General features: G+C 49.6%; 5 protein-coding genes across 17 annotated transcripts; 3 read left to right on the forward strand and 2 right to left on the reverse strand.

Annotated features, from left to right (window-relative positions):
• RAB44 (RAB44, member RAS oncogene family) lies at positions 3446 to 33122 on the forward strand. The gene is made up of 14 exons (XM_005665935.3): positions 3446 to 3561; positions 9784 to 10001; positions 13959 to 14070; positions 15849 to 16023; positions 18207 to 18350; positions 18860 to 18950; positions 19311 to 19406; positions 21641 to 21828; positions 22446 to 23920; positions 26085 to 26166; positions 27462 to 27576; positions 28800 to 28901; positions 31060 to 31136; positions 32548 to 33122. The coding sequence occupies exons 2-14, from the start codon at positions 9795 to 9797 to the stop codon at positions 32636 to 32638; spliced, it is 2955 nt and encodes a 984-aa protein (XP_005665992.2). The 5' UTR covers positions 3446 to 3561; positions 9784 to 9794; the 3' UTR covers positions 32639 to 33122.
• Positions 27575 to 141082, reverse strand: CPNE5 (copine 5). 6 transcript variants are annotated; one of them, XR_002345691.1, is made up of 23 exons: positions 138490 to 139230; positions 121464 to 121504; positions 119643 to 119689; positions 99685 to 99788; positions 98221 to 98260; positions 97928 to 98004; positions 95439 to 95498; positions 92179 to 92229; positions 91846 to 91909; positions 81565 to 81668; positions 76620 to 76724; positions 67594 to 67635; positions 65242 to 65317; positions 58484 to 58537; positions 54217 to 54278; positions 48852 to 48898; positions 46659 to 46840; positions 45419 to 45546; positions 45117 to 45219; positions 44178 to 44235; positions 43695 to 43768; positions 29413 to 29579; positions 27575 to 27704 (listed from the first exon to the last, which is right to left on the reverse strand). XR_002345691.1 is itself a non-coding variant. In XM_013977863.2 (22 exons), the coding sequence occupies exons 1-22, from the start codon at positions 138582 to 138584 to the stop codon at positions 29556 to 29558; spliced, it is 1638 nt and encodes a 545-aa protein (XP_013833317.1). In that variant the 5' UTR covers positions 138585 to 139230; the 3' UTR covers positions 28909 to 29555. The 6 variants fall into 6 exon arrangements, 5 of the variants coding, with proteins under 5 accessions (XP_013833317.1, XP_013833316.1, XP_013833313.1 ...); XM_013977863.2 differs by lacking the exon at positions 27575 to 27704 and having other exon boundaries at positions 28909 to 29579; XM_013977862.2 differs by lacking the exons at positions 27575 to 27704; positions 29413 to 29579; positions 138490 to 139230 and adding exons at positions 40579 to 42271; positions 139984 to 141082.
• On the reverse strand, positions 153576 to 178714 carry PPIL1 (peptidylprolyl isomerase like 1). Of its 2 annotated transcripts, none has more exons than XM_003128368.5 (5): positions 178613 to 178714; positions 175028 to 175415; positions 172321 to 172475; positions 155351 to 155419; positions 153576 to 154773 (listed from the first exon to the last, which is right to left on the reverse strand). In XM_003128368.5, the coding sequence occupies exons 2-5, from the start codon at positions 175081 to 175083 to the stop codon at positions 154553 to 154555; spliced, it is 501 nt and encodes a 166-aa protein (XP_003128416.1). In that variant the 5' UTR covers positions 175084 to 175415; positions 178613 to 178714; the 3' UTR covers positions 153576 to 154552. The 2 variants fall into 2 exon arrangements, with proteins under 2 accessions (XP_003128416.1, XP_020954313.1); XM_021098654.1 differs by having other exon boundaries at positions 178617 to 178674.
• On the forward strand, positions 175409 to 215160 carry C7H6orf89 (chromosome 7 C6orf89 homolog). 7 transcript variants are annotated; one of them, XM_021098652.1, is made up of 10 exons: positions 175409 to 175542; positions 178372 to 178828; positions 185439 to 185532; positions 190274 to 190481; positions 190939 to 191152; positions 199020 to 199174; positions 199300 to 199439; positions 201661 to 201790; positions 205490 to 205613; positions 209474 to 215160. In XM_021098652.1, the coding sequence occupies exons 4-10, from the start codon at positions 190293 to 190295 to the stop codon at positions 209566 to 209568; spliced, it is 1047 nt and encodes a 348-aa protein (XP_020954311.1). In that variant the 5' UTR covers positions 175409 to 175542; positions 178372 to 178828; positions 185439 to 185532; positions 190274 to 190292; the 3' UTR covers positions 209569 to 215160. The 7 variants fall into 7 exon arrangements, with proteins under 7 accessions (XP_020954311.1, XP_020954309.1, XP_020954310.1 ...); XM_013977868.2 differs by lacking the exon at positions 175409 to 175542 and adding an exon at positions 185660 to 185883 and having other exon boundaries at positions 178732 to 178828; XM_021098650.1 differs by lacking the exon at positions 185439 to 185532.
• Positions 231792 to 244345, forward strand: PI16 (peptidase inhibitor 16). Its single transcript, NM_001243527.1, is given in 8 exon segments — positions 231792 to 231975; positions 237139 to 237213; positions 237216 to 237359; positions 239266 to 239375; positions 239651 to 239739; positions 240589 to 241260; positions 241458 to 241597; positions 243919 to 244345. Coding segments are annotated over 7 exon segments (1383 nt in total). The 5' UTR covers positions 231792 to 231804; the 3' UTR covers positions 241580 to 241597; positions 243919 to 244345.

Genomic DNA, 247947 nt, shown 5'->3' on the forward strand with positions numbered 1-247947 from the left:
AAACAAAAACAAACCACGAAACAAACAAAAAAACCTATGCTGGATCATATCATCCTCCAAATGGCTTCTGCTTTACTTCTAATAAAAAACCCATCTCCTTACACAGCCGCTGTTGCACTCATCTCACTCTACCTTCCACTACCTGCTCCAACCACTTTAGTCTCCTCACTGTTCCTCATGTACACAAAGCTTGCTCCTGCCTCAGGGCCTTTGCATGCACTGTTCCCTCTCCATTCTTCTTCCAGATCTTCCCCACACACTCTATTTCAATATCACTTCTTCAGACAAGTGTCCCCTGACCATCCACCTTCAACTAAAATACACCTCCCACCGTTCTATCCTGTCCCTCTGCTTTACTTTCCTTCATAGCTCCTATTGCTACCAGACACTATGTTACATATGGCTTTTCCCCTAGTTTTTTCTTTCTTACTTTTGTATCCTCAGTGCTGCTCATATCAGGCACTCAATACATATTTGTTGAATTAAAAAAATAAATGTTTTGGAGTTTCCTGGTGGGGCAGTGGGTTAAGGATCTCGTGTTGTCATTACTGTGGCATGGGTTTGATCCCTGGCTGGGAACTTCTGCATGCTCTGAGTGTAGCCAAAATAAAGAGAATGTTTTATTGAGCTCGGCAAAGCCATAGAAACTCTGAGTATAAATTTCTCAGTGGTAAGAAGGGAGTAAAGATGACGGTTGGTTGTGAGGATGTATATTTATTTAGAAATTAAATTTATTAATTTTGAAATCTTTTGGGTTTGAAACAATTTCAAACATACAGAAAAGTTGCCAAAATAATAAAATCATTCCCATAGGGAATTCCTACTGTTGCTCAGCTGTTAACAAGCCTGACTAGTATCCAGGAGGATGCAGATTCGATTCCTGGCCTTGCTCAGTGGGTCCAGGATCTGCCGTTGCCGTGAGCTGTGGTGCAGGTCGAAGACATGGCTTGGATGTCGTGTTGCTGTGGCTGTGGTGTAGGCTGGCAGCTATAGCTCTGATTCGACCCCTAGCCTGGGGACGTCCATGTGCCGCGGGTGTGGCCCTAAAAAGACAAAGGCAAAAAAATAAAATAAAATAATTTCCATAGACCCTTCACCAATAGACCCTAAACCACATCTCCTTCATCACATTCACTCGGCTTCATCATTCTCTCTTTGAATATGTACAAATTATTCTTAAATTTATTTTTGAATGGGTCATATCTAAAGACGGTACAAAATAGATAGTGAAACATAAATCGCCTTCTTTGTCCATCCCAATACTTCTCCTTTCCAGCCCAACTGCAACTAGTTTCTGGTAGCTTCTGTCAGAAATATTCCATGCATTTACAAATATCTATGAGGGCAGGTGCATTTATGAAAGAAATTTTATCTGCATACATACAGCTTTCCTTCATGGGAAGCAAGCTGTATTCACTGTTCTGCACCTTACTTTTATCACTCCACAAGATCTTTTGATGGTCATTCCCTATCGGTCTACCTGGATCTTTTTCATTTCTTCACAGCTGCATAGGAAAGCATCATATGGATATATCAGAACTTATTTAACTAGTTTCCTGTTGGTGGAAATTTAGGTTGTTTCCAATCCTTTGCTGCTACAGACCGTGCCGTAATGAACATCCTTTTAGATTAAGATTTTGTACTTCACCTATAGGACAAATGACTAGAAGTGAAATAGCTGAGTAAAAAGCTTTTTCATTTTGAATGTTGGTAGATATTATTACATTACTTTTCATGAAATATGTAGCAGTTTATGTTCTTATCAACAACTGGTGAAAATGTTTTCCTATATCTTTTACGATACAGCATGTTATCAACTTTTTCTGTTTGTTTTACCAACTGGAAAACTTAAAGTGATAACTCATTGTAGTTTTATTTTTTTAATTGCTTTTACTATGAGTGAAGAGAAACGTTTTTTATGTATCTAAAACCCATTGATATTTTCCCCATGAATTGTTTATTCATCTATGATACCAGTTTCCCTAATGCATCATTTTTTCATAGATCTGCAGGGACTCATGATATATGGAGGAAATTAGCTTATTTTCACTGCTTGTGAATATGTGTTCACAGTTTCTTGCCTTTTGATTTGTCAATGATGATTTTTATTTTTTTCTGCCAATTGGTTTTATTTTTTCTTTAAAATTTTATATCTAGTGGACTGTCTCAGTCTTTTCTTTTATGGCTTCTGATACTTTGTGATACGCTGGAAATGCCTTGACTGCCCCAAGATTATTATTATTATTATTAGCCATGCTCAGAGCATGCAGAATTTTCCCACCTAGGGATGAACCCATGCCACAGCAGTGACCTGAGCCACAGCAGTGACAACACCAGATCCTCAACTAGCTAGGCCACCAGAGAACTCCAATTTTTAAAGTTATCCCATAATTTCCTTTGGCATTTGTTCAAACATACACAAAACTAGAGAGAGGAATGGAATGAGCCAGCAGTACCCTCCCCAGCTTCAATGGTACTCAGAATAGGCAGGGCCATTCTCACTTCGTCTATGCCCCACCCAGTCCCTCCATCCTTTGATTATGTTGAAGCAAACCACAAACAACGTATAATTTTATGATTTTTTTTTTTTGCTTTTTAGGGCCGCACCCAAGGCATATGGAGGTTTCCAGGCTATGGGTCTAATCAGAGCTACAGCTGCTGGCCTACATCACAGCCACAGCAACACGAAATCTGAGCCACATCTGTGAACTACATCACTGCTTGTGGCAACGCCGGATCCTTAACCCACTGAGCAAGGCCAGGGATTGAACCCGCATCCTCATGGATACTAGTTGGGTTTGTTAACCACTGAGCCATGAAGGCAACTCCCTACTCCTATATTCTAAAATGTGGTCTGAGGCAAAGACCTGAGGTAAGGCATGGTGTGCCAGACACCCAGCTTTAGCCATAACTGTGTCAATCTGTTTTCTGGCAGGGATAAGACACAGCATTGCTTTGGCAATTACATACTTGGGTCCAAGTTCTGGCTTTACCACTAAAAGCTGGGTGATCTTGTACGGAATGATTGGCCAATGGGAACCTGCTGTATAGCACAGAGAATTCTACCGGGTATCCTGTGATAATCTATGTGGGAAATGAATCTGAGAGAGAATGGATGTGTGTACATGTATAACCAAATCATTTTGTTGTGGAGCAGAAATGATCATAACATTGTAGACCAACTATACTTCAATAAAACTTTAAGAAAAAAAAAAAAAAAGAGCTGGGTTACCTTGAGTTGTCCACATCACCCTTTGGAGCCTCTCCTTAGAGGGGTGTCCCCAGCAGCTCCTGATTTCTCCAGTTCCAGGGTCGTAGGGCAAGGGAGCCCCGGGAGCACCAGGCAAGATTGTGTAAGGATAACAGTGGTCACTTTGACAGGAAGTCCCATAGATGAGCATAGGAGATTGGCTCGTTGGGGACGGAAAGAGTGATTAAGCAAGAGGCAAGACTGTTAACAGTTCCAGAGCGCCTGGGCTCCTGGGGGGCAGTGGTCGCCTAATTACCAGGTCCAGGAGGCACGAGGCAACGGGCTGCATGCACAACTGGAGCCTCTGAGAGGTGGGAGCCACCCTAGCGTTGCAGCGCATTTTTTCCTTGGAAGGGTGAGAATAAGGGAAGGTGGCCACAGTCCCCACTCAGATCCGGGGAAGAGGTGCAGAGGGCTAAGCCCTCTTTTCTCATGAGTTTGGAGCTCTCTGCAGGTTGAGTGGCGGGCACTTGGGCAGGAGATGGGGGTGGGTAACCTGCTCTCTTAAATGGCTGGGTGACCCTGGGCAAGTCTCCTGGCTCCTCGGAGCCTTTGTTTCTCTGTAACGTGAGTAGGGTCAAGAGAGAGGGTAAATGGACGAGGGGGTCTCTCAGACCCACCAACCTGGACAGTTTGGTTCGGCGACTATGGCCATTATTGAACTAGGTGGAGTGAAGTGCAGACCTAGTTCCCCAGCCCCCTGGAGAGGGAAGGCTGGAGCTGGGCGAGGCCCTGCTGTGATTCTTTCTGTCCCTGCCCCCCCCCCGACCCCCCATCCCCCACCCCTCTTACAAGGCTCTCCACTTCCTGAGGTGACGCCTGGGGCGCCTGCTCCCTGAACTGAGTCCTACAGCGGGAACTGGCTCCTGGGATGCCTCAGAATGGGATTCATTTGATCTCATGCCTGGCCTCAAACTTTATATGATTTCTTGGGCGTGGAAGTGGGGGAGATGGTGGTGCCCCAGGGGTTCACCTACGAGTGTTCCTGGCCAGGGTGGGAGTGGTTCCCACTGTTCCTGGTGTGAGGTGGCAAGGATCCATGAGGGGAATGTGGCAGAGGAGGGGTGCGGATGAGGGCCACCCTGCTGGCAGGCTTTGAGTGACTGCCAGGGGCAGGGACCTTCACACACACCAGTGGCCATGAGGGAGCTGATGTGGGGGAGCGGGGAGGGAGAGTGATAGCTAAGCAATTGGGAGCTGGCTGAGGAGTGTGTGTGGGTGCACACATGTGTGAGGACTGACTGAAAGATGTCCCCATTGTGTGTGGCCGTACCTGTCCAGGAAGGTGGCACAGACTGCCTTTAAGGTATGAGGCTGTGAGGGGCAAATCCGCTGTCCCTGACTGATGGTCACAGGTCCTGCTGACTTTGTGCCCAGGCCTCCTGACAGGCAAGGAGGGGGAGCCAAGTGCCCTCCAGGGTGAGACGGCTTGATGGATGCAGGGGGCCGATGCAAGGCTGAGGCATCATGGCAATTGGCCAGGTGTCCAGAGGTGCTGCTCTCTTACCAGGCACCAGGGGACTGATGGAAATGGGGTGCATTTCGACTAGGAGCTCCCTGACAGGGATGTCAAGAGCGTCCCGTGTCCTGCGATGTGGCCATAGGGAAACTATTTCAGGATGCTAACTCCCTTCACTTGTGGGAGCCTGACAGTGACATGCCACCCACATCACAGTGGACGTCCGTTATGGAAGCTTCCGCACTGGGAATCTTATCTTGCTGTGTCCGGTCTGATATCTGCGCCAACGGAAGAACATGTGAAACTTGAGTTTCCAAGTCTCACCACCAGAGCAGAGCCTGCCCGCTCTCTCCTGCTCGAAGCCCTGTCCCATCACAGCTGCTCCGTTGGCTGTCTGTGACCCACAGAGGGGCCTCTGCCCACAGAGGAGGTACCTCTCCTAGAATTGGCTTTAGGACATATCTGTCCCCTGGAAAACCAGGAGAGTGGATCTGGTGCCAGGTTTGCTTCTGACATCACGGCGTGGGCAGGTCTCTGCCTCTTGGATCTTCCTCCCCTCAGTTTCCTCATCTGTAGAATGGGGCTAAATTGTACCTGTATAGCACCCGGCTTTTATGAGGCTCAAATGGAATGTCACCCTTTTCACCCTCATCCAATTTCACCATGTCCATGTCATTGCTGCCTTTACCCGTGGTCACTGTGTACCGGGCATAGCTGTGTTTCACAAAGCTGTGTTTCAACAAATATTTGCTGAGCCTGACTCTATGTGAGGCACTGTTCTAGGCTTTGGGAATTGAGCAGTGGGCAAAAGAGTAAACTCCCTTGTCACATGAGACCTCTATTTCAGTTAGAGGAGATGCAAATTTTACAAAATAAATGAATGAAAAGACTCTATTCGAGGAAGGTGACAAGTGCTAAGAGAAAGTAAAGCCAGAAAGGGAGGTGGCTCTGCTGGGAATGGGACGTGGCGTTTCCGCTTGGTCTCCTCTAATCCTCAGAGCACCCTGTGCGGTAGATGTTAGTGCCATGTTCCAGTGAGGAGACTGAGGCTCAGAGATGTTATGCGACTTGCCCCAGATTGCACAGCTTGTGAGCAGCAGGGCTGGGAGAGGCAGAGTCTGACTGTCTCTGAAGCACAGGAATTGGAAGTCACTTTCTCTCCTGGGCCTCCTTTTCCCCATTTATGGGTCAAGATGGTGAGATGAGCCCCTTTCTGGTCCTGACACATAATGAGTGTTTCTTTGATTATAACACACAAGATATTGGCTGTACTCCATTGTTTTACTCTATGCACTTGTAGCTTATTTATTTTATTCTTAGTGATTTGTATTCTTTCCCCTATCTTGCCTCTCCCTGCATGGGCCTAATTTGATACATTATGCCACATCTACATAAAGCAGAATCCTATGTAGTGTTAAAAAAAAAAGAATTGAGGAAGCTCTGTTTGAATATAAATAAGAAGACCTCTAAGCTATAGTTTGATATATTTCTTTGATTATAACACTCAGGACCTTCAGCCCAGCCCTTAGGGTGGTGGGGTCATGGAGGGAGGGGATCCCCTCTTAGGGGGATGGTGAGGAGGGCTGGATGGTGGCCTCTGGGTGGGGATCGATGTGGCTCAAGGAGGGGTGGGTATCTTGTCACTGCTTCCAGGCGAGACTTGATGTGGGAATGGGAGATACATACAGGCAGAAGGACAGTTAGAAGTTAGATGCATGTAAGGGAGTCTATTCTAATCTCTGGAGTCTTATTCTTGGCTTTTCCCCCAATCCCTGCTGCTTTTCACTAAGAAAACTTTCAATGTACAAGAGTTGAGCAAATAGTACAAGGAATGCTATTGGACAGATGGCTAACAATTTGCCTCATTTACTCTCCCCAGACACACACACACATACACACACACACACACACACGCACACGCACATGCACACAGACACTTATTTCCTGTTAGTTTGCTTATGTATTTACACATGATCATTTGAAAGTAAAATGCAGACAGTATACACTCCAGCACAGATCCCTTAAAGACAAGGAGATTCTCCTACATGATCTAAATATTTGTATCACACCTAAGAAATTTCACATTGCTCAGCGAATATCATCTAAAGTTCCCATTCAGATATTCCCAGCTGGCCCCTAAAGTCCCTTATTCCTACTATTTTTTTTTCTGAAGGAGAATTCAATTAACAATCACTTACTATATGTAGGTGTCATTTATCTTTATTCTCTTGAATATAGAACAATCCCCCTGCCTTATTTTTTCTTTCATGACATTAACTTTTTTCTGTCTTTTTACAGCCGTATCTGCGGCATATGGAAGTTCCCGGGCTATGGGTCGAATGGGAGTTGCAGCTCCTACACCACGGCCACAGCAACACCAGATCCGAGCTCCATCTGTGACCTACACCACAGCTCACGGCAATGGCATGTCCTTAACCCACTGAGTGAGGCCAGGGATTGAACCCGCATCCTCATAGACTATTGGGTTCTTAACCCACGGAGCCACAACAGGAACTCCTTGACATTAACATTTTTTAAGTCTACTCAGTTGTCTAGCAGAATATCCCACATGTTAAGGGACACTGTGAGTCAGCAGAGGAGGCAGTGAGGAGCTGAGGGTCCCACACAGGCCCACGGTAAGACTGGAACCATGAAGGGATCCAGGGTCTGATCTCTCTTGCTCTGGAAGTCACTGCTAAATCATGTCACCTCCCCCATGAAGCCCTCCCTGATTGGTGCTGGCAAGTGAGCTGTTCCTTTTGCAGTCCTTTCATAGTAACTGGCAGACAGGTTTGCTGCTCCTTCCATACTGTGCTGTAATTAAGTGTGTGCCTTCTCGACAGGAGGCTGTGGGGACACCTTCAGGGGGACCAGGATTAGCCCACCTGTGCCTAGGAGGTCAGGGGCTCCGCTTGTATGTAGGTTGTGTCCTACACAAGGGTGCTTGGCCAAGGGGTGAATGGGGACTAGAATCCAGCCCACAAGCCACTTGCCAAACCAAGGGCCCTGGCACCGGGCTGGGTCTGCCAGGATAAAGGGGTGCCTTGCCCAATTCTCCTAATGAAACTATAGACATCATGGCAGACCCACTTTCCACCATGACAGCATTCAGCTGGTGCTCAGTAAACTGTTGTCCTTACACGCATGCTAGATCTTGGGAAGAATTTGGGGCAGAAGAGATGTGCTGATAACTGTTCTTTGGGGGGAGGAACACCCTAATTTGTAGCGCTTGCAAATTCCCATGGTGTAAATACTTCCATAGTGGCTGATCCCAAGCCACTGAGTTGGGAAGCGAGATACACAACTGGCTCTTGCAAGCCCCTAAAGTGTGACTGTAGCACACACCTCGGTTTTATGTCTACAAGCTTACAACTGCATCTGAGGCAGACTCTGAAGGCTCTGAGAAAGACAGAGAGAGAGATGGAGAGAAACAGATGGAAAGCAAAAGCAGACAGGAAGAGAGGCAATGACTGCTGGGGAGACAGAGAAAAACTATACTTCAGTTTAAAGTCTGAGGCCTCCCCAAGGGTGAGGAATTGCTTCATTCAAGTCCTGTGCAACTTGGGTAAAGGAACTTGCCCAAGCGGAGGCTAGAGCAATGGCTTCAGCCCCTTACCCCTGAAGCAGAGCCTCCTGATCCCTCCACTCAGCTTGTCTGTGACCTTTGACCCCAACAGAGAAAGCCCAGAGTAGGTGTGGTCTTTCTGCTGCCCCAGTTCCTTTGTACATCCTGTTCACTGCTCCTCCATCCTACCTACCTCCTTCACGGCTTGGCTCAAATCCCACCGCTCACAGGAAGCTGCCTGTGTGCACATCAAGCCCCTCGCACCCTGTACAGCTTTATGTGCCTCAGACTTATTTGCCTCTAGACGGCAGGACCAGACTGTGCTCCTTCCAGACTCCAGCCTCCCTCTCCTGCCCTGAGGCCTCGCCCGGACAAATTCTTACCCATCAACATCCCTATCAATTGATTGTCCTAAGACTTTCCGAGACAGGTGAAAGGACCCCAATTAATGAATTGGACAATGCTTACTTGAGTACCTGCTATGTGCTAGGCAGCTGGGAGCAGTGTGGACTGAGGCACTGAGTGACATTCATATGAGGGGAGCCCAGAACATCATGGGGCCATGGTTAAAGTGGCATGAACCTTGCTTGACGTACAAGGGTGGAGGAGGCAGCCTCTCAGGTGAGGGAGGAAGAGGTGTCAGTTAGGCAGGAGAATCAGGGAGGTCTGGGACCATGGGAGCAAGTGTGGGAGGAAAACTGGAGCTCTGAGAATGGCATGTAGACCTTCGGGGTGCCTTGATGGGGTGTGGAGGTGAGGGAGTGAAGGAGGAGCCTGTCTGGAAAGGCCATAAGAGTGATGTGGGGGGAGCTACTGATTCCCTGGCACATATGTTGAAGGAGTAGAGAAATGTTTTGAGGAGGGAAAAGAAAGCAGAGGCCGGGTGAGGCTGAGAGAGGGAGGAAGATGAGGGGAGGCTGGAGAGAGCCCCTCCCGGAAGGTGAGATGTGAGGAGAGGAGTTGAAGGAGCAGCAGGAGAGAGGGCTCAGCAAGCTGCTTCCAGCCCTTGAGACGGTGAGATCCTGAACTACCCTGTGTAACCACCCCAAAGTCACAAAATAGAAGCTATGGAGCTCCCTGGTGGCTCAGCAGCTTAAGGATCCGGCATTGCCACTGCTGTGGCTCCAGTTGCTGCTGTGGCAGGGATTCAGGACCTGACCTGGGAAATTTTTTTGCCACCAAAACCAAACCAAAATGAAACAAGAACCTATAAAGTCCAGAGAAGTCAAGCCTTTTGACAGTTGAGAAGAGAAGTGAAGGAGAGAGAGCATGGTTAGGGAAGAGCATCCCAGGCAGAGGTACCAGAAAGGGCAAAGGCTTTGAGTAGGATGTGCTAGAGGCCATCAGGTGGGGGTGGTGATGAGCCAGAGAGGCCAGCGCAGGTTGGGTCAGTCAGGGCTTCGTAGCCACGGTAGATTTCCTCCAGGAATGGTGGGGAGTCACGGGAGAGTTTTGAGCAGTGACTGTGTCCAGCAGCCCAGGGCCCCCTCACCTCTCCTCTGTCCCCAGGCACAAGCACCATGGAGAATGAACAGAGAGTGCTTCGAAAGGGCCGGAAGCTGGGCTCTAGCCGGCGGCGACAGATGCGAGAGACAGCTGATGGCCAGGACTCTTCTGTGGCCCCAGAGCCAGGGTCCTGGTCCTCCCAATCAGCTGCAGAACTGCAGAGCTTCTTCCAGAACTGTGGTGCCAAGGACAGAGGCTTTGTCACTCGAGAGGACCTGGCGGTGAGTCCAAGGCCCCATCCCACGCCCTGAGTCCCTTTTCTACAGCCTCCTAAGATTTCCCATCCCACGAAGGCCTGATCGTTCCCATTTCTCTCATTTCAAGTTTGCTCTCAGAAAAAGGCTAGGAACTTGTTTATAGGAACATGTAAATGACTGATAAGGCTTTACGCCTTATTCTCTTCTAGAAACATTTGCATTTTAACAAAAGAAAGGTTTTAAACCAAAGAAGTAATTTGCAAATGGTGTAATCTTAGGCCCACGGAACAGGGAATTTTATCTTGGGGAGCAGTCAGGGCTCTGAAAATCAAACCATGTCAATGTCTATAAATTATGAGAGAAGATCAGCCAAGGTTGTGCCAATAACAAGTCTTAGATGTGGCCTAGATCAAGACTGGTTGATATTTTTTATTTTTATTTTTTTAAGCCTGCACCTACAGCCTATGGAAGTTCCCAGGCCAGGGGTCGAATTGGAGCTGCAGCTGCCAGCCTATGCCACAGCCACAGCAAGACCAGATCCAAGCTGAATCTGTGACCTACACCACAGCTCATGGCAATGCTGGATCCTTAACCCACTGAGCAAGGCCAGGGATCGAACCCATATTGTCATGGACACTATGTCAGGTTCTTAACCTACTGAACCACAATGGGAACTCCAAGATTGGTTGATGCTTTTATTTCTCTTTATTTTATGCAAAAGGTCCTGTGTGGGTTACTAGAGTCTCACTGGGCCTGCTATCTCCTCCCGCTACTGCTCTGTGCTCCAGACTGTTCTTCCCCCATCAAAACTGACCCTTCTTAAACTCCACTCTCAGGGCCACAAAAAGGTACAAATGGCTGATGTTAAAATATAATTTTCAAATTGGCAAAAGAAAAGACCTTTGAGTAAATGTAAAATTCACCATTATTATTAATGAATGAGGGAACCAGTAAGATGTTATGATAGGTTCAAAGAGCATTTGAGAAGCTGGGATACTTATAGGCAATTTGACAGGAGAGTGTTAGGATAAGTTCATCTCATTGCTTACCTTTCATTAAAAGTCCCAGACTTACTGAAGTTACTTGTTAACTTGTAGATTTTGCCCAGGAGAGGGGAAAATAATTTTTGTCTAGTAGAACAGATAACCTCAAAGACTTATGGCCTGTTGGACATTAGCCATTTTTAAAACTGGATTCAGCAGGAGTTCTTTCATGGTTCAGTGGTAGCAAACATGGCTTAGTATCTATGAGGACACAGGTTTGATCTCTGGCCCCACTCAGTGGGTTAAGCATCCGGTGTTGCCATGGGCTGCAGTGTAGGTCGAAGATGCAGCTCAGATCCCGTGTTGCTGTGGCTGTGGCTGTGGCTGTGGCTGTGGTTTTGGCAGGCAACTGTACACTCCAATTCGATCTCTGGCCTGGGAACTTCCATATGCCATGAGTGTAGCCCTAAAAAGTAAAAAAAAAAAGGGGGGGGGACACAACAAAATATAAGTACATTGATATAAAATTTGTTAGAATAGTGAATCAACTGAGTTGAACATAAATTTACATTTTTATAATCTTCAACATTATGTAAAAAATGTTGGTTTATTTGAAAAGTAAAAAAATGAGAAGAGTAAAACCAACTATAATGGAAAAAATAAAAGTTGTTAAAAGAAAAAACAAAATGAGAAGAGTAGAAAATTCACGTTAACTAGTTCCTTCACAAAAAACAAATCCAGATCTTATGAAAAACAGAATGTATACTTGTATTATATTTAGTATAAGGCAGAGAAGATACAGATAAGTATTATTTATCTTTCGTAAACCAAAATAATTAAGCTAACCTAATTTGTTCGAAGAGTCACTTTAACTTTCTGAACTTAGCTTCTTAGAATTTTTCTGAGCTAGCAATTTCTTATAAGAGGAATTTTTTTTTTTGGGCTGTACCCATGGCATATGGAAGTTCCCAGGCTAGGGATCGAACCCGTACCGCCACCGAGATCCTATAATGCTGGGTCCTTATCCTGCTGCACCATAGCAAGTTATTTTTTTTAAGCGCAACATATTTAAAGCATTAGAAGTTCAGTTTATTTTCTGTGACTTTGAGGGCCATTAGATTTATATAAGCTCTTACTTGTCTCTACAAATCGATCCACACAGAACCCTTGCAGGAGATACAGTGCTCTAAGTTATTAATAGCCAGATGTAAAAAATTATTCACACCCACAGTAAGAGTTAAGGGCCTTTCTGAATTACAGACACAAAGAGCCATCTGGCTTCATTTCTACAACTCCAGCCCCAGGTCAAAAGTAAACATAGAAACACAAAAACTCTCTAGTCCAGATTTCAAAGGGCTGTTCTCCTTCCCTGTGGGCACAAAATTCTTAACCGATTTGAGGCCACACATAGAAAAACAAACACACCATCACCAACAAAAGATTAGCAAACCAGATTTTCTGTTGTCTCTCGCAAGAGACAGACACTAGGTCTCCATCACGCGTCCCACGGGGATCACCGAAAGGTCATCCATACAGTGGAATTCCCCCTGGTGGCTGCCACCAAAACCAGAACCAGGAAGTCGGCAAAAACAAAAACACAAAGAGAAACAGAATCAGCAAACTTAAGGTCCTATTACACTTGGGATTCCCTTCAAGAGCCAAGAAAAAAAGCGCCCGAGGTCCATTAGGGCTCTTTTCTAGCAGTGCCCCTTACTCTGTTCTATCCACCAAGTCCACTGGGGCCTCCCCATGGAAATGCCAGAATTTAAGTAGAATTTCCAAAAAGGTAAAGTCATGACCCTGGAGCAAAAATAAAGTGAAACTATGTCAAAGATTTTATTTAATGCATTCATTAATGAGAGATGTTATAAAAAGGGTTGAAAGCTGAGTAATTTAACAAACAAAATTAGATGGCTGAGTTAGATGTTAAAAAGCTGATTAGGAGTTCCTGTTGTGACTCAGTGGGTTAAGAATCTGACTAGTACTCATGAGGATATGGGGTCGATCCCTGGCTTCGTCAGTGGGTTAAGGATGTGGTGTTGCTGCAAACCTCGGCGTAGGTCACAGATGCAGCTCGGATCTGGTGTTGCTGTGGCTGTGGTTGGCAGCTACAGCTCCGATTTGACCCCTAGCCTGGGTACCTCCATATGCTATCGGTGCCACCCTGAAAAGAAAAAGAAAAAAAGAAAAAAGCTGGTTAATGTACAACAGGCCATACATCTTTGGGGTTATCCGTTCCATCAGACAAAAGTTATATTTACATCTCTCCCGGACAGAAACCTACATGTTAACACGTGACTTCTGTTGGTCTAGGACCTTTAATCAGTCCCACGAGATAAATCTGTGTATGTTCCTAGAATCTAGAAGATCCTTGGGTGGACTCCATACCACCTTTGGGACTTATTTTCAAGTTCCAGGTAATATTTGAATACTGATTAGCACATCTGGGGAGCAATGGCTACTGTCTTTTATTTGGGTCCTAAAGGGCTGAGATTCAGGACAGATAAGTTTTGGTGCTGGAAAGAGCAAGGGCAAAGTGTGGAGGTGTTCGAGGCTCTGCTGAGAGGGCTGTCTAGAATGGGGTCCAGGAGCCTTGAGGGTTGGGCCTTGAGGTCAGGTTGGGAGAGGACCCCAAAACTGGAGAGAGGGGAAGTGAGAGGGGCTAAAAATAAAAACATCCTTTTTTTCTTTTTAGGGATGTACCCGTGGCATATGGAGGTTCCCGGGCTGGGGATCAAATCGATGCTGTAGCTGCTCGCCTACGCCTCAGCCACAGCAACACCAGATACGAGCTGCATCTACGACCTACACCACAGCTCACAGCAACGCCAGATCCTTAAGCCACCGAGTGAGGCCAGGGATTAAACCCTCATCCTCATGGATGCTAGTCAGATTCGTTTCTGCTGAGCCACAATAGGAACTGCCACCACTCCTTTTTTGAAGGTGGCCCAGAGCCTTCCCCAATGGGAACGGTGGCCAGCTTACCTCTTCTTCGCAGGTGGCCAAGTTCAGCTTCCTGGGCAGTGAGGAGGAGCCGGAGATGATCTTTGACTGGGTGGATGTGGAACGGAAAGGACGCCTCTCCCTCGAAGAATTCAGCTCTGGACTCAGTATGTGTCTTGGTCTTGGGAGGGCCTCTGGGGAGAGGCCACAGTGACACACTGCCAACTGCAGGACCCCCGCAAAACCCCCACCCCGCTGAGATCAGTTCTGGGCGTGAATAATAATACAAATTACTGTGGAGATGAAGCACTAAGCTTGGGTGGGAAGGCAGTTGGTTTGAGGCAGAGCTGGACCTTAAGACTCCAACCCAGGAGACTGGCTCACTTTCTTTCCACCAGCGAGAGCAGTTCATGGGCTAGGGGCTCCCCTGAGCAGAGGGAGAGGCCTCCAGGCTTGCTTTCTGATGCCTCCCTTGTCCTCTCTGCAGCGAATGTCTTCTCCTTGAGCCAGAGGTTGAGCACCTCCTGATCTGGAGATATCAGGCCTTGTTTCTGCCTGAGGAAGCTCACATTCTGGCTTTGGTTAAAGGAAATTGAGGCCCAGGGAGCAGAAGAGGATGATATTAATGGTGGGGGCTTCCCAGGTCTTCAGCCCCGACTGGTCAGGGCTGCTCCAACACCCACCACTCAAGAGAGGCCCCAAAGGACCTCAAGAGACCAAGGCCAGAGACTCATACAACTGCCTCTGAGCCAGATGGGGGAAGGGCCCAGGAATTGAAGGTGTGGTGTCGTTGCAGAGACTCTAAAAAGCACCATTCAGCCTTTCAGGTCCGCAAAGCCTCCTGGAGTTCTCAGGTCTGCTGAGTCTCCAAGAGTTTGGGGGATGACAGAAAGGGAGGCCAGGATTCTGCATTTATAGATGGGGGCCCTCCTGGGAGGTGGTTGCTCTGGGTCTGGAGGTTGAGAAGCTGGGAGTGGGGGATGAGGGTCTGGAGTCAAGGTGTGGGAATGGGGCAGAAGGACCACCGTCCATGCAAACTCAAGAGGCCATCGTCACGTCTGTACCCAACCGTGCCCATATACCAGGGGCTTCCCAAGATTGATGGAACAAAATTCAAACCCCTTCCCAGGACCCACAGGTCAGCACCACCCAGACCCTGCCAACCTCGTGGGCTCACCCCACACCAATCTGGCTCCTTCCTTAGGGCTTTTGCATGTGCTATTCTTTCTGCCTGGACTACGCTTCCCTAGAAACCCACGTGGCTTGCTCCTTCTTATTCCCACCTCAGTTTCAATGTCACTTCCTCAAGACCCTCCTGACTATTCCCTCGAAAGTAGACACTTTTCAGTCTCTCAATAGATGTTAATCTGTTTATTCCTTTAGCTCCCTTGGAAAGTTTACTTTTTAAAAAAATGTGTGTGTGTTTTTTTTTTTCTTTTTTCTTTTTTCTTTTTTGGCCACACCAAAGCATATGTAGTTCCCAGGCCAGAATTAGTTCCGAGCCCTAGTTTCAACCTAAGCTGCAGCTGTGGCAACATGAGACCCTTAACCCACTGTGCCAGGCTGGAAACTCCTAAAAAAATGTGTTCTTTTCAGCATTTGTAGAATGTCAGCTCCACCAGAACAGGGATTTTGGCTAATTTTGTACCTAGCACATAGTAGATGCTCAATAAATATCCCTTGACTGAGCGAAAACAATGTGTTGGTCACCATGGAGCTGCTGTGTGACTTCCAGCAAGTCCTTTGGCCTCCCTGGGCCTCAGATGTTCATCTGTAAAATGGAGACTCCCAAGGTTGACGTGAAGGGTGTATGACCATGGCTCAGTGTAAATGTAACTGACACAGACAGAACCATTTCCTCAAGGGCTGGAGCAAGACAAGAGTAGGAGGTCAGGGGACTGAGCCCAGCTTCACTCTCCTCCCCTGTGTGCCCCCCACCCCACAGAGAGCATCTTTGACTCCAGCCCAAGCATGCACAGGCTGCACAGAAGGAGGCCACTGCCCTCTAAGCGAGGCTCTGTAGCCACCAGTTTCCCGGCACTGCAGGAGGCTGACGCAGAGGAGAAGGAGGCCTTCATTGCCTTCATGGAGCAGCTGGGAGCCAGCCATTTACTTCCTGAGTAAGACCAGCATGGCGTGTGTGGGAGGAGGCACTGCCAGTCCATGGGGGTAGGACGCGCCTGGACACAGGGCTGGCACGGGAGCTGCCTTGTAGAGCTGGGCGCAAATCCTGGTTTGGCCACTTCTGCCACTTGTTAGCTGTGTCACTAGAGGAAAGTAGCCTAACTTCTGACCTATGTTTCATAAGAGCTGCTGTAGGGAGTTCCCACTGAGGCTCAGTGGGTTAAGAACCTGACTAGTATCCATGAGAATGTGGGTTCAATCCCTGGCCTCAGTCAATGGGTTAAAGATCCAGGGTTTCTGCAGCTATGGTGTAGGTCATAGATGTGGCTCAGATCCAGCATTGCTGTGGCTTTGGTGTAGGCCGCCAGCTATAGTTCCGATTGGACCCCAAGCCTGGGACCCTCCATATGCCACAGGTGCGGCCCTAGAAAGAAAAAAGAAAAGAAAAAAAAAAAAAGAGCTGTTGTGAGGTTTTTTTGTTTTTTGTTTATGTTTTTGTTTTTGGCTGCACCTGAAGCATGTGGAAGTTCCGTGACCTGGGACGGAACCTGCACCATAGCAGTGATCCGAGCCACAGCCATGACAATGCTGGATCCTTAACTGCTAGGCCACTAGGAAACTCCAGTTGTGGGAGGAAAGAAAGCCATGTGTGGAGAAAGCCTACCCACCAGTGCATCCCACTCCAGCCCCTCCCTCCTGTCCTGCCCTACATGATCTTCCCTCAGAAGGATTAGCGAGTTGAGGGATCAGCTCCCTAAGAGGACTCACATTCTTCTTTCTGAATTTTTTTATTTAAAAAAAAAAATGGCACACAGAGGTTCCCAGGCTAGGAGTTGAATCAGAGCTGCAGCTGCCAGCCTACACTGACGCTCACGGCAACACCAGATCCCTAACCAACTGAGTGAGGCCAGGGATTGAACCCACATCCTCATGGATACTAGTTGGGTTCCTAACCCGCTGAGCCACAATAGGAACTCCTAATTTTTTTTTATTAAATATAGTTGATTTAAAGTGTTGTGTCCATTTCTGCTGTACAGCAAAGTGACCCAGTCATACTTATATATGCACTCCCTTTCTTGTATTACCTTCCATCACGTTCTATCCCAAGAGACTGGATATGGCTCCCTGTGCTGTACAGCAGGACCTCATTGCTTATCCAGTCTAAATATAACAGTTTGCATCTAAAAACCCCAAACTCCCAGTCCATCCCCCTCCCTCCCCCTTTCTCCGTGTCCTTGGGGACTCATTCTTAAGAATACAAAGCTCCCTAAGGATGCCTTTCTTAACCCCCAAAAGAGGGTCCCCTGATGGGGTGATTTCAGGCATGGTGATGCTCTGGTTTGGGCAGGCTTGGTGACAGGAGGGCATCTCCTTCAAACTACATCAGGCTCTGGGTTCTTGGGGTTCACTCATGCTTAGAGAAGGGGAGGCCCTGCCTAAAAAGGCCCCCTTCACACACCCCAGATCCCACTGGGTGTGTTAGAACCAGCAAAGATCTCATCAGCTCAAGTTCTCCCAGATTTGCCTGCCCGTCAGGGTTCTGTGAGGACAGGCTCTGGCCGGGCGGGGCAGGTGTTTGTGGGGCAGGTAGGGTGGGACTTGGGGTGCAGGCTGGCGGGGCGGGTGTGGTGGGAGTGACTTACCCACTTGGCAGCTTGGCCTGGGCTCAGCCCTCGGGCATCTGTCTCCATGACTTAATTAAATCCGTGTGAAAGCTGCATTCATCGAACGCCATCCATGTGCCAGGCCCCAAGCCAGTGCTTTCACTGGGTGTCTCCTTCTCCAGCAGCCATTTTTCAAATAAGCCCAGAGGGGTCATGGGACTTGCTAAAGGTCACAGAGCTACAGAGTTGGGAGAAGAGAGGAGGCGGATGGGAGCCCTGGGCCATCAGATTCCCAAGTGTCCGCCTCCCCCGCCGCCACCCCCCGCCCCACCACCACCACCTCCACCCAAACAAGAGAGAGACAAAGTGTGGTGAGGGTTCGTGAAGGGAAAGGGCACAACTGGGAAAGTTTCCTGGAGGAGGTGGCATTTGAATTTCCCACTGTAGAGTGTAGACAGATCTTTGCGGCCCAGGAGCCCAAGGCTATCAGAGTGTTGCCATTAGAACCAAAAAGTGGGGTTCCCCCTGCCTCCTGATCCTATTCCTGTCTGAGCTTGGCTATGTTCCCCTCCCAGGCAGGAGATCTGGCAGCTGTGGCGGAAGCTGCGGCAGGAGGAGCCTCAGCTGGCAGACAACCTGGAGGGCTTTCTGGCCAAGATGACCAGCCGCCTGCAGGAGACCCAGGCTGACAAGGAGGTCCTAGAGCTGACCCTGAGGAAGTGAGTTGGGCCTGGCTGCCAGCATCTTAATGATGGGTACAGAAGTCAGTGTGGTAGGATCAGAGGATCAACATCAAGGGCATACATGTCAGACAGCTGTGCTTTTTTTTCTTTTTAGGGCCACACCTGAGGCATATGGAAGTTCCCAGGCTAGGGGTCAATTCAGAGCTGCAGCTGCCGGCCACAGCCACAGCAATGCTGGATCTGAGCTGCATCTTTGACCTACTCTGCAGCTCAGGGCAACACCGGATCTTTAATCCACTGAGCAGGGCCAGGGATTGAACCCACATCCTTGTGGACATTAGTCTGAGCTCATTACCGCTGAGCCATGAGGGGAACTCACAGACAGCTGTTATTGTGACTGTTGTCAGGGTGACAGGGGCCAGTGGCCACTGGCGGAGTGAGGTGAGCAGTAGGATAGACCCCCAAGGCAGGCCAGCCCACCCCTGCCAGCAGTGGGTTCCCCAGGTGCTGACAGGCTGCCTGGCCCCGCCTCCCACCCCTTCCAGGAGGGACTCTGACCACCAACGAGAGGTTCAGCAGCTCTATGAGGAGATGGAGCAGCAGATCCAGTGGGAGAAGCAGCAGCTGCAGGCTGAGGTGCCCCTCCCCTCCCCTAGCCCAATTCCTCTGCTAGGGTGGGGGTGGGGGCGGGGCAGGGAGCCCCGACTGGCCAGTGTGGGGCAGAGCTGGGGTTCCTCAGAGAGGTGGGGGTGGGGAGAGTGATGAGCCGGGGCACTGCCAGGTCTCACATGTCCCCCAGAGCCACTTCTGCTCTCTGGGCCTCAGACTCCTTGCTGCCTGAGCCAGGGAAGTTGTCCCTCTGAGGCCCCTCCTGGCTGGGAGATCCTGGACCCTGCAACCTAGGCCTGGGTGGAGGTGAAGGGCCCAGAAGGGCTGGTCCCACCCAGCAGGGCCTGAGACTCAGCAGCATGGGGCTGAGATCTCTCCGCTCCCCAGAGCCACTCCCGGGACCTGGCCCTCAGCTCCCAGATGCAGGAGGTCCTGGAGGCCAAGGAGCGTGAGGTGCAGCGGCTGACCGAGGGCCAGAAGGAGGTGAGTGGCAGGGCTTCCCCGAGAGCCCAATTTCTGAGGCTTCTCAGACGCTGATACACATCTCCTGAGGACTCAGTGGGCTGCTTGGGCTCCCATGTCAGAGTAGCCCCTTCAGAAAGAGATGCCTCAAGCCCTTTGCTGAGATGAGGCCAAGTAATGCAGGGAAGCACTGGGACACAGGTCAGAGGTCCAAGTTCAAATTCCTACCATTTCAACTATAAACCATGCAATCTGAGGAAATAACTTTGCTTGTCTTGACCTCAGTTTCTCCATCTGTAAAATGGGAATAGCCGCATCTCCTACATCTCCCTGGCTTGTTGTATCAAATGAGGTAATAAATTGGAAAGCACTTTGAACAGCAAAGCACTGGGCAAACACAGTCTCAATGCTGGAGAAGCTTGGTGACAGGGTGGTGTTCAACTCAGTTCCATTGTCAGCTGAGTGACTATGGGAAGATTTTTAACCTCTCTGAGCCTTGGTTTCCTCATCAGAGAAAAGGAGCTCAGAACTCTTGCTTTAGGGGTTCTTGTTGTGGCTCAGTGGGTTGAGAACCTGACTAGCATCCATGAGGATGTGGGTTCGATCCCTGGCCTCCCTAGGTTAAAGATCCGGTGTTGCCTCGAGCTGTGGTGTAGGTCACAGTTGTGGTTCAGACCCCACGTTGCTGTGGCTGTGGCGTAGGCCAGCAGCTGCAGCTCCATTTCAACCCCTAGCCTGGGCACTTCCATATGCTGCAGGTATGGCCCTAAAAAATCAAGTAAAATAAAATAAATAAAAATAAATTTAAAAAATTGTTGCCTTAGAAGGCAAGATTATTAGATACGTGATTAAATAGGTGATGGAGAGACTATATTTGAGGGCCTAAGATGGAGCCTGGCACCGTAGGTGTTTTATCGATCACAGTTGTTACTGTCTCTGAACCTGACCTAGCTTCCTGGTCAGAATACCTGCTGCCCTGACTCCCCAGGTCCCGTAAGCTCTAGTTGCTTCCAGTTGGCCTTGTGCCTAAGCCTTTGGGTCTGAGATCCTGACTGTTGCTTCCTTCCTTAACTTCCAAACCAGACTTGAGTAAAATCACCCTCTGCTGTAACCAGGACAACCAGCATCCCTTCAGCATTGGACCAGGTTCCCAGGCCCCCCCCACCACCATTGCCTTGGCAATTCCTGCCACCTGGTCTCACCCTCCTGACACGGGTTGATTTCCCAGGTGGCTCTGTGGCAGCGGCTCCTTGGCACCTGAGGAAGGCCCTTTCTGCCAGGGAAGGAGGCTGGACTTTCCACATGGGACCATTTTGTCCTGTCCCCTGTGGACGTGAAGCCTCTCCCCCAGGGCTATGCATACCTTCACCCAACAGCTATTGAGGGCACACCCACAATGTGCCAGGCACCACTCTCGGTTCTGAGGAACATGATAGACACAAAGAATTCCTGCCCGTGGAGATACTGTCCAGTCGGGGAGAGAGATGATAGACCAAATAAGCCTGTAAGATCCAGAACATGTTAGATAGTGAATGCTAAGGAGAATAAAGCAAAGCAGGGCAGGGGACAGAAGAGTTTTGGTAGGGGAGGCAAGAAAGGCCTCACTAAGGTGATGACTTTGGAGGAAAGACCTGAAGGAGATGAGGGGTGGCCATGTGGTATCTGGGGGAAGAGCAGTGGGGGCAGAGGGAACAGTACATGCAAAGGCCCTGAGGTGGGCATGGTGCACTGCGAAGGTTCAAGGACCAGAAAGGAGACCTGTGGGCTGGAGCAGACTGGGGAGGGAGGCAATGGGAGGCGAGGTCAGACATGTAACAGGGGTGGGGTGGGGGAGGCTGCAGGGCCCTGGAGGCTATTGTGAGGCCTTTGCCATCCATTGGTGTGGTCAAGCAACCCTCCATCTCCCAGTCATGTGACCTGTTGTTGGATCAGGTGCTCCTTGCCGACCAGATGGGGCTCAGAGACAGCAGTCACTGCAGAGCTTTGAGTGGAAGAGGGAGTGGTTCCATTTACACCTTAGGCCCTTGTGTTTCTTCCGTGGTTTCCTCTCTCTTCCCCATCCCAACCATTCGGTGTCTCTCCTGGGTAGGAGGTAATGGAGCTAATTAGGCCAATGAAGGTTAACAGCACCCCGCTCATGTTTTAAGCTGGGTTTCTAGGAGTCTGGAGTGGAGCCCCACAATAGTCTGGAGAGGCTGTTTGCTCCCCTGGGGGGCAACTGGGCTTCTGTCCCCGTCCCCTTCCACCTCCTGCAGCTGGAGGCCCAGCTCCACCGCCTGAACAGCACACATCAGGAGGCCAGCTCCGAGAACCAGCAGCTGCGGGAGGCCGAGCGGGACCTGGCTGGGCGGCTAGAGGAGGTGCGGGGGCAGCTGCAGGTGACCAGGGGGCACCTGAATGCTGCCAGGGGGCGCGTGTCCTGGCAGATGGAGGAGGAACCCAGGCAAGTAGCTGCCCCCTCCCTGGGCTGGGCTGGAGACCAGGGGCTTCCTGGGAGAGAGGAGGGGCTCTGAGTTAGTTCTCTGAGGCTCTGGTCAGTATCCAAAACACCCAGAACACACTCCCTCCTTCAGTGCCCCCATAGCCTGCCAGGCTGGGACTGTCATGTGCTTTTCTCAAACCAGGAAGCAGAGAGGGCAAAGTCATGTGCCCAGGCACATGTCACAGATGAGTCACACAACTGGGATTCACACACACACACACACACACACCACACACACACACACACACACACACACACACAAGGGCTAGCGCAGTGCTGGATCCTTGGCAGAGGCACTCACTGTACTTGTTACAGGTCAGAGAAGTGGGATGGGCCGGAATGGTATGGAAGACTTCCTGGAGGTGGTGGAGTTTCATGCAGGCCTTGAAGGATGAGTGGGATTGGATGAGGGGGAGGAGCCAGGCGTGCTGCCCCCTGAGAAGGACAGATGGCCTGAGGGAAGACATGGGAGGGAGGCCTAGCTGTGAGGCGCACACCAGATGGTAAGGGATGTAGGCAGGACTGGCGTGACCGCCACCTGCCCCTCCCCTGACCTTAGCTTCCCATGCCCTTTCTAGAGTCCCCAGAGCAGGTGAGGAGAAGGCTCCAGACTCTCAGGCAGTCTCCTCTGAGGAGACTCCCCTGCCTGGACTGTTTGGGGACAACGATGACTGGCACCAGCTCCTGGACAGCTTTGGCAGCACCCCATACAAAGCCCTGCAGCTCTCCTGGAGCCCACCCCCAACCCCAAGAGCCCTCTCGGGCCCCCAGACACCCCGAGTGGTCAGGCCAATCTCTGTCTCGGAGCCACATGCTTTTCTCTTTGGTCAGGAGCCATCTTCAGATTCAAATGGGGTTCCAAAGAGCCCCCCTGGGGTGACTTCCGGGATCAAGGAGGAGAAAGGAGTGGACACAGATGGGTTGGGCATCAGCTCAGAGCAGCCTGGAGAGGCCCCCAGCCTGGCCCCTCAGGAGGAGCCAGGGCCTGGCCCCGGGGTCCACTTCCGCTGGGGTCTCCCAGGGGCCCTGGCTGGGGAGTCAGGGGGCCTGGTGGCAGCTGCGCTTAAAGTGCTCGTTCCTTTGGGAGATGAGTCCCCTCCTCATGTGACCTCTCCATCTCTGCAGGCCCCAGCTGGGCCCAGAGAACAGTTCCAGACCCCAGACACAGACCATGAGGGCCCCGGGTCTGGGCCTGTCCCAGACAAGCTGCCAGGGCAGAGGGAGGCCCTCGCCCTGGAACCACCAGCCACTGGCTCTGAGCCAGGCCTGGGGTTTCCAGAAGTTGGAACCCTCACAGCAGGGCTGGCTGAGCCCTCCTGGGGCCAGGAGCTGGGGGGTCCAGCTCCCACAGAGGGGTCAGAGCAGGACAAGCTGAGCCCAGATGCACAGGGGGGTCATCCTGGGGGTTTACAAGAAGCTCATGGCCACGTCCTTGGGCCAGAAGGGCTACCTGCCCTCCCCCACCAGAGTCTGAAAGCGGAGCCTGGGGCTGAGGAAAGGAAAGCAGTGGAGGAGGCAGGGCAGAAGCTCAAGTCAGGGATGTCCCTTGAGCCTCATGTCCTGAAAACTGCGGATTCAGAGCCCCCTCAGCAGGATCTCCTGCCTGCTCCCGTCCCACGTGACAGAGCACAGGCTCAGGCGGAAGTGGAAGCCCCAACTCCTGGAAAACCATCTCCCTCGGGGGCCTCTCCTCCTGTGGGGACGCAGCCTGGCGATGGAGCAGGGCGCCAGGAGCCCACGCACACCCTCCCCACCAGGGCCGAGCTGGAAGTCCCACCCAGGCCCCAACCTGCAACCGCTCATGCAGAAGAAGAACAAGGTCCCGCTCAGTCCAGGGAGCCACGGGCAGAGAACACACCTGAAGATCTGGAAACGGACCCCAGAGGCCCTGGGCCAACTCCATCCCCGGGGGACCGCACAGCCAGTGAGCCTTTGGCCAACCCTGATTACATCTTCCATGTCATCTTCCTGGGAGACTCGAACGTGGGCAAAACATCCTTCCTGCACCTGCTGCACCAGAACTCCTTCGCCACTGGGCTGACAGCGACTGTGGGTAAGAGCCACCTGGGAGGGCAGCGGGGGAGGGGAATCCCTGGGGACCTGCGGACAGGCTGGAGCAGGCCCAGAGCCTACTGTCCCTGAGGAAGCTGTAGCTTCTGCCCTGGCCACGGGCCCTGCATTAGACATTATTTTATATGGGCATAATCTGGCTATTTTACTAATCATCTCTAATTACAGGTAATTTGCTTTTTCTGCATTGATCTGATTAGCTTATAATGTGCTGCCTCAACAAAGCACCCTGCAATTTAGGTACCAACACTGGCTGATGGTGAAAACATGCAGGTCTCCACCCACATGGCCCCTGGGCAGGCCGCTGCAGGGTCCCTGCTGCTTGAATTTGCTCAGGGCTGGCCCCAGGCCAGTTAACCAGGCTCTGGCAGGAAGTCGCCTTGGCCAAGTTGACTATTTTATGCAGGATGTATTTGTAGAGTGAATTAAGTTAGGAACGCAGGGGCCTGAGTTCAAATCCCAGCTGGGCCACTTACTAGTGGTTTGAACTTGGGCAGATGATTTAACCCCTCTGAGCATAATGAGGTAAACAATAGTGAAGACCTCCCAGAGTGGTTGTAAGGATTAGTTCCATTAATACATATAAAGTTCTTAGAATAATATCTGGCATGTATTAAGCAGTCTATTAGTAGTAGTTAAGAGTTCCTGTCATGGCTCAGGGAAAACGAATCCAACTAGGAACCATGTTCCATTAATACATATCAAGGTCTTAGAATAATATCCGGCATGTATTAAGTGCTCAATTAGTAATAGTTAAGAGTTCCCGTTGTGGCTCAGCAGAAACGAATCCAACTAGGAACCATGAGGTGGCGGGTTCGATCCCTGGCCTCACTCAGTAGGTTAAGGATCTGGCATTGCTATGAGCTGTGGTGTAGGTTGCAGATGGTGCTCGGATCTGGCATTGCTATGGCTGTGGTGTAGACTGGCAGCTGTACTCCGACTCAACCCCTAGCCTGGGAACCTCCATATGCACCGGGTGTGGCCCTAAAACAATATAATAATTAGTAGTAGTTATTTTTATGTTATTATTATAAGTATATATTTGATAATGTCTAATTCAGTGGCTCTTGCAAATAAAATGTCCAAAGGCACAAAGCCTCCTCTCTCTAAAAATATCAGGTATGTGGCCACTTAAACATTGGATAGAGCCACAGGAAAGAGCTCAGGGGCAAAGATGGAGTGACCCATGTCTTTGTGTCTGTCAGGGTGCATGGTGACTGGGGACCAGTGCTAGACCAGTGGATAAAGTTCTCAAACATTACGTAAGAGAGGCCCTCCAGGACAAGTTCTCAAGCTTTTCTCTGCCTGAGAATCTTCACCTGGGGAGACAAGTAAAAATGCAGTGTCCTGGGAAATGGGGGAGACGCACAGGAAGCCTGGCCTGATGCTGAGCAGGGTTGTAGGGTTGGAAAGGCCCCCATCATTAATCACCTAAGCTACTGGTTATGACCACCTGCAAGGCACAGCCCCTCCTGTAATTGAATCTCCCCCATTATTATGTGGTAAGAAGGTTCCACAAAATTTGAGAAGAACACAGGTTGCCTAATTGTAAAAAGACAGGACAAGCCTGCATGCTCTGCTAGCCAGCTGGGAGGACCTGAGGTCCAGGTGTGTAATCCAGATCTGTGCCAGCCCATCTGCAGCTTGGTGCCCCCTGGTGACTGTTTGGCTTAACTATCACTGGGGAAGAATCTGACCTTCTGGGTCTGAATATTTCCCCACTCAGCAGCCCCCTCCTCCCTTCCCACCTCCCTCTCTCACCTGCCTGCATATGAGAATAGGGCTGGTGGAGGAACAGTCCAGAGTCGACAGAGTTATAGCTGATGGTGCATTTTTGCAAGGCTTTTCCATATTTACCCCCATTTTACAGATTAGGAAAACAGAGAGCTGAAGACCTGGTTACTTCTTGGCCTGCCTGGGTCCCATAGTTCATACCTGGGGCCACCTGCCTCCAAAGCACATGCCTCCACCCCAGAAGTTTGCTCCCTTCTCTGCTCAGCGTTGCCCTCTCCCTGGAACTGCTCATGTAAAATAGCAGATTCCTTGGAAAACAGAAAACATTATATTCCTAATAGTTTAGGTGGTTAAGTTGGGGAGTCCTGGGTGGTAACACAAAAGTAGGCTTGACCCTCCTCTCTGTGATCTAGGAGTGGATTTTCGGGTCAAAACCCTGCTCGTGGATAACAAGCGCTTTGCACTGCAGCTCTGGGACACAGCCGGCCAGGAGAGGTAACTGTGTACATTTGTGGCGTCAGGAACCTGGGCTGAGCCTGGGGTGCAGAGGGGTAGCAGGCAGCCCTGCCTTTGAGGAGGCCATCGAGGGAGAAGAGGCTGCCAGATGCAGGCATGGTGGCCACCCCTGAGGATTCAGGACGTCAGGGCCAGAGAGATGAGTTCGGTCCCAGTGGGGAGAGACAGGACAGCAGACCCAGAGGCCACCTTGGCCTGGGAGGGCACCTTTGAGGGCTGTCCCAACATGGCCCTCAGGGGACAGCTACTCAATCACCCGTCCTTCAGAAAACACTGACCTTCTACTTTCTTGTTAAGCAGCAGTGATCAAAACTGAAAAGGCGTGTCTTCTGTGACCCAGTAGTTCTACTTCTGGAAATTCATTCTACTGATAAACTCATATGTGACTATAATATCAAAGGGACCAAAACTTCCTAGCAACATTGTTTATATTATGAAACATTGAAAATGACCTAAACACCATCAGCACTAGACCAGTTCCATAAATTAGGGTCTCTCTATCCAATAGTAGATTATAAAGCCACAAAAAACACCAAGGACCCTCTTTATGGACCAATAGGGAAATATCTCCAAGACATTTTATTCACTGGATAAAACAGAGTACGGAATACTGAATACTGGAGTTCCTGTGTGGCTCAGCGGGTTAAGAACTCAACTAGTATCCATGAGGACGTGGGTTTGCTCCCTGGCCTCACTCAGTGGGCTAAGGATCTGGTGTTGGTGTGAGCTGTGGTGGAGATCACAGATGCAGCTTGGATCCAGTGTTGCTATGGCTGTGGTGTAGGCCGGCAGCTAGAGCTCCTATTTGATCCCTAGCCTGGGAACTTTCATATGCTGCAGATGTGGCCCTAAAAAGAGGGGGGGGGCTAAGAATACTGAATATTAATGAATACAGTGTTTTATGTGGTATTTGTTTAAATAGTGTGTGTACGGGTGTATATATTTATGTGTGTATGCACATATACATTTATGGGTCTATATAAAATACCTCTGGGAAAATATTGAAGAAGTGGGTAACTGGCTGCCTCTGAGCTGGGGGGCTGCGGAATAAGGATAGGGTCAGCAGGGAGAGACTTTTCACTGGGTGCGCTTTAGTACCTTCTGAAATCCGAGCCATGAGAACTGTTACCCATTCGACAGCAAGCGCAAGAAGGAAGATAAAGGCACACTCTTCTTGAGGAAGCAATTAGGGGCAGCGGGAGTGGCTGAGACCTCGAGAGGCGGAGCCAGGGGTCAGGCTGCTGGGCGTGGCCTCACTCAGACTCCCTGGGCAGGTACCACAGCGTGACACAGCAGCTGCTCCGCAAGGCCGACGGGGTGGTGCTCATGTACGACGTCACCTCCCAGGAGAGCTTCATGCACATACGCTACTGGTTGGACTGCCTCCAGGTGAGCTCACGGCTGCGGGGGTGGACCTCAGGTTTTGGAGTCAAGGGGGAACTTGTGGATCCAGTGTTGTCACTGCTGTGGCTCTGGGTACTGCTGTGATACAGGCTTGATCTGTGGCCCGGGAACTTCTGCATGTCGTAAGCACAGCCAAAAGAAAAAGAAAAAAGGAATAAGTAAGAAAGAAAGAGGGAACTTGTGTTCTGCCCCATTCCCCTTTCTCCCAGCATTTCAAATGACACAACAGACATAGGGGTGACATAATCTACTGAGGGCATGTGGCTGGACAGGCTGGGAGCACTGCAATACAAAGACACTACAATGACAGAGTACAGCCTCCAAAACTCTTTCCTTTATCCTGTGACCATTTCTTTCCTATATACAGAAGCTCTGCAATGTCTTCTTAACATCGGGGGATGATGCAGTTCTAGTGCCACACTGGGTGATAATTCCTCTGTCCACACACCTCTTGTTCTTTCCCTTGGGTACTCAGGGAAAAGAGTACCTATGTACTGGGATCTGCAGGATATACTAGCACACCGGAGGGGTATGAAGTAAGACACATTGTATTCTCCTTACAGTTGAAGAGATGCAAAAGAAGTAGGATAACGTTATATAGGAGGGGACCTGGGCTCTGGGTTTTGACAAGCCCTAGGTTGGAATCCCAGCTACCCTGTACCAACTCTGAGACCTTGGACAACTGACTTAAAGTCTCTGAACTTCAACTTCCCAGCTTTTTTCATAGAGGAGTTGTGAGGATTAACTGATATAACTGCTTTCAGCATGGTACCTGGTATATAGTAAACTCTCAGTAAACAGAAGCTATTATTCTTATCTGTGAAACAATTAGGAGATGAGCCAAGGCAGCCTGTGTGTGGTATTTATGTGGTATGTGTGATCAAATGTTGGGCTGTTCTGCGCAGGCAGGAAAAGAAGGGCATGGCCAGAGCAATCCAGGAAGGCTTCCTGAAGGAGATGACTTTGAGGTTAGCCTTGAAAAGCGGGTGGTATATTTGTAGGCAGAGAAGAGGCAGGTTCACTCCAGATGGAAGGGCAAGTGTCAGAGGTGGGAAGAGAGGGGAGTGGGTGTGACATGGAAAGCTGGGTGTGTGTGAAGGGAGGTGGCACATTGTCAGCTTTCGGGAGGGCGGGGCCAGATCCACCCAGGACCTGGCACACAGCAGGCACTCAACATGTGTGGCTGAGGGAACGTGTTCTGTGCGCAGGAAACAGTGTCTGATGGTGTGGTCATCCTTCTCTTGGGAAACAAGACAGACTGTGAGGAGGAGCGGCAAGTGTCCACTGAGGCTGGGCAGCAACTGGCCCAGGTGAGCACCTGGGCATCGCCCCCACCCCCAGCCTGGACTGGGCAGACACCTTCTGGAGGGCAGTGAATAAGTCACCCTGGCCAGGCCACCAAGAAGGACTTGTTCCTGCTCCTCGCCAATCAAAGGCCAACAGCCTCCCAATCACCTGGGCCTTAGACCCAAACATGAGCCTGTAACAGTGGACATGACATTGAACCTCGCTGTTGAATTCGCAAATCCCCACAGTGTCCTGACCTACATAAAAAACATCTTCAGAGTAAAAAGGTTTTCAAAGCTTCACTTAAAATTCCCAATCGAATCTTAATTTTACCTCTGGTCTCTAATTAACATAACATTCCTTCTAATTTATTCTATTTTAAGACCCAAATTCTTTCCTGGAAAGATTGCATCAAAAGCTTCTGCCACCAGACAGGGGACAGTGGACACTATTTATTTGTGAATAGAATGGTAACTATATTCCAGAAACCTGGAGAATAACAAAGATGGAGAAAAAGATCACTCCCTGCCCCACCTATGACACGGCTCCCTCTGGGTATTTCCATATTTCCTTCTGGTTTCTTCTCTCATTTCTCCTAATCGTGAGGTCATCACTGTGGCTCCTGGTTGGTGGGAATTTTTTCCTCGTAAAAAGAGTAGCGCTTCTCTTTGACATAGTCACTCCTCCTCTAGCAATTTATCCTAAGGAAAGAATCAGAAATAACAATCCCTAAGAGAATAACGTAATGAATACACACGTATAATGTATAATCGAATGTGTTCGTGTGAGCGTGTTCTTTACCATGTTAGTTATAAGAACAACATTTGACAGCAATTGGTGGTTGATGTATGGAGCTTCATGTGAGAGGCTAGCATTTGTCATTAACAATCCTACCCCCTAGGAGTTCCCATTGAGGTTCAGCAGGTTAAGTACCCAGTATAGTGTCCATGAGCATGTGAGTTCCATCCCTGGCCTTGTTCAGTTAAGGATCCAGAGTTGCCGCAAGCTGTGGCATAATTTGCAGATGTGGCTTGGATCCAGTGGTGTAGGCTGGCAGCGGCAGTTCTGATGAGACTCCTAGCCCAGGAATGTCCATGTGCCGCAGGTGTGGCCTTAAAAAAAAAAGAAAAAAAAATCCTGTCCCCTAAAAAACAAAGAGCCTACAATATGTTGTCTGCAAGAGACCCGTCTTAGGGCAAAGGACACACATAAATTGCAAATGAAGGGATGGAAAAATATATCGCATGCAAGCGGAAGGGGCAAGAAAGCAGGAGTCACAATACTCATAGCAGACAAAATAGACTTTAAAACAAAGGCCATAAGGAAAGATAAAAAGGGACACTATTTATTTACTTTATTTTATTGTCTTTTTAGGGCCACTCGAGGCATAGGGAGGTCACAGGCTAGAGATCCAACTGGAGCTGTAGCCTCCAGCCTACACCACAGCCACGTGGGATCCTTAACCTGCTGAGCAAGACCAGGGATCAAACTTGCATTCTCATGGATGTTAGTCGGGTTTCTTAACCACTGAGCCACGACGGGAACTCCAAAAAGACACTCTTTAATGATAGAAGAATCCTTCCCTGGAAAATGTTTAAGGGTGTGGAGGAAATGCATACAATATAATGTGAAGTCAGAGAAAGTGCTGCAACTCTGGGTACAGGTTAGATTGAGCCATAGGAGATTGCTAACATTTGACTGATGTCTATCAAAACAGCAATTTCATATGGTTTAATCTAGTGACATTTGCCCCCCCAATAAAAGGGTTCTATAAAACAGAATGGAAATATATGCTCAGACACTAACGAGTGGCTTATATTTTGTACTAACATTTTATGCTACATTTCCAGTATTTCCTCCAATTGAAATTAAAAAATATATAACTAATAGCTTAAAAATGTCCCCAAGGACATTTCTCCAAGTAGGGACACAGGCTTCCCACTGTCATACTACAGGCTATGGAGGGTTTCTGAGGGGCATCTTTGACCCCTTGGCCAGCCAGGGTGGAGGGGCAGTGGGCAGAGGGGGATACCATGGGCCACACAAAGATGGGCTGCCTCACCCACTGAGGTTGAGGGATTCTAATGACCAGGTCTTTGGTGGTGGGGGCTGCCACCTGGACTCTCAATGGTCTCCCCCACCACCACCCTGGCACCCATGCCCCTGTCTGTCTGGCTACAGGAGCTGGGGGTCTCCTTTGGAGAGTGCAGTGCTGCCCTGGGTCACAACATCCTGGAGCCCATGGTGAACCTGGCCCGGTGAGTGCCACCCTGCCCCCACGCCCCACCCAGAATCCTCTGGGCAGCCTTCAGCTGACCCTCCTGGGGGGTGGCAGGGAGGCCCATCCTGAGGAAGCAGCTAAGAAAGCATGGGGCTCGGAAGTCTGGGGAAGGAGAGAGACCACTGCATGGAGTTCCCTGGCTCCAGTTCAACCAGCCCCAAGAGCAGCATCACCCAGAAGTCTCCCGTCCCCTGCCTGAGCCTCAGTGCAGCGGAAGAGCGAGTCTCTCCTGCTCCCAACTCTGCGGTGATTTCCACCACGTTTAGAATAAAATCCAAAAACCTCGCAGGGGCCCGTGGAGGCTCCAGTGACATCTCTCCACTACCCCCCCACCCCGTTAGCGTCAGCCTCCCAGAGGTGCCCTCCCTGACCACGCCACCTCCCACCGTCATCCTTGTCAGGTTCTCCGCTGGTGTCCTTCAGAGCCCTCCTTGACAAATCCTAATTACACATGGGTTCGTTTTCTTGTGCAGCCTCACCAGGCTGTAGCTCTAGGAGGGCAGGGCCAGGTCCATTTTGTCCAGCCCCTTCCCCCATGGGGCCTGGCACATACTGGGTGATCAATAAATGAATGAAATGAGTGAGGAGGAAGATGCTGGTCTTAGATCAGGTGCTCTCTAAGCCCATTGTCTGACGGTGCAGCTAGAGTGGGCTTGCTAAACTGCAAACCTGTTCATGCTTGATCCGTTGGACAGGAAAAAGGCATCCCTTTGCCTTAGGATAAAAGACCAAGTTCTTGAATGTGGCTTCCTGGCTGGCAGAACCCTGCATCCCAGCTGCCTCCAAAGCTTCCTTCTGGCCATTCAGTCCTTAGGCTGTGTGATTTAGGACAGCACCAGGCATGCAGTAAATACATTGTGAATGAATGAGTGAATGAATGAATGAAGGGGCTTTGCTTCCCCAACCCGAGACTCTCTCTTGACACTGAGCCTTTGCCCTCTGCCCAGAAAGCACCCCAACCCCTTCTCTGTTTTCTGCTTTCGAACCCTTGGCCTCAGCTCCAACACTGGCTCCTCCTGCCCTAAATCCCTGCAAGATCTGGTGCCTGGTGTGAGGTCCCTCTCTGTGCCTCCCCATTCCCGAGTCCCCACTGCCCCTTCCCCTCTGTCTCCCTCACTACTCAAGGCAAGGACTTGCTGGCTTCATTGTCATCATCAGAGTCCCTTGTGTCTGGCACACAGAGCTGCAGAGAATGTCAGAAAAGAGACAGAAAGGCCACAGTCTCTGTGGCCCCATTTTTCCGCTGTGTGGGGAATGCAGGGTAGGGGCAGAGCAGTGGGGAGAGAGGGAGCTCAGGGGGTGAAGCCCCCCGGTGGCGCCCCTGCTGGCCCTTTCTGCTGCCCCTTGGAGGTGAGAGAGAAGGCTGAGGGCTGGGCATCTTCACACAGGGCACTCAAGATGCAAGAAGAACGCCTGAAGAGCTCGCTGGTGGAGGTGGCCCCCGAGAGGCCGAAGAAGAGAGCTGGCTGCTGTTTCTGAGCGCCTGGCCTGGCCAGGGTCGGATGGCCACCTCTCTGACTTTCCTGTTCCTTGGCTCCTGTCCCACATGCCTGGACACAGCAATGGCAGAGAAGGCCAGCTTGGAAGTTCAGGAAAATCTTCCTCAGGTCAGGACTCGGATCCCAAAGCAAGTGCTGTACTACCGCTGCCCTTCGCGCTCCAGAGAAGGACTTTTCTGAGGAATAAGGCTGGAGGGGCCATTAAAACTCTCTTTTTCCTCTTTGGCCGATCCTGTGGCACGTGGAAGTTCCCAGGCCAGGGACTGAAACCATGCCACGGCAGTGACAACGCTGGATCCTTAACCCACTGAGCCACCAAGGAACTCCTGAAACTTTTTTTTTTCTTTCTTTCTTTTTTTTTAGGACTGCACCTGTGGCATATGGAGATTCCCAGGCTAGGGGTGGAATTGGAGCTATAGCTGCTGGTCTCTACCACAGCCACAGCAAAGCAGGATCTGAGCTGTGTCTGGAACCTACACCACAGCTCACAGCAACACCCATCCTTAACCCACTGATTGAGGCCAGGGATTGAACCCGCATCCTCATGGATACTAGTTGGGTACTTAATTTGCTGAGCCACAGCTGAACTCCCTAAAACTCTTTAAAGAATGGAAAGGTCTAGAAAAACAACTTAAGGAAGATATACCACAATATTGGCAAAACATCTCTGGATGGTAAAATTATAGGGTACATTGAGGGGGTGTTTTCCTTTTTATATGCATTTGTATTTTCAGATCTTTAACAATGACTGGGTATTCCTTATATTGTCAGAAATACAAATCAGTGTTGAAGGGTGGGAAAGAAACTTTTCAAAGAGCTTGCTTTGGTGCTGATTAGCAATTGATGTAGCTTGTTCATTGCAAAGTACTCTGATTATTAAAGCAGGCCCAATGTTCCATGCGTGGCAAAGCTGGTAAACCCTGTCTCATTCACTGCATCGGTTTGAAAGCGGGCGGGGGGGGCATTCTTTGGAGCAGAATCTGCTTCCTGGGGAAGACAGTGTTCTGCTGGCCCCTGATATGCTCCATTCCTCTCTGCTTCCCTGAGCCCCAACCCCACTCTCTTTCCCCAAGATCTGCCTCTAAGGGATCATATTCGGGGGACCCCCCCCCATCTCCATGTCATGGTGCCCCTGCCTTCAGGTGTCAATCTCTGGATGCCTCAAGGTACAGCTGGGGTGTGGCTGGTGGGGCCTGGGGAGGAGCAGAGGAACCTGTATTCAGATTATTCAAGGGCTCCTGTTTGGAGCTTTTGTGAGAGTGCCCAGAATTGCACAACATTTGCCTCCGGAAAGGTGGCTGCACGTTCTAACCTGGGGCTGGGATTTACCGTGCTCTTGAGGAGCTTTGCTTTGAGAGTCTTAGATGGCCTCTCGGCGCAGGACTGTCTCCAGTCACCTGTATTTACTGGAAATAAGGGCTGTCTCAGCTTCCCGTTAACCACAACACTCAGCGGGTACTGTGGGCCAGTGTGGGCAGGGTGCTATGTTTGGTACTTTGTAATCATTTGGGTCCTGGCAACTTCCTCAGCTGAATCAGAGGAAACCTTAAGTTCGTAGAGAGATAGGCACGTACACTTCAAGAGACAGGGGTCCAGAGAGAATGAAGGAGGAAGAGGACAGAGCACAAAGGAAGGACACCTCCTATCAGTTTAATCAGAGTCTCTGAACTTGGCTCCTGTTCCTCTGCTCAGTACCAAAAGCGTGCTCAGCAGCCCTGAGCTGTCTGTCAGTAGAAGCAAAGAAGCAGAAGCCAGGGAACACTTGGCAGGAGGTAAGGTGGAGAAGACTGAGGCATCAGAAGCCACCAGAGGTTAGATCAGACAGCCTTAATGCATCCCGTTCAACCCCCCGCCTAGAAAACGCAGAATGATTCTGGTGGTCCGGCCAGTCTTTTTATTGGTCCCCCCTTACTGATTCTTGCTTAGCCCCAGTGTCTTCTCCCTCCTTGGGTCCTATCAGCCCACCAGCCTCCTCCTGCTCTGAGTGGGTTCTAGGCTGTAGAATGCTCAGAGAGAGACAGAGACAGAGAGACAGGAGCTGAAATAAGTGATGCCTGGCCCCGGCTGAGAGTGGGGGCCAGGTCCTCCTGTTGCTCATAGCTCTCTCTCTCTGGGGTCTGGGGCCCCAGCAGGCACATCTCTGTCCTGTGGGCCAGTGAAATAATGAGGCAGGTAGGCAGGGTGAGATTCCCAAGGCGGCCAGTAGAGCAGATAGAGCCCTCGTCCTTTGGGGGATCCAGTCCAGACGTGCTTCACCCCCGCTTGCCCCCCCCCCCACCGGCTCAGCTCTGCCGGTTCAAGTTCCTTGGAGGTAAGGGCTGGAAGGGACTGCACGCCTGCCCAGAACCCTCTCTTGGCTTCCTCGAGCTGCATCCAGCTTCCATGAAGAGTACAGCTGTGGAGGCGCTGCCAGCTTTTGCCAGTGTCAAAGGGCTCCGAGTCACCAAGCAGAGCCCAGAGCAGCACGAGGCAGGTGAGGAGAGCAGCAGGAGGGAGTTAGGGTAGATGTCAGGGTAAACTTCCAGGCTAGTGGTGAGTTCTCAGGGAAGGGCAGTGGGCTCTGGTCTCAACTTAGCTTGATTAAGAAAAGGAAGGCAGGACTGGGCTGATGGGGCTCAGGGTGTGGAGAGAGAGGGAGAGAGGGCAGGGGGAGAAAACAGAGCCTGGGCAGGGGTGTCAGAGAAGAGAACTGAGGGTGGGCAGGATCAGAACCAGCTGGCATTTACCAAACACCTACTAGGTGCCAGGAACTGCTCTGAGCACCTAACTTCATTACCTTTATAAGCCTTATATTATCCTTTAATCCTCACATCAGCCCTACGAGAGACGGGCCTGTTATTATCCTCATTTCACAGATCAGAAAAGTGAGGCATAGAAGAGTGAGTAGATTGTCCAGTTACATAGCTAGCAAGTAGCTAAGTGGGGTTTTAAACCCAGGCTCTAGTGCTCATGTGCTTAACTGTGAAGTTATAAAGCTTCTTCCAAAGAGGTTATGGACGCTTAGCTAGAGCAGGGGCCAGGTCCTTTCCTCATCCTTTCTCCTCCTCTCCCCTCCCCCTTGCCCTCCCTCCTCTCCAATCATATTCTGTGTCCTTGGCAGGCAAGCCTGGGCCAGGCAGAAGGAACATAAAAGCAATGACAAATGCCTAGAGAGAGGCTCATTGACAGAATTCATTTAGGGAAGCTAGAGGGTTGGGGGGAGGTTATCCCTCAGTTCCTCCTTCCCCTGCAGCCCCTGGAACCAGAGTCTGAGACCTGGGATGTAAGCAGAAGAATCTGAAACGCCCCCTCTCCTGTCTCTTCTCAGCTGCCCGCAGGTAAGTGGCCGCCATGAGCCAGGTACTGGGCAAACAAGCAGCAAACAAGACAGCCCAGCGGGGTCCTGATTCTGGTTTCCATCCCCTTTTCTTCTGCATGTCAGGTGGGGGCTGGAAAGCCCCTCTGCTGCTGACTTGGAGTCAGGGCTGGGGGTCCCCTGAGCCCCTTCTGCAGAGCCCTGCCTGGGGGACGTGCTCGGTGTCCAGGGTCTCCTTGGAGCTGCCAAGGAGCAGAGTTAGAATTTGAACCCAGGGCATTGACAGAGCCCATCCCATGGTTGTTGTGAGGTCTCAAGGGGATGGTGCACCCCAAGAGCACCCACTGTTTGCAGGGATCTGGGAAAAGAAGAGGCTCAACAGGGGAAGAGGGAGGGGTCCTCAGGCTGGTTTCCATGCTGTCCTTGTGTGTCCATAGCAGAATGGAGGCCAATGCCACATCCACTGCTGGGCTCACGGCCATACCCGAGCGACCACTCCGACTCATCTTTGCTGGGGTCTGTGGCCTCATCCTGCTGGTGGGGCTGCTGGCCAATGCGCTGATGCTGCTGGTGATGGGCCGGTCCCAGGGTGCTGCCCGCCCACTGCTCGCCCTGACCAACAGCCTCATGGTGAACATCACGCTGTCCGACCTGCTCTTCCTGGCCTGTGTGGTGCCCGTGCTCCTGCTGAGCTTCCTGCGGCAGGACTGGTGGTTGGGCTCCACCATCTGTATCACCAGCCAGGCCGCCAACAGTGCCACCATGTTCTGTACCTTCTACAGCATGGTGGCCACGGCTCTTCTGCGCCATGTGGCAGTGGCCCGTCCCAACATGGCCCTCCCGTCCTGCCTGGGTGCCCGCCTGCTGCTCTGTGGGGCCATGTGGGTCCTGGGCCTCACCACCTCGCTGCCCAACTGGCTGTTCCAGCAAGTGGTGGGGGAGGGGGAGGCCCGGGCCTGCCTCCTGCTCCTGAACCCTGCTCAGACCTCCTGCTACTTCATGCTGCTGGGGGCCCTGGCCTTCCTGCCCTGCACGCTGGGGCTGGGCTGCTCTTTCAGCCACTTGGGCTGGCTCCTGTGGACACAGCCCCGGAGCCCTGGTGGGGAGAGCCTCCGCGAGCACCGGGAGAACACAGGCCTCATCCTTGTAGTGCTGGTGGTCTTCATGCTGATGTGGGGGCCCTGCTCCGTGCTGGGCTATGTGGCAGCTGTGGGGGACCTGCCTGCCACACCAGGGGCTTTCGTGGCATCCAGCCTCTGCACCATCCTTGCCTACTCCAATTGTGCTGTCAGCCCCCTCCTCTGCTTCTACCTCTCCCGCCCCTTCCGGGCAGGGCTCAGGGACCTCTTCCACAGGCCAGTGGTGGCCAGGCGTCCCAGGGGTGGGGGAGGGGCTGGCATGGCGATAGAGTGTGTTCAGCCTAGTCACGTCAGCGCCCCAGGAGGCCTGTGGGGTCTGGCGGGGGTCTGAGAGTAAAGGCTGATGGCAGGGCTGAGATTTGAGAGAGATGAGAAAACTCTTAGTGATCCCACCCCCTCCGTTTTACCAGTAGGGAAACAGATCCAGAGCTGGAAGGTGGCCCAGCAAAGGTGACAAAGCAACTAAATGGAAACTAGGTCGATGTTGCTATTCCACCTTGGGGCTCAGAGAGATACCTATAGGCTCCATTACTTTCTAAGTGTATGGCTTGAACAAGTCCCTTAATTAAGTCCCTTAATTTCCACATGCCTCCGTTTTCTCATCTGAAAAAGAGGATCAGGATAGTATTTTCTTCAAGGGGTCGTTTTGAAGATAAAATTTCTTAACACATATAAAGTGCTTAGAAGAATGCCTTGTGCTTAGTAAGTACGTGTGAGTGTTGGTCATTACATTATGATTATTATCTTATCTTTATTTTTATTTATAGGGCTGCAGGTGAAGCAGATGGAAGTTCCTAGGCTAGGCGTTAAATCAGAGCTGCGGCTGCCGGCCTACACCACAGGTCACAACACCACCAGATTTTTAACCCACTGAGCAAGGCCAGGGATCGAACCTGTATCCTCATGGCTACTAGTTGGGTTTGTAACCTGCTGAGCCACAATGGGAATTCTGATTTTATTTTTATAAATTCAGGGGCATTTGAGGTGAGTGGACAAGAGGGTAAAGGGACTTCCAAAGGCAGAGAAGTGGGCAGACCAATGATCTGAGTGCTGATGGCTTGGGGTCCTTAATCCTGAAGGCCTGGGGATTGAATGGGGGGAGAGGAGGGTCCAGCTGCAACCTGGGTAGGGGCTATAGTGCAGGAGAGCCTCTCAGTGGCCTCTCCCTTCCCTGCCTGCCCTCCCCCAGCCTGTCACACACACCTCTCAGCCCCAAACAGGAACACCATGGAATAAAGTCAACATGGAGTTGTGAGTCTGGGCTTATGAATTTCTTTTCTTTCTTTTTTACCTTTTAGGGCCGCACCTGAGGCAGATGGAAGTTCCCAGGCTAGGGGCTGAATCAGAGCTGCAGCTGCCAGGCTACACCACAACTACAGCAACACCAGATCTGAGCCACGTCTGGGACCTATGCTGTAGTTTGTGGCAACAGCAGATCCTTAATCCACTGAGCAACGCCAGGGATCAAACATGTCTCCTCATGGATACTAGTCAGATTCTTAACCCGCTGAGCCACAATGAAAACTCACAGGCTTATGAATTTCTAAACACTTTCCTTTTTTCTCTCTGGTTTCTTTTCCTGATGTGGCTGTTGCAGGGACCCCTTCTGAGGCTCCTTCCTTCTCTTCAGAGCCAAACTGCGGGCTTCACCTCTTCCACCCCATCCCCTTGAGCAGCTCTCAAAATTCACTCCCTCCTTCTGGCTTCCTGGGAACAGGGCTCAGGCTTCTGTGTGGCTTGAGAACCAGGGAGGTTGTCTTTACTGAAATTCCCAAGACAACCTGCTCTGCGAGGTAGTGGTGTGACAGCTAAACACACACACACACACTGACCCCATCCATGGTCATGACAACAGCTTAGGGAACATTGGGATGAACCAAGTTAAACTAGCCTCTTTGCTACAGGACTACTCAGAGCCTTCAATGCCCTGGAGGCCCCTGGGACTTTCTAAGAAGGGCTCGGAGCAGGCAGTTTCCCAAAACTCATGCCGGGGAACCAGGGTTCCACGGAACACACCTTGGCAAAGAAGCCAACAGAAGCTAAGCTAAGGATAGTGTCAGCGCCCGAGGGCAGTGGCTCTGAGCCTCCCCAACATCTTCCCAAAGCGAGGTAAAAACGGGCTGCTGGTTATGGGAACTTCCTTCTTCTAGAGCTATGACCCCACCCCGCTCCCTCTCAAAGAGGATCGGAATGCAAGTCGGAGGGGCATCTAATTATAAAGTCAGACATGAATCAGCTCTAATTTACAGTAAAATCCGAAAAGGCACGTCCCAAACATTGGTATAATTAGTACCAATTTCTTGCACTGTGCAGCTTGGGATTGGCTGCCTGGGGGGCTCAACTGAGAGCAAACTTGCCCAGAATAGGACAAAGTCCCCTTGCCCTGGGATCCTGGTCCCTGAGGGCCACAGGGGTTTATATATGAAGAGGGACAGGGAGGGAAGTGGTCTTCACTGTGCACCTCGTGCGGCAGGTCCTGTGCATGTCATGCGCCTCATGTGTGCACATCTACGTGTCACTCTGGCCACACAACAACCCTGTGAGGGAGGAGCGACAGTCCCATTGCACAGAAGAACAGTCACATATCCCAGGCATGTGACCCGGGAGTCGTCCAGTCTGCCCCAAGAGCTCCCCTTCGGTGCCCACAGATCCTGTCCCCTTCCACTGGTTTGGCACTGACACCCTGAGGGTGGCGGGACTTCCTTGCTTATTGCTCCAGAGAAGGGGTCAGGCCCCTGAGGGTGCGACCGTGTGTGAGGCAGTGTCTCCAAACCTGAGTGCGGCCTGGCACCAATGCTCAGTAAACAAGAGATGAAAGATGAAATGCAATCAGGTGACCCACAGAATAATCTGCTCACGTTACTTCTCTCACCTCCTCAACGGCTCCCGGATTCACTCAGAGTAATGCTGAAGGCCTTACAGTGGCCTACATGGCCCTGTGCATTCCTGATTCTTCATCCCGACCCGTCTCCTGCACTCTCCCCTCCTTAAGGCAGCTTCAGCCACACTGGCCTCCTTGCCATCTTTCAAACACACCTCAGGGCCTTGGCACCTGCTGTTCCCTCTCCTTGGAGCCCTCCTGCCTCAGATATCAGCATGCCTCTCTCTCTCATTTCCTTGGGGCTCATCACCTCAGAGAGGCCCTCCCCGACCACCTCATCTAAAGTATTGTCCTGTCACTCTTTCCTAATCACTTATTTTTCTTGGTGACTCTCATCACCACCTGAAACTGTTATTTACCCATTGGTTTATGTGTTTACTGGGTTTCCCCTGTCCTATTTGTGTGTCTGTTGTGCTCCACGTGGAGACAGGCCCTATATTTTGTTAATTGCTGCATCCCCAGTGCCTAGTACAGACCCTGGCACATAGTAGTTTCTCAGTAAATTCTTGTTGAACGAAATGGAAGAAAGAGAGAGAGGAGAACCTGGACTCCGTCACTCAGCAACATCTGTGCTAGTTTTCACAGGAGAAAGGAAAACAAGGACCTTTAGTAAAAGAACCAAATTTACGTCAATTTAAGGCAAATTCCACAGAGAGACTGTCTCAGAGACAGGCACAGGACCAGACAGCGTAGAAACACCACCATCATGCATGATAGGAAGGGAAGAAGCATCTGGCAGCAGACAGGGTAGGGCCTGGCCTCCACCCAGGCACGGGAAGGTCAGTGGGCTGAGGTGCCCCATGCGGCAGGAGGGACTGGCATGCATGACCTGCTCCCCATGTGGTAAAGGCTGGGCGGCTGGGTGGGCCCAGGGATGAGGTCATCTTTCTCACCTTTCCCACAGCAGGGACAGGGGCTCAGACACGAGAGCCCAAGGATGCAGGACTAGGGTGGATGTGGGGTGATGGGATGGAACAGGGTGACCCTAGAGCCAAGACGGCCTGAAGGGTTGCACCAGTGAGGACTGGGATGTGGGAGCTGGGCGTGGGATGAATGGACTCTTGGGGCCTCAGAGCTGAAAGTAAACCAGGGCCATCTGGTCAACACTTCTGCCTCACAGATGTGGAAACTGAGACCCAGAAGGTAGAGGGGCCTTGCTCAGGTTCCCATAGCAGACAGGGGCTGGAGGCAGGACTTGAACCCAGGACTCTCGTCCCCTATCCCCATGGGATAGAGGGGCAGTGGAGAGTTCTGGAACTGGGCTGCTTCTCACCTAGGCCTCTAGGTGGGCAGCAAAGGCATGGGTGCAAAGTACCCTGGGCAGCCTCTGGGAGAGAAAAGGTGATGCCTCCAGGCAGAAGCTGACTGTGGAGGTGCCTGTGGGCCCCGACTGGGGAGAGGCCTATGGATGTGTGTGTGCAGAGCCAGCTTCATACTGGGCTTGAGGCACCAGGAAGGACTCTATGTCTGAAAAACCTCTGTTCCCTGCCCATCACGTGGCCTCCACCACTGTCACAGCCTCCCTGGTGTGGGTCTGTAGGATGCCTACTGCATGCAAGGGTCTCAGTGGGGGGGGGGGGGTCACATGTACAGGCATTCCTGCAAACCCAGCAGCCTCAACGGGGTTCACTGGAAATAAAGACAGGATAGATACTGGGGTGGGGGTCAGGGGCCAGGTACAGAAGTAGACACCACAGGAGGAGGAGAGGAGAAAGGGCCTGGAGGAGGGAGGCTCAGCCCAGGCTTCAGGGTGATAGAGGATCAGATGAGATTACCCAGGTGGCTGACAGGGACCCTAGGCATCCTGATTACCATCTTCCTGGCTGGTCCCAAACCAGGTGTTAGTGAAAAGAGCAGAGCAGGACCCAGCTGCCCACCTCCACCACCCGTCCACCCAAACTCGGGGTCGGGGGACAGGGGTTGGGCCCTATGGGAAGGAGTCTCCAGAAGCCCCACCCCCTGGCGGCCTGCCAGGCACACCATGTTCCAAAGACTGGGCTGGGTGGACTGGAGCGGGATCCGGGCACCACGCCTACCTTTCTACTGAACTAAAGCCCCAGCCATCTGAGCAGACTAGGCTCAGATGTGCGTGTGCAGGGGGGACGCAGGGGGCGTGCGGGTCGGGGACTGCGGGGGCGAGCGCGCTGGGGCCGTGGGCGGGGCCCGCGGGCGGATGCCCTGCGCCTTCATGTAGGACACCAGCTGGTCCGGGATCTCGGCCAGCACGTCGCGGGCCAGGCGCGCCATGCTCAGCACGTGGTTGCCGGTGCGGTCCACGTAGTCCCTGAAGGGCACGAACTGTCCAGCGGGGAAGGCAGGGTCACTGCAGGCCTCCCTCTGGGCGCCACTCCCCCCACATCTCCAGGCCCGGAGTCCTGTCCCACTCCTCCCCCGCCTCTGTCCGCTTAGCTTAAGCCCTCCCCCTCCCCATGAGATCCCTGAGGGTCTGTATTATGGTCATTATTCTTTCACTCCCTCAACCAATAACGTCTTGGGCACCTGTTCCAAACACCACCAAACAAGATTCCTTAATCTCCCACGTCTGGGCGCCGAGCACAGGCACTTAAGCTGGCACTCAGGAAAGGCTGAAGGAATCCTCCTGCTACTGGGAAACACGGGTCTTGCCCCACCTCTTCAGCAGAGCCCCTCTCTCTTTGGCTGCTTCTCCTCTTTCCTCTCTGGGGCCCCCTGGCTTCCTCCCTCGGGTGTGACCCCGCCCCTGTGCCTTAGGCTCAGGCCTTTGCATTCACAGGTCCCACCTCCCAGGCTGCCCTTGCTCCTGCTCCTAGAGCCTGTCTTTGGTCGCCACACCTGGAACCACCACTTCCCCACCCTAGTTTTATTTCATGGTGAAGAGGGGGTCAGGGCTTTTTTTTTTTTTTTTTAATTCTGCGTGTCTTAAGCACTAGGGACTCAGTCTGCAAGAGTCCCTCCGTATGGAGGGACATGCTTACTGAGGTGCCTTCTGAGGCCTGATAGGGATTCCCTAAGGACAAAGACTGGTCTGCTCCATACATTTGCCATCATACACAAAGATGTTAAATTTTTTGTTTTGTTTTGTTTTAGGGCCACACTCACGGCATATGGAAGTTCCCAGGTTAGGGATCCAATCAGAGCTACAGCTGCCAACCTACACCACAGCCACAGCAACTCCATATACCAGCCACGCCTGGGACCATGTCTCAGCTTGTGGCAAGGCCGGATCCTTAACCCTCTGAATGAGGCCTGGGATCCAACCTGCATCCTCATAGATACTAGTCAGATTCTTAACCCGCTGAACCACAACGGGAACTCCTCCAAGATGTTAAAATATTAATTCAAACCACTAAGCTACACACTCCTGGAAAGGGCTGCGCCAATACTAAGGACACTTCCTCCACCTGCCATCGCACTTCGGAAGGCAGCCCAGCAGAAAACAGCAGGTTATTGGACGTCTGTGTATGGCAGGAGGCCCTGGAGGCCTGGGGGCTCGGGGCAGGGGGGTGGTTGGCAGAGGCCTCAGGGGGGCAACACAATGTGAGGGGTGAGTGTCAGACGTGGTAGAGAGGAGTCCGGCCCAAGACTGACTCCTGTTTCCTTCTATGGTGGCCAAGCCCATCTGGGGCTCCCAGTGCCTCCCTCCAGGGCTCTTTCCAGAGAAGCCCCTAAAAGGGAGAGTGGGGTCAGCCTGGCTGGAGGAGCTCTTGCACTTTCCACGGGGCAGCCAGGGTCTGGGGTTCACCTGGACAATGTCTCGCTCGGCCAGCTTTCCCCGGGAGGAGATCCGCACGTCGTCACCATCCAGCTCCACCATGGCTGTTGGGGGGTGGGGTGGCAAGAGGCAGGGGTTGAGGGGCACTAATTGGTGGGCACCTGGGCCTGGCAGGATAGAGACCACTGGCCCAGACCCCAATGTTAGAGATGAGAAAACCGAGGCCAGGAGACAGGAGGAGCCCAAGGTGGTGTCTGATGCCCAGCCCAGTGCTCCAGCTCCCCCACCCTTGACAGGCTCCCAGGCTGGAGGAGGGAGGAGTGATGCGGGGTCTCCTCCCCACAGCCTTGGGATGTGGGTGCTGGGTGTACACCCTGACACACCCCTCCCTGTGCAAACAAACTCGCCTTCATACCCTGCCTGCTCACCGACAGTCGTGCACACCCTCTTGGGAGGGGTCAGTCCCAAGGGCCTGAAGCCTCAGGGGAAGCATCTAGGGGGAGGGGGACTCACCATCGAACTCTGCCTGGCCCACGCCGATGATGATGATGGACATGGGGAGTTTGGCAGCCTGGGGGACAGCATGGTGGGGGCGGGGGGTGGATCCAGCCCGGGGGCGAGTTAAAAGAAAAGGGCGATCATGGGTAGAGACGGGAAGAAGACAGGAGGACAGGGAAGAAACAGAGGAGAGAAGGGTGGAGACACACAGAGGAACACAGAAAAAGAGGAGGAAGGGGAGAGGGATGCGGATCAAAGGAAACCGAGGCGGGGGCACCAGAGAGGCAGAGGGGGTCAGAGAGGGAGGGGGAGGCAGGGGGGAAAATGGGTCACCAGTCTGCTTCTGTAAGACACGCCCCCCTTCTTCCCCTGGGCCTCCATTACGTGGGACATCTTGTTGCTGCTGTTGTTTTTGGCAGTGCCCACAGTAGGTAAAAGTTGCCAGGTCAGGGATTGAACTGGCATTACAGCAGTGACTGGAGCCACAGAAGTGACACCACCAGATCCTTAACCCACTGAGCCACCCGGAACAGCTTTTCCGTAGGCCTGGAGGGAGGGCCAGCTCTGGCTGGGGCCCCTGTATAGGGGCACCATGGGTAGGGGGAGCTATGCTCCAGGACCTCCCCCCTCTCTGGACCTCCCACCTCCTCTCCCTGGCCCAGCAGGCTGGGGTCCGGGGCAGCAGGCCTAGGGATGGGTTAATGAGGAGCCTGGACGTCTGCAGGGAGTGGACTACCCCGTGTGATGAAGGTGGGTACAGAGCTCACCAGCCAGATCCTTCATCAGCCAGCACCCCTCCACGCCCCAGACCCTACTGCTGGCCCTCCAGACTCTATGGTGAGGGGCAGGGAGTGGTCCCAAAGAGGCCCGGGAGAGGAGAAGCCATGGCCTCCCTAAAAGAGGGGGGAGGCACACCCCCGGGTTCCCTGACCCTCCACCCCACCCCCTGCTCACGTTGACGATGGCCTCCTTGGTCTGCGCCATGTCGGAGATGACCCCGTCCGTGATGATGAGCAGCACTGAGTACTGGGAGCCATCCTGCACTGCGGCCGCGTTCCTGGGCAGGGCAGGGGCAGAGGTCTGCCGGGTGGGGCTCTGGGCCTGCTGCCCCCCAACACAAGGACCCTTGACATTTTGGTGGGGGCACAGTGGGTCTTTAGGGTCAGGGCTCCCTGAGAAGCAAGTCAGCAGCGGGAAGAGACTCCCTCCTCCCTCCTGAGAGGATGCAGTGGAAGGAGGCCCTGGCCAGGACGTACCTGGCTACGTGGGTGACCACGGGGGCGAAGTTGGTGGGGCCGTAGAGCTGCACGGTGCGCAGGCTGTGGTGGTAGGCCTCCAGGATGCCGTCAATGCCACAGCACGAGGGGTTCTCCTGGTTGCCGTTCTGGGGGCACAGGGTGGGGGACTGAGCCAGGAAGGACGGAGGGGTAGGAGGGAGCCCAGTGGAGGGGTCTGTGGGGGCAGAGCCAGGGTGGGGAGGCTGGCAGGCCTGGGCTCTCCGAGGCTTTTCTCCAGTGGGCGGCTAGGGATGGGGGGCAGGGAGGAGTCCCCAGGGCCCGCTGTGAAGGGCAGCACCTGATCCTGACAAGCAGGGCCCCCCCTCCCTGTACCTGCTCCCTAGAGTTACCCCCTTTCCCTGAGGGAACCTCAGGCAAACCCACGGCTCCCTAAAATACTGCAGAGCCTGAGCTGCCCTGGAAAGGCAGGCGGCCAGTCCATCCTCCTGTGTCCTGTGCCCAGCAGTGTCTGCCACTCCACAGGCATGGGAGGGACCTCTGCTGTGAGTGATCCAGCAACTGACCTAGGGTCCCCAGCTAGTAGGAGGGAGGGAGTGGGGGTTGTCCTGAGGAGCCTTCTCCACAGGGCCCCCATCTCAGCTCCAACTCGGAGTTCCTGGGATTATCCAAACCACACCCATTTATCCTCATTTTTGGAGCCTTGGACAAAAGTTCATCCATGTCTTCACTCCACCTCCAACTGGGTCTCTTTTTTTTTTTTTTTTTTTTTAGGGCCGCACTTGCAGCATATGGAAGTTTCCGGGCTAGGGGTCGAATAGAAGCTGCAGCTGCTGGCCTACACCACAGCCACACCACCACCAGATCCCAGCCGCGTCTTTGACCTACACCACAGCTCATGGCAATGCCAGATCCTTAACCCACTGAGCAGGGCCAGGGATTGAACCCGCAACATTATGGATACTAGTCAGGTTCATTACCGCTGAGCTACAAGGGAAACTCCCTCCACCTGGGTCCTGTTAGGAAAAGGAAAATGCTAGAGCCCCTGTGGGTGGCTTCAGACACACAAGAGAGGTGCTTATGACCAAGGTGGGGAGTGGGTTTCTGGAAGCTCTGACACAAGCCCCCCTACACACCCCAACAAAGGCAGAACCTTAATTCCCCCTTTGGGGAGGATGGGAAATGCCCCCAACCCCAGGCTTGTCACCACCACCACCCTGAGCCTTGTCAGCTCTCAGCCCTTTTCCCCAGGACCTCCTACCAGTGGGAACTCGTGGGACACCCTTCCGTCAGGGGGCAGTTTGGCCCCGAAGCCAAGGGCAGGGAACATCTTGTCGCTGTCATAGTGCTGGATGATCTCCCCCACGGCGGTCAGCGCCAGAGCATAGGCGTTCAGCTGGTAGGGACTCATGTAGTGCAGGGACGTGGACTGCGAGGGGTTCCCTGTGACACAGGACATGGGGACATTTGCCGGCCTGGCCACTCCAAGCCACCAGGCTCAGAATGTAGAAGGGGGGCGCCTTGAACTTTTAAAACATTTATCCCTGACTCCCTTCTTTCTTACTGCACGTTCAGTGCTTTAGAGAATCATGGCTGCTGAACCCTCAAAATACACCCGGGGTCTCCGTGCTTCTCCGCCCTCCATGCTGCCACCCTCTTGCTGCAGGATTGCAGCAGCCTGACCTCCCTGTCTCCACCCTTGGTCCACCATGCTCAGCACAACCAGCCAGGGCAAGTCTGTCACAGCTCAGGCAGCTAATCACACCTCTTTGCTCAAAACGCTCCAAAGCTCTGCAGCTCTGGGAATCCGGAGTCCTCACCAGGAAGGGCCCACGAGGCTCCATCTGATCTGGCCTGCGCTTACCCCCTCTTCTCATCTCCTAGCAGCCTCCCTGTCACTCAGCTCCAGCCTCACACCACCATTCCCACCTCAGGGCCTTCACAAAGGCTGTTCCCTCTACTCCAGGACATTTTTCCACCATTGTGCATATGGCTTGCTCCCTTGCTTCCTCAGGCCTGTACTCAAGTGTCACTGCTCAGGGTGGTCTTCTCTGAGCAGCCTGCTGAAAGTTACAGCCTCCCCCATGACTCCCTGCTCCTATTCCTGGCTCGTTTTTCTCCAGAGCCCTTGTCACCCCTAATACTGTCCATAGGTTAGTGGCTTGTTTATTAACGAGAGGCAGTACAGCAGACTGCCAGGTATTAGTCCTTGCTCTACCCCCTACTGGTGGTGTGTTCTTGGATAAATGTCTAGCTTCTCAGCCTCAGTCTCCTCATCTGTAGAATGGGGGTAATAATAGTCCCACCTCACAGGACTGTTGTGAGGATTAAACAAATGTAACCATAACTCTCAATGATATTATTACTAAGGCCCCTCCCAGCTCTGACAGCTCATTACTCTGTGATGCAGCACCTGCGGCCCCGAGAGGGGTTTCTGACACACTTGCAGGCTATTAGACCTGGCCAGCTCTTCTTCTTCCTTTTTTTTTTTTTTTTTCTTTTGGCTGCCCCATGGTATATGGAGTTCCCAGGCCAGGGATCAGATCCGAGCTGCAGTTGTGACCTAAGCTGCAGCTGTGGCAATGCTGGATCCTTAACCCACTGTGCTGGGCCGGGGATCAAACTTGCATCCCCGAGCTCCCAAGACACTGCCGATCCCACTGTGCCACAGTGGGAACTCCCTGCTCAACTTCTAATTGGCACAAAGATGAGCATGAAACACCACCAATGGGGGTCCAGAATCCAAGGAAGGGTGTGATGTTTCCAACAGTGTACAGTCTGGCATCGTTGGCTCCTGGTCACTTGACCACTGGAGAAGAAGGTCAGGAGAACAAGGGTGGGACTGGAGTTCCTAGGCTGTGTTCCTGCCTGCACTGAGGACCACAGAGCTCAGGTTTTTTTAATTTTTTTTTTGCTTGTTTTTTGGGGGGCCATGCCTGCAGCATGCAGAAGTTCCCTGGGCCAGGGATCAAACTCATGCCACAGCGGCAACCCAAGACTCTGCAGTGACAATGCCAGTCCTTAGCCCTGTGCACCACTTGGGAACTCCAGAGCTCAGTCTCCCTCCAGCCTGTAGGTTGTACTGGGGGGTGGGGAGCAGGATGTGTAATGTGATCCTGTAAGGAAGTACCTCTGCTCCAGGGCTGTCCACAGGTCCCCACTGGCTGTCCTATTCCCCCAGGGAGACCAGGCATCCTCCAGGGCAAGCCTGTGGCTCAGGGTATGTAGGTGCAGAGCGCAGACTGGTTGGTGACCGTGATCCAACCTGGGGATACCTACCTCATCTTGTATCTTTGGTTCTTCAGGCCTCAATTCCTCCTCTTCAGTGAATATGAGGCCAGAGAGTATGGGAGACCTGGCTCCCAGGTAGAATCAGATACCACGGCCCAGAAAAGCCCTCCCCTTCCCAGGCCCCTGTCCCCTGTCCGGCTCCTCTGCCCATTCCACCACTCACCATTGGAGGCCGTGAAATCAATGGCTACTGTGAAGTTGATCTGAGTCCTGGAAGAGGGAGAACAGCAGGGAGTTACCTGGACAGAGGCAGGGCTGCGGGGACAGAAACGGACTGGATGGGGGTGAGGAGGCAGGGGACGGGGGGTGGGGGGAAGACACCCAGCTTCTACCACAGTCCCACAGCCTGCTGGGTATGTCACCTTGGTGAAGTCACTCATCTCCCTCCAGCTTCGGAAAACTGGGATAGTAAGGTCAGCCACATCCTCCCCCAAAGGGCTGTGGTGAGCATCAAGAGTGAGGCGGTGTAAAAGCTCTCTGAAGATGATTCTGTTCTGCTGGGCCCGTGCTATGACTATTATGTTGGGTAGTTCCTCTTCAGCCCTGCCCCTGGGCCCACCTAAGGCCTGTAAAGTAGGGTCTCCCTGTTCTCCTGGCTCAAATTTGGAGTCAGATTCAGGGTTGGAGCTTATTGGGGAAAAAAAAAAAAAAAAAGACAGACAGACAGGCAGGCATCGCACATCTCCTGAGGTCCTGAGGGAGAAACAAAACACCACCCATGAAGCTGTCTTGCCAAAAAATTGAACTGGAATCCAACTGAGCTTCCAGAACTATTTGTCAGTTGTTTATAGGAAACACAGGGGACAGAGGAATATGGTAAATGACACCACAGGGGAATGCAGCCATGTCTGTGGGAAATTCTGGAGGAGTATGATTGGGAGAGCTTCCCCATGGACCAGCAGCATCAGGACCACCGGGGAATCTGTGAGGAGTCTCAGGCCCCCTGTGGACTTACTGAATCAGAACCCCTCTGTGGGATACAGGAATCTGTTTTAGCAAACCCTTTGGGTGTTTGGGGGAACCATTAGATGAAAGATTATTATGAGACAAATCAACAAATTGAAATAGATGGATCTTGCCTTGATTTCTGATTCAAGTAAGCCAATTAAAAAACTATAAGACAACTGGGGAACTTTTGGACACTGACTAGATAGTTGGTATTAAGGAACCATTCAATTTTTAGGTGTGATTATGGTATTGTGGCTATATTTTACAAAGAGAGAGTGACATATCCTAATGTAAATGGGGGATTAGACATGATGTCTGGGATTTGCTTCAAAATAAGTGGATGAGGAGTTCCCATTGTGGCTCAGCAGGTTAAGAGCCCGACTAGTAGCCATAAGGATGCAGTTTGATCCCTGGTTTCACTCAGGGAGTTAAGGATCTTGCGTTGCTGTAAGCTGTGGTGTAGGTTGCAGACACAGCTCGGATCCCATGTTGCTGTGGCTGTGGTGTAGGCTGGCAGCTGTAGCTCCGATTGGACTTCTAGCCTGGGAACTTCCATATGCCACAAGTGCTGCCCTAAAAAGAAAGAAAGAAAAAAAAAAAAAAGCAATGAAAGGGAGAGGGCATGCCAGTCAAAATGGCCATCATTAAAAAGTCCATAAATAATAAAGGCTAGAGTGTGGAGAAAAAGGGAACCCCTACACTGTTAGTGGGAATGTAAATTGGTGCAGCCACTATGGAGAACAGTATGGAGGTTCCTTAAAAATAACTAAAAATTGGAGTTTCTGTCATGGCTCAGCAGAAACAAATCCGACTAGGAACCATGAGGTTTCGGGTTCAATCCCTGGCCTCGCCCAAGGGGTTAAGGATCCGGTACTGCCGTGAGCTGTGGTGTAGGTCACAGACAAGGCTCAGATCCCACATTGCTGTGGCTGTGGTGTAGGCCAGCGGCTACACCTCCGATTTGATCCCTAGCCTGGGAACCTCCACATGCTGCAGGTGTGGCCTTAAAAAGATTAAAAAACGAAACAAAACAAAACAAAAACACCTAAAAATAGAGTTACCATATGATCCTGCAATCCCACTTCTGGGCATATATCCAGAGAAAACTCTGATTCAAAAAGATATATGCACCCAATGTTCATAGGAGCACTATTTACAATAGCCAAGATATGTAAGCACCTACATACAATGGAATATTACTCAGACATAAAAAAGAATGAAATAATGCCATCCATAGCATGGATAGGCCTAGAGATTATCATACTGAGTGAATTAATTCACAGAAAGTCAAATATCATATGATATCACTCATATGTGGAATTAAAAGAATGATACAGGGGTTCCCTGGTGGCCTAGTGGTTAAGAATTCAGTTTTGTCTCTGCTGTGGCTCAAGTTCACTCCCAGATTTGGGAGCTTCCACATGCCACTAGTATGGCCAAAGAAAACCCCACACATACAAAAACAAAAAAATAAAAATAAAAAATGATACAAATGAACATATTTACAAAATGGAAATGGACTCACAGACACAGAAAACAAACTTATGGTTACCAAAGTGGATAGCAGGAGGGTGGGGGTGGGGCAGAGAGCTAAATTAGGAATCTAGGATTAATATACACATACTACTACATATAAAATAGGTAAACAACAATGACCTATTGTATAGCACTGGGAACTATTCTCAATATTTTGTAATGACCTATAGTGGAAAATAATCTGAAAAAGAATATATATATATATGTATATATATATCTGAACCACTTTGCTGTATACTTGAAACTCACAACATTGTAAATTAACTATACTTCAATTTTTAAAAGAGGGAAGAGTGCATGGAACAAGATTGGCCATGAGTTGGTAACTGTTGAATCTTGGGGACTTGGGGGTTCATTATACTTTCTCTCCACTTTTGCATATATTGGAATTTTTCCATAATAAAAAAAATTAGGTTTTGAAGATTCAGATTCAGGGTTAAAACTTTCTGAGGGTTCTAGGTTCTGTGCCAGATGCTGATAGAACAAAGCTGACAAGACATGAACTCCCTATAATGTCTGGTGATGAGGTTCTCACACCAGGGGAGCTTGTTTCAAAAGATCACAGAGCCCCACCCCAGGGATGCCAATTCAGTTGGTCTGAGATGGGGCCCCAGAACCTGCTTCTTCAACAAACATCTCTTGCTCTCATGTAAGGGTTCTGGGATCACATTCGGGAAAATTCTCTTCTGGTGGCTAGGCCGTGGTTAGGGATGATCTGAGATGAGGCGGGGCTTGTTTCTTTTGCATTTAGCAGATGGTCCCTATCAGAAACCACAGCTCTCTCTCCACTTGATCACAGCTGAGCTGCTGCTCACGGACGCTTCAATCTCCAGGAAAGACCTGGTGAGGAGGCGACCCAAGCCAGGCTCTGCTGGCCAGAGACAGGCCTCCCCACTCTCCTTTCCCCTCATCTGCCTCCTGGGGCAGATTATTCAGTTGACTCCAAGCTCTGAAGGAGAAGGAGCCGCAAGATGGCAAGAGCCTGGGTCTCTGAATGACTGTGTGGAGCATTGCCCTATCCATCCCTGCACCCACCTCAAGAATGAAAGATAAGCCTTTATTTGTATTAAGCCTTGAGGGCAGGGGTTATTTTTTAGTAGACCCACCCCATTCACCTGTGGTTGGCTGTCACCTCTAAGTGTGGAATATAGAGATTGTGTCTTTGTTAGCGCAAATGAGACTGGGGGTGGGGGAGCAGTGGGAGCCCTGCTCCCAGGGCCACCCTTGGGAGGCTAGTTCTGGCCTGTAGGACTACAGCTGAGGACCATCCTTGGCCTGACTCTTCCAACAAAGGCTGGGGGGGCTTTTTTCCTCCTTGAGTAGTCTTCCTCTGCTCCAGGTTCTGCACCAGCTCAGGGGAGGACAGGACTGGAAAGCAGGTACTTCTGTGGAAACAATACCCCCCTCACAAGCCCGCTTCTCCTGCCTAAAGGCAAAACAGGCTGCCTGACAACAAGCTCCATCTCCAACTCTGACTGTGGGGGTGGGCAGAGGGGCCCATACCCTCCTCCTGGTCCAGGGAGGCAGGCGAGGGAGGCCAGGGAGGAGAGGATCCCTAGACAAAAGCCTCCAGCAGTGGCCCGCCTGGACAGGCACACTAGGCGCACATCCTGGAGCGTGTTCTCCAGAGTGTGAAGAGAGGGAGGAGATGGGCCTGGCCTCTGAGAACTCCTCGATGGGATGGGATGTCGCAGCACCCAGCTCTCCAACTCATCTGTCTCCATCGGAGCCCACCAGGTAGTTGGAGGCGGGTTCATGATTACGGAAGAAATGCCACCTGTGGTGGCAGAAGGAACCCTGCCACTGGCTAGGTGTGTGGCCTTGGATGTGTTGTGTAAAGTGGAGATAACCATCTCAGCCAGCCCACTGGGTCCTGTAGACTGGGGGGCACTATGCAAATGAGAAGAATAAACAAGATGAGGATTGTTTGAAAATGACCTGGAACGTAAGGGGTGGCTGCTTAACCAGAGAGAGAAGAGAACAATCTTAAGGGGGCAGGGAAGCAAGGGCAGGGTCTGGGGGAGGCTGGGAGAGGGGCTGGGAGGTCCTGGGTGACTGCAGGCAGGGCAGAAGGAGAGCTGGAAACCTGGGGACTGAGGGCAGAGGCAGTGCGGAGCCATGTCACGGGAGAGTGAACATGCCTTCCCAGGCCCTGACTTTTCCCTCTGCTCTGGAGAGCCAGGCAGCCAGGGCCCCGCTTGGCTGGCATGAGCCTTTGGCAACGGCCCTGCCTGTCTCTTCTCCAGACAGGTGTAGTCACTCACCTGCCTGCACCTGTGTGCTCTCGGCTTAGCCACACCCGGCCCTGGCACCTGTCCCGGCAGGGAGCGTGCTGGGCAGGACCTCACCTTGGAATCAGGCTCTCTTTCCATGAGCTGTTGGCTGGGGACAAAAGGCTTCTCTGCCTGCCTTTGGTCTGTCTGCCGGGCCCTCTGGTTCTCTTTGCTCCTTAACCTTGTGCTTGACTGTCCACTGGCTCATGCCCCATCAGGGACCTCCTGCCCCCTGAAGGTCCCTGATGATACCGGGCAGGTTAATCACTCCCCCTAGACAGACCATAGGCATCAGAAGCTCAGAACAGGAAGGAACCTTAGAATTCACTTAATCCCAGCCTCTCTAGGAGACCGATGCCCAAGGAGGGAAAGTGACACGTCCCAAGTAATCCAGCAAATTCACAGCACAGGGGCCTAGGGCCTGGCTTCCTGATGTCTACTCCAGGGCTCTGTCCACCTCCCTAAGCCCTCCCTTTATCATGGAGTCCTTATTACTGACAGGTCCCCTCTCTGCCCAGGTACCTGACATGACCCAGGTTGGCTTCTGTAGCTCAGGAGCTACCCTCTGCAGCCACGCAGGATCCAGAGCCATGCAGAGCTGGGGCGAGTTGTCTGAGCTCAGACAATGGGGACCTGTCTGTTCAGATCCCAGGACTGCAGGCCTTGGCCTGGTCCTCAAAGAGGTCAGGTGGGTCAGAGCTGCTCACGTTGATGTGTGGGGCCCCTTCCCTCTCCCTGAAGCCAATGAAACCAGGCTGCATCTCTTCTCACCCTCCTTTGATGTAGTCGAGAAACGTGCACTCTGATTCCACAGCAAAGGAAAGCAGTGTGACCTTGAAAACAAAAAGAACTTGGTCAGTGGGGCACACTGTGTAGATGGAGAGCTTTGCTGGCAGTTATGGAGCACTCAGCTCGTGCCATGTTCGTGTCCATCATGGCAAACACAACAACTCAGTGAGGCGCTATTATTATCTCCATTCTACAGCCAGGGAAACTGAAGCTCAAAGAAGTGATGCAGTTTGTGCGAAGACACTGCCAGGACACAGCCGAGTGAGACAGGAACCCAGGCCTGCCTGATCCCAGAGTCTGCACTCTTGACCTTGGTGCTAAACTACCTCCTGGAAGGGCTCTCTTTCTGTCACTGGAGTACAGGAACTTAAGCCAAAGAATTGAGTTTCCCCTAAGTGGACACGGGGTGGAGTGTGAAGGGAGAGAGGGTCTTCCTGACGCAGGCCTAAGATCTGCCAAGGCTGACAAGCTCCCGTTCCCCTGTTATTCCTGAAATGTGTTAATTGTCTTTCTACTCTGCACTTTTTTTTTTTGGTTTTCAGGGTCGCACCCAGGGCATATGGAAGTTTCTAGGCTAGGGGTTGAATTGGAGCTGCAGTCTCCGGCCTACACCACTGCCATGGCAACACGGGATCCAAGCTGCCTCTGTGCCCTACACCACAGCTCACAGCAATGCCGGATCCTTAACCCATTGAGCAAGGTCAGGGATGGAACCCATGTCCTCATGGATACTAGTCAGGTTCATTACTGCTGAGCCAAGACGGGCACTCCCTGCACTTGTTTTAAACCTTACATGTACACCTCCTCCCTCTAGCGTCTCTTGAGCTCCACACTCTCAGACCCAAGACGCTCATAAGCAGCCTTTCCTCTCCCCAGAGGTAACTGAGCACTTGAGGTCCCCTCCCCCAAGCAGAGGCCTCTTGGCCCATGCCCTGAAGCTTTGGCACCAGCTTTCCCAAGACAGGCCACCACCTGGCAGCTCATTATGATAATGATTTAGGATCATGGAGACAAGCGAAAGCTTGGCAGCCAGAATCAATTACATGAGGCAAGACTAGGGTGGGGAACCTTTCACCTGTGTCAGAGAGCTCCACCTGAGGCTTGGGGCGTCCCCTACTGGTGCAGATTCGGTCATCTTTATCAACTCTGGGGAGGCGGCTTCTGTGAGCTACTAGCCTGAATACTGGGAAGGTCTGGGAGTACTGAGCCGGGCCTTGGAGATCCCACTCGCTACGGTTATGCTGTTAGGCACCTGGATGGTCAAAACTGCCCTTCTCCAGGACTGGACTATGGCAATGGCCTCTACTCTGACTGATGATCATGAGACTCCCTGGGGAGCTTTTAAAACATCTTATAGCTAGAGTGAGGACTCCAAAGCCATAACATCAGAGTTTCTGGAGTAGGGCTCTGGCCCTGGATTTTTTTTTTTTTCTTTTTTTTTTCTCTCCTCACGAGTCTAACCTATAGTCAGGGTTGAACCCCGGGCCAGGCCCTGGGATGAAGCAATTGCCTAACTTGCCTGGCATATGGATTTACCCAGGGACTTGGTATTCAAAGTGTGGTCCCCAGACCAGCAGCATCAGCATCACCTTGATGCAGATTCTTGGCATTTTAATAGGATCCCTAGGAGATTCTGCACATAGCAAGTACGGTATGAGAAGCACTAAACACAGATTCCAGGGCCCCAGCCTGGGTTTCCTAAAATGGAACCCCAGGGAACTAGCCTGGGCACCTGCATTTTATCTTATTTTCCTTTTTAGGGTCACACCTTTGACATATAGATGTTCCCAGGCTAGGGATCAAATCAGAGCTGCAGCTGCTGGCCTAGGCCACAGCCACAGCAACGTGGGATCCGAGCTGGGTCTGCAACCTACACCACAGCTTGCAGCAACATCAGATCCTTAACCCACTGAACAAGGCCAGGGATAGAACCCGCATCCTCATGGATACTAGTCAGGCTCTTAACCCACTGAGCCACAACGGGAACTCTTGGATATCTGTATTTTAATAAGCATCCTGGACCCTGAGTGATTTTTATATGGTAAAGATTGGGAAATGCTGGAGCAAGGAAAAGTCAGGAGACCTGGGCTGATACCTGCCCTGTCCCTAACTCACTGTGTGATCTGAGACAAATCATGTCCCTTCCCTGGGCCTCAGTTTCTTTATCTCTAAAGTAAGAAAGCTGGATGAGATCAGTGTGCTTTTTGTTTTTGTTTTTGCTTTTGCTTTTTTAGGGCGGCATGAGAGGCATATGGAGATTCCCAGGCTAGGGATCCAATCAGAGCTACAGCTGCCAGCCTACACCAAAGCCACAACAATGCAGAATCTGAGTCTCGTCTGCAACCTACACCACAGCTCAAGGCAATGCTGGATCTTTAATCCACTGAGTGAGGCCAGGGATCTAACCCACAACCTCATGGTTCCTAGCCGGATTCCTTTCCCCTGTGCCATGACAGGAACCCCTCAAACTTTTTTTAGCGATACATCTAACATTTCTCAGCTGGGGAAGGTGGTAGGGCACTTGGGAAAGTGCGGGAGAGCTTTGGTGGTCTCACGATGTCTGGGGCTCTGCTGCTGCCTATGGGTTGAGGTCAGGGGTGCTAAGAATCCCTACCCCATAAGGGGAAGTCCTGTGAGAAGAATTATTCTGCCCCAAATGCTGACAGCATCCCCACTGAGAAACACTGCAGCTTTGGACAAAAGAAACATGGCTCCAAGCCTGTGTGTGAAACAGTTACCATCAGAGAAGCAGTGGTCAGCCCCCTTGGAATGAGCAGAATAATTTACTGTTTACAGTCCTGCACTTCCCATATGTCTGTCACAGCAGCCCTGTACATCAGGCAGGGTAGGGTTGGAGCTCCTGCTGTGTCGCAACAGATTGGCAGCATCTTGGGAGTGCTGGGGGCGGGTTTGATCCCTGGCCCAGAACAGTAGGTTAACCCAGCATGGCCACAGCTGTAGCTTAGGTCGCAACTACGGCTCAGCTCCTGGCCCGGCAACTCCATATATGCCATGGGATGGCCGAAAAACAAACAAACAAACAAAAAAACCAAAACACCCTCCAAATTCAGGGTTGGGTTGATGTATTAGCCCCATTTTACAGATAGAGAAAATAAGGTTCCTCGGAGGATCCCCTTAGTGCCCTTTCTGTAACCTCTTCTGGTCTGGGGCTATGGTCGGCCTGACTCAAATTACCTTTGGCCACATTCGCTGATGAGCTGTGGCCCTCTAGAGTGCGAAGACAGGCAGGGTATGGAATTGGTACGTCTGTACTGCAGAGACATTGGTTTCCATTCTCAATGCCCTGGTGGACCCCACCTCAGGGCCTTTGCACATCTAACCCCTACAACTAGAATTCTTTCCCCTCAATATCCTCAGTACTTGCTCCCTCACCTTCTCTAAATCTCTGCTTCAATGTCGCCTTCTCAAAGAAATTGTCCCTGACGACTTTATATAAAACAGTAGTTGTGTTTCTGGCATTCCCCATCCATTTACCTCATGCTGCTTTTTCCCCTCGCCCTCACAACCTCCTGACACACTCAGGTATATGTGTGTACGTATGTCTGCTTTCTGTCTCCTCCCTGCCAGAAGATAAGCACCAGGAGGGCAGAGATTTGGATCTGTCATGTCCCCAGCTGGGTCCCCCATACCCAGAACAGTGCCTGGAACCTGGTGGCACTCAGTAAACATTTGTTGAAGAAACGCAAGAATGGCCTGAAGATCAGCCCCCAGAAGCCACTGAGCCAGTGTGATCCCAGGATGGTCATGGTTAAGCGGGGGCAGCGCCCACAGCAGCGGCAAGCTCTGAATTGAACGCTACCATTTTCTAGCCCGGTGACCTTGGTTGAGTCACTTCCTTGCCTGCAGCCTTGGTTTCCTCTTTCAATGACGAGGGGGTGATAATGTCTGCCTCTTAAGGAAACAATTTGTGAAAAGCACGCAAATGGGGAATTTCCCAGAGGAAGGGCCCAATAAATGCGACTCCTTTTCCTCTTCCTTCTTGCAGGAAGTCTCCGTGGGAGTCTCTCTCTGGGATTCCTCATCCTGCATCACAGAGCCCATTGTCTCTCCCACACATCTAAGCCGCCTCCGGGGGCTGTTGATCCATCGCTCCCCCCCCCCACGCCCAAACCCCCAGGTCTGGTTCCCACACCTGTGGGAACACACACACACACACACACACACACTCCAGACCCAGCTCAGGGCTCATGATGTCTACACCCACTGCAGCAAGGGGGCAGCTACTCACTGTGCCAGAATTCACGTATTTCTTTTTCTTCATTTTCTTTTTTGGGTTTACCACCTGCAGAGAAAAGTTACGGTGTAAGAAGGAGAAATTCCAAGCAGTCCGGGCTGAACCCCTAAGGGTTCCAGGGACTCCTGCGTGTGGCCCCAGCCAGCGGAGTGTGGAAGGCGAAAACTGGAGGGTGGGGGTGGGGGGAGGGGGGATTCAGGAGAAGAGAGTTCAGGGAGGTTTTGTGAGAGACTGGCACTTAGATTTATGCAACCAGGCTCCGGGATTAGCCTGGGTGTCCCATGACCAAACATACCAGGAATAATACTTATTTAACCTTTCCCACTGCTTCCCTAACACACTCTCCACCCTATGTAGCCGAAGGAGGCTCGATGTTGCAAAGGGGCCTGCCCACCCCTCTGCGTTGGCTCAGGCTGCTCCCCTTTACCCAAAATGCCCTCCTCTCCTCCCTCCAGCAAATTCAATCCTCTCTACTCCTCCTTCAAGTTCAGCCCTAGGGCTGCCCTGGGGCCTTTGAGGCCCCCTCACCTCACTACTGACCTTACACTACAAATAGAACCTCCTTGGAGTTCCCACTGTGGCTCAGAGGAAATGAATCTGACTAGTATCCATGAGGATGCAGGTTCGATCCCTGGCCTTGCTGTGAGCTGTGGTGCAGTTCGCAGACTCGGCTTAGATCCTGCATTGCTGTGGCTGTGGCGTATACCAACGGCTATAGCTCTCTAATTCAACCCCTAGCCTGGGAACCTCCATTTTCCGTGGGGGCAGCCCTAAAAAAAAAGACCCTCTTTAACTCTTTGAGTGTAAGCTTTCATTCCAAACCAGACCTGCCACCAGGACTAAGCAGAGAATAGGTGCTAAAAAAACACTTGGTGGGCTACCCAATGGGGGGTGACTTTTGCCCCTTTGGCAATGTCTAGAGACTTCTTTTCTTTTTGGTCACACCCACAGCATGGGGAAGTTCCTGCACCAGGGATCAAACCCAAGCCACATCAGTGACAATGCTGGAACTCCTGGAGATATTCTTGGTTGTTCACAACTGGGGGAGTACGTAAAAGCAAGAGATGCTGCTAAACATTACACAACACACAGCCCTCTCACAGTCTACCGTCTAAGATGCTAGTAGAGCCAAGGCTGAGCAGCCCTGGGCTGAGAGATGGGGACCACCTTCCTCTCTGAGCCCTCCTCCCATGGGTCTTTTATTTTTTTATTTTTAATGTTTGTGTTTTTGGGGCCAAGCGCATGGCATATGGAAGCTCCCAGGCTAGGGGTTGAATTGGAGCTGCAGCTGCCAACCTACACCACAGCCTCAGCAACACCAGATCCGAGCAGCGTCTGTGACCAACGCTGTAGCTCTTGGCAATGCCAGAGTTAACCCAATGAGTGAGGCCAGGAATTGAACCCTCATCCTCATAGATACCAGTCAGGTTTTTACCACTGAGCCACAATGGGATCTCCCTCACGGGTCTTTGCCATGCACTTCATTTATTCTCTAATTTAATCCTCCCAGCTGTTTGGTTTTTTACAGGTGAAGTCCAACTTTTCCCTAATCTCCCATCACACAAAGCAAGGTGGTGTTTACAGCTGCTCTGTCATCTGTAGGTTTCTGGTGAACTCATTTCCCTTCTCATCTCCCGTTGTTCCTGTGGAGGCAGCCACCTTGAGATCCAATTTTGGAGATAAGGAAACTAAGGCATACAGACACACCTTCAGCAGCGGTGATGTGCCAAAGGTCATACAGCCGGTCTGGGTAGAGAATCAGAAACCAGGTTTCTGCCCTCGGGCCAGTGCTGCCACCTTGACAACCAGTAAACCACATTCCTTCACAAATACGTATGGGGTGTGTGTGGGGGGTGTGGTACCCATTCCTCCCCTCCCCCACTCCACTTGGAGAAAGATGTGTCCTTAGGAGATAGGTGACAAGGGCCACCAAAAAGGGGGAGTCAGAAGTGTGCGGGGAATTGGCGGAAGCAAAGATCATTGCAGGAAGGCACTTGGTTGAAGGCTTCTCAGAGGAGGTGATGTTGGAGGCAGATGCTGAGGGACAGGAAGGATTTGGGCAAGAGAGATGGAGGGAGAACATTCCAGCCAGAGGAGATACTGCAGAGGAGGTTGGGGTGTCGAGGAGCACAGAACTGGGATCCGGTTTGATTACAGAACCACAGGGCGGAGCAGTAAGCTGGGCTGGCTGGAAGAGAGCCGAGGATGCCAAGTTAAATGTCTGAACATTACCCAGCAGCCAGCAGGGAACTCTGAGAACCTCTTTCATTTATTTTAGGGCCACACCTGTGGCTTATGGAGGTTCCCAGGCTAGGGGTCTAATTGGAGCTGCAGCTGCCGGCCTACACCATAGCCACAGCAACTCGAAATCCGAGTTGTGACCTACACCACAGCTCACGACAATGCTTGATCCCCTTGAGCGAGGCCAGGGATCGAACCCACACCCTCATGGATACTAGTCGGGTTTGTTACTACCGAGCCAAAATAGGAACTCCCTCTGACAACCTCTTAAGCTAGTAGGAAACAGGATCCCAGCAGGCTCCAGGATGCTGGGACCTGGTGGAGGTCCAGGCAGAGGGGAGAAGGAGGGACATCCAAGGGCGGTGAGGGGAGGGGATTACCTGGTTCAGCCACCTAATGGCTGTGTGAACTTAGGCAATTTTTAACCTCTCTGTGCCTCAGGTTCCTCATCTGTAATATGGGAATAACAAGTACCTGCCTCATAGAAAGGTATGGGGATTAAATGGGTCAATACCAGTAAAGTGCTTAGGACAGGGTGTGGAACGTAGCAATACCATGTAAGTGTTGCTATTTCTTACTGCTGCCGCTGCTATTTCCACCACCACCAGTTCAAGTGAGAGGGAACAAGGGTCTAGAAGGTGCTGGAACAGGTACTGAGCTAGGGCAAAACAGCATTATCCAGAGGTGACCACAGGTCTTGGGCCCTGGGTGTGGCCCTGGGAGGCAGGAGAGAGGGGGAAGTCAGGAGTGACCAGGGAGACACAGAGGAAGGAAGGGCTGGTTTTTGGGCAGAGGTGAGATGTTCAGGAGAGAGGGCTGGCAAGCAGGTGGAAATCGAGAGCCTGGGGAGAGAAGCCCAGAACACCTCCTCAGAGCCACCACAGACAAGAGGGCCACCCAGATGACACAGTGCTCGCTGACATGTTCATGGCACGTCAGGAACATGCCTCGCTAGGTAGACCATTGAGATGGAGGCACGTTGCAGCCCTGATGCTACACTGTGTACCAGGTCCCTGACCTGTCCCGTGAGGGTGTGGAACTTCAGGACTGACCACGTCTCAAACTTTTACTCGGGGAAATAGCCCAAGACAGCTGAACATGGACTCCTGGGGTTCTTCTGGGTGTTGCCCAAAGATGTGGCCACAAGCACATTTCTTTGAAGTCTTCTCTGTTATCTTTAAATTAGCCTCTGTGCCACATTTCTACTCTCTAATTATAACTGTTTTAATATTAAAGCACTGTCTTGTTCTCAGATCTTCATGTGAAGCGGGCAGTGAGCAAGCATCCTGTTTGTTCTGGGGTTTCGTGAGCAACCAGGCACACACCCCCTCCCCCACGCACCAGCCTGAGCGGCTGCACCTGAAGCTCCAGGCGCGGGATCAGCGCCCCCTAGGGCCCAGCCCAGCAACCTCCAACTCCTGGGCTGGAGTTTCTCCTAAGCCTCCTCCTGCCTGTCTCCTCACATCCCTAGGATCCCCAGGGCCCTCGGGGCATGTTGGAGTCCTCCCTCCTGTGCAGTGGGGTACTGGGTGGTCAAGGCAAGGGCTGGCCCTGGATACGCCAGGGAGTGAGACATCGCCCCCACCCCTGAGGACCCCAAGGTCTTTGAGGGAGTAGAAAGTATAATAACCGGTTAACAGGTGCGGGAGTGGGGGTCGGGGGCAGACAAGCACCGAGGAGAGGCATCTGCTTCAGACTTTGGGGAACAGTGGAGGCTTCTGGGAGGAGGAGCATCAAAGGCAGTCTCTAAGGCCCAGCAGAGCCGGCCAGGTGAAGAAGAAGAGTAAAGGGGGAAGGCGGGCAGCATGGATGAAGCCAGAGACTGAGCCAGCATGGAGGTTCAGGGAGCCTCTGGACATGGGGGTAGGTAAGGGGAAGGAGTCAGACCCTAGGGGCCCCTAGAGATGTGATGTGTGCGGCTACTTATAGATGCCCAGGGTGCATGTAGACTTCAGGTAGTGGGGGCATGGCATCGTGTGAAGGATCTTGGACTCACCTCGGAGGTAAAGGGCCCTGGAGAACCTCAGCAGGGGTGGAGGCTCCCCCATGCCCTGTGTGAGCCAGGTAGGGGGTAGAGGGGGGCTGGAGGGCTGGGGTGCGGGGCGGGGGTGAGATGCACAGCCAGTGTTAAGCAGGGCAGCAGCGTGCTCCGTGACCATCCTGGAGGAGGATTCAGGTTACTGGGTGAAGGACTAAAGGATGTAGAAAGGCCATTAGGGAGCTGTTGCAAACTGCTCCCCCCAGCAGGGGTGATGGTGCCAGTGGGGGTGGATGGGAATGAAGGGGACCAAAGTCAGCATACTTAGGTGGTAGGTGGAGTAGAGTTCAGTCGTGGCATGGGTGCGGGGGAAGGGCAGGAGCATCAAGGATGCCTCCTCAGGTGCCACAGCCCTGGGGTGACAGCACAGGAGAAGGAGTCGGTGGGCCAGCAGGAGAGGAAGGCTGCGGGCACATTTAGCCAGTGCGTTCAGTTTGGGAAGGCTGTGTCTGAGGAGCAGCCCAAAACAGCTGGCTATGCGAGTCAGACACCCGGGCAGATGCCAGGGCCTGAGATGAGGGTCTCTCCTGGCAGAAGCCCGTCGTTCTCTCTTCATGCAGTTCTGACTCTAGAAAGGCCTTCCTGGGCCCAAACTATCCTCCCACGGACCAGTGCACAGCGCAAGGCCTGCCCTGGAGCTGCCAGGGTTGGTTTAATTCCCTTTCTACCTGATATGGTTCCAATGTGTGAAGACAGCACGTCCCCTGGCCAGCACTGCAGTTTCGCTTGTTGATCACAAGGGAGCAGGGATCAACGACTGAGAAAACAAGTCAATCTAACATTTTCTGCTTTAAGCCTGAGAGATCATGGCCTCATCTGAGCCTGTCAAGCATTCTTAGAAGCCAGACTCCAAGAGATCTGACCCCTTTCCTTCCCATCCCTAAAAATCTCCTTAAAAAGGTCCAAAGACAGCGCCTGCTTCTCTCTGCCTGGGTGAGGGGACAGAGATGGCTCCATACTTTGTCCTTGCAGAAAACAAAGCCATTAGCTGTGAGAAGCAGAGTTCTTTCAAGGAAATTCATTCATGTTCCACCCTCACAAATAGCCTTGTTCAAGTGAATTTGGCGTGGATATATAACAAGCTCCTACTGGGTGCCCAGGAGGACCCAGGCCAGTGTGAACAGGACCACAGACAGGGCTGTCACTTTGTCTGCCCTTGAGGAGCATCAGTCCTGCCCACTCAGAACAGAAATATGAGTCCAGGGAGCAGACACAGGGATGGATTTGGGTTGGGTGATGGGAGTCCTAGCCTGCTCTGCAATCTCACAAGCCGAGTGGCTGCTGATGTGAGGACAGAGCCAGTGCGGAGGAGGATGTGAAACGTAAATCTCCTGGTCCCCAGGTGCTCAACAGATGATGCCCACTAGCGGCCAGGCGTTGTTCTAGGAACTTACTGAATTTTCAGTGTACATGACACAGAGTGGTGCGGGAACTCAGCCAGGGTCACGTGGCTGGCAGTACATGGTAAAGTCGGGATATGAACCCCGACTGTAAAGTGGGGTTATAGGTACCTGCAGATCAGTGCATCTGGCTTGACCCATGCCATCCATGAAGTTTCAGAAGTGGGAGCACAGGAGGCGGGTGTGGCGGGGCGCAGGACCTGAGCTAGACTGGAAAGTCCAGGAGGGAGAGCACACACAGGCCAAGGCTCAGGGCAGAAACTGACCCTGCGGGTAAAGACTTTTATCTCCAGAGAGACTGGGGTGCCTTGTCCAAGCTTCTCCTGGTCTAGATGGAAGTATCCTGATTCCCATTCCTCTCTTTCCTTCCAGAAAAGATAAGATATTCTGCAGGCCCTGGAACTGTTCCGATTAAAGGAGGAAGGCTCCTTTGAACTCAGGACCTCAGGTATCAGGCCCAGAACCCCCCCCCTTTTTTTTTTGCTTTTTAGGGCCACACCAGCGGCATATGGAGGTTCCCAGGTTAGGGGTCCAATTGGAGCTACAACTGCCTGCACCACAGCCACAGCAATGCAGGATCCAAGCCAAGTCTGTGACCTACACCACAGCTCATGGCAACGCTGGATCTTTTAACCCAGTGAGCGAGGCCAGGAATTGAACCCACAACCTTATGGTTACTAGTCGGATTTGCTTCTACTGTGCCACAACGGGAACTCCAGGCCTGGAACCTTCTGATATTGTCCCCACCTTGTGCCCTACCTGCACTTCTATCCCCCCACCCTCCTCCTTGTTGGAAGAGCTAGCAGGGTTTCAGGGGGAATATAACTCAAATGCTTTGGAGTCAGACAAGCTTAGATTGTTTACGTCTTGATTCTGCCACTTACTGGAGGGGACCACGTGTCTTTGCTCAAACCCCTAATTTCTGAGATTCGGCCTCCTTAATGGTGGAATGGAACAAGAACACCCACCTCACAGGAGAACATGCAAAAACCCCAGCCGTGGCTCACTGTCGTCCTCAAGCCTGGAGCTAAGTATCACCAGAGCAAACCGCAGCCTTCAGGCGGCTGCCTCACCTCGTAGATGTTGAATTGGCTCTGCCCGCGGGCCAGCTCCCGGTAACTGGTAGTGAACTCCCCGATGAAGTCATGGCTGCAAGGGAAGGCTGCTGCTGAGACCGCGAAGCCCAGGCTGTGCTTTGCCTCTGCCTAGCCCCTACCTCATACCTCTCTTCCCCTGGCTCCCAGTTCTGCTAGGGGCCTCTGCTCCTGGGGTCTACACCAGCAGAGAGGCTGGGGCCCTGGGAAGAGTCCAACATCACCCACGGAGCAAGAAACCCAACAGTCACCCAGGAAAGAACAGGGCCCTAGAGAATGGGACCTACTTCTACTTGGATTCTTTTTGGTTTTTTTTAGGGCTACACCTGAGGCATATGGAAGTTCCCGGGCTAAAGGATGAATCAGAGCTGCAGCTGCCAGCCTACGCCACAGCCACAACAACACAGGATCCAAGCTGCTTCTACGACCTACATCAGAGCTCTCAGCAATGCCGGATCCTTAACCCACTGAGCGAGGCCAGGGATCGAACATGCACCCTCACGTATACTAGCCGGGTTCTTAACCAGCTGAGCCACAGAGGGAACTCCTCAACTTGGATTTTTATGTGAACAAATCAGCAATAGAAGGTATTTTGGGGACAACTGGGAAAATCTGAATATGAAATGAATACTAGATGGTATTCAAGGATTATTGTTCAGTGTGTCGGATGTGATAATGACATTTGTGGTTATGTTAAAAAAATGTAAAAAGCCCTGATTTTTTAGACATTCCTAATGAGATATTTAGAAGTAAAAATGCCACAATGTCTGTAACTCAAACTACATCAGCAAAACGTAGCTAAAGCAACTATGGCAACAAGTAACACTTGTTAAACTCAGGCAACAGGTTTAAAGTGTTCATTAAATTCTTCTCTCTACTTTTCTGTGTATGTAACATTTTTCCAATGACGCTTTTTGAAAAGATAATTAGTGCTCTGTCTGTCCAGGCAGCTTAAGGTGTTTTCTGCAGTGTTTACACATGGGTCTCTGCCCCACAAACATGTGTTGATGTTAGTGAAGCAAAACCTTGTACAAAGCAGTACTCCCATCTCTCAGGGGTTGGCTGCCTTTCACCATCCCTGTCCCTGGTGGAGGGCAGTGGTTAACATGCTGGCCTGGAGTGCCTGCTGGAGTGTGATGCCCAGGAGGTGTCTCTGAGCCTTGCCCCACCTTGAGTCCTCTGCATTCTGTCTACATATTTACAGCTCTCAGCATTCAGACTAGGAGCCCCTGGATGGTGGGACATCTGGAGGCTGCCCCAGCTTTCCCTGGTAAAGGAGAGGTATGGGTAACTCCAGGGTAAGATGACAAGGTGAATCAGGGGTGGAAATCTGAATCTGACTTGCCTGTGACGTGGCCAGAGGAGGGGACAGAGGGAGCTGGCAGAGGTAGTCTTGGCACGACATTTTCTCTATAGGAAGGTGTCATGAAGGGGCTGGGCCTAATTTAGAGCTGCTCCTGCACAGCCCTTTACGACATGCCCTGTCCATGTCATGTCACAGACCCGAAAGGCACCAGTGGAGATGACAGCGCTTAAAGCCCCTCTACCACCACCAACCCTCCGCCATAGGGCTGCAGAATGGAGGAAAGATGATGTACTGGGATTCGGTTCAACTGGTAAACAGAAGCCAGTGAGGGTTCTACTCAAGTCGTGAGAGGCCTGTTCTTGTCCTTGTCTATGAATTCCCAGGGACACTTGGCTCCTTGGGGGTACTTAGAGCCACAGAAGGGGAAGGTATCTGCCTTGTAAGGCCAGGCTCAGCCCTACTCAAGCTCTGCCTCGTGGCTCCTGGTCCATTCAAGTGCACCAAAGCTTACCCCTCCCGTATTCCCTCCCTCAGGCCCTGCTCCCTGCAAACAGCTCATCAGACTAGTCGAGGGCCTCTCCCCACTGGATTTCAGGGAATCTCCGAGGGCTGAGCTCATCCTCTGCACCTTGGTCACTCACCATGCTGAGCTTCACATGGAGAACATGGCATGAATGCGCAAGAGGTTACTAGTAGCTATATCTTAGAACATGCACATTTCAGAAAATCCTAAATTCTTCCAAATGTGGGGAGATTTTAGGCACTGACTGTGACTGCTAGGCAGCTATTTGAGGAAAAGAGGCCTCTTAGGCTCCTTGAACCATGTCCTAGGCCCTCCTCTGAGGAGCTGGGCAGGGACGATCGACAGGGGCAGTGGACCCTCCGCAGGAAAACCCAGGCCCCCCACCCCCAGAGCTTCCCTGGGTGGGGGCCTGGGCACAGCTCTCCCCATGAGAGGGCAAGACCCACCTGCCCCCCAGTGGCTGCCCCATCCCCGCTCACCTGCTGTCCTTCTGCCAGCTTACCTGCCATCTCGATCCCAGTCGTATACCTCCACCTTGATGGTCCTGTAAGGCAAAGGGTCTGTGGTGGGATGGGCTTGACCCAGCACATGCATAGCCTGAGGATGGGCCCCTTCTCATGCTCCCAGGCCAAACTCCCAGCAGATTCCCAGGGCTCTCAGCAGAGAGGCTGCAGCCCGAGAGACAAAGGAACTGTCTTGAGGCCTTTAAAGGTCTTAGGGACAGATGCAGCCCCAGAGCTGTGTAGGGACTTCCCTGCATTCCAGGAAGGCTGTGGAAAAGCCAGCCTCAGACTTGAGTTCAGCCCACCTTCTCCTTGGCCACCTCAGATGGGGCATAGACCCCAGCGGGAATCCATACTGAGTTCATCAGGGGTGGGGCCATCATCGTGGGAGCGTGGAGCCCCCCAGTAAAGCTTGAGCAGGGTGGGCTCGCTGGCAGAAGTCATAAGACTGTGGACTGGGACCCTGGGGACCAGGTAGTCTGAGTGGTGAGGAGCCAGCCTTGCAGGTGGGGGATAGGCCCAGGAGCCCTGACTAGGGGACGGCCCGCTGAGCTCTTCCATGCCAGACTGGCTCCTGAGTGAGGGTGTAATTATCGTCACATTTTAGCCTGGCTGCTTTAATTAGTTTGTTTTGACTCCTGAGCATGGGGCTGGGCTTTGGGAGCCCATTTTATTTTTAGCCCATTTCCATGGCAACAGCCTAGCAGACCAGAGGCGGAGGAGGGAGGTGGAGGGCTGCAGGTTAACCCTTGGTGCCAATGGTCCTCTAGGGAGGCCCGGGGACCAGGCAGCTGCCGGGGCCCCACTGCAAGGTCAGGGTCTGGCGAGGTGGGAGAGGCGTGGGTGAGCTGGGGTCTCCAGGCTTCGGTTCTAAACAGGGCACGGAGAGGCGGCTGCCCGGGCCTGTATTCTAGGAACATCTCGGCATCTCGCCCTTGGCCGCAGCCCATCTCCTCAGGTCTGCGGGGAGTCAGCCTTAGGATTCCGGAGCCCCCAGAAGGAGGCGCTGTCTCCCTTCAGATCAGGCTCCATGGGGTTCTGGGTTGGGATGCGGATTCTCCTGCATTGGGGTAGAAACTGTTCTGGAAATGAAAGAATGCCTGGTAGGTTGTGCACCAATTGGATTTTTGTCACCAAAATGTAAAACGGGGTAAGCACAGAAGCCCACCATTCAAAGAAATCCTTTAAATTCTTATGGGAAAGAAAAAAAACAACAAACAATGATGTCTCTCTGAGGTGAATTATTGTGAAATGAAAAAAACAATCTAGTTCCCTGAAGGTGGGCTGGTGAATGGCTGGGATGGGGACTCAGATGCTGGGCCTTTAGCAGTGACACCGTGAGATGTCACTTAAGCTCTGTGAGCCACAAAGTCGTCTTAAAGTAGGAATAGTAAGGCCTTGAAGAATAGCTGTGAAGACAAGTTGGTAAAACCACCTGGCATGCAGTGGGTCTCTATTAAAATGCCTCCTTCTCTCTGCTTTATTTATTTATTTTTCTTTTTAGGGCCGTGCCTATAGCATATGGAAGATCCCGGGCCAGGGGTTGGAGCTCCAGCCACAGCAATGCCAGATCTGAGCTACATCTGCAAATTAAGCCTCTGCTTGCAGTAACACTGGATCCTCAACCCACTGAGCGAGGCCAGGGATCGAACCCACAGCCTCATGGATACTAGTTGGGTTTGCTGGGTTTTTTTCTTTTTTTGTCTTTTGTCTATTTAGGACCACACCCATGGCATATGGAGGTTCCCAGGCTAGGGGTTGAACTGGAGCTGGAGCTGCCGGCCTACACCACAGCCATAGCAACGTGGGATCCGAGCCACATCTGAGACCTATACCACAGCGCATGGCAACGCCAGATCCTTAACTCACTGAGCAAGGTCAGGGATCGAACCCGCATCCTTATGGATACTAGTTGGGTTCTTAACCCACTGAGCCACAACAGGAACTCCCTTCTCTCCACTTTAGCATCCAGGCCACACCCAGGATAGTTTTTCACATGCATTTCACTTAAATCAGGAACACCTGAGCCTGGGTACCTGGGTCCTGCAATTTTCGACTCCTGGACTGACAAGGCTAGTGACCTTGGTGGCATCCTAGCCTGGCCACCTGGCAGATCACCAGGGAGCTTTTCAGACTCACAGACCCCCAGGCCCAGTTCTTGGCAGCTCTTAGCACATCCCGGAAATGCAGTTTAAAGACTCCTCAAGTGGTTCTGCTATGGCTGTTCTAGAGGGTGACCTCCAGCCCCTTAATTTCAGGGGGGAAACTGAGCCCTAAGGGCACCCACTGACTTGCCCAGGGTCACCAAGCTGGGGACGATCTGAGCCTGGACCTTGCCCCTCCAATGGTGAAGTCTCCCAGTCCTTCCCCAGAACGCCCCAGCTCTGTGGGGGAATTTCAGGGACCCAGCAAAGACCACCAACACCAGTCCTTCAGGTGACAAGATCAGTGACAGCCACATGCTCAGAGGCTACAGGAGAACCCCATTCATAGCTATAACCTTGGATACCCAAAATCACTGGGAAGATTTTTTTTAAAATCCCACAGCCAGAGGGCTTGATTTAATTGGTCTGGATAGGACTCAGGTGCAGGTAGTTTTCAAAAGTCCCCTGCTGATTCAAATGTGCTGCCAGAGCCACAGACCTCTCTAGATGAGATTACTGGTTTTCAAACTTGGTTACACACCGGATCTTCTGGGGAGCTTTGGCAATCGTGATGCAGAGGCCTCACCCCAGAGATCCAAAATCAATTGGTCTGGGGTGCAGTCTGTGCAGGGGAATTATTAAAAGCTCCTTGGGGGATTTGAATTTGCAGCAGAGGTTGACACCCCTGAGCGTGAGACTCCTATACAAAAATCAGCCCAGCAGCAATCGCAGTTAAGGTTCCAGGGCTGGCTGCAGCCTGGGGGTCAGACTGGCTCAGAGGCTGCAACCTCTAGTCCTGGGGAAGCAGGAAGTGAGAGAAACAGTGCCCAGAGACAGGGGGAGGCAGTGGCAGAAGCCAGACACAGCTTTGACTACTCATGACAGTTCAATCACTCTCCAGTCCTGGCTAGGCAGCCCCAGGTCACCTCACATGCCACTTGTGGGCTGCAAGCCTTGGCTCCCAACCCCTTAGCACAGGCCCAGCAAAGGCTCATGTCAGATTAACTGTGACTTCTGGGGGCAGCACCCAAGAGCAGGGGCTCCTGGGTGTGGACAATGACATGGGCCTCACAAAATGAACATGTTATTAGGCATAAAAAGGCTCAGAGGAGTTTCTGTTGTGGCTCAGCAGGTTAAGAACCCAATGAGTATCCATGAGGATGTGGGTTTGATCCCTGGCTTAAGGATCTGTATTGCGCTGCAAGCTATGGTGTAGGTCGCAGACCCAGCTTGGATCCCGTGTTGCCAGCTGCCAGCAGCTGCAGCTCTGATTCAACCCCTAGCTGGGGAACTTCCATATGCCACGGGTGTAGCTCTAAAAAGAGGAAAAAAAAAAAAAAAAGGCTCAGAACACAGAGCCCCTAATCTAGGAGGCAGTGAGGCAGACAGACCTCGGGCCCTGGGACAGGCAGCCCAGGGCAGCAACCCCAGACCTTCCAGGTACAAGCTGTGTGGCTCCGGGCAACCAGCTTAACCCTCTGAGGCTGTCTGCCCCCCTGTAAAATGGGAGGATTACACCCCCTGGAGTTACTGTGTCTACGTGTTGTTCTCTTCCATTAAAACACTCCAGTCTTTTGTCCAAACTCCTGTCTCTCAAACGATTCCCCTTCACCACCAAAATGTCGGTTTCACAAGGCCAGGGATTTTTGTTTGTTTTGTACTTCTGTATCTTCAGCTTCTAGAACAGTGCCTCGCATGTATTAGACAATAGAAATATTATTATTCAACATCTGTTAGCCAACTAAGATCCCCTAAAACATTGCAAAGTGGGCCACACAGTACCAAGGCCCTTCCCTACACAAAATCCCCAAAGGAGGCCCAGAGTGAGTGGCTTTGCTCATATCACACAGCTGGTCAGTAGCGACACCAGGCCTTGGGCCCAGAAGCCAGCGTCCTCAGGGTCTCTGAATAGGAGTGCCAGAGCAGGGTGTGTGTGAGCCTCAGCAGGCCAGCAAGGACAGGGGATGCTGGCAAAGACCCTAGGCTTTCTTCCAGCACAAGAACAGCTTTATCTACAGGCTCCTCCAAGCCGAGCTGCAGCTCTGCTCCTAATGAGCCTCTGCCTCCCCAGGCGGGAGAGGGTACATTTCCCTGATGCTGCGTCCTGAGGGCTGACAAGCCCTGAGGGGTTCGTCCAAAACTAACTGTGTCAGTCCATTACTCTCAGAAGTGTGGAGTAGGTAGCAGTATGTGGAGCCTCACAGGGCCAGGCAGCGAGACTGGACGGTGGGGGGCGTCATGCACCCTGGCTGTGCCCCACACGAGGACTTTGCCTCCACTGTCTGGGTTTGGCTTGTGCAGCCTGAGACCAGACACATCTAACCGAGGCCATAGGGCTGGGCCTGGCCTCTCCTGCTGCTCAGCTGTGGCGGAGGTCAAAGAAGCATATAGTTCAACCCAGAGGCCGAAGGTGATGTGAGAGCCCCCGGGTCCTGGGAAGCCTCTCCACTCTCTAGGTGAAGACTCAATACCCTTAATACCCACCCACTCCCTTTTTTTTGCCTGTGGCATATGGAAGTTCCTGGGCCAGGGATCCAACCTGTGTCACAGCAGTAACGACACCAGATCCTTAACCCGCTGCATCACAAGAGAACTCCCTTTAATACCCTTTTAAAACTTACTCATTCACTACGAAGGGGTGAGTGAGTAGCAGCACCCCAGTCTGGTGGAATTTGGTTTAACAGGACAAACCCTCAAGGCACAGAACATTCAAGGTGACGGCAGAGGGACTTCCGGGATGCAGAAGCACTTCTTGTTATCATCCCACTTCACGCCCCTGGAAGGCGACTAGTTCTGACCCTGATGCCACTTCCTCTGACTCCAGTTCCGCTCAGCTGGGTCACTTGGGTTTGGCCTTGTGTGGACTGAAAGCACAGTCAAAGCAGAGGGACCCCAAACCAAGGGAACCCCAAAGCAGAGGATCAGCTAAGAGGTGACTTCTGGAGGACAATGCACCTTCTCCTTGCCCTGGCAGGTTATTAATCTGTGGTCCTCTGTTTCCCCATCTGTGAAATGGGCATCACTAGTACCCACCTTCTAGAGTTACTGTGAAATTTAAATTCACAAAACTAGGTACTAGTGTGGGGATGTACCTCAATGGTAGAACACATGCTTTGCATGTATGAGGTCCTGGGTTCGATTCTCAACATCTCCACTTTAGCTAAATTTTGGCACAGGAGTCCCAATGGACTAATTCATGGAGAATGGAGCCTTTTATTTATTTATTTATTTTTTTGTCTTTTTGCTATTTCTTGGGCCGCTCTCGCGGCATATGGAGGTTCCCAGGCTAGGGGTCGAATCGGAGCCATAGCCACCAGCCTACGCCAGAGCCACAGCAACGCGGGATCCGAGCCACGTCTGCGACCTACACCACAGCTCACGGCAGCGCCGGATCGTTAACCCACTGAGCAAGGGCAGGGACCAAACCCGCAACCTCATGGTTCCTAGTGGGATTCGTTAACCACTGCGCCACCGCGGGAACTCCCAGAATGGAGCCTTTTAAAGTTAGAAGTTAGATGTATCAAATTGCTCTAAGAGTCTGCTACCCAATAAAAATTATAAACCTAATGTACTGAGAACACAAGATACTGTATTTAAACTAATTAGTATACAATTTGGCCCATATCCTAAAATCACAGTAATCTTAATAAGATTAACTCGTTTCTTACCAGATCCCTGGTCTCAACCCCTGGCCCTCTTTTTTACGATAGTAGTTGACACTTCATGTGAACTCTCTCCTCTCAGCCCTCGACTGTGGCTGCCCTCCTTTTGGTCCCCTCTTAGCGTTCTGACCATCTCCTCTTCTTTCTTCTGCTCCTGACCTGTAGCAGTTCCCACAGGCCTCAGGCACCTGACCTCTGCCAACCTGGCTCCTGGGGACTCCCAGACCTCTGCTCTCCTCTCCCCTTAGTCAAATGCCAGTGTGCCTGTCCCACAGCCGCCTGCTCTAGCTCCCCGTCACTCTTCCCATTTCCATCAGTGGTACCATCTTCTCTTGTCTTCCAAGCTCCAAACCTTAACCATCTCTACATCTCTTTCACTTCCATATCCAGGCAGATGCCAAGGCCTTATTTTTTTTCTTTTTGGTCTTTTTAGGGCTGCACCTGCAGCATTTGGAAATTCCCAGGCTAGGGGTCAAATCGGAGCTACGGCTGCTGGCCTATGCCACAGGAACACCAGATCTGAGCTGCGACTGACCTACACCACAGCTCATGGCAATACCAGATCCTTAGCTCACTGAGCAAGGCCAGGATTGAACCTATATCCTCGAGGATGCTAGTCGGGTTCGTTATTGCTGAGCCACAGTGGGAACTGCCCCGGCCCCTCCATTAACATGGCCGTCAGTCAAGTCATAGTCCACTGCCTCCTGGCTATGCAGGAGGGCCCAAATAGCCCGGGCCCCCTGCAGGGAAGCCAGTCTAGGGTCAGCCTAGGAGGGGGCGAGGAGCCTGCTGGACTTTTCCCACGGCCTGCACACTCACCTCCTCCAATGGCGGAACAGTGAGACCAGGCCTCTGAGCTGGGCTGTCCTCCTCACTATCCCTGACAAGGCTGGATTCTGAGGCCCCAGGCAGAGCCCCTCCCTGGGATGCAGCGTTGTGGAGGGGATCAGCTGGACTCCCCCAAACCTCTAGGCAGGGGGGTTGGAAATCCCAGCTCTTTCCAGCTCCTTGAGACTTGAATTGCTATGTTCTCCCTCCCGCAACCTTGAACTTCCCTTCCCTTCCTCTCTACCCCAACCATTTTCCCCACATTTCTCATCCCCAGGAGCTGACGCTGTGCCCTGCCCCTGCCCCGCAACCTTCCAGCCTTCCCTGAGCCTCTTTTAGACACTACTGCTCCAGAGTTCCCACTGTGGCTCAGTGGGTTCAGAACCCAACATAGTCTCCATGAGGATTCGGATTTGATCCCTGGCCTTGCTCAGTGGGTTAAGGATCTGGCATTGCTGCAAGCTTCAACATAGGTCACAGATGTGGCTTGGATCTGGTGTAGCCATGGCTGTGGCATAGGCCTCAGCTGCAACTCCAATTTGACTCCTAGCCTGGGAACTTCCATATGCCATAGGTGTGGCCATAAAAAAAAAAAAAAAAAAAAAAAAGTCACTATTTCTCCAGGATGACTGACCTCCCACTCCTCACCACTGTAGGAGCCCCAGGACCCGACCAGACATGTAACAGGGGTTCGTTTGGCCGGAACGCCTATTTTTTGTTTCCAGTTTCATTCTGCACAACTACTTAGCTATCTAAAATACATGTGTGTACATCAGAGCTCCCTGTGGTCAGGCTATAAGGCCCCTGAAGATGGAAATGAATTCCTTTTGAATGCCACACAGCTGGAGGCACAGTGTCGAGCACACAGTAGGTGCTCAAGAATGTCCTGTGGGGCACATTGAGGCTTTTCTGTCTCAGCCAAAAGACAGGAAAAGAAGCCACTTTATCTCCTGGATCAGCAGCCTAATGGGGAGGGGGACAGGGGTGCCTGGAGGCCACCGTCTGCTCGCTCATTCACACATCCCCTCCCTCCACCACACAGACCCAATCAGTAGCCACTGTGAACAGAGTCCAGGGAGCCTGTGCCGATGCCACCAGCCAGGATGCCCTGAGGTATGTGTCCTGACACGTGAGCATTCCTGTCAGAGGGGCTAGCAGAGGCCTGGGGAAGCCCCTGCCAGCTCGCCGGGCAGCTGGAGCCATCACCAGGAAGCCAGACTGGATTCCTGCAACTTAACACGGACCCACACCATGTCACAGCTCCAGCCTACGTGCCCCCCTCCCCACCCTGCACTTACCACAATTGGTAATTATATGTTTCTTGGTGTGATTATTGGATTAATGTCTGCCTCCCTGACTAACATGTAAACTCCAAGAGGCTGGGTGAAGGGTGAAGACTACGTTTGTTTCCTGCTCACTTCCCAGCACCTAGCACAGTGCCTGTCACCTGGTAGGGAGCCAGGGAACATCTGTGGATGAGATGCTGAATGGTCTTTTATTTTATTATTTAAAAAAAAAATTTTTTTTTTGGCCACGCCTGTCGCACATGGAAGTTCCCAGGCCAGGGATGGAACTCATGCCTCAGCAGTAACCCGAGCTGCTGCAGTGACAATGTGGGGTCCTCAAACCTCTGTGCTACGAGGGAACTCCCTGAGTGGTATTTTATGCTCATCAGAGCCTAATAGTGTAGGGTGTGTCATGTGAGCTTCAAAGCAGTTCTATCAAGTAGGTGGGTGTTTAAATACCCATTTTACAGATAAGGAAACTTCGGCTCAGGCAGGTCAAAGTCTGCCCAAGTTGACAGTGCTGTTCAGTCAGAGAACTACAGTTAGAAACCAGGTATCTGATATCTACACTCACCAATCTACACTCAACCCATGACGATGTATAATGAAGCTTTGTAGCATCAAAAACCTCTGCAAGCTCTTTGCATTGCACTGCTCACCCCCATTTATGGCAATCTGGCTGGCAGAGCAGATCCTGGAGTCCTGACTCGATAGAGTCCCTCAGCAACAACGGGCTGGTGGGGACCAGCCCACCTCTGCCTGCATCTAGTGCCACTGTCTGGCCCCCACCTGCCCCTCCCCTGGGAACACTGACCAGCTGCTGAGTTCCAGGCAGGGCGCCCCAGGCCCCCACCCCCTCTGGGACTTCAGGCACCTCCCAACCCCCCACCCTGGGGCAGGGCTTCCTCTAATGGGAACGTCAGACTGGGAGGAAAGAGGGGGGCGTGGGGAGGGCAGGGCTGGGAGGAGATGTCCAGGGAGGCAGATGGCCACCCGCATGCAACCCTGGGAGGCTCTGCTCGAACGGATGGGCCAGCCCTTGTCCCCGTGCCCGTGACTGTGCCTCCCACACTTATACGGGGTGGAGGGCATTTTCTTGTCTCACCGATCATAGTCCCCATTGCAGAGGGCTCTCACAGGGATGGAGAAAGTTTGCCAGACTGGGTTCAGGGTGTTCTTCATGACCTCAGTCTTGTGGCAGATGGTGAACCTGGCAAAGGAGAGAGGGAAGGCTGTCAGTCCCGACCCCAAGGGAGGCAGAAGCCAGGTCAGCAGAGGGGCTGGCTGCTTCATCTCAGCAGTTGCCAGACAGCAGAAACAATGGCTTTGTGAGGCAAAACTAGACAGCCATTTCTTTTTGTTTTGTTTTGTTTTCTCGGCTGCACCTACAGCATGTGGAAGTTCCCAGACCAGGGGTCAAACCTGCACCACAGCAGTGACCCGGGCCACCGCAGTGACAATGTCAGATCCTTAACCTGCTGCACCCCCAGGGAGCTCCTAGACATCCATTTCCTGCATTTCCAGTGAGGATTCCTGCATCAGGGGGAGTGTCAGGAGATAGGGCTCTGGACCAGGGCTCGAATCAGAGTTGCAGCTGCTGGCCTTTGCCACAGCCATTGCAACGCCAGATCCGAGCCGCAGCTCATGGCAACACCGGATCCTTAACCCACTGAGGGTGGCCGGGATTCAAACCCACATCCTCGTGGATACTAGTCAGGTTCTGAATCTACTGAGCCACAACAGGAACTCTCAGACTCTCTTCATCTGAGATCCATGGAAGGGTCTGGGGACGGGTTTTAGGGGTCTGTGAACCCTTGGAAGCGTCGGTGGAACTGGATGTCTGAGTTTTATGTGCTCACTGTTCCCCTGCCTGGAGCATCGTCTCCCAGATTGCCACATTCATGGTTCACCTCCCCGCTTCCTTCAGGCCTTTGCTCAAATGTCATGTCTTTGACGTGAGCACCTGCCCAGAGCACCATTATCTAAAATGTATAAGCCCCTGGTCCCCTGACTCTGACACCTCCTAGTCCCCTTCCATGCTGCTTTCCCCATCACATCTGTCATCATCTGATGTTTGACATGGCCTATCTTTCTCCTGACTTCTTTTACAGCCTGTCACTAAGATGTAAGCTCCGTAAGGGCAGGGGTTTGTCTTCTTTGTTCACTGGTATATCTCCAGTGCCCAGAATAGCGCCTGGCACTTAGTAAGTGTTTGAGTAATTTTTTTTTTTTTTGGAATGAACTAATGAATAAGTGTATCTCTTAGAGGAGAGTTTCTATAGCTTTCACTGGCATTTCAAGCCAGTGAAAATAAAGCCCTTGGCTTAGGTGATCTCTAAGACCCTGTCAGCTCTTTTAGTCTGAATCCAGGAGCTTGCTTTGCAAACTGAAAGTGCAGAGTTGGCTTCATCCCAGCTAAGCCCCAATCCAGCACCCCTGCCCACCCCCCATGCCATGCCTGGCTGGCCCTATTCCAGAAGCCTATCCTACTCCACGGAGGGGGGAGCCCAGGGGGAGTATAGGGCAGGGACTGTCCCTGGAGACTTTTCTGCCTTAGCCCAGCTACCTTCTGGCTTGGAAAGGCCACCCAGGAAAGCGCCCAGGCCCCACCCGAGCCCACACAGCCTGTGCCATTTCTTCTCTGGCAATTTTCAAGTCAAAATGTCATTCCTGTCACTGCGGCTCAGTGTTCCTCTTCTGTGCTCCTTCTCGCCCACCCGCTGGAGTGTGAGGTACACGTGGGAGACTTCCCCACACACCCCAGAGCTGGTGAGGAGGACAGGGATGGGGATGGGAAGAGGAGGGGCCACGGCTGCCCTTAGCTGGGGCCAGAAGGGGAGCCTGGGGTGGGTGGTGGGGTGGCAGGGGGGAGGATCAGGAGCAGCAACTGTCGGTGAGGGGAGGGAGATCCGACCGCCCAGAGGCCCTGACTTCCCATCTGGAAGCATCACACAGACCTGCCCTGGACCCTCCCAGCCTCCCCACTGCCCACTTCTTTGGAGCCACTGCCTTCTCTCATGCCTCTCCCTTGCCAGCCAAACTTCCTGACCAGGGCTTCTAAGCTATTATATTCTCATTTCTCCTCCATGTCTTTCTTCCTGAGCTCTGTGTGGTTGGCTTTCTGTTCAGACTCTTGCCTGAAACCACTTTCTTTAAGCTCCCTCTAGCCCCCAGTCACGGAACCCACAAGCCCCTCAGACTCCCTGATGCACCTGCTGTGCGAGATGAGGCCCTAGCGTGGAAATGACCTTTGCAGTCATTTCCCGGCTCAACTCCTTTCGACACACACTTGGGGCAGCGTGTGGGGGAGTATACACCAAGAAGGTTACACAGATGTGGGTTTTGGTCCCAGGACCACAGCTGGCAGCTATGCAGCCCTGGGCAAGTGACTGGGCCTCCCAAAACCGTGACTAATGCTGCCAGGCCCCCTGTTCTAATAACTGGGGTTAACTCATGTAATCTTCCCGGCTTTCCCTCGAGGGAGATGTTCTGATTATCCCCATCACACACACCAAGAAAGTGAGCCTCAGAGGTAGTGCTGCACAGTCAGGAATGACAGCCACTAGCCACCCGTGGCTATTTACATTCAAATTAACTAAGAGGAAATGAAATGAGAGATTCAGTTTCTCCCGCGCACTAGGCCCTTTCCAGGGCTCAGCAGCTGTGTGTACCTAATGGCGATCACAGGGGACAGTGAGATACAGAACCTTTCCACCTCCCAGAAAGTTCCATGGGGTTGGAGACGCCGAGTGTGACACAGCTCATAATTGTCCTGGTTCTCCATCACCACACTCCTGCTCCCAGACGGGTGATTCTGATTGAAGAGGACAAGGTCTGCGCGGTGCCAGGAGCACATGGCTGCTCTGTGGCTGTTTCCTTCCATGGCCCTCCCGGCGTGGCAGGCGTGACACTTCACTCCCCGCACCCCTCTGGATCGGTTTCTCCAGCTGCCTTCGGTGTGTACCCCCCCACCTCCCCCGACCCGAGCCCATGCTTCAAGGGAAACTTGCCCCCCAGTAAACCTCCGTGGCCTCCCTCATCTGACCAGCGCCTTTGCCACTGTCAACACTTGGGGAACCCGTGGCTCCACTGACAGGAGGGGGCTGTGACCGCAGTCCCTGCCCAGGCTCTGCTGCGCCAGGTCTTGGACTGTCCTTCGGCCCGGTCCTCCCCTCCCCGCGCCCTCCCCTGCCTACCACACCCCCCCGCCCTGCAGCACAGCTCGCTTTTGCGCAGCACCTCCCACCTGCTCACCGTGTCAGTCACGAGTCTCTCCCTCTCCCCCGCCCCCTCCTCATCCATCCTACACATCTCTCTGCTAGAATAATCACTGGCAAACACTCCGCCACACACCTATCTCCTGCTCCGCCACCAGAATCCCCGCCTCCAGCTGGCCAGCCGGCCCTCACCTCGGACACAAGCCCGGGGTGGCCCCTCTGGGGGCGGGGGGCCCGCGTGGACATTTCCGTGGGTGCCCAGAACATCACTCAGGCCTCTTCCTCCCTCCCTCGAGTGGAGTTGAAGTCAACAAGAATTATTTAAAGAAATCCTGCTAGGAGTCCTTTGGTGAGACAAAGAATCCTTTTGTTATGCAAATGATCATACCTAATTCCCTTTGTTTTGTACGTTCAGGCTTAAAAATCAGTTTTCCCCGGAACTGAAACACCCCTCCTCTCTATTTCTGCCCTGCCCCCCAACACAGACAGACAGACAGACAGACAGACAGACACACACACACACACACACACACACACACACAGGATTTCAGATTCTGGGGGACTTTGGGAGGCCTCCCAGCCCTCTGCTCAGGGCACACTTGCTTTGCACACGCTATTTCTCTAGCCTGTTATTCTTCCTGGCTCCTCCTCCCCCACCCCCCACCCCTGTGGCCCCATTTTCTTCCTCTCCTTCAAAATCTGCTTCCTAGTGCCCCTTCTCCAGCAGCGTTTCTCTAATTAACCTCCCTGGCCCCATCACTTCCTTATTCTGCAAATTCCAGCCATAAGTGGCCAAAGCCTCCCAGAGCTGTGGTGCTTAAAGAGACTATGGAGACCACCTAATCCAAACAGATTATTTTACTGATGAGAAAACAGGCCCAGAGAGGGAGCATCCTTGCCTGGGGTCACACAACAGATTGGTGGAGAGGACCTAGGTCCCCAGACCCTCAACCTAGAATCTGTGTACATGGCTGACCTACATTCGCCAAATGAGTGGTGTGTCTTTCCATCATATTGTGGGTGGCGTCCAGATTAGGGAGAGGACAGAGGGAAATGGGGCTTCAAAGATGTGAGGGGGGAGTTCCTGTTGTGGCTCAACAGTCAATGGACCCGGCTAGCATCCACGAGGGTACGGGTTCAATCCCTGGCCTCACTCAGTGGGTTAAGGATCCGGCATTGCCATGAGCTGTGGTGTAGGTCGAAGATGCAGCTCAGATCCCGAGTTGCTGTGGCTGTGGTGTGGGCCGGTGGCTAGAGCTGTAGCTCTAATTGGACCCCTAGCCTGGGAACCTTCATGTGTCGCAGGTGTAGCCCTAAAAAGACAAAAGACAAAAAAAAAAGAAAAAAAATATGTGAAGGGTTTTGAATGAAGCCTTTGGCAGAGTGTGGAGCCATTTGGGGAAAAGGTCCGAATTTGCCACACTGAGTGTGATATCGTGGGGGAATGTGTGGTCTCAGGGTGTCAGGAGGCTGTGGGTGGGTGAGGGTGAGGCTTAGAGACAGGGGTGAAGGAATGGGTTCTCAGAGGGGCTCTCGTTCCCACCTTTGCCCTGTTTTTGCCCACTCCCTCCATCTCTGACGTGCTGAGCACCCACCATTGCTAAGACCCTCAGGATGATGCTGTGGGCTCAGAAGCTGCCCCTACCCCACCCCCAGCCCCATCTGTGAGGCCAGGGTGCTACCTGGAGCCCCTGCCTTTCCCAGAGCCCCTGCCATCTCTAGAGCAGGGGCCCCAGGGCAGCCCCAGGGCAGCACCAGGAGGAGATGGCCCGGGCCACCCCGCCTGGCAAGTTGCCACCTTCCACCCCCGATCCTGTGCCCCTGCAAACTCACGTTCCGTCCTCATTGCTTCGGTAGAACACCAAGAAGGGGTCAGACTTCCCAAAGAAATCCTTCTTGTCCAGCTTGTTTGCACAGAACTGCATCGTGGCGACATCCTGGTGGGAGGGAGGGAGAACAGGGGTGTGAGGCGGCAGGAGGCTGGAGAGGGCCCCGGTCCCTGTGGGAGCACAGCTCCAGGGCCTGAGGATTCTGGGCACCAAGGCAGTTAGAAAGGGCAGCGTCTCACCCGTGCCCCACACCAGGCGCCAGGCCCTGAGCCAATACTCATTTCATCTTTCAACAACTCCCCTGCTGGCAGGTCTGGCGGAACAGCTGGGCAGCGAAGCAGGTGAGGTCTGGACCCGACCTCAGTTTGAATCCTGGCTCTACCACTCATAGCTGTGTGACTGGGCAAGGGAGGTAACTCTTAGAGCCTCAGTTTCCCCTCTATAACCTTAGCTGATCACAGTACACACCTCAGAGGACTGTGATGAGGTGGAATGAGACCACGTGTGCAGTTTGGAGCAGAGCGCAGGCCCACGTTGCACCCACGTGGTCAAAGTTCGCACACATGGTGCCACCATCATTTTACTGAGTGGTTCAGGGAGGGGAAATGACTAACCCCAGCCACTCTGAGCTTGGTCACCGAACCCCAGAGCCTGTGGGGTCCACATGGCCTACATTCCCTTACACGTCTGTGTGGCTCCTGGAGGACGTTCAAGCATAAGCATCATTTTCACAGGCACTGACTCACAAGAGGTCCAATTAATTCTGAGGCAGATGAGCTGGGTCACAAGCCCCCCATTTTATAGCTGATGGGCCCAAGGCTCAGAGTGGGGAGTGACCCCCACAAGTTCACCAAACAGAGCCCCGGGTTTCTCACAACCGCTGATCAGCTCACTGCCCAGGCTGACCACACACTCAGCCCAAGAGCCCGAGGAACCCCTGGTGAGGGCCCCGACTCTCACACGGCCCCTCCTCTCTTGCTGGCTGTGGCCAACGGAGGGATAATGCCCCCAGGTCTTCCTCCCCGCTCATCCCCCTGTGGTCTCTTCGACCTGAAAGCTCTGCTTCCTGACAAATCAACTGCCAATGGACCAGAGCCCAGGGCCCTTTCGATAGTTCCTGGAGCCTGGCCTGCCTTCCAGGGCCAGAGCCTGTCTGGGAAGTCACCCAGGTCTCCACGCTGTGCCCTTCGGGGGAAAGAGGGATGCTGGAGATCAGTGTCCCACAGCCCATGAGAATCAAAAGGGTGGCAGAGTCAAAGATGCAACGTCCCACAGATTGAAGTACATGGTCAAAGGTTGGGGCAATGGGGACAGTATACTGCTTAAGAATTTGGTCTCTGGAGCCAGGTTGCATCCCCTGTGAGCGTGTGGCCTAAAGCAAGTCACCCACCCTCTCTGTGTTCAGTTTCCTCATCTGTAAAATGAGGGTACAGGCAAGGCCTACCTCATAGACTTGTTGTGAGGATGAAATGAGTTAGTGTAAGGACAGTGCTGAGAACAGCATATGGCGCACACAGCTGTGTGTGTAAAAGCTATTATGCGGGTTCGGCTATTTCTACCCCTGCCCCCCACCCCCCACCAGAGTGTGTGGCCTCTGTCCCTGCTGGACTCCCACCTCTACCACCTCCCACGCCTTCCCTCAAGGACAACAGCAAACGCAGAGCATTCTTCCACTCGCTCGCTCATTCATTCAACAAACATTTATTAGATGCCATCTCTGTGGGCCAGTCACTTCGCTCAGTGCTTTACAGCTTTATCCTATTTAGTCCTTGGAATAATCCTTTGCTGCTTTTTATTGAGGAAGCTGGAGGTCAGAGAAGCTAGGTAACCTGCCCAAGACAACCAGCTGGTAAACAATGAGAGGAAATTCAACATGTATGAGCTCAATGAGATTTCAAAGCCATGCCTCTTCCAGCACAGACCACACTACAGTTTGAGAGGCCTGCTTCCCTCTGTCTTTATAATTATTGATTTTAGAGTCCCTGTTGTGGCTCAGCGGGTTAAGAGTCTGGCATTGCTGCAAGCTGCAGTGTAGATCACAGATGCGGCTCGGATCCGCCATTGCTGTGGCTATGGCGTGTGTGGCATGTGGCGTGTGGCTGTGACCGTGAGCCTGGGAACTTCCATATACTGCAGGTGCAGCTGTGAAAAAAAGAAAGAAAAAAAAAAAGAATCGCTGATTTCTTTGGACTTGGGGCAGGGCTGGACTCCGGTGAGCCTGGGCTGGAAAAGTCCCCTGAAGGGAGGTCCTGAGGGGCGGTGCTGGGACACAGCGACCAGCACACGGAGCCGCCCAGGTAATGATGGCTTTTTCATGTCCCTCACCATCGCTTGCCTGAGAGGAACAAGGAGGTGGGATTGGGAGCTTCCAAGGCCTAGGAGCCCCAGGAATCTGAGAACCTCTCAAGAAACCTAAGGCCTCAACCTGGAAGGGAGAATGGCTGACTTACTGAGCACTTGCTCCATGCTCAGCACTGTTAGGCTTTTCCCGTTACATACATTGTTTCACTGAATCCTCATTACAACTGTATGAAGTAACTCTTCGAGTGTCCCCATCTTATAGATGAGGAAACTGAGGCTTTTAGAGGTTTTCATATGCCCAAGATCACACAGACATGGTAACCCAGGCAGTTAGACTTCAGGGCTTTCTCTCACACCGTCCCAGAAAGATCTCTAGGGAGGGAGAACTTTATTTTTTTTTTCTTTTTAGGGCCACACCTGCAGCATATGGAAGTTCCCGGACTAGGGGTTGAATCAGAGCTGTGGCTGCCGGCCTACACCACAGGCATAGCAATGCCAGATCCGAGCCACATCTGAGAGCTACACCACAGCTCACGGCAATGCTGGATCCTTAACCCACTGAGCAAGGCCAGAGATCGAACCCACAACCTCATGAATAGTAGTTGGGCTCATTACCACTGAGCCATAGTTGGAACTCCCAGAAGGAGCACTTTAAATGCCTCTCTGGAGACTTCTATCCCAAGGTCTAGAAGAAGGCCTACAACCTGATGGGCTCCTTACAACACTGGCTATGTAACTTGTGGGACCCAGTGCAGAGGGAAAAATGGAACAATAATACCCTCTATGAGCCCCTTCAGAAGACTAAGGAAGACGGTGCATGTTGGGTACCAGTCCACAGTGCCTAGCAGAGAACAGCTAAGGAGTTCCCTGGTGGCCTAGTGGTTAAGGACTTGGTGTTGTCACCACTGTGGCTAGGGTTTGATACTTGGCCTTGGAACTTCCTCATGTGGCAAAAAAAAAGACTGGGAGTCAACACCTGCAGAGTACGACCTACTACTGGGCTGACCCATACGAAACAGCCAATGTTCGGTTAGCGTTTATCTATGATAAGTACTTTTGTTATTCCCATTTTTTCTTTTTTAGGGCTGCATATGGAAGTTTCCAGGCTAGGGTTTGAATCAGAGCTGCAGCTGCAGGCCTATGCCTTAGCCACAGTAATGCCAGATCCCAAGACATATTTGCGACCTATGCCACAGCTTGAGGCAATGCTGGATCCTTAACCACTGAGCAGGGCCAGGGATTGAAACTTTATCTTCATGGTTATCAGTTGGGTTCTTATCCCACAGAGCCACAATGGGAACTCCCTGTTATTCTCATTTTAAAGCTGAGGAAACTGAGGCACAGAGAGGTTAACTGGGAAGCCACAAAACTAGTAAGAGGAGAAGCTGGGATTGAAACAAGACTGTCTGGCTCCAAAGATTTTTTTTTTTTAATTAAAAAAAAATTTTTTTTTTCTCCTCTATTTCTTTGGGCCACTCCTGCGGCATATGGAGGTTCCCAGGCTAGGGGTCGAATCTGAGCTGTAGCCACTGGCCTACGCCAGAGCCACAGCAACGCAGGATCCGAGCCGCGTCTGCAACCTACACCACGGCTCACAGCAATGCCGGATCGTTAACCCACTGAGCAAGGGCAGGGACCGAACCTGCAACCTCATGGTTCCTAGTCGGATTCGTTAACCACTGCGCCATGACGGGAACTCCTGGCTCCAAAGATTAATAAAGAATCACACCCCTAGACCAACCAGCTACAATAACTGAGATTCCAAATGATGACCCTGAATCATCAAGATAAGTTTAATTATGTTCTGCAACCTCAGTTTGAGAAGTCAGAGAAGTGTGAAATCCATTTTAGAAAGAACTCCTCTGTGCAAACTAGTTAAATTAAAAAAAAAAAAAAAAGGCTCCAAAATTCATCTGACTGTAAAAATCCCCCAGTAAGCCACACACCATTCCCCCCATCCCCACCCCCCACCCTCCATGGCATATCTCTGTGAGGCATTGCTGGGCTTATTTACTTGTTCAACCTGATCTGTCCTCCCTTGCACCAACTAGACCTGGGCCCATTCGGCAAAAGCCCATCATGATAAACTGTATCAGGCTATTGTTGCTCCATGGGCATGAGACAGAGCTTCAGAGAGCCTTCTAGGCTGTAATCAAGACCAGCTTCCTATTGGGTGTGCAGCCCCTGGGGAGCCCTTGACTTTCTTTTGAAGGTGGCTCTGAGTTATGTCAACAGTCAAATTTTACTAAACTTTTTTTTTTTTGTCTTTTTAGGGCTGCACCTGCGGCACATGGACGTTCCCAGGCTAGGGGTTGAATCGAAGCTGCAGCTGCAGGCCTGCACCACAGCCACAGCAACTCAGGATCCAAGCCGTGTCTGTAACCTGCACCACAGCTCATGGCAACCCTGGATCCTTAAACCACTGAGTGAGGCCAGGGATCAAACCTGCGTCCTTGTGGATGCTAGTCAGACAGAACTCCATAGTTACTAAGCTTTGACCATTCCCCTTAAATAAGGGTTAATGAAGGAATCAACCTTTGATCTACCTGTGACCCCAGGAAGAGTCTGGGGGAGTGGCAATAAAATGCACCAGATCAGCAGGATTAGAGAGCAGCAAATTCTGGCTGAGGGTCAGAAGCCCTGCTGTTTGGCACCCTCAGCCTGAGAATGGGGCTCTCCAAGCACATGAAATGCCTTTTCCAAACCAGAAGCATCTCTGGAATCAACTGCACAGAAGATAAAGCAACTCCTGCAATATATAATTTTCTGCAATTTCTGCCTTTTCACCCTATCTTTTAAAAAAACATATTAAGTTCTTCTAAAACAGCAGAATTGCTTCAATTTGCATCTTTCCGCATGTTAATCAGGCTGCTGGGGAGACCACAGCAAAGAGCCTTTCTCTCTGGGGTGGTGGCCTGGCCCACTCTAGCATGTTAGCCCCCCACTGACCCAGGAGAGGGCCATGTAGGTCAGAGGTCAGGCCCAGAGGTCGGCAGGTGGGCTGAAGGCTGGGAGACAGTAGTGGCACCCCAGAGGGGAGACTGCAAAGCTGCTCTGGCTTGGACCTCGCCAGCAGCCCCCAGGGTCAGAGCAAGGATAGGCAAGGGCAAAATTTAAGGGACTCCAAAAATCTTAGTCATCAAAATAAAGATTTTATTTTGTTTTATTCTATTTATTTACTTTTGGCTGCACCCAAGGCATGAGGAAGTTCCTGGGCCAGGGATAAAACCCATGCCATGGGAGTGACCTGAGCTGCTATGGTGACAACATCAGATCCTTAACCCACCGAGCCACAAGAGGACGCCTCAAAACAAAGACGTTTTAATGTGATATTTAAAATATCAAAATCAATGCAAAAATCCATGATACATCAAATCAAAGATTTAAATAAGGAGTTCCCACTGTGGCACAATAGGATCAGTGGTGTCTCTCTGGTGTTCTATTCCCTGTCTGGCACAGCAGGTTAAAGAATCCAGGGTTGCCACAGCTACAGCTTAGATCTGATCCCTGGCCTGGAAACTCCACATGCCTCAGAGTGGCAAAAACAAAAAAACAAAAAACACCCCACCAGGTAAAGCGATTTTACAAATGAAGAAACTGAGGTACAGAAAGGTTAAGTAACTTGCCCAGGCTCATATATGGGTTTGATCCCTGGCCTGGGAACTTCCACATGCTGTAAATGCAGCCCCCCAAAAATAATAATAATCATTAGCTCTGAAATTGAGCACTCCCGCAGAAGGGAACACAGCTCAGAGGTGGAGGTGATTCTGTGATGGTGACCTCTGGGAGGGCTTCTATATTCACAGAGGGGCCCAGAAGCAAGAGTCCTGGGGTGCAGGCATTCAGGGACAGCAGCAGAAACCTCATGGGCTGGCGTTTATTCTAACCCAGACGGTGGTCTAGGCCTGTCTTAGACATTGAGTGTAATAACCACGTGGAGGTCAAGCAGGTTTCCACTGCTGTCTTAATGACCAACTTCTTGAGCAATCCAATCAGTTGTGTACCTTGATTTGGTCATTCAGAGTCTGAAAACCCCAGATTGACCATTTTTCCTCCCACTCCTTGAGCCTCCGTGAGCCTGGGATACTAATCAAAGTCCATCAACTAAAGTTCAAAGGAAAATGGAACGATTCCGCTGTGAGGATGTTCACGGCAGTATTAAGTATATTGTTTCCTAGAAAAGAGTGAATGTAATAAATTTTGATGCCTCCATCCAAGGGAGGAGTGACCTGAGGCAGGCCACTTCCACCTCTCTGAGTGACCCTGGGTCACTCACTCCTGCCCTGCCCCCGGGGCCCCGTGGTGACAATCAAATAGACTATAAACATGATAGTCTCAGGCAATCCTGAGGATGATACAAATATTGGTCAGTGTTACACAGAATAATAATTGCCTTACTGCTGAGCACAATGAATTCTTGGGTGTTTCAGAGGCCCTTCAGGATATAAAGCTCATCTCTGTCAACAGCAAGTATTACAGAATAACATTTGGGATCCAATTCTGATTGTTGGAACTTTCTTGGTATTTAAATTCTAGATGAGCAGGGCTTTTCTATAACCCATCAAAGCACGAGGATGACCCAACGGAGTCCACTCTAATCCATTGCTGGTCCCTGCCTGCTCACATCCTCCCCAAGGATGAAGGGCGGGTATGTCTACTTTGACAGAATATATTCAGGAAGCCCTGCTCTGATGAAAAACCATCGCTCAGACCCCACCTTCTTCCTTTGATCCTCCCACTGAATGCTGGAACCACAGAAGCAAAGCCGTGCAGATGTAATTATTTTAATTCAGCCAGATGCTGGGAATTAGTCTCTTTTCCTTTGCAAATATTCTAGGGAAAGACAGAACTCAGCCAAAGATGCCCCCCTCCCCCAAAGAAAAGGAGCTGACAATCTCAAGTGGAAGGGAGGGAGACCCCGCCCCCCACTGGCTCTGAAACAGTTTAAATCAAAGAAACTGCTGCCGTCCCTGGATGGAGGAGGGGAGGAGAGGAGGGGGGAAGGAGGGGGAGGGGGAAGGGGAGTCTAATGGGTATAAAAGGCAGACTGTTGCCCAATCCTGGAGAACTAGACCCATAGCAGCACCTAGCATTGTCTAGAGCTTCAGAATTTCCAAAGCACTTTCACCTGTATTACTTTATTTAATTATAAACTTGGGAGGGAGTCACCAGCTGAGCTAGAAGCGTGGGGGAGCAGGCTGAATTTAGGTTCCCCGGGAATTCAGATTCAGTCTTTCCCAGACGCCCACTAGGAACTGGCCCCTGTCAGGCACGGTCGCCTTCACCATCTCCTCTAATCTTCACAGCAGCCCTACCAGTCCCAGCACACAGGCGGGGAAACTGAAGCTCAGGAAGCGGGAACCCAAGATCTCGTCTACATGTCGGCTGGGTTCTCTCCCTTTTCTGAACTCCAGTAGTGTCCAGATCGCCAGCATATACGGATGTAGGAGTTTTCATCATGAGCCTGAACATTGGGTTTGTGCTTCCTAGTCATCTGATCACAGCTTCATGCCGGAGCCTCTGGGTCACCTACTGCACGTCACGCCCTCTGCTGGGTGTCTACGTGGGGGAGGTTTAGTCCTGTGGTCAAGTTCCTCCAGACCCTCAGTAGGTAAACAGACCCGTGGAGAAACCAGATTGAGCAGTTGTGTTGGAGCTGATTTAGTCACTGCTATACCACCCTGTCCTATCAATTCTGTGCCTTCTTCTCCAACCAGAAGCCCATGAAAGCAAAATTTGGGACACTACAGCCTAGGTGTTAAAGACCTTGGATCTAGGACCAGACTGCCTGGGTTACAATCTCTTCTACTCAGTGGCTGTGTGACCTTGGGCAGGTCCCTTAACCTCTCTGTAAAATGGGGACCATAATACATGAGATGCTACAATATATAATACATCATACTACGTATTACATTACATATTATAGGACATCAGATAAATAAACCAATACTGTAAACCACTTAGCACAGTGTGTTGCTCAGTTAATGTCAACTAACAATTTAAACCTCCATATGTACCAGCCATTCTCAAAGTAAGAACTGGAAACCCCCATGGGAGCCCATGAGGCCAAAGCTATTTTCATAATAACGCTGGTAAGACATGGAATTTTCTAGAAATTATCCAACAGTGATAGCATAACAGATTGACTGCAGAGGCAGAGAGGAGAATCTAGCTCTTCTGTTAAACCAGGTATTAAGAGATTTTTTTTTTAAAAAATGTAAAGCAAAGCAGTCTTTCCACTAAAGGACATTTTTTTTTTTGGCTGTGCCTAAGGCATGAGGAAGTTCCTGGGCCAGGGATCAAACCTGTACCACAGCAGTGACAATGCCGGATCCTTAACCTGCTGAGCCACAAGGGAACTCCCCAGCTAAATCGCTTTGATTTTGGCAAATCTAGCTATTTTTCAAAAAAGATGTTACTTCTGTTAACCTCTAATGGGTTAAATTTTTTTTTTGGCTGCGCCCGCGGCACACAAAAGTTCCTGGCCAGGGATTGAACCCCAGCGCATGGCAGTGACAATGCCAGATCCTTAACCATTGGCCATGATGGAACTCAGACTATTGTAATTTTGAAATGAATTTATACATAATTTAAATTTTTTCTTCAATTTTAATTTATAATATGGTAAATATTGATAAGTAATGGATATAGTAGTGACACTGACTTCTCAGGAAGGTCAGAAAATGCTTTTTGGGAGTTCCCATGGTGGCTCAGCAGTAATGAACCCGACTAGCATCCAAGAAGACTTGGGTTCGATCCCTGACCTTGCTCATGGGTTGGGGATCTGGTCTTGCCATAAGCTGTGGTGTAGGTTGCAGACATGGCTTGGATCCCGCACTGCTGTGGCTGTGGCATAGGCCAGCAACTGAAGCTCTGATTTGACCCCTAGCCTGAAGACTTTCATGTGCCACAGGTGTGGCCCTAAAAAGCAAAAAGCAAAAAAAAAAAAAAAAAAAATGCTGTTTCTCCTCATCCTTCCTGGGTGTTCTAACCTGAGCTGAGCCCCATGGGAAGCTGTGTTCCCAGATTACCCCAGAATTGGTCTTGTGCTCACACTGTTGCTGCATTTGCCTCTCCTCCTCATTAGTGCCTAAATTCCTACCTGTGGCTCCCAAGGGGCGTGCAAGCCTGGGTGGTTTGGTGGAATAAGCCTGGGTTTTAGGATCAGGCTGATCTGCATTAGAACTAGAACACTGGCTCTATCACTTATTGTCCTTGAATAGGGGACTTAGCCTCTCTGAGCCTCACTTTTCTCATCCATAAAATGGGAATGACAATGGTTATCCTGCCTCTTAGGATTATGGTCAGAAATAGTGATAAAATGTAAAAAGCCCAACACTTGTCAGACAAAAGATATCATCACTATTATCATTTATCATCATTAATAGCCATTGGGCCCCCTGGGCCCCTTCTTGGGGGCTCAGCTACCCTCTAGCTATTCCCATCCCCTGCTTTTCCACAGTCTCATGGAAGAAGTAAAACCAAGGACTGGTTGGCACTGCAGACTCTGGCCTCCCAACACACACACACACACACACACTCCCTCAGCCCCATACAGGGTGTCACCCTACTCCAAAGCTAAAAGTGAAAAATGACAACTAAATGCCAAGCACCCAGGCTCCAAGACTGAAAAAGCCCCCCTGCCGCCAATGTTGGTGCCAAGGCAGTCTTGGCTTGAGGACAAGTGAGCAGTGGCCATGATGGGGAATGGACCAGGGCTCCCAGCTCAGCTCTGCTGCTGACTGCGGGTGAGTTCCCTCCTCTCTCTGGGCCTCAGGCAGCTCTACTATAAAAGGGAAGGTGGCCTCTGGCTCCAGGGTTGAGGACTTCTACATCAGCCAGGTCAGAGGGAGGAGACCTGTCTTCCCCTAGTCTTTCCAAGGACATGCATGGCCCCAGGGTCACAGGGAGGGTGGACTGCCCTCTGTCGCTGCCCCATCCCCACCCAGACCCAGTCCTGCCCTGGCGTCCCTCTGCCACTCACCCTGCAGTTGCTGAGCTCCTCAGCAGACAGGATGATGGTGCCACATTTCTTCCCTGGGACACCACTGGGAGGGGAGAAGAGGAGAGAATGGGACGTCGGTCAAGGACAGAGACTCAAGCCTGAACATTCCTGAAATCAGCCCTCTTCATCCTCCCGCCCGCCCCCCACCATCCAGCAGATCTGCCCCAAAGTCCCCGAGAAGACAGTCTCCTGTGGCCTAGGGCACGGCTTCCTGGGCCTGGGGCTGCCCCACCCCCTGCTCCCCAAGAGCCCCACCAGGAAGGGTCCTGTCTGCAGTGAAAGTCCTAGAAGTGGAAAAGCATCCAGACTCACCCGGAGGCTTCCAGACCAGTGGTTCTCAAACTTTCCATCCAAAGACCACTTCTGTGGGCAAAAGACCTCGTGGGCTAGCCACCCCACCCTGCACCCAGCTGACCCCCAGAGTCCCGGAACATTCCAGCTCTGAACCACCCTGATTCATCGTGGGAGGGAGGGCAGTAAGAGGGAGTAAGCGGGGCAGGGGACTGGCAGACTCTTGGTGGCCGCTTGCCAGGCCCTCTCTCAAGGCTCCCTCCCCTTGAACTTCTTGGCTAGGGTCTTTCTGGGGGCAACGGAGCCCAGCCAATCATGTGGCTCCTCTGTGAGGTGGGCAACCAGGACATGAAGCTGGCCCACCCAGAGAATCCTTTCTAGGAGGTCAAGTTCCCAGAGTGGGACTCTACCTAGGGGACCTGCACTACCTCTTGCTTTCGTCAAGAGGGACCCCTCACGCTGCTGGCATCAGCCCATCCCACTCCAGTGTTTGGGACTAACCTGGGGTGGGGATACTGGGGCCATTGGGAGGGAGAAGAAAATGGCATGTTTTCCAGCAGCTGTGTGACTTTAGGCTCATTACCGCACCTCTCTGAGTCTCAGTTTCCTGGCTCATAAAATGGGTGTGATTATGGAATCCACTTTACTAATAGGCACACACACACAGCGCCTGGCACAGAGAAGGCCCTGTGCCTCAAGAGCACCATTTTTCTCCCTGACCTGTTCCTTTTACAGTTGTGCAGAGACAATCAAATCCAGCCTTGGGGCCGTCAGCATGCTGTCTGTGGAACACATTTTTTTTTCTTTTTAGGGCCGCACCTGTGGCACATAGAGGTTCTCAGGCTAGGGGTCGAATCAGAGCTACAGCTGCCAACCTACACCACATCCACAGTAATGCAGGATCCCAGCCACACCTGGGACCTACACCACAGCTATGGCAATGCCAGATCCTTAATCCACCAAGTGAGGCCAGGGATTGAAGCCACATCCTCAATGGATACTAGTTGGGTTCTTAACCTGCTGAGCCATAACGGGAACTCCACATTTTTTTTAGGGCTACACCTGTGGCATACGGAAGTTTACAACTGGAGCTGCAGCTGCTGGCCTACGTCACAGCCACAGCAACACCAGATCCAAGCCACGTCTGCAAACTACACTGCAGCTCTCAGCAATGCCAGATTCTTATTTAATCTGTGGAACACATTTTGAGAACCACTGATGGAGCTCTCCCCAGTGCCAGCTCTTGAAGGGACAGGCTCTCAAACAGAGGAGGCAAAGGAGGCCTGGGACCCGGCCTGGGCTGATGAGACAGCCCAGGTCTCTTCAGATGAGGTGACCAGAGCAGGGGCCGCATCTGGAGGTTCCCCGCCACAGGCAGATGGTGGTGCCCGCCCACTCGCACCCCTAGACTTGGGTAGCTGAGCTGAGGAGCCCAAAGCCTTCCCCAGCCCCTGATCTGGCTCTCCTTGCCAGTAAAGATGGATTCCTTGACCAGGGAGACAGAATCCTCACACCAGCCTCCTCTGTCCAGTGTTTCTCTATCTGTTCTTCTCTTTGCCTCTTAGCCCCTCTTCTAGTTCCAGTCCTTCCTTCCTCCCCTCCAGCCCCAATCTGTTCCCACCTGCCCTGCTTTGCCCTCTCCCTCCCTCTTATCTGTCTCAGTCTCCCTTTTTATTAATTAATTAATTTATTTATTTTTTGTCTTTTTAGGGCTGCACCTGTGGCATATGGAGGTTCCCGGGCTAGGGGTCTAATCGGAGCTGTAGCCACTGGCCTACACCACAGCCACAGCAATGCGAGATCCGAGCCGAGTCTGTAAACTACCCCACAGTTCATGGCAACGCTGCATCTTTAACCCACTGAGCGAGGCCAGCAATCCAACCTGCAATCTCATGGTTTCCGGTTGGATTTGATTCCACTGTGCCACGAGAGGAACTCCATTTTATTTATTTATTTATTTATTTTTTAGGGCCACACCTGAGGCATATGGAGGTGCCCAGGCTAGGGGTCTAATCGGAACTACAGCTGCCGGCCTACATCACAGCCACAGCAACAAGGGATCCGAGCTGCGTCTGTGACTTACGCCACAGCTCACAGCAACGCTGGATCCTTAACCCACTGAGTGAGGCCAGGGATCAAACCCACATCCTCATGGATACTGGTCGGGTTCATTAACCACTGAGCCATGACGGGAACTCCTATTTTTTAAGTTTTATTGAAGTATAGTTAATTTACAAGGCTGTGATAATTTCTGTTGTACAACAAAGTGACCCAGTCATACATATACACATATCTATTCTCTCTGATTCTTTTCTCACATAGATTTTCACAGAATACTGGGTGGAGTTCTCTGTGCTGTACAGCAGGTCCCTGTTGGCCAATCGTTCCATATACCTCAGTGTGTCACTCTCCCTCACTTTTTCTATGACTCCTGCTTCCTCTCCCATTGCTGCTTTTCTACTCTTCTTGGAAATTAGCATCCATACCCTTTCTGGGCTGTACGCATTCCTGGGTCTCCTGGAGGCCCCTTTCCCACAGCCCCATTTCAGGCAATCCAGCTGCAGAGACCCAATTTCCAGGAGCCCTCGGCAAAGGCCCCTGGAGCTTTGCTTACTCAGCCAAGACGCTTGTCTCCAGAGGCACCTCCGGGCTGGTCCCTCAAGCAGATGTTTCCTTCCCTGTTGCCCCACCCCTCCCCACAGGTAAAGACCCTCTCTCCAACCAGGAGAGAAGGAGAGGGAAGGAGTGGGAGGGTCTCCGTTGCCACATCTGCATGAGGCCAGCCAGAAGCCCATGGTCAGGGTGGGGGCTGGGGGAACAAGTCTAGCCCACGACAGCTGGTCAGAAAACGCAGAAAGTGAGGATTTGGGTCCACCCTGTGAGGAGGCTGATGTCCAGCAGTGGAAGCGGTGGAGAAGAGAGATGAGGAGGTCAAGAGAACAGAGAGGGAGGGTGAGAGGTGGAGGCCGGAGAAACAGGCCAGGGAGAAAGGAAGGAAAGGAAGAGCATCCAGGCCCTGCTGATTCCTGGAAACAGCCCCTCCGACCTCTAAGCCCTGCCCTGCTTCCCAAAGTCCCAGGAGCCACTGGGGATGGGCCTGGATGGGGGAGGGCCAGCTGCAGAGTGGTCCTTGATGAGGGACCCAGGGCCCTCTCTGTGCCCCTAACTGGGGCTGGATGCACACTGGTGGGAGCAGGGACTGGGCCAGGACTCTGAGGCCCCCTCTGCAGAGCTGGCTGAATGTCTGAAGACTCCAGGGCCAGAGATGACTGGTGGCCTACCCGTTGGACACAGCTGGCATGGGTTTGCCCGTCCTGGAATTCAGGCTGAATGCTCCTATTCTGTGGAGAGGGAGGAAGAGAAAAAGCATGACTTGAGCTGAGTATCTCCATCCTGAGAGGCCAAAGCATTGGGCATCTGGATTCTGGGAGACAGGTGCCACAAAACAGGATGGAAAGCCACAGGCAGGGGAAGGAAAGGTCTTCCTACCAAACCTTGTTGTGAGGCCCTAGGCAGCTCTGCCTCAGGGGCTCTCAAAGTGTGGTCCCTAGACAAGCAGTATCCCATCCCATGAAAATTCTCAGTCCCTTGCCCAGGCCTGGGCTTGGAGCCCCGTAGTCTATATTTAACAAGCCCTCTTAGGAGTTCCCACTATGGCACAGTGAGTTAAAACTCTGACTGCAGTGGCTCAGGTCACTGTGGAGGCACGGGTTTGATCCTGGCCTGGCACAATAGGGTAAAGGATCTGGCATTGCTGTAGCTGCAGCATAGGTGGCAGCTGGGCCTTGGATCCCTGGCCCAGGAACTTCCATATGCTGTGGGTGTGGCCATAAAAAACAAAACAAAACAAAAACAAGCCTGGTGATGCTGATCCTGCTACAGTTTGAGAACTTCTGTTCTACCTCTTTGAGCCTCAGTGTGTGGGCTGTGAAAGGGGAAGATTGCTGAGAGAATCACATGAGGTCACAGAGACCAAACACTGCCTGGCCCAGAAGAGATGCCTAATGAAAGGGAGCCCATTCAGAGGTCTAGCCAGGGCACAGCTAGACTTAGACACATGACAGCTGCAGAGGGGGACACAGCATCTGACATTTTATCAACACCCAGCATCCTGACATTTCAGATCCTGCTTGCCCTTTAAAGCTCCTCTCACTAGCCACCCCTACTCGGAGCCTTCCTCGGTCCCCAGATGGTGTCCCTTCACTGAAGGTGGGCCAGGGGACAGCATATGAAACAGACTCAAACGACCATGGGCTTTTGACCCAGGCCATTGGGAGCTGAAAGAGGCAGACTCACACTCATTCCTGGGACCCCAAATTCTATAAGCTACAGAGCCCCCCCCAGTCCTGGATTTGCTCCTAGTTTTCTTTCTTTTTTTTTTGCTAGGGGTCCAGAGCTACAGCCACTGGCCTACACCACAGCCACAGCAACTCCAGATCTGAGTCACATCTGTGACCTACACCACAGCTCACGGCAAAGCCAGACCTGTAACCCACTAAGCAAGGCCAGGGATTGAACCCGCCACCTCATGGTTCCTAGTCGGATTCATTTCCACTGTGCCACGATGGGAACTCCTGCTCCTAGTTTTGAATAAATGACAGCTATTTATCACTGTTTCTTTGAACCTAGAGGAGGAGACCTTTTTGGGAGCAGGGAGGACTTTCTGGGGTCCCTGAAGTGACCACACAGTTACTGGCGGTCAGAGGCAAGGGTCTGGGAAAGAGGGACCCCCCCTCCCAATAACACATTCTGCAGTTATTGAACACGGTGACGGGACAGCATCCAGTGTGAACTTGGCAGCAGCAAGCAGGGCTTTTCTGCCCACTCTGCTCTATGACCTCCACATTTGTCCTGTCTGAGGCCTGGGCCCTACTCTTAGGGTTTCCTGAGAAACAGGGACAAAAGAGGTCACCCCACCAGTTGGCCAGCCCTGGCTGGTCCCTGAAGCCACCCTCAGGCTCCACTATGAGAAGCCCTGGGATTTCTCAGCCCAGAGGCTGCTTCGGGTAAGAGCTTTCTCCTAAAAGCACCTAAAGCCCTATAATGCAGTATCAGGGGAAGGACAGGATGGAGAAGGCCTCACCATGCCCAGCTCTGGCCTACAACAAGGTATGAGTGATCTGAGGAATCCACTGTGTGAGGAGATTCTGGGATTCAAATCCCAGCTTTTCTACTTCGTAGCTGTGTGGCCTAGGGCAAGTCACTGCCTCTCTCTGGGCTTCTGTTCCTTCCTCTATACAATGATGGAGAGGGGAAGAGGAGTGGACTAGATAGCATCTTGGGCTATCCTAAGGAATTCGGGGTTCTAATAGCTGAGCTGGGGTTCTTCCAAGATAATGGGGTTAAAAGCCCTACAAAGTTAAGGCCTGTGGGGCCTCTCTTTCTTTCTTTCTTTCTTTCTTTCTTTCTTTCTTTCTTTCTTTCTTTTTTTTTTTGTCTTTTTTTAGGGCCACACATGCAGCATACAAAAGTTCCCAGGCTAGGGGTGGAATAGGAGCTGCAGCTGCCAGCCTAGGCCACAGCAGTGGCAATGATGGATCCTTAACCCACTAAGTGAGGTCAGGGATCAAACCTGCATCCTCATGGATCCTAGTCAGATTCTTAACCCACTGAGCCATGACAGGAACTCCAATCTCCTTATTTCCCATCATCTGTTATGACTGCCAACTGCTTTCTTCCTACCCTGAGCCAGCCCTCAGAAAGGTGGGCAGGAAGTTGGCCCATCACTGAGAAAGCAACCCAGACAGCACCCACTCCCCCATACACTTACGTGAGGGACTTCTCCAGGCGGCTCCCAGGGGACCCCACAATCTCTCCCAGGGTGCAGAAGGCCTGGCCCAGAAAGTCCTGCACATCCAGGATACAGAAAAGACCACTGTCACCCCCTCTGCTCCTAAGCATCCTGCCTCCCCCATCCCTGCACCCATGGAAGCAGGAAGGCTCTGAAATGACAGAATGTAGCATCAGACACACACTCTGCGTCACAGTGACACCCAAGGCCAACTCAGAATTTGGCATCTAAGAGACTTTCAGGATTGCTGGGCAGGCACCGGCAGAACTCACATGTTTGGATAAATCCGGACTCTTGGAGTCAACGTCGTATCTGCAGGGAACACAGAGAGATGGTGAAGGTGGCTGGAGCATCCTGTCTCAAACCGCCTGGCTTCTTGAGCCGAGCCAGGACCTCTGCTTCCCCTAGAACAGACACTGACACAGAGGACATTTCTGGGGAGACGCAAAAGGGAGCCTTCCTTGGTGCTGGACCTGTTTTGTCTCTTGATTTGGGTGGTAAATGGGTGTCAAAATGCATCACAGCACAGGACTCTTTAAGACTTGGGCCCTTCCTTACACATATGTCTCATTACAAACTGAGAAAATACACGTGCTTTGCTACCCTGGCTGGTTCATAGGTGCCTGAGTCACCTTGCTCTCCACTGCCTGTTCTTCTGTTGTCCCAGCCAAGGCTCGGCTGCCTTTGGCTTCAGTATCTTGCCTTTGACCTTCTCTGATGGCTTCCTCTTGCTCAGGTCTGCCCAGCCTGCCCTTGGGCCTGGGCACTCAAGAAGGAGGGAGGCACTGATACCTGAACCTCGGCCATCCTGCACCTGGACCCCTCCCTTCCCCTCATCTGCAGCCCTTCCTCGGCATCCCACCCCTGCTCACTGGCCATCTCTGCAGCCAGACGCCACTCTAGGCCCGTAGGACCCCTGCTGAAGGGCAGGCATTCTCCTGCCAGTCCCGTGCCCTGAGCACCTTCTCCCCAAAATGATACCAGTGACTTCCCAACAATGGGCTACACTGACTGCCCTCGGCCTCAGGTCCTCCCCCCACTTCCTCTGAAGTCATTTCCTTTCACTGCATTTTTTCCTCTTTGCTCCCTCAGGTGCCAACCCCCCCTTCCCCCCACTGTGTACACAGTTCTCTGGGGGCACAGTCCTTTCTAATCATCCTATACCCTGAAAAAAAACAACAAAACAGCACTCCGCGTGCTCACTAGACTCAAATCCCACCATCATCTTTAACTTTAGGAGAGAAGCACTGGGCACCTTTGTGACATCCACACAGATGCTTTGAGCCCCGTCAGCCGGGTTAGCTCTGCAGGAGGGGAAGCTGGAGGGGACCCTTTCCCAGAACAATCCTGGTCAGAGGGAGAGGTCAGAGGAAAAAAGTCAGGGCCTAGGGGAAGGGGCTCCTAGGAGGCAGAGCTAGAGTTGCCTCCAGGATCCTTCCTCATCACCCCACCCCAGAATCAGGTAGCTTGCCAGGTGCCCTCCCGCACTGAGACTAATGGGGAAGGGGGTTGGCTCCTCCACCCAGCTCCTTTCCATCTCCTGATGAGGGCAGGGCTGGACTTCAGCTAATTGTTACTTTTACCCCAGGCCAACCAACCCTGGGCTTCCTCTAATATCACAGCCACCCCTAACTTCCCTAGTAAAGAAACGCCAGCCGCAGCCACAGGCCCTGCAGCCCCATCCACCATCAGCAGCTCCTTCCCCCACCCTGTCCTCAGCACCATCTTCCACTTACAGGTCAAAACGGAGGTTCTGCTTCTCCTCGAAGAAGTAATCCACGATGAATTTGCGCACAAAGTCGGGATTGAGTGTGTTGTCAATGACTTCAGTGCGTCCAAACTACAAGAGAAGATGAGGCAGGGATCTCACGGCCAGGCTATGGGACAGGGGAGCACTGGGCTCAGAGCCCCACGGTCCTGACCGTGATAGTGATGGAAGCTACGCCCGCCTCCAGCGGAGAGGAGAGCATCCGCATCTAGCAGTGGCAGCCTTGACCCGGGGCCCCAATCTCTACTGTCACTTTGTCCTCTTTCTCTCTATAGGCTCCCTCCACTCAAGTGAGTTGGTTTTGATACCTGCATAGCTCCCTGTGCTTTCCCACCTCACTGCCTCAGCCTATGCTGTATCCTCTGCCCGGCCTCCCCTTCTTGGCCAAGGGCATAAACTCCATTCCCTCAAAGTCCCTTGTTAATGCCACCTCCTCCAAGAAACCTTCCCGACTGCTCCAGAAAATTACTTTTCTCTGAGCCACCACTGAACTTCTGCCTCCTCTATGACCATGGCCCTTCTCTGACCGACTCCACTTTAGGTGTGCAGTGATTCGATGTCTCGATTGCAAATGCAAGGTGGAGACAGAGACTGTGGGATCCTTTAAGAGCCCCTCTCCTGGTATTCATGCCCTTGTGTGAATCCCTCCCCTTGAACGTGGGCTGGAGCTGGTGACCCACTTCTAATGAAGATGGACTAGAGCACAAGCCACTTCCAAGGATACGTTACAGTGTGACTTCTGTCTTGGGTGCCCTCGCTTGCTGCTCTCTCTGGCTGGCTTACTCATGTTGGTGAAGCCAGCCACCATGGTGCAAGCTGCCCTCTGGAAAAGCCCAGGTGGCAAGGAAGCAAGGCTGCCAGCCAACCCACCTCTAAGACTCTGAATCCTACCAAAAACCACCAAAGGAACTCAGAAGTGGATCCTGCCCCAGCCGAACCTCGAGAGGACTGAGACCCTGGCCCACGTGGGAGACCCTAAGGTAGATGAGTCCACAAAGCTGCACCCAGATTCGTGACACTGTTCATTAAGTAGCCAAACTCTGGGCTAATGTGCTACTCAGCAATAGACTACTAATACCGAGACCTAACTTTCTTGGTATCCCCTGTAACACATATGCCAGAATTTTGCACACATCGGACACTCCATAATTAAATCCCATTAAACTCCCCAAATAACTTAAGGCAAATCACTCCTCATTTCTGGGCATCAAAATCACTTGGAGGGTTTGTTAAATCAGATTGTAGGTTATGATTCAGTGGGTTTAGGATGAAGCCTGAGAATATGTACTTCTAAACATGCAGGAGATACGGATGCTGCTGATGGAAAGAACCTCCTTGGAGAACCACCTGGCTGGACCGTGTTACATGGGGCTGTGAGCTCCCAGGAGTCTTCTCGAGCCATGGAGGAAGGCAGCGTGGGTACTGGGCCAGGCCACCATTTCCACCTAAGCAGCTCTTATATCTGTTCAATACACTAGACATTTTTGGTGAAATTTTATTTATTTAAGCTTTTTTTCTTTTCTTTTTTATTTTTACTTATTTTTTATTTTTTGTCTTTTTAGGGCTGTACCCGTGGCATATGGAGGTTCCCAGGCTAGAGTTCCAATCAGAGCTACAGCTGCCAGCCTATGCCACAGCCACAGCAACACAGGATCCAAACCGCATCTGCGACCTACACCACAGCTCATGGCAATGCACTGAGCGAGGCCAGGGATCAAACCTGAAACCTCATGCACCACAATGGGAAGTCCTTAAGCTTTCTTTTTAAATTTTTATTTTATTTTAATTTTTGGTTGAGCCCACAGCATGCAGAAGTTCCTGGGCCAGGGATCGAATCCATGCTGCAGCTGTATCTAGAGCCACAGCAGTGACGCCAGATCCTTAACCTGCTGAGACACAAGGGAACTTTGAAATTGTATTTTTAAAAAGGAATGTGGGGAGTTTCCTGGTGACCTAGTGGTTAAGGACCTGGCATTGTCACTGCTGTAGCTGGGGCCACTGCTGTGGCACGAGTGCGATCCCTGGCCTGGAAACTTCTGCATGCTGTGGGCATGGCCAAAAAATTTTTTAAAACAAAAAAAATTTTTTTAAATAAGTAGGAGTTCCCATCGTGGCGCAGCGGAAATGAATCTGACTAGGTACCATGAAGTTGCAGGTTCCATCCCTGGCCTCACTCACTTAAGGATCCAGCGTTGCTGTGAGCTGAGGTGTAGGTCACAGACACGGCTTGGATCTGGTGTTGCTGTGGCTGTGGTGCAGGCCGGCAGCTGTAGCTCCATTAGACCCCTAGCCTGGGAACCTCCATATGCCACTGGGCGCAGCCCTAAAAAGACAAAAGACAAAAAGTAAAAAAATAAAAATAAGTAAATAAATAAATAAAAAGAGACATGAGACTAAAAGATAAGAGAGTCACGGAACTGTACTGTACACTCCGTAAAGGCAGGGCATGATAATCCCCAAAGTAAACAAGATAGGCGATAAAAAACATTTTAAAAGGTTGTTAATCATTCTTAATATATAAATGTGGGGTTTTTTTGGCTTGGGCAGTCATGGCCAAAATAAGGAATTAAACCTGAGCACTGTCCTCCTGGCAGCCTAAAGCCCAGAAAAATGCTAGTACTTGAGCCCTCTCATGTGGTGGGCCAGGCTCTGGTTACCTGGGACATGGCTTGGTGGCCCCTTCGCCCCTGAATTAAGTTAGAAACCTGCAAAGAGAACCTCCTCCAAGGCAGTGTGGGGGCATCTGGGAAGCACTAAATCAGGCGCCTTCCTGCCCTCACCCCCTCATCTAATCAACCTTTGTTCCTGTCAACTCCATCACCTAAATCTTTCCCCTGGCCCTGCGGTGGACTTGGTCAGGCCTTTTCATTTTCTCACCTCAATCATGGCCACAGCCTCCTCCCAGCAGATGGACCAAATGGGGGTCAAATGCTGGTGCTTAAGGACTCAGCTCCCCAGAGGTCCAGCCCTCCAACTCCCATCCCCTCCCCGTGCTCCCCTAATCCTCCTCCCATCCCACAGCACTGCTCACCACATGCCCTAACCATGATCTTCTGAGCCTCATTCCACGCCGCTAGACAGAGCATCTTAAGCAACGGGAGGATCCAAGTTTCCCTCATCTCCGCAGCCCAGGACTGACACGGTGTTTAGCACAATCACAGGTGATTACGGTGCTAGCAACTGTGCTAAACACTTTGCACCGTATGAACTTATCTAATCCTTTTATGGTAGGCTTCTCTAGTTTACGGATGAGAAAATGAAAGCACTGAAAAGCCAAGTAATTTGTCCAGGGTCACACAGCTCATAAGGGCCAACTTTGGAGTTCCCGCTGTGACACAGTGGGTGAAGAATTTGACCACGGTGGCTTGGATCACTGCAGAGGCATGGCTTCAATCCCAGCCTGGTGCAGTGGATTAAAGGATCTGGCGTTGCTGCAGCTGTGGCTCACATTCAACCCCTGGCCTGGGAACTTCCATACACCACAAGGGCGTCCAGAAAAGAAAAAAAAAAATCTGACTTCAAGGCACAAGCACTCTGGCTCAGGTTCTCTAAACCCCGTTGCCCTACATGTAAGGTCCTGAGGGCAAGGCAGTGACTGGTGCACAGGAGGTACTCAGGGCTTGTTGAATGAAATAAGGTTGAATGAGGAAATGGATGAGAGAGTTTGCATCCCAACTTCATCACAAGCTAACTGTGTGACATGACAGTGCCTCTCAAAGCCTTAATTTCTTCTTCAGAAGATGCAGAATAATACTTCTTGTTCTGCATGCTTCTTAGGGTTATCCAATTCAATTATGAATTCAACAAGCAGTTTTTAAGCACTTATAAAGTAGGCCAGACAGTGTGGTGGGTGCTAGGCTACAAACATAAATAGAACATGAGTCCTGTACTTTAGGACTTCCCTATCATAGGTGGGACAGCTCAGACACAAATAACCACAATACAGGGTGACAACACTGCTAACAGAACCATATACCAAGGTCTAAGGCAGGTGCTCCCTCCTGGCTGAGGACGTATGAAAGCTATGTATGGAAACGTACCAAAAAGCAGATCCCAGGGTGTCCTGTTTCACATACTAATCCTGGGATCTGACTTTGTAGAGGTCTGCATCTTTCGTTATCTCCGAACTACCTTACAACTCTGTCAATTAAAGAAAGCATAGAGTAATGCAAATGATTCTTATCCATAGAAGTGCAAATGAATTTTCCTCAGTAGTATGCAATGGATTATTTGATTATTACCCCTGTGGATGCAGACTAACTTTGCATCTATTTGTAACTTCATTCCAGCATTCCTGATTGCCTACATGTGTGTGTGTGCTGTTGGAATTATTTGAACCAGTTGTAATATCTTACTGGTTTCCTCATTAATTGATAAGTTGAGTAAGTCTTTGCCATGTGTTCATTTTACGTATCTATGGGAATCATGATTTCATCCTTTAAAAATGTAACCTTTATTAGGAGATTTTTAAAAATCAAGCCCTACCATAGGCCAATTAAATTTGAATCTCAAGATGGGGCCTGAGCAACTGTGTTTTTTAAAAGTTCCCCACATGATTCTAAGGTGAAGATGGAGTCAAAAACCATTGATTCTCAGGGGGAATACAGCAGGAAGAAGGAAGAAAACTAACATTGACTGAGCCCCTACTAAATGCTCAGTAGACCAAGAGGATCATTAAGTTATGTCATTCTATTCTTACAAAAACCCTGTGAATTATCACCCATTTTACAAGTGAGAAAACTGAAAATCAGAAAGGTTAAGTAACTTGCCCAAGGTCACACAGCTAGGCAGAGCTGGGATCTAAGCCCAGGTATGTCTAACTCCAAAGCCCATTATATGTTGACTTCATCCAACTGCCAAGAATCCTCAAGCATTACGAAAACCAAATAAAGAGACTGACTCCACAAGCATTTATAGATACCTCGTTGTATGCACGGCCAGGGGGAAGACAGGGAGTTGAATAAGACTGGGTTTCTGCCCCACTCCCTAAATTCAATAACAATCTTATAACACATAACCCTGGTTCCAAAAGAATTCCTGCCCTTTCTAATTCTTTTTTCTTTTACCACCACACTTACAGCATATGGAAGTTCCCGGCTTGGGGTTCCACAGCCAGGGCAACACAGGATCTGAGCTCCATGTACGACCTACGCTGCAGCAGTGCTGGATCCTTAACCCACTGAGAGAAGATAGGGATCGAACCCACATGGAGACTCTGTTGGGTCCTTAACCTGCTAAGGCACAACAGGAACTCTGACCTTTCTAATTCTTAATACCTCCTATCTTCAGATGAAAATATCTTTTCTCCTAATAGCCTTCTAGAATCCAGACTATTCCAGGTAAACACCCAGGTTCGAGGGAATCCTCTCTTAAGGAAGGGCCCTACCTCCTCCTCAATGCACTGCCTTCCTCTCTCAAACACATTTAAAAATCCCTCTGGCAGGATTTTACAGAAACCCCAGCCCAGAAGGAGCAAGTCTTCCTTTGTTCAGCCTCCCTCCTCCCTCCACTCCCGGCAGAGACTCCAAGGAAAACACCCGTTGGGAAGACGACAGTGCTGCTTTTAAAATGGCTCTTGAAGCTTCAATAGAGGGGAATTCCCTCGAGATTGATCTTTGACGTAGAAGAAGAAGAAGTCCCCTGGAAACAGGACCAGCAGGACGACGCCAAGGGTATCCAGTATCTCCTCGTGCAGGAAAGGGTGCCAATGAGGCTGGGTGGGCAGTGATGAATTACCAGGAGCAGAGTAACTAACATATGCACGTCACAAACAACAGCGACATCAACCCAGAGACTTACTAAAGATGTTTTATAGCCTTCATTACTTGGGCTAATAACAAAGGAAAAAAATGTGAAATCTTGAATTTAAAAAAATCCCAAAAGCCACTGGTCTCTGTCAGGCCCTCCTTTTTTTTTTTTGTCGTCATTTTAGGGCCACACTCTCAGCATTTGGAGGTTCCCAGGGTAGGAGTCCAATTGGAACTGCAGCTGCCCATCTACGCCACAGCCACAGAAACGGGATCCAAGCCGTGTCTGCAACCTACACCACAGCTCATAGCAAAACCAGATCCTCAACCCACTGAGCAAGGCCAGGGATTGAACATGTGTCTTCATGGATACCAGTTGGGTTTGTTGCTCCTGAGCAACAGTGGGAACTCCAACATCCCTCCTAATGATGGTCAGAATACAGCTTAACTGATGTTTAAAAACAATCCATTTGGCTGGATTCCATTTGAAATAGAAGGGAGTGGAGAGATGAGGTATCAGCAGTGAGAAGCACACAATCTGACTGCTGCCGGGGCGGGGGGGCATGGGACACGGAGCGGGGCGGTTAACCTCTCACCATCCATAATCTGGAGCCAAGTCAGCCCAGAACACCCTTCTAGCTCCCTTTGTCCACACTTGGTCTCTGAGGATGGGAGGGAGCTTCATGTTGCTCATAGTCTGAGGCACAGATCACCAAGCATCGGTGGGCACAGGCATTCTCTGAGTAACAAAGCTGCAGAGGGAGTTCTCTGGTGGCTCAGCGGGTTAAGGGTCCGGCATTGTCATTGCTGTAGCTCAGATCCCTGTTGTGGTGCAGGTGTGATCCCTGGCCTGGGGAACTTCTGTATGCTCTGGGTGAGGCCAAGAACAAAAACAACAAAGCTGCAGGGAAGCCCCAGATCTGCTTCGTTTGACCAAATGATTCTGATGCAGAAGAGACCTCCAGAGAATTGTTGGGCGCATGGCAAGTGTGGCCTGGGGAGGATGTGGTGTGAACATGGGGAACGAGATGAGCAATCAGGGAGGTGAGGGGGCTATGAGCCCAGGGGCCAGGGCAGCCTCCCGGGGGGAGAAAGAGAAAGTACAAATGGGAAATAGGCCTGGAAATTAGAGTATTCTCCCTCTGAAAAGCTTACTTCTCATCCCTGGCAACAAAACCCAGTGAAAAACTCCTGAAATGTCACAAAACACGCTCCCAAAGGTTCCTATAACCCCATGACTAAGCCCCAAGAATATCAATTAAGCAGCACTAATTACATATCGTCAGTTCCAGTGAGACCCTCCGAGGGGAGGCAGACTTGAAACTTTGAAGACTAAATTAAATGGCTCTCGGGGGCTGTGCTACACACAGAAGTCAAGATTTCTGGGGGCCAGTGGACAGCTGTCCAGCCCAACCGCCCTGGGACCAGGGACTGAGAGCCTGGATCAGGAGGTAAGGTCTTCTTTCCTCACATCAAGTACATGGCTGGGCAGGGGCAAAGCTGAGACATGGGCCTCTGGACCTGTGGGGGACACCGGGCTGGCAATGAAGCCCAGATGGATTTGGAGGCTTGTTCGCTGTGCTGGAATATCCTGCTGCTGCCCCGCTCCCACCCCTGCTCTACACGCCAGGAGATTGTTTCCACCACCAAGTTCCCTTGCCCTGTGGGCCGGCAGAAGGCCCTGGCAGATGGTGGCTGGGAGACGGGAGGAGAGACTCGGAACCAGACTCAGCACCACGGATCTGGGAGGGGATGCCCCCTCCCCCGGGGCTGGCCACCTCCCCACCACCCCACCCCAGGACCACAATCACCTCTCGCTCACACCATCTCCTCCCAGGGCCCCGTCAAGCCTGCGTGGGAAGAGCTCCCTGTCATTGCCAGGCCCTGGGTGCTGCCCTGGCCCCTGTGGGCGTCCTCAACCTCACCCCTACCTTTGAAAGCAACCTATTAACTCTCTCTTCAGTGACGCCAACTGAGTAGAACTCTCTTTCCTGCTGGGACTCTACTGATATACTGTCTCTCTCTCTTTCACACACTCATACAATGGCCGACTCAACTGAACATAAACCAGGAACAGTCCCTGCTCCGACCCTATTCTTCTCAGACACTGCATAACATTCATGTCACCAGCAAAGTGCGGGGCTCCTGCCCAGGCAGCCTCGATACCCAAGGTCTGTGACAGTCCTCTGGGACACAGGGTCTCAGCCCAGCTGTCCCACCCGAGGGCCTCAGTGGAGACTCTCAGCAACCAGGACTCCCACCACAGCCTCTGCTTCGTAGCAAGTGGCCGTGCCAGCCCCGTCCACATGGGTGCCAGAGGGAGAGCCCAGGAGGGAAGGGCAACTGCTGGATTAAAACCAGCTCTCAATGGGCTGTGACACCCTACAACTGAATGCACATGTCTGTACAGGCCCTCCTTTTCTGGGGAGAGAAGCCATGGTTTTTATCAAATTCTCAAAGGGAAGCATGCCTTCGGAAAGCTTTAAGAACTGCTGACTCTAGCTTTGAAGGCAGATCTTAGGGTTTCCCACATAAAGCAGTAAAGTGAAGGAGTTAATAGAGCAGTCTGAAGCCAGGCTTCCGGGGTTCAGTTCCTGGCTCTGCTATTCACTGGCTGTGTGACCTTAGCCAAATCCCTTCACCTCTCTGTGCCTGAATTTCCTCTTTTGTTAAATGGAAATGACCATTTATCCACGCATTATGGGATAGTTGGGGGCTTAAATGATTTAGTGTCTGTAATATACTAAGAAGAGAGCTTGGGGAGTTCCCTGGTGGCCTAGTGGTTAAGGATCACTGCTGTGGTGCAGGTTCAAACCCTGGCCTGGGGACTTCGGTATGCTTCAGGCATGGCCAATAAAAAACAAAAAGAGAGCCTAGGACATAAAACATGCTCTGTAAATTCGTGATTTCACACTCTGGTTCCTTATAAACCCCAAACCCAGTCTCCCAGGAAGTATCTCCCCAGCCTCCGAACTCAGCCTCATCTCTGGGATGCTCCTGACCCTAACAGCTAACATTTCGTACACACCTCCCATGCCTGACAAGGTTTGTCTGGCTAAAGTGTCCTCTGTGCGTGGTTTCTCTCCTCTTCCACACAAAGGGTAAGGCCGAGGGAGATGCAGGGCTGGCCCTTTGCCCTTACAAACCAGCTGCTCCACTAAGATCCCAGCTCTGCCCTCCCCATGGGCTCCCCTCAACACCCAGCAATGCCCCAGGCCTCAGGAAGAAGGAAGGCAGCAGAAGGTGTAAAGCTTGCTTTGCAACCCCGGCCTGGGGCATTTCCTCTGGCCGCTGGCAGGAAAGGCAAGGAGGCTGCTGGTGAGAGTGGGGAGGAGAGTCCCTGTGGCCCGTTCCTCCCCGGCTCAGACACTGGAGATGCAGAACAGAGGTGGCCTGAGAAGAGGCTCTCTCTGTTGCTTCTAGATTTCTAAATAACTAACTCAGGCAGAGTGCCTTTCTAAAATCTGGGCCCCTCCTTCTTCACAACCCACTGGCTGGGGGCAATGACAAGGAGCAGCTGCAGATGCCCAAGGCTGGGGTGGGGAAGTGGGGGCTGGAGCCAGGGAGGTGTGGTGGGGGGTAGCTGGGCCAGGGCCCCAGGAGCTAGTTACCTATTATCTACAGGAGACAACCTGGGTCACCCTCAGAGGGGGCACTCCCCATCCCTGAAACAGCGCCATGCCTCCTCCAGGGCAAGGCTAGAAGGAAACACACAGGAAAGGCTGCCTGGAGCATCTGTTGCACAGTTGTTCTTCAATCCTGATAACAACTGTCACCTGGCCCCATTGGGTGCCAGGTACTGGATGTTTTCCACGTATTAACTCATTTAATGTTCATAATAACCTCATGAAGCCGTGCTATTATTATTTTCACGTTACAGATAAGTAGACTAGAATAAGGCTCAGAGAGATTGAGTGAGCTGCGCAAGGTCACACAGTGGTCACAGCGGGGTAGGAACAGGTTTCAAACTCAGGCAATCTGCCTCCAACTCAATTAGGAGTTGATCTGGTCACTAACCAATACGAGGTTAATACTGTGACTGGGGCTGGGACTAAGGCCTACCCGGTCTTTATCTCAGCCTGACCTCTGAACTTCTCCAGGGCCTACTGTCCCTTCCACCTGGTTAACTTCCTGTGGGGCTGGGGTCCTACAGGTCAGGTGGCACAATTTCTGCCCAGTTCCCACCCCACCTCCAGCCCTGGTACGTGTACACACACACACACACACACACACACACACACCAGAAACACACACACACACACACACACCCCAGAAGCCTGGTCCTTCCTGTGATTTCTGTAAATACTCACCAATTAACAAATTGAACTAGGGAGTTCCCATTGTGGCTCAGTAGTAATGAACCCGACTAGCATCCTGACCTCACAAAGTGGGGTTGCCGTGAGCTGTGGTGTAGGTCACAGACACAGCTCAGATCTGGCGTTGCTGCGGCCATGGCATAGGCTGGCAGCTGCAGCTCCAACTCAACCCCAAGCCTGGTAACCTCGATATGTTGCAGGGGCGGCCCTAAAAAGCAAAATAAATAAATAAATAAATACAAAACTCAAGTTGACTTAAAACTGAAGATTTTTGGGCCAGAAGGAAGCAAATCGTCTCAACCAATGAGAAAAGAGAGGCAGGGGCAGTGGGGAGGGGCTGCTCTGACAGCAGTCACACAGGTGATTAGGAAAAGGACCCAGGTCAGGTAGGGCTTAGCTCTGAGCGGTGCCCTCTTCTCCCAGAAGTCTGTCTCGGGTTCCTCTCTCCTGTCAGATAATCCTCTTCCTTCTGCTCTGTATTGTAACTTCTCATCCTCCAAACACTTCCACATACCTGTGCTTGATCCACCCCCCACTGACCCCGCAGAGAGGAGAGATGATTTTCTTATCATCCCCACTTTACAGATGAATGAACAGAGCCCCTGGAGGTTGGAAGGGAGGGCCAGGGCTCCCAAGAGTGACAGAGGAGGCCTGGTGTCCTGTGGTTGTTCACCACCAACCCCTGCCTCAGAATGAGTGGGTGGCTCTACAAGCCTGAACAATTTTAACAGGCCCGATTTAAGCAGCTCTTGCCTTTTTACAAATTACAGCTGCATGAAGCTAAGCAGAGCTTCCCCCCAGCTGCAAAGCCCCCAGGGGCTGCGCTGACCAGGATAGAGCGAGGCCAGAGCTGGCAGACTGCTCCCTACCTTGAAGCTGCCCCCCTCTTCCCCAGACGGAGGTCCCCTATAATTTTCATATATTATTGATGGCTCCCTAATTGGGGATTCTAAAAGCCTTGCCGCAGAGCCCAGTCCCTGGCCCCTCATGAATCATGTTCACTGGGATTAAAATTAAAAGCCAGAAAGCTATCTGACTCAAATAGAAACAGGAAAAGGGAATGTGCCCTTGGCTCTGGGCATAGGGGCCTGGGTGGGCACCCAGGGCTGGGAGAATGGCCACAGGTCTGGGCATCAGGAAGGAGGAGCTGGTTCCGTGCCAGGTCTACCATGACCTTGGGTCTGGAAGTTTCTCTCAGGTTCTCTCCTGGGAGGGGTTCAGGATTCTGTGGCCACCTTGTAGAGTGAGGAAAACCAGGCCCAGAGAAAGCAAGGGGCTTATCTAAAGTCACCCAGAGTGAAGTCACCTGTGGCTTCTGTGGCCTGGTGGCCTCCCAGACTGCTTCCCGTTTTGCGAAGGTCTCTCAGTGAGGAAGGGCAGTGTGGAGATGGGGGACCTGGGGCTCCAGGGGCTTTTCCAGTGCTTAGGTTCCTATTCTGGCCCCAAATACCAGCAGCAGCCTGTGAATTTTTTACCAAGCTTGTAATGAAAGACTTCCTGCCAAAAAGCTTAGTTCCTAATTAGCCGTTGTTCCAGATAATCTGTTAAACTGTCCCAGCTCCTGGGGGAATGGCCCTTTTACCAATAAGCCTAGCTGCCAAGCTACTAGCAAAACACCCTCCACTGGCTGTTCCCCCGGTCCTGCCTGGGCGGCTGAGCTTCAGTCTGGCTGCTGCACTTGGAGGGAGCCGGGGAGCCAGAGAAAGGCTGCAGTAAGGGCACCTGTCCCCCCGCATGCCCCAAAATGTCTATGGCTCTTATCAAATGACATCAGGATGTCTGAAATGATACCATCCATGGCTCCTTCCTTACAGATCATCAGTAAAACGATACCATCCGTGGTTTCTCACTTCAGGCTTCTTATCAGAAGAGCCATTATGGAGCATTTTCTATGTGCCAGGCACTTTACATGAATTAACTCTGCTAATCCTCACAGCAGGCTTGTGAGCCTAAGCACTTGCCTGAGAGCCTCAGCTGGGAAGGTCGTGGCCTGGATTTGGACCCAGTTACCTTGACTTCAGGCAGAGCCCACGCTCTCAGCAGTTCAGCCTCAGCTCTCAAGTAAGCCTGAATGCTAACGCCAAATAGATTTATCAGCTACCAAGGGACCTGGCCTAGAACCTCAGGGCTTACTAGAAAAGCAAACTCCTTTCTTTCAACGAAATCTTAGGCTCCAGTCTAAGGTATCACGCAGAACTAACAAACACCTCTGGTTGAAGGGGAGGCAGAAGCCACACACAGATATTCAGTTGGCCCCTGGAGCTTTAGAAAAGCCCATTTCAAAAGTCAGCAGCAGTCTAGGCCGAAGACCATATTACATCCCAGCTCTGCCGCTTTCCAGCAGTCACTGGGTGAAGCAAGGACCCCTCTGTGCCACTGCTTCTTCATCTGGCATGTGGGGAAGGCCAGAGAGAAGAAAGGGGTGCTGCTGCCTGACTGTTACTCATGACACCCTTAGGAGCCAGATCCAGAAATATGCGATGGGTTATAACAAAGTTATGTAGATACTAGAGGCTGAACAGTACTCCCCAAAGGTCAGCTAGATAACAGATAAGTCTGGGAGAAGGTCTCTGGTGGAGGACCACAGCACTCCTTCTCATCCAACCCTTATGACTCACGTGGACAGCTACAGCTGACCCAGGACCAGGAGGCAGCACCAAGATGCTGAATGCACGGCCATAATTCAACATGATCGTCACAGACCATAACAACAGACTGAATCCACCAAATGACACATAACAGAAAAACATAAAAATCTCACATCCAGGAGTTCCTGTCATGGCTCAGTGGTTAACGAAGCTGACTAGCATCCATGAGCACGCAGCTTCAATCCCTGGCCTTGCTCAGTGGGTTTAAGGATCCAGTGTTGCCGTGAGCTGTGGTGTAGGTTGCAGACATGGCTTGGATCCCGCGTTGCTGTGGCTCTGGTGCAGGCCGGTGGCTACAGCTCCAATTCGATTCCTAGCCTGGGAACCTCCATATGCCGTGGGTGCGGCCCTAAAAATCTCACATCTAGATTCAAAAACTCTATTGCCAAATTTGGGCTGGAGGAATTCTGTTTGGATAGCAGCTGTGTGAGAAAGACAGAGGAGTCCCCATACTCAATATGAAGTAAGTTGAAGACCCCTGCCAAAAAGGCTTGTGAATTCTAAATCAATAGATACATAAGCCTTGGAAACAGACAAACATAATACACATACAGAGTTCCCGCTGTGGCTCAGCAGATTAAGAAGCCAACATAGTACCCATGAGGATTCGGGTTTGATCCCTGGCCTCGCTCAGTGGGTTAACGATCCAGTGTTGCCACAAGCTGCCGAGTAGGTCACAGATGTAGCTCTGATCTGGAGTTGCTGTGGCTGTGGTGTAGACCAGCAGCTGCAACTCCAATTCAGTCCTTAGCCTGGGAACTTCCATATGCTGCAGGTGCAGCCCTAAAATAAAAAAAAAAAAAAAGAATCCACAGACAGAGGAGTGTGATCATCCAGCCCAAGCCCCTCTGAGGAGGGAGCCAGCCTGTGCCACTCCAGGCTCGAGAAGGGGACAGCACAGGATACACACTTTGGGAAGAACATTGACAAAGGGATGTGTGTTCCAGGGAGTGTGCCCAGATTGGCAAAGGGACAGGAGACAATTTCATAAAGAGGATTTCCTGGTAGAAATGGCCACATTCCAAATCTGCCCCAAAGCGGACTAACAGGGCTGGGTGAGCTGTCCTCAATCACTGAAAGAGCATGAAGAAGAGAAACTTATTTTGCACATCTAAGGAGGGCAGAATTAGGAACGAATAGAATTTTGCCCTTTATATAAAACTCTATTATAGAGTTCTGATGTCATGTTCTAGAAATTACTTTATGCTTCAGTTTCCTCCTTTGTTAAATGGGGCAAATAATAACAACACTAACACTAACAATAATAATAATGCTACCTCCTTCATAGGGTTGTTGCGAGGATTAAACGAGTGTAAATGCTCAGAACAGTGCCAGGTACATCCCTGGTGGGTAAGTGTTTGCTAGTAGCATTACTATTGCTGTTCGTGTTCTCTCCCTGACTTGAAGGTCAGCTCTGGTCCCCCTTTGTGTCCCCACCATTCACCCGCTAGCGCATAGTAGATTGTAGGTCAATGTTATGTGGAGGTTCATGTTAAGATGCTCTGAGGAAGATCATTCCGAATAATCAGATATGAACTGTCATTCCCAGCTGGTGCCAATTTTGTTCAAGGGGCTGAGGTTGCTCAAAAATAGACTGAGCGCTCAGGTAGGGACGTATGGGCCTAGTGGCTAGGGCCACATGCCCTGCAGGTGGTGTGGGTCCATCTGAGGGACACTCTGAGACTCTGTGATACCTGTCTCCTCCTTTCCAAGGACAGCCAGGTGGCTGGACAGCCACCTGGTGAAGGGGGGAGGCGATCACCCACCCTACACTTTCCAAACAGTGAACCAAGCCCAGCTTCCTCTTCCTAGTGAAAGAGTTTCTGGGACTCCTCCGATCAGGCCAGCCTGCCTTTCCCGGGACGTGCAGAAAGCCCTGGCAACACTTGATGCAAATAGTTTTCGATATCCTGAGCTAAAATTACATCTTGAGTCAATTTTCACAAAATGCGGTGACAGATTTAGGTGCTGGGAAGATAGAGCTTTCTCGGAAGGCATTAAAATGACCCAAGCAGTTGAAATCAGCTAAAACCTGGCAGCCAGGGGCCACGGGAGCAGCTTTCGTCCTTCTGTGGCTTTGTGCGAACCTGGAGTCTGGATCCTGCCTGAGGAAACTGCCGTGCCTGCACCTGACTCCCTCCGGCTGTCGGGTGAGTATCCCTCGGCCAGGGTTCCACTAACAGAGAGAGGCTTTGCAATGAACTAGCAGGTGGAGCCATGAGAACAGATTCCGGTTTTTACCCAGAAAAGCAGTCTTCCATCCCAAGGGCCATTTCGTAAAGATAGATCCAGATTATTCTTTCTTTCTTTTTTTTTTTTTCTTTTAAGGGCCGCACCTGTGGCATTTGGTTTCCAGGCTAGGGGTCAAATCGGAGTTGCAGCCACCAGCCTACGCCATAGCCACAGCAATGCAGGATCCGAGCCGCATCTGTGACTTGCACCAAAGGTTATGGCAACAATGGATCCTTAACCCACTGAGTGAGGCCAGGGATCCAATCTGCATCCTTAAGATTACTAGTTGGATTCTTAACCTGCTGAGCTACAACAGGAACTCCCAGATTATTCTTCAAACTCTCCATTCCTGATACTCAGCTCTGTGAGTTACACAGAGAACCAGGCAAAGAAGTAGGGCCTTGATGTGTCTGAGGACATCTTCCCTTCTCCAGAAATAGCTTCAAGCCTGCGCCCCTAGGGTAGCTCATGTGACGGAGCTCTGCGCTTGTCCCCCCGAAGGGCTGGGCATGGTGCTGAGGGTCTCATGTAAATGGGGTCAGTCTCCTCTCTGACATTCTAACCCTATGTCCCCAGAAGTCCTCGGCCTGACAGTGAAGAGCTCCTTTCAGTGAGTTCCTTGGTGGCCTAGCAGTTGAGGACCTGGCATTGCCACTGCTGTGGCTGGGGTTCGATCCCTGGCCCAGAATGGAAAAAAAAAAAAAACCCAAAACCCAAAACCAATTTCCTTCAGCTGCCTCTTCCTGTACCTCACCAGCCTCGCTCATCTACCTGCTGTCTGTTCTGGAGGGGCTCTGTTTGCACCTCTGGATCCACTCCTGCCCTCCCCCACCCTTCCTCCCATCCTCCTGACTCCCCCAGCTCTGAGCCTGGGAGGCCAGCCTATGTGGACTGGATCAACAGCCCCGCCCCAAGTTTTCCATCGGGTTCCACCAAATCTTTCAGGGGGCCCCACCAATGGGAGGTGAAGGTCGGAGAGCAGATGGTGGGGAGAGAGTGAAGTCGCCTGGGACTTGTCTGTCCAGGCGCTCTGAGGGCCCCTGCAGAGATGCTCCCTTGGGACTGACTTTAGGAACCACCCCTCCTCTTACCTCCTCAGGCTCAGTGTGGTCCCACTGTCACCCCCATCCTGTGATTCACCACCATTGGTTTCCCTGAACCCTTTATAAATAGCGCTTTATTAGATCTCCCAACTATCCAGGACCTGGCCTGGCCTGCCTACTCCCCCCAAGCCCAGGCCTCTGCTCTCACCACTATCTTTGAAGCCAGGCCCTTGTGTCTCGTCCCCCAACTTCACTGAAACCCAGCTCCCCTCAGCTCCTCCAAGCAGACACTCCCACGGCGCTGGGGTCTAGCAGTCAGATTCCAACACCCAAGGCCAGTCCTGCTCCCCTTGTAGAACCAGGGTCCCCAAAGTTCCTTCCAACCCACATAGTTTTCTGCTCCACACCACACAGCCCTTAGCCAGATGGCTAGTGCGGAGGTTCAAATTCCATTTAAAAATCTGCATGACATTCTGGCTCTACTTTTCTCTCCTCTGAACTCCCATTCTGTTCTCATCAGTGCCTCTTGTCACATCCTCTGTCGGCGTGATTCCTGCAAGGGAATCTCCCTGTCCAGGCTGCAGGCTCCCTAGTTCCATCCTGTGCTTTTGGTGCAACTCTTTTCTTTCAGCCTCTCTCCCTCTTTTCCCCAGCACCTCATAAATGCTTCCTGTTGATCAGAAGTTGGTTCGGTCTGATATCAACACAGCCACACCTACTTTCCCTGGATTATAAATATATATAAAGTCTTCCATCCTTTCACATTTCATCTGTCTGTATCTTTTTTTGGCCATGCCCACGGCATGTGGAAATTCTTGGGCCAGAATTTTTGAACCTTCACTATAGCAGTTACTCAAGCCACTGCAGTGACAATGCTGGATCCTTAACTACTAGGCCACCAGAGAACTCCCTGTATCTTTACAATTTACAGTAAGTTTTCTTGTAGATAGTATATACTTGGATGTTGCTTTTTCAATCCTACCTCTATCTTGGTGTGTGTGTGTTTGTGTGTGTGTGTGTGTGTCTCTGTGTGCGCTTTTCAGGGCCGTACCCGCGGCATATGGAGGTTCCCAGGCTAGGGGTCCAATCAGAGCTGCAACTGCCAGCCTACACCACAGCAACAGCCACAGCAACACTAGATCTGAGCTGTGTCTGCCTCAGCTCATGGCAATGCCAGATCCTTAACCCACTAAGCGAGGCCAGGGATTGAACCGGCAACCTCGTGGTTCCTAGTCGGATTCGTTTCTTCTGTGCCACAACAGGAACTCCTAGCTCTATCTTTTAGGTGAGGTATTTAGACCATTTGTTTTTAATGTGATTACTGAAAAGAATGGGCTTACATCTACTGTTTGATTTTTGTTTGCCCCCTCCAATTCTTTGTTACTTCCCTCCTCTTTTTCTGCTCTTTTTAGGATAGAGATCTTTTATTTTTATTTTTTTCTTTTTCTTTTTCTTTTTAGGGCCATACCTGCAGCCTATGGAAGTTCTCAGGCTAGGGGGTCAAACTGAAGCTGCAGCTGCCAGCCTACACCACAGCCACACTGGACCCAAGCCACGTCTGCAACCTACACCATAGCTCATAGCAACACTGGATCCTTAACCCACTGAGTGGGGCCAGGGATCAAACATGCATCCTCATAGATACTAGTCAGGTTCTTAACCCACCGAGCCACCAGAAGAACTCCCAGATGGAGAACTTTTATAATTCATTTTATCACCTTTGTTTTCTTATTAGCTGTTGCTTTTTTAAAAAAATTATTTAGTGAAAATAAACAGCAGATTTTTTTTCTGCAAATAAATAAATAAATAAATGCCTACTGTTGCAAATACTGACTGAAATGGGGGAGGGACCAGTAAGGCCTGAAACTCTGGATGATGCTGTACAGTGATAGTTGCTGGACAGTGACTACGCAGCAGGCACAACACATCCATCACCTTGCTTTCCCCACATCACAGGCCTGGAAGGCAGATGTTATCCCTGTATTACACATGCGGAAACACAGAAGTTAAGCAACTTGCTCAGAAAGGGCTGGAGCCGGAGTGAAGGCACAGGCGGATCTGACTCCAAGGCATCTCACCCTTCCTCCGCTCCGCCCTGCGGCGTGCGTGATGACAAGATGAGACGTGGACAACAGGGAACCCTGACCCAAATGGTGACATGTCCTATGACAGAATGTAATTAAGCATTGGCGGAGCAGCACCCTCCTGAAGAGGCCCTTCCTGACTGGATCACCACGACATTAGCGCACTCCTGCTCTTTATGAAGCTCGGCCAAAAGGCCTCAAAAGTAGTGAGTTCACGGAGGCTAAATGGTTCCCCAGCAATCTGGTTTATGCTTTAATTGGCATAGAGTCTTGGGGAGGGTGAAAAAGTCAATGTGATCGCAGCCCCTGTGGAAATACTTCCCATACATTTTGTGGCTAAGATGCATCCACCTGCTTCTGCTGAACCTGAGGGGAGGGAGGAGCAGGGAGCTGGGCAGGTGATGCTCTCTGGTCAGTCCACCAACAAGGAAGGGGAGGTTCATTACTAAAGTCTGAATCACTGAAGCTTTGCTGGCCATTCTCACTCTCATCAAGTCACTCGGGACCCCCACCCTGTGGGCTCTTGGCTTTGATCCCCTTGGCACCACACCTCTTCCCTCCCTTTCCACAGGCTCTGGTGACTGGTTCTGTGTCCCTCTGCTTTTTGGAGCTGCCTCTGTCTCCTTAGCCATGTGGGCTTCCTTCCCTCAGCGGAGACCCCAAGCTGAGTCTGTCCAGAACCCCCAGGCCTTCCTCCCAGGTCCAGGTGGGGCTCCAAGGTTAAATCTCCTCTTGTCCCATTCCTGGGCCTCGTCTTTTTTTTTTTTTTTTTTCTCTTATGGCTGCACCTGTGGCATATGGAAGTTCCTAGGCTAGGAGTAGAATTGGAGTGGCCTATACCACAGCCACAGTAATGCTGGATCTGAGCTGCATCTGCGACCTGCACCACAGCTCACAGCAACCCCTGACCCCTGATCCACTGAGAGTGGCCAGGGATCGAACCTGTATCCTCATGGATACCATGTCAGGTTCTTAACCCACTGAGTCAAGGTGGGAACTCCAAGACTGTGGTTTCACAAAATGGGAGCTGCTGGAGGGCTTGGAGAAGAAGAGGGACAGAATTTAACTTGGGTCTTGACAGGACCCCTCTGGCTTCTGGGTGGGGAAGAGACTGCAATATCTATCTAATACTTACCCAGTAAAAGGCTGTGGGATTCTAGACAGTGGGACCTTCAGGGGGCAGAAGGCGCATGGACTCAGCTGGGGACAATGGAACTGAGACAAGGCTGGAAAGTGGCTCTGCGTTATGGCAGAGCTTGGAAGTCAGACTATGAAGTTGAGACTTGATTCAAAGCCAAGGGGAGTCAGTGAAGGTTTCTGAGCAGGGGAATCACCTAACTAAAGCCACACTCACTCACATTAATCAAAACCCACGAGGAGTTCCTGCTGTGGTGCAATGGGATCAGTGGCGTCTCTGCAGCCCCAGAAAGCAGGTTCAATTCCCAACTCAGCACAGTGAGTTAAAGGATCCGGTGTTGCCGCAGCTGCAGCATAAGTCACAACTGCGGCTCAGATCTGATCCCTGGCCTGAGAACTCCTTATGTAGCAGGGCGGCCAAAAAATAAAAACCCATGAGAAGGCTGCTGTGGCTGAGACATGGTACAAGATGCTGTACCCAGGTCTCAAGCCGTGATCTTGATGGGCCTGGGCTCCTTGAGAGTAGGAACCTTCCCTCTACCTGCAGTCTCTTCCTGCGTTAGCAGGGACAGGACTCCGCACGCCTTACCATCCTTCATGGGGCTTAGATGCTGCAGTTGGAAGCACAGAAGGTGGGATGACCTCAGTGTTAGAGGAACAGACGGACAGACAAGCAGGGATGGGCTGGTGTTTCCAGGTGGGAAAGGGGCTGTACCTACCTCCCGCCACTGCTTGTTCTCCATTCCTTGAGTATACATGACACATACTGTGAGGAGAGAAGAGAAGAAAGGGTTAACACCCCAGGCCAAGAGGAAAGTGTGGGCCCCAGATGGGGAGAGCACCGAGGGACATGCTGGCCTGGGCAGCAGTGTTGGGTCTGGGGGTAGGGGTGGGAGTTGCTTGGAGAAGGGGGCCTAGAACACAGGTGTGTCTGGGGTGGGGGGGCACCCTTTGGGAGGAGGGTGGCGGCCATTCTCATCTAGACCAGAGCAAGTGCGAAGTGTGAGCGGGCAGACAGGTGAGCATGACAGGGGACCGTGTGGCAAGGGTGTGCCAGGAGAGAGCATCTGAAACCTGTTCTGAAACCTGCCTGTCCCTTTAGAGCCCCAGGAGGCTTACTGTTGTCATCAGCCTCCCTTTACTGATGGGGAAACTGAGGCTCAGAGGAGGCCAATGTCCTTCCTGTCTGAGGTCTTTCACTTGAGCAGTGCTGCTTAGGGCTAGAACCCTGGGCTCCCAAACCAGCACCCCTCCCCCTAGACCACAGCTAATTGGGGCCCTTAAATGCACTGGTTTCCAAGGGACTGAGACCTGGCCCCAGACACTCTGACCCTCCCTACCCACTTGGGTACACTGAGGCCTCACAAGTACGGGTGCTGGGAAGGGTCAGACCCCCCACTTCTCTCTCTCCAGACAGTATTGGTGAAACATTAGACAGCCTTGTCATACTGGGAACGGTGCCAGTACATAGTGAGTGCTCAGTATGGGCTAGTGTTGACCGCTGCAGAAGTCATAATACCCTTGCTAGCAAAGGAAACCATAAACAAAATGAAAAGACAACCTACAGACTAAGAGAAAATATTCACAAATGATGCAATCGACAAGGGCTTAATTTCCAAAATATACAAACAGCTCATATAGCTCAATAACAAAAAAACCCAAAAAACCAACAGCCCAATCAAAAAATGAGCAGAAAACCTAAATAGCATTTCTCCAGAGAAGACATATACATGGCCAATAGGCACATGAGAAGATGCTCAACATCATTAATTATTAGAGAAATGCAAATCAAAACCACAATGAGGTATCGCCTCACTCTGCCAAAACAGCCACCATCAAAAAGTCAACAAATAGTAAGTGCTGGAGAGGGTGCAGAGAAAAAGGAACCCTTCTACACTGCTAGTAAAAATGTAAATCGGTGCCGCCACTATGAAGAACAGCACGGAAGTTCCTTAATAAATGAAAAATAGAGTTACCATATGATCCTACAATCCCACTCCTGGGCATATATCCAGAGAAAATGTGCCCAATGCTCATAGCAGCACTACTTACAGTAGCCAAGACATGGAAGCAAGCTAAATGTCCCTCAATAGATGAATGGATAAAGATTTGGTGTGTTTATACAATGGAGTATTACTCAGCCATAAAAAAGAATGAAATAGTGCCATTTGCAGCAACAGTTTAGACCTATAGATTATCACACTAAGTGAAGTTCAGATAGGGAAATATATGATATCATTTATATGTAGAATCTTAAAAAATGATGCAAATGAATTTATTTACAAAACAGAAATAGACTCACATACATAGAAAACAAATTTATGGTTACCAAAGGGGAAAGAGGAAGGGGCGGGATAAATTAAGTTTAGGATCAGCAGATAAAAACTACCTAAAAATAGATAAACAACAAGGTCCTGCATAGCACAGAGAACTGTACTCAGTATCTTATAATAAACTATGACAGAAAAGAAAAAAATTAAATAAATAAAACATAGTGTGGTTGCTGTTGTTACTGCTATTACAGTCGGAGTAGGACTTACATGGGTCAGACTTGGAGAACATGTCTTTGTCCAAGAGGTTCCTGAAAGGGGGGAGAGAGCAGGAGTTAGCACAGCCAGAGGATCTCAGGGGATTTGGGCTGTTACTGAGACCCGGAGGCTGCCTCGGGCCTGGCTTCGGGCAAAACAGGAAGCGGAAGGCTCCTTCAGCAGTTTATTAGGGCTCATTAAAGCTGGCCCCAGAGGGTCCTCAGCTCAGCCTGCCAGAGCGCATGGTGCCCCCCACCACCCACCCGCGCCATCGCCAAGCGCTCCCCCGTACCCCAGTGCCCTGGATCCCCCAGCCCCTTGCACTTGAGCCAAATCTCAATCTGCCCAATGTTCTAGAAATGCTGTTTCAGAAATTCTCCTCTTACCACTCTGTCTCTAAAAAAAAAGATAAGATGAAATCAAGTCATCAAAACTAATCCATTCAAGATCCCCTTCTCTCAGGTCTCACTTAGAGCCATTTTATTCCATCGTCTCACCTGTGCCAGCAGAGTAATGAATGACACCTCCCAGGGGATGCAGACTCATTGGAACAGGGTCCTCCTGTGGTCAAGGCCAGAGCTAACATGTGACCCTAACAATCAACCTTGAAGTCAGGCAGCAGGATGATGGACACAACATTTGGTGGCAGAGAGCTCTTGGAACGGGTGCTGAGCCCCTCCTGCCCCGCCTCTGTGCACTTGCAGCTCCCACTCACTGAACCCTGGGCACCGTGCTCAGTGCCCTGCAAATATCAGCTCCTAATCCACACGCTGCCCTACGAGGTCAGCCCTGGGTGGGTGTGATCCCATCTTACAGATGTGAAGGGGAGGCACAGGGAGACCAGGCCAGGGCACATCCTGCACATCTGGTGTCCCTCACTCTCCAGGGACCTGCGCTGAGCAGCAACACGGCCCGTGGAAGCTTGGGCTCTGGCTGGGAAGTGCCGCACCCTCTCTGAGCCCGTTTCCTCATTTGTGCAATAGAGATAGTAGTGCAGGCTGGGAAGGCGGGGATGCTCTGTGCTGTCTGTCGCCCCAGCCCTGCTGTTTCCTGTGCACACCCAGGCTGTCCTCCTGCTCCTCTCCCAAGGGCTTTCTCTGGTGGGCAGAGCTGCAAATACCAGGAAGTTTATGCTCCTCGGGGAGGCCCCTGACCAACAACGGTCAGGATGCCTCACTCCTCTGGGGTCAGCTCTGAGGTGTGTGCCACACAGCCTCCCAGAGTTGCCCACTGGGAGACCTGCCCATTAAGGATCCCTGTGGACCTCTGGCCAGGGCTTTGTAGCTATGGCCCTCCCACCTGTTGGAGCTCGGACTCCTTCTGACACTGCCCTAAAGTCAAGTTCTGTCCTTTCCAACCCTCTCAGCACAGCCCACCTCCCTTCCAGACATCCCCGGGGGTCTTCTCATCTCCCCCTCCCCTCCCATGCTCCCCCATGAGCCCCTGTGCCTCCTGCTTCCTTTCCCCAGAGTGGAGAAAGCAGGCTGTGCGACTTCCTGTCAGCCAGCTCCAAATATCGGGGCTGGGTGGGCCCCTGAGGATCATCTGTTGTTCTCCTGGAGGAGGGGCAGACTGAGCCTAGAGAGGGACAGGGAGTGGCCAGGCCCCACCTTAAGCAGTGGCAGAGCCAGAAAGTTCCAGAAGGAGACCTATTCTGAGTCACCATCACCGAAGCCATCAGCAGTGACAGCCTGTCTGGACAACTGGACCCACAGTCAACCCTACCACCCATGCCCCCAACTCTGAGGTGGGAGCCTAAGGCTGACCGACAGACAGACAGACCTAGCAGCAGCCGGCACCAGCACAGAGCACCCTCTGGTCCCTGGGAGGCTCTAAATGGTGCTTATAAATCCTCCCATCTCTGTCCCAGAGCAGATTCCCATCCTCTGCGCCAGTCTCTTCATTCTGGTGTCTCTCCCCAAAGGCAGCTACATGCAGCCAGCCCTCCATAATCCCAAAGGCACAGAACCCCTCTGCTGGCCTCCATTGCCCATCTCTCAGACCTGCTCCCTGCTGTCACTTTGGAAACCCCGCCCACTGCAGTGAGCGGCAGATGAAATGGTCACACAGGCAGCTCTGAAAAGGAGGCAGCAGGAGCTCCAGGTAAGACACCACTTTTATACACGCTCGTCCACACCGAGGTGGGCGGGCTTGTCCCTGGGTTGACCGTTTCCTCTTGCAGTGGGCTAGGACTCAGGGCAGGAGCATCTGTCTTGATTGAAATAAACGACAAAAGGCCTAAATTCCAAAGGTGCTTCTAAAGTGGTGGCACCTGAGGCACAGCAAGGAGCTGGAAAGGAGTAAGAGGGCTGGGGTAGGGGGTGGGGAACTGGGGGGACTCCTACAAAAGCAAGTGCTGAGGTTTACCTTTGAATTCCATAATGAAATTCTATAATTACATACAATCCTCAAATGTTCAAGCTGGAAGGGACCTCAGAGGTCACTTTTTTGTTGTTGTTGTCTTTTTTAGGGCTACACCCAAAGCATATGGAGGTTCCCAGGCCAGGGGTCAAATCGGAGCTGTAGCCACCAGCCTACGCCACAGCCACAGCAACACCAGATCTGAGCCGTGTCTGTGACCTACACCACAGCTCATGGCAACACTGGATCCTTAACCCACTGAGCGAGGCCAGGGATCGAACCCACATCTTCATGGATACTAGTCAGGTTGTTTACTGCTGAGCCATGATGGGAAGTCCAAGGTCACCTTTTCTAATTCCTTGATAAATAAGGAATGTAAGACCTGGAAAGAAGGCAATTCACTTCTCTGAGGTCTGGGTCTCCCCCAAGTTTAGGTCTGGAACTCAGGTTCAGTCATGTCTAGGCTAGTGAGAAAGTTGAGACCCTGGATCTCAGGCTACGTGTGTGTGTGTGTGTGCGTGTGTGTGCGTGTGTGTGTGTGTGTGTGTGTGTGTGTGTGTGAAAGAGAGAGAGTGATTGAGAGAGAGATACAGATATGGGGTCTTCTCTTCAAAGAGAAGCAGGCAAGAGTTACCACTGTGGTGCAGTGGGTTAAAAACCTGACTGCAGCTGCTGGGGTCGCTCCACAGGCATGGGTTTGATCCCTGGACTGATGCAGTGGGTTGAAGGATCTGGTGTTGCTGCAGCTGCGATCAGATTCAGTCCCTGGCCTGGGACTTCCACGTGCCATGAGTGCAGCCATTAACAAAAAAGAGAGAGAGGAAGAAGCAGACCAGGCATGCCTGGGCAAGAGGCACACAGCTAGACTAAGTAACAGGACTGGTCACCTAGCTTTGATGGCTCCCTGCCCAATGACCTCAGGACTCTCCCTGAGCCCTGAGGCAAAGGTCATCCTGGGCACCCAAAAGTAATACAAACTGTCTTCCCTCTACTGTGCTGAGATTACCATCCTTCCAGACCATTCCTTTTCATTCTCTTCAGTTTTGCCTCCCCTGAACAGACACTGACCAATGCCATTTTCTCTGAGCCTGCTCTATGCCATCCTCTGACTCATAGGACCCATAACTGTACTCAGCACACCCGCGGCCACCTAATCAGGGTGTCTCTGTCTCTCACACAGCGCAGGGACCTCAACTCTGCTCCAGGCCAGTCCAGCACCTGGCTCAGGGCAGGGCCCTGGCGAACTGACTGGATGAAGGAAAACCAAAAGGAATGGCCAGATGGGTGGGCAAGGCTCTCATCTCCCCAGCTGGTCATGCTCAGGGCCGGCCTACACTTCTGCTTAGCTGTAGCTAATGGTTAAGTGTGGGGGCTACAATCATACCAGCTGGGTTCACACTCTTCCCCCAAATCATGACCAAATCAGGGGCAGCAAGAATGACCATGCACTAGATGGAAGGTCAGCAGACCCTGGTAAAGGCAGAAAGCACTGGAAGGGCTGAAATAAGAACTGGACAAGTGACTTGCCTTCCTTGCACCTCAGCTTCCCTGTCCGTAAAATGGAGTTAAGAAATAGTTCCATCGTGGCTCAGGGGAAGCAAATCTGACTAGCACCCATGAGGATGCAGGTTCGATCCCTGGCCACGCTCAGTGCGTTAAGGATCTGGCATTGCCCTGAGCTATGGTGTGGGTCGCAGACGCGGCTTGGATCTGGCATTGTTGTGGCTGTGGTGAAGGGTGGCAGCTGCAGCTCTGATGCAGCCCCTAGCCTGGGAACCTCCATATGTTGCAGGTGCAGCCCTAAAAACCAAAAAAGAAAAAAAAAAAAAAAAAAGAAAGAAAGAAAAAAGAAATAGTTCCTTCCTTAGGACTGCTACGGGAGCTCTTGGACATAGTGAGTCTTGTCAGGCACGTCAGTCATCATCGACCTGGTGCTCAGCAAGCTCTCCTGGCGAGTCTTCAGGATCACTTGGTGACAAAGGAGAGACAGGCTGGGTGACACAAACCACTTCTTCCCTTACAGGTCCAAGGAGACCCGCCCTAATCACACACATTCCCAGTGCCCCTTTGGGACTGATCCACTGAGGACTCCAAGGCTCAGAGATGGTGAGTGGCTTTCCCCCAGGCACACAGCTAGTAGGAAGCCAAGAGGTAAAAAACCGGGTCATCCACCTCAAAGCAGGCCCCAAACTGAAAGGACACAGAGAGATGAGACCATAAGTGCTTTTCTCCACTATCTGTCTTTGGAGAACTCAAAGAGACTTTTTTTCCCAACAGGCAAAATGTATTTTTTTTTCCCCCAAAAAGAAAAGCATATAAAATCCTTCAGCTGTCCATGAGGCAGCCTGGAGCTTGGCTTCTTTTGTTCATTAAATCAAGGCCAAGGAAGCAGAGCTTAAGGCCCCTTTCCTCACCACTCTTCCCCCAAATCATGACCAAATCAGGGGCAGCAAGAATGACCATGCACTAGATGGAAGGTCAGCAGACCCCGGTAAAGGCAGAAAGCACTGGAAGGGCTGAAATGAGAACTGTTGGCTGGTGCTAAAGGAGAGAGACTGAGAGTGACATTTTCCCAATGAGAAGCTTAAAAGTCAGAATAGAAGCAGGGGCTCTTCAGTCAGCGAGAGGAGAAGACAGAGCACTGTCCTCAGGAAGCCTCAACTGAGGAAACACAGCACTGCCACAGTGAGCTGCATCCTGAGTGGGGGACAGAGCAATAAGCTTGGGGAACATGAGTTTGAATAAACATATCCCTCCCTCAGGATATCCCAGTCTGAGGGGAGAAGAGCAGCCCTGAGCTCAGGGAGCCACAGTCTAAGGGGAGTCAAACCCTTTTCTCAAGGAGCCCCAGTCTGAGGAGGGGGACAGGGCATGGCCCTCAGTGCGCTGAGTTTGAGGGGAGACACAACCCAGCCTTAAGGAGCCACAGTCTGAGGGGAGACACAGCCTTACCCTCAGGGAGCCCCCGTCTGAGGGGAGAGACAGAGCCCTGCCCTCAGAGAGCCCCTGTCTGAGGAGAGACAGCCCTGTCCTTAGGGAGCCCCCGTCTGAGGGGAGAGACACAGCCCTGCTCTCAGGGAGCCCCTGTCTGAGGGGAGACACAGCCTTGCCCTCAGAGAGCCCCCGTCTGAGGAGAGACAGCCCTGTCCTTAGGGAGCACCGGTCTGAGGGGAGACACAGCCCTGCCCTCAGGGAGCCTCCCAGCTGAGGGGGGAAACATAGCCTTGCCCTCAGGGAGCCCCCTTTCTGAGAGAAGACACAGCCCTGCCTCAAGGAGCCACAGTCTGAGTGGAGACACAGCCCTGCCCTCAGGGAGCCCCAATCTGGGGGAGACACAGCCTTACCTTCTGGGAGCCCCCGTCTGAGGGAAGACACAGCTCTGCCCTTAGGGAGCCCTAGTCTGAGAGGAGACAAAGACCTCTCCTCAGGGAGCCCCCCAGCTGAGGGGGGGAGACACAGCCTTGCCCTCAGGGAACCCCAATCTGAGGGGGAGACACAGCCCTGTCCTCAGGGAGCCCCCATCAGAGGGGAGACACAGCTCTGCCCTTAGGGAGCCCCAGTCTGAGGGGAGACAAAGACCTCTCCTCAGGGAGCCCCCAAGTGAGGGGAGAGACACAGCCCTGGCCTCAGGGAACCCCAATCTGAGCAGAGACACAGCTCTGCTCTCAGGGAACCCCAATCTGAGGGGGAGACACAGCCCTGCCTCAGGGAGCCTCCGTCTGAGGGAAGACACAGCCCCGTTCTCAGGGAACCCCAATCTGAGGGGGAGACACAGCCCTGCCTCAGGGAGCCCCCCAGCCTGAGAGGAGAGACACAGCCCTGACCTCAGGGAGCCCCCATCTGAGGGGAGACACAGCCCTGCCCTCAGGGAGCCCCCCAGCCTGAGAGGAAAGACACAGCCCTGCTTCAGGGAGCCCCCCAGTCTAAAAGGAGAGACACAGCCCTGGCCTCAGGGAGCCCCCGTCTGAGGGGAGACACAGCCTTGCCCTCAGGGAGCCCTCGTCTGAGGGGAGACACAGCCCTGCTTCAGGGAGCCCCCCAGTCTGAGAGGAGAGACACAGCCCTGGCCTCAGGGAGCCCCCGTCTGAGGGGAGACACAGTCTTACCCTCAGGGAGCCCCCGTCTAAGGAGAGACAGAGCCCTGCCCTCAGAAAGCCCCCGTCTGAGGAGAAACAGCCCTGTCCTTAGGGAGCACCGGTCTGAGGGGAGACACAGCCCTGCCCTCAGGGAGCCTCCCAGCTGAGGGGGGAAACACAGACCTGCCGTCAGGGAGCGCCCTTGTCTGAGGAAAGACACAGCCCTGCCTCAAGGGGCCAAAGTCTGAGGGGAGACACAGCCCTGCCTCAAGGAGCCACAGTCTGAGGGTAGACACAGCCTTACCTTCCGGGAGCCCCCGTCTGAGGGAAGACACAGACCTGCACTCAGGGAGCCCCCCAGTCTGAGAGGAGACATAGCCTCACTTTCTGGGAGCCCCCGTCTGAGGCGAGACACAGCCCTGCCCTCAGGGAGCCCCCGTCTGAAGGGAAGACACAGCCCTGGCCTCAGGGAGCCCCCCAGCTGAGGGGGGAAACACAGCCTTGCCCTCAAGGAGCCAGAGTATGAGGGGAGAAACAGCCCTGCCTCAAGGAGCCCCCTTGTTTGAGTAGAGAGACACAGCCCTGCTCTCAGGGAGCCCCAGTCTGAAGGGAGACACAATCTTACCTTCTGGGAGCCCCCGTCTGAGGGAAGACACAGACCTGGCCTCAGGGAGCCCCCAGTCTGAAGGGAGACACAGCCCAGGGAGGAGGAAGCCCCAGGCTCAGGTACCTACATATTTGCTCTTGTAGCAAAATGCTCGGTGAACTGATTATCACACACCTGACTTTGAATAAAGCCCGTGTATCTTTCATAGATGCAGTAGCTGCACTAGCTGTGCACACAGATGTACAAACTGTGTACTGGCTGTGAAACAGAAGGAAACACACCAAGAACCCTCATCTGAGACGTTCCTGGACTGGAGGTCCCTGAGAGAAGTCCATGCATCCCCTGAAGCTATTAACAAAATAGGGCACATTGGTCCATATGGATGCATTCTTATTTTGGAGAGATTTCATCATATTCCCAAAGTGCTTCATGAAGCACAAAGGGCAAGAAAAGATTAACTGGTTTAATCTGAAAGACTAGAAAGTTTAATTTCTTTCCTAAACAAGGCTCCATAAGCATCCCTCCCACCTCTGGCGAAAGGTTAGGGAGCAACGGGGGTGGGTTAGGGGTTTGGGGGGTACAGGATTTAAAGGTAAAAACTTGGAGCTTCAATGCTGGACCCAAAACCCAGCTTTTCCTCTTAGCATCAGTTAGCCTCTCTGTGCCTAAATATCTCCAGCTATGAGGTGGGGGTAATAATAGTCCCTCCTACAGGTTCTCTGACAATCTGTAGAGTTCATAAATGTGAAACAGAACAGTGTCCAGCACATGGTTATTTGCAGTTCAGTGCCTGGCACACCGTAAGTGTCAACAAAAGGCCTGCGGAGAACAAGACAGCTTCTAGAGCTTCCCCTTGTTCTCACCTCCCTGCTCCCCTAATGCTGGGCAGGATCAGGACCTCCAGCAGCCTCGCCCATCCCTGTCCACCTGGCTGTAGTACAGCCTTCATGGAAGAGAGCAGATGGGACAGGTGAGCCACTCTCAGGGAGAAACAGAAATCCTGAAGGTGTTGGAGAGACCCCAGAGCCTGAGGGGGCTGCCAGAAGTACCCCATTTCTCTATAGAACAATTCAACACCAAACATCTGGTCAACTCCAGGTAGGCAAAGAGGGTGGGAGAACCACATTAACTGCAGACATAGTCTGTACTAAGTCTTTTGCTAGGTACTTAACCTGTGACACCCTATTCACCCCATGTATCAAAGCCAGGAGGTAAACGTTACCTCCTTCTGCAGGAAAGGCGACTGGGGCTGAGGTGTGCCAGCATCACCCAGCTTGCCCAGTGCACTGATACTGAACTCTGAAGCCTGAGCCCATTCAGAGGTGCCATGGGGAGCACCTGCATTACCAAAACCCAGGGTCTCTGGAATCCCCACCTGGCCAGCCATACCCCTCACCTCCTCACTCCCCCATTTCCTGCCCCCAGCTTCATCAGGGCCGCTCCCAAAGGAACAGCTGAAGAGAACTGGAGGGCTTCCCATCTCCCCCTGTCCCGCTCCCCATCCTAACAGGCAGAAGTGATCCGAGGAAAGGGAGGCGGGAGCTGGAGAGGAGAGGGACATTGGCACCCAGCCCCTGGCACTCGCCCATCTCCCCTTTCAGATCCTGTTTCTCACCCCCATGCATGATCTCCCTGCCAAGCAACCTCGCCAAGGTCTAAAAAGCAATTTTCACATGGCTTAAAGAGCTCTTCTTCCCAGAGCTATTTGCATTTTTATTATTATTAATTATTGTAATAATTGTCCCTCCTATGCTGCGTGACCAAGGAAAAAGAGCATGAGCTCTGGCCTCAGTTCTGTTCAAACTAGAATCTGCACATAGACACACGGCAATTCTGTGGCCCTGGACAAGCTACTTAACCTCAGTTTCCTCCTCTGTGCTCGCAGTCACATACTGCCTTGTGCAACTGCGAAGCCAATAGCTTAAAACAGAAACATGGGAAGCACTCTTGGGCATATATCCGGACAAAACTCTACTTAAAAGAGACACGTGCACTCGCATGTTCATTGCAGCACTATTCACAATAGCCAGGACATGGAAACAACCCAAATGTCCGTCAACAGATGATTGGATTCGGAAGATGTAGTATATATACACAATGGAATACTACTCAGCCATAAAAAAGAATGACATAATGCCATTTGCAGCAACATGGATGGAACTAGAGACTCTCATACTGAGTGAAATGAGCCAGAAAGACAAAGACAAATACCATATGATATCACTTATAACTGGAATCTAATATCCAGCATAAATGAACATCTCCTCAGAAAAGAAAATCATGGACTTGGAGAAAAGACTTGTGGCTGCCTGATGGGAGGGGAAGGGAGTGGGAGGGATCAGGAGCTTGGGCTTATCAGACACAACTTAGAATAGATTTATAAGGAGATCCTGCTGAGTAGCATTGAGAACTTTGTCTAGATACTCATGTTGCAACAGAACAAAGGGTGAGGAAAAAAAAATGTAATTGTAATGTATACATGTAAGGATAACTTGATCCCCTTGCTGTACAGTGGGGAAAAAAAAATTATATATATATAAAAAAAAAGAAACGTGGGAAGCATGCTCAGTGCTGCTCTCACTTATGCCCCCTCCTGTCCCATTCATCAAGTCTTAAAAATGTTCTACTTCAAAAACATCCCAGAACTGTCCACTTTCCCCTACCACTGCCATTATCTCTCACTTGGACACTGCAGTGGCCTCCTGCTTAGAAAAGTGTTTCAGTTCCTATCTCTGCCTACCACCCCCTTATCAATCCATTCTCCTCAGAGTAACCAGAGAAATTAAAAAAAATTTTTTTAACCATTTTTCAAATTGAAGTATAGTTATTTACAATGTTGTGTTAGTTTCAGGTATATAGGAAAGTGATTCAGTTACATATATGTGTGTGGGGTGTATATATATGTGTGTGTGTGTGTGTGTGTGTGGTGTGTGTGTGTGTATATATATATGTATATAAAAGAATTTTTAGGAGTTCCCATCATGGTCAGCGGAAACAAAGCCAACTAGGAACCATGATATTGCGGGTTTGATCCCTGGCCTCGTTCAGTGGGTTAAGGATCTGGAGTTGCCGTGAGCTGTGGTGTAGTTCAAAGATGCAGCTCAGATCTGGCGTTGCTATGGTTGTGGTGTAGGCTGGCGGCTACAGCTCTGATTTGACCCCTAGCCTAGGAACCTCCATATGCCGAGGGTGTGGCCCTAAAAAGCAAAATAAATAAATAAATAAATAAAAATAAAAGAATTTTTAGAAGGCCAATCTGATCATATTACTCCTGTTTAACCCCCCTCCAGCCCACTGCCAGCAGCTGCTGTTAGAATAATAAATCAGGGAGTTTCCTGGTAGCTCAGTGGGATAAGGATCTGATGTTGTCACTGTTGTGGCTCAGGTCGCTGCTGTGGCACAGGTTTGAACCCTCACCCTGGAACTTGCACATGCCACAGGCACGGCCAAAAATTAAAAAATAAAGAAAAAAATTAATCAAATTCTTCAGCATGGGTCACACTGCCCATTTCCTCTCTGACCTCATCCTCTTCCACTCACATTACTCTAGCCATACTAGCTTCCCTGCAGTTTTGCAGGCATGCCAAAGTCTTTTCTGCCACAGGACCTTTGCATTTGCTATTCTTTATATCTGAATCACCCTCCATCCCAATCCTCCCCCAGCTGGCTTTCTCATCCTTTGGATCTCAGCTCAATATCACCTGCCCATCCCCAACAACCACAAACTTATTTGCAGAGCACTTATCTCTATCAGACATCATTGGCTTGATTTTTTTTTAAAATGTGAATTACTTAGAAAGCCTCCTTGTGGCCGAGGCCATGGCTGTCCACCCAGAAAGCACTCCTCACTCCTTTCCTGCTAACAGTATCCACACTGGTTCAGGTATCTGATGGAGATGCCCTGAAGTCAAAGAAAGTAGGCTCCTGTCCCTTGTGGCTGTCAACTGACTATGTAACTCTCCAAAGTTACATGTTGAAACGCTAATCCTCAATATGCTGGTATCTGGGAGGTAATTAGGGTTATTTGAGGTCACAAGGGTGGGGTCTTCATGAGGGGTTTAGTGCCCTTATAAGAAGAGATACCAAAGAGCTTTTTTTTTTTTTTTTTGCTTTTCAGGGCTGCACCTGCAGCATAAGGAGGTTCTCAGGCTCGAGTCTAATCAGAGCCACAGCAATGCCAGATCCAAGCCGCATCTGCGACCTACACCACAGCTCACGGCAACACCAGATCTTTAACCCACTGAGAGAGGCCAGGGATCGAACGTGCAACCTCATGGTTCCTAGTCGGAGTCGTTTCCACTGAGCCATGGTGGGAAGTCCCCTCTTACTTTATATTAAGTAGCAGACTCTGAAGAGATTCTCCCACTGGCTTTGAAGAAGGAAGCTGCCATGTTGTGAAAGGCCCTTGGGTCTAGGACCTGAGGGTGGCCTGTAGGAGCTAAGAGCCCGAACCCAACAACCAGCAGGAACTCAGGGCTTTAATCCTACAGCTGCAAGGAATTAAATTCTGCCAACAACCTAAATGAGCTTGGCTTGGACCCCAAGCCTCAAATGAGATCACAGCCCCTGCAGACAGCTTGATTTCAGTCTGGGAAGACCCAGAGCAGAGAAGCTGGCTGGCTGTGCCTGGGCCTCTGACCTACGGAAACTGTGAGATAATAAACGGCTGGGTTATTTGGTTTTTGTTCTTCTTATTGTTGTTTGCCATGCCCATGGCATGAGTAAGTTCCTGGGTCAGGGATCAAACCTGAGCCACAGTAGTGACCTGAGTGGCTGCAGTGACAACACCAGATCCTTAACCTGCTGAGCCACACGAGAATTCCTAAATGGCTATTGTTTTAAGTGGCCACGTTTGTGGTGATTTGTTATGCAGCAATTGGAAACTAATAATCTTAGTTCGGACCAAATTGCTTCTTGAACAGGTTAAAAACTGTTGAGTACAGGCAATTGCATATGGTTCTGCCTAACACAGATATAAGTGCCTAGCACACAATAAGCACTCAGTAAATCTTATTATTATTTATTTTATTTTTATGTTTTTATTTTTTTGTCTTTTTTTTAGGTTCGCACCTGCGGCATATGGAGGTTCCCAGGCTAGGGGTCAGATAGGAGCTGTAACCGCAGCCTATACCACAGCCACAGTAACTTGGGATCCGAGCCACATCTGCGACCTACACCACAGCTCATGGCAACGCCGGATCCTTAACCCACTGAGAGAGGCCAGGGATCGAACCCGCAACCTCATGGTTACTAGTCAGGTTTGTTAACCACTGAGCCACGACAGGAACTCCAAATCCCACTATTATTATTCCTCTGTCTCCAGTAAACAGTACCTTGATGTAGTCAGTGGCTGAATGGATTGCTTTTTCCTAGCACTGGCTCTAACAGAGGCCACACTGCCCCCAGACCCCTCCATCCCCAAAGCCAACCTCCCCTGCCTGTTAAAAGAAAGGTTCAGAGCCCATTCACACCCCTTCTGAGAGGCTGAGGGCACAGCTTTTGAGGTCGGCCCTCTCAAGCCCCCAGGACAGCAGAAAACATCTCTGGGGCAGAGGCAACAGCTGCCTACCAGCCCCATGACCGCTGGAGGGGAGAGAGCAGTCGCTTGAGAGATGCCGGCAGGGCTAAACCACCGCCTGCCTCTGGACTCTCCCCTCCGAGCCTTTCCTATGGGTCTCAGGAGTCCCACCACGTAGCACCATCACATGTGTTGCTTCTGCCAGCGAGACCCCGCAGAAGTGCAAAGATTTCCTGTTACATAAAGAATGCAAATTGTTCTTTCTAACCAACCATTGGTCTGGATCCCTGAATCTGATGAAGCAGAGAGACCCGAACAATAGTGGGGCCCTTGAGGAATGGGGCACCAGACAGGTGAGTTTTCACTGGGTCTGCAGGGAGCCTAATAAAGTCGCAAAAGGTCCATCAGGGGAAGGAGAAGCCTGTAGCTCACGCTTTCTACAACGTCTGCTGGAATCTGGTTTCGCAAACCATCTACCCTGCTCACTTCCAAAACAACCCCTCAGAATTTCTCCATGTACACAGTATATCAAATATATGTCCAAAAGGAATTCCCTTATGGTGCAGTGAGTTAAAGATACAGTATCGTCACTGTAGAGGTTCAGGTTGCTGCTGTGGCTGGAGTTCGATCCCTAGCTGGGGAACTTCTGCACACCCTAGGCATGGGGGAAACAAAAAAAAAAAAAGCTGGGGCATGGGGAGAGGGCATAAGACTTTCTAGATGAATCAGATCTCCCGGACCTACCAAATCAACTATAGAGACAGATTTTTTATTTACTTCCAGGTGTCAAATAATAGGCATCATAAATTGCTATTCATGGCTTAATCCATTTAATCCTTCTACTGTGATAAGGATTATTATGCTTCCTCTACAGATGAGGAAACTAAGGCCCAGGTTAAGTACTTTACCCAAGATCACAGGGATTTGAACCTAGGTAGACAGACCCCATGGACTCATGCTCCTTTTTTTTTTTTTTTTTAATGGCTGCATCCACAGCATATGGAATTCCCATGCCAGGAACTGAATCTGAACCACAGGTGCAACCTATGCTACAGCAACACAGGATCCTTAAACCCACTATGCCAGGTCGGGGATTGAACCTGTGCCTCTTAGTGACCTGAGATGCTGTAGTCAGATTCTTAACCCACTGCACCTCACGTTTCTTTTTTTTTTTTTTTTAATTTTTTTTGCCATACACCCACAGCATGCAGAAGTTCCAGGGATCAAATGCTTGCCACAGCTATAACCAGAGCCACAGCAGTGACAACGCCAGATCCTTAACCCACTGTGCCACCAGGGAACTCCAGGCTTATGTTCTTAAGTAGTGAACTAAACAACCAGAGGCTTTAAAATCTTTGGTCCTAAGTTTACCAAAATCAGTAAAAATAATTGTTTGGGAGTAGACAAATGATTAGTCCAGAAGATAGCAAACACAAAAGCAGAGGCCCAAACATGTCCATCCCATGGTGTCATCTGCCTTCAGCAGAGGTTTGGATGAGCCTCTGCTTGGTCCCGGGCTGGGGCTCAGATATGCCCCTGGGCCAGGCAGCTTTGCTCAGCTAGGGGTGTTCTCGGATAGGCATGACGGTGGGGTGAGGGGTTAGGTCCTCCCCTAGGCAGCAGCAGAAACCTCTTAGGGCTGCAGGGGGTGGCAGGGACCTTCCTAAGGAGCCAGCTCCCAGAAATGCCAGTTTCTAGTTCCTTTGAAACACTGGCCCCCTCATCCCCAGATGCCTGAATATTCTGAAGCCCCCTGGACTTCTCTGCCCACCAACTGCTCTGCCTGCCCTGCTAGTCCCTGTCCACCTGGCAGGTGTCACCTAGATGTTCAGGGCAGAGGCACCCCATAGCCTCCTCCCTGGGGCCCCGGTCAGAGCCGACCATGAGAGGCAGCAAATGAGGCCTTGCCTCTCATTAGTTGGTGGCCATGAAATATAGCATACACTGGAGAAAATCATTCTGTGCAGTTCCCCCTCTTCCCCACCAGCTTCCTCCTCCTCTCCTCCTCCTTTTCCTCTACTCTCTCCCCCTTTCTCGATCTGTTCTAGAAATTAGATAGTTGGACCTGGTTAAGGCAAAGCAATGGACTTACAATTTCCAGGCCACCCACACTGTTTTCTTGTCTCCTCTCTGTTTCTGGTGACCCCTTCTCTCCTCACTCTTTCCTCCCCAAACCCACTTACCATCCCCTGGGTCATGCTCGCCTCAGGCTGACATCACATGAAAGGGGATGGGATCCCAGAACCCCACCCCCACCCCCACCCCCGTCAGAATTCAATTATATCCCTGAGTAATGCTTAGGCAAAAGGTTTGAATCCTTGGGACATCACCACTTCCAGAGAGTAAACAGGAGGGGCCAAGCACCATTGCCTTACAGTAATCATTGTAGCTCTTTATTAAGCAACTACTGTGTGTGCAAAGCAAGCACAAAGTAGGGTGCTAGATGCCTAATGATCCTCTCCAACAGTAAGCAAATTCCTCCAACAGTATTTGCTGAGTACCTGCTGGGAGCCAGCCATGCTTCCAAGCACAGGGGCTACCTTGGCAAATGTTTCTCAACGAATCCAGGCTCTTTGTTTGCACTTGACAAATGGGGGAAACCAAGGCTAAAAGTTTGCCCCCAGTGGTGGCGCAGATTCCATGTGAAGGTGTCTGACTCCAAAGCCACCATGCCATTCGCCCTCTGACTCCTCCTCTCCCCTGGAGTAGAGAGTCTGAGTCAGGGTGGGGATCCCCGCCCTCAAATGCCTACAAAACTGCTTTGGGGGAAGAGGGCTTCTGAGATTTTCGTGTTCAGTGTGTGAGAGACCCTGTGGCCCAGGCTGAGCACTCAGGACCCAGGGGCCATAAAGACAGTGATCCGGGCTGGGCATCTCATGGGTGAGGAGGGCTGGAAGTGGGGAGTACGGGGCCAGGCCTTTCAGGATGGGTGGACATGAATGGGTAGAGATCAAGGAGGGGTGAGGTCTGGATGGGGAACAGGCTGTTTGGAGCCTCTGAGGAGAGAAGGATCCTAAGACAGCTCTGACACAGGCGTGACTGAAGGTTGGGAAGGAGTGTCAGGAGCGGGGACATGTGCCCCGCGGGAGAGGGGAGGGCGGTTTGTGGCAGCTGTTGATGGCTGAGGTTGGTGAGACTGGAGCTAATGGGCCATCAGGAATCTCCCAGCAGAGGAATGGCATGATGCAAATGGCCTTGGGAGATAATTCTGACAAAACTGTGTGTGGGACCAAGGGGGAGATGGGTGGGGCTATCACAGGGGTCCCCAGAAGGGCCTGACGCAGGGGACCAGCTGTGTTTAACCTCATCAGCCCTCACCCGCACTCAATCTAACCCCCCTAACCCCCCAGTCCTTCCCTCTCTCACATCCCAGACTGGCTACTCTGACTCCATCTACACCTTCTCAGTGCTGCACCTCTGGGATACAGGGTTGGGGGGCTGTGAGGGTGGATAAAAGGTCTGACCAAAGAGGAGCCTGGAAGAGGATGGGGTGGCTCTTTGGAACAAGTGCACACCCAGAACCCAAAAATGCTGTTGGTCATTTGGGTGGGGGAATGGCATCTCCAGCAAAAACTCAAGAGGTGAACTATGCATAGGCCACAGTTGCCCCTCAGAATCCCTGGGCCAGCCACAGGGTGACTACACTAGGGAAAAATCCTCCCTTCCCCACTGTACCCCTTGCTGCCTGGGCAGCCTTCCTCTCAGACAGAAGAACCGGGGGGAGACCCAGTTTAGATGGAGAAGTCACTCCTGAAACCTGTGTGACATGTCACACACACACACACACACACACACACCCTTGCTGGACTCTAAAATTCCACACTCAGTGTTCTAGTCCTTCTGCTTAAGATTTTGCACCCCGGTTATTTATTTTTTTTAATGTGCCTCTTTAAGTTGTTATCAGTTATCCACACCTCAGGATGAATGAATCAATATGATCCTTTTCCAAGAGTCATTTTGTTGTCGGAGGTGATGAAAGGCTTTAGAATCCTGGGTCTAGAATAGTGGGTGGGTGGGTGAGGAAGGAGAGAGTGAGAAGGTTGGGGCAAAGGAGAGGGGGGAAGAGAGAGGAGGGCACAGAGGGCAGAGGCTGGGCACGCCTGGCAGGAATGAGGCAACCACTCTTTTCTCGATTTGGGGAGGGGATAATCAGAAAGAGACTGCGTGAAGACCCTGCCACGTCCTTTCACTACCTCCGTCTCCCCACTCGTGCGCCTGGGCCCTTTCCTGTGTCTTATCTCCTCACAACAACAGCCGCGAGTGCAAACTTTCCGGGAAACGACCCTAAACCTATTTTCCCAATCCCCCGTCGCCACCCGTGGCTGGACAGGGGCTCTTGCCCCACAGGCAGAGGGGCGTCCTGGAGGAAAGGACTCTGGAAGCGGGCGCGCGAAGGCAGAGGGTCGCAGCCGCAGGGGCCGAGGGGCTTCGGGTCCAGGGGCGGGGCAGGGGGGCCCCGGCCAGCGGGCAGCTCACCTGCAGGACACGGTGATCTCCACCTTGGTGGCCGGGATGCTGCCCGCCAAGGAGTCGAACTCGCTCAGCGACGCCATGTCCTCGGGCTGCTCCATAGCCCACCGTGCCCCCCACCCTAAATTCGTCAATCCCTGCGCGATTCACGCCTGCTCCGGAGCAACAGAAACCCTGGTCTCTCCCCCAACTCCGGAGCTGGGGCTGGGCGGCAAAGGGAGGAGAGAGGAGAGCGAAAGAGGGGGCGTGGGAAGTGAGAGAGGGAAGGGGGGCGGAGGGAGCGGGGGCCGAGGATAGAGGAGAGGGTGCGGGTGACGCGACGAGGCTGGGGGCCCAGCGGAGAGGGGCAAGCAGCTCAGGGAGCCGGGCGCAGCGGGGAAAGCCGGAGGGGCGCGGGGAGGGACTCGCGGAGTCGTGGCCAGCGGCCCCGGCAGAGGGGCGGGGAGTTTGGGGGTGGGGGCAGAGGAGGTGCAGGAGAAGGCGAGGGGCGTGGGGGGCGGGATGGGGCGCGGGCTGTGGGGGTGGTGGGACTCAAGCAGCGCCGAGCGAGCCCTGAGCTCAGAGGCTGCGCCGCCTCCCGCCGGGTCTCCTCGCGGGCGGCGGCGGGGCTGGGGACGCGGCTGCGAGCGCCACCTCCTCGGCTCGGACTCCGGCTCCGGGGCGCCTGGGCTGCGGGAAAATCAAATCTGCCCCAAGCCGCCGCCTCCCGCCACCCGGGGCCGGCTGCGTGCCGGGTCCTCGAACGCCGGAGGGGGCGCCCGCAGGGGCCGGGGCGGGGCCGCGGGCGGGGTCTGCGCGCGGGTGTGAGTGTGTCCGTGCCAGCGTGTGAGTCTGTGTGTGCGTGCGTGTGGCGCGCGTGGGGACGGGGTTCCAGATGCCGGGAAGGAAGAGGGATGTGTGAACCAAAGGGCATCTGTAAGAGAAGGGTCTGTGCGGAGCCGGGCGGGGGGGGGGCACGTATGCAAAGAGACAGCACCCCCACCCCCAGAGGTTTGGGGGTGTGTGTCTTTGCTGAGGGTGCGCCCCACCAAGGGGCGGGTCTCGGTCCAGAAACAGACTCTTCATCTCCTGGGGAAGACTGTGGGGGCGACCCCAGTGCCCAGAGGGGCGGCCTCGGCTTCCCTTTAGGCCTAGGCAGGGTGGGCGTATGGGCGCCCCCCGCCCGCCCCAATATCCGCCTCTGGCTCCCTCTGGGCCTGGCCACGCGGAATTAGCTACCTAAGCCACTCACCAGCGCCCCCACCCCACCCGCGTCCCGTCGTCGTGACCACAAGGCTGAGCCAGCTCTCAGGTCTAGAAGCTTCCTCCAAGCACAGGGTGGTTCAAGCTCCCCGGGCTTTTCTGAAACCTGCACCGAGCCTGCTGTGTGCGAGGCTCCGATCCCAGCCGTGGGAGATCCCAGCCTCGGGAGAGAGGAGAGAGTTGAGGCGGGCCTCCCAGGCGGCCCCCTCCCAGCCAGCCCTTTGCGGCCGACCCTGACCCAGTCTCGCCCTTCTGGACCTGGGTTTGCAGCTCCGTGGCGTCTCCCCTGGGCCTCGCACATTGGCTGGTTTCTAGGAAATCCCCCACAGCCCCTCCTCAGCCTGTCTCAGCTTTGTTGAGCTGGAATCTCCCCTTCTGCTCCCACCGCCTAGCGTTTGGACCGAGCCGCCTTTGTGCCCCGGGGAGGGGTCTGGGGAGGCCTGGAGCCTGAGGCTGGCCCGGGAAAAGCCCCGCCCTCTAGGCCTGGCTTTGGCAGCGGGGCCTGACGCCTGACGGGGCGTTGCGATTGTTTGAAGTCAATTCCCAGAACATCACATACAGCCAGTCAAAGAAAAATATTAAGAACAGGTTCATCCTCTAGGGTTAAGTGTTCTCCGTTTAGCCATGGCTCAGGATTGGCTGGACTGGGTTCTGTCACCTGGGATACCCAGAACAAAGGCGCTGGGATTCCCAGGGCAGTGGGCGGTTACTGGGTAGGAGGGCTCCACCCTCTCTCCGGTTTAGCCTTGAGGCCCTGTCACCACCAGGAATTAGTCCGGCCTCCATTCCCCAAGAGCGAAAAACTGGGCTTGGAATGTCTGTGCCCTCCATTCCCCCACCCCATACCTGTCTTGGACATGCTTCAAACATACTTATGGAATGTTCTGCCAGTGTTTACAGAGTACCTGCCCTGTGCCCGGCCAGGTGCTCCCGCCCTTGGGAAATCTCCTTGGTAAGAATGATAATCACCACTCTGTTTTCAAAGAGCCTATCCTAGGGCAGACGCCATGCTTAATTTTTAGATACTTTCCTGTTCTATAAAATTCACCATCTTAAAGTACACAGATCAGTGGTTTTTAGTATATTCATAAGGACCATGCACGATTATAAGGTCTTAAAATAAGTATAGGTGTGAGGTATTATTATCCCAGGGAAGCTAAGTAACTCACCCATGATTACCCAACTGGGAAGTGGGAGAGCAAGAAGGTGAACCTAGGCTGTTGAGACCAAAGCCTGACTCTGAACAAGAGTCTTGACCACCTCTTAGGATGGGGCCGAATGATGGAGGGTTTTAAAAGCCATCCACGTGAGCTTCCGTTGTGGCTCAGTGAGTTAATGTACCCGACACAGTGTCTGTGTGGATTCGGGTTCAATCCCTGGCCTCGCTCTGTGGGTTAAGGATCTGGCATTGCCGCAAGCTGCAGTGTAGGTCACAGATGTGACTCGGATCCTGCATTGCTGTGGCTGCAGTATAGACCGGCAGCTCGCGCTCTGATTGGACCCCTAGCCCAGGAACTACCATGTGCCACAGGTTCGGCTGTAAAAAGAAAAAAAAAAAACATCCATGAGGAGTTCCCGTCGTGGCGCAGTGGTTAACGAATCTGACTAGGAACCATGAGGTTGCGGGTTCGGTCCTGCCCTTGCTCAGTGGGTTAACGATCCGGCGTTGCCGTGAGCTGTGGTGTAGGTTGCAGACGCGGCTCGGATCCCGCGTTGCTGTGGCTCTGGCGTAGGCCGGTGGCTACAGCTCCGATTTAACCCCTAGCCTGGGAACCTCCATATGCCGCGGGAGCGGCCCAAGAAATAGCAACAACAACAACAAAAAGACAAAAGACAAAAAAAAAAAAAAAAAACATCCATGAAATTAGGCCTAGTGGAGGAAGACAAGTGGGAGCCATCGCAGGTTGTTGAGCAGGTGAGTGGTGAGAACGAAGTTCTACTATATAAACCTTTAATGTGACAGCATCTGGCATAGCAGCCCTTGGGCCTCTTTCTAGGAAGGTTCTGGAACTTGTCTATTTCTCTCTATTCCCTCTTAATCCATTGCATTTCCATTGCTGGCTCTTTGGCTGTGTGTGTGTGTGTGTGTGTATGGCACTTACTGTGTGTCAGGTGCTCAGGTGCTGCCTTAGGTTCAGAGAATAAACAGGTGAAAAAGACATAGTATATCTCTCCAAAGTTCCCAGGCTAGTGAGGGCCCCAGGACATGCAGCAAATAAATCATAGTGGAGCATGAGGCGTGTTGTTGAGGTAGGTACAAAGAGCCAGCGGAGCAGAGAAGAGCTGACCATCAGGTCGGCCCCAGGAGTGGGCACAAAGGAGCGTCAGGAGGAACTGCAAAAAGGCGGTGATACTGAGATGGACATTGAAGATGATGACTGTTTGCTTCCCTCAGAACCAGACCCTGAGAGAGAGATTTAAACGCAAGTAGTTTATTTGGGAGATTAAGGAAATGCTGTGTGGGAAATGTGGAGGTGAGGCAGGAAAGGCAGCCAATAAGGGAGCTTTATCAAACCAGTTATCCCTGTGGGCGACCAGGGCTTATTCCCACTGAGGAGCTCTGGGAGACCAGCAGAACACATCTCACACTTAGCCCATGGGAGGGGCAGGGAGCAGTGGTGTGTACACACCACCTCTCAGCAGTCCCTGCCTCAGTGGCTGAGGGCTGCTTCCAGAGGGCGTTACCTCTCTGGCACTCTGTCCTGTCCAGCATAGAGTGGCAACAAAATTTCTAGAAGCCAGAGAAACCTTCAAGCAAAGAAATACAGGGGCTTGGCAGTTGGATGTGGGGCTGCAGCACACTGCAGTGGTAAAAGTGAGGGCACAGGACAGAGGCTGCTACAGATGACAAACTGCCTGGAGGATGCGGCTGAGCAGGTGCTCCTGGTTGGAGACCAGTATGATTAAGGGCTGGAGAGCTGTGGTTGTTTTTGTGTTTTCTTTTGGTTTGTTTTGTTTTTTGTTGTTGTTGTTGTTGTTGTTGGGGGGGGTGGTTGGCCACACTCGCAGCATGCAGAAGTTCCTGGGCTCTGGATCAAACCCATGCCACAGCAATGACAATGTCCCGTCCTCAACCCTCTCAGGGAACTCCCAGAGAGCTGTATTTAGGGACCCTAGTGTAGCTGCAGCACAGGATGAAGGTAGCAGAGGTAGACTATGAGGCCAGGAGGTGAGGAGCCATGATGCAATGCCATGGGCCTTGGCCTCCTCTGGGCACAGAGGCTTTTCAGAAGGGGACACCAAAGCTACATGGCTAGCCAGTGATTCCAGAACACAAAACTTGCTAAGCAGACCCAGGGCAAAATGCTCACAATCCTTGCTCAAATGAAATTTTTTTTTTTTTTTGGTCTTTTTTTTTTTAGGGCTGCACCCATGGCACATGGAGATTCCCAGGCTAGGGGTCTAATCGGAGCTGTTGCTGCCGGCCTACACCACAGCCACAGCAACGCCAGATCCAAGCCGCGTCTGTGACCTACACTACAGCTCACGGCAATGCTGGATCCTTAACCCACTGAGCGAGGCCAGAAATAGAACCTGCAACCTCATGGTTCCTAGTTGGATTCGTTTCCACTGCGCCACCATGGAAACTCCTCAAATGAATTGTTGATGGTTCAAAAGCAGCCTATGCCATTGGAGAAGTCCTTTCTCTTTGGAGGATGGGATAGTGCTAAGTGACTGAGGTCAGCTGCGATGTCCAGCAGGCCAGCAGGTGCTATAGATATGCTGTCTGAGGCTGGCAGCCAGAATAGAACCAACCATGGCCCTGGCCCACCCCACCATTCACCAATGTTTGTTTCTCTGATTACAAACTGTGAGCACGGAATGGGCCAGACCCAGAAGATCTGGAATAATCAGCATCAGCGTTTTGCCTTTGCCATCCAAGACTGCAAACACACTCTCATCTGACCTAATGCACGGTGTTAATGATGGCAGAGCAATTTCGAGAGGCAGCTCACAGCATTGATAAGGAGAGGAAAAGCACCATGGAGCTTAGGAGGCAGACCTCACAGGAGGCAGCTGCTGCCCTCCCCCTTACCCCCTCCCCCAGGCGTGTCATGTAAATGCTGCCCTCAGATCTGCCCTCTGGGAGGCTGGCCATGGTAAAGGGACACAGAGGAGCTGACAAACGAGTGTGCATGGGACAGGGAAGTGGGGTGGCCCATTCTGCACCTTTGAACAAGCTAGAAAAAAAGAAATGCAACCCAGGGAGTTCCTGTTGTGGTGCAGTGGAAACAAATCCGACAAATGCAGGTTCTATCCCAGGCCTCCCTCACTGGGTTGGGGGTCTGGAGCTTCCGTGAGCTGGCTTGGATCCCATGTTGCTGTGGCTGTGGCTGTGGCTGGCAACTGTATCTCCTCCGATTCGACCCCTAGCCTGGGAACTTCCACATGCCTTGGGTGCAGCCCTAAAAAGCAAAAAAAAAAAAAAAAAAAAGGAAAAAAAGAAAATGCAACCCTGAGCCGGCCAGGGCACTGGGCTTCTAGAGCAGAGTGCAGGCTGGATTTGAGCCTCCATTTACTATCTCGGCTGGGTGCCCTTTTGAATTGAACACCCTGCACCAGGTACCTGTGTGCCCTGAGGAGAAAGGGAAAGACAGCCACCATGATGGGAACCTGAAACCACCATAGCAGTAAAGAGGTGGGGGGGATGCAGTGTCTGATTCCATCCATTAATAGAAATGCTAAAAGGGGCTTGGTTGGAGACCATCTAGGTTAAACCTCTTGCACTAACAAGTTTAGAGGCAGACTGTAAAGGACTCAAGGTCACCTGGCTCTTCCCTCAATAAGAGACTCCACTTAAAACAGCAAGGTCAGGCACCCAAGTGCAGTGAGGACCTGCCTGAGAAGGTCTAGGGAGGAGCCGTGTTTTCCTGAAGTAGAGGAAAAGGCAAAAGCTAACTGTGGGACTGTCCCACCTCCAGGCCCATTCCTCCTGGAGGGTGGCAGCCCCCTGGCAGATGTACCCCCATACCAACTAGACCCCCCCACCTCCACCCCGCCTTCCTTTCTGCCTCTCCCCGCATCACAGCACCGCTCAGGCTCAGTCCACAGTTCTTCTGGGCAAAGGGAAGCCCCAGGGCCTTCCTGCTGCTGACCCTGCCCCTAGGATCCTGCCCCCTCCCACCCTGGCTCCTGTCCACCACCCAGTGGGCACCAGCTTCTTCTCTCATTTCTTTTTGTTGTTGTTATTGTTTAGGGCCGCACCTGTGGCATATGGAAGTTCCCAGGCTAGGGGCTGAATTGGAACTCAGCTGCCAGCCTATACCACAGCCATAGCAACTCCAGATCCTTAACCCACTGAGCAAGGCCAGGGATCGAACCTGCAGCCTCATGCATACTAGTCAGGTTCATAACCCACTGAGCTACAACAGGAACCCCTTCTCTTACTTCTCTTGTGCTCCTCCTTCCAGCCTCTCCTGTTTTTCCACATGAGGGAGGCTTCCCTGCCTTCACAGTTGAGCTACTAGAACCCTCACACCAGCCAGGGGATCCACTTGAAAACAGAATCAGCTGGTGTCACTCCTGAGCTTGAGACCCTCCCCTGGCTTTCATCGCTGTCTGTGGTAAAAGGACTTGCTGAGCTATGGGCTCTGTGACCATAAAGGCCTATGACCTCTCTGACTTCATCTCATCTTTCTCTCCCCCTCACAGTCCACTCCAACCACACTGGCCTCCTTGTTGGTCCTGCAGGCTCTGGTCTCAGGGGCCTTTGTACCTACTGTTCCCTCAGCCTAAAATACTTGCCCCTGGGTCCCTCAGGTCCCCTAAGTCTCTGCCCAAAGGCCCCCTCTGCAGGGGCCTTCCTGGCCACACTACCTAACACAGTACCTTGCTACTCTTAGCCCCCGACCCTCCTTTATTTTTTTTCATAGCAGTATCCTTGTCTGTTTCCCCCACTAGAATACAAGTTTTAAGCAAGCAAGATCATTTGTCTTGCTCCTGGTTGCTTTCCCAGCTCCCGAGATGGTGCCTAGCACATAAGAGGGCTCAGTCTGTCATATGACTGTGTGCAAACTTCACCTTTCCCCTTAACATCAATTCCTCCATGAGGACCCTTGGCTTCCACCTCCCAGTCCCAAACAAGGCCTTGAGTCTTCACCACCACATCCATCTCACATCTAGCCTTCCATCAGCAAGCAGTTATTGAGCATCTACCATGAATTCAGTTGTTGAATTATTGTGTGACAACTATCAGATTGAGAATCTCGGGGCTCCTTGGCCACTAGCATAGAAAAAGGAAGGGATTCTTATCTACATATTTTGTTGACTAACAACCTACACGTAATAAGCACAGCAAAAAGAATTTAACACCCACCACACATTTAATCTTCACAATAACTCCATGATGCTATGGTCTCATGTGATGAAACTTTACTCCTCTGAGCCATGAGCTGGGCTAGTTTACCCCAGGGACATAGATGAGGGAGGCCCAGTCTCCTCAGAAGATCTGTCTAGTGGAGCTGGAGCACACATTTTGAGTTATGGTCTAGGAATCTAGAGAATATGAGCATTACCTGGTCCATTTTACAGATAAGGAAACTAAGGTCTAAAGTAGTTCAGTGCCTTAACTTGCCCAAGCTCACACACATAAGTGGCAGAGACAGGATGTGAACCCAGGACTGTGTGGGACCAAAGCCCGTCTTTGTCTGACAATAGGCTCCATCTGGGAGCCTCAGTATCTGCAAACAAGGCCCTGGCCCCCCGCCCCTCCCATGTTGCAGGGTGGAGGGGGCCAGCGCCTGGTCCAGTACCATCTGAGCATGTGCTCTGTGCTCAAAGCCTTGTCCCTTCTACTTTTCGCCCTGTCTAGCATAGACATCATAGCATGTCACTATCCACCCCCCTCCCCACCTCCCACTTTTTTTTTTTTTTTTGTCTTTTTGCCTTTTTCTAGGGCCACTTCCCGTGGCATGGAGGTTCCCAGGCTAGGGGTCTAATCGGAGCTGTAGCCGCTGGCCTACACCACAGCCACAGCAACGCCAGATCCAAGTCGCGTCTGCAACCTACACCACAGCTCATGGCAACGCCGGGTCCTTAACCCACTGAGCAAGGCCAGGGACTGAACCCACAACCTCATGGTTCCTAGTTGGATTCATTAACCACTGTGCCACGATGGGAACTCCCCCACCTCCCACATTTAGCCCAGTATTTAGCTCAGTGTTGTTAATTGCTGTGTGGGAAACCGTGGTGATGCAAAGGATACAAAGAACTTTTTTTTTCAGCCACCCTGTGGCATGTGGAGTTTCTGATCTGAGCTGCAGCTGTGACCTACGCCACAGCTGTGACAACACTGGATCCTTAACCCACTGTGCCAGGCAGGGGACTGAACCTGTGTCTCAGTGCGCTAGAGATGCTGCTGATCCCCTTGTGCCACAGCAGGAACTCCAGGTCTTTAGAGATAATGCAACTCACCTCGATTTTACAGATCTGGAAACTGAGTCCTAGAGGGAAAGAAATTGGCCCAAGGATGTTTTGCCAATAAGCAGCAACTGGAGGTAAAAACTAACATAAGTTCAGATTAGAATCCTAGATCTTTTCTTCTCTCACCTCAGCTCCTTCAAGGGATAGGTCTCCTTGACTTTCTGTTGATTGATAAACACAAAGATACCATCTCTGGGCCTTTTGGGATAAGGGCCAAGGTGAACCTTCATCTCCCACTATCAGCCTTTTATACCCAATCAGAACCAGCCATGTGGTTGCCACTGGCCTTTCTTCCTGGTATTTCCTCTCCACCAGGCCCACATTCTACCCATCTTTCTGGTACCATCTCTTCCAGGAAACTAGCCTGGATTCACCTAAGTACACCAAATTTCTCCTCCCACGGAACCTCCAAAACACTTTTCTTTGGTAGATTTTTCCTCTTCTGCCTAGCAGTGGGTGTGTCCTGCAGGCCTTGGTCCTCCACAGCCTGGCCTTCCCAGGCTCCAGCCCCCTTTTCTTCCTCTTTGCTGGATTTAATTACATTTGAATACATTACCCCCTAGTCAGCCAGTCTACACGTGGGCCTCCTGAACTCTCTCTCCACTTGATATAAGCCCATTTCCTCTTATTTGTGCATCTTGGGAAATGGAGAATGAATCCTCACATTTCTTCAGAAGCTTAAAAGCAGTCTACGTCCCTCCCTGAAGTCTTAGCCTCCCACCAACACATGGATGATCCCCTGGTTGGCTTGGTGAGGGATGAAACAGCTGGATTTTCCCCTGGAGAGCCTTGATCCATGCTATTCCAGAAACCCCTCCCATTTCTCCCCTGCCACAGTTGCTTGAGGGTCTGCCTGCGTTTTGGACTTTGTGCCCCTCCTCACCTCACGCTGATGGGCAGGGAGGGGGGCTGTCATTTCACCCTCACTCTCAGATTTTCCTACACTGCTGCTCTTAACCATGTCCCCTGATGGTACCTGCACTGGGGCAGTCTGAAAAGCCACCAAGGGCAAAACACTTTTATTTTTTTAAAGCTCTAAATTCATTTCCATGCCAAGCTGCCTGTATCTGCCCGCCCGGCTGCTGAAAAAAACTGAAACGTGCACAAAATGCCACGAGCCTGGCTTTGTGTGGAAGCTGAAGTCCCAGCGGCCCTGCCCCCGGAGCTCGCCTGCTTGCAGCTCCAGCTGCCTGCCGTGATTTCCCTGAGTTTTATTAACTCTGGGCCCTGCACTGAGAGAGGAGCTCATCAGACACACTTCACATCTTGCAGCTTCCACCCCTGGCTAAGAAAGGTTGCCCTGATTACAGGAAGTACGTGTTCCCTGTTCTCTGATAACTCTATCAGGAGCCAGGGTGCAGCTAAGGCATCAAGCTTCAGGAGCTGCTGCTGCTGGCCTGAGGCCACCTGCCCGCCAGCCTTGGGGCAAGAGGCATAAGGCCGGGTTGTCTCCAATCCAACATTCATGTTGTGACCTTGAACACCTCATTGTATCTTTGCTTCTTAGGTTCCCCTAGCTTAAAAAAAAACTGTGAGAATAATCCCCATACCCCCATCTCCTCCAAGTTGGTTTGAGATTCCAAATAGATGAGGATGTGCTGGGAGCCACTAGAAGAAAAATATCAGCATGAAATGCCTCAAGTTTAGACCAGAGCAGGGTGAGAAACAAAATTTGGGCCTCTCATTCTACAGATGGAAAAACTAAGGCTTAGGGAGGTTGCCAAGTTCACACAACAACATGGCTTGAAAAATGGCATCCATATTTTTTGAGCTGGAGGAAGGAGGGGGCAAAGAATGATAAGGAAACCATTCCTGTGGAGTTCAGGGTATGGTGGGGGCAGAGAGCAGACCCCAAGCCTGAAGCCCAGCCCTGCCAAGACCTAGCCAACCGCCATGGAGCCTTCATCCATGAAACAAGATTCATCTATGAAACAGACATTATGATGTCTTGTTGACAGACCTTCAGAGAGAATTAAATGGAATAACATGTGTAAAGCTCTTGGCATGTGGTATGTTCCACACAAGTTCCTTTCCTTCTGCTTTACCTTAAACAGCATCACAAATGCTCTCAAAAAGGGGAAGCACAAAGGGAACATTTTCTCTTAGAACTGAACACTGCCTAAAAAGACAATTGTGAACTGGAATTCCCTTTCCTTTGGGGCCTTTCCTTATACAGCTGAGTGTGGAATGGCCATTTTCCCATCAGTGTAATGAGGAAGTAGATATATTGCTTCTCCCTGCTTCCCTGCTGCCTCTGCTATACGAGCACTTCCTCACAGGTACTCAGGCCGACAGCTTTTAATGGAGCTGCGGCCAGATCTGCAGATTGGAAAGTGATTTCTATGCGATTAGCTGAGTCGTGAGGCTAATACAGTTATGATCCAATAAACACACTGATTAGGGTCATTTGTGCTCCTTCCCTCCCTCCCTCCTGCTGTGCCTTGGCAGGCCCAGTGCAGGAAGGACCTTGGGGACAACTAAGGCTGGGGGTCCAGCTTGGAATGGGGAAGCTCTAGGATGGAGCAGTTGGATTGGGCATCCTGGCCTGCAAGGCATGAGATTCAGGTCCTAACCCCTGTCCTGCCACCAGGTCATTATCTTTTTCAACTCATCTTCCTCCTCTGTATCTCAAGTTGAAGATAAAAGGGCTGAACTTGGGAATCACAAGTTCCCAAATTCAAGTCCTAGCCCTGCCTTTGAAAAGCCATGAACCCGTTATTCCATCCATTCATTCTGTACAAGGTTTTGTGCCACTTGCCTTTGGTCCTCAGTCTGCTCATCTGCAAATGGGCATAATAATGCAACCTCAGAGGTCAATTTTGAGGATTAAGGGCAAAATGCGTGTAAGAAGCTTTCATAGGAGTTCCCATTGTGGCTCAGCAGTAATGAACCCAGCTAGTATCTATGAGGACACAGGTTCAATCCCTGGCCTCGCTCAGTGGGTTAAGGATCCGGCTTTGCTGTGAGCTGTGGTGTAGGTCACAGACACGGCTTGGATCCAGCATTGCTGTCACTCTGGCAAAGGCCAGCGGCCACAGCTCTGATTGGACCTCTAGCCTGGGACCCTCCATATGCTGCGGGTGCAGCCCTAAAAAGACAAATAAATAAATAAACCCCTAGGCTGGGAACTTCCATATGCTGTTGGTGCAGCCCTAAAATGAAAAAAAAAAAAAAAAAAAACCAAAAAAACCCAGCCTTTTTTTTTTTAAAAAAAAGAAGCTTCCAATAACTTTTCCTTTTCTTCTAAGGTTCCTTCTGGTTGCCTCTATGAAAACATTTGCTATTGCTGGGCCTCAAAGAGGGGCTCCAAAATTACCTGCTGAATGAGTGAATTCAACTGTAACGTGGACTACTAAGTGGCTAAGAGGGGACTGGCTCTTTATGAGGAGGCTTGCTGCACAGCCAGGCCCTGGTCACAGGGGCTCACCAACCTTACCATGCACATAGGGCTTTTCTTCCACCCAGTCCAGTGGACAGGAAAGCGGGCCAGCGGCCTGTGCCAACAGAGAGCCTTCCTAGGCCTGTTTAGAGTCAGGCTTATATCTCAAATCTGGTGCCACACAGTTTGAGCAGTTGCTGGTTTTCCACATCCAAGGGTTGGCAGGCCTGGCTTAGAATCATGAAAGGCGGTGGTAGGCTTCTGTCTCTTGAAGAAGCTGCAAAGCTAAACTGTATTCACACTGGCCTCTAGTGGCAAATTTCCAAAACAGCATGCTACATGGAAATCTGGCAACTGAAAGGAATCTCAGAAGGACCTAGATTCAGAAATTTGGGGCTAATAGGGGCCTAATTCTGATATTTGCTTGATGAATGAGCAAACTGAGTTTCAGAGGTAAAGAGATTCCTCCAAAGTCACTCAAAAGCCTCATATCTCACTATCCATAAACCTTACCCCAAACTGGCCCTCTTTGGTTTCAGATGCAAATCACAAATTAACTATTGGAAAAACAAAGACCCATTTTCAAAATCAGACCAAGCCAGCCTTACAGTGAGACCCTAATATGTTTTCTCTTCCTGTACTTTGCTGCTTCTTCTTTTTTTATCTGTAAAAAATGTTGCTGTTGATTCCTTATCATGATATTTACCTGAAGAATAGTAATCTACTCTACAGGCAACAGGGTTGTGAGGCCATGAAGTGCTCAGTAGGCAGTAAACTCTGCCACTTAAACAAATGTGCTTTTCAATGTTTCCTCCTCCACTCGTTGCAAGAACGTAGTGCCAGAAGGGGCCACGGTGACAGCCCGGATTGGCTCCAGGATTTGGGGGTAGGAATCGTTTCCCTTGTGCAGAGAAAGCTATTTTGACATATTCTGGAGATACAATCCAAAAATAAACCATGCTGAGGACTTCCACACAGCTTAGTGGAAAGGCTTTGCTGCCACACCGGCTAAAGCCTGGGTCTAGAGACTTGGGGTAAAGCTATTCCTGCAAATGGATCTCAATCTTTTCCTGACAGAAAACAATTTTTAATTTGATTCACTCAGTAATAACCTCAAAGAATTTCGTAAGGTACCGAGGGGACTCCCACAGAAGAGTAAGACAAGGCTTTTTCTCTCAGAGGGAGGGAGAGGGGTGCAAGGTCAGGCCTCTGAAACACTGGGGTGAACAAGCTGGAGAGGTATGTGGTGGCTTCAAGGGCCACTGGTAATGACGAAAGCTGTTTCTTGAATGCCAGTCCCTGTTCTTAATACCTGCTCTAGCTTAGCTCACTTAAACTTCACAACAGCTTTATGAGGTTAGGACCATTATCCTCATTTTATTTTTGCTTTATTTTTATTTTTTGCTTTTTTAAGGAACACACCTGAGGCATAGAGAAATTCCCAGGCTAGGGGGGTCAAATCAGAGCTCCAGCTGCTGGCCTATATCACAGCCACAGCAACACAGGATCTGAGTGGCATCTGCGACCTCCACCATAGCTCACGGCAACACCAATACCCGACCCACTGAGCAAGGCCAGGGGTTGAACCCGCATCCTCATGGATAGTCAGATTCGTTTCTACTGTGTCACAACGGGAACTCCTCCCCCCCCCCATTATCCTCATTTTATAGTGGAAGAAACTAAGGCACAGAGACATTAAGAAACTAGTTCATCACACCACTGCTAAGTGGTGAAGCTAGGCTCTGAACCCGTGACCTGGTTCCAGAGCCCTTTTCCTTCAGTGCCATGATTGCTGATGATGCCCTGAATTTTTCATTCTTTTTTTTTTTTTTTTTTTTTTCTTTTTAAGGCTGCACCTGGGGCATATGGAAGTTGCCGGGCTGGAGTCAAATCAAGAGCTACAGCGGCAAGCCTGCAACCACAGCCACAGTAATGCTGGATCCAAGCTGCATCTTTGACCTACACTGCAGCTTGAGGCAACGCAGGATCCTTAACTCACTGATTGAGGCCAGGGATCAAACCCACATCCTCAGAGAGACAACGGTTAGATTCTTAACCCTCTGATCCACACGGGAACCCCTCCCCTGCATTTCTGTGATGTCTACTAAATCATACCATCCTACCCACTTTGGTGTCCACACAGGATCACAGTGTCACACATGGTCTGCTATCCGTGGTGTGCTAAAGCGGGAATGGAAGGTGGAAGGGCACTGTTTCTTAAAGCTCAACCTTAGCGCCGAAGCCAAGAGCTGTTAAAGCTCATCCAGTGCTTTGACTGCCTTCAATCTTCCATGACCACCACCATTGGCAGGAGGCAGAGGAAACAGTTATCATCCTGACTGCTCCATGCTCTCAGGAATCACGCCCCTCCCCCAATTTCATGTTAGACAAATGTGATCTTTAGGCTCTCAACACTCAAAAGTGTGGTGTTTGGACCAGCAGTCACTATCTTCTGGGAGCTGGTTAGAAACAGAGAAGCTCTGGTCAATTTTGAGAGGTTACAAAGTCATTTACATAGTTGTTTGGTTTTGCTTTTCTGTTGTTAAGAGAAAAGAGAGATGGAGAAAGAGACTGAATGGGGGGTAAGGCTTGGGGAACAGAACCTTGTTTGGCCATTCTAAAAAATAAATCACCAATTCCAAATTTATAGTGATATGGAGGAATAGTTATGCTGCAATCCCCTGTCCAATCCAGGAGCTACCTAAGAAAGCAAACACCACCTCACATACTGCCCCTAGGCCCGTAACCACACGCAGGTGCATCTCTTGCAAGTTTGGGAAGGGATCAGGCCTCTCAGCACATCCACCCAGTTAATCTCCGGGGGCTTCCCCCTCACTGGGAAATGCAAATTGCTATCACTTAACTTCTTTCGTTGCTACTGCTTTTTAAGTCAACCCTGCTCTTGAATGGGAGCAATCCACTGGAGGTCCACAAAACCTAAAATCATATGAAAACTTGAGGATGAGTCCTGCAACACTACTTGAGATGGTGTAGAGGTTCAAATGGCTGTTAGAACCTCTCACAAATTTAAAATCAGACCACGCAGCAGTTTCAACCATCAGTGGTATTTTATTTTGGAAGTTTCTATGTATTACATAGATATTAACTTCCTTTCTCCCATCACCCCCTCCCTTAAAAAAAACAGAAAGACTAAAAAATATATATAAAAATCTCTCATCTAGTTTCTCTAAAGTCTTAGGTTAAAAAAACTTAAGTGGTGCTTCTTCTTTATGAGAATATTGCTTTTTAAGGAGAATCCATAGTCTGCCCTTACGCTCACTACAGATTTCTACTTCTTCCTGGGGAAAAAAATGGTCAATGCTTCTGCTTCTTTTTAATAGATTCATTTCTCGATTATTACACATTATCATTCCCCACTTGACACCTTTTTAGAAACTTGATTGTTGGATGCATTTTTCACTTGGCAAAAATTCAATGTGGCTTTGCGTGGGACGTGTAAGTGTCAGAAACAGCAGTGTTGATGTTCTGGTTTTGAGAGGGAAAATAGAGAAAGAGATGCACACAACCCCTGAAAGAACAAATTCAAGAGACTAAAATAGGGGGCGCACACAGTTAAGAAGGCTGATACACAGACACTACTTGGTTTTGAATTCTACGGCTGGCTCTCAGCCACCAAAGACTTTGGTGTAGGCCAGAATATAAATTTCCGCAAGAAAAGGCTGGTTAGGCACTGCAAAATGAGGCTGGCTGCCCTTTGTTCCCAGTATACCGAGGAGATGCACACAGGAGGGGCAGCATGCACCATTTGCAGGGAGCAATAACTTGTGAACAATCATGTATGGACTTTTCTGCAAATGTTTTGACAATGGAGGCACAGGGGACAAGAAAAGAAGCATCCTATTAAAAAACACTTCCATCTCTAACTAACCCAGGACCCCAGGCTCCTCAGCGCCTCAGATTTGCAAGACCACAATGAAGTTTAGAGTTACATGTCATTCTAGGCCATCTGGAAACTGGTTTAGTGGGCTGTCTCAGAAGACCTGGGTGTGCCCCAGGGACACAGGTCTACCCAGAAGGGTACGCCTTAATGATCTTCACATCGTCCACGGGGCGGTCTTGGGAGTTTGTTTCCACCATTCCTACTCGATTCACCATCCCTATCCCCTGGCACACACGGCCAAAAATGGTGTGTTTGCCATCAAGCCACTGCGTGGGAGCCAGGGTCACAAAGAACTGGCTGCCGTTGGTGTCTGGCCCTGCATTGGCCATTGCGAGAATTCCAGCCCCTGGTGGGAAAAAGGAAGAGAGGGAAGAGTATGAATAACCCCCACAGCTCTAGCCTGGACCAGCTACACCAGCCTAGGGATAAAAAGAATCCAGGCTTTGTTCTGGCCTCTATTACCAACCACCTGACCTGCCTACCTTCCTTCAGGGCAGGCTCTCTGCCCTTGCATAAAGGATAACCACTGCACCACCCTGGCGGCCTCACCTTGTCTTCACCCACTCCCCAGCCTCTATCCATGATGATCCCTGCTGACGGCTGGGCCACGCTCCCAAGTCCCCTCAAACATCCAGGAAAGTCTCCTGCTTCTTTGAGGAAGCTTTTGCTTTCTTATGGCTCATAACAGCAACATTCAGCAAGTAGTTAGACTTGAGATCACTTCGGTCAGCACTCTGAATCACTCAGGGCTCTGAGAGGCACCACCTTCTCTAATTCACCAGGGTTCTTTGTGGCGCTGCAGCTGGGCAGCTATGTGGCACCATGCCACGGTGTCAGGCAGTCTACTTGCATCACGGCCAAAAGACCGAGCTTTTAAAATCTACTCCCTCTTCCTACCCAGTCCAGCCAGATCATAGACTTACCTGTGAATTTCAAGTCGGGATGAAGTTCATCTTCAAACTGCTTGCCATAGATAGATGCACCACCTCGACCTGCCAGTTAGAAGACAAGAAACCAATCAGCCAGTCCCACATGCTACCTCACACCAAGAACTAAGGCCCAGGGTCGAAGGATTTTTGGGAGTACAGGAAAGAAAAATCAGTGAGCATGCCTAGCCCCCTGCTAACTACATTGCAACTACACAGCCCAGCAGCAGAATCAGCACTGACAAAGCACATTCAAATCACTGGTTTCATTTAGGTAAGATGTTCCTTTTCAAAATAATGCTGAGTGTTTTCTTCCTGCTTATTAAAGTAATACATGTTCACTGTCAAAAATGAAGAAAACATAGAACATTATCAAAGGAACATTAAGATCCCCTGTAATCTAACCATAACCACAAATAACCATAATCTACAAATAACCACCATTCATGGTTTGAAGTGTTAAGAGGTTTCTTAATTTTTTACAGTTTTATGAGTGCTTTAGACAAGAGGGCCCCAAGACTTAACCCTGTGCCCAATGAGACATTGCTAATCAATCAGCATTCTTCTCAGCTGAGCTGAGGTTGGCCTCTGAATCCAACTCCAGGTAGCCATTCTTTTTTTTTTTTTTGTCTTTTGTCTTTTGTCTTTTTAGGGCCACACTCGCGGCATATGGAGGTTCCCAGACTAGGGGTCTAATCGGAGCTACAGCTGCCAGCCTACACCACAGCCACAAAAACACCGGATCCGAGCTGTGTCTGTGACCTACACCACAGCTCATGGCAACGCCAGATCCTTAACCCACTGAGCAAGGCCAGGGATCGAACCCGCAACCTCATGGTTCCTGGTCAGATTCGTTTCTGCTGCGCCACGACAGGAACTCCTAGGCAGCTATTCTTAATGGATCAGAGAGGCATTAGAATTGAAACCTATCTGCCGTCCTTAACCAAGATGAAGGAAAATAAAATTCATTTATTTCAAAGATAAAGGAGTTCCCATTGTGGTTCAATGAGTTAAGAACCTGGCATAGTGTTCATGAGGATGCAGGTTCGATCCCTGGCCTCACTCAGTGGGTTAAGGATCCAGCATTGCCACAAGCTGCAGCTTAGATCACAGATGCGGCTCAGATCTGACACTGCTGTGGCTGTGGTGTAGGCCGGCAGATGTGGCTGATTCAACCCCAGCCCAGAAATTTACATATGCTGCAGGTATGGCTGTAAAAAAAAAAAAGAGAGAGAGAGAGAGAAAGAGAGAGAAGAGATCTAGCTTAAGGAGAAACAGGGCTCTAGAGTGGTAAGAGGGCAAGGAGGCAGAAAGGAATACTATTACAGAAGGCAGAATGGACTGAGAGGAGAGGCAGTACACTGCGAGGAGACCATGGAGAAACACGGCATCTGCCAGCAACATCCCCACTGTGTGTTATTATGTCCACACGAGTCCATACTCTTACTGTGCTAGGCACTTAGGTTTTGTTGTTGGAGAAAAATACTATGTTAAATAAATTTTTCCCATGAGAAAAAACATCCGAATAGGAGGTAACTCTCCTAATCAATTATTTAGTTGACCATATGCCTTGTTGATCTACTTTGGCTTCTTCAAGTTGACCAGTCAAGACAGCACAGTCCACAACAAAGTAAACACTGGACTTATCAGCTTACTCTGCTTGCCTGGTAGCCAGGAAACAGCCCAGAGGCAGGGAGCTCACCTCCTCTGCCAGCCTGCTGGGGAAGTAGCAATGTTAACACATCATGTCCACCCTCAGAGGCCCCAGGCCCCCACTATAGTGTTTCCATGGTTAAAAAAACAAAACAAACAAACAAAAAAAACAAAAAAAAAACGCTTTAACTTTTTAGGATGCTTCACCTCAGGAAGCCTGTCACAGCCCCCGGGTATAGGAAGAAAACACTGTTCTCAAGCAAAGAGGAATGGGGAAGAATCCTAACAGACCTGGGAAAACCTCCCACCTGGCCCAGGCTACCTATGCTTCTGGAAAATTACTGAGCTACCAAACTATGTAAAAATTCATTCCCCCAAATTCCAACTCGCCAGTATACCTCCAAAGAGCAATTACATAACCAGTGTGTTCCCTCTGCCTATACAGTCAAGGTTCCTGCTTGAGCTGGGGGTAGGGGGTGGGGGGGCTGGAAGTACAAGAGCTGGAGGTGAGAGAGGAGAGGACTGTGGGGGCACACTAAGGCCAAGCCCTACCTCCAGGGCCTGGATGAGCAAGCTGAGGATAAATTCAGCAGTGCTGTCTGCCCACAGACTGAGCCTTGGAGGTGCGATCCCTGCAGGCCAAGGGCTGCCAGAACCTCAAGGCCCCTGCCCTTGAGGAACTCAAACCCACCACATAAACGGCGCCACAAACAAGAAGAGGGTAGAGGCAAGAGTCACAGGTGATGCCTGGGGTTTTAAGCAATCAGAAGGGGGAAAGGTATGGAGGCCCCCTTTTCCTCATCAGGCATAGTTTGACCAACCACAAGTAGTTTGGGCCTCTAAGCTCCATTTATTCATAATATGTTATCTTTTCATAACCTAATTCAACTCAGAAGGGTTTGCAGCAAACGTCAGAAAGACAAATAATTCCAATCAAAACATTCCTTTGGGCATGTGGAATAGGGGAGAAATGGTAGGGGGACAGGGACTGATTAAAGAGTTTTCTGGTGCAGGGCAGACAACACAGATGTCAATGATCACTTATAAAACCAATAATTAGGGAGCTCTGCAGTAAAAATGTTCTGTGTGGCTCCTCAGCAAAGATACGAAGGGGATAGGCACAGGTCTCTGCACTATCAAAGTTCCTTTACTCTTCTGTCCTCTCTTTTAAACATTTACTCAGTGTATTTAATATTTCAGAGATAAAAGAATGACAAACAACTGTGCACCCTCTCCTTGAGAAATAAAGTGTGACCAACCCAGTCCAGACCCCAGGCATACACACCCGCTGCATCCCTCCCCACATCTCCCCACTCTCCCAAGAGGAGCAGTGCTGCGAAGAATCACACTTTCCTCTCAGGTAACTACCATTCTGACCAGGAGTTTGTCGTTTTTTGTGCACTTTCTTTTCTACTATGTGGTATGCATCCTTAAAAACTGTACTTGATTTTTTTTTTTTTTTTTTTTTTGCTTTTTAGGGCTACACCTGCAGCATATGGAAGTTTCCAGGCTAGGGGTCCAATCAAAGTGCCACAGCTGCCGGCCTATACCACAGCCACAGAAACACCGGATCCTTATCCCACTGAGTGAGGCCAGGGATTGAACCCGCAACCTCATGGTTCCTAGTCAGATTTGTTTCTGCTGTGCCACAACGGGAACTTCTGTTTTGCATGTTTTTAGGTTTTTACAAATGGTGCGATACTCTATGTATTCTTCTGCAATTAGCTTTTTTTCAGCTCTAAGTGATAGTAATTTCGTTTCCTGCAGGCTCTCTGTAGTGTCCATTCCATTGTGTCATTACCACACGGTCTTATCCTCTTTTCCCCTGGTGATGGATATCTAGGATCTTTCCAGTGTTTGTGCTATCGTAAACTATGCTGCAATAACCACCCTTGTACTGTCTCCCAAACACAGGGCAGGACCTCTCAGGGAATATACCTTACGGCAGGCAGGCAGGCTCACAGTTTGTGAGCATTTCCCCATGACTAGATTTCTCCATACATCTTGCCAGAAGTGGCCCCAATGTGCACCCCACCCACAGTGTTCTCACATTCACTCTTACGCCAGGCTTTCTAACATTTGTCAGTCTATGAGGTGTCCAATCTCTTGTGGTGTTTTAAACTGCCTTTCTCTGAGGTTGTGCATAATTTCATGTTTACTGGCTATTTAGCATTCCTCCTCCGTCAACAGCCACTTTTCTACTGAGTGGTTTGGCATTTTAAAATTTATATTTTATTATTAGGTTTATTCCGGATACTAATCCTTTGTCAGTTATGCTTTTACAAATACTTTCTTCCAGTTGACTTTTTTTCACTCTTTAAATAGAATCTTCTGATATAAAGAATTTCTTGCAGTCGAAACTCCTTAATCTTTTTCTTTATGATCTGTGCTGTTTCTTAAACAAAATTTTAAAAAACGCCCTTCTCATTCCCTAGACTTCTCTAACGTCTCTTCCTCCTCCTCTGCTCACTGACTGTACAAACCTCTCAAGATGAACTGGAGTGGCATTTAAGACGTGCATCTAAGATTACCATACTTGGTGCTACTTGTCCCCACCACTCCCAATGCAATAGATGATGGGATCAGAGATTAATAGCCAGCCCCAAAGCAGCCACAGATCAGCCAGTTACCCATTAGGAGCCCCATGTGGAAGCTCCACCTGGGACATTCCACACCAGAGGTGACCAACCAAACCAATCAAAGCCTCTCTTCCAGCAAGAGATCCTCTAACAGATAGCACAGGTTAGCTATCTTCCAGGGCCTGCCTCAAAGACAAGAAAGGCAGGTACCGATCCTTTTGCAGCTAGGAGTAGCCAGATGACCTAGTTCTGAGTTACTGAGGTAAACAGAAGCCTGCTAAGTAGGGCTTCTAGGAAAGCTATAGCTTTCCTGATAAAAAGGGACAAACACACCCATCTGTCTTTTACCCATAGCTCTTTCCTCATCTTTCTTCTTTGAAAGCAGAGGTGATATCAGGAGCAGCAGCAGCCATCTTGCCATCATAAGACAAGACTGAGATCAGAGGCCAACACACTAAGAATGGTGGAGTAGAAAGACATAGTAAGCCTGGGCCCCTGACTACTCTGCTGGGCAGCTAAACCAATGCCTACAACTGCTTACTTTTGAACATTTTATGTGAGAAAAACAAAAGCTCTGTTCATTTACGCCTCTGTGGTTGAGTTTTCTGTTACTGGCAGCCAAAAGCATCACTTTGTTAGTAGCAGCAGGAAGGGGAACTGACTAGTGGAGCTGCTATTGGATTACCAGAGCAAATGCCAGATAGCAGATCTAACACGGAAATAACACCACAGTTCTCCAAGAAGATTTGCATTTCTTAAGACAGAGTCCTCTTTAGGATTAGAGAGGTCTGGATTTCAATTCCCACTAGCCATAGCTAACCTTAAGCAAGATATCCTAAGTCCTAGTTTCCTTATCTACAAAATGGGAATAGTAGTAGTATGTCTGTGTCACGGGACTGTTATGATAATGACATGAGATAATGCCTGGAAACCATATATATATAGTATATATAACGTGAAGCCAACACAGTGTATCGGTGATGCTGAGCCCCCTTTTTTAACTGAAATAATCTGAGCATTTTCCATGAAAGGCAACTGGAGGTCATGACCAATAGTCACCTTTGGACTCAGTCTGCCCACGTTTACTCCAGTTTCTAGGTCTTTGCACATTCACTGCTGCCCCGCTGCTCCCTGCTCTTTGTGGATAACTTAGTTTCTTACTTCACTGAGAAAAAGGAAGAGCACTTTCACATGTTCTCACCATTAAATCCACTCTCTTTCCTACATCTCTACCCATTTATCTTCCTTCTCCTGGTATTAATACACTGTATAAATAAACTGTTCAAATGACTGTCCTACCACCACATACCAATAATCCTGTTCATCTTTAAGCTTTGCAACTACAATTTTCCCCTCTCCAGTATCCATTTTTATTCCTAGGAGATCATTCTTATCAGCATAAAAACATGATATTACTATCTCCCATTTTGGAAAAACACTGTCTCCAAGTAACCCCCTATTTCGCTGCATCCAGTCCCAGAAATACTCCATCTCCTGCCTCTTGAACACTCTCCATTCAAATGTTTTGCCCTCACCATTCCACTGAAACTACTCTTGTCAAGGCCATCAGTATCACCATGCTGTTGTTAAACCCAGTGTTCAATCCTCAATCTGCCTGATCCATGAGCAGCATCTGACAGTTGGTGTCACCCTTCTTGAAATCCCACCTTACCAGCAGCTCTTCATTTTGTCTTCTGGCTCCTTTTCCTCTTCCTTCTCTCTTTTCACAGATATTAGACCTGCACTGATATGCCAAGACTTCTCCTTCCAACCCTTGCTCCCTTGCCCCTTTATTTTTCACAGGTGTTACCCCAACAAACCTCATTCATCTAGCTCTGTCCTGGCATGTGCTTCCCAGAGGATCAGAACCAATAGAACCACTATCACTATAGTCCAAATGATAACAAGCTCTGATAACAATGAAAGCCTCTCATTGTTCTCCCAGCTTCTGACCTTGCCTCCCGCTTTACCACTTCAAGTCTATTCTCCTTGTGGAAGCAAGGGGGATCCTTTTTTTTTTTTTTTTTTTTTTTTTTGCTGCATGCATGGCATGTCTAAGTTCCTGGGCTAGGGATTGAATCTGTGCCATAGCAGTGACAGGGCTGGATCCTTAACCCGCTAGGCCGCCAGAGAACTCCTACAGGGATCCTTTTAAAACAAGTCTCATCATGGCAGTTCCCTGCTCAAGATCCTGCAGAGACATTTCATCGCTTAGGACAAAATCCAAAGTCTCCACCGCAACTTACAAGACTTTGCATGATCTGGTCCTCTGACAGCTCCTACTGCTGTCCACCTCACTCACCTGCTCCAGCCACACTGGCCTCTGCGCTATTTCTTGCCAAGCACACTCTGGTCTAAGACCTCTGACTGCTGTTCCCTCTAGGTTGTCCTTGCCCCTGACAGAGTCATGGCTCACTACTTTATCCAGAGCTCCACTCAAATGTCTTATCAGAGGGGTCTTCCCTAATCACACTATCCAAAATAGCACCTCCCTCACTCTCCATCTCAGAGGTTCTCACCTAGGGGTGACTGCCCCTGGGTACACTGAACAACATGTGGAGATATTTTTGGTTGTCACACTGAGGGCTTCTACTGGCATTTAGGGGGCAGAGGTCAGGGGTACAGCTAAACATTCTAAAATGCACAAGAGAGCCTCCACAACAAAGAATTACCCAGCCCCAAATGTCAACAGAGCCAAGGCTAAGAATCCTGCTCTCTTCTCTTATGCATTATTTTTCCATATAATTTGTCATGCATGACCTAACAGTATATTATATACTTTTTTGTTCAGTCTCCCATTAGAATAAGAGCTCCATTAGGTCTTTCTTATTCATTATTGGCTCCCCAGCTCTTAGAATAATGCCCAGACTACAGTAGGAGTCCAACAGACAGTCATTAAATGAATTAACAACCAAAACAAATAATAAACAACCATACTTTTTTGAGTTCCTATTTTGTGCTAACCGTTCTACAGACATCTGCTCATTTACTACCCACAACAACCCCATGAGGTACATATAACCACATTCTCCATTTATAGATAAGAAGGCTCAGCAAGGTTACATAACTTGTCTCCATTCAGTAAGTGTTCATATGGGAGTTCCTGTTGTGGCTCAGTAGAAATGAATCTGACTAGTATCCATGAGGACTCAGGTTCGAACCCTGGCCTCGCTCAGTGGGTTAAGGATCCACTGTGCCATGAGCTGTGGAGAAGGTTGCCGACACAGCTCAGATCTGGCATTGCTGTGGCTGTGGTGTAAGCTGGCAGCTACAGCTCTAATTTGACTCCAAGCTTGGGAACCTCCATATGCCATGGGTGCAGCCCTAAAAAGGCCAAAAAAAAAGTGTTCACTTGAAGCCAAGATTCAACACCAAGCCCAGGAGGCTGCACAATCCTCTGTTGCCCCAACACTATACTACCTTGCCATATGCCATGGCTGGATCAAATGTTCTCAAGTATTTTCCTTACCAAGAGTCCCAAATGGTCCTTATATGATGCTGATCACATCTGAAGTCCCATCTAAGAATCATCATGAACTGGCCCTAACCCCCCTGCTATTTCTTACTAAAGTGCCTCAAACTGCTCTTCCTTTTTTTTTTTTTTTTTTTTTTTTGCTTTTTTTGCTTTTTTTAAGGCCATACCCGAGTTATACCAAAGTTCTCAGGCTAGGAGTTGAATCAGAGCTACAGCTGCCGGCCACAGCCACAGCCACAGCCACATAGGATCAGAGTCTCATCTGAGATCTACACCACAGCTCACAGCAACACCAAATACCCAATCCACTGAGCAAGGCCAGGGATCGAACCCGCATCTTCATGGATACTGGTCAGATTCATTTCCACTATGCCACAACAGGAACTCCAAACTGCTCTTTCTTTACTGTCCCCTAAACATGCAGTTCAGGGACCTTAGCAATCACATTTTGTGCCTCTGTCCTGGGGGTGGAGAGGTGCCTGGGTTACATCACAGAGCCAGTCCAGCATGAGACACAATATCTAGGGTGGTGGGCTCTCCTTCACACACTATGCGCCTCTGTCGGCTGTGCCTCCGCTCTACACTCATTCTTCTTCCTAAATCTAAAATGGCCTTCCCTGTCCTCTCAAGTGTTAAAGTGCTACATTTCAAGGTCCACCTCAAAATATGCTTCCATCCCAACCTAATCCCACTCCACTGTCCTTTTTCTCTGATTATGAATTATTCCATCCTATGTTCTACACATAATCCATAGCGTACCCCATGCATTTGCATGCTTATTATATTATTACTTTCTAGTTGTTTCTTATAATGAATACCATACCTTATCTTACTGGCAGGGTAGGGCAGGGAGCTCTGCAAGGAAGAGAAAAATGCCTTGGTTTCTAATGCTTAAATATTCCCCACAGGCCTTAGAATAGCACAGGATACCCCGCAGACTCTTAGCAAATATTCATCGAATGAATAAAATTAACAATGAGCTTGCTGTTTAACACATTATATTTCAGGTGTTCCTGGAGCTACTAAGAGGTGAGATGGAAGCAGAGTGGGGGTGATGCACAGCATAATCAGCATGTAATTAATCATTGCAATCATGGCAGCTGGTGAGCACTGGGAGGCTAAGTGCAGAATAGGGAGAGGGAAAGGAAGAGCTTGACAGGATGCTGTGTCTTAGAGGGAAGAAAGAGAAGAAATTAGTAAAAACAGATAAAAGGCATTCAGATGGCTCAGGAGAATCAGCATGGAGTTATTACAATAAAGGAAATTTAAAAGAAGAAAAATGAGGAGTTCCCACTGTGGCACAGTGGGTTAAAAGATCTGGCCCTGCTGCAGCTGCGGTGTAAGTCAGAGCTGCAGCTCAGATTCAATCCTTGGCCTGGGAACTTCCATGTGCTACAGGTGTGGCCAAAAAAGAAGAAGAAGAAGAAGAAGAAAAATGGTATAAAATGAAGCAGGAGATCAAAGTCAAAGATATCTGAATTGAGAATACATGTGGCAAAAGTATAACAGAAAGACCATGAAGAGAATAGTTCCAGAGTAGCCAGGCTGAGGGGCAGTCAGGGTTGGAAATGATACATCAACCTCCTGAAGACCCCAGGATGCCACATGCTGCTCATTTGAGACCGTCAGCAAAAATCATGTTACCTAATTGGTTAGCAATCCACACTAGGACCTAACTCCTGTTTGCCTCCTACCACAGGCCTGTGAGCAGGCTTAGCTCAACCATTCATTACACTTGAGGCTGGATGCAATTATTCTGGAAATCTTTTGAGTGATTCAATTTCATTACAATTACATCATGGAAATGTGACATTATGAAGGATTACAAACCAATTACAGAATTACAGGAAAGTTCTGACATGGGCACTCTTATCTGAGCCACTTCCAATTCTTCCACCACTAATCAAGGACTTGCTCAGTTCACTGGTCTATGGATTAAAATTTTATGACAACAACGAGAGAGCGAAAGAAGACAGGCAAGGAGTACATCAAAGTGTTGACAGGACATTTTCAGATAAAGAAAGTAGAGTGAGGCAGAGTTAAGACTCTGCCTCCCCCAGTACCTGGTAAAGCAAACACCAAAAATTCAATTTCTTTCAAAGTCAAAAAATTCATCATCAGCAAACACATAAGAGAAGGGAGCCAAATGTATTCCAATCACTTGGAATCAAGTTTATTCCAGTTTGACTCAGAATCAAAGTGATTCTGAAAAGAGTCAGTGCGAGAAAGAAAGATGAGATCCTTTCACCTATGCTCAGGAAAGTAGTGATCAGGCATAGAGGAGTGTCCCCCAGAGAATTCTCACAAGTACCCTCCAATTTTGAGATGCCACCAGGGGACTGGGTGAACAGCCCTGAAATAGTTAAGGAGAAGCCCACAGACCACAGGTGCTCAGGCTGCAGGTCAGGCCACCAGCACAGCCACCTTAGCAGGCTTCAGGAGCACTGAGCTGGGATGGGCATCAGGACATGCTGCTCCAAAGAAGGTACCTTGGCAGGTTGAGTATTTCAAGTTGAAGGAACCTGAGAAATGGCACATGTAGGAAGGACTTTCTGACCTTCCCCTGACATGTGTCCTAAGACCCTCCTGAGAGAGATGCCCTCTGTATACCTGGAGGAAAGGAACACCCCTACAAGACAGAGGGACACCAAGCGGAATCTGAATGGACAAGCCATGTTGTCTCCACTAGTTCACCACGCTGAGCTCATCCTCATAGGCCTTATATCCTTTCACATTTTCCCACAACTTCCCACTCTTCACCAAACCCAGCATAAAAATGCCTAGGGGAACCACCTTCTTCAGGCCTTCATTTCCTCATAAAGGCTCTGAGGTAGTGGAAAACTGATATTAAATATCTGCTTTTCTCTCATTAACAGAGCTTCTGATATAAAAGCCCAGCTGAGAATGAAAAAAGGTGTGAGGATCTATTTCCTCTGCTAGAGCTATACTCAGGGGCTCTCCAGGGCCTGGGGTGGGGACACCACTGGCATGGAGTCTGGGAAGACAGCACAGAAGCCAGCCTGCTTCCTCAGCATGTGCTGAGCTGGTGTTCTCTTCTGTACCCTCATCAAGCTAAAATAAAATGGAAAGAAAGCCATTTAGCATTTGGGATGGGGAAGATAACTGGTCCCACAAAGGGGGGCAGAGTGACAAGGAGAATCCACTATACCCGAGCAAATTAAAGGTAAGGCCAGTGGAGGTGCCGACATTAAGCATGGATAAGGCAAGAAATGGCACAGAAACTATGCAAACATACACAACAAAAGGAAAGAGAGAAAGGAGGGAGAAAATGTAATCCCAGAAGTGCTTCTCAGTGGCTGTCTCAAGCTTCAGATGCTTCAACAAAAGTAAGAATCCAACAAAACATGATCTCAAAGACAAGAATAATAAATCAACAGACTAAGGTGAAAAGATTGCAGACTTGAGAAAACAGATTGAGAGGCCAATGACGCCAAGAGAGCACTAATAAATAAATCAGAACAGTCAAGAACAAAACAGACATGACCAAAATTGAATAAAGCACAGAGTAAAGGCAGAGATTATTTAAGTAGATGCAGGAAAAAATAGAAAAACATCATCTCACATACTCAAAAAAATATGACACATACAGAAGGCAAAGGTGATGAAACAAAGAATAGTTTCCCCAAATAGAAAATCCAGTAAGTATAACAGAGAAAATATTTAGAAATACAAATCAAAAAATTTTCCCTGAATTGAAGGAAGGAGTATATCTGGCCTCAGTATTCTTTAAAGCCATGTTCAAAAACAGAAGGCCATGGAGCAAAATTGTCTAAAAAGATCTGAAGAAATCAGTCTGGCCCAAGAATGATACACCAGGTCACGGTCTTTTTCAAATATAAGGATAACAGGAAGAAATTCTCCAAGATGATTGAGTTAGAAAATAAAACAGGGAGTTCCCGTCGTGGCGCAGTGGTTAACGAATCCGACTAGGAACCATGAGGTTGCGGGTTCAATCCCTGGCCTTGCTCAGTGGGTTAACGATCCGGCGTTGCCGTGAGCTGTGGTGTAGGTTGCAGACATGGCTCGGATCCTGCGTTGCTGTGGCTCTGGCGTAGGCTGGCGGCTACAGCTCCAATTAGACCCCTAGCCTGGGAACCTCCCATATGCCGCAGGAGCAGCCCGAGAAATGGCAAAAAGACCAAAAAAAAAAAAGAAAAGAAAACACCCTTCAGCTCTTGGAAGAAAAACCACTCAACAAGAAATTCTGCCCTCTAGCATCCGTGAAGAGCAAAGCCTAGTGGTGAGCACTGAAGCCTCTGAAATATAGAACCCACACTGCAACTCAGGGCTCAGTGCAGAATAGAAAATGCTGTAAACTCTGACAAGGATAAAGAAAACTAACAAAAAAATTGGGAGCGAGTGAGAGAGGACAAGTGTGAGACATAGAAAAAAAACATTAGATGGATAGATACATAGATAGACAGGCAGACAAACAGATACCTGTCCCTGGTTCCTGCTACAGAGCCTCCAAGATTCTTATAATTTCCTAAGTGATAAGAACACTAGAGCATTTCTTTGGTCTTTAACCCTGTCCCTGACACAGGGCTCCTGAAACCCTCACAAATTCCTAAGTGATAAGAACACCAGGAGCATCTTTTGTTCTAATATGGTGACTCCTGGATGGAGGCTTGTCACCAAAAAGACCATGTCATGATTAGAAGCTTAGGATTCTCAGTGCCTGCACCCCTCCTTCTCCAGAGAGGAAAGGAAGGGTGAAGAGCTAGAAATGGAGCTAGATATTGGTCATGCCTACCCGAGGAAGGCATTTTCCATAAAATCCCAACAGTAAAGGGTTTGGAGAGTTTCAAAGCAGATGAACACATCCACATTGGAAGGTGATGCACCAATTCCTGGTGGACAGAAGCTCCTATGCTCAGCACCCTCCTGGACCTCACCTGAAGCATCTCTGTTCACCTGTATCCTTTACCATATCCTTTAGTAAACTGGTAAATGTAAGTAAGCACTTGTGCTTCCCTAAGTTCCATGACCTGCTCTAGCAAATTAACCAAACCCATCTGGTGTCACAGGGCATTGCTTGCTGTGAGGAAAAACCTCCATACTCTTGGTGACCAGAAGTGAAGTGTTTGTAGTTCTCTTGTGGCACAGCAGGTTAAGGACCCAGCATTGTCACTGTAGTGGCCTGGGCCACTGCTGTGGCTCAGGATCAATCTGTGGTCTGGGAATTTCCACGTGCCATAGGCATGGCCAAAAAACAAACCAACAAAAACAACAAAAAGTATTTTTAAAAACAAGTAAAGTGGGAGGGGATTAAGATGGCGGAATAGAAGGACTGGAGCTCAACTTTTCTTCTAAAAACAACAAAATTTACAACTAAATGCTGAGCAATCTTTAACCAAATGGACTGGAAACTTTCAAAAAGATATCCTACTCCAGAAGACAAAGAGAAGGTCACATCAAGAGCACTATTTTCAATAGCCGAGACATGGACACAACCTAAAAGCCCATCGACAGAGGAGAGGATCAAGAAGACGTAGTACATGTACACAATGGAATATTACTCAGCCATTAAAAGGAATGAAATAACGGCATTTTCAGCAACATGGATGGACCTAGAAATTACCATGCTAAGTGAAGTCAGTCAGATAATGAGACACCAACATCAAATGCTTTCACTGACATGTGGAATCTGATAACAGGACAGAATGAACTTCTTTGCAGAACAGATACTGACTCACAGACTCTGAAAAACTATGGTTTCCAAAGGAGACAGTTTGGGGGTGGGGAGATGCGCTGGGGGTGTGGGATGGAAATCCTATAAAATTGGATTGTGATGATCATTGTACAACTATAAATGTAATAAATTCATTGAGTAATAAAAAATAAATAAAATAAAACACAAACCAAAAAAAACCAAGTGAAGTGTTCTGTGTGAGCACATAAAAATAAAGGAGACACCCAGGAGGGAAGAGCTGGTTTTTTTTTCCAACATAAGAAATAGGCAAAACTGAGTTTTTCTTAAACAACAGGAATAGTAGAAATATATGTAATAATTACCTCATCTTTCATAGCAGGAAGTCAATTTTTCTGTCAATTGTATACAAACTTAAATACTTTTTCTTTTAAAACCAACAGCATGGGAGTTACCATGGCAACTCAGTGGCAGCGAATCTGACGAGTATCCATGAGGATGCAGGTTCGATCCCTGGCCTCACTCAGTGGGTTAAGGATCTGGCATTGCTGTGAGCTGTGGTGTAGGTTGCAGGGTGGCTTGGATCTGGCGTTGCTGTGGCTGTGGTGTAGGCTGGCGGCTACAGCTCCGATTGGTCCCCTAGCCTGGGACCCTCCATATGCAGCAGGTGCAGCCCTAAAAAGACAAAAGACAAAAACCAATAGCATGTATGACATAGCCAATCCTCTTAAAATTATTTCCATCTAACTGGTTATCCATCCTTTTAACTAGTTATCTGAAAAGAAAGCTGAAAAGAATAATGGCCACCAAAAGTTAATCTTCATCATTTCTGAGAGGTGGGTTATCGGGGGAATAGTTAATGGTGGTTAGAAATCTTTAGGAAGTAAACTTATGATCAGTTTTTTTGTTTTTTTCTACTTTCCTCTATATTTTGTATTTTGAAATGTGCCCGTGTATATCAAAAAAACTAAATGCCTCTTGGTCATAAAGGATAAAGGACAACTGAGAATTAAAAAGAGGAAAAAGGAGTTCCCATCGTGGCGCAGTGGTTAACGAATCCGACTAGGAACCATGAGGTTGCGGGTTCAGTCCCTGCCCTTGCTCAGTGGGTTGACGATCCGGCATTGCCGTGAGCTGTGGTGTAGGTTGCAGACGCGGCTCGGATCCCGCGTTGCTGTGGCTCTGGTGTAGGCCGGTGGCTACAGCTCTGATTCGACCCCTAGCCTGGGAACCTCCATATGCCGCGGGAGCGGCCCAAGAAATAGCAACAACAACAACAACAAAAGACAGAAAGACAAAAAAAAAAAAAAAAAAAAAAAAAAAGAAAAAGACTGAGAAAAGACTGTCACAGAGAGAACCAAGCTCATTTAAAGGCAGAAGAGCAAAAGTAGGAATTAGCAGAGAGAAAATGCAGAATGAGAGGCTAGGGCCCTTGAAACCTACCAATGTTGGCATCTACTGATTTCACTAACAAATTCTATCTAAATGATGATAACTCCCAAATTCACACCTCCATCCCAGACCTTTCCATGAACTCCCCACTTACTTGTTCAACATCTCAGCTGGATGGTCTGACAAGTATTCCAAACATAACGTGTCAAAAATCAAAATCAAGTTCTTTTTTTTTTTATATTTAGAAAGTGGGGGACCAGGAGGCATTCTATTCCATAGAACAAAGGCCCCTAGGCTTTAGCCCACAGGATTTTTATTAAGGAAGGTGATGAAATTATTATTAATGGGATTAAGGAAGATGACAAGATTAGTGGGCAGGGACAGGCATAGGCAATAACATGATTATCTTCTTAGTAATATCAAAGGGGGTATCCTTAGGACATAGTGCAGCTTTTTATAGAATAACATGGTTAAGAATAACACAATCAAATTCTTGATGTTCCTCCTTCAAACATGCTCCTCAGCCTTTTCATTTTATTAAATTCAAGTCAAGAAGCTTGAAGTCAACCTTCACCATCTCTTTCTTTCACACCCACACCCATACCTCTGCAGCAGCCTGAGCCACTGAAGTCAGATCCTTAACCTGCTGTGGCCATAGCAGGAAAGGAACTCCCCAAGAGATCTTTTTTTTTTTTTTTTTTTTTTTAGGGCGGTACTCACAGCAAAGGAAGTTTCCAGGCTAGGGGTTGAATTGAAGTTGCAGTTGCTGGCCTACACCACCAGCTTAAGGCAACCCTGGATCCTTAACCCAGTGAACAATGCCAGGGATCAAACCTGCTTCCTCATGGATACTAGTCGGGGTTTATAACCCACTGAGCCACAATGGGAACTTCCCCAGAGTGATCTTTTTAAAGCTAAGTCAGATCATGTCACTCCTTTGCTTAACACCTTCCAATGGCTTCCATCTTATTCAGAATAAAACCCAAAGTCTTCACCATGTCCTACAAGGTCCTATATAATCTCCTACCTAGGCTCCTGCTGCATGGCCTCTGAAAGCCTCTTCCCTCTACTGGGAATGTTCTTCTCTCAGTCACGAGGTTCACCCCCTCACTTCATTCAGATCCCTCTCCAATCACATCATCTCAGAGAGGACTTCCCTAATCTTTCTGCTAAAACCGCATCCTTCATATCCTTTTCCTGTTTTACTGAGACCAGGAAGTTTTTTTTTTTTCTTCCTTTATTCACAGCCATATACCTAGAGCTCAGAAAAATACATGATAAAAAGAAAGTGCTCAGTATTTGTTAAATGCATAAATCAAAGAACCTGGAGTTCCTGTCGTGGTTCACTGGTTAACCAATCCGACTAAGAACCATGAGGTTGCGGGTTTGATCCCTGGCCTTCTCAGTGGGTTAAGGATCCAGTGTTGCCGTGAGCTGTGGTGTAGGTTGCAGACGCGGCTCGGATCTGGCGTTGCTGTGGCTGTAGTGTAGGCCGGCAGCTACAGCTCCGATTTGACCCCTAGCCTGGGAACCTCCATATGCCGCGGGAGCGGCCCAAGAAATGTCAAAAAGACCAAAAAAAAAAAAAAAAAAAAAAAAAAAAAAAAAAAAAGAACCTATTTTCTTTTCCTCAAAACACTACAAATGTCCTTCTTCACTTCTGATTATCCAGACTACTCTGCATTATTATAATTCCAGCAAATATTATTTGCTCTTAGTAAGCAATACATGGAAGTTATGAGAAACTCCATAAAGCCCAGGAGTCAAGATTGGTTTCTGGTCAATTCTACATGTGTTTGGGAACATGTGCTGGCAAGGGCAGGAGTAGCCACCACAGTCAACAAACCTAGTCCCTAGTATGTGGAAGAGAGCCCTGACTGCCTTATACCCAGTTATGACAGGATGAGACTTCAGAAATTAATATTGGGAGTTGCCGCTGAAGCACAGTTAAGAACCTTATTGCAGCAGCTCAGGATGCTGCAGAGATGTGGGTTTGATCCCCAGCCTGGCACAGTGGGTTAAGGATCTGGTGTGGCTACAGCTGTGGCATAGATGGCAGCTGCAGCTGGGATTCAGTCTCTGACCTGAAAACTTCTATATACCACGGTTGCAGCCATGAAAGAGAAAAAAAAAGGAAAAAATGAAGGAAGGGAGGGAGGGAAGGAAGGAACTAAAACTAATGTCGACTTAACTGTACCTGTTCCTGTTGGGTCACCTCCCTGGATCATAAAGTCTTTGATGATTCTGTGGAATTTGGTACCATTGTAGTAACCTCGACGAGCCAATTCAGCGAAGTTCTTACAGGTCTTTGGAGCATGCTTCCAGTACAGCTCCAGCACAATGATCCCCATGCTGCAGGGGGAGAGAGTAAAGCTCTGGTCAAGTACAAGGTCACAGCAGACAAAAACACTATGGGACTTATCCAGGACTCTTCATTTCCAAGCTTATAAGTCATAAAATTGTCATAAAACATAGGATTCTGGAGTTCCTATGGTGGCTCTGTGGAAACAAATCTGACTAGCATCCATGAGGACACTGGTTTGATCCCTGGCCTTACTCAGTGGGTTAAGGATCCACTGCGCCATGAGCTGTGGTGTAGGTCACAGATGAGGCTCAGATCTGACGTTGCTGTGGCTGTGGTGTAGGCTGGCAGCTACAGCTCTCATTGGACCCCTAGCCTAGGAACCTCCATATGCCACAGGTACAGCCCTAAAAAGACAAACATGGGATTCCATGCTCAGTAAAGGAAAACGACACAATGCAAAATAACACAAACACAGATATCTCCTTTGAATAAAACATGCATTGTCTTCTGGTACTTCTTTTAAGCAAAATAACTGTGGACAACTAAAATTTCCAACACCTTATACACAAAAAATGGCTGATCACTGGAAACTGGTATAACCAACCCCTAAATTAGGGGGAAAACAAGTCTTACATTTAATTTGTAATTTTTTTAGGTTGAACATCAAAATATTGGGAATTCATTTTTACTTATACATAAGTAAGTTGCTGGGTAGAGGTAGAAACTAGGTAAATGAGATACAGTAAGGTTTTCAATGACTATCTTCTTTTTTTTTTTTTTTCCTTTTTGCCACCCCCACGCCACACACATGGAGTTTCCAGGCGAGGGATCAGATCCAAGCTGCAGTGCAACCTACACTGCAACTGTACCAATGCTTCATCCTTAACCCACCATGCTGGGCCAGGGATCAAACGTTGTTTCCCAGCACTCCAGAGATGCCACCGATCCCACTGCACCACAGTGAAAACTCCAAGTGAATATCTTTTTCAAACTTCTGTATTTCTGAGCCACATAAATTACCATCATAAAAAAATGTAATGGAGGAATTCCCATTGTGGCTCAGCAGTAACCAAGCTGACATGTATCCATGAGGATATGGATTCAACCCCTGGCCGCTCTCAGTGGGTTAAGGATCCAGCGTTGCTGTGAGCTACGGTGTAGGTCAAAGACACGGCTCAGATCGGTGTTGCTGTGGCTGTGGCTGTGGCCGGCAGCTGTGGCTCTGATTCAACCCCTAGCCCGGGAGCTTCCATATGCTGCATGTGAGGTCCTAAAAAGAGAAAAACAATTGCATACCTCCAAGTTGAGGCCTGAAAAAGGAGAATTTTCCTATATAAGAAGGTGGGGAAGATGGCCAGGGGGCAAAAGCAGCATCTGAGAGAATTGTTCTCTGTGGAAATCAGCCTGGGCAAGAAAGCGATAGAGAGGATAGCTGACTTTGCCTACTGATAAAAGAATGACAGAGGTAGCAAGAGAGGTAGGCAAAGGCCAAATGAAAAAAAGCATCTACAAAATTTTAATTTTATACTCTTGTAGCAATAAGAAGTTACTTAAAAGTTATTAGTCCTACTTTGGAAAGATCATTTTCAACTTTTTCCAAAGAGGCAATGGAATGAATGGTGCTAAAGAACCCAACACTGGAGGTAAACAGACCAGACTCCAAATGAGGTTCCCCTACTTTCTAGCTACATGGGTTTAATCAAATCATTTACTCTGTATTTTATTTTTTATTTTTATTATTATTTTTTTGTCTTTTTTTTTTTTTTAGGGCCGCACCCGCTGGCATGTGAAGGTTCCCAGGCTAGGGGCCTAATCCGAGCTGCAGCCACTGGCCTAGGCCACAGCCACAGCAACGTGGGATCCGAGCTGCGTCTGCGACCTACACCACAGCTCACACCAACACCAGATCCTTAACCCACTGAGCAAGGCCCGGGATCGAACCAGAAACCTCATGGTTCCTAGTCAGATTCGTTTCCGCTGAGCCACGATGGGGACTCCCATTCACTCTTTAAATTACGGAATTTCTCCTGCTAAAAATGGAGAGACGGTGGAATGGCACCTACGTGATTTAAGTTACTCAGAGATTTAAACTAAATATGATGCTACACATCAGGGGCATGGGCCTAGGTGGTGCTCAATATAATCACTCTTTGATAGGAGTAAATAAATGTGCTTCTTCCGGTGTTCTCCTAATAATTTGTTTATACAATTGTTACTTACAACGTTAATATTTACACATGTGTCTCCTCACTACACTATAAGCTTCTAAAGGCCAGGCTGTGTGTGTCATCCACCTCTGATTCTCAGATCCTACGTCCCCGGCCTGTAGATTCAATACACGCGTGCTGAATGAATGGATAAAGGAACCGAGGGGTGGGAAGAGGGCAGTATTGCCGCTGTGGCTAAGATTCCAGCGTGAGTCGGTGCGGGGCTCCAACGCCGGCAGCCGCGGTTCCCACTCAGCCCTCAGGTGGTCCCCACAGCCGCGGCTCCCCGAGGAGGTCCGCCGCCAGATGGAGCGCGCCGAAACCGACCCCCGCGGCTAAGCTTGGGATCCGCGTCGCTTCCGCCAGCCCAGCCTCAGGGGCTGCACCCTCACCTGGTCTCCAAGTATACGTTGGGGGGCTGCCAGGAGTCTGGAGGGATAGCCGCCATAGTGAAGCTAGCGGAGTCCCGCCGTTGCAATCGCTACTTCCGGCGTCGACTCCCGGGAGACCCGAGGCTGCTGCACACACTTCCGGTTCCCGTGGTTCAGGTCTAGCGACGCCAAGATCTTCGGGGGCTTGAGACAAGGAAGGGGAAAGACCTCCACCTCCAAGGTCGGGAATCTGAGGTGCGATGTGAAAACAAACGGTCCGGCGCAGACGGAGAAAAGTGCAAGCTCTGTCAGAGATGGTCTCCAAGCGGAGAAACACCGCGCCACTCTCCGAACGCTCTGATTGGTTTGTTTAGGCGTGGAAGGAGTGAACACCAACAAATCTGCACTTCTGTGGGAATTAAATGCTCATCTTCAATTCGAAGAATTTCTTAGTCCCGCATTGAGCAGAGACGGAAAGAGCGGAAGTGAATGGAAGGGAATAGAGTTGAGAGATGCCAAAAACTAAAGCTTGTAAGGTGCTGTACGTTTACATAGCGCTTGAACATTATTATCTTACCTACTCCGCAAACAGTCTTTTATATATATATATATATATATATATATATATATTTTTTTTTTTTTTTTTTTTTTTTTTTTTGGTCTTTTTGCCTTTTCTAGGGCTGCTCCCGCGGCATATGGAGGTTCCCAGGCTAGGGGTCAAATCGGAGCTGTAGCTGCCGGCTTACACCCGAGCCACAGCATCGCCAGATCCAAACTGCGTCTGTGACTTATACCATAGCTCCCTGCAACACTGGATTCTTAACCCACTGAGCAAGGCCAGGGATTGAACCTGCAACCTCATGGTTCCTAGTTGGATTTGTTAACCACTGAGCCATGTCGGGAACTCCAACAGTCTTATAAAAAGTTATGTTGTTACTGCCATTTTCAGATCTGAAAACTGAGACTCAGCAGTAAATGACTTGTTAATTTGTCCATGACCATGCAGCAAATCAGAGCTTCTAGACTTCCAAAAGCAAAGCGCCTGGGGAGAGGGGAGAGGGCTGGGAAAAAAATGAGAGATAAGGAAAAGGAGAAAGAGGAGAATGAAGATCAAATAAATCAGGGCTAAAGCAAGGCCTAGAACAACCGTGTCTGAGATAGATGGTGCCCCAAGGTTGTAAGGAGGGTTCGCTCATGATCAAAGAGAAGCAAAGTAGAGGCAATTCCAGGAGGTTTAGAGGGAGGACAAGAAAGAAATGGGGTTAATAAACATATTGTAAATGTTTTGCACATCTCTTAATAATGATAGTTAAATGAATGCTTACTTTGTGCCAGGCGTCCACTTAAGCACTATTGTGTACTTTCCCATTGTTAAAAATCAAACACAAATGGAGCCCAGACTTGAAAATTCCCTGAGCAGACAAACTAGTCAGGTCATACAAATAAAATTTAATTTAGATTTCTTTCTTTCTTTCTTTCTTTTTTTAGGGCTGCATCCGTGGCATATGAAGGTTCCCAGGCTAGGGGTTGAATCAGAGCTGTAGCCGCTGGCCTACACCCCAGCCGTAGCAATGCCAGATCTGAGTCGCTCATGGCAATGCCATATACTTAACCCACTGAGCAAGGCCAGGGATCAAGCCTGCATCCTCATAGATCTTAGATTCCACTGAGCCGCAACAGGAACTCCTAGATGATTCTTAAAATAAGCAAAACTTAACTTGGGCCACTTCTTGTTCTTCTTTTCTCTGAAAATCATAAATGAAACTGTTCCCCAAAATTAATATGGGTAACCACTTTTTTTTCTTTTTAGGGCCGCCAGCATATGGAAGTTCCCAGGCTAGGGGTGGAGTTCTGCTGCTGGCCTACACCACTGGCACAACAATGCCAGATCAAAGCAGCGTCTGCAGCCTACACCACAGCTTGTGGCAACATCGGATTCTTAACCCACTGAAGGAGCCCAGAGGTCAAACCCACAACCTCATGGATAGGAGTTGGGTTCTTAACCTGCTGAGCCACAATGGGAACTCTGAGGTAACCACTTTTAACCCATTTTCTATCACTAAGAAAACTCTAATACTATAAACCAATCACTGTGAAGAATAGGCACTGCCTCCTTACTTTATGAGCTGCTTTATAAAAATATACCTTTGAGGATTGACCAAATTTTTCCCAGGCCAGGAATTAACCCAAGCCACAGCAGATACCTGAGCCACAGCAGAGACAACACCAGATCCTTAACCACTAAGCCACCAGGGAACTCCCTAAATGCCCTTTATTGAAAAGGAAATTATAGACTTTTACAGAAACATCATTTTTCAAGCTGGAAACATGAAGGTCATTCTTTATCTCTCTGCTCCCTTCAAGCGACACATTATCAAGACCCATCAATTCTTTTTTTCCAAACATCTCCAAATTGTATCCCTTCGTTCCCATTCCCACTGCTGTTTCATACCTTTAACACCAGGATTATTTCAAGAGCCCTTTTCCTGCATTCTCTGCTTTTTGGCTTTCCCCCACTAATCTATCACACACACACACAATCACAAAAACTTTCCTCCCAAAACGCTACAAGATATTGCCACAAAGTATTAGATGTTTTCCCTTTGCTTGTTAAAGTCCCAAATCACTTGGTCTGAACTTGAAGGACCTTCACCATTGACCCCTGACTTCTCCAGCTGGATTTCCTATTTTATTATCCAAGCCTTAAATGTGGCAACAGTCTTCTCACTTCCAGACCTCTGCCCAAGATGGCCTTTCTCCTTGTAATGCTTTCCCAAACCTTGTCCATGCCCTTGTTCCAGCTTCTTCAGAAAACCTCTCCACTCTACAGTAGACTCTCTCCCCTTCTCTCTTCTTGGTCTTTAATTTGGTGTCCCCTTCCATCATTGTCTAACTGCTTGTGTCAAATTTTGTTCTCACCCAGTAGACTGTTAACAGCTCTAACATGTTAGAACTTGGCCTCTTCCAGTTCAGTTCAGCATTCACATAGAGCCTATTCCAGACCAGAACCTGAACAAAGGGAACTTCCAGTGTAATCTTGAGCAATTTAACCTTTCCATAAACCTCAGCTGGTTGGTATGAGGGTAAATGAGAATTGCTGAAGTGGTTTCATGATATAAAGTCTTTTTTTTTCCCCCCCTTTTTGGCCAGACCTCTGGCATATGGAAGTTCCTGGGCCAGAGATCGACCTGCACCACAGCAGCAATCGGAGTAGCTGCAGTGACAATGCTGGCTCCTTAACCCGCTGAGCCACAAGGGAACCTCTAAAAACCTCTGTAACGTCTGGCACAGAGTACATTCTCAATAAACATTATGAGTGGGCCATATGTACATGTGAGCGATTTATTTGCTTGTCTTTCTTTTAGGTCACAAGAGTAAGGGCCTGCTCACCATTTACGTATCCTTCCCAATCCCACCTCTTAATGCCTAACACGGTGCCAGGCAGGTAGTAAGAGGATCAGCAAATACCCATTGAATGAATCAGTTGAGCTATGAAGTGTGTGTTAGCGAAGGAAAGGCCCTAGCAAGGACTGAAAAGGACCGAATTCAGAGGAAGGACCGAATTCAGAGGAAGAACCGGACGCCAGGGGGAGCAAGAAGGCGTACTTGCCAGACGTCGCGGGAGTTCCCGTGCACTCCGAGGCTTCGCGCGTTTAGCTTCTGGCGGAAGGGCGGGGCAGGAAAAAGGACCGCAGCCTCGGCGCTGGCGTGGGAATTGCTTCCGGGTTACGCGCCCGGAATCAGGAAGTTGTCGGCTTCTTCACGCCCGGCGGCTTGCTGTCTCCGAGGCGGGAGGAGCCCGAGGGGGCACGGTCCCCGCATGTGAGTGACTGGGGCCCGAGGCCGGGAGGGGGAGGCAGCTCCGTGACAGCCTCGCCGCTGCATCCGTGTATAACATCCCCGTGCAGCCCACCCTTCGCAGCCAGTGCTATTCTTGTGTAGTGAATGGCATTCCCCTTTTCTGATCCTCTGGCGTTTTGCAGACTGACAGCATACCCTACCAACCCCCCCCCACCCCCACCCCGGGTCGACTCCTTTTTTAACGTGGCTCTGCCGAGGAGAGCAAAGCAGGTTCGACTGTGATTAAATTTGTTTCGCAGGCCTCACGGCAGTTTCCAACACAACAATGCTAGCGAAGTCTAGATTTTGCTGCCTTTTTGAAAATTTTCTAATTAAAAAAAATATAATGCGAGTAAATCCCTCGCCTTCCATCCGAAACATCTTTTTCTTTCTTTCTTTGGTCTTTTTAGGGCTGCCCCTGCACCGTATAGAATTTCCCAGGCTAGGGGTCGAATCGGAGCCGCAGCTGCCAGCCTACACAACAGCCACAAAAATGCGGGATCCCAGCCGCGTCTGAGACCTACATGGCAGCTCACTGTGACGCTGGATCCTTAACCCGCTAAGTGAGGCCGGGAATCGAACCGGTCCTCACGGATACTAGTCAGGTTCGTTACCCCTGAGCCACAACGGGAATTCCTAAAACATCTTTTTCTAATAATTGTTAGGAAAGGATTTTTTTTTTTTAATGTGGACTTGGTACATATATGATAAACATAGCATCTCGGATTTCAGGAAGAAATATAACTTATTGACCCAAGTAAATGAGCTGTTAATAATCACCTTTTAGAACAAGGAGATTCGCCTGCCTCATGTTACTTAGTGTTTTAAGACCACTAAGCCTGCAGGCCACACTTTTTCTAGCCTACACAGTTTTGGTATTGGCTAGTGTATTTTAAAGTATTTGGCCATCTCCTTATAATAGGGACTATTCCCAGATACTTACTATTCTCATGTTTTCTGTTTGCTCAATTTGATTGTTCCCATGGTGGAATCTTTATGGACATCTCTCCCTTAACTTTGCTACATTGACGTTTTGACTGATATTTACATCGGCCACCTTGAGTACTATAGGCCCTATTTTTTATTATTTTTCTGCTTTGGACCAAAACAATTTTGGGGACCCAGTTGAATCCATGTTCTTCCACAGCTGTTCTAAAACTCCCACCAAAAAAATGTCCAAGTGTGAAGGTCCTAACCAGTTCACGTAAACTCTTATTAGCTTGATGTTATTTTTTTAAATAATAATAAGAAATAAAATAAATAAACCATTAGTTACATTAAATTCATTTGGGAACAGAATGATCATTTTAGGTCCTTTCTATAAGTTTGTTCAACAGACATTGATAAGATTTCATGTCTCTGAGGTGAATTTCCATGTCTGTTATTAGGTTGTATGTATTATTTTCTCCACTTATCTCCGCTTTCAAGAAACAGTTTAGGGAGTTCCCGTTGTGGCGCAGTGGAAATGAATCTGATTAGGAACCATGAGGTTTCAGGTTCGATCCCTGGCCTCACTCCTTGGGTTAAAGATCTGGAGTTGCCGTAAGCTGTGGAGTAGGTCGCAGATCCTGTGTTGCTGTAGCTCCGATTTGACCCCTAGCCTGGAAACCTCCATATGCCTCCGGTGTGAGCTTAAAAAGCAAAAAAAAAAAAGGGAAAGAAAGAAACAATTTAGTATGAGAGGGAAACAAAATATCTGTAATACAAAGTGATAGAGTTGTGTTTAAGGTTCAAAGGGCAGAATCAAGTTCGGACTAGAGTTTACTCATTGGGCAAGACACTGGGAGCTAGGTTTTGCAGGCCAAGGAAATGGGTAAAAAAACCAAAGTGATATGAAATAGTATGGCAATGAAGAATGGGAGAGAGGAATGGGAAATGAGACTGAACAGGTAGGCAGTAACCAGATCATAAAGGGCCATGCTAAGTAATTTGGATTTCATCTTATAACAACTATTAAGCAATTAATTTGGGTATTGAGACAAATGTTTTAGATATTACCAATTTATAATCTCTTAACAACATTGTTGGAAGGACACAGTTGTCCTCATTTTATAAATGAAAACTCTGAGGCTTAGAGAGTTTAAACAGTGTCTCTGTTTAATAGATGGAGAATCTAGCATTCACATCCAGCTTTTTCTAACTCCAGTGCCTATGTTCTTAGCCACCATGCTAAATTGTTCCCCAGCATTATATGAGAAGTCAAGGAAGGGGCTTAAAACAGATGAGCAATGTGAACCAATTTGTGTTTTAGAAAAATAACTTGTAGGGGGTGGATCAGACAGGAGATGGAGGATTGGAAGTATAGTGATTAAATATCTCTCTGTGATGGTCTTTGGGAGAGATGGTGAGGGCCTTGACTGCCATTAGTGTAGTGCTAAAGAGAAGGTGATGAATGTGTGAAGTATACAGGATGCAGAATTGAGGATATGGTGATTGGTTCATTGGTGGGGATGAGGAAGTTTTTAAATTTGGAGAACTGGTGTTCCCGTTAATTAAGAGAAGGAATACAGGAGTTCCCATTATATCGCAGCAGAAGTGATTTGACTAGGAACCATACAGTTGTGGGTTCTATCCCTGGCCTTAGTGGGCTAAGGATCTGGCATTGCAGTGAGCTGTGGTACTGGCTGGCAGCTGTAGCTCCAATTGGACCCCTAGCCTGGGAACCTCCATATGCCGAGGGTGCGGCCCTAAAAAAAAAATTTTTTTTTAAAAGCAAATAAAGGAGTTCCTGTCATGGCGCAGTGGTTAATGAATCCGACTAGGAACCATGAGGTTGCGAGTTTGGTCCCTGCCCTTGCTCAGTGGGTTAACGATCCGGCATTGCCGTGAGCTGTGGTGTAGGTTACAGACGCGGCTCGGATCCCGCGTTGCTGTGGCTCTGGCGTAGGCTGGCAGCTACAGCTCCGATTAGACCCCTAGCCTGGGAACCTCCATATGCCGCGGGAGCGGCCCAAGAAATAGCAAAAAGACAAAAAAAAAAAAAAAAGCCATGGAAGGAATGAAAAGCTCAAGGACAACTGTGATGAATAACAGCATTCAGGGACATAGACTCTGAGAACAAGAGAATTATGCCAAGGTTGAGAGCACTTGAGGGAGATAATGGGTACAAATGGCAGCTGCTGCAGAGAAGTGAGATAAGGTGATAGCTGAAAAAACGTCCTTTGGACTTGGCACTAAAAAGCCTTTGGTAATGTTAGAACAGTATTGGTGGCATGAGGGGGACAGAAACAAATGGAGATCTGAGAAAGATGAAGTGATACTTTTTTTCGAAAGGAGCTTGGCTTCAAAGGGAGGGAGAGTATGAGCTCTAGAAATCTAGAGAGAAATTTTTTTTGAATGGTATAAACTAGAAAAGGTGAAGATAGCAGATTAGAGATAAATTTTAAAACGTGGGGTTTCCTGCTTCAAATACGTTAATGTCATAAAAGACTAAATCTTAAACAAACAAAAGAGACCCCCCCCCACCAAACCTAGCTCCTGTTGTAGATTTAAGTAGAGCGAAGATAGACAACAGCTAACTGTGATGTGTTATCATTGATTGGATTCTAGACTTCCTTTTTAAAATTTTTCTTTTTATTTTAGGGCTGCACTCATGGCATATGGAAGTACCTGGGCTAGGGGTCCAGTCAGAGCTGCAATTGCCAGCCTACACCACAGCCACAGCAACTCAAGATCCAAGCCATATCTGTGGGCTACACCACAGCTTGTGGCAACAACGGATCCCTGACCCACTAATGGAGGCCAAGTATAGGACCTGCATTAGAGTTCTTAACCTGTTAAGCCACAATGGGAACTCCAGATTCCAGATTTCTAAAAAGCTATATGGCCTCCCCCCATTTTTTTTTAAGTTGTCTGTGGATATTAGATAATGGAGAATTATTAATAGGTGTAGTAACGATGCTATGGATATATAAAATAATACTCTTAGAGAATACATGCTGAAACATTTAAAAGCGATTTCATGGAGTTCCCGTTGTTGCTGAGTGGTAATGAACCCAACTGGTATCCATGAGGATGCAGCTTCGATCCCTGATCTTGGTCAGTGAGTTAAGGAACTGGTATTGATGTGGCTGTGGCGTAGGCCAGCAGCTGCAGCTCCAATTTGACCCCTACCCTGGAACCTCCATGTGCCATAAGTGTGGCCCTAAAAAGCAAAAAATAAAAAAAGTGATTTCATGATGTGTTGCAGCTAACTTTGAAATAGTTCTGTTAAAAAAAGAGAGAAAGCAAATATGGCCAAATGTTTGGTAATGATTGGTGAATCTAAGTGAAGGATAGACAAGTGTTGATTACTGTTTCAGATTTTCTGGAGGTTTGAATTTTTTTCAAAAAAAAAAAAAAAAGGTTGAGAGAAAAACAAAAGGAATATTTTTAGAGAGCAAAGAAAATACCAGATTTCTAAATCTCAGTGGGCAGAGATGTCCAGAAAGAGGAATATTAGATTCAAGTGATGATGAGTACAAAAAAGAATAACTTCAGCTGTAAATTTAAAGCACTTATTATAGTTTTATTTTTTTATTACTCAATGAATTTATTACATTTATAGTTGTACAATGATCATCACAATCCAATTTTATAGGATTTCCATCCCACACCCCCAGTGCATCCCCTCACCCCCCAAACTATTTCCTTTGGAAACCATAAGTTTTTCAGAGTCTGTGAGTCAGTATCTGTTCTGCAAAGAAGTTCATTCTGTCCTGTTATCAGATTCCACATGTCAGTGAAAACATTTGATGTTGGTGTCTCATTGTCTAACTGACGTCACTTAGCATGATAATTTCTAAGTCCATCCATGTTGCTAAAAATGCCGTTATTTCATTCCTTTTAATGGCTGAGTAATATTCCATTGTGTATATATACCACATCTTCTTGATCCACTCCTCTGTCACTGGACATTTAGTTTGTTTCCATGTCTTGGCTATTGCGAATAGTAAAGCACTTGTTATAGTTTTAAATTTCTTTTTTTTTTTTTTTTTTTTTTTGTACTTTTTAGGGTGGGATATGGAAGTTCCCAAGCTAGGGGGAATCAGAGCTGTAGTGCTGGCCTACACCACAGCCACAGCAACACCAGATCTGAGCCACGTCTGTGACCTACACCACAGCTCACAGCAACACTGGACCCTAAACCCACTGAGCAGGGCCAGGAATCGAACCCATGTCCTCATGGATACTAGTCAGGTTCATTACTGCTGAGCCACAATGGGAACTCCTAAATTGCTCTTCTTTTAAATCATATCATTTTAGTGTTTTATCAGTTATCTTTCCTTTAAATGTGAAGTTTGTTTTTTCTTAGTGGTTTTTGTTACAACCCAAAGATTACATTTTCCCCCCTTTAGTAGAAAACATCTTCAATTTATGGGAATCATGGATAAATTAGAATGGAATATATTTGTAACAGTAAAGAAGTATCATACTACATGGCTAGCATAATACTAAAGAACCTAGTAGGGGAAAGAAATTAAATATTGCATACTCTGGATATTCCTCCCACTGTTGAAGACTGGGACATATTTAGATGGGCTTTTGAAACATGCTTTCTGAGTGTTTCCCCTTTTATGTTTTAACTAGATGAGCCAGTATTGCATCTTAGAGTTGCCTGGCTGTCACAGCTGTTTATGTCCAGGGCGATGTCATATCAGTGTTTAGGACATGTTTATATCAATAGAGGAATTCTGTATTAAACGGAGTAAAGGAGAGGTTTACATTTAGTCTGATCTTTGACCTTGTTTTTTGCTTTAAACATTTTCATCAATAAATTCTATCAGGGTTATTTTATCAGCTATGCCTCTATCCTGTGTTTTCCTAGACAGACCCAGAAGGAGTGGTACAGAAGCTGTCATCAGAGCTGTCAGCTGCCTCCTGAAGTAATCCTTCAGAAGTGAATGGCCCCCTGGCTTACCTCCCCCAGGCCTCTTGAAAGCAGGATTTCTTAACCTTAGCACTCTTAACACTTTGAGCAGACTGCTCTTTATTATGGGGTGCTGTCCTGTGCATTGTAAGATGTTTTTTAGTCTTTACCTATTAGGTGCCCCCTACAGTTTGTGCGTGTGTGTTTATGTATAACTTTATTTGGAGAAAAATACATCATTCACAGTCTATTGCCAGGTGCACTAACATGTGTCCTCCCCAGCCCACCCCCACTAAGAATGGTAGCCTTCTGTTACACAGATTCTTTTGTTTAAGATCAGAAGTAAATATAGGCTAGGAGACTTGCTGCAGGATATTAGTTTCGACTCAGAGAGAGGAGAAGTCCTGGATTTTCCTGCCTGTTCCCTTTCTTTTTCTACTTCTTGGAACTTTGAAGTTCGCATGGAAAAGAAAAAAAAAATTGGAAAATGTTGAGTACCCCTCCAGTTTTGATGACCAAAAATTGCCCCAGGTTCCATGGGGAGCAGGATCACCCCTAGTTGAGAACTGCTCTTCTGCAGCAGTGTCTCCTAATTGGGGGTGTGCCTGCAGTCAGCAGGGAAGAGGTTTGAAAACTTCTGCATCTGGTTCCCACTTCCAAGGTTCTGGCAATTCAGTATATGCTGGGTGGCGCATGATACCGTGGTTTTTATAACTGCTAGTGATTCTACCTGTGCCCTTGCAGGTAGAAGCCACTGTTAAACGAGTCAAGCTTACCGGTCGGAACTCTTCTCTGGGGCAAAGCTCATTTCTGCCAGAGTTGGACATTCTTTCTGGAGGTAAAGGGATTGCCATCAAGCTTCAGCTGATTTCACTCTTTCCCCTCATATTTGATGCTTAGCCATGGCTTTGTGTTTGATTTTTTTTTTTTAAGGGACAAGTTTTTGTTTTTGTTTTTTAATACAGACCCACATGCTGGGGATTGACTTTCAGTAGATTGCAGCAAGGAAGCTACTCTGCAAGGATGACCTAAAAGGGCAAGATTTTGTTGTTGTTGTGTAATTTATATCATATCCACAAGATGCCAGTAGTACCCCTCGGGTGTGACCATCACAAATATCTCCAGACTTTCCAAATATCTTCCCCGGGGGCAGAATTGCTCCCGTTGAGAACAACTGATCTAACCAATGGCAAGTAATCTAAAACAAATATTCACACAAAAGCTTGTACGGAAACATTTAAGCAGCATTATTCAAAATAGCTCAAGGAGTTCCCATCGTGTCTCAGTGGTTAACGAACCCGACTAGTAACCATGAGCTTATGGGTTCAATCCCTGGCCTCGCTCAGTAGGTTAAGGATCCAGCATTGCCGTGAGCTGTGGTGGTCACAGATGCATCTTAGATCCTGTGAGGCTGTGGCTGTGGTGTAAGCTGGTGGCTACAGCTCCTATTAGACCCCTAGCCTGGGAACCTCCATATGTCACCAGTGTGGCCCTAAAAAGCAAAAAAAAAAAAAAAAAAAAAAAGAGCTCAAAAATGGAAGTCACCCTATGTCCCTGAATGGATAAACAAAATGAATATCAATAATATCCATACAGTGGAATATTATTGGATAATAAAGAGGAGTAAAGTAATAATACATGCTACTACATAGACGAACCTTGAAAACATTATGCTAAGTGAAAGAAGACAGTCATGAAAGACTACATATTACACAACTGCATTTATATGAAAATTCAAGGATAGACAAATCTACAGAGACAGAAAGTAGATTAATTAGCAGTTGCCTCGGGGAGGAGGTAGGGAGGAGATGGGGAATGACTTATTAATAGATACAGGATTTCTTTCTAGAGTGACAAAAAATGTTCGAAACTAAACTGGTGATAGTTGCACAACTTTGTGAATATGCTAAAAACTAGCTACTTACAAGTGAAATTGCTGGGTCGTATGGTAACTCCGTATTTTAGTCTTTGAGGAACTACCAAACTCTTTTTGAAAGCAGCTGCACCATTTTACATTGTCATCAGTAGTGTTCAAGAGTTCCTTTGCCAGCACTTGTTATTATCTGACTTTTTGATTATAGCCATCCCTTGTTTTGGTTTTGATTTACATTTCCTTGATGGCTGATGACGTTAAACATCTTTTCATGAGTTTGTTGGCAATTTGTATTATCTTCTTTGGAGAAATACCTATTCACATACTTTGCTCATTTTTAGTTGGGTTTTTTGTCTTTTTGCAATTGATATGTAAGAATTCTTCATGAACTCTGAATACCAATCCCTTATCAGATATATGATTTGCAAATATTTCCCCCCATTCTGTAAGTGGTAGTTTGCTTTCTTCTTCTTCTTCTTCTCTCTCTTTTTTTTTTTTTTTTTTTGTCTTTTTAGTGCTGTACTTGTGGCACGTGGAAGTTCCCAGGCTAGGAGTTGAGTTGGAGCTGCAGCTGCCGGCCTAAACCACAGCCACAGCACTGCCAGATCCGAGCCACCTCTGTGACTTATACCACAGCTTGTGGCAATGCCAGATCCTTTAACCCACTGAGCAGAGCCAGGGATTGAACCCTCATCCTCATGGATACTAGTTGGGTTTGTTACCACTGAGCCACAATGGGAACTCCCTATTTTACTTTCTTGATAGTATCATTTGCAGCACAAAAATTGTTAATTTTGGTGTAGTCCAATTTATTTTTCTTTTGCTACTTGTACTTCTGGGGTCATATCTAAGAAGTCACTGCCTAATCCAGTATTATAAATATTTCTCTCTCTCTCTCTCTTTTTTTAATGGCTGCAACCACAGCATGTGGAACTTCCCAGGCAACGGATGGAACCCGTGCCACAACAGTGAACCAAGCAACTGTAATGACAGCACAGGATCTTTAACCCACTGCACCACAAGAGAGCTCCCTTTGTTTTCTTCTAAGAGTTTAATAGTTTTAACTTTTAAGTTTAGGTCTTTGGTCTGTTTTGAGTTAATTTTTGTCTATGGTATAAGAGGCCAAGTTCATTCAGTTGCATGTGGATATTCAGTTGTCCCAGTATCTTTTGTTTAAAATACGCATTTTAAAATAGAGTTTACCTGAACCTTGAAATGAAGGACTGTATGATCTTAAAAAAACACTTTGAGCAACAGCAGAGAGTTTGGAGAAAGGATGTGTCCTCTTTGATGTGTGGGGTCCTCCTTTCCTCCCCCCATCCTCAAAGTCCAGATTACCTGCCTGTTAATCCACCATTAGAAGTCTGATTCTGATTTAATTTGTCTTGGGTTGAGGCCTTGGTATGAACATTCTTTGAAAAATTCTAATGGGGAGTTCCCTTCATGGCTCAGCATTTAGCGAACCTGACTAGGATCCCTGAGGATATCGCCTCAATCCCTGGCGTCGCTCAGTGGGTTGGGGATCCAGTGTTGCTATGAGCTGTGATGGAGGTCGCAGACACATCTTGGATCCCGCATTGTTGTGGCTGTGGTTTAGGCTGGCAGCTCTAGCTCCTATTCACCCCCTAACCTGGGAACTTCCATATGCCACAGGTGTGGCCCTAAAAAGAAAAAAAAAAATTGATGTGGAATTTCTGCTGTGGTGCAACAGGGTCAGCAGCATCTTGGGAGGGCTGGGATGCAGATTCGATCCCTGACCAGGCACAGTGGGTTAAGGATCCAGTGTTGTTGCAGCTGTGGCTTAGGTGGCAAGTATGGGTTCGGATCTGATCCCTGGCTGGGGAACTCCATGTGCCTTGAGGCAGCCAAAAAAAAAAAATAATAATGTTCAGACCCTGTGAAGAACTAGTGAAGTAAGCAGTTAATAGTCATGAAGAGCACCAGCGGGAAGGAGTCATTAGGAAGCGCTGTAAAAAGAAGGGCTGGGCAGGGGGGTGTGCTGGCTTGTGGTGGTTCAAGGCTTCCTCCTCTGCTGGAGCTTCGTATCTGTTATCCTCTGCTCTACAGGTGGCAGCATCTCCTTACTGAAGAACTAGAGTAGTATCATGTCAGTACCTTTTGATGCTGGAAGGACTTGGGGATGAAATATGTGAAATAAGAGGACCCTCTGTATTATTTAAAAACAACAACAACCAACAGGAGAGAGCACAAACCTCAAGCACTGTTTTTCCTCCTGTAAATGAAGAGAAAACATTGTTCCATAGCAAAAGCACTTAAAAGAAAAAAAAAAAACTTTATTTAAAGTAACTACATGAGGAGTTCTCTGGTGGCTTAGCAGGTTAAAGTTCTGACATTGTCACTGCTGTGGCACAGGTTCGATTCCTGGCCCCAGAACTTGTGCATGCCATGGGCATTGCAAAAAAACAAAAACAGGAGTTCCCATCATGGCGCAGTGGTTAACAAATCCGACTAGGAACCATGAGGTTGCGGGTTTGGTCCCTGTCCTTGCTCAGTGGGTTAACGATCCGGCGTTGCCGTGAGCTGTGGTGTAGGTTGCAGTCGCGGCTCGGATCCCATGTTGCTGTGGCTCTGGTGTAGGCCGGTGGCTACAGCTCTGATTCGACCCCTAGCCTGGGAACCTCCATATGCCACAGGAGCGGCCCAAGAAATAGCAAAAAGACAAAAAAACAAAAAAAAAAAAAAACACTATGTGAACACAAATTGAATTTTGAAATGAGTTATGGATCTTAGGTCTTTTAAGTATATACAGTTCAAACAAAATGCCCTTGGTTGTCTAAAGTTAATATTTACAGAAAAGCATGAGGACTGCAACGCGCTATGTCTAACGTGCTCCCATGCTGTGGTTTTGTGTTGTCTGAAATCCTTCCTCTGCTAGGAACAAAGCATGTCGGCAAGTTCCTCTGTAAATCTTTCCTTCAGTGATCGGTTCCTCCTCTTGTGTTGCTAAAAAGGTTCATCTGATGTGAAAGGAAAGAAATCATTGATCAACAACAATTTGCATTTTTCATTTCTTTTTCTTTTTTTTTTTTTTTTTTTTTTTTTTTTTGTCTTTTTGCCATTTTCTTGGGCTGCTCCCACGGCATATGGAGGTTCCCAGGCTAGGGAATCTAATCAGAGCTGTAGCCACCGGCCTTCACCAGAGCCACAGCAACACGGGATCCGAGCCGTGTCTGAGACCTACACCACAGCTCACGGCAGCGCCAGATCCCCAACCCACTGAGTAAGGCCAGGGATCGAACCTGCAACCTCATGGTTCCTAGTCGGATTCGTTAACCACTGAGCCACAACGTGAACTCCCATTTTTCATTTCTTTTTGCTTTGCTAAATTACCAGTACATGTTTCTTGTGATTAATTTCAGAAATCATTTTGAATGGCACTAGTGTTTCTGAGTCCCATTAGGGGTTTATTGGGCTCTGGACAGGTGCTCCTCAAAGTGTTTGGGAACCATTTGTTACTAGCCCATAGCTAAGAAACTCTTAAAAATTTGTATCGCATCTTGACGTTGTCTTTACATATTCATCGTGTTTTACAAAAGAATTGGTCTGCAGTGGATTGGAAAAAACAGAACTGGTTCTTCCCCACAAGTGGTCAAGAAGGACTGTTCTAAAGGAAGTAACTTTGAGGAGGAAGTAATTTAAAGACACCATCTTTCTTTTTACATTTATTTTTTTTTCTCTCTCTCAGGGATTTTGTATTAGGAGACATGGATCTTGCTGCTAATGAGCTCAGCATTTATGACAAACTTTCGGAGACTGTGGATTTAGTGAGACAGACAGGCCATCAGTGTGGCATGTCAGAGAAGGCAATTGAAAAATTTATCAGACAGCTGCTGGAAAAGAATGAACCTCAGAGGGGGCCACCACAGTATCCCGTCCTTCTAGCCGTGTACAAGGTAAAAGTGTGTTTTTGCTTGGAGATAGCTTGGAACACAAATTCTTTAGCATTCTCCCCCAGATTACTGTTGACTGATTGCACCATTGAACCTTGGTTTTTCTATGAATAAATTGGCCTTTACTCTTTGTTACCATGTGTTATTAGGAAATTCTACTATTTTGGTAAATATCCTAGGTGAAAGCTATGTATTTCTAATTGACCGTATTTGTATATTTTTTGAATGGTGGACATAGCCCCTGGTCCTTATGATAGAAGCTTGGTGAGCCTAGCAGGCTTCACAGTTTTCTCATTCAGGAGTGAATGTAAATGGCTTGTTTATGAACGTGGATTAGTTCTTGAGTATATTGGAAATAGAAGATGCTGCCTGTTTTTTTTTTTTTTTTTTTTTTTTCTTGGCGTTAAAGTATTTTGTTTGCTGGGACACTTATCAATCCATTTCCTGTCTTTCCTTATAGGTCCTCATAACCCTGGGATTAATCTTGCTCACTGCCTACTTTGTGATTCAACCTTTCAGCTCATTACCACCTGAACCAGTGCTTTCTGGAGCTCACACCTGGCGTTCACTCATCCATCACATCCGGCTGATGTCTTTGCCCATTACCAAGAAGTACATGCCAGAAAATAAAGGAGTTCCTTTGCATGGGGGTGATGAAGACAGACCCTTTCCAGGTAGACTGCTGCATTTACTACCTATTAGATGTGGCTTTCTCAGCAATATATCACGAGAAAGGAAGTAACATTTATTGACATCTAATGAAAGACACTTTCCCTATGTTGTCTCATTTAATTCAGTCCTCAGTAAAACTCCATGGAAATAGGTTTTACTACCCCATTTTGCAGATATAGAGACTGAGGCTCAGAGAGATTAAGAAACATGTCGGAGAAATATACCTGGTGGAGCCAAATTCAAGCCCCCTGATTCTAAAACATGCATGATAGGAATGAGTATTTTTGCTCATAGGAGGAATTGGAGTATGTCTTATTCTATTGTTTTCTCTTCTGTGATCCATTTTCATAATAGATATTTTAATAAATGGCTATTGATTTATTGAGAGCATCTGAGTCCAGATCCTCTAACCATCCTTAGCCTGTTGCCCTAGGTTTTTGTCTAGATAACAGCTCTTTTTTTTTTTTTTTTTTACTCCTCCTATTTACAGCCACAACTGTGGCATATGGAAGTTCCCAGGCTAGGGTCACATTGGAGCTGCAGCTGCCCTCTTGCACCACAGCCACAGCCATAGCAGTTCCAAGCTGCATCTGTGACCTACACGGCAGCTCGAGGCAACACCAGATCCTTAAGACACTGCGCGAGGCCCGGGATTGACCCTGCATCGTTACAGACATCATGTTGAGTTCTTAAATGGCTAAGCCACAATGGGAACTCCTCTCTCTTTCAATTGAGTCTTTTCTCTCCATCTCACAATTCATTTATGTAGTGCTCCTAAATATACAGTTTTGCCAGTGAGTTTCATATAAGAAACACTTAAGGAGTTCCTTCTGTGGTGCCATGGGATTGGCAGTGTCTTGGGAGTGCTGGAATGCAGGTTCCATCCCCGACCCAACACAGTGGTTTAAGGATCCGGCATTGCCACAGCTATGGCTTAGGTTGCAACTGCAGCTCGGATCTGATCCCTGACCAGGGAACTGCATATGCTGGGGCAGCCAAAAACAAAAAAGAAAGAAAGAAACACTTAAATTTAGGAACAATGCATCAGTGGCAGCATAGGAATTCCTAGTCTGATAGACCATCTGAAGATTCCCTGTTGAGAATAGTGTAATGTGATAAGACTTGACGTTTCCTTTTTGAGAAAGAATAGAGGGATATTTTTTTGGGGGGGGGTTATTTTGGGGGTTTTTTTTGCTTTTTAGGGCTGTACCTGTGGTATATGGAGGTTCCCAGGCTAGGGGTTGAATCTGAGCTGCAGCTGCCAGCCTGCGCTATAGCTATAACAACACCAGATCCGAGCCTCATTGCAACCTACACCACAGCTCATTGCAATGCTGCATCCTTAACCCACTGAGGGAGGCCAGGGATCAAACCCACATCGTCACAGATACTGGTCAGGTTATTAACCTACTGAGCCACAATGGAAACACCCTAATTTATTTATTGTTTTTTAATCTTAGTTGCTTATCTTATTTGCCGTATGAAGGAATATGTAAATTAATATCACAAAATGATCAGAGAACTTTTTGTGTGACCATGTTCTAAAACCTTTAGACTTTGGCATTACTGTTTAGGAAGTATGTTTTCTCTTCAATGTTATTTTCAGAAAAAAATATAGTAGTTGAAGCTGAGCTTTCTAATCATAATGCCACTCTTTAAGTCAAGACCTAGTCAGTCATTAAAAAAATCATCCCTTGGTTTGGGTCTCCTTTGAAAGCTGTGTTGGTACATTCAAAATCATGGGAAGATTTCCAGAATTATGTTACAATCAGAGGAAGGGAAGCATTGTAAAACAAAAACCCAGCCTCGTAAGTTTTTTTAAAACCAGCTCATATATTTAGACTCCTAAGTTCCAGATATAACTTTCTTGTCTTTATTGGGAAGGTTGTTTTTGAAATGTCATCAACAAAGCTCAAAAAAAAAAAAAAAAAAAAAAAAAAAAAAGTTTCCACCTCCTATCAGGAAGGTCCAGAGCATATAGGGGAAAGAGCCCAAGAAACTTGCCCGTTAGGCAGCCTGTGCTGCTTCCTCAGATGCAGAGTCTCCTTTCCTGTCTTTCCCACACAGCCTCCCTGAAGTCATCTTCTGCTGTTTGGCACAGGAGATGAGGCCAGCAGTTTTTAGGACCAGGTTGATGGCATTTACTTTCCTTCTCTCCATCTTATAAAATACATCTTCTCAGACTATTAGGTTAAGAAGTAATAATCAGTGGACAACAATTGCTTATTCTCTGTCTCAGAGTTTAAAAGTTCAGGAGACTTTGGTGTCTTGTCAACAAGCCAGAGTGTTTGGCCACTCCAAAGGAATATTTTTGCCTTGCAGATGGAGATGAAATGAGTCCTTAGAGCTCACTTGTAAAGAGCGAGCAGAGCCCCAGGAGGGTGTGGCTTTACGTCTTTCATGTTGTTGATTCTGTTAAAGTGCTGCTTTTACCTGTAGATGGGGATATTGTCCTCTTTTCCTATGTGTGATAATTCTGGGACACTGTAGACATAAAACACTGTTAGTTTTACGTAGCATTGGAAGGAAACTTTAGAATGCATAACAGTGTAAGGTGAACAGAAATGTATTGGGGAGAATTAGATATAAAGTGCAAACTGCTGGGCCTGTAAGAAGGCCAGAAAGGTAAAAATATATGTAAATTATCATTCCTATTGTCATGGTACCAAAAGCACCTGCCTTTCAGTTAGGAGTACTTAGCAATCAATACCTTTAAAGTAAATGTGGAGGGAGTGGGGCCTGGCAGGCTCCCCACAGGAAAGCCCTCAGGGGGCATATTGTTTCCTTGAAGGCTGGCCTGTCTTACTTTGGCATTTATAGTTTTTAATTATAACACCCATATATACTAAAGAGACCTGGGACAGTTCTCCCATGCAGTGAGAAAGTGCATCTCTCTATCTGTACTGTGTAATGGGAACTTGATGTGTCTGTGAACTTTCAAGGGAAGGTTTAAGTGGATTTACCAGTATCTCAAGGAGTTTGGAGAACAGCAGATCTTTCATTGACTGAGAACTAAGATAAGGACCTAATTGGATTTAGAGTCCAGGCTGGTGCTCAAAGATGAAGTGTTCAGACCAATTCATTTGCAAATAAAAGAGTAAAGTGAGAGCAGCTCTGTCGGGCACTTACAGTGTACCAGGTGCTGTGCCATGTGTCCTCAGTCTCCACGACAATCGCATAAGGTAGTTAACATTTTTATGTCGTTTTCAAAGGAAGCTGATGTGTAAGGGGATTGACTAATTTAACTAAAGTCTCACATTTAGAGACAAACTTTTATACAAGGAGAATTCATAAAAATAGATGGACCCTATGGTTTGGAATGGTTCCAACACGTTGCTTCCTGAAAGCAAAGCTGTCAGCGAAATGATATCTCGGGTTCCTCCATCCCTGCGGTGTATGAAAGTAGCTCTGGGCCTGTGGCCACTCACACAGGGGACCTGGCCATGGGCACCTTCACCATTGAGACTTCACCCCTGCCTCATGCCCAGGATGCTAGAAGTGCTAAGCAAAACAAGCTGCTGGCGAGTAGCCTGATTAAACACACCGGTGAAAGTCACAGAGACTTTATCACAGGCTTTTCTTGGGTATCTTTCCAGTGAGAAATCTAAGAAATCATGAGGTTATATTTATTTAATCTTTGTTTTTAAGGTTTTTGCAAATTCAGATTACTTGTTTGATTTTTTTTCTCCCCATGGACTTAATCCTTTTTTTTTGCTTTTTAGGGCCGCACTCGCAGCATATGGAGGTTCCCAGGCTAGGGCTCAATCTGAGCTGTAGCTGTTGGCCTACACCAAAGCCACAGCAACGTGGGATCTGAGCTTCGTCTGTGACCTATACCACAGCTCACGGCAGTGCCAGATCCTTAACCCACTGAGCGAGGCCAGGGATGGAACCCACAACCTCATGGTTCCTAGTCGGATTTGTTTCCACTGCACCATGACGGGAACTCCAGTCCTACTGTTAAAGTTTCTGAAAAGTCAAGGTTTCATGCAGTCAATCAGTCAGTGAATGTGTACTGAGACCCTGCTATATACCAGGCACTGTTCTCTTGTGGAGGTAGTCTTGGCTCTGTGCCTTTCTTCTTCCCTAACTTTTTTACCCAAAGAGAGGTGTTTCTTTTGAGGGGGTGGTCCTGGACAGAAAGCCCTTTTTTTTTTTTTTTTGCATTTTGCATTTTGCATTTTGCTCTTTGCCAGGTTAATAGTCTGTGTAAAAGGACTCTCTCCACTCTGTATTCAGAATTCCAGGGTAAGTTCTGGTTGTCCACAGAGAGCCAGCCTGAGCACGTTTTCTTTGTAAACAACTCAGGCCCTCGGGCTCACCACTGTTGTGCAGAGTGCCCAGCTTGCAGAGATGGTCTGGAAGTTGCAGTTTCTGCCTCTCTTAACTTCAAGTCTGTGTTTTGTCTGAGAGACTTTTTTGACATCTCAAACAGCGAAAGGATTCCATAATCACAGTGAGAATTTGGAATACAGTTGTGGGGTTTATTGAACTCTTTATATGTGGAGTTTCATTTCTCTGTCATGCTTTCTTTTTTAGTATAAAATGCTAGTATAAGAAAGCCATCTGGACTAAAGAAGCCTTGGAAATCAAAAGAAAGTTAGCAGGTTGCTCTCCACCTCCCATTGGCCTTTCTGTCTAGTGTGGGACGAAGAGTGGATGGGAACAGAGGAGTGCTGGAAAGAAGCGAGGTGCAGCATGTTAGGTCATGAGGAAGAGCTTGGACTGGGGTGGCATGGCAGGGTCTGCTGCGTGCTGTTGGCTGTTTTCCAGCTCGCTCTGTAGCACATTGGCTCCAGCCTGTTATACAGAGCACACATCAGATAAAACCTTTTCAGATAGATGGAGGCCAAGCTGAAGTCTGGACACTTCTCCTTTTGTTATTGGAAATGCTATGAGAAGGGGACGAAGAGCCCCACTTGTACACTGGACCCTGCTCCCAGATACTACCTCGCCGCTGTTCGGTCCCTTCCCACCCAGTATAAGCACATTCTATATTCACCTTGACGACAAAGCTTACAGAGGAATCAAAAGTAGCTCTTCCTCTAGTTGGGTTCGTTTCTGCTGAGCCTCAACAGGAACTCCTAAATTGTGCACCTTAAACGAATGAATTTTCTGGTATGTGAATTCAGTCTCGATAAGGCTGTTTTGTTTTTTAAAAATGTATGAGCTACACAGAGCAAAACAGTACCCTTTCCCTCCTGTCCGGCACTAGAAGCCCCCAGCACAGGCTTTCTCAGCAGCCTCTGTCCTCACCTCGCTGGCCCCACTGCCTCCTGTGCTCTTCCCATGCGCTGTGGAACCTTGCTGCTCTGAGGACTCTCAGTTTGCTTATCTATAAATTGAGAGTGTCAATGCTGCAATAATTATAAAGAGGAAACTACATAACCTGCGAAAATGCCTAGCATCAGGCTTGGCGCTTAGCACGTTAGTTTTCCTTCCCCCTCCCTCATAAGTCCTTTGGAAACTGAAATGCTCCGTATGTGTAGCATGTTATGATTATTTATGCCTCATGGTATGTCCCTTACTCAGAGTTCTTGTATTTTGGCAAGAATTCACCGTATTTGACCTCTAGTAAGGAGCATTTGAAAATAAATAAAAAGAAAGTATAACTTTCAGTATGCCACCGAAACAGGTGCCACTAAAGGGCTTTCTGCTGCCCCTGGGGCTGGTGGCGAGCGCTGTGGGTGCTACACAGTGCAGTGCTCCGGATGGGAAGCGTGGGTGGCAGCTGCCTCAGGGGGACGCAGGTTCTGTCTGCAAGAGCTGGAAGGTGCTCAGGAGATACTCACACAAACACAGGGTTTCCTACTCTGCACTGCTGCTGCCTTAGGCTGACTGCACAGAACGTTCCTGTGATTAAAAGTCAGTTTCCACGTGTGTTTATTGATTTAAAGAACTGACTTCATCTCGGACACATTTGGTTGTTGACTTTTGTTCTAGGCTCTCGTGATTGGGTTTCTGTTGGGTTTTCATCAGAAACAATCTGGTGAAACATTTTGGACTCAAATTAGAGTTTATCACAAACACATCTCAGAGAACACAGACGAAACCCAGAATGGAACAGAAAGCAAACAAGAAATAATGCAATAAATATTGTGAACAGAATAGTCTCAGCGGGAAGGAACACAGAGTAAATGAGGACTGCGTGGAAACAGAGCCAGCCCCTCAGAGAAAGGTGTCGGGGAGCCAGGGAGCACTCACATCAGGGTCAGGGTCTGGGTGGGGCATTCTTACAGTGCTGACCATCTAGTCCTTGGGCCTAGAAACCACGGTTAGCAACCCTACCCGCTCTGAGCTGGGCAGGGCGAGCTCATGGGCAGATGCAATTCACTTTACTCTGAAGACAGGCCCCTGGGAGTTTCCTTTGTGGCTCAGCAGGTTCCAAACTCAAGTAGTATCCGTGACGATGTGGGTTCGATCCCTGGACTCACTCAGTGGGTGAAAGATCCAGCATTGCCGCTAGCTGTACTGTGGGTTGCAGACACGGCTTGGATCTGGCATTGCTGTGGCTGTGCTGTAGGCTGGTAGCTGCAGCTCCAATTCGACCACTAGCCTGGGAACTTCCACATGTGGCCCTAAGAAGACAAAAATAAATAAATAAATAAAAAGACCAAAAAAAAAAAGACAAGACCTCCTTTTGTGGCATAGTGGAAACGAACCTAACTAGGATCCACAGGACGCAAGTTCGATCCCTGACCTCCCTCAGTGGGTTAAGGATCCAGTGTTGCTGTAGGCTCTGGTGTAGGTCACAGAAGCAGCTTGGATCTGGCATTGCTGTGGCTGTGGCATAGGCCAGTGGCTACAGCTCCGATTTGACCCCTAGCCTGGGAACCTCCATATGCCACAAGTGCAGCCCTAAAAAGAAAAAAAAAAAGATGGGCCCCTGAAAAGTCTTATCTCTGCTCCATTCCTTCTTTCTGTGCCCTGTTCTCACTCTTCCTTCCCAGAGCCATCCTGGCCTCCACTTATACTTGTGAGCCAAGGGTTTGGGGTGTTGGAGAAGACATGGACGCAGAGGGACTCATCACTGATGGTGGGACCATCCTTTCTACCTGCCCCTCCCCCACTGTTCAGCCCTCTGGGTCACAGGTTAGAAAATGGCATGTCCAACCTCATGTCGCTGAACATAGCTTCTCAAACGGTTCAACTTCAGTTGTTGACTTGACTTAGGGGATACTTGTACATGTTTAAAAATATTTTCTGGAGAGTTCCCTGGTGGCACAGTGGGTTAAGGATCTTGTGTTGTCACTGCTGTGGCAGGGTGCGATTCCTGGCCCAGGAACTTCCCCATGCCATGGGTGTGGCCAAAAATATATATATATATATTTTTTTGTTTGTTTGTTTGTTTTTCCATAAAATCCAAAAGGGTATACAGAGAGGAGTACCTCTCCTTTCCACCTCTGTCCCCTAAGTGCTCTGTTTCCTGCTCTGGGGCTACCTTATTTCATAGTTACCTTTTCAGAGGTTGCCAGTGCTTATCACTGTTAGCTTTTTTTTTTTTTTTTTTTTTTGTCTTTTTGCTATTTCTTGGGCCGCTCCTGCGGCATATGGAGTCTCCCAGGCTAGGGGTCTAATCGGAGCTGTAGCTGCCAGCCCATTCCAGAGCCACAGCAACTCGGGATCCGAGCCGCGTCTGCAACCTACACCACAGCTCACCGCAACGCCGGATCGTTAACCCACTGAGCAAGGGCAGGGATCGAACCCGCAACCTCATGGTTCCTAGTCAGATTCGTTAACCACTGCGCCACGACGGGAACTCCCACTGTTAGCTTTTTAAATTATTCTTATAGCTCTCTGATTCCATTGCTTTGGATACTGGTTTACCTGCTGCCTCTGCTTCCTCCACATCCCTTCTTCCTCTCTCAGACTTTGACCCCTGGTGGACAAATGACTGTGAGCAGAATGAGTCAGACCCCATCCCTGCCAACTGCACCGGCTGCACCCAGAAGTTGCCCCTAAAAGTAATGCTCCTGGAAGACACCCCAGTGAAGTTTGAGAGACTCCATCCTCTGGTGATCAAGGTGAGCAAGAAGTGAGCAGAGTCTCCCACTGATCAGTGGGTGGCTAGAAAACAGCAAGCTCTGTGACATTCCTGATGAGTAACTCCACATGGTTTTGTTGCACTTTTGTTTTCTGCCCTGCCAAGACCGGACAGCCCCTGTCATCTGAGGAGCTTCAGCAGTTTTTGTGCCAGTACCCTGAGGTGACAGAAGGCTTCACCGAAGAGTTTTTCGCCAAGTGGTGGCGCTGCTTTCCTCACCGGTGGTTCCCATTTCCTTATCCCTGGTAAGTGTAAAGGGGCTCAGTCTGCATGTGGGTAGAAAGAGGGCGGACCAGCTGTCAGACTGGTACCACCTACTGCTGTGCCCACACTGCATGCGCGTGCTTTACACACGCCCTTCGAGGAGTTCCCACTGTGGCGCAATGGGCTCGACTGTGTCTCTGGAGCACTGGACTGCAGGTTTGATCCCCAACCTGGCACAGAGGGTTAAGGATCTGACAATGGCACAGCTGTGGTGTAGGTCACAGCTGTGGCTCAAATCTGATCTGTGGCCCGGGAATTTCTATATGCCACAGGGTGGCCACACAAACACACACACACACACACACACACACACACACACACACACACACACACACACACACACACCATACCACACACACATCACACCACACTGCACCACACACACATACCCCCAGGTCAAATGATTGATAATGCCACAGGGTGGCCACACAAACACACACACACACACACACACACACACACACACACCATACCACACACACATCACACCACACTGCACCACACACACATACCCCCAGGTCAAATGATTGATAATTCAGGCACATGCTGTTGAAAAACCAACTAAGGGAGATAAGTCAAAGGGGGAGCCACTGTGGGCAGACACCCAGATTGCCTAGTAGATTCGTAATTTACTTCTGAGTAGGTGTTTAGCATTTTGTTTATGTTGAATGAGTCCTGGAGGTTGAGGACCATAGAGAGAGCACGAAGAATAGAAGGGAGACGTTCCCTGGTGGCCTAGCGGTTAAGGATTCACCATTGCCACTGCTGTGGCACAGGTTCTATCCCTGGCCCAAGATCTTTTACATGTTGTGGGCATGCCCAAAAAGGGGGAAAAAGAATAGAAAGGAAACTTATTTCTTGGCACTTGTTTGTGCCAGACAGCGTGCCTTGGTGCTTAGTGTCTGTTACTCATTAGTGATACACATAATAGCACTGGGAAATAGGAATTATCATTTTTGGATCAGAAAAGGGTGAGAGGAATTCCCCTTATGGGGCAGCGGAAACGAATCCGACTAGGAACTATGAGGTTGTGGGTTCGATCCCTGGCCTCGCTCAGTGGGTTAAGGATCTTGCGTTGCCACGAGTTGTGGTATAGGTTGCAGATGTGGATTGGATCCTGTGTTGCTGTGGCTATAGTGTAGGCCAGCAGCTGTAGCTCTGATTGGACCCCTAGTCTGGGGACCTCCATATGCCGTAGGTGTGGTCCTAAAAAGCAAAAAAAAAAAAAAAAAAAAAAGTGTGGGAATCAGAAGGTTAAGTGCTTTTTTTTTGGTCTTTTCTAGGGCCGCACTTGCGGCATGTGGAGGTTCCCAGGCTAGGGGTCTAATCAGAGCTGTAGCCACCGGCCTACACCACAGCCACAGCAATGCCAGATCTGAGCCATGTCTGTGACCTACACCACAGCTCACGGCAATGCTGGATCCTTAACCCACTGAGCAAAGCCCGGGATCGAACCCACAATCACATGGTTCCTAGTCGGATTTGTTAACCACTGCGCCACAATGGGAACTCCCCAGGAAGGTTAAGTACTTTGCTTAAAGTCACCCAGCCAGGATTGAAACTCCAGGCTATCCCCCTCTTCCTTCCTGTGTCCCATAGAAGACATGGTCCATTTAGTTCTTGGGGTGAAAGTTGCTTTCTAGAAACAAAGGCAAGCCAGTTTCCTTCTAGAACATTCCAAAGAGAATTAAAATTGCCTTTTCAGGCTTTTTGTTGTGTAATTTCTCTGCCTCTGCCTTTCTTTAAATTTGCCCTTTGTTGCATAATCAAATACTCAGTTTAACAAGCATATCCGGCTTCCCACTTCGTGCTGCTTCACCTCAAAAGGTTCACGATTTTTGGCCCTTCCTCTTCCCTCTTCTCTTTTCTTGCCTCCTTGCTGTTACTTCAGACGCTTTTCCCAGATGGGATGAATGGAGTGTTTCTTTTCTTCCTCTATATGTTGTTTTAGCTGGATTTTATAAACACCCCACCCACATGGACAAATTGCGGCTGTAGCATTTGTGTGTGTGTACAAGTCACGGTTCATTGGTTTGGCATGACTGTTCTTCATGGACCAAATTCTTCAAATATTGTCCTGACATTTTACCCCTCTTCACCCACCGCCCACAGCTTTCCCACCCTGGCCGTGCTCTCTGTTCGTCACCGAGTTAGGCTGGTTTGCCCAGTTCACTTACTTTTTTTCTCTCACACGTTTCACAGGAGAAGACCTCTGAACAGATCACACATTTTACGTGAGCTTTTTCCTGTCTTCACCTTCCTGCCGTTTCCAAAAGACGCCTCCTTGAAAAAGTGCTTCCTTCTTCAACCGGAACCTATTGCGGGGAGTAAGGTAGGAAATTTTGAGAGGACGTGGGGCAAGAACGTTTCTCACTGGGGACCTGGGCTGATGTCCTAGTCAGAGCCTTCCCTGCATGTCAACTTGGAGGGTGAAACCTCGTTACCGAAGGGGTGCCTACGGAACGTCTAGTTACCTGGCCGGTCTGTCTCCTGCCCTTCCCACCTGAGGGCAAGCTGCTTGTCTACATTAAAGGAAACAGAATCCTAAACTTTGAAGGGTCCTGAGCCGTTGGTCGGTCTTCGCTGCCCCAAGGTAGCAAGCAGGCTGATGTATATAAATGAATAGTATGTAACTGCATAGTCCAACCTACTCATTTTGTAGATAAGGAAGCTGAGCCCCAGAGAGATTAAATGATGACTCACCCAAGGACACAGCAAGTTAACAAGAAAACCCTCCTCACCTTCCACCCCTAGGTTGGCTTTCCCCCAAAATAAACACAAGAGAAAGTGCAGACAAGAACTGGGGACGCGGAAAGCTCGGGAGCACAGAGAGGTTTGGGAACAAAGGGAAGATAGGCACGTGCTGAGCAGGCGGCCCAGTGCGGGCGGCAGTGCTCCTTACCTCAGTCCGTGGCCGAGTCCCCAGAGCCCATGGTTACATCTCTGGGGCCAGCAGACTAGGCAGAGCTGTTCTGTGTTTGTGTCTGTTTACCTTTCCCTTAATTGCTCCATGTTGAGTGTCATTCCTGGGGAAGGTTTTTGAGCCTGAATTGGTTTGGAAAAATTAAAAGGATGAATTTTCCTCTGTCAAAAAATTAAATTTGCTGCACTGTGGCCACCTACCAACTCTGGATTGTGTCTTCAACCTCCTGACACTATTGTTTGGCCCCAATTTTGCTGAATCGCGTTAAAGGAATTTCAGAGCCTTTAAAAACACTCATTTTGTCTAGAAGTAAGAACTTCTGTCTGCCAGCTGTAGGGTGGAGGTGCTGGGCTCTTGCCTTGGATTTTAAAGAAGTTTATCCTGCTTTCTTCAGCTAGAACTCAGGGCCCTAATATGATTTCATACTCATAATTATGATATAATTCTGGGCGAGGGCCTTTATCTTGGGTTTTCCTACTTGAATCTTAATTTCACCACTCTACTTAACAGGGACACCATGGCGCCCAGCCAAAGGGGTAAATACAAAGTTACACAGACGCCTAAGAAAGACATCTTGTTGTGGTTCTCGAGGATGTTTCGGGAAGGGGAGTGGCCCAAATAGGCAAAAATCCTGGGAGTCTGGTTTCTTAGAGCATCTGTTCCCCACCCTGGCTCAAGGCACCCCCCCCCCCCCGCCCCCGCCTTCTCCACAGCCTTGTCACTCCGCCCTGGATCCGCATCACTGGGCCCTGGACCCTGGTAAAGCCACACGTCTGTGGACCCAGGATCCAAGAGGCCAAGGGGATGTGACTGTTATGAGGCCCTGGGGGGGAGTTCCTGTTGTGGCTCAGCGGTAACAAACACAACCAGTATCCATGAGGATTTGGGTTCAATCCCTGGCCTCTCTCAGTGTGTTAAGGATCCGGCGTTGCCGTGAGCTGTGGTGTAGGTCACAGACGTGGCTTGGGCCCCATGTTGCTGTGGCTGTGGTGTAGGCTGGCACCTACAGCTCTGATTTGACCCCTAGCCTGGGAACTTCCATATGCCACAGGTATGGCCCTAAAAAGACAAAAAAAAAAAAAAAAAGAGGGGGAAGAGGTGAGGAGCCCCAAGACCCACTTTTCCCACTCCACAGTGTTGCCTAGGGCTGCCCCTGCTTCTTGTTTCTCCTCTTCCTGAATGTGGAGGCACATGGCCCCACCCCCGCCCCGGCCTACACGAAGCAGAGGTGCATCCACTTACTTTTGGTCTCCTGGGATTTTTTTCAAGACTGGCGATATCAGAGCTTCTGCTGTTGTTAGTTCCTGTCAGTCACAGGCCAGCTCAAGACACTAGTCCTGGAGTTTCCCAGTGGCTTAGTGGGTTAAGGATCCAGCATTGTCACTTCCGTGGCTCGGGTTTGATCCCTGGCCAGAAACTTCTACATGCTGTGGGTGCAGCCAAAAAATAAAAGACACTAGTCCTCCTTCTGTCACTACACACAGAAATTGAAATGGCTCTAGGATTTCCATGGACACAGAGTCATGGCCAGGACCTGTGGGAGAGACCAGGGTTAGGGGGCGGGAGAGCGTGGGGCCAAACGCCAAGGCTCTGGAGGCCCCATGTGGTGAAGAAGAAACCAGGACATGGCCCAGGGAGTCAGACTTGTGATCTCTGCTTTGTAAGGGCATGTAATGGGTTTTCCTATAGGCCACGGGTGAGGAGGAGGGGGAAGAGGGGAGGGAAAGGGAGGCCTTAGGAGTGTTCTCTCTCTGTCTAGGTGGGATGGGAAGCCTGAGCAAGGCCAGCCCTTCCCTTTCTCTTTGCTCCCTGCTTTTCTCAGCCCCCAGGTATATACCTCCCTGGCACACAGCAGGTTCCACCTGATGCCTGTTGGCAGCAGTAGGATGCCCTCATCTCCTTAGTTTTCAAAATCAGAGGCTGATCTTACTTTCACTAGTTTTGGCTTTTTTTTTTTTTTTTTTTTTTTTTTTTGGCTACAGCCATAGCCTGTGGAATTTCCCAGCCAGGGATCAAACCCATGCAACAGCTGTGACCTGGGGCCACTGCAGTGACAATGCCCAATCCTTAACCATGAGGCCACCAGAGAACTCCTGTCAATTTTTTTTTTCTTTTGGCCATACCTAAGGCATGTGGAAGTTCCTGGGCCAGGGCTTAAACCCCCACCATAGCAGTGACCCAGGGCTACTGCAGTGACAACCCAGATACTTAACCCACTAGGACACCAGGCCATTCCCCTGCCATTAGTTTTTAATCCGCAGCATGATGTTTCTGCTTACCTGGGTCTTGCCAAAAAAGTGTAAACTTGAACATGCTGCTGTTTAGTTCTCATCAAAGTCCTGACACTAAGAAATAATATTCCAAGGACCATAGCCCAAAGGATATGCAAACCACCTATTTGGATCAAACTAGACCCTCAAAAGATTGCATATTTAGGCCACCATGTTTTGGCCTCTGCTAGACTTTTGTTAAAATATAGTTAGAGGACTTCCTGTTGTGGCTCAGTGGGTTAAAAGAACCTGACTAGAATTCTTGAGGATGCAGGTTCCAGTGGAGTAAGGATCCAGCATTGCCACAACCTGCAGCTTAGGTTGTAGATGTAGCTTGGATCTCACATTGCTATGGCTGTGGCATAGGTCAGCAGCTGCAGATCCATTTCTACCCCTAGCCTGTGAACTTCCATATGCCCCAGGTGCGGCTCTAAAAATTAAAGACAAAAAAAATTACAATTAGATATTTGGCTTTTGACCTATTCTGAAACTGTGGCTAGAAATAGTTGTGAATTATGAAGCTTGTACTCTTTCTGCTGTAGGGCTGTCCTTGAAGATGTTGCGCACAAAACTATACAAAGTCTCTTTAGGAAAAACCTTAGAAATTTTACCCAGGTCTCAGGACCAGGAGATGCCTTGCTTAGGAGAAACTAGTTTGTTTTTTGTCTTTTGGACATGAACGTGATTGTGTTCTTGGTTCCATCTTCCTCTTTGCTTAGGCTGCTAGGAAACTCAGAGCCACATGTGTAAGGATTTTGTGTATTAAGCTCCCATGCCCCTGGGTTTTATTTTGGGTTTTTTTTTCCTTCATTTTCTTCCCTTGTGTTTTTCCCTCCAGATGCATAGGATGCATGACCTGTTTACCATCGGCAGCGGCGAGGCCATGTTGCAGCTCATTCCTCCCTTCCAGTGCCGAAGACACTGCCAATCTGTGGTGATGCCACTGGAGCCGGGGGATGTTGGTAGGTGGAGCCCCTGGAAGGCAAGGTCAGCTGCAGGATCTTTTTAGTTTTTAACTCAAAAACATGCTAAAGATTAAATAATTGCTTTCACAGGGATTAATTAAGTAGAACTAAAAAAAGCATTCTTTTTTATTTTTAATTTTTTTGCTTTTTAGGGCCGCACCTGCAGCATATGGAAGTTCCCAGGCTAGGAGTTGAATCAGAACTGTAGCCGCCAGCCTACACCACAGCCATAGCAACATCAGATCTGAGCCATGTCTGCGACCTACACCACAGCTCACGGCAACGCCAGATCCTTAACCCACTGAGCAAGGCCAGGGATCAAACCCACAACCTCATGGTTCCTAGTCGGATTCATTTCCACTGCATCATGACGGGAACTCCAAAAAAATAGCATTCTTTTATTAACAGGGTCAACATGTAATGTATTAATGAGAAGTAATGAAAAAATCCAGCAGAGAGAAGTGTCTTGTATGCACATTGAGAATGCGTGTGTGCATTGGCTTTAGATATTTCAACTTAGAAGGAATTATGGAAAATATTTAGAGCAATCCTTTATTTCACAGATGATGAGATTGAGACCCAGAGAGGAGAGGTGATGCCCCACCATCCGTTAGGCAAAGCATCAATCTATTGTATTTTTTATTTTTTTTTTATTTTCTTTTTAGGGCTGCAGATGCAGCATTTGGAAGCTCCCAGGCTAAGGGTCAAATCAGAGCTATACTGCCAGCCTCAACTGCAGCTACAGCAACGCCAGATCCAAGCCACGTCTTCGACCAACACCACGGCTAATGGCAACACCGGATGCTTAACCCACTGAGCAGGGCCAGGGATCGAACCCGTATCCTCATGGATACTAGTCAGGTTTATTACCACTGAGCCACAACGGGAACTCCAAAGCATCAATCTTAAGTGACTCCTTTAACAGAGTCAAGCCAGAGTTAAGTCACAGCCTCACAGTCATGACTCACTCTTGACTCCATGATTTCCCACCTGTGACTTGTTCTGTGCGTTTTAATCTAAAAATCGGTTCCAGAGAAACAGGCTTGAATCAACTGCTGTCAGTAGCAATCAATTAGACAATAGAATTTTCTTGGCAGAGGCAAATAAAGCAGCCAGCATCCCTAGTACCCTCTTTGTTTTCCTTGCCTCACAAGACCTAGGGGAGCCCTGGAGTCCCTGGCAGAGCCCAGACTGGTTTTCCAGTTCATTTCTTATCATTTTATCTGTTCAGAAGACCCCAGTCCCTAGAAACCTCTCACCTCATTTGGAGGTAGGGGGCAGACTGCAAACTACTAAACTTTAATGTGATTTACATAACTTTTTTTTTTGGCTGTGTCGTGCAGCAGCTTGATGTGGTATCTCAGTTCCCAGACCAGAAATTGAACCCAGGCCGCAGCAGTGAAAGGGTGAATCCTAACTACTAGACCACCAGGGAAGCCCCCCCAAGATATATAAATTTTATTCCAATTTTAAAATGAAAAAACTAAAAATAATGTACAAATTAATCATTAACCAATAATGGAGCACAGCTGGCCTGGCTCTTGAGAATTACTGCAGGAAAGAGGATGCTTGTATGGAAATTATTCTGAACCCATCTTCCTGTCGTGGAGTGACACTTCTGTGAGGCGTGACCACTGCACAAGTCTGTATGGCGTTTGGTGTTTGGAGTTTGAACTTGTGCTTGAAAATATTTCTGTCTGATGTTCTATAAATGCCTCACAATTGAGACAACAGAAACACTTTAGTTACCCAAATTCCAAGTTTTTTCAGCTCCCGCAAGCATCCAGAATGGTGCTTATAGAAATAGGGGAAAAGAAAAAAAGATGGGTGACTAGGAGAAATCAAAGAAGCTCTGAGCATCAATGGCTGGTGTGGCTAGTACAGAATAGCTGAAGATCCAGAGCGTGATGCCTGTTAGGGTCCTGTGACTGGCTAGTTTGCTGACCAGAAGAAAAGGAGGGGCTCTAGTTGGCCATGAAGGGCAGCACATGACCGGAACATCAAGAAGGGATGGAGGCTGACTGGAACAAGAGGGAGAAGCCAAGTTGTGAGGTGAATGGGTGTAGGGAGGGCTGGGGAGAACTGTGGCTGCTTGAAGCAGTTGCAGAAATGGAAGCAATGGCTGCAGCTGTCACAGTGAAAAATGAGGACAGGAAAGCAGACCCTGACAGTGGAGGAGAATAATTTATTGGTTGCAAGACAGATGGCAGCTCCTACACCTCAGAGACCCTTAAGAATCACACTGTGGGGAGTTCCCGTCGTGGCGCAGTGGTTAGCGAATCCGACTAAGAACCATGAGGTTGTGGGTTCGGTCCCTGCCCTTGCTCAGTGGGTTAATGATCCGGCGTTGCCGTGAGCTGTGGTGTAGGTTGCAGACGCGGCTCGGATCCCGCGTTGCTGTGGCTCTGGCGTAGGCCGGTGGCTACAGCTCCGATTCGACCCCTAGCCTGGGAACCTCCATATGCCGCGGGAGCGGCCCAAGAAATAGCAACAGCAACAACAAAAAAAAAAAAGACAAAAAAAAAAAGAATCGCACTGTGGGAGTTCCCATTGCGGTTTAGCAGGTTAAGAACCTGACTAGTATCCATGAAGATTCGGGTTCGATCCCTGGCCTCACTCACTGGGTTAAGGAGCTAGTGTTGCTTCGAGCTGCAGCATAGGTCATAGATGTGGCTCAGATCCCGTGTTGCTGTGGCTATGGTGTAGGCTGACAACTACAGCTCTGATTCGGCCCCTAGCCTGGGAACTTCCTTTTGCCACGGGTGTGGCCCTAAAAAGAAATGAAAAGAGAGAGACTAGCACTGTGACAAGCAGGTTGTGTATTTTCTGACAAGATGGACATTATCCTGTGAAGGCTTTGGGGAAGGGGACAGTGTTACAGGTCACCCAAAACTTGTGAGGGCGGGTGTTTTCCAGAATGACCTGAGTGTCGGGCATCAGGCTAATGCTGGTGAGCACACACATCTGCTGTGATTATGTGCTCTGCTCATAGTGACCTTTCTTTCTAGGGTCACCAAGTAGAGGTTAAAGTCTGTTCAGCACTCTCAGTTTAAAGATGGGTAGTATATATCATTCTCTAGAAAACTTTCCATCAAGAGATTATTGAAGTGTTGATGTTTTTAGCTTTTCCTTTCTAGCCTATTCCTGTTGCTTAAAGGGTATGGGTCAGTGTTTCCTAATGGGTTCTTCAGATGACTCAGGACCCAAGGAGGCAAAGAGGAACCCCTTGGAAAGACCCTTGGCAGATAGGGCTCTTCAGTCACTGACTTTGAGGAATACCTACCTTGTCGAAACATAGTACCACACTAGCGCACAAAAGGCTCTGACAAGCCTGAAGGAACCTAGTGTTTCTCAAATGTATTTGACTGTGGAACCCATTTTTCCGTGAAGTATTTTATGGGACACTACTGTTTGCAGAGTGCAATTTAGGAAATACTGGTTTGGGGTAATCCAGATGTTCTGTAATGAGACCATATTGTAGATAACCTCACTCCTGAGGTCCTGGATGGGGGTCCTGGCCCCCCTCAGAACCCTCCTGTCTTCTTGCCGAAAAAAAATGAGATCCATCTGAGAATTGAGGCTCAGTATCAGCCTTATCTAGAGCATCCTCCCTTTGTAAACCTGCCCAGGTTAGGAGTGGTGAAGCACTTTGGTTCACAGCAGCTCCCGCAGGATGTCATGTTACAGAGAGGACTGATAATAACTGGGCTACTTGTTCCAGGAAGAGCCAGACAGCCTCCAGAGCAGGAATTGCCTCCAAGCCCATAAGCGAATCTGAGGGCAAGTGGGCAGAGCCACCTTGCTCGCGCCCAGTCCCTGACATTCACGTGCTTTCTCTGTTGCTGTTTCCCTTCAAGGCTATGCTGGTGCCACTCACTGGAAGGTCTACATTATAGCCAGAGGGGTCCAGCCTTTGGTCATCTGCGATGGAACCATCGTCTCAGAACCGTAGGAAACAACTGCATGAAAGAACAGCTCTGAGAGCTGAAGACCAGATTGAAAGGGGGGAAATAAAAACAAACAAACAAAAACCCTGATGAAACCACTTCCCAGGGGTTGGTCACTTAGTTACCTGCCCCATGCATGCATGTGTGAGCCAGCTGTGCGCTGGAGGCAAAGGCCAGAGCTTGGTCCTCCCAGCTCTTCTAGCCCAGCTGCTTGGCCCGGACTTTGCCAATATCCATCTGTGAGAGACTGGCCTCTTCCAGGCCTTTTGGTACCGAAGCCTTGAGGCTGCCCCTTAGGCAGGGAACAGGGTTGGTACCACCCCTCACTTGCATGCCGTGGTCTCCCCACTGGCTCCCTGGCCCTGCGAGGACAGTCTGCAGGCCCCAACTTCGGAGCCATCCTCTGCCAGGTGGGTCTGCCCATCCTGTCTTCCTCATCACACTCCCCTGTGCTCTGTTTGGAAAGCCACGGATGATTAAAGAAGTCACTGCAGTTTCTCAAGCAGATTGGAATTAAGAACTAGTGAAAAGGGATCAAATAACCTCAGACTGCACTCAAGAAATGCAGTTCTTATGGGGTTCCCATTGTGGCTCAGTGGTAACGAACCTGACTAGTATCCATGAGGACACAGGTTCGATCCCTAGCCTTGCTCAGTGGGTTAAGTATCCTGTGTTGCCATGAGCTGTGGTAGGTCACAGGCACAGCTCAGATCTGGCGTTGCTGTGGCTGTGGTGTAGGCAGGCAGTTGTAGCTCAGGCCGACAGCTGAAGCTCAGATTTGACCCCTAGCCTGGAAACTCCCATATGCCGTGGGTGCGGCCAAAAAAGACCAAAAAAAAAAAAAAAAACAGTGCAGCACTTCTTTCCCCGTGTCCATGGCTCTTGGGGTCTCAGTGATGCCAGAAGGGAGTCTGATTGTAATGGAAATGGCAATTCCTAAGGTAGTGCTTTTCCCCATGCTGTCAGGTTCTTACGCCTCCGAACCCTTCCCTTCTCCCTGGCCTCTGGATGGTTCCTTAGAAGTTGGGCTCCCAGCCCCTCCCTTGGCTGGGCCAGAGCCCTTTACTGCTGAGGCAGCACTGCTCGTGTCAACTGTGCTGCTCTTACCAAATGTCTTCAGAGGGGGATGAGCTGGAGTGCTGGCCTGGGGAGCAGGCGCCTCCCTGGGTTTGATCTTTAGGGTCCGACTTTCTTCAAGGAAGATGTTTTACAGATGTGTCAGGCCGATGTGGTAATGTGGTTGGGGAAGGAGCTGCAGACCCAAAGTGTGTGCCAGCTGGGTGTGCGACTGTGTGAGCCTCAGTCTTGAAATGATTTCTCTGTACTGGGAAACAAGGTGAGGTGTTTTCATTTTTTGTGAAAATGTAAAACTGTGTTCTTTTGATGGGATGATTCGCAATGATCATTGTTTTCCCCAAGTGCTTTTATTGTGTCTTCAGTGTATAAGTAAGGCCCCTCTTTTCTTGTTTCCTTTCTTCTTTTATATTCCTTTATCGACTCTAATAATCTGGTCATGCCTTTGCCAAGTCGAAGAAAAAAACAAGCCACACTGCAGCCCCTGGTTCTGAACTGCAGCGATCAAACGGATGCAGGTGTCTGTGTCGAGTTACAGACCGGAGGCCCCAGCAGCGAGGGAAGAGGGTGTGACTCTTTGCAGGGTCCTCTTCGTCCTTGGAGACACCCCTGCACCTTGTCCCCAGGCCCTCTTTCTCCGTGCCTCTCACGAGCAGCAGTGGCGATCATCGCACGCTTGAATGCCCTGTGTGTGGGTTTGCAAGGGACAGGGAGGTTTTGTGAGCTCAGAGTGGAAATGGTGAGCACCTCCTCCGCAGGCTTGAATGAAACTAGGAGGAACTATACCTGAGGGGATTTTTCCTTAAAAGAATCAGCGCCTTGTGTGAATTGATACAGGAAAAACAAAACTTCTTGTCCATATAAAAGTCATGCTGCTAAGCAGTTATGATTTAAGAGATTTTAAGTCAGAGAGATCATTTGGAGGCCAGCTTTGTGCAAGCTTTAAGAGCCTTTCCCCTGCCGCACTCGGATTATATGTAAACAAGTTCTTAAGAGGCCCCTCAGTTTTCTGAAATTAGGCCCTTTGGGTTCACAAAAGAGAAGATTCCTTAGGAGCAAAGCAGCTGTTTTGCTGATGGAGATTTCTGTTTTGTTTTTATGAATTATCCCGTTTTCCTTCCCCCTTTCTCTCCGACCCTTCTTCATACCTTTAACGTTCATAAAATACCCTCTTTAGCTCAAAACTGAAAAACCTTGTACACGTTCGTGTTCCGAGACCTCCTCTGGTGTTCTGAGCTGTCTGCAGTCCAACCGAGGAATGTGTAGCCGCAGAGAAGTAGAGGCTTTTGTGCATGTGCTACTCCTTTTACTTAAAATCTGTCCAGTTCAGAACTGAATATAGATTTATGTTGGGGAGGAATTCTCCAAAGAGGCTTTTCTGCTCTTACCTACCGGATACAGAGAAGTAATTCACCTTCTTCTCAAGGTAGTTCTGAAAAGCAGAATCTGCCGCCGGCCAGCGCTAAAAGAATGGCGTGGGCTCGCCGGCCAGGTCCTTTCTGGTTATCCAAGGCTTCCGCCAGGCTTTTGCTGCTCACCTGGCTCCCGGCTCCTTGGTGGAAGGAGCAAAAGTCCCTGCGCACAACCCTGTGTGGGAAAGAAGGTCGTCAGGACGACAAAGGGGGTCGAGGGGCTGGTGGCACCACATAAGCCCCCTCTCTACCACCACAGTAAGGAGAAAACCACAGGGCCCGCTTTTCAGAGGGACTTAACTTGCTCATGAGCATGTCAAGTGTCTGCTGAGAGGTGAGCGGGCAGGGACCTCCACATGTGGGTCAGGTTCCCTTGTCAGTTCCCAGAGCAGCTGGCTCTCTGGGGAGAAAGGCTGCTTTGGCACCAGATTGAAGCATGAGTTCCAGATGTCCTGAGCACCCCAGGAATCAGGGATTGAACAGACATTACACCCATCCTGGTTTATGAAAAGAGGTAGACCTCATCCTCTCCCATGCTCAATTGCTTCAGGAAGGGGAGAGAATGAAATAACAATGGTTTATGAAAACAGCATACCTCTTCCAGTGACATCCAAAACAAGCCTGGAAAGTGGACAGAGTTTGCTGGCGGGAAGGGTGCCCGTGGTGGCTTGATGTAGGACCTCAGTTCCCAGACCAGTGATGGAACCCAGGCCACAGTGGTGAAAGTGCCGAATCCTAACCACAAGGCCACCAGGGAACTCCCGGGGTTATTTTCTGAGAAGAGGAAATAGTAACATGTTTCTAGTCCATTTCAACGTCAATGTCTTGATAAACATGCCCTTCTTTGAGCTTTTCTCAGCTGAGCAAAGCAGGGATTAGATCCTCATTTTACAAGTAAAGCACCTGGGCATAAAACAGTAAACTGCTGGCCAGTGGATAGCTGGTTCCACAGCACAGTACTTTCCCGCTTCAGCGCAGTGTCGTCCCAGGAGCAGAGCCGTGGGTTTGCCTGAGTCAGGTGTGCCCCAGCTGGATAGGAGAATTTAGGGACCAGATCAGCAAGCCAGGAACTCCAGGGCTTGTTTTAAAAACTGTTTTGGACAGAAATGGAGAGAATCTAACAGATGACTTTTATAAAAAGCCTTTCACGTTTCCCCTCCCCATCTGAAAACTGAATGTTGCTGGAACACAGCTGTGTCCAGCCATTCTCCCATCACCACATATTTCCAGATGTGTGACCAGAAGAGGGACTCTATCCAATTCCAGTTGTGGGTCCCTTTGGAATTTACATCACTTGTTTTTTAGTTCTTGGTTTTCTATTCCCTTCTTCCCAAACGCAGCAGTGTAAGAAGAATTTAGAACAAAATAGTTCCTTAATGGCAGTTGATGGCCTCAATCATTTTAATATAGTCTGGATTATGCTCATTAGGCAGGGGCTTCCACAGTGAAAATTCAAAACCCCAAAGCAGATGTTTGCTTCTCCACTAATCCTTGCCCAGCAGAAGGCCAAGTTGTAGGGGAAAGAGGAGAGAAGCAATCTTGTCTGCCTTGGTTGCAAGGAGAGAAGCAATCTTGTCTGCCTTTTGAGAATCCATTTTTTAGTTTTGGCTGCGCCCATGGCATGCAGGAGTTCTCAGGCCAATGATCAAGCCTGCGCCACATCAGCAACCTGAGCCATGCAGTGACCCGCTGAGCCACCAGGAAACTCCAAGAATCAAGTATTAAACAGGAATCTTTTAGGCTTTTGAGTTCTCCTACTGATGGAGGAAAAACTCTCCTGAATTGCAAGTTCCATGCTCATTAACTTTCACCTTTCAACTTTTTAACCAAGATTGGTTGAAGAAAGGGAGTGCCAGAGGTGTGCTTTAAAACGGCATTTTGGTTTGAGTTTCCATATTTGCACCTGTGGATGTGGATGTTGGATACAGAACTGACGTATGCCAGGACCAGGAGGCTAGGAAGGGGCAGGTGCTGGATGGAGAGCCCTGTCACAGGTGAAAAATGGGGGGTTCTTAGGACATGCTGTGTTGCCATCAGCCTCCCCAGATCCAGCAGCTTCTTCTGTTCTGATGGACAGGTGTTCTGCCTTCTCACACCACGTCCACAGCCGTCCAACCTATGCAGTGTGGCTGTAAGTGCTGGCCTTGGGGAGAAACCCTCCCGCCAGCTTGTCTGCCGTCCAGGCCCCTCAGCGTCTGCTTTCCTTGCCCTGCATAATTTAAGCATTAGTGCTAAATACATCTGTCATCTCCCCCTCTCCAGAGACCATGAGATGTCCAGACATTTCACGTGGAGAGAAGGAATGTTGCATAACTCTAAGTGGAGGCCCAGAGCTGTCCAGACACGGTGGGGCTGCCCACAGGCCGTTCCTCCTGCCTTAGTGTGTCCGCCGGCGTAAAGCCAAGAGCGAGCCACAGCTGCGAGCACTGTGCATAGAGGGAAACCAGTTCAGAGTTTCAAGCAGAAATTGAGGGGGCAGAACATCTTTGTGCCGGGCTTATGCTCCCTCATTATTGTTCAGAACAGCTCTGTTGGGTAGGTGAGGTCAGCCTGCAAAGCCACCTCTGCTCACTGCGCAGCCGGGTCCCAGCCTTCAAAGCTCAGCCCCTCAGAGTACTGCTGACCTTTTCAGGAACAAACTCTCACTTACTGTGGGAACTGGTGGAAGGGCTGACCAGGGAAGCCCCAGCTTCATCATAGGTGACTTCCCCTCCAAACTTTTCTCCATAGTTTTACCCTCAGAAAAATGCTGGCTGTGGTTTCTTCCTCCTCCCCATCCCATGGAAGGTCAGTTACAGACACCCACGCTGGGGGAGAAGCCTGGAGAGGCAGAGGTAAGCGGGAACAGTGCTCAGCCTCTTCCCTGCTCGCCTCAGGGGCAGAAGCCAGGGTGCAGGGCCTGGGTGGTCCCCAAAAGCAGAGGGGGCAGACACCTGCCCAGCCACTGGTCCTCCAGATGGTCCACGCGGTTCCTCTGTGTTCAGTGTGGAGTGTTGACCGACCATAACTTAATATCCTGCAAACTTGTTAAGAATGTATGTAAATTAAAATTTTATGTAACAAAAATTTTTACTTTTTGCAATTAAAAGTGTATATGGTGGTTGATAAGAACTTTCCTGTACTTGGTGTCATTCTTTGGTTTCCAGTTTTCTCTTCTCCCGTAACTCAGAGACTTCTAGCCACATCCTCAAGGAGGCAGGCCTCGGGGCACTTCTGTGCGCCTCCTGTCACCTGTCCACCGGCCTTGGTCCTGTCCAACATCCCACCCAGCTTTGTACTCAGTTGTGCTCACAGAATCTTTTCTTTTTTCTTTTTTTTTTCTTGCCACACCTGAGGCATGTGGAAGTTCCAGAGCCAGGAATTGAACCTGCGTTACAGCTGCAACCCAAGCCACAGCAGTGCCAATGCCAGGTCCTCAACCCTCTGTACCACCAGGGAACTCTAACAGACTTCTTTTATCCCCATTCTAGCCCTTTGCCCAGAATCTTCTGTTCCACTTTCGTTTTTGGTTTGTTTTTTTGTTTTTTGTGGGTTTTTTTTTTTTTTTTTTTTTTTTTTTGTCTTTTTGCCTTTTCTAGGGCCGCTCCTGCGGCACATGGAGATTCTAATCGGAAATGTTGCTGCTGGCCTACGCCAGAGCCACAGCAACGTAGGATCTGAGCCGCGTCTGCAACCTACACCACAGCTCACAGCAACACCAGATCCTCAACCCACTGAGCAAGGCCCAGGATTGAACCTGCAACCTCATGGTTCCTTGTCGGATTCGTTAACCACTGCGCCATGATGGGAACTCCTTCTGTTCCACTTTCTGATCTGGTGTTCTCACGAATTCTCAAATCTCAATCCTCCTGTTAATAGCCTCCTCTGTCCCTGCACTGTGGTCAAAGTTCAAATGAGACCCTCGATGCCTTTTTCCTTCTCCCAGCTGGCTGCACACAACCCAGATGCCCTCGCAAGCATTGCCTCATCTGTGGATGTCCTTGGTCCTTATGGGAGGACAGCCAGGCCCCCTTGCTGGTTCACCCCCACTGATTGGGGTTACTCTCAGCACTCAGTAAATTCAGTACACATTTGATCTAAGGTGTTTTTATGTGTTCATTTTTTGGGGATAATTTTTTTATATATGTAGTTTTATATAAGTGCCTAAATATGGCCATTTCTTTCTTTCTTTTCTTTTCTTTTTTCCTTTTTCTTTTTTCTTTTTTTTTTTTTTTTTTTTTTTGACTGCACTCACAACATAAAGAAATTCCTAGGCCAGAGATTGAACCTGTCCCACAATAGTGACCTGAGCCATGGCAGTGACAATGCTGGATTGTTAACTGCTAGGCCACCAGGGAACTCTCTGTAGTGTTTGGTGTCCTGTTTTATTTTATTTATTACTTGCTGCACCCTTCCTCTCCCCACCTTACCCCTCCCCCTCCCTGGTCAGGTAGGTGTAATTTATACACAGCCATACCCTGCCATGTATCTTGCCAAAGCTCCTTCCATGCTCTCTAATCATAATCAGAAACCATAAGATTTTTGTCATGCTTTGCCAAAAATAGGATCATAGTACAGGCTTTGATGTTTCTTGCTTTTGTTACTCAATATCCCACAGAGTTCTCTTCAAGGCAGCAGGCAGAGCTCTCTAATCCATTCTCTTTTTAACAGCTAGTATTCCATGGTATGAATATGCATGCCATCATTTACTCAACTGTTCTCTTATTGATAGTAAATCACATCCTATTAAATGTTTATCTGGATTATAAGTCAAGGAATCTAGGAAGTTCCCTTGTGGTGCAGCAGACGAAGGATCCGGCATTGCTGCAGATGAGGCACAGGCCACAAATGCAGCACAGGTTTGATCCCTGGCCTGGGAACTGCCACATAAAAATAAAATAATTTTGGCGTTCCTGTTGTGGCTCAGTGGTAGTGAACCCAACTAGAATCCGTGTGGACGCAGGTTCAGTCCCTGGCCCTGCTCAGTGGGTTAAGGATCCAGCATTGCCCTGAGCTGTGGTGTAGGTCACAGATGCAGCTCAGATCTGGCATTACTGTGGCTGAGGAGTAAGCTGGCAGCTGCAGCTCTAATTCAACCTCTAGCCTGGGAACTTCTATATACCATGAGTGCGGGCCTGGGGGAAAAAAAAAAAGTTTAAATTTTTAAGACTTGTTTACACAAAATATATATTCCTTCTTTGCTCCAACTTTAATGTATCTTCCTCAAAAATTAAATTTATCCAGTTCCACAGTGCTGTTGATTTGTGTGCTTGAAGACTACTTGAACAACAACAACAAAAGTAAAGGCTTGGAGTTCCCGTCGTGGCGCAGTGGTTAATGAATCCGACTAGGAACCATGAGGTTGCGGGTTCGGTCCCTGCCCTTGCTCAGTGGGTTAATGATCCGGCGTTGCCGTGAGCTGTGGTGTAGGTTGCAGACACGGCTCGGATCCCGCGTTGCTGTGGCTCTGGCGTAGGCCGGTGGCTACAGCTCCGATTCAACCCCTAGCCTGGGAACCTCCATATGCCGCGGGAGCGGCCCAAGAAATAGCAACAACAACAACAACAACAACAAAAGACAAAAAAAAAAAGTAAAGGCTTGATTCCATGTAAAAAGATGATAGAGTCAGAGGCATCTGTTTTCAGTCCCTTTCTTTCTCCACCGACCTGTGGAAAACACCTCCCTCTCTTGGCTTCTGTGGGACTCAGTGCTCCCCTCCTGAATCTCCTCTTTTCCACTCATCTCTTTCGCAGGCTCTTCTGTCTCTGAGACGTTGGTCTCCCCGTCAGCCTACTCTGGGGTCCTCTTCCTTTCTTTCTCCCTGGGAGAGATCTGGCAAGTCACCTGCAAGCTCCATGTGTGGCCGCTTGTCACCTGAGCCTGAGTGCTAGAAATGCAGGTGTCAGGATCTCAACTCCAACAGCTCTCTCCCAAAGCACCTCTAATTCCCCCTGTCCAAAACAACCATACGGCCTCCAAGGGCTCCTGTCTTTTCTCTCCTTCTGATCAGGACCAAACTCTGGAGAGTTCTGCTTCCTTGTCATATGTCCAGCCCCACAGCTGCTGCCTCAGTTGAAAACGTTACTGTTTCACTCCTGGACTCTGCCAGTACTTGCCTAATTCGTCCCCATGCTCAACCTGCCTTCTCAATTCATCCACGTAGCTGCCATAGTTGATCTTTCTAAAGCACATGTCACCTCACTTCCTTGCTCAGTGTTCCTCAGTGACTCTCCATTACCCACAAGTTAAGTCTTGTCTGTTCTTTTGCCAAGACCACATTGCTTTGACTGCGGTAGCTTTACAGTAAGTCTTGAAGTTGGATAGTGTCAGTTCTCTGACTTTCTTCTCTAATATTTGAGTTGGCTATAATGGGTCCTTTCAATCAGCTTGTCAATATCCACAAAATAACTTGCTGGAATTTTTTTTTTTTTTTTGGTCTTTTTAGGACCGCACCCATGGCATATGGAGGTTCCCAGGCTAGGGGTCAAATTGGATGTGTAGCCACCAGCCACAGCCACAATGCCAGATCTGAGCTGCATCTGTGACCTACACCACAGCTCATGGCAACCCTAGATCCTTAACCCACTGAGCGAGGCCAGGAATCAAACCTGTGTTCTCATGGATAGTAGTCAGATTTGTTTCCACTGAGCCATGATGGGAACTCTACTTGCTGGAATTCTGGTTGAGATTGCGTTGAATCCACAGATCAAGTTGCATCCAGATTGTTTTTGGTTTTTTAATTTATTTTTTGGTCACACTCGTGGCATGCAGATGTTCCAGGCCAGGGAAGGAACCCTCATGCCACAGCATTGGCCCGTGCCACAGCACTGACCCAAGCCACAGCAATGACAATGCCAGATCCTTAACCCACTAGGCCACCAGGGAACTCCCTGATTGTTTTTAACTATAATTCCTGCAGAGTTCCCTGGTGACCTAACAGTTAAGAATCTGGCCTCGTCACTGCTGTGGCATGGGTTTGATACTTGGCCCAGAAGCTTCCACAAGCAGCAGCCAAAAAGAAAAAAAGAAGAAGAAATAATTCCTATCCCATGATAATATTTTTAAACTTCAGTATATCCTTTTTTTTTTTTTTTTTTGCTCAGTTTGAATTCCATTTTATTAGTGCACGTTCCTTCAACATGACACATATCCTTAGGATTTCTTAATAAATCAAACTGACAAGCCTCTAGATACCATGTTGAAAATAGATATTTCACCAATCTTATTTTTTCAGAATAATGACTTTATTATTTCTGTAAAACTGATTCATCTTCTTATAAGGAACTGAAGACAGTTTGAGTGATCTTATGAAAACCTTCACCCAGAGATAACTACTCACTTTAGGTGGACAGCACTCTGGGCTGGCTAGATAGAAAGGCTTTATTAAAACAGACCAGTCATTCTATTTAAAGAATAAAAACACTAAATCAACTTTATATGTGACTGTAACAGAAGAAAAAGAAATTAGACATCTCTTTACCACCAAAAAAATATTAGTTCCCCAAAAATCTCTTCGAGGTGAAGCTTAGGAAAGCCATTGAGAAACTAAAATTGTTCTTAGCAAGGTTTCCTTTTTCTTTTTTTTTTTTTTTTTTTTTTTTTTTGTCTTTTGTTGTTGTTGTTGTTGTTGTTGCTATTTCTTGGGCCGCTCCCGCGGCATATGGAGGTTCCCAGGCTAGGGGTTGAATCGGAGCTGTAGCCACCGGCCTACGCCAGAGCCACAGCAACGCGGGATCCGAGCCGTGTCTGCAACCTACACCACAGCTCACGGCAACGCCGGATCATTAACCCACTGAGCAAGGGCAGGGACCGAACCCGCAACCTCATGGTTCCTAGTCGGATTCGTTAACCACTGCGCCACGACGGGAACTCCAAGGTTTCCTTTTTCGATGGTGTGGTTCAAGGCTCCAACCCTTTCTCTTTTCCTCCACTTCCCAGCTGGTCTGAATTATAACTATATTGATATTATCAGGGTCTATTACATTTCCTTCTGCTCCGAAACCATCATCCTCAGAGTTCTTTAGCCTTCCATTTGTATATATTGACATGTACTTTTCCTTTTGTGTAAGTACTTTTACCATCACTTCTTCATTCCTGAGCTGTTTTAAAACCTGTTTTTCAAGGATGCTTCATGAATGCTGTGTTTTCTTTCTTTTTCTCTTTTTTCTTTTCTTTTTTTTTTTTTGTCTTTTCTAGGAGTGCACCCATGGCATATGGAGGTTCCCAGGCTAGGGGTCTAATCGAAGCTGTAGCCACTGGCCTATGCCACAGCCACAGCAACGTGGGATCCAAGCCACGTCTGCGACCCACACCACAGCTCACAGCAATGCCGGATCCTTAACCCACCGAGCGAGGCCAGGGATCGAACCCACAACCTCATAGTTCCTGGTCATATTCATTAACCACTGAGCCACGACAAGAGCGCCTTTTTTTTTTTTTAAGATTTTTATTTTTTCTATTATAGTTGATCTATAATGTTTAAATGCTATATTTACAATGCTATATTTAAATGCTATATTTTCTGTGTTTGAGAAAGTTTCTGTGGTCTTTATGCCTGAATACAACTGGCTAAGTAAAGCATTCTTGCAACACACTTTCTTTTGCTCAGAACTTTGGAGACATTTCTTCATCATCCTCTGGCATCACTGACTGTTGGTAGGGACAAGACAGGCCAGTCTAAGATTTCCCTTTAAACTGGGAAATGGGAGTTCCCGTTGTGGCTCAATGGAAAGGAACCGTCTAGTATCCATGAGGATGCAGGTTTGATCCCTGGTTTTGCTCAGTGGATTAAGGATCCAGCATTGTTGTGAGTTGTGGTGTAGGATGCAGACATGGCTTGGATCTGGCATTGCTGTAGCTGTGGCGCAGGCCAGCAGCTGTAGCTCTGATTGGACTCCTAGTCCAGGAACTTCCATATGCTGTCAGTGTGGTCCTAAAAGGCAAATAAATAAAATAAAACTGGAGTTCCCTGGTGGCCTATCGGTTAAGGGTTAGATGTCACTCCTGTGGCTCAGGTTTGACCCCAGCTCAGGAATTTCTATATGCCACATGTGTGGCCATAAAAAGGAAGAAAGAAGGAAAAATCCTGGCATTTCCTCATGGCCTATCAGTTGGGGATCCAGCACAGTCCCTGCTGTGGCAGGGGTTCAATCCCTGGATGGGGAACTTCCACATGGCATGGGTGTGGCAAATAAAGAAAGAAAGAAAGTGAAAAAAGAACATCCTTATTTTCCATCCCCACCAAGTACTGAAAACTAAGTTAATGGGAACCTGGTAAATGTAAGAAAATACAGCATTAATCTAAAACCCAGCTCAACAGGCCCTTCCTTTCCACCCACTCAGGCACACGCCCACACACAGTGCTTTCCCGTCCCTCAGGAGCCTCCCCCTGAGGTGAAGGGCAGAGGACTCGGGAGCCAGAGGCCTCGGTAGGAATCCCACTTCTGGCTTCTTAGGAGAGTGACCTTGGGACATTCCACTGACCTCTCTGGCTTTGTTTTCCTTGTCCCTAAACCAAAGCGGCTAACCCCATCTTCAGAGTGACCACGTAAGGATACCTGAGAGCAGGTGTGTGAGGGCCTGGCTCTGTCAGGTACTCCGTGTGTCCTCCCACTTTCTTCTCCTCTTCAGCCTGTGTCCTCATAGTTAGCCTCTGTCTTCACTTGGGAATAATCCACCTCTGGCTTCAAGAGCCATCCTTGAAATCACCATGGGTAGAGCTAGACCAGACCCCAAAGAGTCTCTGTTCACCCCCTCTTCTTTTTTGTGTGTGTGTGTGTGTGTGTTTTTTTTTTTTTTTTAGGGCCGCACCTGAGGCATATGGAAGTTCCCAGGCTAGGGGTCCAATCAGAGCTGTAGCCACAGGCCTACACCACAGACACAGCAGCACCAGATCCAAGTTGTGTCTTCGACCTACACTACAGCTCATAGAAACACCAGATCCTTAACCCACTGGTTGAGGCCAGGGATCGGACCTGCGTCCTCATGGATGCCAGTCAGATTCGCTTCCACTGAGCCACGACAAGAACTCCCCCTAACCCCCTCTTCTTTTATGAGAAGGTGCCACTGAGGACTGAAGTTAGTGGCTGAATCAGGAGTAGGAGAATCCACCAGGGCTCCTGACCACCAATCTTCTGAGGTTTGTGGAAATAATGCCTTTTTTTTTTTTTTTTTTTTTTTTTTTGGTCTTTTTAGAGCCAGACCCAAGGCATATGGAAGTTCTTAGGCTAGGGGTTGAATGCGAATTGCAGCTGCTGGCCTACACCACAGTCATGGCAACACCAGATCTGAGCTGTGTCTGTGACTTATATCACAAGCTCACGGCAATGCTGGATCCTTAACCCACTGAGCAAGGCCAAGGATCAAACCCGCATCCTCATGGATACTAGTCAGGTTTGTAACCCACTGAGCCACAACAGGAACTCCAACGTTTAACAATCTTGTTGAGGAAACGTGGGGAGCAAGTGTAAGGTGCATTTTAAGAACTAAATACTAGGAAGGAATATGTTCTCCGAGAGTTAAACCCTATCAATACAAGATGAATCAGAACAGATATGCAAAGCCCCTGAAGGAATGGCTTCCAGACTTGACTGACATCAGAATGGAGATATAACACAAAGAGACATTAATGTAGGGACTGCGCCCATCAGCAGATGGAGAGGGAGTTCCCTGGTGGTTCAGTGGGCTAAGGATCTGGACTTGTCATTGCTGTGGCTTGGGTCACAGCTGTGGCTTGGGTTTCACCCCGACCCTGCATCTTTTGCATGCTACAGGCATGGCCAAAAAAACAAAAACAAAAATAGAAGATGGAGCAAGTGGACACCAATAAAAGACCAGAAAAGGGGAGCCTTGCAGAGAAAAACGAGTTTTATTTATTTTGTCTTTTTGCCATTTCTTGGGCCACTCCCACAGCATATAGAGGATCCCAGGCTAGGGTCGAATCGGAGCTGTAGCCACTGGCCTACACCAGAGCCACAGCAACATGGGATCCGAGCCGCATCTGTGACCTACACCACAGCTCACAGCAATGCTGGATCCTTAACCCACTGAGCAAGGCCAGGGATCGAACCCGCAACCTCATGGTTCCTAGTCGGATTCATTAACCACTGAGCCACAACAGGAACTCCAAAAAACAAGTTTTAGAAGGATCTAACCCATGCTGTCCATAGCTACTTCTAGCTACTTAAGCTTAAAATAATTAAAATTAAAAATGCACTTCCTTAGTCCTAATAGCCACATTCAAGTGCTTGATAACTACAGGCAGTTAGTGGCTACCGAACTAGACGGTGTGGATAAAGAACATTTATTTCCACCATCACAGAGAGTTCCCTTGGACAGTGCTGATATTTCAAAACATACAAAACAATATTACCTATTCTGCATAGACCAGAGATGTACAGGAAAAGTACAATGGAGATTATGAAAATGTCAAACAACAAATTCAGACAGGGGTATGTCTGGGAAGGTGAGTGTTTGGGATCACATTGTGATGGACACTGGGGACACTGGGGATTTCCATGTTTCTCTCTGAAGCCAGGTGGTGGCTAAATGAGTGAGTGCTCATTATGTTATCATCACTGTCCTCCATCCCCATAGACACTGGCATGGTCTTCGTTGCCATGGTTACCTGGCCTCCAGACAGCTGTGATACCTGTAGAGGCTGGCCCCTGCTGGTCATACGCACTCCGCAGGTGGTCCTCCTGCTGGCCTAGACTTAGCCCCCACCATTCTACCACATACCCCTCCCCACAGGCTCCCCGACCCCAGCTCCAGAACCAAGCCCCACCCACACTCCCAAAGAGGGTGGCTTATGTCCCATTAGAGTCCCAGCGAGGCCTGGGACAGCCGTGCTCTATCAGGAATTTGTCTTCACCAGGCAGCCAGTAGCCCAGGAGAGGTCTGGGCCAGGTGCCCAACCCTGCTGAGACCAAGGGGCTCCCGGATGCAGGCTTTGGGCATTGGCCGAGCTTGGCATTTCAGGGGAGAGAGGGAGCCTCTGTCCCCAATGGGCTGGATGCGGGGACCTGGTTCTGATTCAGGGCTGGCTGGGTCAGCCAGGTTCCCTCTTCTTTGGAGCAATCTGTTGTGGTCCCCTCTGTAGGAGTGATGCCCTCTCCTCAGAGCTCCCCAATCCCTATTCGCAGACCAGGAAATGAATTAGCAGAGCCCATTCTGCTCTCCTGAGGCACTGGGGTACGTCCGGCCTCTTTCCCCGATGCAAAATAACTACCATTTCAAGTGCTACATGTGTGATACCCGAGGCATATGGAGGTTCCCAGGGGGGTCAAATCAGAGCTGCAGCTACTGACCTGCACCACAGCCACAGCAACACCAGATTCAAGCCTACACCACAGGTCACAGCATTGCTGGATCTGAGCTGCATCTGCAATCTACACCGCTGCTCTCCGCAATGTTGGAGGCCAGGATCAAACCCAAGCCATAGCTGTGACCCAAGCCACAGCAATGACAAGGCCAGATCCTTAGCCCACTGAACCACCAGGGAACTCCAAGTCTATGGTTTTGAAGTCTGTAGGTCTTGTTTTGTTTTGTTTTTTGTCTTTTTGCCATTTCTAGGGCCACTCCCGCAGCATATGGAGATTCCCAGGCTAGGGGTCTAATCGGAGCTGTAGCCGCCCGCCTACATCAGAGCCACAGGAACACAGGATCCAAGCCACATCTGCAACCTACACCATAGCTCATGGCAACGCCAGATCCTTAACGCACTGAGCAAGGCCAGGGATTGAACCCGCAACCTCATGGTTCCTAGTCGGATTTGTTAACCACTGAGCCACAACGGGAACTCCTGAAGTCTGTTGTTTTTGAGACTTGATGAACCTTTGTAAAAATGAACAAAAATGAGACTCAGTGACAAAAAAATAAAGGAGGGGAGTGACAGGAAGGAGGTGTTGAGGGTGGGGTGAAGGGAGTAAGGAGAGGCAAAGACAGGGAACAACTCCACAAACCAGGACAGTGTCAGGCACTCTGCAGGGAACTGAGATGCTTGTGGTCTCCCGAGGCCCCCTGACAGCAGCTCAGTAATGACAGCTGACTAGCCCTCAGATGGGACCATTCCCAAAGCAGTCCCCTCACCATTACTTCCCAACAAGGCTGAGCAGAAGGGCCTTGGAGAGGTGCTGAGCAACCCACCCGTGGTCCATGACAAGCTGCAGAGCTCCCACTGCTGCTCAGGGCTGAAAGTGAGAAGCAAAATGAGAGAAACCAGAGATGGGGCAAATCTTTGATTCAGGAGGAAAATGGGGAAAAGGAAAGGAGACAGGCTGGTGGCAACTGCCCAAAACATGGGTCTGAAAGACCAGGAGGGCAGGTTCCAGGTGAGGGGGCAGCCCAGGGTCCAGGCAAGAGGCACAAATTGAATGGATGTGAGGAAATGAAGCCTGGCATTTTTTTCTCTATGACCTCTTGATCTAAAACCATCTATTTTTAGCATTTAGAACACACCGGTTCTCTGATGCTATCGGAATCATGTATATGTCCTTTAAAATGATCTCTGGGGAGCTCCTGTTGCGGCGCAGTGGTTAACGAATCTAACTAGGAACCATGAGGTTGCAGGTTCAATCCCTGGCCCTGTTTAGTGGGTTAAGGACCCGGTGTTGCTGTGAGCTGTGGTGTAGGTTGCAGACATGGCTCGGATCCCATGTTGCTGTGGCTCTGGCGTAGGCTGGTGGCTACAGCTCCGATTAGACCCCTAGCCTGGGAACCTCCATATGCCACAGGAGCGGCCCTAGAAATAGCAAAAAAAGACAAAAAAAAAAAAAAAAAAAAAAAAGATCTCTGCATTTTTCTCACTGACTGCAATCCTGCTTTGGAGTTCACTGTGAAGGAACTAAAGTAGAATTTCATAGCAACTCCACTATTGTTGTACCATCAAGTGGGTGGAACTGCAAAAGCCAGGCATCGGGGTGGTTTGGATTCAGCACTGGTGACCTTTTGTTTCCATGAGAGCACAGAGCAACCATGGCACCCAGCAATCTGGCCTGAGCCGGATGTATAAAGTTTAAAAAAAGAGCAAGCTAGGAGTTCCCGTTGTGGGACAGTGGAAACGAATCTGACTAGGAACCATGAGGTTGCGGGTTCGGTCCCTGGCCTCGTTCAGTGGGTTAAGGATCCAGTGTTGCCGTGAGCTGTGGTGTAGGTCGCAGACGCAGCTGGGATCTGGTGTTGCTGTGGCTGTGGCTGTGGCTGGCAGCTGTAGCTCTGATTAGACCCCTAGCCTGGGAACCTCCATATTCCGCGGGTACAGCCCTAAAAAGCAAAAAAAAAAAAAAAAAAAAAAAAAAAAAGCAAGCTAAACTGCAATGTGAGATTGGGAACTAAGAAAACAGTATCCACAATGTGAGAAAAAGCCTTGTGCCCAAAGGCCAGGGATTCAGAGCTATCTGTGAGGCCCCAAAATGGTCAATAACCTGATATCTAACCTTGAGAAACCAGCTAAGGAACACCACGGCTACTCTGTGGAACACACTGCAAACAATGAAAGGGGTAGAGATATGAGTAAGTTGGAGAAATTATTTATGATAATTATCTAGAAAAAAAAAGTCAGGACCTAACGTTGTACATGTGCTATTGTTTCATTAAGGAAAGAACAAGGAAAGCTACTAGAACTGTGCTTCTCAAACCATCAGTAGCAATGGACAAGTTTGCGTTTGTAAGATTTCCAGTCTATCACAAAGAATTTTGTAAAATACCATAAAAATAAGTGACATCAAAATGACTAAACCATCAAAGGACTAGTATCTAAAATATACTTTTTAGGACTTTCTGCTGTGGCACAGTGGGTTATGAATCCAACTGCCATGGCTTGGGTTCCTACGGAAGTGCAGGTTTGATCCCTGGCCGAGTGCAGCCGATTAAAGGATTCAGCATTGCTGTACCTGAGGCTCTAATTCAATCCCCTGGCCCAGGAACTTCCATATGTTTCGGAAGCAGCCATAAAAAAATAAAAATAAAATATACTTTTTAGGGAGTTCCCATTGCGGCACAGCAGAAACAAACCCGACCATCCACGAGGACATGGGTTCAATCCCAGTCCTCACTTGGTGGTTCTGGGATGGGGCATTGCTGTGAGCTGTGGCATAGGTTGCTGATGTGGCTCAGATCTGGCATTGCTATGGCTGTGGTGTAGGCCGGCAGCTATAGCTCTAATTAAACCCCTAGCCTGGGAACCTCCGTATGGAACAGGTTCGGCCCTAAAAAGAAAAAAGAAAAAAAAAAAACAAAGATATACTTTTTAGGAGTTCCCTGGTGACTCAGCAGGTTAAGGATCTGGTGTTGTCCCGATGTGGCTCTGGTTACAGCTGTGTCGAGGGTTTGATCCCTGGCCTGGGAGCTTCTGCATGCTGTAGGCACGGCCAAAAAGAAAAAGAAAAAAGAAAAATAGAGATAACCACAACTGCTGACAAGGATGGGGAGGAACTAGGTCTCTGATGTATTGTGGCTGGAAAACAGTTTGGTCATTTTTGTAAAACTAAATGTATACTCACCAAATGATCCAGCAATCATGTCCTCAGACGTTTATCTCAGAGAAATGAAAACTCATTTTCACACAAAAATCTGTGCACAATGTTCACAGCAGCTTTATCCATAATAGCTGAAATCTGGAAACAACCCAAATGCATTTCTTCCTTTTTTTTTTTTTTTTTTTTTTGGCCACACCTGTGGCATTAGAAGTTCCCAAGCCAGGGACAGAACCCACGCCACAGCAGTAACAACACCAAATCCTTAACTGCAAGGCCACCAAGGAACTCCCCCAAATGTCTTTCAACCAGTGAATTGTTACACAGACCATGGTACATCTGTACCATGGAACACTATTCAGCCACACAAGGGAATGAGCTATTGATACATGCAACAACCTGGATGGGCTGCAAGGGCATTTATGCTTAACTGAAAAACCAAACTCAAAAGGTTACATGCTAGGAGTTCCCACTATGGCACAGCAGGTTAAGAACCCAACATAGTGGAGTTGTGGCGCAGTGGTTAATGAATCCGACTAGGAACCATGAGGTTGCGGGTTCAATCCCTGGCCTTGCTCAGTGGGTTAAGGACCCGGCGTTGCCGTGAGCTGTGGTGAAGGTTGCAGACGTGGCTCGGATCCTGCATTGCTGTGGCTCTGGCGTAGGCCGGCGGCTGTAGCTCGGATTCGACCCCTAGCCTGGGAACCTCCATATGCCGCGGGAGCGGCCCTAGAAAAGGCAAAAAGACAAAAAAAAACAAAAACAGAACCCAACATAATATCCGTGAGGATGAGGGTTCAATCCTTGGCCTTGCTCAGTGAGTTAAGCATCTGGCATTGCCACAAGCTGTGGCATAGGTCACAGATGCGGCTTGGATCTCACATTGCTGTGGCTGTGGCATAGGCCTGCAGCACCAATTCAAACTCTAGCCCAGAAACATCCATATGCTTTAGGTGTGGCCCTAAAGAGACAAAAAAAAAAAAAAAAAAGCTCAAGAGGAAGTTGCTTTAAGTTCTGTGTTTTGGTTTTCACAACAACTACACGAATCTGAGATCAAGTTGAACAGAACCACACACATGTATACACATGTGTACACGAAAACACAGGTAAGTGAAATCTGAATAATATCTGTAATTCAGTTAACAGTGTTGTACCAAGGTCAATTTCCTTGTATTATTATTATTATTATTATTATTTTGGTTGCAGTGTACAGCAGCTTGATGTGGGATCTAGTTCCCAGACCAGGGATCAAACCCAGGCCTCAGTGGTGCAAGCACCAAATCCTAACCCCTAAACCACCAGAGAACTCCCCCAGTTTTCTTGTTTAGATATCGTACACAGTTACATAAGATGTCAGCACTGGGGAAGCTAGGTCCAGCAAACATGGACTCTCTGTGTTATTTTTGTGATCTTATGTGAATCTATAATTACTTCAAAATAAAACATTTAAATTTTAATTTAAATTAGAAAAAACAAAATGAAAAGTAGATACACGAGGTGCAAGCCTCCATTTCTGGATCACATGTTTAACAGACATAAAACAATTAATGTCAAATTGCTGTAAGAGTTCCTCAGTGCCCACTCTGCTTTCTGAACCTGCTCTGCTGAGCATCTGTCAGAATGGTACCGGTCCATGGACTACATTTGAGTAGCACCTGCTCAAATACTAGAGGCAAACACTAGACATGGAATTTTTTTGTTGTGGAGTTAGATTGCTGTTCAAAATGAAACAACTTAAAATATGTATAGGAGTTCCCGGGTGGCTCAGCAGGTTAAGGACCCGGCATTGTCACTGCTGTGGCTCCGATTACTGCAGTGGCATGGGTTCAATTCCTGGCCAGGAAATTCTGCATGCCATGGGTGTGGCCAAAAATACGTATAGATAATAACTCAAAACATTTATTTCCTCCAAGTCCTACATAAAGAGAAAAATATAGCTGATGTAAACCACAGTCAATCCTGCACATGCCTGGTTCTGTCATCACCCACCCCACCCCTTCACCTCCTGTTCTCCACTCCTCTCTCGCCCTTATCTGCTTGCCCTTAACCTCCCTCTCCCTCAGGGGAGGTCCCAGGCTCTGGTGCACTGCTCCTGGCCCCCAACATCAGGGGAATCACTGCACCTCTCTAGACATCAGTTTCCTCGTATGTGTGGCTCTGAGTCCCAGCCCAGAGCTGCCATATGAGGAGTTAATGAGATCGCCCACATGGCAAGGGCTCTGGGCACCATGTGGGAATGTGCACATACAGAGCAGGGCCCTCTGGCCACGTGCAGTGGTCCCCAAACACGCGGACCGCTCTGGTCAGACTCCCAGTCTTGTTCCCATCTCATCTTACTTTCTCAGGCAGACCAGGCTCCTCCTCCTCTGCCTCCTCAGTCCTCAGTCTGCATCCCCTCCCTCCACCAGCACCTCTGCACCCGCCTCCAGGCGTGTGTGTGTGTGGTGTGTGTGTGTGTGTGTGTGTGTCCTTCCCTTCCAGCTGCAAGCTCCCCCAGGTCACAGGACTCCTCCGCAGAGGAAAAGACAGGTTTTATTTTTTTTCTCTGCTACTACTTGAGACCCTGTAATTTCTCCCACCTGCAATAATAACAATAATGACTGCATTTGTGTTGGCGAACTCAACAAGCACTTCGTATGTGCCAGACACTATCCCAAACACTATCCGTGTACTAACTCATTCAATGCTCACGGCCATCCTATGAGATAGCTTCTGTTCTAAGCCAAGTTTACCGAGGAGGAAACTGAGCCCAACAAACAGGAAGATGGCTTGTCTGAGGCCACCCAGGTAGTAAGCCCCACACTCTTAGCCCCAGTGTGTTTGCTGGTGGTTCTCTTGCTTCATGACGGTGAGGACCAGCTCTGTCTTATTCACCCAGATCAGTGCCTGGCACGGTGGAGAAGCTCCATAAATCTTTGTTGAATAAGTGATTAAATGCTGCCCATTGCGTGCTATCTTAGCCTTTTTTTTTTTTTTTTTTCTTTTTTGGCCGCCCCATGGCATATGGAGTTCCAGGGCCAGGGATCAGGTCCTAGCCACAATCGAGACCTAAGTTGCAACTGTGGCAACACTGGATCCTCAACCCACTGTGCTGCACTGCCGGGGATCAAACCTGTGTCCCAGCACTCCCAAGACGCTGCCGATCCCATAGCACCACAGTGGGAACTACTATTTTAACCATTTCTTTGTGCATAGTTCAGTGGCACATGGTTTTACAATGTTGTACAGTCACACTGTTGTGTGGCCATCACCACCACCCATGTCCTGAACTATCTAGGTCCCCATTCACTGAGAGGTCAGGCTTCAAGGATCCCAGCTGAATCAAGGGTACTGGTTCCAGCTTCCTGCCTCATGAAGACCCAGACCTTGGTCCCTGCCCCCTGCATGGCCATCACAATGCAAGTGCTTGGCCTCCGGCTCATTTCCCTTCCAAAACCATCCCCATTAGTCACTCACCTCTCTGCTGTTCTGTTGTCTCTTGATTCCAGAAACAGACACATTCTATTTTCTACATATGCAGAACAGTGGGGTCTCAGCACCCCACTTCTAAATGAGCACCTCAAACATACGCATTCACAGAGGGCACATGGAAGCCATATTACCCACAGTGAAAAGCCTGATTCCAAGGCTGGGTGGTTGCTGTCTACTGTTACTGAGGGCCTACTATGTGCCAGATACTATACTGGGTACTTTTTCTACATTCGATCTCATTTAGTCCTCTTCCAGCCCTGTGAGGTAGGTACTGTCACGATCACTGATTTAGCTGAGAAAACTGCCAAAAACACAGCTAGACAAGGAACAGAAACAGGTTTCAGGCTCCAGGTGGCCCAACCTTTACCAAATACATCTTATCATCCTCCATCCTGCCACTCCGCCCGTAGCTCCCTCATCTTGCCCAGTCCTCCGTTGATGAGGTCCATGTGGCTTCCTTCTTGCTATCTGTCCTCAGCACCCAGTGGGTGTGATGAGGGGTGCAAGCACTCTTTGCAGAGGTCACTGTGATTCCCCGGAGGACCTGTCCGCAGCTCGGGGGGACTGCAGAACTCACACAGCCCTTGGCCAGAGCCCCTGTTACCGAGAGAGGAAGGTTTGGCCGAGGACTCTGAGGGGGGATAATGCTGGGAGTGGACTCCACTCTGGTTGGGACCCAAGCACCCAGCCCTCCCCGAGACATTGTGTAGCCGGGCCAGGCCTCCAGACACAGCCCCTCCGCCTGCCCCGGCCAGGGTGGTGCTTCTGTGGGAAGGACTTTAAATCCAGCTGCCAGACTCCTGAACGGGAGAGCCAGAGAGGACTGGCCACCATGCTCGGCTCCCGCAGCCTCCAGGCGCTTCTGCTGCCGCCACTGCTTCTGCTGGCGGCTGCCACTGGCCCTGCCGGAGCCCTCAGTGACAATGAGAAACATGTGATGGTGGAGCTGCACAACTTCTACCGAGCCCAGGTCACCCCGCCGGCCGCCAACATGCTGCAAATGGTGAGTGTGCCCAGGGTGGGGGTGGTGAGGGGCAGTTACGACCTCACTGCCACTCGCCCCCGAGTGGAAGCTACCTCAGGGTCATCTCTCCTGCAGCAACAGGGTCCCTGGTGTTGTGTAGTTCACAGGCCTCCCTAAACAGCCTCATTAGACAGATGAGGAAACTGAGGCTCCGAGGGACTTGCTGGTCCCTCAGGGGTGTGCCTGTCACACAGCTCGTGGAGCCAGGCCTGGAAGCCTTGTTTTCTGGCACTTCTGAAAATGCCTGTGCCCCTGTGAGAGAGAACACAGGAAGTTCCTATTATCTTGATGGAAACCATCTTGCAAATGCCTTCCAAGGAAGAGAAGGAAAAACAGGGCAGAAGAAGGGGTCCAAGCACCCATGGCAGGAGGGACAGACAGAGGAGGTAGGGTGAGAACAGGAACCAGAAGCAGAGAGCGCTCCGGATCCCACAGGCCAAATTCTGTCTGGGCCACCACAAGCCCCCTGCTTTGGGGTGAGTCCCTTCACCTAGGAAGGACCCTCAGTTTTCTCATCTATGAAATGGCATCAAAATTAGGGCTACATACATATCAACATGGACCCCGGAGTTCCTGCCATGATGCAGTGGGCTAAGAATTCAACTACAGTGGCCCAGGTCAACTGTGGAAGCTCAGGTTCGATCCCTGGTCTGGTGCAGTGGGTTAACAGATCCAGTGTTGCCTGCAGCTATGGCACAGATTCAATCCTTGTCCCAGGAATGACCATATGCCATGGGGTGAGGCCATAAAAAAGAAAACCACACATACACACACAAAAAAAAACATGGACTGAATCTCACAGATATAATGTTGAGTAGGGGAAAAACGAAATCCCTATCTATCTATCAAAGGGTATATTTACATGAGGTTTGAAAACATGCAAAATACTATTGCATATACTGGCGGAAGGCACATGGAGATGGACCTACCTACAGACGACAGAAGCCAGACCCGGGCTAGTGGTTACCTGTCAGAGGTGGGAGTTATTTGATGGAAGGGTTGGGGCAGGAAGTTTATGCTCAGTATTAAAAGAGATAAAGTGAGAAATTCACCCCCTGCCTGCTTTCCCTGGGGGCTAGACTGGCCCATCCCCTCCAATCACCCTGAGGTGATGGGCAGTGTCCAGGGACCCTCCAGCTGTTGCCCAAGAGCAGGATCGTACCCAGGGGACACAGCAGCTGGTCTGGGGGATCCAAGACCAGTGCTCTAACAGCCCTGTCCAATCTGGTGAAGTGGCCCTGGGTGGACCCTTTACCTTCAAAGCCCTCCATTTCCTGATCACATGGCGCTGGGTGATCCCTGCCCTGAGGGTCAGACAGGATGGTGTGTGAGAAAGACATGGGAAGGGCTCCAGAGACGCACACAGCACTGCCCACGCCCAGCCCTTTCAGCCTTGGCAACCAGGAACTGTACACACCAAACTAGAATCCTCCGATGCTGGTACCAGCTCTGCCAACAGTTCCCCGATTGAGGCCTGGACCACGCTGCTGGGCCTGTTTCCCCATCTCTAGGTCCCTGATGCCCTCTGATCTTGCTGGCTGAGGCTGGGGGCTGCAAGGTCTAGCAACTACTTTTCGGACAGAGGTGGACCTCAGGAGTGGGGCAACATTCTATGAAGCAGTTCCGATGTTGATGGGATATGCTGTTGCCTGGGAGAAAGTGATCTAAGGAGAGGAGATAAGGCTGGACTGGGACATCAGGATAAATTTGGGACAAGGCTTAGGCTCAACTTTAGCAATGGTAAAAAGTAGAGTCTCTCAAATCTTGACTTGGCCATTTATTAGCTGTGTGACCTCAGCCAAGTTACTTAACCTCTCTGTGGCCCAGCCATAAACTGGGAATGATAACACTAAAACAACTCTCTTGTAGGGTGGATGTAAGCATGAAATGAGTGACTGTGTGTAAAGAACTTAGAACAGTGCCTGGGGAGTTCCCGTTGTGGCTCCGAGAAAACAAACGACTAGCATGCATGCGGACACAGGTTCAATCCCTGTCCTTGCTCAGTGGGTCAAGGATCCAGTGTTGCTGTGAGCTGTGCATAGGCTGCAGATGTGGCTTGGATCCTGAGTTGCTGTGGCTGTGGTGCAGGCTGGCAGCTGTAGCCACAATTGGACCCCTAGCCTGGGAACTTCCATATGCCAAGAGTGCGGTTCTAAAAAGGGAAAACAAACAAACAAACAAAACAGAACAGTGCCTGGCACACAGTAAGTGATCAAAGAATGTTTGATAACAGAAGAGGGAATGGATCCAGGGTGAGGTAGATTTGGGGAGGGAGCCATTATCATGAACTATTCTCTCTCCCTCGGCCTCCACGTCTAATCATTACCACTTTTACTCCCAGAAGATTCACTTTTTGACTCCCACCTCCTTCTTTGCTCCACCATCTTTTTGACACAAACATGATTCAGTCTTTCATTTCTTTTCCCACGGACTTCTAGAACAGACACTACCCCTAGCCTCTGGGCTCCCCTACTGAAGTGAAGGATCCAACACACAAGCCTGGTCCTGTTGAAAATCCTTCCCTGGCTCCCACTGGCTCAGGATAAAGCTCCAGCTCCTGAGAAGCCCCTCTCTGTGTGTCTAGCCCTGCCTGCCTCTCCAGCCTCCTATCCTGCACACTCTCCTTCAATAACCTGAGCAGCTTGTATTTCCCCCACCAAAATGTTGTTCCCTACCTCCATGTCTTGTTTGTGTTTTGCCTTCTGTTCAGGATGCCTTTCCCCTTTCCGTGTGGCCAATGCCTCACTTTTTTTTTTTTTTTTTTTTTTTTTGCCACGGTGTGCAGTGGCTTAATGTGGGATCTCAGATCCAGACCAGGGATTAAACTCAAGCCACAGCGGTGAAAGCACTGAATCCTAACCACTGGACCACCAGGGAACTCCCAATGCCTCATCTTTTGTTGTTGTTGTCTTTTTAGGGCCACACCCGTGGCATATGTAGGTTCCCAGGCTAGGGGTCCAATCGGACCTATAGCCGCTGGCCTACACCACAGCCACAGCCACTCGGGATTCGAGCTGCATCTGTGACCTACACCACAGCTCACAGCAACACCAGATCCTTAACCCACTGAGTGAGGCCAGGATCGACCCTGTGTCCTCATGGATGCTAATCAGACTCACTTCCACTGAGCCACAACGGGAACTCCCCAATGCCTCATCTTTCGCACTTAGCTTAGTGCCTCCTTCTCCACCCTCAGGTTGGCCTCTTTGTGGCCGCTAAACTACCCCACACATGTCCGTCAGTTATGATGGCTCAATTAACAGTTTATGACAATGGGGACTTGCTGATGCCCCTGGGCTGCCTAGGGCCCAGGACTGTTGCATGAATGAATGAGTGGATGATGAATGGACTTGCTTTCCGATGGTGATCAAGAGGCCAGTATGGGTGGGTGCCGTGACTCCTGAAACTCCACAGGGGTCTCTGGATGACTGAGCAGCTTTAAGATCCACAGAAATGACTCTGGTGGGACTTCAGGCATCCAGTCGGGATGGAAATTACAACCGAGCTCTGTAAGAGAGGCTGCCTGAAGCAGGGCTATGTCTCAGTCATCAACAGGTGACCAATGTCTGTTGGGCACCTGCTCTGGGCCAGACACCCCGAAGGAGCCAACAGTCTGGTCTGGAGCCCCGAAGGTCATCCCAGATACCCTGAGCCTGGTTCCCCAGCACCCCACCCCTTTCCCATGCCCCAACCCCCACTACTATGAGTTTGAGAGAACTCAGGGCCTAGGGATGGGAAGGGATTCACCCGAAGTTAATGCAGTGGGGCTATTCCACCCCTGGCAGCTGCTCCTGAGAACCTCGTGTGGGTGGGGAGTGGGTGTGGCCACACAGCCCCCGCCTCTCAGGGTCACCCAAGCTCTTGGCTCTATGGGCTGTCTGGCTCCCACAGCTGGCTGGGCCCCCAGAGGGTGGAGCGAGAGTTGCTGCCAGGCCATCCATTTCCAGGAGAGGCCAAGGACAAAGTTTAATGGGATCCAGGCCTCCCTCCTCAATCCTTTGGTCAGATGCCTCGTTAATCCCTCTCCCACCCACATGGGGGCCTCCCAGCCAGGGACACAGAAGCTCAGAGGTCCCCTAACCTGAAATGTCCCCTCCCACATCTCACCTGAGGTCCCCCCTGTACAACACTGCCTTTGGGACCTGACTGCTCTTTGGGTTACCAAGGCTCTGAAAAATGGGCCTCTCACAATGGTTACACAGAGATACTTAATCTTCTTGGGGGAAAAGGTTGCCAGTTGACAAGAGAGCACTTGGGAGGAAAATCCGGAGCTGGTAAAGCCATGGACGCTGGACCATCCCAAGGGGGGAGTGGGCGCTTCAAGGGGAAGGCTGGCCCCTCAAGTCAGATTTCTGGTGGGTGGGTAGAGGGAGTGGAATAAACAATCCAGCCCTGGGACATGTCGCTGGGCATCCTGTGTTCTCAGAGCAGTCCAGGCAGCCCTGGCAGGGGCATCCGCTCCCGCCTTTCACATAGAAGGCTATTAGCATCAACAACCACATGGTCACAAACATCATCTCATTTATTCTTCCCAAAGCCCTAGAAGAGTATGAAAAGGTTAAGCAATCTAAAACCATACAGCTTGTCCAATTCCTGTCCTGGCTCAGCGGGTAAGAACCCGACTAGCATCCATGAAGATGTGGGTTCCATCCCTAGTCTCGCTCAGTGGGTTAAGCGTCCAGCATTGCCCCAAGCTGCAGTGTAGATGAGGATTCAGCTTGAATATGGTGTTGCTGTGGCTGTGGTGTAGGCCGGCAGCTACGGCTCTGGTTCAACCCCTAGCCTGGGAACTTCCATACACTGCAGGTGTGGCCCTAAAAAACAATAAAAAATAAAATAAAATAAAACCATAGGGCTGGTGAATGGTGCAAAGCTTGGCTAACCCCAAGGCCTGGGGCTGCACCCTCCCGCCTCCTCACAGAAGCCCACCAGCAGCAGAGCTGTAGTCTAGATCATGGCCAAGTATCACCTCGCAAGGAGGGGTTTGGTCTTCAGCCCTCCAGAGGCCTCTCAGCACACCCTCGACCTTCTTTTCTGATCCCCACAGAACTGGGGGCATCCTCACCTCCCTCTCCCAACCCCCCTCTCCCGCCTCCACTGGGCCCCAGGCGCCCTCACCTTCTTCCCCAACCTGCCCCGCAGAGGTGGGATGAGGAGCTGGCCGCCTTCGCCAAAGCCTACGCACAGCAGTGCGTGTGGGGCCACAACAAGGAGCGCGGCGGCGTGGCGAGAACCTGTTTGCCATCACGGATAAGGGCCTGGACGTGCCACTGGCCATGGAGGAGTGGTACCACGAGTGGGAGCACTACAACCTCAGCGCCGCCACCTGCGCCGCAGGCCAGATGTGCGGCCACTACACGCAGGTGCGAGGCTGGGTGGGTGGGACCCTGGGGCGATGGGCGGGGCTGCCTCCCCTTCAAAACACTGCAGTCCCTGAGGTCCCCTTTGATCCTTCAAGAAAGTCTTTCTTCCACAGCAATTTCTGTGTTGTCCGGGTCCCTAACAAAGTCCACTTCTCAGATTGCCTAAATTATTTTCACTTGAGTCTTTGAAAACCACAATCTTTTGAAAACCCAGGCAGTCTCTCTTGTCCTCCTGGTCCCAAAGGGACCTAAAATTAGGTGTGGCAGAGCCAGTTTCCTGGATGGTAAGACACTGTGCCCGGACCCCCGATCGAGCGCTAAGCAGGACCTGTCCTCTGGACTAGGTTACGCAGGGCTGTCTGCCCAGGCAGTAAATGTCCCCCGACTTCTGTCTCCTTTCGCTGTCCCTCTTTTGTCATTTCTCGGGGTGTCTACGGTGCTGTCCCTAATCTGCCAGGAGCTGATAAAGCAAATAGACAATTGCGTTCAATTTTTCTCTTGCCTTTAAAGACTACGTGTACAATAAGAGAGAGAGAAAACTGTCACCGAGGGAGGATTTTCAGGGAGCTTTCTGAGAGCATTTCCCACCTCTTGCAGTCATTCTTTGCTACGTCAGGGTATTTTGGAAGTTTGAGTTTGCAGATAAGGGAAGAAGGGCTTGGGGGGCAGGAGTAACATTAGCGTGACTGACTGTATTCTTTTTTTCTCCTCCCAATGCTTATCTGTCGTTCAAACAATAAGATGACAAATTTTTTTTAAAAAAAGAAAAGGGAAATGAACCAACCATCTTCCCACCCATAGCCACCAATTCCATTCTCCAGTGCTTTTTTCAGTGGTATTTTTAGTCCTAATCTTTAGAGAAGGAAATCCCAACATCACCCACCCAGATCAGGAAGTCATGACGCCCCAACCCTCCCTGCCCCCTTCCCTCTGGCCCCTCTCACAGGCCCTGTACATACAGCCTCCTTCAGGGATTACTGTCAGTGCCCAGCAGGAGCGGGGCTGCCCCACCTCCAGCCCCTGCTCTCTCAGGCTGAGTGCACTCTGGGGTCATTTCTGCCTGGGAGATGCTCAACTGTGGTACCCAGGGGACCCTCGGCAGAAAGACCCCAATCCTGAGTAGTTCTGCAAGTTAACAGCCAGATCTCACAGCAAAACAAAACAAAACAACTGGCCTCAGTTTGAGGGATTCCTGGGCAGACTAGGTCTTGAAAATAGCAAAGAGAGGCTATATCGGCTGGTCTCAGCCAATGGCAGTACGCAAAGGTTGTTTTGACTTTTTAAAAAGTTATATTTAAGGAAGTTCCCATTGTGGCTCAGAGGTAATGAGCCCGACTAGCATCCATGAGGACACAGGTTCAATCCCTGGCCTTGCTCAGTAGGTTAAGGATTCAGTGTTGCTGTGAGCTGTGGTATAGGTCACAGATATGGCTCGGATCAGGCATTGCTGAGGCTGTGGAGTAGGCCAGCAGCCGTAGCTCCGATTGGACCCATAGCCTGGGAACTTTCAGGTGCCATAGGTGCCCTAAAAAGAAAAAAAATTATATTTAAGACAGAACTCCTTCCACCAGCTAGGAGACCCACACTTAGAGATTCCAGAGCGGGTCCCTGTTTATTTGTGAACTGGGGGAAGTCCTGCTTCCCGAATGGCTCCTGCTGTTCCCTTCCTTGGGTGTTGCTTGTTGCCGGTGTCTAAGATCCTCCCATTTGAGATTCGTTCCTTTGGACATATCCCTTATTTTCTCCCCCAAACCCCCTGTTCAGAGTTTTGTCTTGAAGCTGTGTGTCCTCAAGGACTAGGACGGTACAGATAAGGCTCCTCCTCTCTTGTTCCAAGAAGGCTGAGGTATAGAGTCGCTGCTAGGAGCCATCCTGCCCTGGCTAAACTGGGTTTGCCCTCCTTCAGGTGGTCTGGGCCAAGACAGAGAGGATTGGCTGTGGTGCCCATTTATGTGAGAAGCTCCAGGGCATTGAGGAGGCCAACATCCATCTGCTGGTTTGCAATTACGAGCCCCCGTGAGTGCAGAGGGAGCCCTCGAGGAGGGGGTCGGCAGAGCCAAGGGGTGGGCTGAGGTGGACACCATCCAAGGAAGAGGAAGGGGGGCGGTGCCCTGCACCCTCAGGGGAGCTGCGAGGGCATCGATGGCAGTCGGCTCTCGCTGGCCCAGCAAGTCTGAGCGCAAGTAAGACCCAGGGGGCACTTGTGGACTAGGTGGTGTATGAGGGATCAGGATAGGGGTTGGTAGGGACCCCCTCCCCCCAGCATCTCCTCATCCTCCTCACTCCTTCAGGGGGAATATGAAGGGGCAGAGGCCCTACCAGGAGGGGACTCCATGCTCCCAATGTCCTTCGGGCTACCGCTGCGAGAACTCTCTGTGTGGTGAGTCCGGGGGGGCACCTGGGGAGGAAGGTGAGGGAGGGGACTGGATGGTCTAGAGGCAGCTCCAGATCAGTGGATGGCCCAGGGGAGGAACCCTCTGCGGCCCACCCAATCCAGGTTCCCAAGCCCACTTTGTCCTCGTTGTGCAGCCACTCTGGTGCTCTGGCATTCTGAGTGACCAGCAGAAGGTGGGGGGTCTGGAGCCTCCTGGCGGGGTAGGGGGGAGCAGATGGTTAGGGCCCAAGGTGGGTGGAACCTGTGAGTGAGCATGGTCGGAGGGACGCCAAAGGCCAGGCCCAAAACTCAGTGGGTATGTTAGGAACAGGAATCTAGCTGGCGAAGTCCCCTGATAAAGTGGAAGTGCCAGTGAGAGAGAGTAAGACTTGGACAAAGGAGGTGGGTGGAGGCAAAAATAATGTCATCCCAAGAAATTACATGTATCATCAGTGAGGGACATATTCACTGGAGAGGGTGTGTGCATGTGTGTTTTTGTGTCTTCTAGGACATTTGTTGCCTCACCTTTTTTTTTTTTTTTTTTTTTTTTTTTTTTTGTCTTTTTAGGGCTGCGCCCTCGGCATATAGAAATTCCCAAGCTAGGGTCAAATTGGCCACAGCCAGGAATGAGGGATCTGAGCCAAGTCTGTGACCTACACTACAGCTCACGGCAACGCCGGATCCTTAACCCACTGAGCGAGGCCAGGTATCAAACCTGCGTCCTCATGGATACTAGTCGGGCTGGTTACCGCTGAGCCACCATGGGAACTCCCTCGCTTCACCTTGACTGTGGTGGGGTGAGGGACACAGAGTCCTGCTTGCAGCACTAATGCCAGGCCTTATGTCTCTTGTCAGAACCCATCAGAGGCCCGGAAGAGTCTCAGCATTTGCCTTACTTGGTATATGAGGCCCCATCTTCCCTGACAACAGAAGCCTCAGGCTCTAGGGAAAAGGGCACCACTTCATCCCTAGCAATGGAAACTCCATCCTTGGTAAAAGAGGTCTCAGGATCCCTGGCAACAGAGGCTCTACCTGCTGTAGAAACCAAGGCCCCATCTTCCTTAGTAACAGAAGATTCCCCTTCCATGGCAACGGAGGCTCCACCTTCCCTAACAACCGAGGCCCCTTTCTTTTTGGCAACTCACAACCTGCTCTCCTTGGATGAGAGGTCAGCTACTTTCCCCAAATCGACCCAGGACCCCACCCCCAAGTCGGCAGACCAAGAGGCCAGCAGTACAAGAATGCCCTCGAGGAGCCCAGAGAGTTCTCTGCACCCCAAGACATCCTTTACAGGGACACAGGAGCCACTACACCCCTCCCAAGAGGGTGAGGCTGAGGCCGAGTCACCTGATTCCAGTGAGATCTTGGCCTCAGTTTTTCTAGCCCAGGACCAGGCAGGGGAGCCACAGGCTACCCTGGAGCACAAGGGGCACACCTCCTCCAAGCCCTTGTCCAACTCCCCCGCTGCCTCCGCTACTGCTAAGGCCACGGGCGGGCGTACCCTGGCCCTGCAGTCCTCCTTGCCAGGTAAGGCCCACGGCGTCCATCCTACCTTGCCTCCCGGCTCCAGCATAGACAGTACGGGCACGACGGGGCATGCGCCCTCCGAGTAGGAGCTTCCGCCCCGGCTGCTCAGCCCCCAGGTGCATGCCTGGTAGGATGGGTGGGAGGGAGGTCAGGGCGCACTGCCTCCAGGCTGAGGCAAAGCCTCTCCCTTCCTACAGGTGCAGAGGACCCTGAAAGGCCTGGCATCGAGTCAGGGTTGAACTCAAGCCCTAGGCACATCGGGGGCCTCTTCCTGGGACTGCTGCTACTGCCTGCCCTGGTGTTGGCTGGAATCTTCTGAAGGGGTCACCACTCAAAGGCAAGGCCTCATGCCTACTCTGGATTGTCTTTCTCCACTGAGACCAGTTTCCTGGAAGGTCCTCTCTGTGGCCCAGCAGCCCCCTTCACCCTAGCTTCTGGCCAATTGCCTTGTGCCCTCAGGAGGCCTCAACTGGGCCAACCTGTGGTCCTGGCCCAGGAGTCTCTGCCTTTGGAGAGATCCCCCCCTCGGCCAGCTGCAGATCCCTCTGAGCAGTGTTCCTGCGGCCTCACGTGCCCACACTCCAGTTGTCCTGGGGCCACAGTCCTGCTCTCCAGGGACAGAAGGTCTCGGGGCTTCCCAGGAACCCCTCGGCCCCTTCCACGCCCGTGGCCTCTTCCTCAAGTCATGGGAGTCTGGGGCTGTTCCCAGGAGGTTTCCTGCCTTCCCAGGTTGAAGAGGTCAGCTGTCCTCAACCCTCGGACAGGACCTTTCTTGGCCGAAGTCCCTCTGGAAGGGAAAGGCTGCAGGGCACGTGCCTCACTTACTCACCTTTAGGGCACGAAACCTCGCATGGCAAGTTCCGGTTTCTGCCCGCTGACTGAGCATGCGTTCCAGACCCCTCCGGCTCCTCCCACCTCAGTCCGGCGAGGGCGGGGAGGGGGCCAGGGGGTAGGGGGTGGACTTTAGCGAGGTCCCTGACTGCCTGGCCTCGGGGTGTCTGCGTGGGCAAGGTTAGGGGTTCTCCCTGAGTGTCCCCTCCCCCTACTTGCCTGCGGAGCTGGCTGCGGGTGCTGTGAGGGGCAGATGAAGGACAAGCCCCTTCTTGGTTCTACAGTGGGGCAGACAGGGCCCAAGGAAGGCCCCTGACTCTTGAATAAAAGCCTGTGTAAGAGTCTCCGCTTGCGAGGGGCTGGGTCCTGAGAGGCTCACCTGTTGCCCTACTGACCCTTCCTTCTCCTTCCTACCCACCCCTCCCCAAACACTCCCTTTGGTTCTTCGGGGGCACTCTCCTTCCCTCCTCTCTGCTACCCAAATCTTCAGGGAGCCAGCAGGAAGGGGAAAGGGCCAAGGGGAGGCCAAGGGCGCAGGGCTCCAGGAGTCACCAGTGGAGCCTAGTTGGGTCCCAGACCCAGAATCAAGGAGTGGACACAACCTCTCTACAGAAATGCTGGTGCCCAGGCCCACCCAGGACACAGGGTCAGAAATGTGCCCCAGGCATGGCTTTGCCAACCTTGGAGGCTTGGAGGGGTCCTGAGGAAGGGCTCTGGAGCACCCCAGACACTCCCCCAGGGGAAGCACAGGATTGTCCCAAAGTGCCAAGGGGCAGGAAAGCACGAGTGTGTGTGTAGGGTTATCAGTGGTAGGTAATGGGCAGCTTGGGACCCAGTGGGGGCTGGTAGGGAGGGGAGAGCAACTGTCTCCAGGCCAAAGCTGGCCTGTGAGCAAATTAAACTGGAGCATCTAAATCAGGCCAGGGCAGTGTGCAATGTGTACACACACACACAAACACACACACACATGATATACTGCATCTCTATTAATGTCTAACTCGCAAGACATAAAATTCACCCATTTAAAGTGTACCACTCAGGGAGGTGCCGTCGTGGCTCAGTGGAAATGAATCTGACTAGTATCCATGAGGACTTGGAGTCGATCCCTGGCCTCGCTCCGTGGGTTACAGATCTGGTGTTGCCGTGAGCTGTGGTGTAGGTTGAAGACTTGGCTCAGATTCTGAGTTGCTTTGGCTGTGGTGTAGGCCAGCAGCTGCAGCTTTGATTCAACCCCTAGCCTGGGAACTTCCATATGCCAAGGGTGCAGCCCTAAAAAGATAAAAAAAGTAAAATAAAGTGTATCACTCAATGGTTTTTATTAACAGTATATTAACAGGGTTGTGCAACCATCACAATTTTAGAACATTTTTATCACCCCCAAAAGAAACCCCATACCCATCAACAGTTACTACCCACTTTCCCTCCCTCCCCTTAGCCTCGACCCTAAGCAACCACTCATCTATTGTCTCTATGGATTTGTTTATTCCGATGTTTTTTATAAGTGGAATCATACAATAGGTGGCCTTTTGTGTCTGTTTTTTTTCACTTAGCGTATGTTCAAGGTCCATCCATGCTGTAACATGACATGTACTTTATCCTTTTTTACTACCAAATTATATTCCTTCATATGGAATATATTTTATTTATCCATTCATCGATTGGTGGACACGGGTTGTTTCCATATTTTGGCTATTATAAATAGTGCTGCTATAAACATTCACATATAGGTTTTTGTGTGGACATACACTTTCACTTGTGTACATGCTTAGGACTGTTATTATACGGTAACTCTGGATTATATGGTAACTCTATGTTTAACTTTTTCAGGAACCGCCAGACTACTTTTCCAGAGTGGCTGCACCATTTTACACCAGCAATGTACAAGAGTTTCAATTTCTCCACATTTCCAACACTTGTTATAACTTTTTTGATTATAGCCATCCTACTGTGTGTGAAGTAGTAACTCATTGTGGTTTTGATTTTCATTTTCCTGATGACTAATGATGTTGAGCATCCTTCCATGTATTTGGTGCCCATCTGTATATCTTCTTTGGAGAAACGTCTACTCAAGTCTTTCACCCTTCTTTTTGTCTGCGCCTGTGGCATGCAGAAGTTCCCGGGCCAGGGACTGAACCTGCACCACAACAGCAGCCCAAGCCCCTGCAGTGACAATGCTGGATCCTTAACCCGCTGCATCACAAGAGAACTCCTTTTGTCCATTTTTAAGTTGGGGTATTTGTCTTTTTATTGAGTTTAGGAAATTCTTTATGTATTCTAGATACTAGTCCCTTATCAGATATGTGGTTTGCAAACATTTTCTCACATTCTGTGGGTTATCTTTTTAATTTTTCTTGGTATCTTTTGAACCAAAAGTTTTTCATTTTGATGATGTCCAATTTTCCTATTTTTTTCTTTTGTTGCTTGTGTTTGTGTTATATCTAAGAAATCATTACCTAATCCAAGAAAATTTATGCCTACATTTTGAGTTTATTGTGTGAATTAAAATGTGAATGTTTATTTCTGGACTCTTAATCATATTCCATTGATGTATGTATTTATCTTGAAGCTAGTACTACACCACCCGGATTACTCTAGCTTTGTAGTAAGTTTTGAAATTGGGAAGTGCAAGTCCTCCAACTTTGTTCTTTTTCAAGATTGTTTAGCCTATTCTAGGTTCCCTAAATTTTCATAAGAATTTTAGGATCAGCCCGTCAAATTTCTGCAAAGGCAGCTGAAGTTTTGATAGGGATTATGGACTCTGCCATTTTAACTATGTTAAGGCTTCCAATCCATGAACACGGGATGTCTTTCCACTTATTTAGATCTTTTTTACTTTTGTTCAACAATGTCTCCAAGTTTTCAAAACATAAGTTTTGTAATTCTGTTAAATTTGTTCCTAAGAATTTTATTAACTTTTTATGCTATTGTAAATGAAATTGTTTCATTAACTTCATTTTCAGTTTGACTCCAAGTATACAAAACTATGATTGATTTTTGTATATCAGTTTTATATCCCATAACCTTGTTGAATTCATTTATTACTATAAGGGTATTTTAGTGGATTCCTTAGCATTTTCTATATACAAAATCATTTCATCTGCAGATAGTTTTACTTCTGCCTTTCTAACCCAGATGACTTTTATTTCATTTTCTTGCCTAACTTCCCTGGCCAGACCCTCTAGTACAATGGGAAGAGTAGACATCCTTGTCTTGTTTTTTTTTTTTTTTTTTTTTTTTTAAGGACCACACCTGTGGCATATGGAGGTTCCCAGGCTAGGGGTTGAATCAGAGCTGCAGCCGCCAGCCTACACCCCAGCCACAGCAACACAGGATATGAGCTGCATCTGTGACTTACACCACAGCTCACCACAACACCTGATCCTTAACCCACTGAGCGAGGCCAGGGATTGAACTCACATCCTCATGGACCCTAGTCGGGATCATAAACGCTGAGCCACGAAGGGAACTCCTCTTGTCTTGTTCTTGACCTCAGGGGGAAAACATCATTTTTCTCTACCTGGCATAATACTAATTAAGGGTTTTTTCATAGATTCCATTGTCAGGTTGAGGAAGCTCTCTTCTCTTTTTAGGTTTTAGAATGTTTTCATCATGAAGGGATATTGAATTTTGTTAAACACTTTTTCTGTGTCTACTGAGATGATCATGTGGTTTTGTTCCTTCTATGCATAGAATGTATTACATTAATTGATTTCAGATGCTGACTCAATTTACCTTCCTGAGGTGGGCAGGGGATCCCTCCCTCCGTGGGCCTGTTTTTTCAAACTAGTTCCAAGTCGTGTGAGGTGTTCAGGGGAGGTAGCCTCTGGGCACAGCCAGATCGTGGAGGCCCAAACCTATCTTCCTCAGTTTGGAGGGATCTGCTGGCCTCCTGCAAAGCAAGAACACCTGTGCCAGCCCTCAGGAAACCTGTCAAATGAAAAAAATCTAAGACCAGCAGTAGGGATCTCTTTAGAAAAAATTTGGGGAAATAATACAAGCCAGATTGGGGCAGGTCTGCTCTAGCATTCTGTTGCATAAGTCCCGTATCTCGGGGCACTGACACAGCTATCATAGGGCCCTGCACAGGCTGCACTGCAGGGGAGGTCCCAAAGGCCTGTCAGAGGACTTTCCAGCTTTGCCCATTGGAATGAGGTTTTCCAGGAGGGGAAGAAGGTGATTGGCCTCCCTCGCCTCCTGGAAACAAAGGGAGCAGTTAATATTTACAATACATGCGCCCAGATACCAAACTGAAAATCATTAGGGATAAAACCTGTACTTGCTTCAACTAAGAACTGAGACAGAGTATCAAAGGTGATTTTCCTGCCATTTCTGGGTGTGGAAGATAACCTGGGAAATGTAGTCAAGACCCCAAAATTTAGAAATCTCAGGGTGTTACCTGGGAACAGCATTGGCTCTCCTCAGGGTGACTCCCCAGGACCACGCAGGCTGACTCTTTATCCCAGGTGGCCTCTCCAAACACCTGGGAGAAGGTGGCTGTCAGAGCGAGAGGTTGCTCAGAACCACTGCAGCTCATACTTCTGAATCTGGGGAACCAAAGGGAGTAATCAATGCAAAAACAGGATTTGAGGGTGGAGCAACAGGGAGAAGCAGCTACCCCAGGACAGTGGTCAGTGTGGTGGGAAAACAAGCTGGGCTGGAGAAAGGTCATATGCTATGTGGCAGACATGCCTCTGAAGGCCTTTCTCTTTTTCAGAACTGATGCCACCAAGGCCTGGCCCACTTATCTTGCCAGGTACTCACCTTCCCTGCCACTTTTAACCGATTGAAGTGAGAGACCTTAGTGGCCTTCACCAATATATATATTTACAGGACACCTGCACAGACATGCTCCTGTGTTCCTGGGGACAAGGACATGTAAACCACCCTCAAGTCAACTCTTTAACTAGACCACCAGGGAAAACCAGTTCTGCCAAAGCATCCAGGACCTTTCCACGGCTCGATCCAGCCCATGCCTGTGAAGTGTGACCCAAGTCCCAAATCCCAGTCCTCCAAAGCCAGCCCCCTGGAGCAGGAGAAAAACACTTGGGAGAACCCAGCTGGCCACAACTGGTATTTAATCCCTATCAGCCAGGGAGTTCCTGTTGTGGCTCAATGGTAACGAACCTGACTAGTATCCATGAGGACACAGGTTCAATCCCTGGCCTTGCTTGGTGGGTTAAGGATCCAGCATTGCCCTAAGCTTTGGTGTAGGTTGCAGACTTGGCTTGGAGCCCGTGTTGATGTGGCTGTGGCATAGGCTGGCAGCTATAGCTCCGATTCAGCCTCTAGCCTGGGAACCTCCAAACCTACATGTGCTGCAAGTGTGGCCTTTTAAAAAAAAAGGGGTGGGGTGGGGGGAGTTCCTGTCGTGGCACAGTGCAAAGGAATCCAACTAGTATCCATGAGGATGCGGGTTTGATCCCTGGCTTTACTCAGTGGGTCAGAGATCTGGCATTGCCATGAGCTGTGGTGTAGGTCACAGACTCGGCTCGAATCCCGCATTGCTGTGGGTGTGGCGTAGGCTGGCAGCTGTAGCTTCGATACGTATGCCAAGCTACGCTGGGAACTTCCATATGCTGCAGGTGTGGCCCCAAAAAGTAAAAAATAAATAAGTAAACCCATTAGCTGGAAGCCCACCATCTCCAGGGGCCAGCACGTTCCATGTGCAGGTTTTGGCTCTTTACAGAGCACGGCATTGCACAGAAGCGAATGAAAGGAGTCTTGCCTTTCTCAGAGAAGGCCGAGCCTGGTGCAGCAGCTGGGTCCATGTCTGCCCCTTCTGTTGTAACCATGTGACTACTATACCACCCGAGCTGGTAAGCCCCAACAATGCCAACTGCAAACGAGTCAAGATGA

The sequence above is a fragment of the Sus scrofa genome, chromosome 7, assembly GCF_000003025.6.
Source record: "Sus scrofa isolate TJ Tabasco breed Duroc chromosome 7, Sscrofa11.1, whole genome shotgun sequence".
Taxonomy (NCBI): Eukaryota; Metazoa; Chordata; class Mammalia; order Artiodactyla; family Suidae; genus Sus; species Sus scrofa.

What these genes read in the sequence shown, in the direction of transcription:
- RAB44 (XM_005665935.3), top strand. Translation starts at nt 9,795, where the DNA reads ATGGAGAATGAACAGAGAGTGCTTCGAAAGGGCCGGAAGCTGGGCTCT. An exon ending in AGCAGCAGCTGCAGGCTGAG is followed by an intron (nt 18,951 to 19,310) that starts GTGCCCCTCCCC and finishes TCCGCTCCCCAG; the next exon opens with AGCCACTCCCGGGACCTGGC. An exon ending in CAGATGGAGGAGGAACCCAG is followed by an intron (nt 21,829 to 22,445) that starts GCAAGTAGCTGC and finishes TGCCCTTTCTAG; the next exon opens with AGTCCCCAGAGCAGGTGAGG.
- CPNE5 (XM_013977859.2), bottom strand. Translation starts at nt 138,584, where the DNA reads ATGGAGCAGCCCGAGGACATGGCGTCGCTGAGCGAGTTCGACTCCTTG. An exon ending in AGAACAAGCAGTGGCGGGAG is followed by an intron (nt 99,789 to 119,642) that starts GTAGGTACAGCC and finishes CTTCTCTTGTAG; the next exon opens with TTTGGACGCACTGAAGTCAT. An exon ending in CGAAGCAATGAGGACGGAAC is followed by an intron (nt 76,725 to 81,564) that starts GTGAGTTTGCAG and finishes CTCCTTTGCCAG; the next exon opens with GTTCACCATCTGCCACAAGA.
- PPIL1 (XM_003128368.5), bottom strand. Translation starts at nt 175,083, where the DNA reads ATGGCGGCTATCCCTCCAGACTCCTGGCAGCCCCCCAACGTATACTTG. An exon ending in AACGTATACTTGGAGACCAG is followed by an intron (nt 172,476 to 175,027) that starts GTGAGGGTGCAG and finishes CTCCCCCTGCAG; the next exon opens with CATGGGGATCATTGTGCTGG. An exon ending in AGGTGACCCAACAGGAACAG is followed by an intron (nt 155,420 to 172,320) that starts GTACAGTTAAGT and finishes TCTAACTGGCAG; the next exon opens with GTCGAGGTGGTGCATCTATC.
- C7H6orf89 (XM_021098650.1), top strand. Translation starts at nt 178,482, where the DNA reads ATGAATCAGTTGAGCTATGAAGTGTGTGTTAGCGAAGGAAAGGCCCTA. An exon ending in AACCTATTGCGGGGAGTAAG is followed by an intron (nt 201,791 to 205,489) that starts GTAGGAAATTTT and finishes TTTTCCCTCCAG; the next exon opens with ATGCATAGGATGCATGACCT. An exon ending in ACTGGAGCCGGGGGATGTTG is followed by an intron (nt 205,614 to 209,473) that starts GTAGGTGGAGCC and finishes TTTCCCTTCAAG; the next exon opens with GCTATGCTGGTGCCACTCAC.